Source organism: Ovis canadensis, chromosome 11 (genome assembly GCF_042477335.2).
Source record: "Ovis canadensis isolate MfBH-ARS-UI-01 breed Bighorn chromosome 11, ARS-UI_OviCan_v2, whole genome shotgun sequence".
Classification (NCBI taxonomy): domain Eukaryota; kingdom Metazoa; phylum Chordata; class Mammalia; order Artiodactyla; family Bovidae; genus Ovis; species Ovis canadensis.
In genome coordinates, this window is record NC_091255.1 from 44,038,485 (window position 1) to 44,279,549 (window position 241,065).

Here is a 241,065-nt window from a genome sequence, read left to right on the forward strand (position 1 = left end):
ATAACCTCCAAACAGAGATAACTATTCTTTTCTCTTTACCATCGCACTTTATACTTATTTAGATTGTTGCACTTGCACAGCATTTAACCCTTCTAATGCTTCTGAGGCCTGCCTCCTTCACTAGTTGCTTGTCTTGGGGGAAAATATTGTGCCTGATTCATCTTGATCTTGGCCTGGCACCTTCAACTTGGGCTTCATACAGGACTAGTATCTGCTGCTGCTCCTGCTGCTAAGTCGCTTCAGTCGTGTCTGACTCTGTGTGACCCCCATAGACGGCAGCTCATCAGGCTCCCCTGTCCCTGGGATTCTCCAGGCAAGAACACTGGAGTGGGTTGCCGTTTCCTTCTCCAATGCATGAAAGTGAAAAGTGAAAGTGAAGTCATTCAGTCGTGTCTGACTCTTCGCGACCCAATGGACTGCAGCCTACCAGGTTCCTCTGTCCATGGGATTTTCCAGGCAAGAGTACTGGAGTGGGTTGCCATTGCCTTCTCTGGACTAGTATCTAACAGGCAACAAATCTGGTTAAATTGTACTGAGTTCTTAAAGATGGTGGATTATAGGTATGATGTTTTGGGTCATTGAGACCTTCCTCCAAAATATATACATGAACTGGTATTCAGAAAAATTAGATGATTTTCTTCTCATCTCCATTCCTTTCCCAGGGAAAGGAATGACTGTTAAGTAAAAATGTGTCAAAATTCATTTTTAATCTAGAATGGACTAACAGTGTTATCCCAGTGAAATCTCCTTAAACTCGTTTGGAAATGGGCTCTGAGTTTCTCTGATGTTTCCTAAAATTCTAATGTATACCATTCTCATCTGTTTACTTAGGAGACTCAAGTGAGGGAGTGGGGGAACAAAACTCAAGTTTGTGGCTTGAGAGTCTCACTGGGTGCCTACTTGCTCCAGACAAAGCAAGTTCCCTTGCACTCGACTCTTCTACACGGACAATGATTTCCTGGATTACCTTACAGATTGTTGAATGTTAACTATGTGATATCATTAAAGTGGAATTTGTTGGGTGGTTTTACATTTCTTTGTGCTTTTCTGTATTTAGCAAATTTTCTATAGTGAGTATATATTTTGTCTGTAATTGGGGGGAAAAACCCAACTAACCCACTGTTTTGAAAACATGTCTTTTATTCCTAGAGTGAACTTCAGCTATAAAAAGAATACTGAGAGGTGGGCGATGGGCCTCCTCTTCCACCAACCCAAGTCAGAAGGAGGTGGAGAGAAAATAGACCTAAATACAAATATGACTAACATAACTTGGTCCCATTTAAAACAGTCTCATATAATGGGACGGAGAAGGCAATGGCACCCCACTCCAGTACTCTTGCCTGGAAAATCCCATGGACAGAGGAGCCTGGTGGGCTGTAGCCCATGAGGTCTCGAAGAGTCGGACACGACTGAATGACTTCACTTTCACTTTTCACTTTCATGCATTGGAGAAGGAAATGGCAACCCACTCCAGTGTTCTTGCCTGGAGAATCCCAGGGACAGGGGAGCCTGGTGGGCTGCCATCTATGAGGTCGCACAGAGTTGGACCCGACTGAAGTGACTTAGCAGCAGCAGCAGCAGCATATAATGGGATTCTTGCTTCAGCCTTATGTTTAGCCTTCTCATTTTAGAGGGAATTTCTGGCAGTCCAGTACTATAAGAGAATAGGCCTTCTTGCAACTTTAACCTGGATAGATTTAGCCATCTAATCCTGACACCTTAAAAGGCCATCAGGGGATTTCCCTGGTGGTCCAGAGGTTAAGACTGTACTCCCAAAGCAGGGGGCCTGGGTTCCATCTCTGATCAGGGAGCTAGATCCCAGTGCAGCCAAAAAGAGAAAAAAAGCAAATAAATAAATAAAAGGCTTTCAAAGGAAAAACTGAGGGCTCAGAAAAATTCTCTGGCACTTTCAACAGCCTGAATTCCATAGTTGGATTGCCTCACTGAGCACATTCTAGTTTATAAGGGGTGGTAAATCGTGTCATTTCACACTACCATAGGTAGAGGGTCTTGTGCGCTAGGAGCCCTCTTTTCTTTTCCTCTTTCAGGGACCCACTCTCCCCATGTGGGAAAATGTAGTTTGTGAAACCAGAGAAATTGATTCACATAGAAATAACTGTAAAAGTTCTTTAAGGCCAGACAAACAACAAGACTAGCAATTTCAGTCTTCCAGTGATTACAGTAATTAAGCTTCGGAAGAAACTCCTCCCTTCCTTCCCCAGTCAACCCCACCCCCCGCCCCTGCTGCTCCCATTACTGTCCTCACTATTGGTGCAAGGCCAAAGAATTCCAAAAATGGAATTTCCTTCCTTTTAGGAACCAAAAGTAAACATTTGCTCTAAATCCACAACATAACCTGTTTTCCTGAATGACTAGTGGTCTTTAACAGTAATCTCAGCCTGTGGTGTTAGAGGTGGGAGCTGGGAATTTTTCCAGGTGGTTGAGTATAGAAAATAGTATTATCACCTACAAAATTAGGAGTTGACTAAAGGGACTCAATCTTAAGGCCCTCTCTCCTGTCTTTCATTCCCACCTACAAACCAGAATCATAGGACTTAACTGCAAGAAATCTTTCTAGTTTCTATAATACACCTCTTCATACAGACGAAGAAGTTGAGGCTCACAGTTCTTAACAGTCCTTATCTCAGCCACTGGCACCCAGTAGGTACTCAGTGACTATTAGCTTTGTGTGTGTGTTTTAAGTGTTTATTTATATGACTGCATCAGGGATCTTTCATTGTGGTGCGCTGACTCTCTAGTTGTGGCAAGCGGGCTCAGTAGCTGCTGCTGCTGCTGCTCCTGCTAAGTCGCTTCAGTTGTGTCCGACTCTGCGACCCCATAGACGGCAGCCCACCAGGCTCCTCAGTCCCTGGGATTCTCCAGGCAAGAACACTGGAGTGGGCTGCCATTTCCTTCTCCAGTAGCTGTAGCAGGCGGTCTTAGTTTCGGCACAGTGCGTGGAATCTTAGTTCCTTCACCAGGGATTGAACTCTGCATCCCCTGCATTTCCAGGTAGATTCTTTTTTTTTTTTTAATCGCCAAAATGGTTTTGTTTTGGACACTGACAACATGCACAACAATGCAACTGTATCATTACTTTGTTTGGTTTCCTTAAGTATTACTTAAGTATGCATTAAAAATACATGTTTACATTTAAGAAATGTAATACATTAAAGTCCTCTGTAAACAGAACTCCTCAATATATTTTCCTGCTTTGTTTCATACATAAATAACATAATCTACAAAGTTATAAATAAAACTATTAACTCTTATGACCCAAAAGTGTATACAAATTTTGGAGCTTGACAAGAGTGTGTTCTTTCTGATTTTATATAAGTAACAACATGCAGTATTTTTGAATCATATAGATAACTTAAAATCAAAACCTTCATTGTCTCCAAACTGTTCTCCCTACAACAGATGTTCAGTGTACTTGGTAAAGATGCCACCATTCAAAAGTCAACGTGGTCAAAAGACTAGATTTTTAAAATAGAACAGAAGATTGCCATTAAATATTATTAAGCCTTATTAAAATCACTTTAGTTTGTTTGAAGAACAAAATATGCTACCAAAGAGTATATGCTTGTACTATCATTTAACTGGAAAGCTAACACAGTCTTAAAAAATCAGATTCAATTTGTAGTAGTCTTGGGAAAAAATCGTTCATGGAGATTCTGTTAGAGGAACAGAAACCATATTATCCTAAGTTTTCTAAACTTTATTTTGAACCATCACTTCAGTTAGTTAAAACTTACAGGGTAAAAATTATGACGCACAAAAATGATCTTAGAAAGGCATATTCAGAATTCCTGATGCAGAAAACATGATTATTTTTTGTTTAATGACTGGAAATCTTTATTCCTTCAGAAAATAGTAACATTATTTATTGAATGTCACCACCTGTTTGGTGATTTACTAGATAACCACTCAAGGTATTTTATTAAGTAAGCACTCAAATTATTTTTATTTAACAAAAGTAAAAAGACTTTTCATGTTGGAATTGTTTCATTATGAATTAAAAACCTAGAAAAACATTCTCAATTAATATCTTCCCTAAATTTAAATGAATCAAATGACAAATAATACTAAGCTAAGCTCTGTCATTACCTTTAAAAATCTAAGTTTTCTAAAAGTTTTACTTTTTAATCAATATTAATATGATCTGGGTCACACTATTAACTGCCACTCAAACTTTATGTTTAAAAAAAGAAATATTCTTTGTTAAAGAGCAGATTAACAACACGGTTTCCATGTTCTTATAAAAAACAAGATTCTGATATGCATAATATATCTAAATCAAAAACCCACACATGGTAGTGGAAATTCTGTCAACTTTCAGCCTAATACAACATAAATCCGCAGTAATTTTGCTTCAACAATTCAAAATTTAAGTTTATAATGGAAATGTCAACAAGTCTTAACTACAACATTACTGCTGATGGGTTCCACTATAGTTCACCCAGGCACAGCAGATGTGCACATCTGATGGACTGCTTAGAAAATTAAAGCTATCAGAGCTATAAATTAGGAATACATAAATATGAACACAGCAATGCCAAAGGATTAGAGCGGTTAAAGCAAAAAAAAAAAAAAAAAAGATGTGATGTAAACACAACTGATAGTTTTCTCTGTGAGCCACTTTCCACTGATTTATAAAGCTATGGTTTTATAATTCTTTTAAAAAGGACAATGTTTCCACATTGCTCCATGCAGTGATTTCATTGTTAGTCATATGTTCTTGACTACAATGCAATCTTCAATCCTCTTACACAGCTTGACATAGCCCATCAGGATTTCTTCAGAAAGTCAGCTTGTCATACTTTCAGCAGCCTTTAGGGCTTCTGTGGCCTTGCGAATTTCCTTAATAACTGATGATACAGCTTCTGGGTTAATTCCTTGTTCACAAAGCCGCACACATATAGACAGAGTTTCCATATCTAATCTAGTATCCAAAACTCTTGAAATCTCAAGTAGGATGCATTCAGATTCACTGCTGCTGCTGCCGCCGACCCAGCACCACGGCTCCTAGTCATAGCGAGGGCCGAGCGAGGCGGGTGAAGGGCCTGACCTGGAACTTCCATGTGGATTCTTAACCACTAACTTTTTTGTTTCTGGCCTAAGTTCTTCAAAACGACCAGTCCATACTAAGAGTATAAAATTCCCAATTTAAAAACTGTTTTCTTTCCACTTTGTCACACTAAATTACATAATTCTATTGGGTTAGAATAAAGTTATTATAGCCATAAATTTCATTTAGTTTTAACAACTTTATTGAAATACAATTCACACACTATATAATTAAACTGGTCTTCCCTGGCGGTTCATCGGTAAAGAACATGCCTGAAATGCAGGAGCCGCAGGACACACTGGTTTGATTGCTGGGTCTGGAAGATCCCCTGGAGGACAGTATGGCAACCCACTCCAATATTGTTGCCTGGAGAATCCCATGGACAGATGAGCCTGATGGGCTACAGTCCATGGGGTTGCAAAAAGTCAGACACAACTGAAGCGAATTAGCACCCATGCACATAAATAATTAAACCATTTACAGTGTACAATTCAATGACTTAATTCAGAGTATTAGTATACTGTCCATATTATATTAGTATAGAAAGTGAAAAAAAAGTGAAAGTTGCTCAGTCATGTCCAACTCTGTGACTCCATGGACTATATAGTCCATGGAATTCTCCAGGCCAGAATACTGGAGTGGGTAGCCTTTCCCTTCTCCAGGGGATCTTCCCAACCCAGGGATCAAACCCAGGTCTCCCGCATTGCAGGCGGATTCTTTACCAGCTGAGCCAATAATATATATAATTAGTATCATAATATATCAGTATATTATCTATCACCATAATCAATTTTAGAACATTTTCATTAGGCCCAAAAGAAACCCATCCCCTTTAGCATTCACTCTTATTTTCCCTTGTTCCACCAGCCAGCCTGAGGCAACCACCGACCTTTCATGTGGTCCTTTGTGACTGGCTTCTTTTTCTTAGAATATTTTCAAGGTTCAATACTTCCATGTTGTAATATGTACTTCATTTCTTTTTGTTATTGAATAATAAATATTTAATTATATGCATATATAATATTTTAATTCAAGAATTGATAGATATTTGGCAGAATGTTGTTTCAAACAAATGTGATCACTGAGCTAGCAGAAGCTTAAAATTAGTTCATATACATGTGCGTGCTAAATCGCTTCAGTCCTGTCCAACTCTCCACAACATTACAGGCTGTAGCCTACCAGGCTCCTCTGTTCATGGGATTCTCCAGGCAAGAATACTGGAGTGGGTTGCCACTTCCTTCTCCAGGGGATCTTCCTGACCAGGGATTGAACCTGTGTCTGTTTCCTGCATTGGCGGTGGGTTCTTTACCACTAGCGCCATCTGGGAAGCAATATATAAATATATATCTCATATATTTCTATGTTGAATTTATACTTCAGCACACTTACTATTAAGACTTTGTTATAATCTTAGACCTGAATATCAGTTTTTTCCCTCTAAAGTTTCTGATGTGTATGATAGTGTGGAAAGACAAAATAAAGTCTTGCCCTAAGTTTTTCGGCTCCTCGGACTTCTAGGAAAACAGAGGCATATATATATAGGCGTATACATATATACATATATATGTGTATATATATATATATAGAGAGAGAGAGAGAGAGACATACATATAGGTGCCCAAGTAAGAGTCCTTAGGAGAGAAAAAAGAAAAGAAAAAACAGATCCAGAGAAGATTAGTTCCTGGTTTTTAAATGCGAGCTTTAGAAAAGAAAGGGCAGTTGGGGCACATATCCAACTAGCTGATCGGCAAATCTAAGACCTACACATATACACAAACAATAAGAGGTGACTGCTTGGTGAGGGTGCGAAAGGGGGACAGTACAGGCCACAAATTCAATCACGTGTGTCCTTGTAAGGCTAAGTTTTGCACCTCCTTACTGCTTTTGTGGGTCTCTGGTTGGGTACAGATTGGGAGACTTTGGAGAACTAGTTCGTACTTACAGAACTTGAATTTGTAAATACCAAATTGAGAGTTTTTATGATCCTGGGAGGTAGCTGATTCCCCAGTGAACCATTCTTTACTCAAATCTTGCCTTCCCAGGCCCTATTCTTACAGGATTTGAGGTGACAGTACTCTTCCGTCACCTGCTGTGGAGATCACGGGCTTTGGGGTGTATTTTCTGCCCCATTTGTTCCTGGTCAGAACACCAGGAAGTGATCCTTGACTCAGCCCGCCCGAGGTTTGGGTGTTGTCATTCCCCACACGTGATTTTCTACCAGCCGGCGAGAGACCTCACGTACCACCAGACTTACTCATCCTAGTGACTCCACCTCTTTCCTCCTCTACTCTCCACCCCACGTTAGCCTGTCCTGCTGAGAGATTAGAGGAAAGGAGGGTGCTTGGAGCCAGGAAATTCCACTCTCCCAAGTAGTCCGTGAGGAGAGAAACTAGTGTTTGGGAAAGTGCAAGATTATGGAGTTTGTTTTACACTTCTCCAGGATGCTTTGCACGTTCTCTGTTTAAGGCTAACCTTACTGTCTTAACCCCAAATAATTCCTTCCTATTCAAGACCACCTTATTACTGAGGCGGACCTTGTCCCCGTTAAGGTTGCTTTCCCTTTCCCTGTGTTCCACTACTCTGAGTCCGGAATTCTCAAATTCTTAGAACTGCTTTGAGCCCCTGATCGGCCTCCTTCCCGTTCTAGCCGCGTGACCTTGAGTGAACCATTAACTTCTCCAGGCCTACTTTCCGCGTCTGTGAAACGAAGTCCAAAACGTCTACCGCACCAAGCCTGTGACGAGGCCCAAATACGAAAGCCCTTTGTGCGCTGTAAAAACTAATAAAATGTTAGCTATTCTGGATTCTAAGCACTCTTCCAGAAACCCTTGGTTTCCTTTGGGGCTCGGCCCGCAAATCGCGCCTGGGGTGGGTACTTCTCACCACCCTCCTATCGCAGTCTTTCCCATTGGCTTACACGACGTCCGCGCGGCGCCCAGTATTGACGCAACGCCGCCTCCGCTGGCGCAGGGTGCTGCATTGGCCCCGCCCCCGACCGCGCCTGGCCTCCTGCGGGGTCCCGCCCTACGGGCTGACACGGGCGGATCCCGCCCCTTCAGTGACGTGTGGCGCGCGCAGCCCGGCCGCCCCGGCAGTTGGTGCAGCGTCGGTTGGGCTGAATACTCTCGCTTCACCCCTCCCCTCCTCCGGCTCGGGCCCCCACCCCGCCGGGCCCAGCCCCAGCTCCAGCCGCAGCGGCCCCGTCCCGTGCGGGCCCGTGTCGCCCCCTCAGCCGGAGACGCCCCCGGCCGGCGGGCAGCCCGCCACCATGGAGCTGGAGGACGGTGTGGTGTACCAGGAGGAGCCCGGCGGCTCCGGGGCCGTGATGTCGGAGCGGGTGTCCGGCCTGGCCGGCTCCATCTACCGCGAGTTCGAGCGGCTCATCGGGCGCTACGACGAGGAGGTGGTCAAGGAGCTGATGCCACTGGTGGTAGCCGTGCTGGAGAACCTGGACTCGGTGTTCGCGCAGGACCAAGAGCACCAGGTGGAGCTGGAGCTGCTCCGGGACGACAACGAGCAGCTCATCACCCAGTACGAGCGAGAGAAGGCGCTGCGCAAGCACGCAGAGGAGGTGAGGCCGGCCAGAGGGGAGGGTGAGGGCCGGGCCCGAGGGCCGGGGGGTCGCGCTCCGTCTCGGAGGGGAGGCGCGCCGGCCTCCTTGGGGCAGGCCTCAGTCCGAGGCTCGTCGGAATGAGCCTGGCGGCCGAGAGGCCCCAGTACCCCCGGCCAGCATTGGACGCCCAGGGAGATGGGTGAGTGAGTGTCTTGGAGAAGAGAGTGAGATGGGGGAAGAAGGCCTGGGGAGGAAGCCACAGCCTGGCCTGAGGGCACCTGGGGTTGGCTGAGAGCGGTATTTTAGGGTATCTGCCTGCTCTTGTAGTTTAGGGAAGTTTCCGACCACCGTGGGGGTAGTCAGACGGCGTTTCAAACTTTTACCTTGGGGTGGTGGGTGGAGCGCCTTTAAACAACTGTCCTGGATATGTAACTTCCGCTGGTTCCAGTACCTTTCCTGGGGGTTGCTGCTTTGGGAAGTTTGATATCTTCCTCTTTCGGTCTGTTTCTTGATATTTTAACCCTACTGAGGAAGTTTTATTTTATGTGTTACGTGCGTTGGTTGAGACTTTGTCGACACTTAGATGTATGGGAATACTCTGTAAATATGGAGAGTATACAATTTTATCGTATTGGTATACCACATCAATGCACTCTTCCTTGTCAGGTGGTAACCTTGGACAGTTCCCTTTAAAAACTATTTATAAAAAGGACGGGGAAGTGGTAGGGGGCGGGTTAAGGAGATGTGGGTGACAGTTGGCAACTCTTTTCAGAGACTGCACTTGGCCAGCTTTTAACTTTATAATACCTCAGCTTTTAACTTTAGTGACCTCGGTGCCCCAACCTTGACTTTGAGCCTTTTGGAGCTCTGGAGTGCAAGTGATAGGTGTTTTAACTTCTTGAGGTGGTCAAGGATTCTAGCTTTCAGTATATGCTGGCATTATTTCTGTGGAATTTATCTGATGTAGGTGAAGTGTCCTGTTCATCTTTGTTTCCTGAGCGTCTAGCAAACCTGGGCAAATATATGGTGATAGAAGGAAGCTAAATAACTAATTATTGAAGGAATGACATACTGTCTTTCAGAAATAATTGAAAAGTTTTAAAGATGTGCAGCTCATTTCCTGACACTAAATAGTACCACCATGTAAACTTTTTTTACTTAATACGTTTGTATGAGGTCAAATAGTTGTTGTTTTCCTTAAGTTTGACTGCATGATGCTTTTTAGTTCTGATTTTGCGATCCATTTGTCTCAAAGGGATGCTAATGAATTTGCCAAACAAAACTGACTTTATTTCAAAAGTATTTCCAAGTATATATGGAAGGAAAGGTTGGAAAAGAAAATCTAAGGATGAATCACAATTTCCACTAGTTTACTAGCACTCTTTATGGAATGGAGCTTATGTACTACTCCTGAGATGACTTGCCATGTCTTCATGCTCAGAGAGGCCCTTGCTATTTTATGGACGTACATGGGAAGACTGTGGAATTAACCGAATATACACACAGGTGAGGAACAGGCCCGGCATGACTTTATTATCACAGGTAAAAGAAATTGTTGGACTTCCCTAGTGCTCCAGTGGTTAAGAGTCTGCCTGGAAATGCAGGGGACAGAGGTTTGATCTGTGTTCTGAAAACATTCCACATGGCATGGGGCAGCTAAGCCTGTGCACTTGACAGCTAATGAAACGCACACACCCTAGAGCCTGTGCTCTGCAACAGGAGAAGCCATGCAGGGAGAAACCTGCACACCCCAAGGAAGAGTTGTTCCCCCTCATCCAGCTCGTTGCAACTAGAGAAAGCCCATGCACAGCAGAAAAGACCCAGGATAGCCATAAGTAAATAAATACATAATTTTAAAAAGCAAGAAATTACCCCATCAGCCTTAAACTCCTGTCAGTCCATGTAAACATGGGCAAAATGCCAGGGTCATGCATGCCAGGAAAACCATCTGCCACAGGTTGCAGAATCAGAAAATACAACTAACTAAGCTGCTAGACTCTGGATTATATATTAATTTCTTAAGTAAATGACATGTAAAAAGTGGCTATCCAATGACTTCTTTTGTAATTGATGCTTCTTCAAATGTGCCGGTAAGTTCTATGTAATGAAGCATGACCTGAGACTAAGAATGTTGATGGCTAGATGACCACAAATGTAAAGTCGTCTTGTTACCAGTTTTCATGTAAGATCATAGATCAAGTTTTACCCATGTACTCAGAAATTCAGTCTCTCTTAGGTAAATTTGCAGAAATGATTCTGTGTTTAATTTTCTCTAAGTTTTGTGGCCTTTAAATAGGAAATGTAATCTTTATTATAATGATATTACTTAATTTGAATACCTTCTGTCTTTTTCTTTGCTTTAATTTGAATTTGTTGTGACGAGTTAACCTGCTGGTTTTGAGTCTATAAAAATAATCTGAAGAAGGGCTGATTTTATATAGATTTATAACCAGCTTCAAATCCTAGTCAAGAAATCTCATTTTATAGCTTACCACTCTCCCCTTTGGGCTCCCTGCTCCAGCCATATATATATGTGTAGTCAAAGCTGTGGTTTTTCCCGTAGTGATGTATGGATGTGAGAGCTGAACCATAAGGAAGGCTGAGCACTGAAGAATTGATGCTTTTAAATTGTGGTGCTGGAGAAGACTGTTGAGAGTCCCTTGGGCAGCAAGATCAAACCAGTCAGTCCTAAAGGAAATCAACCTTGAATATTCATTGGAAGGACTGATGGTGCGGCTCTAACACTTCGACCACCTGATGCAAGGCATGGACTCGATAGAAAAGACCCTGATGCTGGGGAAGTATTGAGGGCTTGAGAAGGGGGCGACAGAGGATGTGCTGGTAGGATGTCAGCAATGACTCAATCAACTTGAATTTGAGCAAACTCCAGGAGATAATGAAGGGCTGGAAAACCTGGCATTCTGTGGTCCATGGGGTTGCCAAGAATCGAGTATGACTTAGCGACTGAACAACAGTATATATTTAAAATATTTATTTATGTGTGTGCCAGGTCTTAGTTGTGGCACACGAGATCTTTGACTTTATTGAGGCATGTGGGATCTAGTTCCCTGAGCAGGGATGTAACCCTGGTCCCCTGCATTGGGAGCATGAAGCTTTAGCCACTGGACCACCAGGGAAGTCCCCAACCATATATATATTTTTCCATTTAACCAAGTACTGTCTGATGCCTTCACCCCCTTGGCCTAGAATACTTTTCCCTCAGAGCTTCATCCTGACTAGCTCCTCACTTTTGACTCAGCTTAAATTTCACTTCTTCAGCTCAACATTTCCTGTCTACTCTATCCAAGGTAAACCTGTGAATCTATGAACAATCGATCTGTTAAATCATTGATTACAAAAACAGTTCACAAGTTGCGTGACACAGACCAAAAAAAAAAAAATCTAGAGAGAGATGTTATTCTTAGGAAGAATATGTTAGTGTTTTTTATGTTTGTGTAAATTCTGATTCTTTTAGAATAGACATGATTTGTTTTGAGTAATTAAAAAAAATTTCCCTGAAATAGGCAAATGAATTAAAGAAAACTTTTCTTAAGAAATTCGGTTTAAATTTTTTTTTATTGACGTATAGTTGATTTGCAGTGCTGTGTTAATTTCAGATGTATAGCAAAGTGATCCAGTTATACATAGTGAATTTAGTTTTAAAGTGAGAGTTTAGCGTGATTGACTGGAAGAGATTGCACATAGAAATGAAGATGTACCCTCTTCATCCTCCTTGAGTAGTAGAAGCATATATGAAGACAGAATATCTTTGCTGGGAAGAAGATGATGTGATTATGTGGTTTTTAGGACTGCTTTTCTGTGGGTTTTTGTCTAAAATGAAGTGATTAAATGCATAGGTGAGGGATATTACTGAGAATTTTCTAATTAACTTTTTTCCAATGAATCAGCACTTAAAGCAGTAACAATTGATATTTTATATGAAGACTTACGGGCTTCCTTGGTAGCTCAGCTGGTAAAGAATCCTCCTGCAATGCAGGAGACCCCAGTTTGATTCCTGGGTCAGGAAATTCCCTGGAGAAGGGATAGGCTACCCACTCCAGTATTCATGGGCTTCCCTGGTGGCTCAGATGGTGAAGAACTCACCTGCAATGCGGGAGACCTGGGTTTGATCCCTGGGTTGGGAAGATCCCCAGAGGATGGCATGGCAGTCTACACCAGTATTCTTGCTTGGAGAATCCCCATGGACCGAGGAGCCTGGCAGGCTGCAGTCCATGGGGTCGCAGAGTGCGACACGACTGAGCCACTAAGCGCAGCACAGCATAAGAAGACTTGTTATCAGGTTGTTTTCTTTGCAAGTCTGTGCATATGAGAGTGAATGATGAGATTTGTGGGCAGGAAGGCAGGCGGGGATTTTGATGTAGTTCTCATTCTTTCATGAGAATATATTATTTTTTAAAATTAAAATTTATTTCTTGAGGCTGTGCCTGGTCTTAGTTGCGTCATGCAGGATCTGTAGTTGCAGCATGTGGGATCACACTCCCTAACGAGGGATTGAACCAAGGCCCCCTGCACTGGGAGTGAGGAGCCTCAGCCACTGGACCACCAGGGAAGTCCCCATAAAAATATGTCATTCAAAAATGCTAAGGAAATTAATTTTTGTTTGTGAAATAATTTACAATGAAAGTTAACTTCTTCAATAAACCCTTAGAAAGGAATATTTGAAGTCTTTTCAGTTCAAGACAGGAATGAAGAGTAATTTTGAATACTTTAGCTTATATTTGTTGAGGACTTAGGATCTTAAAAACAGAAATTCCATATTTGCTTCAACGTTGTTTATTTTGTTTCTTTGGCAGAGTTGTTATTTGAATTGATATTTATGATGGTTCTTTAGTTTTAATTCTATTACTCTGGTATCAAAAGGAATTTAATTTGCTATTAAGTAGGTTTTGGGGATCCCCTGGTGGTCCAGTGGTTAGAACTCTGAGCTTCCACTACAGGGGCATGGGTTTGATCCTTGGTTGTGGGGGAGGGACGGACTAAGAGCCCCATACTGCACAGTGAGGCAAATAATAATAATTTTAAAAGTAGGTTTATTTCACTACAGTGGAGCAGTAGTGGAATGGTGGTTTATTTATATGCGCAGATGATCTGTTAGTACAGAGCAATTTGCTGGTCCATTGAACATTTGACATGAAGTTTTCAAACCACTTGTTCAGTGTTTTTTAATTTTAATCTTATTTATTTATGTTTGGCTGTGCTGGCGTTTGTTGCTGCATGGGCTTTCCTCTCATTGTGGTGAGCGGGGCTGTTCTCTAGTTGTGGTGTGCAGGCTTCTCATTGCCGTGGCTTCTTTTGTCATGGAACATGGGCTCTAGGGCGTGTGGACTTCAGGAGTTTCAGCTCCTGGGCTCTAGAGCACAGGCTCAGTAGTTGTGGCACACAGGCTTAGCTATTCTGTGGCATGTGGGATCTTCCTGCATCAGGGATCGAACCAGTATCTCCTTCATTGGTAGGCAGAATCTTTTCCATGGAGCCACCAAGGAAGGTAAGCTAAGGAATCCAAGAAATCCAGTGGTTTTTAAAACCAGTATCTTGTGGTATCTTTAGGGAACTAAAGATTTTTGGTCCAAGAATAACTGAGGTGCTGACTTCATTTCTCTGTCTTGGTTTAGTTACAGCAAGGGTCAACAGCTTTTTGGACTGTTACATCTTAACTTCTTTAAACCTAAGTTTTAGAATGCTCAAAATACACTGTAGTGCTTCATTGATCTCTGTATACACAAATGAATTTATACATAAACCCAGTACATTTAAAAAATACGTATTTTCATATTTTGAAAATACCTTTTTTTTTTTTTTTTGCTGAACTATTGAAATAAGCTTCACACTGCCCCTTGTCAGAGTAGATATGTCCTTGCCTGTCAGTCCCTACTTCCAGGCACTTTCTGAAATGAACAGTCTGTTTGTTCTTCTTGCTTACTTTGATGAGAGGGTGTGTATGTCACCTTTTGAAATGGTAATCAGAGATAGTTATTGTTTAGCTATTAAGATAGATCTTACCATTTACCTTCAGGATTTCTTGGTGGCTCAGATGGTAAAGAATCTGCCTGCAGCAGGAGACCCAGGTTTGATCCCTGGGTCAGGAAGATCCCCTGGAGAAGGGAATCGCAACCCACTCTAGTATTCTTGCCTGGAAAATTCCATGGACAGAGGAGCCTGGCAAGCTAGTCAGTGGGGTCGCAAAGAGTCAGACACAACTGAGGAGCTAACAGTTTACCTTTTACCTTTCAGAGATTTCTGAATTTAAGTTTCTTAGTATCTATTATGTGTCCCTGGGATAGTGACATTCACATTTTACTTATTTAAAATCACAAAAGAGACTATGAAAATGGCCAAGGTACCAGGATGGATTAGTTGAGTAAAAACGACTTACTAGATTACTGTGGTATATGACACAGGTCACTGATCCAATTCTGTGCCTGTGTTTGGTGAGAGAGTTTCTTGGATTCCTTAGCTTACCTTTAACTACACACTATGTACTTAAATACTTTTGGTTCCCAGGAGAACTAGTATTAGAATAATGTAGCCAAATACATTTTCTTTTGTTCCCTTGACTAATGGTTGAGTTATTTTAAAAACACCTTTTTTTTTTTTTGCTGTGCTCAGCACTTACAAAGAATGTAGCTATTACCTAAATTTCTAGGTTGAGATAAGAAATAAAAGCATAGGAGCAGTTTAATAATGTATGTAATGTGTCTATCAAAAAAGGTGATATTTAAAAATATATGTGTATGAATTCTATACATTTTGAATTTTTGGCCAGTGATATTTAGTTATTAGCTTCAGTACAAGGCCGTGGAATTCACTCAAGACTTCTGGTGCCTACATACTGACTGAAAGTGAGGGGATAGAAAAAAGTATCCATGCAAATGGAAATAAAAGAAAGCTGGAGTAGCAGTACCCATATCAGACAAAATAGATTTCAAAATAAAGAATGTTACAGGAGACAAAGAAGGATACTATATAATGATCAAAAGATCAATACAAGAAGAAGCTATAACAATTGTATATATGTATATGTGTGTATCCAACATAGGAATACCTCAATATCTGTGGCAAATACTAACAGCTGTAAAAGGAAAAATCAACAGAAAAACAATAATTTTGGGGGGTTTTAATAACTCACTCTCATCAAGAGACAGATCGTCCACACAGAAAATCAGGAAACACAGGCCTTAAATGACACATTAGATCAGACGGACTTTCAGTTCAGTTCAGTTCAGTCGCCCAGTCGTGTCCGACTCTTTGTGACCCCGTGAATCGCAGCACGCCAGGCCTCCCTGTCCATCACCGTCTCCCGGAGTTCACTCAGACTCATGTCCATCGAGTCCGTGATGCCATCCAGCCATCCCATCCTCGGTTGTCCCCTTCTCCTACTGCCCCCAATCCCTCCCAGCATCAGAGTCTTTTCCAGTGAGTCAGCTCTTCGCATGAGGTGGCCAAAGTACTGGAGTTTCAGTTTCAGCATCATTCCCTCCAAAGAAATCCCAGGGTTGATCTCCTTCAGAATGGACTGGTTGGATCTCCTTGCAGTCCAAGGGACTCTCAAGAGTCTTCTCCAACACCACAGTTCAAAAGCATCAATTCTTCGGTGCTCAGCCTTCTTCACAGTCTAACTCTCACATCCGTACATGACCATAGGAAAAACCATAGCCTTGACTAGGCGGACCTTGGTCGGCAAAGTAATGTCCCTGCTGATATTTAAAGAATATTCCATCTGAAAGCTGCTAAATACACTTTCTTCTCAAGTGCACATGGAACATTGTCCAGGACAGATCATATCTTGGGCCACAAATCAAGCCTCGATAACTTTAAGAAAATTGAAATTATATCAAGTATCTTATCTGACCACAATGCTATGGGATTAGAAATCAATTACAGGGGAAGAAACTAAGAAAAACACACAAATACATGGAGGCTAAACATATGTCACTGAACAGCTAATGGATCACTAAAGAAATCAAAGAGGAAATAAAAAGATAGCTAGAGACAAATGACAATGAAAACATGATGGTCCAACACTTTGGGCATACAGCAAAAGGAGTTCTAAGGGGGACATTTATAGCAATACCATCTTACCTTAGGAAATAAGAAATATCTCAAATAAACAGACTAACCTTACCCCTAAAGCATCTAGAGAAAGAGGAACAAACAAAGCCCAAATTTAGTAGAAGGAAAAAAATTACACAAAAATCAGAGCAGAAATAAGTGAAATAAAGATGAAAACAGTAGCAAAGATCAATGAAATTAAAAGCTGATTCTTTAAGAAGATAAGCAAAATTGATAAACCTCTAGCCAGGCTTATCAAGAAAAAAGGAGAGGACTCACATCAATAAAACTAGAAATGAAAAAGGAGAAGTTTCAACTGACAACACAGAAATACAAAGGATCATAAGACACTACTACAAACAACTATGTGCCAATAAAATTGACCGCCTAGAAGAAATGGACAGATTCTTAGGTACAGCCTTCCAAGACTGAACCAAGAAGAAATAGAAAATGTCAACAGATGATTCACAAGTACTGAAATTGAAACAGTAGTTAAAAAATTTCCAGCAAACAAATGTCCAGGACCAGAAGGCTTCACAGGTGAATTCTATCAGACATTTAGAGAAGAGTTAACACTTGTCCTTCTGAAACTGTTATAAAAAAATTGCAGAGGAAGGAATACTGCCATGCTCATTTTGTGAGGCCACCATCAGCCTGATACCAACACCAAAGATATCAAAAGAAAAGATTATAGGCCAATTATACTGATGATGGAGGGTGAGATGGTTGGATGGCATCACTGACTTGATGGACATGAGCTTGAGGAGGCTCTGGGAGTTGTTGATAAACAGGGAAGCCTGGTGTGCTGCAGTCCATGGGGGTTGCAAAGAGTTGGACACGACTGAGAAACTGAACTGAACTGATGCTGATGAATATAGATGCAAAAATCCTCAGCAAAATACTAGCAAACTGAATTCAATAAGACATTAAAAGAGTCATTCACTATGATCAAGTGGGATTTATCCCAGAGATGCAAGGATTCTTAAGTATCCACAAATCAGTCAGTGTGATACACCACATTAACAAAGTGAGAATAAAAAGAAAGCATATGATCATTTCAGTAGATGCAGAAAAAGCTTTTGATAAAATTCAACACCCATTTATGATAAGAGCTCTCTAGAAAGTGGGAATAGAGGCCATAATAAAGGCCATATATGACAAACCCATTGCTGACATCATTCTCAGTGATGAAAAGCTGAATTCATTGCTTCTAAGATTGGGAGCAAGGCAAGAATGTCCATTGTCACCACTTTTATTTAACATAGTTTTGGAAGTCCTAGCCATGGCAAACAAGAGAAAGAAATAAAAGTAATATAAATTGGAAAAGAAGTAGTAAAATTGTTACTGTTTGATATACATGATACTATACATAGAACATCCTAAAGATGCTACCAGAAAAACACTAGGGCTCATTAGTGAATTTGGTAAAGTTGTAGGATTCAAAATTAATATGCAAATCTCTTGCATTTCTATATACTAACATCAAAAGATCAGAAAGAAAAATCAAGGAAGCAATCTTTTACCATCACATCAAAAAGAACGTAATACCTGGAAATAAACCTACCTTAGGAATCCAAAGACTTGTATTCTGAAAAGTATAAGACACTGATGAAAGTAGTTGGAGATAGCACAAACAGATGGAAGGATATACTGTGTTTTGGGATTGGAAGAATCAATATTGTCAAAATGGCTATACCAAAGATCCTAAGGTGATCTTTCAATTTAATGCAATTTATATCAAATTATCACTGACACTTTTCACAGAACTAGAACAACAAATTCTAAAATTTATATGGAAACACAAAAGACCCCAAATAGCCAAAGCAATCCTGAGAAAGAAAAATGAATCTGGAGAAATCAGGGTCCCGACTTCAGACTTCCCAGGTGGCATCAGTGGTAAAGAACCTGCCTGCCAATGCAGATGTGGGTTTGATCCCTGAGTCGGGAAGATTCCTGGAGGAGGGCATGGCAGCCCAATCCAATTGTTGCCTGGAGAATGCCATGGACAGAGGAGCCTGGCAGGCTACAGCCCATGGGGTCGCAGAGAGTCGGACATGATTGAAGTGACTCAAAACGACTTCAGACTATAATGGTACAGTAATCAAGAGTATGGTACTGGAACAAAAACAAATATAGACCAGTGAAACAAGATAAAATGCCCAGAAATAAACACACACATACCCATGGTCAGTTCAGTTCAGTCGCTCAGTCGTGTCTGACTTGCGACCCCATGGGCTGCAGCACACCAGGCTTCCCTGTCCATCACCAACTCCTGGAGCCTGCTCAAGCTCATGTCCATTGAGTTGGTGATGCCATCCAACCATCTCATCCTCTGTCTTCCCCTTCTCCTCCTGCCTTCAATATTTCCCTTCTCCTGCCTTCAATCTTTCCCAGCATCAGGGTCTTTTCCGATGAGTCGATTCTTTGCATCAGGTGGCCAAAGTTTTGGAGTTTCATCTTCAGCATCAGTCCTTCCAGTGAATATTCAGGACTGATTTCCTTTAGGATGGACTGGTTGGATCTCCTTGCAGTCCAAGGGACTCCCAAGAGTCTTCTCCAACACCACAGTTCAAAAGCATCAATTCTTTGGTGCTCAGCTTTCTTTATAGTCCAGCTCTCACATCCATACATGACTACTGGAAAAACCATAGCTTTAACTAGATGGACCTTTGCTGGCAGAGTAATGTCTCTACTTTTTAATATGCTGTCTAGGTTGGTCATAGCTTTTCTTCCAAGGAGCAAGTACCTTTTAATTTCATGGCTGCAGTCACTATCTGCAGTGATTTTAGAGCTCAGAAAATAAAGTCTGTCACTGTTTCCATTGTTTTCCTATTTATTTGCCATTAAGTGATGGAACTGGATACCATGATCTTAGTTTTCTGAATGTTGGGTTTTAAGCCAACTTTTTCACTCTCCTCTTTCACTTTCATGAAGAGGCGCTTTAGTTCTTCTTCGCTTTCTGCCGTAAGGGTGGTGTCATCTGCATATCTAAGGTTATTGATATTTCTCCTGGCAATCTTGATTCCAGCTTGTGCTTCATCCAGCCTGGCATTTCACTTGATGTACTCTGCATGTAAGTTAAATAAGCAGGCTGACAATATACAGTCTTGACATAGTCCTTTCCCTATTTGGAACCAGTCTGTTGTTTCATGTCTGGTTTTAACTGTTGGTTCTTAACCTGCATACATATTTCTCAGGAAGCAGGTCAGGTGGTCTGGTATTCCCATCTCTTGAATAATTTTCCACAGTTTGTGATTCACATAGTCAAAAGCTTTGGCCTAGTCAATAAAGCAGAAGTAGATGTTTTTCTGGAACTCTCTTGCCTTTTTCATGATCCAACGGATGTTGGCAATTTGAACTCTTGTTCCTCTACCTTTTCTAAACCCAGCTTGAACATCTGGAGGTTCACGGTTCATGTACTATTGAAGCCTGGATTGGAGAATTTTGAGCATTTCCAGTCCTGTGGCCACGCTGAGTTTTCCAAGTTTGCTTGTGTATTGAGTGCAGCACTTTCACAGCATCATCTTTTAGGATTTGAAATAGCTCAACTGGAATTCCATCACCTCCACTAACTGTTTGTAGTGATGCTTCCTGAGGCCCACTTGACTTCACACTCCAGGATGCCTGGCTCTAGGTGAGTGAGCGCACCATCATGGTTATCTGAGTCATGAAGACCTTTGTCTAGTTCTGTGTATCCCTGCCACGTCTTCTTAATATCTTCAGCTTCTGTTAGGTCCACACCATTCCTGTCCTTTATTGTGCCCATATTGTCATGTAATGTTCTCTTGGTATCTCCAGTTTTCTTGAAGAGATCTTTAATTTTTCCCATTCTGTTTCCCTTTATTTCTTTCTTTGCGTTGATCACTGAAGAAGGCTTTCTTATCTCTCCTTGCTATTCAGTTAATTGTCACTTAGTGTATGACAAAGGAGGGGAGAATATACAGTGGAGAAAAGACAGTCTCTTCAATAAATGGTGGGGGTAAAACTGGACAGTTACATGTAAAATAATGAGATTAGAATGTTCTCTTAATACCATGCACAAAAATAAAATGGATCAAATTCTTAAATGTAAGGAAATCAGTTGGAAGGACTGATGCTAAAGCTCCAATACTTTGGCCACCTGACATGAAGAGCTGACTCAGTGGAGAAGCCCCTGATGTTGGGAAAGATCAAAGGCCAAAGGAGAAGAGGGTGGCAGAGGATGAGATGGTTAGACAGCTCACCAATTCAACAGACATGAGTCTGAGCAAGCTCCAGGGGATATGAAGGACAGGGAAGCCTGTCTGGTGTGCTGCAGTGTGTGAGATCACTAAGAGTTGGACACAACTTGGTGACTGAACAGCAGCAACAAATTTTACACACACACACACACATACACACACACACACACACACATCCATACACATATTTTTACATTGTGAACCATTTCAAAGTACATTGCAGATGTTATGACATTTTGCCCTTCAGTACTTAAAAGTACTTATAAAATTAATGCATTCTACCATATAGTCATAACTTTATTTACATAGGAGAACATTTTCTAATATCTAGTATTCCATTTGAGTTTGTGTTTTGCTTTTTTTTTTTTTAGCTGTACTGAATAGCATATGGGATGTTAGTTTTCCAACCAGGGATTGAACCCACATCCTCTGCACTGGAATCACAGAGTCTTAACCACTGGACTACTAGGGAAGTCTGTGAATTAATTTTTTAGAGCAGAGCATGTGTTGGTTATAAAGATGAGTAAGTTAGTGTTTTTATAGTGAACTAATGGCACTCATCTGGAAAGGACGAAATTATTGCAGTTTAACTACTTTTCTATAAATAGAAATTTAAACCTGAGTTCTACAAAGCAGTTAAAATTGTCTGATTTTTTTTAAGATTATGGTATAAAAGTTTAATGGATCATTTTTCCCGTTTTAAGCTTTGAAATGCAGAGATTGAGAAACTACCCTCCATTTAATGTTTTCTCTGGCAGCTTTTCTTTAGTCTTGCATATATTTTAGGGTGCCTTGTTTCTGATTGCTTACCTGCTCCACTAGGATTATAGAGCCCTAGAAGAATTTTTTCCTTGTAATTTGCGCTCCCGCTGATTAGATCCTCTATAGGGGACGAATTTAGGATTTTTGTGTTTCTCGACTCTGTTGCTATGCTTTAAAATCTTTTTCCTTTTAAAATCTTGGTTTCTTTTAAATTTATTTTTTGGCCACACCAGGAAGCACATGGGATCTTAGTTTCTCAGCCAAGATAGAAGCCACGCCCCCTGCATTGGAAGCACGGAGTCATAATCACTGAACAGCCAGGGAAGTCCCTAAAATGTATTTTTACTTGCTTTTCTTGCAGGTATTTTTTTAAGGGCTGAGAGGAATCTCCATAATCTTTTAGTTCTTCCCTATCCCATTCCCATAGGGAGATAAACAGGACACATGAATGATCAGAAAAAAGAAATATTTATTGAGCCAGGCACTATTCTAGACTCTGGGAATGTGTCCACAGACAGATCAGACAAGAAAAGTAGCCCTTCCTTTCTTACAGTTTATATTGTAATAACAAACCAGTTAATTATAGATTGTGGTACGTGTTACACAGGAAATAGAGGTGAGGTGATACAGAGTAGAGAGGCAGGGATGTTAGATAGAACAAACAAGTTTATAAAAGGGGAAGCAGTCCATCTCATTATTTAGATATGTAGAGTCATTATTTAGATATGAAATGTTAGGCATACTAGAATTTCTCCTCCTCATATTCTTGAAAATTCACAAAGGTGATAGGAATTCCCTGGCACCAAGTGGTTAGAACTCCATGTTTTCACTGCAGTGGCACAGGTTTGATGCCTAGTAGGAGGACCACGTTCTGTGTGGCTCAACCAAAAAACAAAAACCAAAAAGAAGAAAAAAATAAGAAAATTCACAAAAGTGAATCACACTCTCAGATGTCTTTCTTCTCTTTTCTGTCTTATTCCTCATACTTCTTAGCAACATTTGTCTCTTTCGGTCACTTATTCTGTAAGAAACATATATTTTGGTTCTCTAACTTTGAAATCTCTTGGTTTTCCTCTTGCTTATCTGTGGATTATTCTTACTCTCGTTAGCATTGGTGTTCTTTGGTGCTTTTTCTAAGATCCCCTTAAGTTCTCACTCTGTACGCTGCCTAGCTCATAATCCATTCTGATCAGTTTGGTGACCATGTTGTTGACTATTGCAAAATAGTGTATTTCATTCATTCATTTAACATATTTATTGAAGGCCAGCTGTGTGCTTGGTACTGTGGCTATTGGGATACAGTGGTGTGTGAAACAAAATTCTTCCTTTATGGAGCTGATAGCTTACTAAGAACAGCCTTTTAAGTCCAGATCTCTCTCTCTGGAGTTTCAGATACATATTACTGTTGCTTATTGGACATGAATGTCTCCCAGCATGTCCAAAACTGAACTGAACTCACAAGCTTGCTTTGCTCATTCTCTTCCTGAGTAGATACCACTGTCTACCTAGCCAGAAGCCAGGTCATCATTCTTAACTGTTCTCTCTCCTTCATCCCCATTGCTGCCTTCTTTTGTTTTCAACTCCTAAATATATCTGGAATCTCTTTACTTTTCAAAACTATTTTTACTACTCTGAAAGTAAAGCTTACTACTATGAAGAGCTGGAGCTTCTTTCATTCAAACTGGATACCAGGTCTGGCACATAAGAAATACCCTTTGAATATTTCTGAATAAATAAATGGGCAACTCAAACTGTCCCATAAATGATCTATTTGCATCCTGTATTGCAAGCCTACACATTGTCCATCACACTGTGCCTGGTTCTCTCCAAAATGGCAATCTGATCAGATCATTTCCACACGTAAGAGCCTTTAGTGGGTCTGTCTAAAATCTGTTTTTGAATTGACTAAAGTTCCTAACATACAAGGCCTTGTAGTCTGGCTGTTTCTGACTTTACTAGTCTAATCTTTTCCTTCTAGAGCCACACTGAACACCTTGAGTTTGTTATGTAAAAGGTAGTTTCTCCAGGCCTTCTTAAAAGCTGCCTCTCTGCATGCCTCTCTCTTTCTCTTCGATTGCCTGGCTACCGTTATTCATGTTTCAGGTTTCAGTTCTGGAATGCCTTGTACGACACTGAAGTATGGGTTGTACCCATTTTATAGCTTCCCATAGCATGCTATCCTCCTTTCATAGTACTTTCAGTGTTGTGTTTGACTAACCTATTGCTTTAATTCTCCCACTAAATTACTGGGGTGCAGTAGGTACTAGATATTTTTTTGTTTGGTTGGATGGTGGATAAATATACTAAAGGTCAAATTGCCGAGGCTAGCTATTTGAAATTCCATTTTGTGAATTCAAGTTATTGTCCTTATTTACTGCTGGTACCAAGTTATGCTACAACTTCCAGAAAATTCTTCAGCGAGTCCTTTGACTTAGGCATATACAGAAAAACTGACTTCTCCTAAGTATAGTTATTACAGACACTGTGGCTACATTGTCCTATACATACTAGATATTCTAGAAATATTTAGGCATTTAAAAAATTGCAATATTAAGATCATTGAAACTGTTGTCAGAATAATGTAGACTACTTAAAAATCATGTTAGCACCATGATTCTCTCTCTCTCTTTTTTTTTTTTTTGACTGTTCCACACAGCTTGAAGGATCTTAGTTTCCCAGCGAGGAATTGGATCTGTGCCCCCTGAAGTGGAACCATAAAGTCCTAACCACTGGACCACCAGGGAATTCCTTCTCTGATTGTTTTTGTGGTTGTTATTTTGTTAGGGATTTTTCTTTGTTTGTTGAAGATTTTCCTCACAGCAGGAAGTTTAGAAATAGAGGGTGCTGGCATCAAAGTCCAGGCCAAGACTCTGGACTTCTTACAATATACCTCATGGTTAAAAATTAATATTCAGAACTCTGGGCATCGAGGCTGCTTTCAAGAGAAAAAGAGAGAAGAGGTGGTGTCAGCCACTTCTGTTCTTTCTTGGTCTGCTCAGGCTGCTATAACAAAAATACCATAGGTTGAGTGCCTTTAACAACAAATATCTATTTCCACTGTTCTAAAAGCTGGGAAGTCCAAGGTCATGACGCTGACAGATTCAGGGTCTGATGAGAACCCATTGCCTGGTTCATAGATGGCTGTAGTTTTTGCACTGTATCCTCATAAGAAAGAAGGCTCTGATTGCTTTTTAATTAGTTTTAGCCACAAATATTTATTTCTAAGTTACTGATTGAAAATTTCTTCTAGCTGAATAAATTTTCCACACAAATGGTTAAGTGCCAACCCTTAATTTTAACTATTGCTTCAGTTCAGTTCAGTCACTTAGTTGTGTCCGACTCTTTGTGACCCCATGAATCGCAGCACGCCAGGCCTCCCTGTCCATCACCAACTCCTGGAGTTCACTCAAACTCATGTCCATCAAGTCGGTAATGCCATCCAGCCATCTCAGGCTTAGAATTTTTTGATAGACATTTCTAATTAGGATATAGCAGCAGTACCCTAAAGTAACAAATGAACTGTTTAGTAAAAAAAATTGATGTGTTTTGAAGAAAAGTTTAGAATTCACCTGCAATGCAGGAGCTGCGGGCTTGATCTTTGGGTTGGGAAGGTCCCCTGGAGAAGGAAATGGCAACCCACTCCAGTATTCTTGCCTGGAAAATCCTCTGAACAGAGGCGCCTGGCAGACTATGGTCCATGGGGTCCCCAAAGAGTCAAACACGATTTAGCGACTAAGCATACACTTACTATGAAGAATAGTAAACTTTTATTTCAGGAGACGGCAAGAGTGAACATAGTCATTTTAGCAGTTGATGAACTAAAATGGATGGGAATGGGCGAATTTAATTCATATGACCATTATATCTACTTCTGTGGGCAAGAGTTCCTTAGAATAAATGGAGTAGTCCTCATAGTCAATAAAAGAGTCCAAAATGCATTACTTGGGTGCAGTCTCAAAAATGACAGAATGAGCTCCGTTTGTTTCCAGGGAAACCATTCAACATGATACTAGTCCAAGACTGTGCCCCAATCACTAAAGCCAATGAAGTTGAACAGTTCTGTGAAGACCTACAAGAGCTACTAGTTGTTGTTGTTCACCCGTTCAGTTGTGTCCCAACTCTTTGTGACCCCAGGGACTGCAGCAAGCCAGGTTTGCCTGTCCTTCACCATCTCCTGGAGCTTGCTCAAACTCATGTCCATTGAGTCGCTGATGCTATCTAGCCATCTCGTCCTCTATCATCCCCTTCTCCTTCTGCCTTCAATCTTTCCCAACATCAGGGTGTTTTCTAATGAGATGGCTCTGCACACCAGATGGCCAAAGTATTGGAGTTTCAGCTTCAGCATCAGTCCTTCCAGTGAACATTCAGGGTCAGTTTCCTTTAGGATTACCTGTTTTGATCTTCTTGCAGTCCAAGGGACTCTTAAGAGTCTTCTTCAGAACCACAATTCGAAAATTTCAATTCTTTGGTCCTCAGCCTTCATTATGGTCCAACTTTCACATTTGTACATGACTGGGAAAACCATGGCTTTGACTATATGGACTTTTGTTGACAAAGTAGATGTCTCTACTTTTTAATACACTGTCTAGTTTTGTCATAGCTTTTCTTCAAAGGACCAAGTGTCTTTTAATTTCATGGCTGCAGTCACTGTCCACAGTGATTTGGGAGCCCAAGAAAATAAAATCTGTTACTGCTTCTACTTTTCCCCCACCTGTTTGCCATTAGGTAATGAGTCCAGATGCCATACTCTTAGTTTTTTGAATGTTGAATTTTAAGCCAGCATTTTCACTCTCCTTTTTCACCCTCATTAAGAGGCTCTTTGGTTACTCTTCATGTTCTGCCATTAGAGTGATATCATCTGCATATCTGAGGTTGTTGATATTTCTTGATTCCAGCTTGTGATTCATCCATCTTGACATTTTGAATGATGTACTCTGCATATAAGTTAAATAAGCAGGGTGACAATATATAGCCTTGCTGTACTCCTTTCCCAAATTTGAACCAGTCAGATGTTCCGTGTCCAGTTCTAGCTGTTGCTTCTTAACCTGCATACAGGTTTCTCAGGAGGCAGGTAAGGAGGTGTGGTATTCCCATCTCTTTCAGAATTTTCCAGTTTGTTGTGATCCACACAGTCAAAGGCTTTAGTGTAATCAATGAAGCAGAAGTAGATGTTTTTCTGGAATGTCCTTGCTTTCTCTCTGATCCAGCGAATGTTGGCAATTTGATCTCTGGTTCCTCTGCCATCTTTTACCTCTGGAAGTTCTTGATTCACGTACTATTTAAGCCTAGGTTGAAGGATTTTGAGCATCACTTACTAGCATGTGAAATGAGTGCAGTTGTACAGTAGTTTGAGCATTCTTTCTCATTGCCCTTCTTAGGGATTGGAATGAAAACTGACCTTTTCCAGTCCTGTGGCTACTGCTGAGTTTTCTAAATTTGCTGGCATATTGAGTGCAGCACTTTAACAGCATCATCTTTTAGGATTTGAAATAGCTCAGCTGGAATTTTATCACATCCACTGACTTTGTTCATAGTAGAACTTTCTAAGGCCCACTTGACTTCACACTCCAGGATGTCTGGCTCTAGATGAGTGACCACACTGTTGTGGTTATCTGGATCTTCAAGACCTGTTTTATATAGTTCTTTTGTGTATTCTTGCCACCTCTTCTTAATCTCTTCTGCTCTTCTTAGGTCCTTACCATTTCTGTCCTTTATTGTGCCCATCCTTGCATGAAATGTTCCCTTGATATTTCCAGTTTTCTTGAAGAGATTTGTAGTCTTTTCCATTCTGTTATTTTCCTCATTTTATTGGCATTGTTCATTTAAGAAGGCATGCTTATCTCACCTACAACACTGTGAGGCTCTGCATTCGGTTGGGTATATCTTTCTCTTTCTCCCTTTCTTTTCTCTGTGTCTCTTAGGCATCTCATCATCTGTAAGTGCTCTCCTCCTACCCCACACCCCCACTTTGTTATTTAGGTTTGAAGAAACTGAGTCATTTGTATTGGAAGTTTTTTCTGCATTTTGGATTGGGGAGGCTTTGGGGAATTATATTCCTCAGGCATTGCTTAATAATATGGTTTGTTCTTTTATTTCTTAAAAGATACTATATTGAAAAACAGTTACATTTAAATGAACTGAGTTTAACAATAATTATTTAAAATAATGGAAATGTTTCTTTCCCTCACTTTACAGAGTAAATGGGGGTCGTGGATAATATATTGGTAGATTCTGAGCAATAAGTCAGCCTTTTATTTGGTCCTGTTTTTTTTTTTTTTTTAAGAAAAGTACTATGTACAAAGTTACTACTTTAAAGGTTGTAGAGGTTTTTTGCTTGTTTTTTGTCTGTTAATATCTTTCTCCCCGGCTTCCCTCATGGCTCAGTTGGTAAAGAATCCACTTGCAACGCAGGAGACCCTGATTCGATTCCTGGGTCGGGAAGATCTGCTGGAGAAGGGATAGGCTACCCACTCCAGCATTTTTGGGTTTCCCTTGTGACTCAGCTGGTAAAGAATCTACCTGCAATGCGGGAGACTTGGGTTCGATCCCTAAGTTGGGAAGATGCCCTGGAAAAGGGAAAGGCTACCCACTGTAGTATTCTGGCTGGGAGAATTCCATGGACTGTATAGTCCTTGGGGTCGCAAAGAGTCGGACACGACTGAATGGCTTTCACTTCACTTTAGTATCTTTTTCCAATAAAGCAACAGTCTCTAGGGATTTTTTATTTTTTTTTAGCTTAAGGATCATGCCTTTTCAAAGCTTTGTTTTTCTCCAGAACATTATGGCAGAATAGCTCCTATAAGCCATCTGAACTTGAAACCATTTTGCTTCATCACAAAGATTATTATTTTTGAATCCTGAGATGAATTTGTATTGTATGCCGACTTTTTTTTTTTTTTAAGTGTCTCATTGCTCCCACGAGAGTTTGTCTGGAGTCACATTTGTTGTTGGCCAATTAGTTATTGAGAGGAGAAAGGAGTATCTAATGAAGATATATTTATAACACAAGATGAAAATGCCCATTGGTGGGCTTTTATCCCAGTCCCCTAACACTTTTTTAAAAAAACTGTGTGTGAGAGAGTAGCTTAGAAAAATGGATGGACAAACAGGTGGGTTGTGGAGAGGTGTACACCCTATACCAACACATCTGAAGGATCTGACAGACTCTCCTGTGTTGGGGGAAAGGAACCAGAATTCTCTAGGGATAGCACTGCTTTGTAGTTTGAGAAACTGCCTCTCTCCTGCCTTGGTTTTGATATTGCCCTAACCCTACCATTTGCCAAATGTACTGTAGGTTGGCCATTTTTATAAAGTTATGCTGCTGGCAAGAAATTGAATCACATTAAATCAATGATGAATGCTTACAGGTTTCTTATGAGCATTCATTTTACTTTTTTTTTTTTTTAAACTGTCTCTGGCTAGGGTACAGCCTCCAAAATCCTATTTACTTTGCCTAAAAAAAACTGTTATTCTTTTTTTTTTTTTGGTGACTGTGATGCAAGGTTGGGGCATGTTAATTCCCTGACTATGGACTGAACCTGTGCCCCCGCAGGGAAAGCGTGGAGTGTTAACCACTGGACCATTAGGGAATTCCCTAAAAGTACTATTTCATGCAAGTTATAGTAATAATAAGCTTTCTGGAATGGATCCACACGTCAATATTCTAGTCCTGAAATACATCACTCTTGTATTTTAGCATTCAACTTCAGCAGATCTAATATACCGTCATGGTGTATATATAACATGTTCAGTAGTTAAGATGTGTCCAACTCTTTGTGACCCCATGGACTGTAGCATGCCAGGCTCCCCTGTCCTTTACTATCTCCATGAGTGAGTGAGTGAGTGAGTGAAAGTTGCTCAGTTGTGTCTGACTCTTTGTGACCCCATAGACTATACAGTCCATGGAATTCTCCAGGCCAGAATACTGGAGTAGGTAGCTTTTCCCTTCTCCAGGGGGCCAGTTGTATATAATTAAAAGTAAACTATCCCTTCACATTGATTTTCCTTTGTTTCAGTATTCCATTTCAGATTTTTTTGATCAACTGCATTTAAAAAAATGCTCTTAGAAACTTCCCTGATTGTCCAGTGGTTAAGCCTCCACATTCCCCATTCAGTGCACCTGGGTTCAGTCCCTGATCAGGGAACTAAGATTCTGCATACTGCAATTAAGACCTCATGCAGCCACATTAGGAAAACCAAAAATTTTTGGTCAGATAAATGACAGTATTAATGAATGCTTGATATATCAAGCTTTTTCTGAGATGAAATGCAAATGAATCAAGGTTCATCCTTAGCTCTTGAGCCACCTTTAAAGGGATATACGCCTACAGTTTGCATTTCCCCCTTTCCTTTATTAATTTTACATGTTTATTGCAAAAACAAACAAAAAACTTAGCATCTTTAGACTTCCTTCTTTTTTTGTTGTTGGCTGCACTAACCCTATATGTGATCTTAGTTTCCCAAACAGGGGTAGAACCTTGCATTGGAAGTGGGAAGTCTTAACCACTGAACTGCCAGGGAAGTCTGAAGACTACTTAAAAATAAGGCTATTAAAAAAAGATAAAGTCACCCTAAATCCCATCACTGTTAAACAGCCTTTTTAATATAGGCCACCAAAGCTTTTCTTTTGCCCATTTACTTTTCCTCCAGTTTATAATTGTAGGATCACACTATATATGAGGTAATATATCAAAGCTGTTAAAGTATGGTAAAAGTGACATTTTTTTCATTCATTCTCCAAGAACTTTGATCCACATTGCTAACTTCCATGTTGGTTGTACCAGTTAGATTCCAAATAATGAGATACTTTTACAAATAAATATTCCATATGGTACTCTTGAATACCTCTTAGGTAGTTTGCCTTGGTATTTAAAATCAATTCTATTATTCTATTCTTGTTAATGTTCTGGTTCAGATCAGTGGCATAGCCTGGAGCTTTCATCTGGAGATCTAAGAGCAACTGGATCCAGCCCAGCCAGCCCTCCCAGGTGGGATGGGTGGGAGCTTTGGGACAAAACATTGTGATTGTCTCCTCCTTGGATAAAGTATCAAGCAGCCTTATAACCAAGAGAGGGTGTGGCCCCCCAGAACCTGTGGTTTGCAGAACAGAGGGAAAGCATCCCAAAAAGGAGATGGGGCTCATCCAGCCATGAGGCTGTGAGAAGTGAGGCAAATGGCTGAACCCCAAGGGTGTGCATTCTGAGAAGGCACAGTCTACTTTCTGGTGTGTAAAGTTCTAGTTTTCCTGGTTCAGCTCTTGGATTTCACACCATTTGAACTTAAAATACCCCAAGAGAAGTCAGCAGTGAAGCCCTATCCACCACGTAAACCTCAGTGTGGATGAGTCTGTCAGTTCATTTCCTGCAAAGAGCTTCCCTGGCTTTTCTAGTGGCCCAGATGGTAAAGAATCTGTCTGCAATGCAGGAGACCCAAGTTCGATCCTTGGATGAGGAAGATCCCCTGGAGGAGGAAATGGCAACCCATTCCAGTTTCCTGCCTGGAGAATTCCATGGACAGAGGAACCTGGTGGGCCATAGACCATGGGGTCGCAAAGAGTTGGACATGACTGAGCAACCAACACTTCCTGAGAGAGCAGATTTTTCAAGGCAGAAGAGGTGAAAGGAGAAGCTTACTGAATACCAGGGAAAAAGGAAGGGTTATCTACTTCTAGCCCCTCTTCCAGCTATGAGGAGGGGCAAGAAGGGGAAAAACTTGGCCTCAAAATCTTCTCCATGGTGGGTCCCCTTGAAACACAGGCCACAGGCTGGACTAAGAGGAAATTTAGTGTTAAGATCCTCTTTGCATTGCTGGAAGCCTGAAAGGGGAGGCCTGATGGGAGACTGATAAAAGCCTGACTTTTCAGTAAAAATGGAGGAAACTATCTGGGGGAAAAAAAATCTATTATATTACTTATACCACTCTCTCTTCTGTTTATACTCAACAAGTGGTACCACCATCCTCACTTTTGGTCAGTTCAGGAAGCTTGACTTTTTCCTGAGCTTTCATTCTCTTTTTCATTCAGTCACCAGTCCTGTTTATTTTATCTCCAAAATAGCTTGAATTCATTTTCATCTTTCCATCCTCACTGCTAGCATGTAATCATCTCTCATTAATATGGTTACCTTTGGTCTCCATTCAGATACTCTTGTTTCCTTCTCAGCACAACCCATTTTCCGTATCCTCAGAAACTAAGCTTTTCAAAGTATGAGTGGAGTTCGATCATCCTTAACGTGACCCAGTATCCTGTAAGGCTCTATGTGATTTGTTTTTTATCTATATTCCATCCTCATCTCAGGCCATTCTCTTTCTCAAATCTCTGAGCTTGGCCATTCTGGATTTCCTTAGTTTCTTTCAGTTTGATGAACTTTTTGTTCTTTATAAACTTTTTTTTAATCCTTTAGGTCTCAGTTTAAATGTCTCAGAAATGTCTTTAGTCATACCATGTCATTTCCACATTATACACTTTTCTGATATCCTTTCTTGTGTCACATATGATTATAGTGTGGTTGCATTGTGTGTGAACTTGAACTATGATTTTTAAAGTCTTTTTTGTATTCAGAGTTTGAAATGTTAAATCCTCATTTTAGAAAGTCTTGGAGAGAATCACATCATATACAAGCCTGGGATAAAGTTATAAACCAAGGTTGTGTTATCCCATGTTGTTATCACTGAGAAAGTAACAGGCTCTATTCAATACTCTGTAATGGTCTACTGGGGAATGAATCTAAAAAAAAGAGTGGATAGATGTGTATGTGGGCTTCCCAGGTGGTGCTTGTGGTAAAGGACTGCCTGCCAGTGCAGGAGACAAGAGACGTGGGTTTGCTCCCTGGTTTGGGAAGAGCGCCTGGAGGAGGCCATGGCAACTCACTTCAGTATTCTTGCCTGGAGAATCCCATGGACAGAGGATCCTGGAGGGCTACAGTCCATGGGGTTGCAGAGTCGGACACAACTGAAGCAGCTTAGCACAGCACACACATATGTGTATGTATAACTGATTCACTTTGCTGTATACCTAAGTGAAAGTAACACAATATTGTAAATCAATTATACTCCAATTTTTTTAAAAAGTCTCTCTAAAGATAGAAGCAAAGCATTACAAAAATTTGTTTTGCAGTTTTCAACTGTTAATTGTATGAAAGAGACAATTCTGTGGATTGTGAAATGTGTAGCATAGTATAGTGTACTAATTTGACTTACCATACAAACTACAAGCCTGCTGAGAGAAAAAACAGTAAAAGAAATAACAGCCATTCCTTACTAACAGTAACCTCCAAGTAGACAACTATCCTGTTACTTATCTTTGCAAATCAGTCTTTGTCAGTTTTTTTTTTTTTTTTTTTGACCTTGTCACATGGTTTTTGGGATCTTAGTTCCCCAACCAGGATCTAACCCAGGTCCTCTGTAGCGGAAGCAAGGAATACTGACCACTGAACTGCCAGGGAATTCCCATCAGTTACAGATGTTTAAGGTGTATTTTCCTCTGCCAGATTTCAAGCAGTGGCGCATAGGGACCAGGAGTGTCTTACAGTCGGCTACATTCTCACCATCTTAGAATACTCAAGTTGTGTGTTGAAAGGATGGATGGATGAATGGACTCTTACTTGCCCACTTACTACCTTTGTGAATCAGAGGAGAGATTTCCAACTCACTCTTTGGCTAATCGTTTACCTTTTACATTATTTACTGAAATTCCAAACCCTGAGCTTTTCTCCATGGGCATGCCTCGGTCTTTATGCCTCTATGCATTTGCATATGCTGTTAACTCTGCCTGTAATGTTTTTACCACATTTTGTCAGATAATCTATTTCTTTCAAGGTAGCCAAAATGGCTTCTCTTTCTTTTTTACTTAAATCAGATTTAGTTACTTATTTCTCTGTTTCTATTGGCCCTTGTACTTGGTTCCATTGTAGTGCTTAACGTGTTATTTTGATAGCTGTTTCTTTGGTGGCTGTCATGAAGTAAGTGCATAGATTGGTTGGACAAAGAGTTTTTACTTTTTAGTTAATGTGTCATTTGATTTAGTCTTTTGAATGTCATTACTTAGTAGTTTGTAATAAACCTCTGTGCACTACTTCACCTCCTAGTGTACTTCTCCTGGCATCTGGAAAACAGTCATTGTAAGTGTGTGGTTTTGTTTAATTGTGACAGTAATTTTTCTTTGACTAGAAAGTGACAGAATGGGCTTCGTTCCAATTTTTTGTTGTCTCAGTCTGTGTGTTAATTTGAAAATACAGGAGTAGAAAGCAGACATGTTATTTTGAAGTAAGTTAAATTTTTAAAACTTGAGTCAAACATGTTTGTAGTCTACAAAGCTATGAAGAATTTTAGCAGTACTCACATATATATGCTAACTAGGCCACCTAGGCTCTCTGAGCATAGAGGAGAACTTTCTGTTAGTGTAATCCGTGCCACATATTGCCTAATTATTTTCACTATAGTGAAATATATATGAATATATAGTGAAATATAGTATGAGAAGATTAAGTACAGAAAGAGACAGAAAAAGACTCCCTTAGAACCAGGAGTCTATACCTTTTTTTGCCAACACTCTTATTTTAGCAGCTGATTGAATTTCATAGAACTCTGTTTCTCATTTTTTTCCTAAATTTTTATGTTTTTTACTTGTACATTATTTCCAAGTGCCATATAGAACCAGGTCATTTTCTGAAGTTTTTTGAATTATCCTACCCTACAGGAGCTTCTTTTCCCAAGATTATCTGTGGTATCAGGGATATTTCATGAAACAATGGCTCAAAACTAATCTATTTGACAGATACAGTTTCTTGGATAATAGTTTTGAAAATTTCAATCATTTGTTACTTTTTCTTGATTACTCTTTGAAGTCTATTACGAAGTGTTTGTCCTCCCAGGCTTTCATTGCCCTGTGTGGTCTGTTTCTGTGCCTTATCAGAACTGAGGAATATTTATTTTTGTTGTGCTGTAGTAATTAGCATTTTAAAGGAGGGCAGCAGCTGCACATTTCCAAACCAAGATTTAACACGTTTAAAATTTGGATTTTCTGGAGTACTTCTTTATGTAATCATTTTTAGATTAATACTCTACAAAAAAATAGACAATGGCTGCTTCAGGCTTCCCAGAAATCTCTGAAATATGAAATATCTTCATAGAAAAGTAGAGGGCAAGGTTTGGGAAGGGCAGACTCCCGAATGATTAAGAACCAATGTGTCAGATGTTGAATGTTTCAGGCTTCAAAGATGTGGAAATATTGACTAATAAAATGAGAAAATAAAATAACTCGTAACGGAAAGTAGATGAATATAAAGGATGCTTTCAGTTTCTTGTGGTAGAAACCAACTCAAGCCTCTATCAGTTTAGTTCAGTCGCTCAGTTGTGTCTGACTCTTTGCGACCCCATGAATTGCAGCATGCCAGGCCTCCCTGTCCATCACCAACTCCCAGAGTTCACTCAAACTCATGTCCATCGAGTCGGTGATGCCATCCAGCCATCTCATCCTGTCGTCCCCTTCTCTCCTGCCCCCAATCTCTCCCAGCATCAGAGTCTTTTCCAATGAGTCAACTCTTCGCATGAGGTGGCCAAAGTACTGGAGTTTCAGCTTCAGCATCAGTCCTTCCAAAGAACACCCAGGACTGATCTCTTTTAGAATGGACTGATTGGATCTCCTTGCAGTCCAAGGGACTCTCGAGTCTTCTCCAACACCACTTCAAAAGCATCAATTCTTCGGCGCTCAGCTTTCTTCACAGTTCAACTCTCACATCCATACATGACCACTGGAAAAGTCATAGCCTTGACTAGACCTTTGTTGTCAAAGTAATGCCTCTGCTTTTGAATATGCTCTCTAGGTTGGTCATAACTTTTCTTCCAAGGAGTAAGCGTCTTAATTTCATGGCTGCAGTCACCATCTGCAGTGATTTTGGAACCCAAAAAAATAAAGTCTGACACTGTTTCCACTGTTTCCCCATCTATTTCCCATGAAGTGATGGGACCAGATGCCATGATCTTCATTTTCTGAATGTTGAGCTTTAAGCCAACTTTTTCACTCTCTTCTTTCACTTTCATCAAGAGGCTTTTTAGTTCCTCTTCACTTTCTGCCATGAGGGTGGTGTCATCTGCATATCTGAGGTTATTGATATTTCTCCCGGCAATCTTGATTCCAACTTGTGCTTCTTCCAGTCCAGCATTTCTCATGATGTACTCTGCATAGAAGTTAAATAAGCAGGGTGACAGTATACAGCCTTGACGTACTCCTTTTCCCTCTATAAAAATAGAATTTATTGGCTAATGTAACTGAAAAAATGAAACAATTGGAAAATGCTGGCTCCAGGAAATACTGAATCTAAGACTCAAATAGTATCTCTAATTAGGGTTCCTTGCTGTCCCTGCCACATGTTCTTTGTTTTCTTTTACATTGATTTTGTTTTGAGGCATGCTTTCTCCGTCTGTTGAGAAGGATGTCTCTTCAGCTGAGAAGAGATATAATTCTTTCCAAAAACTAGCACGTGTCCCAGAGAGAAGACTCTGATCAGTCAGGTTCAGGTTGTATGCCCAGACCTAGGGAGATGAAGTCCTCACTAGTCAAACTGCATGAGCTGAATAGATTTAGCATGAAACTGGGGAGAAGTTCTTCAAAGGAAGATAGTGTGTGCAGAGTGTCTACTACAGTGATTGAAAAGTTCCAGGATAGATGAAGTAGGTAATAGTAAATTTCATACTAAAACTAGATTGTATTTAGTGATATTTATTTCCTAACAGAATCAACCCTGTATATTCATTGGAAGGACTGATGGTGAAGCTGAATCTCCAATGTTTTGGCCACCTGATGAGAAAAGCCAGCTCATTGGAAAAGACCTGATGCTGGGAAAGATTGAAGGAGAAAGGAGAAGAGGGGGCAGAGGATGAGATGGTTAGATAGCATCAGCAACTCAATGGACATGAATCTGAGCAAACTGGGTGATAGTGAAGGACCAGGAAGCCTGGCATGCTACTGTCCGTGGGGTTGCAGAATTGGACGTAGCAACTGAACTACAAGAACAAGTTTATTTGTGAACTATACATTTTTCTATATGGGTTTTAGTTTTTTTACTCTGAAAATTTTTTCATTTATTCATTCGTTTAACAAATGTTTGAGCACCTGCTATGCACCATTGTCATTCTTTGCACTGGAAATAGAACAGCTGCTGCTGCTGCTAAGTCGCTTCAGTCGTGTCCGACTCTGTGCGACCCCATAGATGGCAGGCCATCAGGCTCCACCATTCCTGGGATTCTCCAGGCAAGAACACTGGAGTGGGTTGCCATTTCCTTCTCCAATGCATGAAAGTGAAAGGTGAAAGTGAAGTTGCTCAGTCGTGTCCGACTCTTAGCGACCCCATGCACTCCAGCCTACCAGGCTCCTCTGTCCATGGGATTTTCTAGGCAAGAGTACTGGAGTGGGGTGCCATTGCCTTCTCTGAAATACAACAGCAAACAAAACAAATCCCTGCCCTCATGAAACCTACATTCTAGCAAGGCAAGGCAGGTAATAAATAAGATAAATTACTGGAATATATAGGACCCAGAAACCCCACAGAGACTGAGCCAGAACTGTGTTTGAGTGTCTTCTGCAGAGGTACGGGTCAGCAGTGACCTGCTGCAGGGGCAGGGGCTCTGGGTGCAGCAGACCTGGGTATAGCATAAGCCCTCTTGGAGGAGGTTGCCATTAACCCCACCCTAGAGCCACCAGAACTTACACAGGACTGGGGAAACAGGCTTTTGGAGGGCATGAACAAAACCTTGTGTGCTCCAGGACCCAGGAAAAAGGAGCAGTGACCTCCACAAGAGACTGACCCAGACTTGCCCGTGAGTGTCCTGAAGTCTCCAGCAGAGGCATGGGCTGTTGGTGGCCTGGTACAGGGTCGGGGGTACTGAGTGACTCCTTAGGTGAGGTGAGGTAAGGTGAAGTCACTCAGTCATGTCCGACTCTTTGCGACCCCGTGGGCTATAACTACTGGGCTTCTCCGTCCATGGGATCTCCAGGCAAGAATACTGGAGTGGATTGCCATTTCCTTCTCCAGGGGATCTTCCCGACTCAGGGATCAAACCCGGGTCTCCCGCATTGGAGGCAGACACTTTAACCTCTGAGCCACCAAGGAAGCTCCGTACATGGAGGTAATGAAGATAAGGGCATGAAGGAGGTTGCCATTATCTTCATTACCTCCACCATAGTTTGGCCTCAGGTCAAACAATAGGGAGGGAACACAGCCCTGCCCATCAACAGAAAATTGGATTGAAGATTTACTGAGCATGGCCCTGCCCATCAGAACAAGACCCAGTTTCCCCCACAGTCAGTCTCTCCCATCAGGAAGCTTCCATAAACCTCTTATCCTTATTCATCAGAGGCAGACAGAATGAAAACCACAGTCACAGAAAACTAACCACACTGATCACATGGACCACAGCCATGTCGAATTTCATGAAACCATGAGCCATGCCATGTAGGGCCACTCAAGACAGATGGGTCATGGTAGAGAGTTCTGACAAAATGTGGTCCACTGGAGAAGGGAATGGCAAACTACTTCAGTTTTCTTGCCTTGAGAACCCCATGAACAGTATCAAAAGGCAGAAAGATTGGATAGTTAAAGATGAACTCCCTGGGTCAGTAGGTGCCCAGTATGCTGCGGGAGATCAGTGAAGAAGTAACTCCAGAAAGAATGACGAGATAGAGTTAAAGCAAAAACAGCACCCAGTTGTGGATGTGACTGGTGATGGAAGTAAAGTCTGATGCTGTTAAGAACAGTATTGCATAAGAACCTGTAATGTTAGGTCCATGAATCAAAGTAAATTGGAGGTGGTCAAACAGGAGATGGCAAGAGTGAACATCAACATTTTAGGAATCAGTGAATGAAAATGGACTGGAATGGGTGAATTTAACTCAGATGACCATTATATCTACTATTGTGGGCAAGAATCCCTTAGAAATGGAGTAGCTCATAGTCAGCAGAAGAGTCTGAAATGCAGTACTTGGGTGCAATCTCAAAAATGACAGAATGATCGCGATTCATTTCTAAGGCAAACCATTCAATATCACAGTAATCCAAGCCTGTGTCCCAACCAGTAATGCTGAAGAAGCTGAAGTTGGATGGTTCTATGAAGACCTACAAGACCTTCTAGAACATTGTCCAAAAACGATGTCCTTTTCATTATAGGGGACTGGAATGTGAAAGTAGAAAGTTAAGAGATCCCTGGAGTAACAGGCAAATTTGGCCTTAGAGCACAGAAGGAAGCAGGACAAAGGCTAACGGAGATCTGCCAAGAGAACGCACTGGTCAGAGCAAACACCCTCTTCCAACAACACAAGAGATGGCTCTGCACATGCACATCACCAGATGGCCAACACAGAATCAGATTGATTTTATTCTTTGCAGCCAAAGATGGAGAAGCTCTATACAGTCAGCAAAAAGAACAGGAGCTGACTGTGGCGCAGATCATGAACTCCTTATTGCCAAATTCAGACTTAAATTGAAGAAAGTAGGGAAAACCACTAGACCTTTCAGGTATGGCCTAAATCAAATCCCTTATGATTATACAGTGAAAGTGATAGATTCAAGGGATTAGATCTGATGGAGTGCCTAAAGAACTATGGATGGAGGTTCGTGATACTGTCCAGGAGACAGTGATCAAGACCATCCCCAAGAAAAAGAAATGCAAAATGTCAAAATGGTTGTCTGAGGAGGGGTTACAAATAGCTGAGGCAAAAAACTAAAGGCAAAGGAGAAAAGGAAAGATATACTCATTTGAATGCAGAGTTCCAAAGAATAGGAAGGAGAGACGAGAAAGCCTTGCTAGTTAGTGATCAATGCAAAGAAATAGAGGAAAACAATAGAGTGGGGGAAAACTAGAGGCCTCTTCAAGAAAATTAGAGATACTAAGGGAACACTTTGTGCAAAGATAGGCACAATAAAGGACAGAAACGGTGTGGACCTAACAGAAGCAGAAGATATTAAGAAGAGGTGGTAAGAATACACAGAAGAACTATACAAAAAAGATCTTCATGACTCAGATAACCATGATGGTGTGATCACTCACCTAGAGCCAGACATCCTGGAATGTGAAGTCAAGTGGGCCTTAGGAAGCATCACCACGAATAAAGCTAGTGGAGGTGATGGAATTCCAGTTGAGCTATTTCAAATCCTAAAAGATGATGTTGTGAAAGTGCTGCACTCAATATGCAAGCAAATTTGGAAAACTCAGCAGTGGCCACAGGACTGGAAAAGGGCAGTTTTCAGTCTAATCCTAAAGAAAGGCAATGCCAAAGAATGCTTAAACTACCGCACAATTGTGCTCATCTCACATACTAGTAAAGTAATGCTCAAAATCCTCTAAACCAGGCTTCAACAGTATGTGAACCATGAACTTCCAGGTGTTCAAGCTGGATTTAGAAAAGGCAGAGGAACCAGAGAGCAAATTGCCAACATCCATTGGATCATGAGAAAAGCAAGAGAGTTCCAGAAAAACACCTGCTTCTGCTTTATTGACTATGTCAAAGCCTTTGACTGTGTGGATCACAACAAACTGTGGAAAATTCTGAAAGAGATGGGAATACCAGACCACCTGACCTACCTCTTGAGAAATCTGTATGCAGGTCAGGAAGCAACAGTTAGAACTGGACATGGAACAACAAACTGGTTCCAAATTGGGAAAGCAGTACATCAAGGCCGTATATTGTCACCATGCTTATTTAACTTACGTGCAGAATACATCATGCAAAATGCTGTGCTGAATGAAGCACACGCTGGAATCAAGATTGCTAGGAGTAATATCAATAACCTCAGATACGCAGATGACACCACCCTTATGGCAGAAAGTGAAGAAAAGCTAAAGAGCCTCTTGATGAAAGTCAAAGAGGAGAGTGAAACAATTGGCTTAAAACTCATCATTCAAAAAACTAAGATCATGGCATCCAGTTCCATCACTTCATGCCAAATAGATGGGGAAACAATGGAAACAGTGACAGACTATATTTTGAGCTCCAGAATCACTGCAGATGGTGACTGCAGCCATGAAATTAAAAGATACTTGCTCCTTGGAAGAAAAGCTATGACCAACCTAGACAGCATATTAAAAAGCAGTGTCATTGCTTTGCCAACAAAATCTGTTTAGTCAAAGCTGTGGTTTTTCCAGTAGTTATATATGGATGTGAGAGTTGGACTATAAAGAAAGTTGAGTGCCAAAGAATTGATGCTTTTGAACTGTGGTGTTGGAGAAGACTCTTGAGAGTCTCTTGGACATCAAGGGATCCAACCAGTCCATCCTAAAGGAAATCAGTCCTGAAAATTCATTGGAAGGACTGATGCTGAAGCTGAAACTCCAGTACTTTGGCCACCTCATGCGAAGAGTTGACTCATTGGAAAAGACTCTGATGCTGGGAGAGATGGGGGGCAGGAGGAGAAGGGGAAGACAGAGGATGAGATGGCTGGATGGCATCACTGACTGAATGGACATGAGTTTGAGTAAGCTCCAGGAGGTGGTGATGGACCGGGAAGCCTGGCGTGCTGCTGCCCATGGGGTTGCAATGTGTCAGACGTGACTTAGTTACCAAATTGAACTGATGGTGTTTTAGATGAGGATAAGTGCGATAGAGGAAGAAACAAGAGAAGTAGTGAGTGGGTGTTGCAGTTTTAAATATGATGGGTAAAGAAAGTCTTAGTAAGAAGCTAACATTTGAACAAAGATATTAAGGAGGTGAGAACAGAATGAGACATCTAAATATCTGAAGGAAGAGTGTTAGAATGATGTCAAATAAGTAAGAGGAGGATTGATTACATTAGTCCTGCGGAGGCTGTGGTTAAGGACTTTGGAAGAATGAAATCAAAGTATTTTCAGCATAGGCATACGCTGATGTGATTTTTAGAAACTGTCACCCTAACTACTGTGTGGAAAATGCATTGTAAAGGGGCACAGGTGGAAGTAGGAGGCCAGTTTGGAAAAGACTGCTGCTGCACTTATCCAGGCAGTGGATAATGGTGGCACAGAGCAGGGTGGTGGTGAAGATGGAGAGGAGTGGTCAAACCTGAAGGTAGACTTGCCAAAGGATTGGATTGAAGTAGAATTTTGAGCCTGAGCAATTGACTATAGTAATTTAGTGAGCTAGGTAAGACCAGGAGGAGCAAGCTTTGACATGTCAAGTTTAAGGTTCCTTTTTTTTCTCTCTTTAATTAATTATTTATTTTTGGCTGTCTTTGTTGCTACATGCAGGCTTTCTCCAGTTGTGGAGAGTGGGAGCTATCTGTAGTTGCAGTGAATGAGTTTCTCTCATTGCGGTGGCTTCTCTTGTTGTGAAGCACCAGCTCTAAGGAGCCCTCAATAGTTGTGGTTTGAGGGCTTTAGGACACTGGGCTTCGTTGCTCTGCAGCATGTGAGATCTTCCTGGAGCAGGGCTTGAACCCTGGCATTGGCAGTTGGATGCTTATCCACTAGACCACTAGGGAAGCCCTAAGGCTCTTATTAGACATTCAGATGAAGTTGTCCAGCGGGCATTTGAACATTGCAAATCTAGAATTCAGATCTGGGCTAGAGACTGAGTTAGAAATTTGGAGGTTGTTAGCATTCATTTAGCATTTAACATTACGGTCACTAGGTAACAAGAAGAAACGACGAAGAAAAAGAGTTGTGCAGAGACTGAGCTTACCGGCGTTAAGAAAGTGGGGACAAGAGGACGAATGAAGACCAAGAAGGAGCAATCAGCAAAGTGGGAGGAAAACAAGGAAAAGATCAAATTGGGGGAAATTTTTTTAAGGAGAAATGAGTAGTCAGTTGCCAGATGATGCAGATAAAACAGTTCATAAAACAAGATGAAGAGAGATTCATTGATAACTCCATAATGAGAGTGATTTTAGTAAATTTGATTAATGGAGGTATTTCTAGCACATGCTAGCACATGGTTCAGGTAATTTAGAAGACTGTTCATTATTCAGAGAATCATTTAATATATATTTATTGATATTTCATTATTCTGTACTTTTCTGTTTTACATGTTATAGGCTAAGTTAAAAGATTTATATATTTTCTTTGAAATGCATATTACAATGAAGTAGATACATTTTCATAAACATTATTTTGTCATCTTTTCCCTTCTATATTTGGAGATTTTTAAACCTTAATTTAAAAAAAAAATTTTTGGCCATGTTGTGAGGCATGTAGGGTCTTAGTTACCCTGACCAGGGATCAAACCCATGCTCCCTGAGTAGAAGTACAGAATCTCAAGCACTGCACTGTCAGGAAAGTCCCCTAGACCTTTCCATGAGACTGTTTTGAGTAGTTAATGCCTAATTGTGATTCTTGATACCAAGAAACATGGGAGTTTATAATGTTAATAAGTTTCATTTATCTAATGAAAATAATATATTTTTCTTCTTTATTAGAAATTCATTGAATTTGAAGACTCTCAAGAACAAGAAAAAAAAGATTTACAGACCAGAGTGGAATCTTTAGAATCTCAAACAAGACAACTTGAACTCAAGGCCAAAAACTATGCTGACCAGAGTAAGTAAAATATGTTAAAAGAGTGGAATGGTAACTCATCCTGACATTTGACTAGGAGTCCAAAAATATGCATGGAATTGTCACCCCAGACTCAAGAGAGAGATCTGAGATCTAGTTTTAGTATTTTTTGTTCACATTTTCGTGGTGTCCCCATGTCTGCGGAAATGCCCCAAGTTAGATACCTACAGGACTCTCTTCTTCACTTTGCCTCTCGGGTTTTGTTTGTAGTTTACATTGAATAGTAGTTGACATTATACTGTATCCATTATACAGGATTCTCGAGTGTGTACATGTGGATCCTTTCTTCAAGTTTTAATCAGCAACACAAAGTTCTGTTGGTTTCTGTATTGCTTTGAAATTTAAAAATTAAGAGAAACTCTAGCTTCAGAGCATGTATAAAAAATTACTGAATTTTCATTCCTCTCTAATGGAGAACTGAGGGCATTTAGGGGTACAGAATGTCATTTTTGAAAATCATTTTATTTTTAATATAATTTCATATATTCTTGATTCAAAAATAATGATTATTTGTAATTCTATAGACAAGTCCCCCCTTTTGGCTAATGAAAGTGGACCTAATTAAGTAAAAATTCAAAAAAGAAAGATCATGGCATATTTTCATGTTTAATTCAGGCAGGTTGCTCTCCAGTTTTTTCTCCCAGAATTGCAGACTTTTAGAATTCTAGGGAACAAGAGATGCCCAGCTGTTACTCTTCCCACATCACCCTTTGTGGTCACATAGTGGCATTGCTGTAAAAGGACTGGCATATATGAAGAATAACTTTCATCAGGCTTAGAGTGTGTGTAGTAACTGCTGCTTTTAGGACTCTGGAAGAGTTCAGTAGAGCTAAACTTAGAATCATTAGAATTTTGCGTTTTAAGCATTTTAGAATTCAAGGAGAACTGGCTATTAAGCAGATGTCACAGAAGGGAGCCATGGATATTTGGTAATGGAAGGCAGACAAAATGAGACAAAATGAGTGATGTGCCATGTCTTTTAGGCTTGTAGACACCTTTGTTAACTAACCTGATTGTGTTTTCATATCAGAGACGTATTTTAGAACAAAACACTAAAGCTATGGTTGCGACAGAACTACCCTCTCATTCTTTTACCTGTACGTTTTCCTCTTAACTTCTGAGGAGTATCAAGTTTTGTGTAAGAAAATTTTCTTTTGGCTTTGAAAGGAACACCCTATCTAGAATCTTTTGATGCATTAAATAAGCTGCTTCTGTGATAGGAAATTATTAAAGGAAGAATTACCTTATACTTGATAACAGTAGCTTTTACACTTGATCTTAACCAAAAGGCCAAGAAGCAATAATACCAGTAGCTTTAAAAATTAATATTTTATCCAGTCTAGTGAGTCATACCTACCTTTTTTGGAATTGTCATATTCTTTGGTATCCATTCCCTCATTGCTCTCTCAGAAGTACTGTACTGGTTACCATGATTACCATGTGATGGACATGAACTTGGGCAATGGACATGAACTTGAGTGATGGTGAGGGACAGGGAGGCCTGTTGTGCTGCAGTCCATGGGGTCACAAAGAGTCAGACACAATTGGGTGACTGAACAACAATTTTAAAAATACGGTGTCACTTAAAAATAATTGACAATTCTTTATGAAAGGAATGAGTAAATTATTCACCAAATATTAGATATGGTCTTGAGCTAAATTTGATTGAAAAACTTTATTTTTGTTATTAATATAATATTCTAAGAATTTCTCCCCCTGGATGTCTGTCATCCTCTGCTTTTTTCCTGCTCTTCCAATTTGAAATAAATCTTGTCTAAATAACAGTTAAAGAACTTAAAACTGTGGTTAATCAAAATTGACCATTCAGGTGCAAAACTAATAATCTCTTGGTCCATGAGTTAAGGCTATCATGAGTCTCCTTTTATGAATGCTTTGGAACTTGTTCCCTTCTCCTTTGATACTTGGGAATCTGTTTTATCTTTTCCATGTACTTGTTTTCCTCTCTCTTCTATTTTTCTCTAAGTGAGTATGATATGAAATCTAAGAATATCCAAAATTTTTCTTCTCTTTATTTTACCACATTTTAAACATCTGAAAAAAATGGTAGGTAGGGAAACATAATTTGACCTTTTTCATTTTACTGCTTTAGTTTTTGCTTCCCCAGGTCTCCAATATGAAGCAAAAGCCCGTTTGTTTTTTAACGAAATTGGTGGTAAGAGGTAATTTTAAAGTATCTTCTGTGCTCAATCTTATGGGAAAACTGGGACTGGGAATATGTTTTTCAAAAAGATGGAAGCATGTATAAATGGATGAGGTCAGAGTATATAAATTCTTTTTTGTATAACAGGATACAGAATATCTGGACTTTAATCTTAATTCTACTATTTTATATTTTAAGACTGGGTAGTGATTTTTATTAGAATCAGTGTAACCCAACATCTTTTTTTAAAATGTGTTTTTTAGTGTTCTGAACATCTATATTTAAGCATTTAAGGCCAAAGAAATTACCGATGATGATACCTGTAGAGAAGAAGGATGGATCGGTTTTTTCTGTACTATTTTTTGAGTCCATATGATAATAATATCATCCATTTCCATGTTTGTTTTTATAAATATGTTAGAGTCTTTAACTTTAAAAGACTGTCAGTTTTGGTTGACGTGTTTGAGGACACATACCCCTTGTAAAAAGCAGTCTTAGTGAAAGTCCAAGTTCTGCTTTCAGACTACTGCTTATGTTAAAAGGGAAAGTTTTTATGTAGTTACTTGCTATTTGAGAAGTAAGAAAAAGTCAAGAAACAGGAACTGAATTAAAGGACATACTTGACAACTTTTAATACTGTGGAATCTATCAGGTTTTTGTGGTATGATTTTTAAATTTTTGATGATACAAAAATTTTGTTATAATTTTATGGTCATGTTTGATTTTGGAGATTTCTGGTTGCTCTCTTATAAAAAGTTTGAACTACCTAAGAAATATTCTGGCTTTTCAAACATGAATAAAGCATGTTTTAAAAGGATGCATATTATTTTATTTGAGAATAATAGTAACACTTCTTGGTAGTTAACATCTTGTGAGCCTTAAAGGAAGAATTTGAAATTATGCAGTGGTATAAGGAAGTTGTGGATTGAGGTTTTTTTGGTGCCCTTCAGCTATGAAAGGTGTTTACAGTCAACCTTGCCATTGATAGTGGTAGCAATGAATTCTTCATCAGAAAATACTTTTTGTATTATTTCTGTTATATACTGATCATTTCTATTTTTATAAACCAAATACTATCTTGATTAAGTCAAGTAAGTACAGACAGTTTAGTAAGTTAAAGAATATTAAACTACTACTGTCTGCCTAGCATTCAGCCTCGAGGTATGTTTTGGCACAGAACAGCATGGTATGGTCATTGCAGTAAAGGAAATCATAATTTTGTGGGGAGAAAAGGTTATGTGTATGACCATCCCATCTTTTCCATATGTATCATGCTTTTATATCACTACATAGTGTGTATATAATTTTGTATGTTAAACATTATCGTAAGTATTTTCCTTATTGTATAATCTTTAATCATTATTTTTAAACATTTATTTTGAATGAAACGAATATTTTTAATGGTAAAAAGTACAATTCACAAAGAAGATAGACATCATAAACCATTAGACACCTTAACAAGAAAGATACATAAAGCAAAAATCAGAAAAAATATAGGGGAAAAGAAAAAATATATAATTATATTAACATTTGAGAATATTTTATCAAATGCAGAAAAAATAATAGAGCATCTTGAATGATGTTAATAATTTAAATATAGATTTATATTTAATATCATATCCTACACAAATATATTTAAAATTTTGTATCTTATACATTATTAGACATCCATAGGACACTTAGAAAAACTGGCAGAAAGATAAAACATTAGTAAATTTCAAAAAGTAGAATTCTTTTGTGTGTGTGTGTGATTCAGTTATACATATACACATGTTATTTTTGAAATTATTTTCATTATATGTTATTATAAAATCTTGACTATAGTTCCCTGTGCTATACAGTAGACCTTTGTTGCTTGTTGTGTATCTATTTTTTTAAATTTAGAAATCTAGCATTCTATTCATACTAAGTCAAACAAGTGGAAGCAAAATGTCATAAATTTTTCAGTTAGGCAAAAATTTGTAAGTTTTCTAAAATATATGTATATGATGCATATTTTTAAAGATATATGTATACAAAAGCTTTTGTACTACACTAGATAAAGGCTTGAGAAAGAACATAAGAAAGAAAGATGAGAAATTGGAAAACAAACTAAATGAAATGGGAACACTGAATATGAAATGGAAAAAGTGAAACAAACTAGATAAAAGTAAAAGATCCTCATATCGTCCAGTTGTTTTTAAATATGGCTGCTCATTAAAACACATCTGGAGCTCTGAAAAAAAAAGCAATACCTGGGCATTTGTATTTTTCAAAAAGTTCCAAGATAATTCTGATAGACATCTGGACTTTAAAAAGTGATTACAGGTTTTTCTATTAAATGGTAGTTTTCGGATATAGAATTCTAATTCTGTTGACCAGTCATGATACAGTGATATTAAGTGATAATAGTTACATAATCACAATAGCAAAAGATGTTTATCAGTTTTCATAATCAATAACCAGACAAAGAATGAAAGATGATTGCAATTGCAAGTCATAATGGGAACATGATTAACCTAACAATAAAAAATAATTGCATACAATTTGGGGAGGGGGTGTCAAGCAGAGTGATGTGGGAAGTGGAAGTGTGTACATGAACATGTTTTCATCTGTTCAGCCAGTCTGTGTCTTTTGATTGGTGCATTTAATCCATTTATATTTAAGGTAATTATTGATATGTATGATCCTATTACCATTTTCTTAATTGTTCTGGGTTTGTTTTCTGTAGGTAGGACTTTTCCTTCTCTTGTTTTCTGCCTAGAGAAGTTCTTTAGCATTTGTGTAAAGCTGGTTTGGTGGTGCTGAATTCTGTTAACTTTTGCTTGTCTGAAAAGCTTTTGATTTGTCCATCAAATCTGAAGGAGAGTCTTGCTAGGTAGGTAGTCTTGCTAAGTGGTATTCTTGGTTGTAGGTTCTTCCCTTTTGTCACTTTAAACATGTCATGCCATTCCCTTCTGACTTGTAGAGTTTCTGTTGAGAAATCATCTGATAGCCTGATAGGAGTTCCCTTGTAATTTGTCATTTTTCCCTTGTTGCTTTTAATATTTTATCTTTATATTTAGTTTTTGTTAGTTTGATTACTATGTGTCTCGGTGTGTTCCTTCTTGGGTTTACCCTTTCTGGGGCTCTGTGTACTTCCTGGATTTTGTTATTTCTTTTTCCATGTTAGGGAAGTTTTCAGCTATTATCTCTTCAAATATTTCCTTGAGTCCTTTCTCTCTCTTTTCTCCTTCTGGGACCCCTATAATGTGAATGTTCATGCATTTAATGTTTAATAATTATTTTTTAAATGTGGGCTCTCACCCATCATCCGGAAGCTATGCCATCTATTAACAATTATTGTTTTCCCTGAGGAACTTTGCTTTCTCTTTTTCTCTGAGAATTATTTAATGGCTACTTTGGTTTTTTACCTTGGCTACTCAGAAATTCAGAATAAATTTTTGAAGTACAACCATAACAACTGGTTTGGGCCATATTACTTGAGTGGTGTATTTAAATTGTTTTTTCCTTGGTCCAAATTTTATACATATATAGTGAATTGTTAACATACCTAAAATCCTTTCTGGAAAGAAGGAATACATGAATTGGTAAAAAGTAAATATAGGTGAATTTAAAAAAAAGTAAAAAAATTTCTATTGGTTGGCTGGACATTTTTCCCTACTGTAGCAAATCATATTATAGTGAATAATTCTGTCACACCTGGATTGCCCTCTTTTGGTAATTTTCTTAGGATATAGTTGGGCTTCCCTGGTGGCTCAGAAGTAGGTCAGAGAACATGAACAAAGTTACAGAAGTGCGTCAGAATAGGAACAGAGAGTGGTTTTTGGTATTTAGTAGTGTTTGGCCATTTTTAATGTGTACAGAATTGGAGAAGTAAGAATTAGTAGCAAACTCCATTTAATTTTTTATAACTTATGAATTTGAGTCTTTATTTACAACATATTAGCCCCCAGATTTGTTACAGAACTGTTTGTTATTTATTTGATTTTTTCCTTGGGAAAATTTTGTTGCCCTCCAGTTTAAAAGAGATGGCTTTTTTCTTGAATTGTGTAGAAGATGGCAAGATTTAGTGATTTTAAGCTACCTAAGTAATCTCTGATTCTTCCTTTTCTTCCTTTGAATGAAAATCCACTTTGTAAAATTAAATGGAGGGGCGGGGATTAAAAAAAAATTAAATGGAAAAATGCTTTTGACACCTGAAAACATTTTATGGTAGAGTTTTATACTCTGACCTTTCTACACTTCTGTCTCCCGTATTTGCTTTTCAAATTTGGCATTGATTTTAGTCTAATAAAATACCTTCAAGTCTTTACCTGAAACACTTATTGGAAAGAGAACTCTACTTATTGGTCATAAGAATTAGCACATCATGAGATGCAACATAATGGGAAGGCAGTAAAACCATTAACATTTTTAATTTTAAAGGAATAAATGGCTTAAAACATACTTCACATTTGAAAATTATTATTTAAAGTAAGGGCTATCTTTTAATGATATGGTTGATAAATTAGAATTTTCACAACACAGAAAAAAACAATGTTTTTCAGCTAACAGGTATAATTTCTCACCAATGTTAATAGTTGAGAGGACCTAAATATTTTCTGTCACTATTTTTTAAAGTTATTAAAAAAAAAAATAGCTTGAGGCCAATATAGAGCTTTATCAGCATTTTTACTGTACTTTGCAATTGGTAAAGAATGTTAATACTTTCAGAATTTCAATAATACTCTAATAAGTTACTTCTGTTTTAATTTTATTTTGTCAGTAGGCTGTCCCTTTCTACATTATTTTTAGAATGATGTAAAGAGATATGATGATTTATATTTTGTTGAAAGCATATTTGTTAAGGTAGCTTTAAAGTTTAGATTTATATTTCCTGATTTTAAAAAATTACAAAAATTTTATTGTATAGAAAGTTTTTTATAGTTCATTTAACTTGAATCTAGTTCTTTGCAATACTAAGAATTCTGTATATTTAATAGGCCTTATATAAGGATTTTTTTTAAAGAGTACATGAGAGGGAAGCAGACAATTTGGCACAAGATATGCAAGATAGTATTTATGTAAATACTAACATTTTATTGCTTCTGCTTCATTAGGTAATACCTATGTGGCCTTCAGATCTGCTTTATGTTTTTTTATCTGTATTTGGAGTGTTTGGTTTCTGTAGACGTGTTGTTGATTGAGAAACTTAAGGTTGAAGTTCATAATTAATATCTAGAATAAAGTTTCATGGAAAATTAATTTTATGAGTAAGAATTAAAGAATTGATGGTGATTTAGCTTAGAGAACAGAATAAACATGAATGGTTTGGTTCTTCTTTACTAAAGAAACGAATAAGGAAGGTACCAAGTTGTTTTTCTATAAATTTGGAAGATTAAATCAGAGAAAATGAATTTGCTGTTTTTGGTTGATCATGAGGAAGTAGTTCTTGATCATGAAGATGATACATAGGAACATGTGCTGAGGGAAAACATGGATTCTCCCTACAAAGAGACTTCAGGTGGTATATAATACCTGTTTGAAAAATCTTTTGTTGAAGGTTAGGGACATGGTGAAGGACTTAATTGGCAGAGCAGAGGTTTTAATTGCTGTTTTGATGTGGTTGTGTCTGATTTGTTTGCTCTCAAGTGAGCATTTGATTCTTGCTTACCTGTTGAGACATTTAATGCTAAATTGTTCAAGGAAAGCTTCTGAAAGACCAGTGTCCGTCTTCTGAGGCCAAGTAACAGTTGGATTATCTGCCTTCCTTGAATAGTAAGAATTGATGATTCCTTTTGAGAAGGCAAATAATGAGTTGGATATGGAGTTCTAGCAGGTCTGTTTCTCTTTCTTCCCCCCATAGGCCTATCAGCAGTCTGATGGGGCAGAAGACAACAGATGGAAAAGGTGTTCCAAACTTGGCAAAGGCCACCAATCTAAGGAGGTAAGCTCTGATTTTGAGCAGGTAGAGCAGGTGGCTCTTCCTGCCTTAATCATATCCTCTTGCTCTTTGGAAAGATGAATGGAAAGAAAGAGCAATTAAAATGAGGCTAAAGTATCTTCATTAGCTATTCTAAGGGAAACATTTTGAATTAGTCTCTTGATTCTTCTCTTATCTTCCCCCCCTTACTCTTTTTTGTTTTTTGATTTTTTTGATCCCTTGATTTATTTTTTTCTCCCATTGAGTATTAACAGCTTAAAAATTGGCAGATTAGTTGTATGTTGTTTTGGGATAGGAAGGATGAACAGAATCTTGTTTATTTCAAGTTAATCTCAGCTTGTGGCTAGTTTGAGTAAAATGATATGATTTTAGGATTTTTCCTGAGATTATTTTGAAGTTTGGATTCACATGATAACTATTAGACTAGAAACAATCTTTTCTTGTTTAAGATTGTTCTTCATATCTTCAGATATGATACAATAATATAGGTATAGGTTAGCTTTATGATACTTGAGATTTTGGGGGTTGTCTACCATCTTTGCCCAGATGGGCCTTTCTTTCCCACTTTCCCATCCCTTCTACTTTTCTTTTCATTTCCTTACTGATTACTTAATGGCATTCAGGACTGTGAAGATATGGCTCTTCCCAACATTTAAATGTACTTGTCATTTAAACACTATACCATCTCATGTGACTTTGGCCTTGAGAAAACTGAGTCAGTCCAATGACTATGCTGTTGTGTTGATCTAAGTAGTATGTTGAGAAAAGAGTGAAAGATTCTTAATTTGTATATGATCTTGGTGGTTAACTCATATAGCTAAAAATATAATATTGATTTTCACAATCATAGTACAGTTAAAACATGAAATGCGGGAAGCCATAGATAGTTTCTGTCAGGATACTTGCTGGAAATGTTAGGTTGGAGAAAATAATGGCCAAAATAATATTCAGAAAATCATCCAGAATAACAAAGATATAAACTATTCTTTAGCACCATGGGGTGACACACCTTTGATAATTTAGAATGTCTTTTAAGAGATTTTTAACGCATGTTTGTGAGCTAATGTATGAATTAAGGCAACTCTAGTTAGTTGCTGTAGCAAATAAGCCACAAAAGACATATATAATGACTCAGATGTTATATGTTATTTTTTGTTCATGTGAAACTTATTTATTTGCTGTGCCGTATTACCCAAACAGAGGGTTAAACTTGGGCCATGGTACTGGAAGTGTTGAGTCCTAACTCTTGGACTGCCAAGGAATTCTTTCCCCATGTGAAATTTAAATCGACTGTTTCTAATACATGGGTGGCTCCTTTGGAGACACAGACCCTTTCCAATTTTGCTCCAAGTTTGTCATACTTACATTGAGTTGGAGGAAGAGGGAAAGAGCATGGAGGATTGTATGTGGAAGGTTTTTATTGGACCAGGCCTAGGAGTAGCACACGTAGCTTTTGCTACTGGCTGTATAACTCAGTTAGAAGCTCACTTACAGAGGCTGAAATATGTAGTCTAGCCTTGTATCCCATGAAAAGAGAGAAACTGCTTTGGGTAATAATATCTGGCTAATCTTTCCTTTAGCCTAAAAGCCTTAGTAGATGGTACATGATTTTGCTCAAGTATTGAGGCAAGGGAGGGGATGTACTTAAAAGCTAAGCAACCATCTACCTGCCTATTCCTTCTACTGTGAGTAAGTAATCTGAGGAAGAGAAGGTGAGCAAACTTTAATGAAAATAGAGCATTTATGATTTGTACTCTCATCTGATTTTTTAATAACTTTAGGGTTACTCTGGTTTAATTTTTATTATCACTTTAAAACTTTGCTGGACATTCATTTATTCAACAAACACTAAGTGTTGAGATTTTCTTTTTTGTTCGCTAACTTTTCCTTTTTTAAAAAATAAGTTACTATTAAATTGAGATATACTTTTTTGATACCTATGGTAAAGGATAAACTTTGAATGACACTCCTTGCTCCTTTAAAAAAATGTAATTTGTGTAGCATAAAATCCACTGTTTGAGTATAGAATTCAATGGTTTTAGTATAATCATAAATTGTACAACCATTGTCATATCTAATTCCCCAGAACATTTTCATCATTCCGAAAGGAACACCATACCTGATAGTACTCATTATTTCTGGCTTTCCCTAGCCTGTAGTAATGTACTGTATGGTACTGTGATCTCTATGAAGTTGCCTGTTCTGTACATTTCATGTAAATGAAATCATACAGTATATGGTCTTTTATGAGTTTCTTTCACTTAGCATAAAATTCATCCACGTTGTAGTGTTATTGTTATTTAATTCCTTTTTAAGGGTGAATAATATTCCATATGGATATAATACATTTTATGACTAGCCTCCCAGCTTTAATTGTCTGTTTATCATGCTAAACAGGCAGTTGGTTCTCAGTCTCAGAACTAGAAGCAATCAAAAGTCTTCCTTGGCTGTCTGAAGTTCTACCTAGCTTTGTAGAGTTGAAAGAAGATATTCCTTGAGATTCTCATTGGCATTCTGAGTTGTTTAGTTACTAGTTCATAAATGGCGAAGTAGATATCTTAATATTTGCACTGTCTTTGAATCATATTCTTTTGAATATGGTTGTCCAAGGTAGCAGGTAATAAATTAGTGTTCTTGTTTTGATTTGTATAATACATCTGGTTGTAACTATACAAAAGAAAAAACATATTTAATTTTAATGGGCTAGAGAAACAATTTAAGTGCCTCAAATAAGTAGACTCTTAAGTAGTTGTACTGGAGTGGAGAGGAGGATGATACTTAATGCTAGAGAAACTGATTACCATTTCATTAATTTTATTTACTTTGAAGTATAATTGACTTAAAATATTATATTAGTTACAACATAATGAATGATTTGATCATTTTTATATATCACAAAAATCTCTTCCCTCTGGCAAGCAGTAGTTTGTTCTCTGAGTCTATATATTTTGTTATATTTCTTTTTTTAATCTCACAAATAAGTGAGATCATCAGATACTTGTCTTTGTCTATTTCACTTAGGGTAATATTCTCTCAGGTTCATGCATGTTGTCTGAAAGGGCAAGATTTCATTTTTTTCTATGTCTGGACAATATTCCACTGCGTGTGTGTGTGTGTGTGTGTGTGTGTGTGTGTGTGTAAAATCACGTCTCTTTTTAAAAAGATTTCGTTTGATCCTGGCTGCGCTGTGTCTTTATTGCCGTGTGGGCTTTTTTCTTCTTGTGGGAGTAGAGGCTGTTCTCTAGTCACGGTGCACAGGCTCCTTTTCGTGCACCATAACATGCTCCTTGCTGTGGAGCATGGGCCCGAGGGTGTGCGGGCTTCAGTAGTCGCAGCACGTCCGCTCAGGAGCTACAGCTCCTGAGCACAGGCTCTGGAGCACAGGCTCAGGAGTTGTGCTGTGTGGGCTTAGTAGTTCTTCGGTGTGTGATATCTTTCTGGACCAAGAATCGAATCTGTGTCTCTTGCATTGGCAGGCAGATTCTTTACGATTGAGCCCCCAGGGAAGCCTCCATATCTTCTTTATCTATTCATCTGTCGATGGGCACTTAGGTTGCTTTTGTATCTTAGCTATTGTATATAGTGTTGCTATGGTACGTATATATTTTTGAATTAGTGTTTTTATTTTCTTTGGATACATACCCAGAAGTGAATTCCTGGATCGTATGGTGGTTCTGTTTTTTATTTTTTTAAGGAATCTCTATAGTGTTTTCTATAGCGGCTGTAGCAATTTAACATTCCCACCAATAGTGTACATGTGTTCTCTTTTCTCCACATTCTTTCTAATACTTGTTATTTCTTGTCTTTTGGATAATAGTCATTCTCACAGGTATGAGATGATGTCTCATTGTGGTTTTGACTTGCATTTCTGTGATAATTAGTGATGATGAGCATCTTTTCATATGCTTGCTGGCCATCAGTATGTCTTCTTGGGAAAAATGTTCAGGTCTTCTGCTCATTTTTTAATCAGATTGTTTTTTAAAATAATTGTGTTATATGAGTTCTTTATGTGTTTTGGATATTAACCCCTATCCAACATATCATTTGCAAATATCTTCTTCCGTCTAGTAGCTTACCTTTTTGTTTTGTTGATGGCTTCGTTTGCTCTACATGAGTTTTTTGGTTGGATATATCCCTACTCATTTATTTGTGCTTTTATTGCCTTTGCCTGAAGAGATAAATTAAAAAAAAATTACTAAGACCAATGTCAGAGTGCATTCTACCTATGTTTTCTTCTAGGACTTCTATGGTTTCAGGTTTTACATTTTAGTCTTTAGTCCATTTTGAGTTTATTTTTGTATATGAGGTAAGAAAATGGTCCAGTTTCATTCTTTTACATGTAGCTGTCCAGTTTTCCCAGTGTTATTTATTGAAGAGACTGTCTTTCTCGCAGTGTATATTCTTGCCTCCTTTATCATAGATTAATTAACCATTTAAGTATTGATTCATTTCTGGGCTCTTATTCTGTTCCATTGATGTATGTGTTTGTTTTTGTGGCAGTACCATACTGTTTTGATTACTGTAGCTTTGTTATATAGTTTGAAATCAGGGACCATTTTACCTTAGTGTTGTTTTGTCAAGATTGCTTTGGTTCTTTGAGATTTTCTGTGGTTCCATAAAAACTTTAGGATTATTTGTCCTAGACTGCTCAACAGGTAAAGAATCTGCCTGCAGTGCAGGAGACACAGAAAACTTGGGTTCAATTCCTGGGTTGGGAAGATCTCCTGGAGAGTAGGAAATGGCAACTCACATAAGTATTCTTGCCTGGAAAATCCCATGGACAGAGGAACCTGGCAGGCTACAGTCCATGGGGTCACAAAGAGTTGGACATGACTGAGCATGCATGCGTGTGAAAAACCCTATGGGTATTTTGATAGAAATTGAATTGAATCTGTAGACTGCTTTGGATGGTGTGGAATTTTAACCATACTAATTCTTCTAGCCCATGATAGTGTTTAGAGTACCAGTCTTTCATTTCCTTGGTTATGTTTATCCCTGGATATTTTATTCTTTTTGGTAGGATTGTTTCCTGAATTTCTCCTTCTAATAGTTCATTGTTAGTGTATAGAAATGCAACAGATTCCTGTATATTAATTTTGTGTCATACAACTTTACTGAATTCGTTCATTCTCATAGTTTTGTGGTAGAGTCTTTCTTCTATGTGTAGTATTGTGCCATCTGCAAATAGCTATAGTTTTACTTCTTTTCCAGTTTGAATGCCTTTTATTTCTTGTCTGATTTGTGGCCAGGACTTCCAGTACTATGTTAAATAAAAATGGTGAAAGTAGGGACTTCCTGGCAGTCCAGTGTTTAAGACTCTGCTTCCACTGCAGGGGGCACAGGTTTGATGCCTGTGCAGGAAACTAGGGTCCTGCACGTTGCACAGCACAGCCCCCCACCCCCTCCCCCACACACAAGTGGTGAGAGTGGATGTTCTTGTAGGAAAAGCTTTTAGGTTTTTACTGTCGAGTATGATGTTAGCAAGGAGATCCAACCAGTCAATATTAAAGGAAATCAGTCCTGAATATTCATTGGAAGGACTGAAGCTGAAACTCCAATACTTTGGCCTCCTGATGTGAAGAACTGACTCATTGGAATAGACCCTGATGCTAGGAAAGATTGAAGGTGGGAGAAGAAGGGGACGAGAGAGGATGAGATGGTTGGATGGCATCACTGACTGAATGGACATGAGGTTGAGTAAGCTCTGGGAGTTGGTGATGGACAGGGAAGCCTGGTGTGCTGCAGTCCATGGGGTCAGAGAGTTGCACGCGACTGAGCGACTGAGCTGAACTGATGATGTTGGCTGTGACTTTGTCGTATGTATCATTTGTTTTGTTGAGGTACATTTCTTCTGTTCCCATTTTGTTGAGAGGTTTTCTTTTTATCAAAACTGGATAAATTTTGTCATGCTTTTCCTGCATCTTTTGAGTTGTGTGATCATGTGTTTTTATTCTTGATTTTTGTTAACATGGTCTGTTGAATGATATACCGCACTCGCTTATATTGAACCATCCTTGTATCCCTGGGAAAAATCCCACTGGAGCATTGTGCGTCATTCTTTGGTTGTCTTGTAGAATTTTGTTCACTAATATTTTGTTGGGGATTTTTGCGTCTATTGTTCATCAGGGATATTGGCCTGTAATTTTAATATTTTGTGTGTGGTGTCTTTTGTTTTGGTATCAGAGTAACCCTGGCCTCATGGGTTTAGACACATTCCTTTCTCTTTAAATTTTTACAGTAGTTTGAGAAGGATAGGTATTAACTCTTCTTTAAATGTTGGGTGAAATTCCCCCTGGTAGTCTTCTGCTTCTGACATTTTGTTTGTTGGAAATTTTATTTATTTATTTATTTATTACTGATTCAATTTCTCTACTAGTAATCTGTTCAGATTTCCTAACTTTTCCTGATTTAGTCTTGGAAGATTGTATGTTTCTAGGAGTTTATCTGTTTCTTATAAATTGCCTAATTTGTTGGTGTATAATTGTTTGTAGTAGTCAGTTTGGACTGTTTGCCTTTCTGTGGAAACTGTTGAAACTTCTCTTTCATTTCTTATTTATTTGGACCCTCTTTTTTTTCTTGAGGAGTTTGACTAAAGATTTATTAAGTTTATCTTTTTTTGCTATTTTGTTAAGAATCTGTTTCACTTATTGCCACTCTAATCTTGATTATTTCCTTCTTTCTGTTAACATTGGGTTTTGTTTTTCTTTCTTTATGTGTAAGGTTAGAGGTTTATTTGAGATTTTTCTTGTTTCTTGAATTTCCCTCTTAGAACTGCTTTTGATGTGATCCATAGATTTTGGAGCATTATGTTTCCATTTTCATTTGTTGCAAGGTATTTTTTGACTTCCTCTTTGATTTCTTCATTTGACCCATTGGTTGCTTAGTAGCATGTTTACTTTCTATATGTCTATTTTTTGTAGCTTTTTCATGTGGTTGATTTCAGGTCTCATAGTGTTCTTAAATTTATTGAGACTTGTTTTGTGGCCTAGCATGTGGTCTGTTTTGGAGGATGTTTCACATGCATTTGAAATGGATCATAACCCCTCCCCCAAAGAGGACTGCACAGTGTTTGCAGCTTTTGGATGGAATGTTCTTAAAAAGCATAGTTACAGATGAGAGATAAAATCCGGATACAATAGTGAATGTATCAGACTAATTGGCTGATATAAAATACAGTCAATTTACATTTTTAGGTGAATGTGTTCTACTTTTCCCCTGGATCTTTTTTCTGTCTTAAGAAATAAAATTAGTTGTATTAAATAGCGTAACAGGTAAAATAGATCTGTACAAAAAGCTGAGTGAGAGGTTTGTTTAAGTGTACTTGTGATTTATTTTGTATTAAAAACAGTGAAAATATGAAAATCATCTGTCAGCATAAAAGTCTGTAATATGCAGCAATACTAACTGAAAATATCTTTGTATTTTAAGAAAATTAACTTTTGTACTTAGGTGAGATGATGAGTATTTAAGGCTTATAGTTTTAAGATTGTAGACTTATGAAAATAATAGGAATATACTGTGGTGCGTCCATACAGTGGAATATTATTCAGTAAGCCATGAAAACACACGGAGGAACGACGAATAGACACTGCAGAGTAAACAGCCAGTCTGAGAGGCTACATACATTAAAAGGCTTGATGGATGAGGTGGATGGTGGGAGGGAGGAAGGCAGAGATGAATCGAGGATTCTTAAGGCAGTGAAACTACTCTGTGTGAAACTTTAACAATGGTGGATGTGCTTGTGTGCACTCTCAGTTGCTCAGTCATGTCTGACTCTTTGTGACCCCATGGGCTGCAGCCCGCCAGGTTCCTTTGTCCATGGGATTTTAGAGAGAAGAGTACTGGAGTGGGTTGCCATTTCTTCCTCCAGGGGATCGTCCCAAGCCAGGGATCAAACCTGCATCTCTTATGTCTCCTGCATTGGCAGGTGGATTCTTTACCACTGAGCCACCTGGGGAGCCCCATAATGGTGGGTACATGTCGTTATATATTTGTCCAAATTTGTAGAATGTTCAGTACCAAGACTTAATGCTAAGGTAAACTTTGGGGTTCTGGTGAGCTTTGGTTTGGGTAATTACGATGTGTCAGGTAGGTTCACTGACTGTCATATATGTACCACACTTGTGTGGGATGTAGCTAGTGGAGGAAGCTCTGGGTGTATGGCGGTAGGGATATGTGGAAAACTGTGCTTTTCTCTTGGTTTACTATGAGCCTAAAACTGCTCTAAAAAATAGAATCTGTTAAAAAAATAACAGAGTAAGAGGCAAATCCCTGATAGCTCAGTTGGTAAAGAATCTGCCTGCAATGCAGGAGACCCCGGATCAGTTCCTGGATTGGGAAGATCTGCTGAAGAAGGGATAGGCTACCCACTCCAATATTCTTGGGCTTCCCTTGTGGCTCAGCTGGGAAAGAATCTGCCTGCAATGCAGGAGACCTGGGTTCAATCCCTTGGTTGGGAAGATCCCCTGGAGAAGGGAAAGGCTACCCATGCCAGTATTTTGGCCTGGAGAATTCCATGGACTGTACAGTCCATGGGGTCTCAAAGAGTTGGACATGAATGAATGACTTTCACTTCACTTCACTTCAAGAAGCAAGTCACATATAAACTGTGTGTAGTTTGTATGTACTAAATGCCTTATTTTATGTCATATAGGGTTGCTAAAAAATAATATATATATATAGATAATTTCTATGAGATTAGTAAATATTATGTGAAAGGGTTGATAAGAGAATGGGTTGATAGTTTATGAAATTTATTTTTGAGTCAAAAGTAAGAATATGATGCTAAATGAAAATAAGTGAAATGTAAGTTTAATGACTTAAGCAATGAGTGGAAGGTTAAGTAATTATCAATAGAAACAATCCAAAATGCTTTAATGGGACAGAGTGATTAATAGGAATTTAAGAAATTTTTGTAAATAAGCCTCAGCCATTTTGAATAATGATCACTCTCATTTAGGTAAGTATAGGAAATTTCTGGCGATTAGTGGTATTTTGGGGTTTTATGTTTCCATTTCCACATTCTTGCTATTAAGTAGTACAAAGCAACCCAAACCAGTATCAGTTAGCAAGCTGCTATAAACAGGACTTGTTTCTATAAGCTGCAAGCCCAGCTCTCTGTCCCAGGTCACTTGATAAACATCTTGTATGAAAGTTCCTCTCCATGGTTATCTTAATGATATTTAGTTCTTGTATTATAATCAGCTAGGGCTGCCATAATAAAATACCACAGACTAGGTGGCTTAAATTGCAGAGTTTTTGTACACTTCTTAAAAGAAGTTTTACTTTCTTCCTTTCTTTGTCTTGACTGTGTCAGGTCTCAGTTGTGGCACACAAGATCTTCAGTCTTCACTGTGGCATGTGAGATAGTTGAGGCATGCAGGATGTTTAGTTGAGGCACAAGAACTCTTGGTTGCGGCATGTGGGATCCAGTTCTCTGACCAGGGATCGAACCTGGGCCCCCTGTGTTGGAAGCACAAAGTCTTAGCCACTGGACCACTGAGGAAGTCCCCTCTGACAGTTCATTTGTTTGTCCACACTGTGTGGCTTGCAGGATCTTAGTTCTCCCAGGAATTGAACCCAGGCCCCAGCAGTGAAAGTGCTGAGTCCTAGCCACTGAATCACCAGCGAATTCTCCTTAATTGCCTTTTTAAGTCCGGTCTACAGGCATAATTACATTGATTACGGGTTCAGCATATGAATTTGGGCAGGACTCAATCAGTCTCTAACAGTTGGGTCAGGAGACAGTAATTCTCCATGGGAGCAAAAGTGGTATGGCTTGATATATCTGATGCTGAAGGGTCTTGCGGGCCATAATACAGGTTCCCTCCCTCTTCTTTACTTTCTTTTGTTCTGTCACAGGAAGTTGTTGAAGGGTTTTGAACAGTCACTATCTGACTCCAGGCTACAAATTTAAGAATACAGAGGAGAAAAGACTAGAGCAGAGACACTAGTCAGAAGATAGTAGTAATAATCCAGGCGTGAGATGATGTCTTAGATCAAGGTGGAGGTAAACGAAATGGTAAAAAGTTGTCAGATTGACGATTTGTTCTAAAGGCAAAATGGACAGAATTTGCTGATGGAACGTACTGTGGGAAAAGAAAAGAGCAAAAGTACAGCTGCAAGATTTTTGCCTAAGAAAATTATGGGAAAGAGCAGATTTGGGAGAGAAAAATCAGTACATTTTGACTTTGTAGACATCATACTATACATAATTTTTTGTTTCAGAATTTCAGATATAGCAATAGTATTCAACATCCGTCTTTTAAGTTCTAGGCACTATTCCATGTCAGTGCTTATGGATAATGGTGCATTCATTTTAACAGTGGTTTCCTAGGTATTGCTGCTGCTGCTGCTGCTAAGTTGCTTCAGTCGTGTCTGACTCTGTGTGACCCCATAGACGGCAGCCCAGCAGGCTCCCCCATCCCTGGGATTCTCCAGGCAAGAACACTGGAGTGGGGTGCCATTTCCTTCTCCAATGCATGAAAGAGAAAAGCAAAAGTGAAGTCGTGTCTGACTCTTCACGACCCCATGGACTGCAGCCCACAGGCTCCTCCGTCCATGGGATTCTCCAGACAAGAGCACTGGAGCGGGGTGCCAGTGCCTTCTCCAGGTGCCGCTAGTGGTAAAAAATCTGCTTGCCAATGCACGAGACACAAGAGGAGAGGGTTTGATCCGTGGGTGGAGGGAAGATTCACTGGAGTAGAAAGTGGCAACCTGCTCCAATATTCCTTCCTGGAAAATTCCATGAACAGAAGAGCCAGTGCTTATGAATAATACTACATTCATTTTAACAGTACCTTTAATTGTTGTATTAAAAACACATATGCCAGAATACTGCAGTGATAAGGGAACGCTCTGTCTGACTTCAGTACCTTTGGACTGTGAAACTGTTGCACCTTGTTTTATGTCCCTGCATATATTCCAGTGTCGGTTGCTTTATAGTCTTTGGGAACTTGAATAGAACTTGTGTCCTGCTTTTGTGTGAAAATTGTATAAGTTTTAATTATGTTGAATTGGTCCATAGTGCTTTTCAGGTCTACTGTATCCTTTTACTTTTCTATCTATTCATTCTATTAATTTTTGAAGGTTTGATATTGAAGATCCAATTTAAAATCTTAATTTATTTACTTAAAAATAATTCTAATATATAATGTAACTATGTGTAACTTTGTTCTGTAATTTTTTTCTTGTTCTGTAATTTTTAAGTCTCCTGTAAATGTGTTATACTTTCATAATTTAAAAAATAGAAAAGAAAGAGAAAAAGCACATGTGCCAGGTTCTGTTCTATGCCCTTTTCAAATATTAGATCTTCCTTAATCCTGATAACCAACTCTGATATATTATTGTTATTCCTCAACTATAAATAAGGAATAGAGGTCCAGGGAGGTTAATATACCTGATATAACATAACTTGGAAGTAGCTTAGTTATTACATTGTAGTCTATCATATGACTGTCATAATTTACTTTTCCAACCAATTGATGACATTTGGGAAGGGAATTCCAAATTAATTAGGTAAACTAAGATTTTTACTTGGAGCTTCAATGTCAAACTCTCAAAAATTAATAGAATGAATAGACAGAAAAGTAGAAGGATATAGTGGACCTGAAAAGCACTGTGGAGAAAAGCACATAGAACATTCATTTTCATACCCTTGGGCATCAAGTGTATTTCCATAGCAGAAATAAGAGTAGTAACAGGGGGTCAGATTATACACGTTGCTTATTTTAATACCTGTCACCAACATGATGTTCAAAAGTGTAATTCCAATTTATTTTCCAGTGATGGCGATCATTTTTTATTTCTTTTTATATTTTCCCAATCTGGTAATATTTCTGCTTATCTCCCTGTACATTTTAATGATGACTCAGCACAGTTTATTTGTTATGGTTCTGAGTAGTCTGTTTAAATCCTGTGCTATATATAGAATTTATAGGAGTTGTTGGAGAACATAAAGCATGAGTATTTAGCCAAGGAAAGTGCTTGTGTGAAGGAGGTACATGTTATGTTTGGAATCAGATGGGATGGAGCTGTTTACACAGTAAATTCATTAGATAATAACTCCTCCCCAAAGGGGACTGCACAGTGTTTGCAGATTTTGGATGGAATCTTCTTAAAAAGCATAGTTGTAGATGAAGGACACAGTCAGGACAAAAGAGTGACTGCATCAGACTAATAGACTTAGGTAAAACAGTCAATTTACATTTATCCTAACTTCAGGCACATTGCTTTGCTAGAATGTGAGATAAGTGCAATTGTGAGGTAGTTTGAGCATTCTTTCGCATTGCCTTTCTTTGGGATTGGAATGTAAACTGACCTTTTCCAGTCTTTTGGCCACAGCTGAGTTTTCCAAATTTGCTTGCATATTGAGTGCAGCACTTTCACAGCATCATCTTTTAGGATTTGAAATAGCTCAACTGGAATTCCATCACTGCTAATAGCTTTGTTCGTAGTGATGCTTCCTGAGGCCCACTTGACTTCGCGTTCCAGGATGTCTGGTTCTAGGTGAGTGACCACACCATTGTGGTTATCTGAGTCATGAAGATCTTTTTTGTATAGTTCTTCTGTGTATTCTTGCCACATCTTCTTAATATCTTCTGCTTCTGTTAGGTTCATACCATTTCTGTCCTTTCTTTGCATGAAAAGTTCCCTTGGTATCTCTAATTTTCTTGAAGAGATCTCTAGTTTTTCCCATTCTATTGTTTTCCTCTATTTCTTTGCATTGATCACTAAGAAGGCATTTTTAAAATCTCTCCTTGCTATTCTTTTGAACTGTGCATTCAAATGGGTATATCTTTCCTTTTCTCCTTTGCCTTGAGTTTCTCTTCTTTTCTCAGCTATTTATAAGGCCTCCTCAGACAACCGTTTTGCTTTTTTGCATTTCTTTTTCTTTGGATAGTCTTGATCCCTGCCCCCCTGTACAATGTCATGAACCTCCGTCCATAGTTCTTCAGGCACTCTGTCTATCAGATCTAATACCGTGAATCTATTTGTCACTTCCTCAGTATAATCATAAGGGATTTGATTTCAGTCATACCTGAATGATCTAGTGGTTTTCCCTACTTTCTTCAGTTTAAGTCTGAATTTGGCAATAAGGAGTTCATAATCTGAGCCACAGTCAGTTCCCAGTCTTGTTTTTGCTGACTGTATAGAGCTTCTCCATCTTTGGCTGCAAAGAATATAATCAGTCTGATTTCAGTATTGACCATCTGGTGATGTCCATGTATAGAGTCCTCTCTTGTGTTGTTGGAAGAGGGTGTTTGCTCTGACCAGTGCATTCTCTTGGCAAAACTCTGTTAGCTTTTGTCCTGCTTCATTCCGTACTCCGAGGCCAAATTTGCCTGTTACTCCAGATATCTCTTGACTTCCTACTTTTCCATTCCAGTCCCCTATGATGAAAAGGACATCTTTTTTTTGGTGTTAGTTCTAGAAGGTCATGTAGGTCTTCTTAGAACCATTCAACTTCAGCTTCTTCAGCATTAGTTGCTGGGGCATAGACTTGGATTGCTGTGATATTGAATGATTTGCCTTGGAAATGAACCGAGATTATTCTGTCGTTTTTGAGGTTGCATCCAAGTAATACATTCAGACTCTTCAGTTGACTGTGATAGCTACTGCATCAAAATCCTCCAAACCAGGCTTTAGGAGTATGTGAACCGTGAATTTCCAGATGTTCAAGCTGGATTTAGAAAAGGCAAAGGAACCAGAGAGCAAATTGCCAGCATCCGTTGGATCATTGAAAAATCAAGAGAGTTCCAGAAAAACATCTACTTCTGCTTTATTGAGTATACCAAAACCTCTGACTGTGTGGATCACAACAAACTGGAAAATTCTGAGAGAGATGGGAATACCAGACCACCTGACCTGCCTCCCGAGAAATCTGTTTGCAGGTCAGGAAGCAACAGTTAGAACTGGACACGGAACAAAAAACTGGTTCCAGATTGGGAAAGTAGCACGGCAAGGCTGTATATTGTCACCCTGCTTATTTAATTTATATGCAGAGTACATTATTTGAAATGCCAGGCTGGATGAAGCACAAGCTGGAATCAAGATTGCTGGAGAAATATCAATAACCTCAGATACGCAGATGACACCACCCTTATGGCAGAAAGCAAAGAAGAACTAAAGAGCCTCTTGATGAAAGGGAAACAGGAGAGTGAAACAGTTGGCTTAAAACTCAGAAATTCAGAAAACTAAGATCATGGCATCTAGTTCCATCACTTCATGGCAAATAGATGGGGAAACAGTGGAAACAGTAACAGATTTTATTTTGGGGGGCTCTAAAATCACTGCAGATGGTGACTGCAGCCATGAAATTAAAAGACGCTTGCTCCTTGGAAGAAAAACTATGACAAACCTAGACAGCATATTAAAAAGCAGAGACCTTACTTTGCCAACAAAGTTCTGTCTAGACAAAGCTATGGTTTTTCCAGTAGTTATGTATGGATGTGAGAGTTGGACTATAAAGAAAGCTGAGTGCCAAAGAATTGATGCTTTTGAACTGTGGTGTTGGAAAAGATTCTTGAGAGTCCCTTGGACATCAAGGAGATCCAACCAGTCCATCCTAAAGGAGATCAGTCCTGAATATTCATTGGAAGGACTGATGCTGAAACTGAGACTCCAGTACTTTGGCCACCTGACGCAAACTGACTCACTGGAAACGACCCTCATGCTGGGAAAAATTGAAGGTGGGAGGAGAAGGGGACAACAGAGGATGAGATGGTTGGATGGCATCACGAACTCAGTTGGCATGAGTTTGAATAAACTCCGGGAGTTGGTGATGGACAGGGAGGCCTGGTGTGCTGTAGTCCATGGGGTCGCAAAGAGTCGGACATGGCTGAATGACTGAACTGAACTGAATTAACACACTAGATTAGTTTTGGATTAGTTTATGTGTTCATTTGAAGTTTGTATTCTTTTGCTTCTCTTTGTTTTCCTCAGTATCCTGTTTGTGAGATTCCTTCATGATGTGCACAGCAATAATTTCTTCATTCTCATTATTGTATAGTATTCTAGAACATGAATATTTATACATTTTGCAGTTGATGGATATTTGGGTTGATTCCATGTTGGAACACAAATAGTGCTGCTCTGGGCATTGTTTTAAAATGCCTTTTGGTGGACACATAGACATATATCATAGTAATGAGCTTGTTTTGTCATAGGAATGGCATATAATTCAACTTTATTAAATCTTGCCAAACAGTTTTCAAATTGGTATACCAGTTTATTCTCCCACAACCAGTGTATGAAAGTTGTACTTTTTAAAAAAGTCTTTATTGAATTCATTACAATATTGCTCCTGCTTTCTGATTTTGGTTTTTGGCCAGGAGGCATGTGGGACCTAAGCTCCCTGACTGGGGTTAGAAACCCTCCCACGCGCAGCCCCCCACAACCCACCCCTCCGGAGGGCGAAATCCCAACCACCGGACCACCAGGGAAGTCCGAGTGTGAAAGTTCCTTACCAGAACTTGTTCCTTACCAACACTTTTTATTTCAGCTCTTCTGACAGGTATATAGTGGATTTTTGCATGGCTTGTGGGATCTTTGTTCCCTGACCAGGGTTCAAACTCAGGCGCTTGACAGTGAGAGTGCACAGTCCTAACCACTGGATTACCAGGACTACCACATTTTAGGTTTGATATGTATTTCATCATGATTAATTAAGTTGGTTACATATTTTACGTGGCAGTTTGATACTTTTGAATTGTAGTACCTGTGATTAGGGTCTGTCCAGAAGAGAGGGTTTTTTGTTTCAAGTAATAAAGGAGCACTCTCTATACTTTTTTCCCCCAAAATGAAAATTTAAAGTAGATTCCAATACATAAAACAAATTAAAAGAAGTACTTCTTGAGAGGCAGAATGCCATGATAAATAAAAGCAGATTCTGGGCCTAGTCTCATCCATTAGGAGTTGTAATTCTGCCATTTACTAGTTTTGTGAATTTGGGCAAGTTACTTAACCCCTATTTACTTCAGTTTTCTTTTCCTTAAAATGAAATGTAATGAACATCATAAAGTTAATGTCAGGGTCAAGTTAGGTTTTTAATATAAAATACCTAGGACAGTGCATGGTACTTGACAAGTACTGTGTAATTCTGGCTGTTAGTGGTGGAGATGAATATAAATTTATTTATGAACTTATGCAAAGTTAGTTGACAGTGAGGCTCTACTGTTGTGCACAAATTTGAAATGAGGGTTATGGATGATCAGTTCAGTCGCTCAGTCGTCCAATTCTTTGTGACCCCATGGACTGAAACACACCAGGCTTCCCTGTCTATCACCAATTCCCAGAGCCTACTCAAACTCATGTCCATCGCATCTGTGATGCCATTCAACCATCTCATCCTCTGTTGTTCCCTTCTCCTCCTGTCTTCAATCTTTCCCAGTGTCAGGGTCTTTTCCAATGAATCAGTTCTTTGCATCAGGTGGCCAAAGTATTGGAGTTTCAGTTTCAGCATCAGTCCTTCCAATGAATATTCAGGACTGATCTCCTTTAGGATGGACTGGTTGGATCTCCTTGATGTCCAAGGGACTCTCAAGAATCTTCTCCAACACCACAGTTCAAAAGCATCAATTCTTTGGCACTCAGCTTTCTTTATAGTCCAACTCTCACATCCATACATGACTCCTGGAAAAACTATAGCTTTGACTAGATGGACCTTTGTTGGTAAAGTAATGTCTCTGCTTTTTAATATGCTGTCTAAGTTTGTCATAGTTTTTTTTTTTTTCCAAGGAGCATGCGTCTTTTAATTTCATGGCTGCAGTCACCATCTGCAGTGATTTTGGAGCCCCCCCAAAAGTAAAGTCTGTCACTCTTTCCGCTGTTTCCCCATCTATTTGCCATGAAGTGATGGGACCAGATGCCATGATCTTAGTTTTCTGAACGTTGAATTTTAAGCCAAATTTTTCACTCTCCTGTTTCACTTTCATCAAGAGGCTCTTCAGTTCTTCTTTGCTTTCTGCCATAAGGGTGGTGTCATCTGCGTATCTGAGGTTATTGGTATTTTTCCTGGCAATCTTGGACTTCCCTGGTGGCTCAGATGGTAAAGTGTCTGCCTACAATGTGGGAGACCCAGGTTTAATCCCTAGGTCAGGAAGATCCCCTGGAGAAGGAAATGACAACCCACTCTATGCCTGGAAAATTATTGCTTTCAGCCACAAGATAAGATGAGCAGCCCATGTCCTCAGGCCTTCCATGGCCCGATAAAGTGTGACTCCATAGCTACTATAGTGTATGTACTTACTGTTGCAAATTTAATGAGCCAACACATAGGCTTGATTAAAAACAAACTGAAAGAGCTACACTTTTCCTAATTCATGGCATATTTTCAAGGTACTCAAATAAAGGTGTAGAGCTACACAAATAAAAAACATGAGTTTACCAGTCAGCACAAGTTATGTGTTACGTGGTGTCTGGCATGTTAATGTTAGGCATATAAAAACATTCATGTATGTGCTGTTATAGTTCATGGTAATTAACTCTTAGAGCCAGCTGACACAGTCACCAGCTGGCTCTTATAAACAATCTTGCATGTTTGTAGCTGTCTGACCGTTAACACCAAGAGAATGTTTCCAACTATGCTCATGCTTTCAAACAGACTAACGTGAGTATCTTGACAGACTCTAAACTTTAGCACCAGCTTTACCTGGCACCAGCCGACTGTCGCCCACTGCTCCTTAGTCAGCATGAGCTCCTGCAGCCTGGCCGTCTCTCCTCTGCCTCGCCGGCTCCATGGTTCTGTGTTCCCATCTCTGTAGCAGCAGTACCTGCCTGCTATAGCCCCGTGCTGTCTAACTTGAGCACTGTAATTTCTTCCTGGTCCTGCTTGGATTCCATTTTCTCTCAGAATCATTCCTCTCTGATACCATCTTTTTCTCTGAAATCCTGTCCTGACACTGTGTATGTCGGGGTCTAAAATTTATTTTTAAAATATTGAAGTTGTGCTCTATCCCAACTCAGTGCTACTCACAAACTCCATCAGCAGAGGGAGCTAAATACAAGAAGATGAGTCCCTGAAATTAAGACCTGAAGTTAAAGAAAGTGCTTATAAAAACAGTAACATGTTCACATACTGCTCAATAATGAAAAAGAGGTGGAATACTATTAGAAATCAGTGGTTTGGGGTTCAGTTCAGTTCAGTCGCTCAGTCGTGTCTGACTCTTTGTGACCCCATGAATTGCAGCATGCCAGGCCTCCCTGTCTATCACCAACTTCCGGGGTTTACCCAGACTCATGTCCATCGAGTTGGTGATGCCATCCAGCCATTTCATCCTCTGTCATCCCCTTCTCCTCCTGCCCCCAATCCCTCCCAGCATCAGGGTCTTTTCCAATGAGTCAACTCTTGGGGTTAGGCTCAGGTTAGGCTCAACTCTTGGGGTTAGGCTCTGTGAGGAGATTTGTATAATCTTTTTCAAAGAGGTAATTCTCTATCATGTTAAAAACCTACTTAGATAAGGATGTTTATTATATAAGCATATTGGGAGAAGCAGTAAGATGTTTAGTTTTTTAAAAAATACTGTTTATTCCCTCTCCATAGATTTTATTAAGGACATGAAGCAAGGTCACTAGCCTTGTGAAGAATTTCATATGGAGTAACGAGGCTTGAAGTTACCAAGGATTATGGATAAACCAGTCCAAAGTTTAAAAGATAGAATTTTCAAGTAAATTTTTTATTTGGTTTTGATTAAGTGTATGTATCTTAATTTCAGTTAGCAGACTTGAAGAAAGAGAAGCAGAACTGAAGAAAGAATATAATGCCTTGCATCAGAGACACACTGAGGTGGGTTTCTAGGTTGGTTCTTACCATACTAACATTAAGATAAAGAAATTAACCCTAGAAAATATGTTTTAATTTTTCTTTGAAAATCAGCCAGTGTTATCCTTGGGGGTTATTATTCACGCAGACTTTAAATTTCATGTAGCATTTACTTAGTTACCAAATGCTGACTTTAATGTCTTTTATCTGGAGTTAACTTTTCATGTTATGAAAAATGTAATTATTAAGGCATTTCCAATAGTTACGTTTTTCACTGGTTGAGTAAAAACCTAACTTGTACATATTAAAAAGTATACGTGATACTAATAGAGAGAATTAATATAACTTATTGTGATACCTGTTGGGAAATGATGGATTGCTAAATTGTTGGTCAGAGTCTCTACATTTTTAATTTGTATTAAGTTCATAACAAATGGCAAACACATTATAATGTCTTAAAATGGCTCTAAATCAGGCTTTCTGCATGAGGTTTCAGTGTATTAGTTAATAACTCTAGCACATAATCTCTTTAAAGCAACTTAGAAAATGTACTTGAGGGTCTTTTTAAACTCCTTTTAATGATTCTCTGTCAGCCTTTTCTGTGTTGCGTTTGTTTCTCTCTGTCTCCTCCATGTGAAAATTGTGAACTAGGGTTTACATACTTAAATAGAATTTTCATAGACACATGCACTGTTACATGAAGAAAATGATTGCTCTTTCTCTTTCTAGTCCAGTCTTTCCCATGATACAGATGGTTACAGTCTTTAGCTTCCATTTTCCTTTCAGTATTGGGGGTGATCTCTTATCCTGCCTCTGGTAGGGACCTATATTGTTGCTTTTAAGTAGTATAAAACCCCATTGCAGTCAGTTTCATTTGTTTTTGAGAGTATTGTGCTTTTAACACCTTCCACACCTTGTTGGAATTTCTTCCTGGCATGTGAGGTTTGTTACTGTTTTAGCTAACATAGCCATGTACCAAGCATGAAGTGTCACGGAATTGATATTGAGTGGTAAAGGAAAAAGACTGGCCACAGAGGGCTGGAACCGTAGAGCTCTGGGAAAACAGAAACAGCTTACACAGCAGCCTTTCAGTATGAAAAGATAACCACATTTTAGTAAGATGGTATTTGGTACATATTAAGACTGTTAAAAACCAATTGGTTGTTAAAGGTTTATTGTTTGTTCTTTCCACACCATTCATTTCATGCCCCAACAGTGCCCTGTACTGGTAGTTATCATCGATGCTGATAATTACAAGCACGTTTGGGGGAATAGGTTTATGTGCCATAAATAATTGGTAGTAATGAATTATGTTTTTCTTAATTGAAGGTTTTAATTAATCATTGTAATAATTGAGGATTGTTAAATTGAAATATGTCTAAAACATATGCTGTCTTGAAAAAGTCATTGTAAAGTGAAATAACATATTTTCTCTCATATATGTACATAGTTTTTATATTTCTATTCCTTCAGAGAAGAACGGTCTAAAAGAAAAAAAGAAGGATCTCAGGAAAATCTTAAAACCAAGGCAGAGAGTGGGGCCTGTCTAATAACTGACAGATCCTACATGTAGCATTTTCACAAGATCCCCTCCTTTAGACATAAGCAGCTTCTGTCCTCTGATAGGCTGTCTATATTTTGCTCTGCCTCAAGGAATGTTTATAAGACACAGATATGGCTTCTTTAAAATGTGTTTGTGTGTTTATACATCTGTACTAGAAATACCATTCAATTAGCAATTATAAATTCCTGCTGCTGCTGCTAAGTTGCTTCAGTCGTGTCCGACTCTGTGCGACCCCATAGATGGCAGCCCACCAGGCTCCTCTGTCCCTGGGATTCTCCAGGCAAGAGTACTGGAGTGGGTTGCCATTGTCTTCTCCGTATAAATTGCTATCCAATGCTAAAGAACTAGGTCGTTTAAAGGTAAATTTTTAAAACCTTTAGAGAAAGGAAGTCTGAAGGGTTTAATTTTTCCACTGTTACTTCTAACTCAGGAATCTTTTTAAAAGTACACAGAAAAGTTGTTTAGACAGCACTTCTATCAAACACGTTGTTTGCTGCATAAGGGAAATCTCGGGCTCATTTCGTAATGTGAATAACTGTTCTCTAATCAAATTTTGACAGAATGTGGTCCACTGGAGAAGGGAATGGCAAACCACTTCAGTATTCTTGCCTTGAGAACCCCATGAACAGTACGAAAAGGCAAAATGATAGGATACTAAAAGAGGAAGGTTGGTAGGTGCCCAATATGCTACTGGAAATCAGTGGAGAAATAACTCCAGAAAGAATGAAGGGATGGAGCCAAAGCAAAAACAATACCCAGTTGTGGATGTGACTGGTGATAGAAGCAAGGTCCAATGCTATAAAGAGCAATATTGCATAGGAACCTGGAAGGTTAGGTCCGTGAATCAAGGCAAATTGGAAGTGGTCAAACAGGAGATGGCAAGAGTAAACGTCGACATTGTAGGAATCAGCGAACTAAAATGGACTGGAATGTGTGGCTTTAACTCAGATGACCATTATATCTACTACTGTGGGCAAGAATCCCTTAGAAGAAATGGAGTAGCCATCATAGTAAACAAGAGTCCGAAATGCAGTACTTGGATGAAATCTCAAAAACGACAGAATGATCTCTGTTCATTTCCAAGGCAAACCATTCAATATCACAGTAATCCAAGCCTATGCCCCAACCAATAATGCTGAAGAAGCTGAAGTTGAACGGTTCTATGAAGACCTACAAGACCTTTTAGAACTAACACCCCAAAAAGATGTCCTTTTCTTTATAGGAGACTGAAACGCAAAAGTAGGAAGCCAAGAAACACCTGGGGTAACAGGCAAATTTGGGCTTGGAATACGGAAAGAAACAGAGCAAACGCTAATAGAGTTTTGCTAAAAGAACGCACTGGGCATAACAAACACCCTCTTCCAACAACACAAGAGAGGACTCTACACATGAACGTCACCAGATGGTCAACACTGAAATCAGATTGATTATATTCTTTGCAGCCAAAGATGGAGAAGCTCTATACAGTCAGCAAAAACAAGACTGGGAGCTGACTGTGGCTCAGATCATGAACTCCTTATTGCCAAATTCAGACTTAAAGAAAGTAGGGAAAACCACTAGACCATTCAGGTATGACCTAAATCAAATCCCTTACGATTATACAGTGGAAGTGAGAAATAGATTTAAGGGCCTAGATCTGATAGATAGAGTGCCTGATGAATTATGGACGGAGGTTTGTGACATTGTACAGGAGACAGGGATCAAGACCATCCCCAAGAAAAAGAAATGCAAAAAAGCAAAATGGCTGTCTGGGGAGACCTTACAAATAGCTGTGAAAAGAAGAGAAAGGAAAAGCAAAGGAGAAAAGGAAAGATATAAGCATCTGAATGCAGAGTTCCAAAGAATAGCAAGGAGAGATAAGAAAGCCTTCCTCAGTGATCAGTCCAAAGAAATAGAGGAAAACAACAGAATGGGAAAGACTAGAGAGCTTTTCAAGAAAATTAGAGATACCAAGGGAACATTTCATGCAAAGATGGGCTTGATAAAGGACAGAAATGGTATGGACCTAACAGAAGCAGAAGATATTAAGAAGAGGTGGCAAGAATACACAGAAGAACTGTACAACAAAGATCTTCATGATCAAAATAATCACGATGGTGTGGTCACTCACCTAGAGCCAGACATTCTGGAATGTGAAGTCAAGTGGGCCTTAGAAAGCATCACTACGAACAAAGCTAGTGGAGGTGATGGAATTCCAGTTGAGCTATTTCAAATCCTAAAAGATGATGCTGTGAAACTGCTGCACTCAATATGCAAGCAAATTTGGAAAACTCAGCAGTGGTCACAGGACTGGAAAAGGGCAGTTTTCATTCTAATGTCAAAGAAAGGCAATGCAAAAGAATGCTCAAACTACCGCACAGTTGTACTCATCTCACATGCTAGTAAAGTAATGCTCAAAATTCTCCAAGCCAGGCTTCAACAATACGTGAATCATGAACTTCCAGATGTTCAGGCTGGTTTTACAAAAGGCAGAGGAACCAGAGATCAAATTGCCGATCATGGAAAAAACGAGAGTTCCAGAAAAACGTCTATTTCTGCTTTATTGACTATGCCAAAGCCTTTGACTGTGTGCATCACAATAAACTGTGGAAAATTCTGAAAGAGATGGAATACCAGACCACCTGACCTGCCTCTTGAGAAACCTATAAGCAGGTCAGGAAGCAACTGGACATGGAACAACAGACTGGTTCTGTCTGTACGTCAAAGCTGTATATTGTCACCCTGCTTATTTAACTTATATGCAGAGTACATCATGAGAAATGCTGGGCGGGAAGAAGCACAAGCTGGAATCAAGATTGCCAGGAGAAATATCAATAACCTCAGATATGCAGATGACACCACCCTTATGGCAGAAAGTGAAGAGGAACTAAAAAGCTTTTTGATGAAAGTGAAAGAGGAGAGTGAAAAAGTTGGCTTAAAGCTCAACATTCAGAAAACGAAGATCATGGCATCTGGTCCCATCACTTCATGGGAAATAGATGGGGAAACAGTGGAAACAGTGTCAGACTTTATTTTTGGGGGCTCCGAAATCACTGCAGATAGTGATTGCAACCATGAAATTAAAAGACGCTGACTCCTTGGAAGAAAAGCTATGACCAACCTAGGTAGTATATTGAAAAGCAGAGACATTACTTTGCCGACTAAGGTCCGTCTAGTCAAGGCTATGGTTTTTCCAGTGGTCATGTATGGATGTGAGAGTTGGACTGTGAAGAAAGCTGAGTGCCAAAGAATTGATGCTTTTGAACTGTGGTGCTGGAGAAGACTCTTGAGAGTCCCTTGGACTGCAAGGAGATCCAACCAGTCCATTCTAAAAGAGATCAGTCCTGGGTGTTCTTTGGAAGGACTGATGCTGAAGCTGAAACTCCAGTACTTTGGCCACCTCATGCGAAGAGTTGACTCATTGGAAAAGACTCTGATGCTGGGAGGGATTGGGGGCAGGAGGAGAAGGGGGCGACAGAGGATGAGATGGCTGGATGGCATCACTGACTTGATGGACAGGAGTTTAGGTAAATTCTGGGAGTTGGTGATGGACAAGGAGGCCTGGCATGCTTTGATTCATGGGGTCGCGAAGAGTCGGACATGACTGAGGGACTGAACTGAACTGACTGAATCAAATTCAAAATGTTATGGACATTATTGAATTTGCTTAAAAGGACAGTGGAGAAAATTTACATACTCATTAATCACCAAAAACTTGAACCCTTGTCTTACTCTAGGGAGTGTTTAAATGCATTCTCATCTTATCCTCTGAGCAAACTCTTTATCACTCACCCCATTTTACAAACTGAAGCTTAAAAGCGAATATGGAGTGATTTGTCCCAAATGCTATGCTAGTATGTGACTGGATTTGAATCTAGGTCTCTCTGATTCCCTTTTCCTGAATTTTTGGTGCTTTTAAGCTATGAAACATATGGATGTTAAATGCACTACAAGATTTTCTGTCTCTTTGTTTCATGGTGTCTCAACCATTTTAAGAATTGTGGCCTTGTGGATATACTTACTGAGCTGCATATGGAAAGATTAAAGGCCAACAGAATTAAAAGGATTATGCTGTTTGTCTCCAGAATCTCTCTTTTTTGCCTTGTTTTTCTAATAACTATTGTCTTGCATTTCAGTTTTAGCCAAAGCTAAATCAGCCTCTGCCTGAAGATTTCTCTAGGTGGGAGGGAATTTGGGATGTTCCAAACAATGTGCTTGGGATCCTTCTCCATGACTCCAGCTACTTGTTGCTGAATTGACTCCTGAATTTATGTGCATTAATATGCATACCTGAGAGAATCGAGAGTTGCAGTTCTGAGATCAGGAGGCATGGGTCTGGTGGACCCAAAATGATTTATCTAGAATATATTCTATTTTATTTTCCTGCCTCTCTTTTCTACCTTGCAGCATTCATTGCCCAATACTCCGTTGGTTTTGTTTTGTTTCTGTTTTAATAAAAAACCAGAGCTACTCTGTGAAGCCCTGTAATTAAAATTTACATTTTTATGTATAATTTATTTTATCTACTTTTTTGTGCTTATATAGAATATAGTGCTTATATAGAATATACTTCAGATATCAGGAAATGCTTAGAATGTGGGGTTTTCTTGTGGGTGTGAGGAAAAAAGGACAATGAGCTTATTGCTTGCCTCCAGAATTGACTGAAACGGCACCTAGATATACCACAAGTCTTATAATGCTTAACTGCTCTGATGACTGAGTCAGATTTTTCTGAGTTCGAAAACAGGTAATCATTAACTAGCTGGTCAGATTGGACAAGTTATTTTAACCTCTTTAAAATAGAGTTTATCTAGAAAATCCTATTGTTGTTGTGAGGATTAACTGAAACAATAGCTCTACATGCATTAGCTGATTTGTAGATGGTGATCAATAAATATTAGCAGCCATTTTGTTGTTGTTCTTTTGTCCTATTAAGTGCTAGTTTAACTGGGTTAAAACCAGTTTCATTGTGTAGACCATTTTGGAATGTTAGAATACTGTATCTCTAGTTACTTGGGATCACTTTTTTGATTGGGAATTGGTTTGAACTTCAACATCTAAATTAAAATTTTTTAATTTATTAAGACAGTAGTCAGTATGTAGAACGGACTGTTTGGGGTAGAACCAATTCTGTATCTTTGCATTTTATTTAATCTTTTTATTTTTCTATATTGAATAAATAGATTATTATAGACTCAATTTAGGAGAGATTTCTATTCATTTCAATCTGTAAAGGAACTTAGAGTCTTCATTTGAATAAATCAAATTCATATGATTACTTTCCATTATAAAAGAATTCAACTCAGATTTTCTAAAATCTTTTGAAAATTTAAACTGATATATTTGCTCCAACCATCACTTTGTTACGCTAGTCTCATTTAAATTTCTTCCTCACTTGAAGTTTTTCCTGATACTAGAAGGAAGCAACTCAGCATTTCTGCCTCACTGACACAAACACAAAAATTGTATTTCTGCAGAACTGTTGGAAAAGACAAAATATTTAAACTTAAAATTATGTAAATTCAAAAGCTTTTAAAAATGCTTTCATATACATATCTGTGTGATTATATATTCATCTTTTTTTGCCTGATACACTTCTTATTTGTACTAATTTTAACTTTGGGAACAGCCTAGTTGATTCTTTTATATTTGATTTGATGGAATTACCCATCTTAATCCATGCCTCAGACTTCTTGTTCATCTGAAGTAAATAACACTTTCAAATTGATTTATATACGTCTTAATTTTTGTATATGCTTCCATGCCAAGTATAAATTTCACAACATACTTATTATTTATTTGGCTACACTGTGCAGCTTGTGGGATCTCACTTAGTTCCTCAACCAGGGATTGAATCCAGGCCAGAGCAGTGAAAACATGGAATCCTAATGACTAGACCACCAGGGAACTCCTGACAAAAGCATACTTCTTAAAAATAAATTTTTAAAACTTGTTTAAATTTTCTTTCAGTAGCTATCCTTTTAATATTGCTACAATGCATATTTTAAGTTATTTGAGGTTGAAACCTATCTTCATGCAGCTAAAGTTTAGCAACTTACAAAGCTATTCCATGCTGTAACTTTAAGAATTCTAGGAATATTCTCCTTTTCTTGCCTACTCTTGATATTTACATTCCTTAAATTGTGGAAATGTAAGTTGGTGTAGCCACTGTGGAAAACAGTATGGAGGTTCCCCAAAAACTAAAAATAGAATTATCATATGATCCAGCAATCCCACTTCTGGGAATATATTCAGACAAAGCTGTAATTCAAAAAGATACATGCACTCCTATGTTTATAGCAGCACTAGTCACAATAGCCACAGTATGAACAATATGAAAAGGCAAAAAGATATGACACTGGAAGATGTATTCCCCAGGTTGGTAGGTGCTTACTATGCTACTGAAGAAGAGTGGAGAAATAGCTCCAGAAATATTGAAGAGTCTGAGCCAAAGCAAAAACAAATCCAGTTGTGGATATGACTGGTGATGGAAGTAAAATCTGATGCTGTAAAGAACAGTATTGCATAGGAACCTGGAATGTTAGGTCCATGAATCAAGGAAAATTGGAAGTGGTCAAACAAGAGATGGTAAGAGTGAACATTGACATTTTAGGAATCAGTGAACTAAAATGGGCTGGAATGGGTGAATTTCATTCAGATGACCTTATATCTACTACTGTGGGCAAGAATCCCTTAGAAGAAATGGAGTAGCTCTCATAGTCAAGAAAAGAGTCCAAAATACAGTAGTTGGGTGCAGTCTCAAAAATGACAGAATATTCTGTTTGTTTCCAAGGCAAACCATTCTATATCACAGTAATCCAAGTCTTTGCCCCAACCACTAATGCCAAAGAAGCTGAACGGTTCTATGAAGACCTACAAGACCTTCTAGAACTAACACCAAAAAAAGATGTCCTTTTCATCACTGGGTACTGGAATGTAGAAGTAGGAGAGATACCTGGAGTAACAGGCAAGTTTGGCCTTGGAGTACAAAATGAAGCAGGGCAAAGGCTAACACAGAGTTTTGCCAAGAGAACGCACCGGTCATTGCAAATACCCTCTTGCAACAATACAAAAGATGGCTCTACACATAGACATTACCAGATGGTCAGTACTGAAATCAGATTAATTATATTCTTTGCAGCCAAAGATGGAGAAGCTCTTTACAACAGCAAAAACAAAACCAGGAGCTGACTATGGCTCAGATCATAAACTCCTTATTGTAAAATTCAGACCTAAATTGAAGAAAGTAGGGAAAACCATTAGACCTTTCAGGTATGACCTGAATCAGATCCCTTATGATTATACAGTGGAAGTGACAAATAGATTCAAGGGATTAGATTTGACAGAGTGCCTGAAGAACTATGGATGGATGTTTATAACATTGTACAGGAAGCAGTGATCAAGAGCATCCCCAAGAAAAAGGCAAAATGGTTGTCTGAGGAGGCCTTACAAACAGCTGAGAAAAGAAGAGAAACTAAAGGCAAAGGAGAAAAGGAAAGATATACCCATTTGAATGCAGAGTTCCAAAGAATAGGAAGGAGAGGTAAGAAAACTTTCCTAAGTGATCAGTGCAAAGAAATAGAGGAAAACAATAGAATGGGAAAGACTAGAGATCTCTTCAAGAAAATTAGAGATACTAAGGGAACATTTCATGCAAAGGTGGGCACAATAAAGGACAGAAATGGTATGGACCTAACAGAAGCAGAAGATAATAAGATGACGTGGCAAGAATACACAAGAACTATACAAAAAAGAATTCACAAGAACTATACAAAAAAGATCTTTATGACCCAGATAACCACAATGGTGTGATCCCTCACCTAGAGCCAGACATCTTGGAGTGTGAAGTCAAGTGGACCTTAGGAAGCATCACTTCGAACAAAGCTGGTGGAGGTGATGGAATTCCAGTTGAGCTATTTCATATCCTAAAAGATGATGCTGTAAAAGTACCACACTCAGTATGCCAGCAAATTCGGAAAACTCAGCAGTGGCCACCACTAGAAAAGCTCAGTTTTCATTCCATTCCCAAAGAAAGGCAATGTTCAAACTAAATGTTCAAAACGTTCAAGCTACCACGCAATTGCACTCATCTCACATGCTAGCAAAGTACTGCTCAGAATTCTCCAAGCTAAGCTTCTACACTATGTGATCTGACCAAATGTTTAAGCTGTATTTAGAAAAGGGAGAGGAACCAGATATCAAATTGCCAGTATCCACTGGATCATAGAAACAGCAAGAAAATTCCAGAAAAGGATCTACTTCTGCTTCATTGACTATGATAAAGCCTTTGAGTGTGTTGATCACAACAAACGATGGAAAATTCTTCAAGAGATGGGAATACCAGACCACCGTACCTGCCTCCTGAGAAACATGTATGCAGATCAAGAAGCAGCAGTTAGAACCGGACATGGAATAACAGACTGGTTCCAAATTTGGAAAAGAGTTCATCAAGGCTGTATATTGTCACCCTGCTTATTTGACTTATATGCAGAGTACATCATGAGAAATGCCGGACTGGATGAAGCACAGGTTGGAGTCAAAGATTTCTGGGAGAAATATCAACAACCTCAGTTAAGCAAGTGACACCACCCTTATGACAGAAAGTGAAGAGGAACTGATGAAAGTGAAAGAGGAGAATGAGTGAAAATGCTGCCTTAAAACCAGCATTCTAAAAACTAAGATCATGGCATCTGGATCCAGCATGTCATGGCAAATAGAGATACAATGGAAACAGTGGCAGACTTTGTTTTCTTGGTCTCCAAACTCATTGTGGATGTTAACTGCAGCTGTGAAAATAAAAGACACTTGCTCCTTGGGAAAAAAAGCAATGACAAACCTAGACGGCATATGAAAAAGCAGAGACATTCCTTTTCCAACAAAGGTCTGTCCAGTCAAAGCTATGTTTTTTCCAGTAGTCATGTATGGATGTGAGGGTTGGACCATAGAGAAAGCTGAACGCTGAAGAATTGATGCTTTTGAACTGTGGTGTTGGAGAAGACTCTTGAGAGTCCGTTGAACTGCAGGGAGATCAAACCAGTCCATCCCAAAGGAAATCAGTCCTGAATATTCATTGGAAAGACTGCTGCTGAAGCTGAAGCGCCACTACGTGATGCAAAGAACTGACTCATTGGAAAAGACCCTGATTCTGGGAAAGATTGAAGGCAGGAGGAGAAGGGGATGACAGAGGATGAGATGGTTGGATGGCATCACCGACTCAATGGACATGAGTTTGAGCAGGCTCTGGGAGTTGGTGATGGACAGGGGAAGCCTGGCGTGTTTCAGTCCATGTGGTCGCAAAGAGTCAGACAGGACTGAGCAACTGAACTGAACTGAAATTGCTAACGTAACTTTTCGTATTCATTTTTTTCTTATTCAAATCACGTCAATATCTAGCAAAGTCTTTTTGATTTTATGACTGAAATTGTTACATTTCAAATGTTTTAATACCAGTTTTGGGTCTCTTAAAAGTGGAACTATATCAAGAATCAAATGAGGGACTTTCCTGTTGGTCCGGTGACTAAGACTCCATGCTCCCAATGCAGCGGGCCTGAATTCGATCTCTGGTCAGGGAACTAAACCCCACGTGCTGAAACTAAGGCCCAGTGCAGCCAAAAAAAATAAAGGAGTCAGATCAGACTGTAGAATTTCTTGGCAGGTTTTACACTTGATATTCTTGAAGTTTTCACTGCCATATTCAGCTTGTGTCTTATGGTTCCTTATTAAAGAGTTAATGTGCTCTGTTTTTTTCATTTAAGTTTGCTGCCATTTTTATATGATTATATTAAGTAATGATTCCAGTAAGTTAGCAGTCTAACATAGGAGAAAATATTTTAGCATTCTTTGAACTAAATCTGTAGCAAAAATAAATAAATATCTTGGTATTAAATTGAAAATTATCTTTACTCAAGTTTCAAGTTAATTTCTTCGTTGTTTCCCACTTTAGCCATGGATTTCTCAAGTGTCATCTGTCCCCTTTAATCAGTAATCTCTTGTCACTTCCTTCCCAATGTCTATATCTAATTTGTGTTATTTATGTCAGACTTATTTAATAGCATTACGTATTATAAAAATTTTTTGCTATGTTAAGCAAAATGTTGGCTACTTTTCTGGACTCTAGCATCCTTAAGTGTAAGCATTTGCCTATCCCTTTGAGAATAAAATAAAATTTCATTCTTAATATTCTTTTATATGGAACATGGGTAGTCCGATAAATAAGAAATTTATATGAAAAGGTTTCCCTTGTTAAAATGTTAACTTTTTTTCCAGGTATTAGTCTTAAAATTTTGTGTATTCTTTTGTTTCTTCAAAATAGATGATCCATAATTATATGGAACACTTAGAAAGAACAAAACTTCATCAGATCTCAGGGAGTGATCAACTAGAATCCACAGCTCATAGTAGAATTAGGTAAGCTTTTTTTATACATTTTTGCCTTGGGAAAAAGGAAAATAAAATAATCTGTTTCTATTTCTCTCTGTTCTTTAATCCTCAAACAATAGTTAGCTCTCTCCCTGCTGTAGTTGGAATGCTATAGGAGGGGGTAGCATAGAAAAACAAAACAGCTTTCACTAATGAAAAGGTAAATTGATAGCCATTGTTTCCTGATACTTAACAAAGATTGTAGTAGGTTTAAAATTTTCATTTGTCAGAATGCTGTAAATTTTTTCAATTCTCCTGTATAATTGGTTTAAAAGTCATTTTTGCTATAGAGAGGCATGTTTAAAAGGGTTAGCTAGACTTCTGTTTGATGTAGGAGTGTGAATAAATTATGTAGATCTCCAAGCATTGTAGCCAATGAGCTGAGCCAGGCCTGTTAGTGGGGAGGAAAATAGTTAATAGGCTGGCCTCTGCTCTGGATTGCTGCATAAATGCTAGGAGCAGCAGCTCTATGGTTATGAGGCTGTGAGAGCAGGATGACGTCAGCGCTTCGGAGCTGCAGCAGGATGGAGTGGAAAGCTGCTGCTGATGGCATTGTTTTTGTGGCAGCAGCTGAATGACAGATCCTCACTACAAAGATACCCCTTTGGCCCCCGTGTAGGCCTCCTGGTTCGGGTGTTTCACCATGCCAGCACAGCGCCATGAGTCCTGGATGCATGCTGCTGTTTGTGTTTGGCTTTGTTGGCGGGGCGGTGGTCATTAATTCTGCTATCTTAGTATCTCTCTCCGTTTTGCTGCTTGTGCACTTTTCTATTTCTACCGGAGTGCCAGCTTTGACGCAGAACCTACCAAGGATACTCAGGTACTTCAGTCTCTCTTAGAAGTCCTTTTTTAGTTGGTTTTTCTTTTATTTTTAGCTTTATGGGTCTTCTTTGTAACCATTCATGTTGCAGATTGAAACAATGGAAAATGGCCTGAAGCTAAGACTTCTATTCTTACATATAGTAATTTATAGGCTGTCGCTTAGGGATATGCTTTGTGTTTGGAAACCACCCACTTAAGAAAAGGATTTTTAGATTGTGCTTATACACAAATACAAGGTCAGAGTGGTCTTGTTTTAAGCAGAGGGTTCAACCAGTAAAGGGAAAATAGGAGTAGAGCATTGGGTCCAAATTTACACCTCTGCATCAGAGCATCTGAGCATTTAGAAGCAAATATCTTTATGGTGGGACTTGTAGTTGATTAGACACAGGCCATAGGTGTTTATTTTGTTCCAGTGATCCTTAGAGTGTTAGAGGTTCAGGCATCCTTTTTGCAGTTTTTGATAGCAGTTCATGGGAACTGACAATTTAAATATTTTCCTCCTACAGCAAAATATATTTGAAGTGAAAGGATTTCAACCTTTTAGGGCAAGGAATTCATTTTTCTCCCAATTATTTATGCATCAAAGTTGGAAAGCTTTACAAAGCCTATTCACTGTTGTTTTGTCAGATGTTGCCTTTTCTTTGTAGACTTGGGTAACAGATATCCATGCCTGCTTGTGGGGATATCATTAATCTCTGTAGCGTTTCTGCTGGTCACTGTACTTGCATGCTCTAAGAACCATTTTCTATATTTTAGAGTTTTAATGTTGTGGTTTCTTTTGTTTTCTAACTCACCAAGATAAAAATTTGATTTGTTGAGATTTCTGCTTTGTGTGTGGTTTTTAAATGAAGGTTCTTAATGTATAGCTTTTATTATGTAAATGTTTATTTAAAACTCAACTCCTAATTGTGGACTTAAAGAGAAATTAAAGTAGTAAGTTCCCTCATCCTCCTGTTCAACATTAGTTTAAGGTCCAGAATTTAATTTCATCTGTGGTCTTAAAACTTGGTCATTTATTTATTTTTTTCCTGATTTTATAAAAACTGCGAGCAATCTCTTTGCTTTGTGTGCATTTTAGTACATAAAGGATTTGTGTGTATGTATATATCGGCTTTTAGGAAATTGAAACTCGAGAACATATAGACTATTAAAGTAAGATTAATTTTAAAGGGCTGTCCTAGGTTTCAGTTCCATTTATGAAGGCAGTAATATGCAGTGGATAAGAGGTTCAGAGTTGGACTACCAGGCTACAAATGCTCTGCCACACATGAGTTATGGGACTTTTGGCAAATTACTTAATCTCTGTACCCGAGTTTCCTCCTTTGAGCTTCTTACCCATTGAGTCATTTTAAAAATTCGTGAGATGATTATTTTGTATTTAATCAGTTAAAGATATATTGTAAATTAAACAAGTAAATAATTTTCATAATCATTTATATTTACTCCATTTTTAGTAAAACTATATCAGCTCTAGCTATTTTATTCATAAAATAACTTATGATTAAACTCAAAGAGTTTCTTGACATAAAAGTCGCTGTTGATCTGACTGAAGAAATATATCAAAGTCTTTAATATTAAGATTGGCTTCCCAGCTGGTGCTAGTGGTAAAGCACCCACCTGCCAGTGCAGGAGGCTTAAGAGAGAGGAGTTCAATCCCTGGGTCGGACGTATCCCCTGGAGGATGGTGTGGCAATCCAGATCTCCAGTATTTTGGCTGGGGGAATCCCATGGACAGAGGAAACTGATAGGCTACAGTCCATAGGGTTGCAAAGACTCAAACATGACTGAAGCGCAGTTGTCAAAAAGTAATAGTTCCAGGAAATGTACATGGGTCTTGGAGTCAAAACAGGCCTGACTTTGAATCCCATTTCTTCCAATTACTAGTCCCCAAAGTCTCTGAGCATCACTTTTCCTAATCTGAAAACAGGGAAAATAATTCTTATTTCCTTGTGAGGATTAAATGAGAATATGTAAATAAATTATCCATTTCAGTGCTTGCCACATTGGTGGGTGTTGAACAAATGTAATCTTTTTACTGTTCTTTATATATATGTATAGTAGATTTTATTAATGATTATTTGTTTTAAATGGAAATAAAAATATTTAAAGACATATTTGTGAAGTTATTTATGCAAGTAGATAACATTTAAATAACCAATTTAAAAATGGATGTATGAGTTTAAAAAATAGATGTAATGAGGATTCTGATGGCTGATTCTGATAGCTTCGTTTCTTGACAGTAGTATCATTATTAAAACACCTGGTGTTTAAATCTGCCACTTGATATTTTCCCACATGTATTTTCATTCTTTGGTTTCTTATGTGAGTTTTACTGAAGCATTTAATATATAGTTAAATATATAGTTAATTTATATAAATATATAATATATTTAATATAGAGAGTATCAAATATACATACCAGTATACATACAGGACCTAATGTTGTCTTTTCAGGGTTTCCTTTTGAAAATAGGACTCAAACTAACATGCATTATTATATGTCCTCCCTCCCTCCAAGTCAGTAAGAAAAGGAGGGAAGAGTGGTGTGTAGTAATACTATTTTCCCAGAGTTGAAACAGTATAACCTAGAGCATCATTGACCCTCTTGATAGCTATCAGTTTCTGAAGAAAAGTTCCCCTTCTGTAGAGCAGTTTCTGGAGGAAAATAAAAGCAATGTAAAGATTTGAATTCTACTTGTATTTTCAACTGTAGATTTTGTAGTTAACAGAAATGGAAAAGTAAAGCTTGGACTCCAAGCTGACTCCTTCCTCCAGTAGTTTTATACTTTTCCAGTGTTTGACATGTGTGAAAAATGATTGTGTTCTCATTCATAAAGGAATATAACTCTCATGACTGGCCTGTGTTTTTATTTCTGTTGGCAGTGTGATAAATTCGAATGAAGTTTGTATTACTTTTCTTTGCATTTGGGGTCAGAGAGCGTTCCATTAAATTCCATCTGATTAAATTCTTGGTCACTTTTTTTGCTTAAGTCATCAAGATATGTTAAAAAGAATAAGTAATCTAGTAAGTCTAAGATCCTTAGATTTTCAGTTCCCAAAATATGTTGCCTGTCCCGAATTTCTGGTCATTGTCACCATCGTTTGATGAAATAAAGGGCATTTTAAAATCAAGCAGAAAAGGGGTGAGTCATGCTCAAGAAAGAACAGGTTCTACAATAAGTGGAAACATTTATGTATATAATGTGTTCTGTATTATCCAGTAAGGATATAATAAATAATGCCTCTTTTTGCTCTGGACTTATGAAAGCTTTTTTCCTGAACCAGCAGTTGGGAATTAAACAGAATAGCTGACTGCTGTGTAATTTGGTGGTTCTGGCAGATAACCTAAGCTTGTCATAACAAGCTTACATTGGTTTTAAGATCTAACCTTTCATTGTGCTGCCTATGTGTTTTTGAATTTTTCTCCCAAATCAAATAGGAAAAGTACCCTAAGTGTGAAGAAGTGATGAGTAGTTAACTCTGATAGAGAAAAGTCCTGTTCTGTTTCTTTGTGCATACAACTTTAATAGAATACAATCTCTCAACCCTTTTGCTTCACCTAATCTTTAAGGTGTTTGACAGTTGTACTAATTCTTCCTGATTGTTATTAGGAATGAAAGCAATGTACCCTTTGTGTTCAATGAGGGCACATTTCAAAAGTGGCTTAAAGTTTCTTGGTATAAAGATAAGCTTACAGAATAAAGATTTATTTCGCAAAACTGAATATTTTCCAACTTTTATGTATAACCTCAGTGTTCCTGTTCTTACAGTTTTACTAGAAGCTCCAAACCTTTAGTGTCTGGTTTCTAGAGAATTTCTGTTTGAGTTAATGACCCAGGAAGAACCAGGCTTGTTTCTACTCTTTAAAAACCCTTTGTATTAATAAAGGATGTGTTTCTCGTTCAAGTTCTATTATTAAAATTGAAACCCTTATTCACTGAAATTTCCCACAAAGCATTGGAAACTCTACAGTTTTTGATAGAATCTTTGGGCATCCTTGTTTGGAAAAACTGACAGTTGGATTGTCATACATACCATGATGAAAAGGAGCTCATACAGAAAAATATGAGTTCCTGTAGAAAAATAGAGTTTTCCTACTTTAGGGGATAAAACTCTGGAGGCAAAAAAGCCCAACCTAAAAGTTGAGAATTATGCTTTACTCAGGGACGTTTCTAAGGACCATAGTCTGTCAGGGCAGCCTCTCGGATAGCTCTGAGGAACTGTTCCAAACAAGCAAGGGAGGACCTCGGGTACTCAGGAGTGTTTGCTAATTACAAAAGGCAGACATCTCAAGTTAACGATTTTAGTGCTTTTCTATGCTTGGGAAGGTAGAGGAGTCTGGGCTCACTGAAATTATTTCTTTGATATGCAGCTTAACTATCTACGGTCAGTATCCCGTTTTTCTCCATCCTGAATTCCTCTCAGGGCTCTCCATCCAGACTGGCTACAGTGGTTAATGGCTGAATGGCAGACAGCATTCTGTTCTTTCTTGATTGAAATGGCAGGCAACATTTTTTTGTACGTGTTCTTTTGACTAATCAGTAGGCCTGATTTAAACCGTGTATTCATTTTCCTCAAGGCAGAAAAAACACCCTAAAGAGACTTGGGTAAGTATTTAGGGATTAATATGAGGAATTGGAAAGCCTAGAGAAGCAGGAGTGGGGGTCATTTGCAGTTCCCTAGGGCTGACCTAAGCATGAGTGAAACTGTAGCAGCTCCCCTTGCTGTGAAACCACACCACAGACTGCTTCCTGAGCAAGGAACTCAGCAGTAACTTAAGATTTTGTAAACTATTGTTTTTACTGCCTTTCTTAATTGATTTCTTGGGGCTTAGTTTAAGTTCTGAGACTTTGTCCGTTCTCTTTGGTAAGTCTGCTTGTTCAGATAGGCACACAATATTATTTAAGAGTGACGACTCTAAAGCAGTGACAGCCTAGGCTTATTACTTACAGTCACGATGAGTAAACCTTAAAAATGAACTAATGCTTAGTTCTTCTGCCCTCTCCAAATAGAAAAGAACGTCCTATATCATTAGGGATTTTCCCTTTACCTTCTGGAGACGGATTGCTTACACCTGACACTCAGAAAGGTGGTGAGACCCCTGGATCAGAACAATGGAAATTTCAGGAATTAAGTCAACCACGTTCTCATACCAGTCTGAAGGTAAGCTTTATCCTATGAAAATCTTCAGTTTGTTTTATAAGCTTTCTTATCCAAATTGAAGTGCTAGACAACCAGAAGAGAATAAAATGAAATAGTATGTGTACATTTTTTGGTAAAACTAATGCTTTTTTTAAATTGGAAATGAGCTCTTACCAAAGAGTTTGTTTTGTATTACTCATTTTTCAAGTTTTATAGGAAAACAGAATCAAGCGTTGTTACATCTTGATTGTCATACTAATGACCAACATTTCAATTTCATTTAGGCTGTTTCTATTTGATTTACATTATATGAATTTAGGATGGGGTGATCAGTGAACCTAACTATGTTTTTAAGAATTGAAAATCATTGCCACCTGAAATCCTTAGTTCACTGCTCGAAAGCTTCACAATTTAATAGGGCTTTACTTAAAAAAAAAAAAAAAAAAAAGGAAGTGGCAACCCACTCCAATATTCTTGCCTGGAAAATTCCATGGATAGAGGAGCCTGGCAGGCTGCAGTCCATGGGGTCAGTAGCAAAGAGTCGGACACGGCTGAGCAACAGCATAACAACTTCCTCAAAACCTTCATAAAGCAATATCCAAAAGTGATGTGTGTTTAGCTAAAAAGGCCTGGTGTTAGTTCATTATAAATTATATTCTTGACCAAGAACTTTTTACAAAATAAGTTGTAAATATAAATAATAATATATTCTAAGAGTGGAGATATGATAATAATTAAAAATATTTGATGTTATAGTCTATATCTTATAAAGTAGAATATTTATAAAGGGAACTGATTATAAAGGAACCTTGTTACATTAGAAAATCTACTCTGTCATAAAACAAACAGACCGCCTAAATGAATACAGTTGAGTTATTTACATCTTTATCTCTTTTTTTCTGGTCTCTTTCTCGAAATTACTTTTCATGGTTTAAATACTCAGATAACTCTTTTTTTTAAAAAATTGGTTTTTAATTTATTTGGCTGCACTGAGTCTCAGTTGTGACACACAGGATATTTAGTTGTGGCATGTGGGTCTAGTTCGCTAAGAATAAGCCCAGGTCCCCTGCACTGGAAGCTCAGATTCTTAGCCACTGGAGCATCAGGGAAGTCCCCTTAGATAGTTCTTAGGATAGCTCTAAAATATGAAGTTGTTTACTTGTTTATTTTGTTTCTCTCCACTAAGAATGTAAAATTCATGGGGTTTATTTACTGCCATGCCCCTAGCACTTAGAAAAGGTGCCTAGCACATAGTGGTCTCTCAGAACATGTTTGTCAAAGGAATTATTTGTTTTAGATGTTAGATAGATTCTTTTGATATAACGTAAATGGTCTGTTTCTCAGCTCTAGTAGGTAGAGGCATTTAGAATCATTTCATTGATCTTTGAAATGTGCTCAAAACAGTAAGAAGTAAATAAATATTTTGTAGCTTTGCTCCCACTGCAAAGTATTTTTAACAGTAGGCCTAACTTTACATTTTTTCCATTCTCTGACTAGTTATAAACTGATTAACAGATGGATTTGAACAGGGGAGTTGTGTCCTCCCTAGGGATACTAAGGTAGGTGTTCCCAAGAGAGGTTTCTAAAATAAAATCCAGTTTGTTTCTACTGTGGACATGGAGCCAGTAAATGAGATAAGGGCTTAATAGGACTTCCACTGGTGGTCCAGGGGTTAAGAATCCACCAACCAGTGCAGGGGAAATGGATTAGACTCCTGGTTTGGGAAGATTCCACATGCTGTGGGGCGGCTAAGCCTGGAGGTCATGCGCCGCAACTACTGAAGCCTGTGCGCTCTAGAGCCCATGCTCTACAACAAGAGAAGCCACCACAGCGAGACACCTGCACACTGCAATTAGGGAGTAGCCCCTGCTTGCTGCAACTGGAGAAAGCCCACGTGTAGCAGCAGAGACCCAGTGCAGCCTCTCCCCCCCACCCCAAAAGGGACAAGTTTGTGAAATATGTCTCATAGTCAGGACATATTTTACTGTTTACTCAAGTCTTTGTTATTAGTCAGATGTCTTTCTCTAACTTTGCAAAAGCCTGGGTCTGGAGCTCACGTGTGGATTGCACTGAACAAACACACTAGCCTTGGTTTCCGTGTCTGACAGCAGTGGGACTAGGCCATCTCTGTTGGCATGTGTTTTCCAACGGTCTGCTGACCTAGCTCTATTAAGAGTATGCTCGTAATATTGATTTTACTAGCACATTTTTGTGTGTGTGAAATAAGGTTAAGGTGAAAATGTTGTGTGAGAAGACCAGGGAAACCATGGCAGAAGAATGACCGTAAAGGAAATTTGCCCATGATTATAAATTTATGGACCTTTTTTGTTGCTTTATTGCAGATTTCTCACTGTGAGAGAGTTATAGTCAACAAGGTTATATCTTCAGGTATACTATACCATTTAATATAAGGAACTTGAGCATCTGTAGATTTTGGTATCCACAGGGAGTTCTGTAACAATCCCCTGCAGATAACAGGAGATAACTGTAATGGAATATCTGCCAAGACCAGTGCACCTAGAAAAAGATACATGTTGTTCTTAAAAAACTTAAACGTATTTGTACATATTTATTCCTTTTATTGTATTTTTGTTGGGAAAATCAACACAGAAACAAATAAATGAAAGCATGGAATTTCAGGTAGTGTTACGCACTGTTTTTATAAAACAAAGTAAGGGGCTAGAGAATAGTAGTAAGAAGGGATAGTTAAGGAATTTCTCTTGGAAGTGGTGACTTGTGCCCTGAAAAGAAGATGTTCGGGTGCATGGAAAGGTCCAGAGGAATATGTGTTTCAGGATGGTCAAATAGCATCTGTAAAGACCTCAAGGTAGGGACAGACTTTAGCATGTTTGAAGAATGTGGTTTTTTTTTTCAGTTCATCCTATTCCTCTGAGACTTTCATTCTACTTACTGCACCAGTGTGCCTTTTTTTTACAATTATCCAAAATATCCATCTTTCTAAACATGAAAAATTCCCATTCCCTTGCCACACTGTAGCAGCATTTGATACATTTGAATACTCTCTGCTTCTTGAAATGCCTTTTTTCACTTTCACTTTCACCAGGATGCTTCTCCCCACCCCCTCTCCACTCCCCTCAACCCCTCAGTCTCTGGTATTCTTCCCGGGTGCTTTTCCTTTGCTGATTTTGGACTTCTAGATGTTGGAGTTCTCCAGGGCTTAACGCTCAGCCCTCTGCTCTACTTGATCTAGGTAACTGAAGTCTCATGTCTGTACGTGCCATCCACCCAGCAGCTGTCACAGATTTTACTCTTTGGCCTTTTCCCAACTCCACACGTTTGCATCCAGTTGCTTTCTTTATAGCTTGCCCACATACACATTTGTATCCTGCTTAGGTTAACCACCAGTAGTACTCTGTCAAGGCCAATCTGAATGCCACAGCTTACATTGAAGCTTCACCTGACACCTTTTCGATGGTCCTCAAATCTAGTTTAGAGATCAGTTTAAAGCTGAAAGCAGAAGAGTATTATACTGTATCACTAACAGAAATTTTTTATTGGGGGGCTTCTGGTAAAATTGGTAAAAAGAAACTTCTTATGTTAAATGACATTTTCTGTTGAAAATGTATTATAAAAATGCTAAGGCTGGGGGCTTCCCTGGTGGCTCCGTGGTTCAGGCCTAATTGGAGATGTGGATGGAGGAGCAGATATACTAGGTAAAATAGTTTATCTGAAGTAGTATAATACTGTTTTAAAAATTGATTTTTAAAATGACTTAACCAAACATTTCTTTAAAATGTCCCTAACTGGGACTTCCCTGGTGGCTCAGTGGTAAAGAATCTGCCTGCCAATGCAGGTGACGTGGGTCTGATCCCTGATCTGGGGAGATCCCACGTGCTGTGGAGCATCTGAGCCTGTGTGCCACAACTGCTGAGCCTGTGCTCTAGAGCCCAGGAACCATAGCTGCTGAGCCCACGTGCCACAGCTTCTGATGCCCTTGCCCCCTAGAGTCCGTGCTCTACAGCAAGAGACGCCACCACAGTGAGAATCCTGCGCACTGAAACTAGAGGGTAGCCCTTGCTTGCTGCAACTGGAGAAAAGCCCGGATAGTTGTGAAGACTCAGCAAAGTCCAAAAATCATAAGTAAATAAATAAAAGTTAAAAAGCTAAGGCTGAAAATGGTCAAAAATGTTAGGGTAAGGTTGTTCCTCCAACTGAATTATATTCATGAAAAAAGGACATAGTATGTAGGTTACTCAAGAAGTAAGTAGTTGTGGTTGGAGGAAAGTAAAAGGGTATCTTGAGTTGCAGGGTAAAGGAAAAGTACTCTTAGGGTGGGACATTCATGGTGATGCTTGATCAGGGCTCTGTCACTCAAACAGGCCTCTTGCTATAGGGTTGATGGCCAGTCCTAGTGTCTGAGTGATTTCCTGGGTCCAGCAAAGGGATCAGATTTCCAGACTCATTTTCCACTCTACCTTCATTGGCCAAGCAGCTGCCAAGAACAGAGGCCACCTCTCCTAATACCTGGCAAAATAAAGGCAGTATTGCCTCACAAATTGATTGCTTCTCTGAGGTACCCACCAGTGTATTTGGGCAGAAGCTTTGAGAACAAGTTGAGGAGGGACTGTCCTTCTGTGTATTAGACTGGAGAGATTCCACAAAAGAAATCTGCATGTCATGAAGGAAGCAATGATTCAGGTAGATGAAGTAGCTGCTGAGATTACTAGGAAGCTAGAAACAGGAGAAGAAACACTTGAATAAGGAAAAGAAAAGGGTGGCTGTGATTGCCCTGGCATCTTCAAAAAACAGTAGTGCCCCGGAGGAATGAGGAGATAAGTAAAAGACCCCAAAAGAAGAAAAAGCAAAAGCCTGAGGAGGCTCCTTGGGAGAATGGAGAATATCCATCTTATCACCTCCAAACCCAAGAAAAAGAAATCTTTTTTCCAAGGAGGAGCTAGTTAGTGGCAGTATTGAAGAGACAGCTGGCTGTAGAAGTCTTTCCAAGTTTTCCCAAAGGAGAATCAGTTAATGACCCTGAAGAGTCAGGAAACAAGAGGGTCCCCAAAGAAAAAGAGGAAATTCTCTTCCAAGGCGGACCCAGTCAGCAGTGGACTTTAAGAGGCTTCTGTTAGCAATAACAGAAAGTGAAAGTCGCTCAGTCCTGTCCAACTCTTTGCGACCCCACGGACTATACAGTCCATCAAATTCTCCAGGCCAGAATACCGGAGTGGATAGCCTTTTCCTTCTCCAGGGGATCTTCCCAACCCTGGGCCTGAACCCAGGTCTCTCCCGCATTGCAGGCAGATACTTTACCAGCTGAGCCACAAGGGAAGCCCAAGAATACTGGAGTGGGTAGCCTATCCCTTCTCCAGTAGATCGTCCTGATCCAGGAATTGAACCAGGGTCTCCTACCTTGCAGGTAGATTCTTTACCAACTGAGCTATCAGGGAAGCAAAAATGGTGGCTCCAAGAAAAAGGAAAACTCCAAAAACTATCCCAGAAAAATTAGAGTGGACATTTTCCTAGTGAGGCATAACTTGCAGAGATATTTCCCTACACATCCTCTAGAGCCCTATAAAATTAGAAACAAACCACCACCAACAAAAATGGGACAGACTGGGTTGTTTGTGTGCTTAGAAGAAGAGTCCAATGTAAAAAGAAATTGAAAACAAGGGAATGAAGGAAGATGAGTGATACATCAGAATTGCAGAGGAAGGGCCAGGGGAAAGGGATCACATATACCAACTGCCATTAAAATCTACTTTACTGATAGAACACCTCACTTTGTCCTAATCTCTTGCCATTACAAGCAATGCTGAGTTGAATAAACCTTGTACATAATTTTGTGCTGGTATTTATAGTTCCCATAAGTGGGATTGCTGAATCAAAGCCCATATTTCAGATTTTGCTAGATATCACCAAATTGCCTGCCAAAGGGATGGTAGCCATTTGTGTTCTCACAAGCTGTGTTGTGTGAGTTCTTCATTGCTTTATAAGTTTAGAGTTCAGATATCTCTCCCTTGTGCCCATATATAGAAAGAGAACAAAACGTTTTAAATATTTAAAATACGCTATACATAAAATTGTCACAGTTTTTAGACCTTGGTTGGTATCACTTTGGCAGTGATTTCATAGATTCCATCCAGTTTGACATGTACGCATATGTATGTGTATATATATACAGCTGGTGTATATATATGCACCTGCACATGCCTATAGACGTGTGAATGTGCAAGTATGTATATATATTCCAAAAAGGTTATTAGTTTTTCATTTTAAGAGTCTCCTAGGTTGTTGGTTATTAGTAGAATGTGACTTTTAAAACTGAGAAAAAACAATTTTAGCTAAAAGCAATTGGGTTGGTACCTACTTAGGAAAGTTTTAAAGAGTTCTTTTAAAACTGCATGACTTGAAATACTTCAGTGGAGCTGCTGTGAGAAGGTCTTGTTAGCAGGGTTTGGTATATAAAGCCAGTGGTCAATGCGTGCTGCATTCTTCAGAGGATGTGCTTAGCATGCAAAACGGAAAATGCCTGAACAGAGCCAGCATTCTTGTTTAGAAGAATTTTCCATCCTCCTCCATTTATGTTTAGTTGTTCCTATTTCTTGAGTTTTCCCAAGTTTGAATCTTTGTAGTAGTTAAACCTTACTGTGTATCTTCTGTGATTAAAGATCCTGTCGTAAAATGCATGTATGATTTTACATTTCAAAACAGTTAATACTCTTGGTTGTTTTTTGTTTCTTTAACTTTTCTTTTTGAGACATTTTAGACTTAGAGAAAAGTTGCAAAAACAGTACAGAGGGAACGATACCTATCACCTGCCATCCACCAATATTAACTAACCACAATAAGATTATTAAAACTAAAAAAATAACATTGGTACAATACTATTAGCTGAACTACAGACTTTTATTCAGATTTTGCCAATTTTCCCACCAGTGTTCTTTTTTGGTTCCAGGATCCAGTCCAGGATCCCACATTGCGTTGAGTTATGTTGCCTCAGTCCCTTCTCAGTCTTTGCTTGCCTTTCATGACCTTCAAGCTGAAAGAATACTGGTTGGTTATTTTGTAGACGGTCTCTAAATTTGGGCTTCTCTGATGGTTTCTCATGGTTAGATTGAGGCTATATATTTTTAATAAGGTTGCTACAGAAGCAGCATGCTGTAATGGTGATGTTAACCTTGATTGCTTGGTTCATCTAGTGTATGTTGGATTTCTCCACTGTAAAGTTAGTTTTTCTCTTTATAATTTGATTAATAAATATCTTGGTGGATGTGTTTTGAGACTGTGCTGATATCCTGTTTCTCAAACTTTTGTTTACTGATTTTAGTACCCATCAGTGAATCTTAGCTACAATAATCATTATTGTGGTATTCTAATGCTTATTTTCTATTTTCTTCATTCTGCATTTATTAACTGGAATTCTTTGGGAAGGGAGAGCTACTCATTCCCTCTCTTCTTTCTTTCCTTGTTTGAACTAATAGATATTATTTTTTTCTGTAGGTTATCCAACACTGTTATGGTAAGTCCCGTACATATGAACAAGTTCCATTTTCAGAGCACGTTCCTAAGTCCAATTTGTAAGTCTGACAAAGTTAGCCTAGTTACCTAACACAACCAGTCAAATAGTACTGTGCTATAACAGGTTTATAATACTTTTCACACAAATAAAAACAAACAGAAAATAAAGAAAACTTTTTAATCTTACAGTACAGTACCTTTAAAAGTATAGTAGTACAACAGGCAAGAAGAGTTGCTGACTAGAGGAGGGAGAGAAGATGGGAGATGGTAGAGCTGAAAGATCGTCAGCAGTAGGAGACTCACAATTTCACTCATACTTGACATTGATAGAATGCACGTTCTCATTTTTGCAAGTTCGAAACTTGCAGTTTTGTGTGTAGGGTACTTACTGTATTTATTTTGTTGCTCAAATTGTTTCAGCTTAGGACATCAGGAGCTCTTTCAGGAGTCATCCTAATACCCTTTATGCCCATACTCTTCTGAGTCCTTCCTTCCTGACACCACCAGATGCTCCAGGCTCTTGTATTTTCCCTGTACCTGCTGTGCAATTGACTGCTTCTCAGAGAAACCCTGGTTCTATTTATTGGAGAAAATATTTAGGAACCAAGATCTAGGCACTAAATGTGCTTATGGATTGGAATGTGATTGCTTCTAGGCCCTTTCTTCCTTTGATCCTTATGTTGGGTTTTTCCATTGGTTTATATTATACATTACTTCCTTTGGATTTTTATATTAGTATTTACAGTAGAGTAAAATAAAAATTGAGTTTTAGGAAAAATGGATTGTTATAATATTTTATGTTTTGCTTGGGGATTATTATTAATAGTAAATAATTACTTAATACTCAAATTAAGACATTTATTAATAATTGAGGCTTATTTAATGTTATTAAATTATTGCTTATTAAAACTTATTTAATAAGTCTCTTAATCTGGCAAAGAAATCAGACAACCAAGTCCAGAAAGCAGTGAGACCCAAACAAGATGTCCCCAAAGAGACCTACACCAAGCCACAGTTAAAATGTCAGAAGATCCCACATGCCTCATGGCCAAAAGCCAGAGTATAAACAACAGAAGCGGGCTTCCTGGTGGCTCAGTGGTAAAGGATCTGCCTTCCAATGCAAGAGACACAGGTTCAATCCCTGAGCCAGGAAGATCCCACATGCTTTAGAGCAACTAAGCCCACATTCACTTGGCTTGTGCTCTAGAGCCCAGGAGCCGCAACTACTGAAGCCCATGTGCCCTGAAGCCCATGCCCCACAACAAGGGAGGCCACTGCAGTGAGAGGGCTGAGCATGGCAGCTAGAGGGTGGCCCCGACACGCCACAGCTGGAGAAAGCCCACACTGCACTGAAGACCCAGCATAGCCCCCCAAAAGAACTGTGATAGAGGGTTATCTTTTTTGTTTTTAGGGTGCTGACAAGATTCTGATTCCTGTTCTAAGTGCAGGTTACTCAGATGTATTCAGTTTGTGAAAATTGAGCTGTACACTTGTGATATGTGAACTTATTTGTACGGGTATTATGCTTCATTTTTTTACCAAAAAAATCTCTCCTTTAGTGTCTTTCTCCTCCCTCGAGGCAACTTCTGTAACCAGTTTCTTGTGTCCTTCCTGAGTTATTTTAAGCATATAAAAGCTTACATCTTTTTTTTCCCCACAAGTACCATATGAATCACAGTTCACTTTACTTTTTTTCTCCCTTTCCCTTTATATGTCTTGTGAATTGCTCAATTTCTGCTTTTTTTTTTTAAATTGGTCTGAGAGCATCCTCCAAGCTCTGAATTACAAAATTGGAGGTCTAAAAGAGAAGCAGTTCTCAAAGACATGCTGAATGACAGAGGTCTTAGATAAAAGAATACATGTTCTGTGGTACCAACTCTATGAAGTTTTATATAATGGAAAATGAATGTATGGTCAGGACAAAATTAGAACAGTGGTTGTCTCAGGTGGGCTGTGAGTGGGCTGACTAAGAAAGGGCCTGAGGGAAATATCTAGGATGATGGTAATGTACTGTGTTGGTGGGGGGTTGGGTTAGACGGATGGGTGCATTTGTCAACACTCAGCAAGATACACTCGCAGTTTGTGCTTTTTATGTAAGTGTAATTCAAAAATACGTGAAACAGATACTGAGCTCTAGTTGATGACGTGTGTGCTGAGATGTTTGGGGGTGAAGTGTATTGATGATGACAGTGTCTTTGAAATGCATCTTGGACTGGTAGAAAGATGGGCAGTTATGTGGTAAAGAGTAGTAAAGAATAGAATAGTGAAATGCTAATGGGTAGAAACTGGGTGATGAGTATGTGGGTGTTCACTGAAAAATTCTAAAAGTAAAATGTTGGGAGGAAAAGAGAAAGCAAGCAAGCTGGGTATTGCCTGGATAAAACGTGATTAACCATGTTAAAGTGTATAGTCAGGTGGCATTCAGAGCATTCTTAATGTTGTATAAACACCACCTCTCCCATTTCAAAGCTTCATCACCATTGAGACTTTGATTAAGGGTTACATTTATTCCTAAGTATTTTATTCTTTTTATGCTAGTGTAAATGGAGTTGTTTTCTTAATTATCTTCTTGGATTGTTCATTGCAACTGATTTTTGTGTGTTGATTTTGTATCTTGGAACTTTGCTGAATTCATTTATTAGCTTTAACTTTGTGTGTGTAATCTTCAGGGTTTTCTCGATATAAGATCATGTTGTCAGTGAATAGAGAGAATTTTACTTCTTCTTTTCTAGTCTGAACGCCTATTTCTTCTTCTTGTCTATTTGCTCTGCCTAGAACCTCTAATATAATATTTACTAGAAGTGGCAAAAGTGGACATTGTTCCTAATTCAAAGGGGAAACTTAGTCTTTCACCACTGAGTATGTTTTTAGCCGTGGGTTTTTCATATATGGCTTTCAGCATAGTGAGTTTCTTTCTGTTTCTCGTTCATTAAGTGTTTTTATTGTGAAAAGATGTGGAATTTTGTCATTCTGTTATTGCATCAATTGAGATGATTTGTTTTTTTTTTCCCTTCATTCTATTAAGGTGATATATCACATTGATTAATTTTTATCTGTTGACCCATTTTAAAATTCCAAGATTAAATCCCATTTGATCATAGTGTATAAACCTTTTAATGTACTGCTTTGGTTTGCTCGTGTTTCGTTCAGTACTTCTATGTCAGTAGTTGTAAAGGATATTTGTAATTTTCTTGTAGTGTCTTTGCCTGTCTTTGGTATCAGTGTAAAAGTTTTCAAAATATATGCTCGGATGCAAAAAAAAATGGATTATATTTTGTAATATTTTATGGTTTGCTTGGGACAGAGCATAAGAAGTATTATTTCATATTAATATTAAATAATTGTCATTTAATAATTCTCAAATTAAGATTTATTTAATAATTGAGACTTATTTATAAGTCTCAAAATACATCCACCAGTAATTGAATAATATTAAATAATGATACATGTTTATTACTTTTAGCTGCGCCGGGTCTTTGTTGCTGCCCTGGCTTTCTGTAGTTGTGGCAGGCATGGTAGTGCACAGGCTTCTTGTTGCCGTGGCTTCTCTAGTTGCGGATCAGTGGCTGTGGAGCATGGAGGCTCCGTAGTTGCAACACGGGCTCTAGAATGTGGGCTCAGTAGTTGTGGTGCATGGACTTAAGTTTCCCCATGGCATGTGGAATCGTCCCGAGTAGGGATCAAACCCGTGGCCCTTGCAGTGGCAGGCAGATTCTTAACTACTGCACCACCAGGGGAGTCCTGTAACTTTACTTGTTATTTACCAACTTTCCCACTCAAGTATATCCTTATTTGATAACTTCAAAAATCATCCACAGCTGACAATGGGGGTTTGAAGGGAAAACTGAATTAAGATTTACTCTTCTTAATATTTTGGTACTTTCCCATTCATTCATTCATTTTTATTGAGGTATACTGACAAAATTATAAGATTCATACTAAAAAGGGAAGGCCCTTTTAAACTCTTGCTTAGAAAATATGCAGTAGATTAGTTCTTTTTTATTGGGTGTTTATAAATAGGATTTTTCTCCTGCTCTTTTTGGCATATTTATTATGTTGTATGTTGACCAAGATGCTTGTGTATGTTGAGAATGAAAACTGGTAAAATTTGGTTGGTTAAAAATAACACTGTTAAAAATTATGATATTTAAAGCTTATATTTCTAATGTGGCTTCTTTTGAAGTAATTGGCACATGCATTTTTATTACTATTGATATTTAATGTTTAAACAAACTCTTAGGAAAAATAGCTTCAAGTATTTTCTGTTGAAGAAAAATTACTTTGCTTTTTACATTAAAAAACTTTGATACCTACTGGGTCATAAACAATGCCAGGTGCTAGAAATGTAAAGTTGATCTAGATCACATATTTTATTAAGGTTATATTAATAAGGTTTCACAATCAAATAATATAGAATCTAGAGTAAAAACTGTAAACTCCATTCCTTCACCTCAGTTATTGGTGTATCCTCAGTTGGTATATTCTTCATGCTCCTTTCTTCACATATGTACATGAAAAGTGAAAGTAAAAGTTGCTCAGTCGTGTCCGACTCTTTGTGACCCCATGGATTATACTGGAGTGGGTAGCCTTTCCCTTCTCCAGGGTATCTTCCCAACCCAGGGATCAAACCCAGGTTTCCCGCATTGCGGTCAGATTCTTTACCAGCTGAGCCACAAGGGAAGCCCAAAAATATGGGCGTGAGGAGCCTATCCCTTCTCCAGGAGATCTTCCCAGCCCAGGAATCAAACTGGGGTCTCCTGGATTGCAGGTGGATTCTTTACCCACTGACCTATGAGGGAAGTCCATATTGCACATAGATAATACATACTCATATATGTCTTTGTATGATAAATGAGTTTATACTCTTAAGTATTTCCTGCAGCTTTTTGTTTTCCATTTTGAAATACACATTCACAATCTTTTTGTTTTTATTTAGAGAGTTATTTACCTAGCTTTTGATGAAATGTTAGTTGAGAAGAGTTAAAGATGAGAATCCAAAATCAAAGCTCGTGTAAACAGATATTAAAGGAGATGCAGTCTGGTTTGTACAAAGTGAATCATGCTGCGGTATATTAAATGGAATGTCATCCAACCTTATAAAAATCTTGCCAGTTTTGATAACATGGATGGACCTAGAGGGCATTACGCCAAGTGGGAAAATCAGTCCGTGAAAGACAAATACCATGTGCCTTCTCTCATGCGTGGAGCCTAAAACACGAAGCAGAATGAACAAGCGTGAAACAGAAGCAGGCTCACAGGGACGGAGGGCAGACTGAAGTTGCTGGAAGGGAGTGGGGTGTGAGGAGACGAGTGAAACAGGTGAGGGAGGTGCAAAGCTACATTCATAGAATAAAGAAGTCAAAGGGATGTAATGAATAGCATAGGGAATACAGTCAATAATATTGCAATAACTTTGTATGGCAACAGTTGGTACTTAGACTTGGTGGTCATTTTCTAATGCCCAAAAATACCAAACCATTGTATTATACACATGAAACTAATATAATGTTGTAAGTCAGTTATGTTTCATCTAGAAAAAAAAGTGAATCTTTTCTTGTTCATCTGTACTTTTTTGGGTGGGAACAAGAGAGTGCAGCACAGCTGTATTTTAGACTTTCAAAAAGACTGATGGATTTCCAGACTAAGAATATTTAAAACTTGAAGTTGCTTTCTGTTTCAGAGAAACACTGTTGTCTCAAAGAGGGCAAATGTACAAGTAGAGAATATGAGTAAATAAATGTTTTTTGAGAAAGGATTTGAATCTTGGTCACCCTTTAATTGTTAGTGTTCTCTGTCAGTTTCAGAAATGATAGGGGGTGAGGCAGGGGGAAGAAGAGTGTGTTTAGCATTTCCAAGTATGCTAAATTGGAATATTTACTACATTAATTACTCAAGATGATTAGGATAAATTTCAGGAAGATTTCTCTTTTTTGGGGATTCCCTGGTAGCTCAGCTGGTAAAGAATCCACCTGAAATGCAGGAGACCCTGGTTCGATTCCTGGGTTGGGATGATCCGCTGGAGGAGGAATAGGCTACCCACCCCAGTATTCTTGGGCTTCCCTGGTGGCTCAGCTGGTAAAGAATCTGCCTGCAGTGCAGGAGACCTGGGTTCTATCCCTGAGTTGGGAAGATCCCCTGGAGAAGGGAGCTTATACCCACTCCACTATTATGGCCAGGAGAATTCCATGGACTGTGTAGTCCATGGGGTCACAAAGAGTCCCACACAACTGAGTGACTTTTGCTTCAGTTCAGCTGGGTCTTCGTTGCTGTGTGGGCTTTGCTTTAGTTGCAGCAAGCAGGGGCTAGTCATGGTGTGTGGGCTTCTCGTTGCGATGGCTTCTTCTGTTGCAGAGCATGGACTCTAGCGCACAGGTTCAGTAGTTGTAGCTTGGGCTTAGGTGCTCTGGGGCATGTGGGATCTTCCCCATCAGTCTCTCTTGCACTGGCAGGCAGATTCTTTACTGCTGAGCCACCAGGGAAGCCCTTATGAATAGAAAAAACGGGTAAGTGATAAACTGCTTATTGACAAAGTATAGGGTAAGATAAGACCCAGGTGGTGGCTTTTATGATATGGCTTTAAATAGAGATTTAAAGGAGGTGATTTTAAGTCAAAACAAAACCCCCAAACCCTCATTTGAACAAAGTAGAAAATAGAGATGGACCTTGTTATCCTGAGAGGTAGCATAAGCCAAAGATACTTAGACATATGCTGACACCTAGTAAATATATGAATTTTTTTTTCTCTTTTATAATCTTTCCCTATTCCCAGGTCAGAAGTAGCCTTGAACCTCTGAAGGCTATAGAACAGGAGGTGAGAATGGGCTTTCAAAACATTTTGCAAAAAGTAGATGAAAGTGATTAACTTTTGGTTACTTCCTCAACTGCCGCTCTCAAGATATCAAGTGCTCAGTTTGGAAGACTACTGATGTTATTCACTGAGTGAGTGAAAGTCGCTCAGTCATGTCTGATTCTTTGTGACCCCGTGGACTATACAGTCTATGGAATTCTTCAGGCCAGAATACTGGAGTGGGTAGCCTTTTCCTTTTCCAGGGGATCTTCCCCCGCAGGGATCAAACCCAGGTCTCCTGTTTTGCAGGCGGATTTTTTTTTTTACCAGCTGAGCCACCAAGGAAACCCACTGAAATGAAAAAAAAAATTATTTCTTCTATGGTGGTTGCTGGGGCTTTACTGTAATCTCTAAAGGAGAGAAAAGAATAAGTAAATCCTATGGAAGTTCAGCTTATTTCTCTTTATACAGCTCTGGGTAAGAAGACTTCTATGTTTGCACAAGTACCATCCTCGGGGCAGAATGTACACAACTTGAAAGTATCCTGGAGACAGCCTAGTAAGTCATTTTACCATGGGCTGCCTCTCTAGTTAAACAGATTTGTTTAGTGCCTGTCGGGGCACCATTCAGCAAACATCTTTTGAGAGCCTACTTCATGTCAGGCTTGATGTGCTAGGCACTGGGGATATAAGGACAAAATAAGACTGTGTCCTACCCACTAGATCAGGGTTAACCAGGGTAAGGCCATCACCTGGTTCATAATGGTGGAACCAGTATCATTTTCAGAAATATCTTCAGAAGTAGGTCATCTGTGCCTCTGTTTTAATAAGCTAAATTTTTTTGAACCTGTAGTATAACTTAGAGCTAGACTTATGTCATCTCAGTGATTCTCAGTGTTTCTTTGGGTCACGGATTCCTCTAGGAGTCAGATTAAAGTTATGAAGCTCTCTAGAAAGTACATGTATACACAGAATTTTGTTATTCTGTTTATCTTTTACTTAGATTAAGCTTAAAATCTTTGACACTGAAGACAGGTTTATATAGCAGAGTTACTTGCCCTCTTTTTTAGCTTATTTCAGATGAAATCAGGCAAGCTACGTAAGAAAACACTATATTAGAACATTTCTAAATTGTCCTTAATTGACTGATTTATTTTTATAGTTGTGAACTTACTTTATAGTCTCTCTGAATATAACTAGCAATGGGACAATGGCAGATAATATGTGACATGTGTATTCTATACAGTATTGGGTATGTGAGGCATTGATGAATGGAACAGTTGAAAGTATTTTGTAAAGGTGTATAGCCTTCTAGCCTGATATCTAAAACCAGTAGAAAAATAGTGCAAAGACCAGACTGTTTTCACCATGGTATCTCAAGGAAGCTAAAATTAATGCCACCTGTTCTCTCTTTTTTGCCCCATTCTCTTTTTTTGTATGTGTGATTTAAAAAAAAAAAAAAAAGCCAAGTTTACTACTGTAACCATTTTAACTATACACTACAGTAGTGTTAAGACTATAGTCATATTGTTGTGAAAATTGCTAGAGCTTTTTTATCGTGCACATCTGAAGCTGTGTACCCATTAAACTCCTCTTTCAGTCCCTCCCCTCAGCACTGTCAGCTACCACTCTACTGAGTGTTTCTATGAATGTGACCACTTTAGATACCTCATGTAAGTGAAATCGTATTGTATATGTTTTTTTGTGATTGGCTTATTTCACTTAATGAAATAATGTCCTCAGGATTCATCCATGTTGGATCAAGGAAATCACAGGATTTCCTTCCATTTTAAAGCTGAATAATATTCTGTTGTGTGTGTGTGTGTACATATATATACGTGCATATATATATATATATTTATATACCACATTTTGTTTATACATTTCATCCCTCGTTGGACATTCGGGTCACTTCCACTTGTTGATTACTATGAATAGTTCTGCTGTGAACGTGAGTGTGTAAATATCTCTTTGAATCCCTGTCTCCAGATCTTTTGGTTTTATAAGCAGGAGGGGTAGTGCTGGATCATATGGTGGTTCTATTTTTAATTTTATAAGGAAATGTTACACTGTTTTCCATAGCAGTTGCACCATCATATCACCCCACCAGCAGTACACAGGGGTCCTAGTTTCTTCACATCTAACCAGGACTTGTTGTCTTGCACAGCACTTGTAGTTACAGCACTGGAACCCCAAGTCAGGTTCCTTAGTTTTGTGGGCATTGTTTAGTGACTTGAAAGCCTGTAATAGAGTTTCTTAAAGATTGAAAGACTTTGAGTGGGGTTACAAAACAAGTACATTTATTAGAAAGAGACTTGACCACCCAGTAAGTCTCTGCTTATGGCACCTATGTGTGTCATTGAAGAGGAAATCTTAATGATGTCAGGTAATTCAAATTGTTAGGCTGGTGGTCTTCAGATAGATAAAGCAGCATTTGTAGTCAAAATTGGTAGCTGAAACAGTACGGCCTGACATAGAGCAACATAAAATAGGAATTAGAGGTCTCTTGATGTCACAGATTGAATATAAAATAATAGCATGCAACTCCCCTACAGCTTCACATTAAATAATTCATATCAATGCTTCCAGGTTCCATTTAGGTCCTAGTAAAAATTTTTCCTCATTTTGTACCTGGAGTCTTATGGACTTACTGTTGACCAGTGATACATTTTATATTTAACAACAGGCTAATATTTAGGATTGTCTTTCTTCCTTCTATCTTTAGATGGATGCATTGTTAGTGATGAAATTTCATAATTTCTTCCATAGAAAAAAATACTGTGCCTTCAGTCAAACACTGTGGCAGAGACTTTTCATTCCATTTGTTTATTGTTCAGTCGCTCAGTCATGTCTGACACTTTGTGACCTCATGGACTGCAGCATGCCACGCTTCCCTGTCCTTCCCTATCTCTAGGAGTTTGCTCATACTCATGTCTGTGCAGTCAGTGATGGCATCCAGCCATCTCATACTCTGATACCCCTTTCTCTTCCTGCCCTCAATCTTTCCCTGCATCAGGATCTTTTCCAGTGAGTCAGTTCTTTGCATCACATGGCCAAAATATTGGCACTTCAGCTTCTGCATCTTTCCTTCCACTGAATATTCAGGGTTGATGTTCTTTAGGATTGACTGGTTTGATTTCCTTGCAGTCCAAGGGACTCTCAGGAATCTTCTCCAGCACCGCAGTTTGAAAGCATCAATTCTTTGGCATCAGCCTTCTTGATGGTTCAACTCTCACATCCATACATGACTGCTGGAAAAACCATAGCTTTGACCATACAGACCTTTGTTGGCAAAGTGATGACTGTGTTTTAATATGCTGTTTAGGTTTGTCATAACTTTTCTTCCAAGGAGCAAGCATCTTTTAATTTCATGGCTGCAGTCTCAGTCCCACAGTGATTGTTTGAACCCAAGAAAATAAAGTCTGTCACTGTTTCCATTTTTTCCCCATCTATTTGTCATGAAATGATGGGACCGGATGCCGTGAACTTAGTTTTTTGAATGTTGGGTTTTAAGCCAGCTTTTTCACTCTGGTCTTTCACCTTCATCAAGAGGCTCTTTAATTGCTCTTTGTTTTCTGCCATTAGGGTGATGTCACTTGCATAACTACCACACAGTTGGGCTCATTTCACATAATAGCAAAGTTATGCTCAAAATTTTTAAAGATAGGCTTCAGCAGTACTTGAACCAAGAACTTCCAAGTGTACAAACTATTTCCAAGAGGGAGAAGTACCAGAGATCAAATTGCTAATATTTGTTAGATCATGGAGAAAGCAAGGGAGTTCCAGAAAAACATCTACTTCTGCTTCACTGACTATGCTAAAGCTTTTGACTGTGTGGATCACAGGTGTGGAAAATCTTCTACTGATAGGAGTACCAGACTATATTACCTGCCTCCTGAGAAACCACTATATGGGTCAAGAAGAAACAGAACCAGATACCGAACAACTGACTGGTTCAAAATTGGGAACAATTGACTGTTCAAATATTGTCATTCTGCTTATTTAACTTACATGCAGAGTACATCATGTGAAATGCTGGGCAGGAGGAAACAGAAGCTAGAATCAAGAAATATAAACAACTTCAGATATGCAGATGATACCACTCTAATGGCAGAAAGTGAAGAGGAACTAAAGAGCCTCTTGCTGAGGATAAAAGAGGAGTAAAAAAGCTGGCTTAAAACTCAACATTCAAAAATCTAAGATCATGGCATCTGGTCCCATCACTTCATGACAAATAGAAGGGGAAGAAGTGGAAGCAGTCACAGATTTTATTTTCTTGGGCTTCAGAATCAGTGTGGATGATGACTGCAGCCATGAAATTAAAAGACAGTTGCTCTACAAGCCTAGACAGCATATTGAATAGCAGAGACATCGCTTTGCCAACAAAGGTCTGAATAGTCAAAGCTATGGTTTTTCTAGTAGTCATGTACAGATGTGACCTTAGAGTTGGACCATAAAGAAGGCTGAGCATGAATATGAATTGATGCTTTCCAATTGTGGTGCTAGAGAAGACTCTTCAGAGTCCCTTGGACTGCAAGGAGATCAAACCAGGCAATCTGAAGGAAATGAGCCCTGAATATTCATTGGAAGGACTGATGCTGAAGCTGGAGCTTCAATACTTTAGCCTCCTGATTCGAAGAGCTGACTCATTGGAAAAGACACTGATGCTGGGAAAGATTGAGGGCAGGAGGAGAAGAGGGCAACAGAGGATGAGAAGGTTAGATAGTATCACCAACTTAATGGACATGAATTTGAGCAAACTCTGGGAGATGGTGAAGGACAGGGAAGCCTGGAGTGCTGCAGTCCATGGGGTCACAAAGAGCTGGACATGACTGAGCTACCGAACAGTAACAACAACCACATAGTACATCTTCAAGTGTTTTGAGACAAGTCTTCATTATCAAATGATTGTGCAAATTAGAACTGCCGTTATAAACTCTGATGATGACATTAGTGTATACTTTTATTGATAATACTGCCAGTCCTCCTTTATCTATACTTTTTCTATTTAGAAGAATCTCAACATATGTCTGGAAAAATATTATTACTTAACTAGTACCCAGTTACTTGAAAACAAACTACAGAGATTATTTGTTGATTACTTTTGGTAATAAGTGACTTACTAGTTTTTAACAGAATTTTCTCTCAAGTTTCTTAGCCTATTTAAAAGGCCATTTAAATAAAATACTCATCAAAATGTTTTCCCTAATTATATTTGTAGGATGAACTTTCTGATGTTAGCCAGGGAGGGTCTAAAGCTACCACTCCAGCGTCAACAGCTGCTTCAGATGTGGCAGCGATACCTAGCGATACTCCCTTGCATGAGGAGAATGAAGGAATTGTGAAGGCTGCAGATACACCAGATACGTCAGAGAGAAGCAAGCACATTGAAGTACAGGTAGTCCAAGAAACTAGAAACATATCAACAGGTAAGTAGCCTTAGTGTTCTCTATACTGGCAGAGTATTCAGTGAATGCAAATGATGCAGATGTGAGAAGGGACATCTCCGGGGTTGTCGCTGCTGCAGATTCATAAAATTGTACTCAGTTGTAAATAAGCCTAAAAGATGTGATGATTCAGTTAAGTTTTAGAGAGTAAAAATGGCGTGGGTAGAGAGTGGCTGGGGTTTGGAAAGCCTGAAAGGCAGGAGGACAGTCTTTATCTGCTCCCTGCCATAGGTCATTAGTCTCTGTCCTTAATCTCTTTGTATTTCACCCCTTAAATAAAATGAAAATACTGAGTTCTGGCCTGGTGTACAGTGCATTGTGTCCAAAGTAACACAAATGAAAACTTTTGTTGATTTTTTTTATGAAAACTTTCATTGATTTTTTATGAAAACTTTCGTTGATTTTTTTTTTAATTTCCATATTGACTGTTAATTGAATATATGACCTATTGTCTGTCTAACCTTGTGTTTCTCAGCTCTCTAAAAATTTTTGTGATCAAATGATGTATTTACAACCACAGAAACAATTTTCATGTCAGGGGCTGTATGTGTTATATGCGTTATTTTTTTTATCTTGTCCTTTTCTAAGGTTCTGCTGAAAATGAAGAGAAGTCAGAAGTTCAGGCAATCATTGAATCCACTCCTGAGTTGGATATGGACAAAGATCTCAGTGGATATAAAGGCTCAAGGTACTGTTCAGGTCTAATTGGGATATCTTACTTCTTTCCCTTTCCCATCTCCCCTAAGCACATTGCTGTTCCCCGGTCTCTGACCAGATAAAGTACATTCAGATGTTTTGCTGAAGAAATGTTGATGTTATATTTAAGTTTTCTCTTTTTGAAGCCAGACCTTGTACATAATTTACATGTTCTGTGGACTGTACCTTTGTAGCATCAGGGACTAGAAGCATGCAGAAGGATGGGGAAAAAAGACAGTGAAGGAGTATTCCATAAAGAAATATTCCATGGTTTGTGGAACTTGGGAAAACATAAAAGCAAAAGTGGGGAAAGTATGATTTGAAAAAACCTATTTCTTCCTCCAAATCAGGAAGAAGAGAATGTATTTCCTTCAAAACTATAATGGTTTCATTACTGCAAGAAATTAGTCTCATTTTAGTATCATTTTACATGGGGAGGCTGTTTAGTGATTAGAGGAGAATGGTATGTATCATCTTAATGAAGGTCGTCTGAATTGAAATTCTCCAAGCCAGAATACTGGAGTGGGTAGCTGTTCCCTTCTCCAGGGGATCTTCCCAACCCAGGGATGAAACCCAGGTCTCCTGCATTGCAGGCAGATTTTTTTTACCTTCTGAGCTATCAGGAAAACCCTAGGATAAGACTATATGCATTCTAATCCTGACCTGGATTTGAATCTGAAGTACGTTTCTATATCCATGAAAGAGAATTATGATAATACCTTAGATGATTGTAAGGAGTAAATGAATCAATATATGTTAAATCATTGGCAGAGTGCCCAGTTCAAAAGGTTAGCTCGAACATGACTGAGCGGCTGAACCGAACTGAACTGAACATTATTGTTACCATCATATAATTTTATCTTAATTATAACCTTAGGAGACAGATGTCCTTCCCTTCACATATAAAGAAACTCAGAGTTGTATACTACTTTGTCCAGACTAACAAGCGGTGGAACTAGCATTCAGTTTAAGACTTTGATTTCAAAGGCTGTGCCCTATTGAAATATTTTTTTCTTTATTGTTTATTTAAGAAATTAAATGATGCAGTGTATAAAAAGTGAAATTTGCTTTTCCATCCTCTCCTAAACCTACTTATTAACACTTGTGCCCACTTATCATTTTGAACCTCTTTTTAAAAATCAAAAACATATTTTTATTAGAGTAAAGCATGTATACAGTATTAAGGTTAAATGGTAATAACAAAATACTTCCCTGGTTGCTCGGATGGTAAATAATCTTTCTGCTGTGCAGGAGACCTGGGTTCAGACCCTGAGTTGGGAAGATCCCCTGGGGAAGGGAATGGCTACCCATTCCAGTATTCTTGTCTGGAGAATTCCATGGACAGCGTAGCCTGGCAGGCTGTAGTCCATTGGACTGCAAAGAATTGCACACTACTAAGCAACTAACCCATTTTTTTTTCAATGTTATGTATGCAGTATTAAGGTCAAATGGTAATACAAAGTATGAAGGGCAGTAGTAGCCCCTTGCCCCTACTGACCCTTCATTTCCATTCTCAAGAGGATATCTCTCACCACCGCTCGTGTCACTTTGCGTATTTATCTTTAGGTATCTGAATCACATCTTCATGTGCTATTCTTTGATCTCCCTCTTTTTCAGTTGGGATTCTGTGAGAAAATCAAGTCCTAATGCCCTACAGCACCCCATTTGTATAGTGAATTAACTATACTCCTGTGTGTCTGGAACAGTACTAGCTATGTATTTTCTTCGAAAAAATAGAGCAAATAGTCACTCATCATTTTCTGAATTCTGTGGATCACATTAGGACCATGGGTTTAAAAAAGGCTGCATTATTAGCTATTGACTTTATAGTGAAAGATGACAAGGACATAGCTATTTAAACCATCATCTTTCCTTTCATTCTCCCAGTATATTTCAGTTTCATTTAAATTAAGATTCACTGTATCATTATGATTATATAAATACTAACAACAGCCTACTCACAGATTATGCCATGATTACATTTCCTTTTCTTTTACAACTTTGATTTTCTTTAATTTTTAGTAAAGCCTCAGGGTTTTTTTGTTTTTGTTTTATTTCTTTTGCTTAGGTTTCTACATACCTATCACTATTCACTGACAGATATCCAACAAATCATAAATGTAAACATTCTCAAATGGCCAAATATAAAACCAGTTTCTTGGCAGCATCTATTTCCATTCTCCAGTGGTAGACTTTATTGTGTTTGCTCTGGTCCTGGAATTTACTCTCATTTTCTTGCTGGGAATTCTTTTCATGTCTCTCCTGTGTTCTGTTTCCTGGGCACTATGTCATCTGTTGTTGTTGTTGTTGTTCGGTTGCTTAGTCACGTCTGACACTCTGCGACCCCATGGACCTGTCCTTCACCATCTCCTGGAGCTTGCTTAAACTCATGTGCGTTGAGTCAGTGATGCCATCCAACCATCTCATCCTTTGTCACCCCCTCTTCTCCTGCCTTCTGTCTTTCCCAGCATCAGGGTCTTTTTCAGTGAATTGGCTCTGCACATCAGGTAGCCAAAGTATTGGAGCTTCAGCTTCAGCATCAGTGCCTTCCAGTGAATATTCAGGGTTGATTTCCTTTAGGATTGGCTGATTTGATCTCCTTACAGTTCACAGGATTCTCAAGAGTCTGCTTTAGCACTACAGTTCGAAAGCATCAGTTCTGTGCTCAGCCTTCTTTATGGTCCAACTCTCACATCCATACATGCTTACTGGAAAAACCATAGCTTTGACTAGATGGGCTTTTGTCCACAAAGTAATGTCTCTGCTTTTTAATACACTCTCCAGGTTTGTCATGGCTTTTCTTCCAAGGAGCAAATCCCTGGCTGCAGTCACCATCCCACAGTGATTTTGGAGCCCAAGAAGGAAAATAAAGTCTGTCACTGTTTCCATTGTTTTCCTATTTATTTGCCATTAAGTGATGGAACTGGATGCCATGATCTTAGTTTTCTGAATGTTGAGTTTTAAGCCAACTTTTTCACTCTCTTTCACTTTCATCAAGAGGCTCTTTAGTCCTCTTCGCTTTCTGCCATAAGGGCATTGTCATCAGCATATCTGAGGTTATTGATATTTCTCCCGGCAATCTTGATTCTAGTTCATGCTTCATCCAGCCCAGCATTTTGCATGATGTACTCTGCATATAAGTTAAATAAGCAGGGTGACAATATACAGCCTTGACATACTCTTTTCCCATTTGGAACCAGTCTGTTGTTCATGTCTGGTTCTAACTGTTGCTTCTTGACCTGCATACAGGTTTCTCAGGAGGCAGGTCAGGAGGTCTGGTATTCCCATCTCTTGAAGAACTTTCCATAGTTTGTTGTGATCCACACAATCAAAGGCTTTAGCCTAGTCAGTGAAGCAGAAGTAGATGTTTTTCTGGAATTCTCTTGCTTTTTTGATGATCCAGTAGATGTTGGCAATTTGATCTCTGGTTCCTCTCTGCCTTTTCTAAATCTAGCTTGTACATCTGGAAGTTCTTGGTTCACATACTGTTCAAGCCTAGCTTGAGGGATTTGGAGCATGACCTTGCTAACATGTGAAATGAGTGCTAGCATGTAGCTTGAGCATTCTTCAGCATTGTCCTTTTTTGGGATTGGAATGAAAACTGAACTTTTCCAGTCCTGTGGCCATTGCTGAGTTTCCAAATTTGCTGGCCTATCGAGTGCAGCACTTTAACAGCATCATCTTTTAGGACTTGAAATAGCTCAGCTGGAATTCCTTAACTCCACTAGCCTTGTTTTTAGTGATGCCACCTAAGGCCCACTTGATTTTGCACTCCAGGATGTCTGGCTCTAGGTGAGTGATCACACCATCACGGTTATCCAGGTCACTGAGATCTTTTTTTTGTATGTGTATGTATTTATTTTTTTTAGTGTGTGTCTTTATTGTTATGTGTATCTTCTGTGTATTCTTGCCACCTCCTCGGATTCATGTCATCTTGCTTCTTGACTTATGCCTTTGTTTTGGCAGAACATATTCGTACTAGCCTTGCTGGAAAAGGCTGTTTGCAACTAAGATTTTTGAGAACTTGAATGTGATATATGTCATTTAAAGGGATGATTCATAGTTTGATTGAATACAGAATTCTATATTGGAAAATCTTTGTAAGTTTTCCTTCACAACTGTGAAGACATTAATTCATTATCATGGTCAGTTTGGAGTGTTGCTATGTGGACTCTTGCTTTTTTATATATATTCTTTGTAAGCTTTAGGATATTTGTCCCTATTTGTTGTTGCTTTGTTTTTTCCTTTCTAAAAATCCATGATGATGTAGGGGTCTTCTTCTGTATCTGAGGTAATGTGTTTCATCTGCAAATTTTTATTTACAGTTGAGAAATTTTTTCTTTATTTCTCTTTGTCTTCTCTCTTTCTGGAACTATTAGGTAGATACTGAACATTCTGAACTGACACTCATAAATCCCTTTTCCCTCTTTTTTTCTATCTCTTCTATTTTTGTTGTAATTACTGGATGATTTCCCCAACTTTATCTCTCAACAGTCATCATTTTTTTTTTCCTTAAAAGCTTTTTCTTGGATGGTTACTTTTTATAACATCCTATAATTCTCTTGTGGATGTAGCTTTATTATGAAAATAAAATTATTGTGGGTTTGTTTTTTTTCCCAAATTTTTGCTGCTGTTTGCATTCATTGTCTCCTTTTATTCTCAGTACCCTATCACAGTCCGTGACTTTGGGGCTTTAAATTTTATAATGGAGGCTTTCTTTGGGTGTCTGGTGCTTTTTGGCTGTTTTGCTCATACTGAAGTAAAAGATTAAAAAGAGATGGCATGACTACACAGAAGAATTATATACAGAAAAGGTCTTAATGACCCAGATAACCACGATGGTGTGGTCACTCACCTAGAGCCTGACATCCTGGAGTGCAAAGTCAAGTGGGCCTTAGGAAACATTACTAAAAATAATGCTAGTGGAGGTGATGAAATTCCAGCTGAGCTGTTAAAATTGCTAAAAGATGGTGCTGATAAAATACTGTACTCAATATATCAGCAAGTCTGGAAGACTCAGCAGTGGCCACAGGACTGGAAAAGGCCAGTTTTCATTATAATCCCAAAGAAAGACAGTGCCAAAGAATGGACAAAATACCGTGCATTGGTGCTCCTTTTGCATGACAGTAAGATTGTGCTCAAAATCCTTCCAGCTAGGTTTTGTTGTACATGACCTGAAAACTTCTTTAACTCAATGAAACTACGAGCCATGCCATGTAGGGCCACCCAAGACGGACAGGTCATGGTGGAGAGTGCTAACAAAACGTGGTCCACTGGAGAAGGGAATGGCAAACCACTTCAGTATTCTTGTATGGAGAACCCCATGAGGAGTATGAAAAGGCAAAAAGATAGGACAATGAAAGATGAACTCCCCAGGTCAGTAAGTCCCCAATATGTTATGGGAGATCAGTGGAGAAATAACTCCAAAAAGATGGAAGAGATGGAGTCAAAGCATAAACAACACCCAGTTGTGGATGTGACTGGTGATAGAAGTAAAGTCTGATGCTGTAAACAGCAATATTGCATAGGAACCAGGAATGTTGGGTCCATGAATCAAGGCAAATTGAAAGTGGTCAGACAGGAGATGGCAAGAGTGAGGGTGAGCATCGACATTTTAGGAATCGGTGAACGAAAGTGGACTGGAATGGGTGAATTTAACTCAGATGACCATTATATCTACTACTGTGGGCAAGAATCCCTTAGAAGAAATGGAGTAGCCATCATAGTAAACAAAAGAGTCCGAAATGCAGTACTTGGATACAATCTCAAAAACGACAAAATGATCTCTGTTCGTTTCCGAGGCAAACCATTCAATACCACAGTAATCCAAGTCTATGCCCCAACCACTAATGCTGGAGAAGCTAAAGTTGAATAGTTGTAAGAAGACCTACAAGACCTTCTAGAACTCACGTCCTTTTCATTATAGGGGACTGGAATGCAAAAATAGGAAGTCAAGAAATACCTGGGGTAACAGGCAAATTTGGCCTTGGAGTACAGAATGAGCAGGGCAAAGGCCAATAGAGTTTTGCCAAGAGAACGCCCTGGTCAGAGCAAACACCCTCTTCCAACAACACAAGAGAAAACACTACACATGGACATCACCAGATGGTCCATACTGAAATCAGATTGATTATATTCTTTGCAGCCAAAGATGGAGAAGCTCTATATAGTCAGCAAAAACAAGACCAGGAGCTGACTGTGGCTCAGATCATGAACTCCTTATTGCCAAATTCAGACTTAAATTGAAGAAAGTAGGGAAATCCACTAGACCATTCAGGTATGACCTAAATCAAATCCCTTATGATTATACAGTGGAAGTGTGGAACAGATTCAAGGGATTAGATCTGATAGACCGAGTGCGTGAAGAACTATGGATGAAGGCTCACAGTGTTGTACAGGAGACAGGGATTAAGACCATCCCCAAGAAAAAGAAATGCAAAATGGCAAAATGGCTGTCTGAGGAGGCCTTACAAATAGTTGTGAAAAGAAGAGAGGCAAAAGGCAAAGGAGAAAAGGAAACAGACACCTATTTGAATGCAGAGTTCCAAAGAATAGCAAGGAGACATAGGAAAGCCTTCCTCAGTGATCAGTGCAAAGAAATAGAAGAAAACAATAGAATGGGAAAGACTAGAGATCTCTTCAAGAAAATTAGAGATACCAAGGGAACTTTTCATGCAAAGGTGGGTAAAGAAATGGTATGGACCTAACAGAAGCAGAAGATATTAAGAAGAGGTGGCAAGAATACACAGAACTGTACAGAAAAGATCTTCAAGACCCAGATAATCACGATCGTATGATCACTTACCTAGAGCAAGACATCCTGGAATGTGAAGTAAAATGGGCCTTAGGAAGCATCACTATGAACAAAGCTATGGAGGTGATGGAAGTCCTTTGAGCTATTTCAAATCCTAAAAGATGATGCGGTGAAAGTACTGCACTCAATATGCCAGCAATTTTGAAAACTCAGCTGTGGCCACAAGACTGGAAAAGGCCAGCTTTCATTCCAATCCCAAAGAAAGGCAATGCCAAAGAATGCTCAAACTATCACACAATTGCACTCATCTCACACGCTAGTAAAGTAATGCTCAAAATTCTCCAAGCCAGGCTTCAATAGTACATGAGCCTTGAATTTTCAGATGTTCAAGCTGGATTTAGAAAAGGCAGAGGAACCAGAGATCAAATTGCCAACATCTGTTGGAAAATCGAAAAAGCAAGAGAGGTCCAGAAAAATATCTGCTTTATTGACTATGCCAAAGCCTTTGACTGTTTGGATCACAACAAACTTCTGAAAATTCTTCAAGAGATGGGAATACCAGACCACCGATCTGCCTCTTGAGAAATATGTATGCAGGTCAGGAAGCAACAATTAGAACTGGACATAGAATAACAGACTGGTTCCAACATCAAGGATATATATTGTCACCCTGCTTATTTAACTTATATGCAGATTACATCATGAGAAACTCTGGGCTGGATGAAGCACAAGCTGCAATAAAGATTGCTGGGAGAAATATCAATAACCTCAGACATGCAGATGACACCACCTTAATGGCAGAAAGTGAAGAAGAACTAAAGAGCCTCTTGATGAAAGTGAAAGAGGAGAGTGAAAAAGTTGGCTTAAAGCTCAACATTCAGATAACTAAGATCATGGCATCTGGTCCCATCTCTTCATGGCAAATAGATGGGGAAACAGTGACAGCCTTTATTTTGGGGGGCTCCAGAATCACTGCAGATGGTGACTGCAGTCATGAAATAAAAAGATGCTTGCTCCCTGGAAGAAAAGTTAGGATCACCCTAGACAGCATATTAAAAGACAGAGACATTATTTTGCCAACAAAGGTCCATCCAGTCAAAGCTATGGTTTTCCCAGGTAGTCACATAAGGATGTGAGAGTTGGACGATAAAGAAACCTGAGCACTGAAGAATTGGTGCTTTTGAACTGTGGTGTTGGAGAAGACTCTTGAGAGTCCCTTGGACATCAAGCAGATCCAACCAGTCCATCCTAAAGGAAATCAATCCTGAATATTCATTGGAAGGATTGATGCTGAAGCTGAAACTCCAATACTTTGGTCACGTGATGCGAAGAACTGACTCAGTGGGAAAGAACCTGATGCTGGGAAAGATTGAAGGCAGGAGGAGAAGGGGGCAACAGAGGATGAGATGGTTGGATGACATCACCAACCCAATGGACGTGAGTTTGAGTAAACTCCAGCAGTTGGTATGGACTGGGAGGCCTGGCATGCTGCAGTCCATGGGTTTGCAAGGAATTGAACACAACTGAGCGACTGAACTGAACTGAAAACTTCCAGATGTACAAACTGGGTTTAGAAAAGGCAGAGGAACCAGTGATCAAATTGCCAACATTAGCTGGATCATACAGAAAGCAAGGGAATCCCAAAAGAACATCTGTACTCCTGCTTCACTGACTACCCTAAAGCCTTTGACTGTGTGGATCATAACAAACTGTGGCAATCTTAAAGGGATGGGAGTGCCAGACCACCATACCTGTCTCCTGAGAAACCTGTAAGTGGGTCAAGAAGCAACAGCTACAGCTTTAAATGGAGCAACTGACAGGTTCAAAATTAGGAAAGGAGGACTACATTGCTATATATTGTCACCCTATTTGACTTACATGCAGAGTACATCATGCGAAATGCTGGTCTGGATGAATCACAAGCTGCAATCAAGATTGCTGGGAGAAATATCAACAGCAGATATGCAGATTATATCCCTCTAATGGCAGAAAGTGAAGAGTAACTAAAGAGCCTCTTAATGAGGGTGAAAGAGGAGAGTGAAAAAGTTGAGTTGAAACTCAACATGCAACTAAGATCATGGCATGCAGTCCCATCACTTGATGGCAAACAGAAAGGGAAAAAGTGGAAGCAGTGATGGGTTTTATTTTGGGAGGCTCCAAAATTAGTGTGGATGGTTCCTGCAGTCATGAAATTAAAAGACTTTTGTTCCTTGGAAGGAAAGCTATGAGAAACCTAGACAGCAGGTGAAAAAGCAAAGACATCACTTTGCCAACAAAGATCTGTACAGTCAAAGGTTTGGTTTTTCCAGTAGTCATGTATGGATGTGAGAGTTCGCCCATAAAGAAGACTGATCCCCGAAGAACTGATGTCTTCGAATTTTGGTGCTAGAGTAGACTCTTGAAAGTCTCCTGGACTAGTAGCAGATCAAAGAAGGGAATCCTAAAGGAAATCAGTCCTGAATTTTCATTGGAAGGACTGATGCTGAAGCTGAAGCTCCAATACTTTGGCCACCTGATGTAAAGAACTGCTCATTGGAAAAGACCCTGATGCTGGAAAAGATTGAAGGCAGAAAGAGAAGCAGGCAGCAGAAGATAAAATGGTTGGATGGTATCATCAACTCAATGGATATGAGTTTGAGCAAACTCTGAGAGACAGGGAAGGAAAGGGAAGCCTCATGCCCTGCAGTCTATGGAGTTGCAAAGACTTGGACACAACTGAGCGACTGAACAACAACAAAGTTTTGGCGTTTGTTGTGAAGAATCTGCCTGCCAATGCAGGAGGCCTAAGAGACACGGGTTCTTTACCTCGGCTGGAAAGATCCTCTGGAGTAGGAAATGGCAGCCTACTCTGGTATACTGGCCTGGAAAATCCCATGTCCAGGAGTCTCGTGGCTACAGTCCTTCAGATCACCAAGAGTTAGACACGACTTTAGCGAGTGAGCAACACGTAAATGATACTGATTCTTCAGTTTTCTGCCTATAACATTTGACCTTGGCTTCTGTTGTTCAGGGAGTAATGCCAGGAAAAGGGAGGTCTCACTGCTCTGGAGGTTGGATTTAGGTTCTTATACTGCTTCTTGTACTTACTTTCATCCCATCCCTCTATCTTAATGTTTCTCTTGCATGCTTCTGTCTGTAGATTGCTGGTTACGTCAATTCATAAGCTTTTCATGAATTTTGGCCACATACTGACTTTCTCTCTAAGCACTGCTGGGTTGAGTTTCAGCTTAGTCTGGTCAGTTAAATCAGTTTCTAATGTTTACCCACGTGTTTTCTATCTTGTAGAGTTTTGTTCATGTTGTGTCTGCTGTAGGTTCTTTTTCTGTTCCCTCTGTCCTTGTGGGCAGATACTTTTTAGATTCTTTCACTGTCATTTTAGTTTCATTTTTGAATTATTGTGTGATAAATTACTATCTCCACTATCTTTAACTGGAAATCTTGTGCAGGCTTTTTTCTATTAATGTAACATTAATGCTTAGACACTCACATTTCCCCATTCTCCCATACCGCTTCAAAAAGGGCTTACATGCACTGTATTGCAACTTGCTTTTTAAAAAGCACCTCTATATAATGGGTTTCTTTCATTTTTCAAGCTCTAGTTTAATGTTTTTAAAGTTAAAAATTTAAGCTTTTAGATGTACACATAACTTATTTCATCTGTGCCCTTTTAATGGTCACCTGGGTTGTTTCAACTTTTGCTGCTCTGACCATCCTTTTACATACATAATTGCCTTCTTGTGACAGAGCTTTTGTAGAATTTTTTATTAAATTTTTTTTTTTTTTTTTTGCCCATAGCACACTGCTTGCAGAATCTTAATTCCATAACCTGGGCCACCACAGTTAAAGTGCCAGGTGCTAACCAGTGGACCACCAGGGAGTTCCCTGTAGGAGTATTTTAGACATCAAGTCCTTGGTCACTGGGTATTTGCATTTTAGATTTTAGTAGATCTTGCCAAGTTGCCCTTAAAAGAGAAATAAAATGGCTGTTCCAGTTTATACCCAGATAACATAGATATGGTAAAGATCATGGATTCTGAAGCCTGGCTGCCTAGGTTTGAGTTCTGCCTCCGACTCATTTGCTGGATGATTTTGGCAAATTCCATAACCTCTTTAGTTTCCTTTTCTGTAAAGTTGGGATAAGAGCAGCAGCTCTTTTGTAGAGTAGATGTAGTTTTAACAAGGTAATCTATGAAAGGACTTAGACCACCGCCCGAACAATGCAGAATAGTGCTCTCTCTTAGCTGCTGTTTTTGTTTGTGTCTGCTAGGACCTGACCACAAAAACATTCTGTATTTTCTTCACTAGTTCTCTCTGTGCAATATAATGAAAATATCTTAGGAAACCTGTGAGAAATTCTTTTAAATTATATTTTATATTAAATATTACAGGTTAAAAATTCTTATGTCACTTAGCCTTTTGTATTCATTTTGCACTGTTAAAAACATCTTTGACATATCTGTTGATTTGGTTTTGTTTTTGTTGCCTAGCACTCCCACCAAAGGCATAGAGAACAAAGCTTTTGATCGCAATACAGAATCTCTCTTTGAAGAACTGTCTTCAGCTGGTTCAGGTCTAATTGGAGATGTGGATGAAGGAGCAGATTTACTAGGTATGATAGTTTATCTGAAATAGTATCATACTGTTTTAAAAATAGATTTTTTAAATGATATAATGGAACATTTCTTAAAAATGTCCCTAACTGGGGCTTCCCTGGTGGCTCAGTGGTAAAGAATCCACCTGCCAATGCAAGAGACCCTGGTCTGATCCCTGATCTGGGGAGAGCCCAAGTGCCACAAAGCAACTAAGCCTGTGCACCACAGCTACTGAGCCTGTTCTAGAGCCTGGGAGCCGCAACTCCTGAGCCCCCATGCCGCAACTGCTGAAACCCGTGTGCCTTAGAGCCCGTCCTCCACGACAAGAGAAGCCACCACAGTGAGAAGCTTGTGCACAACTAGAGGATAGCCCTTGCTCGCCCCCAACTAGAGAAAAGCCTGCACATCAAGGACCCAGACAACCAGAAATAAACTTCAAACAAAACAAAAGTCCCTAACTGTCCAGTGGGGCAGAGTTATTGTGCTTTTAAGTAATTAATAGGAACATATTCTTTGAAGTCATGAAAGTTTTAAATGAAAATGTCTTCGCATATGGATACATTTAGAATTGAATTGCTTTTTAGTTTGTATTTTGAATTCACATACACAATTTATTGAACTCCTTCCTGCTACGTTCTGAGAACAGTATTACATATAAGAAACACAGTGATATATGTATACATGTGGTTATATATAGATATATAGATTTTATGGATTGATGGATAGTTACTTCCTGGCTTAAATAGTGTTCATTAAATTCACTTGACTTTTCTGAGATTTCACAGAGTATTCTGTTTTAGCTTCTTGAGAAATATGTTAGAGTTTGTGTTGTTGAAGATTGTCTGGTTTGAAAAGGATACTGTATTTGGCTCTTCTACTATTGATCTGGTTTGTTGTTGTTGTTCCACCGCTAAGTCTTGTCTGACTCTTTGTGACCCCATGGACTATAGCCTGCCAGGCTCCTCTATCCATGGGATTTCCCAGGCAAGAATATTGGAGTGGATTGCCATTTCCTTCTCCAGGGAATCTTTCTAACACATGGATTGAACCCTGGTCTCCTGCATTGGCAAGCAGATTCTTTACCGCTGAGCCACCAGGGAGTGAATGACCCTTTTGCCAAATATCTTAACCTCTCTGGGCATTAGGTTCTTTGTGTATAGAAAGAAAGACTTGTGCTCTAATTCAGGGGTTGGATAGGCTGTGACTCCTGGATTATTTTGGTGTACAAATAAAGTTTTATTGGGGCCCAGCCACACTTTTTTTTTTTAATGTTTTATCTTTGATTTTGGGGCTTCCCAGGTGGCACAGTGGTAAAGAATCTGCCTGGCAATGCAGGAGATGCAAGAGATGCGGGTTCAATCCCTGGTTCAGTAGGATCCGCTGGAGGAGGAAATGGCAACCCACTCCAGTATTCTTACCTGGAAAATCCCATGGATAGAGCAGCCTGGTGGGCTATAGTCCATAAGGTCTCAAAGAGTTGGTCAGGATGGAACAAACACACACACAACACCCACAAACACACAGACACCCACACACAGTAGTTGCTTTTGCCCCACAATAGCAGAGTTAAGTTGTCTCTAACAGGGATTATGTGGTTTACAAAGCCTAAAATATTCACCATCTGGGCCTTTACACAAAAAGTTTTCACCTGCTCTAAGTGATCTTTAAAGTTTCTTTGAACATGAATGAGATTTCCCTGAGGGTCCAGTGGCTAAGACTCTGTACTTCCACTGCAGGGGACATAGGTTTGGTCCCTAGTCAGTAAACTAAGATCTTGCAAGTTGCACCGTGAGTTTAAAAAAAAAAAAAAAGTTTATATGAATCTGGCCCCTGTCAATTAGCTTTGATGTGCCTTTCTTTATAACTTAAGACCTTATAGAAATTGAATACATTATAGTATTAAAAATCTGTGCCTTTGGAATGGATTCCGGTCTCCAAACATTTTTTGTATCCCTTAGTAATTCGGTATAGGTTACACTGTTCTTAAAAGGTGCTGTTTGTCAATCTTGTGGATATAGAGAAGCGTTGCTTGCATTCATTTATGTCAAATTTATTGATTACCAGTTATGTCCTCAATAAGTATTTTTTGAAGGAAACACAGTTTCTGTCTACACAGAGCCCATAGGCTTATTTAAAGTAAGAGAGATGGAAAGTACATTAATAAACTTAGTTAGGTATAGACTCCCACCACTAAGTAAAACATTGGAAGCTTTGAATGAATTTGCATTTTTCAAGGATATCTTAAGGATTCTTAAGAAGCACTCCATTTTTACATTTAAATTTATGCTCTAACTTTGTTAACATTAAATTGTACATGGAAAGTTCCTTCTAAGATTTGATATAAGAAACTGATTTTCTGCCAAAATTGAGGAACAGATGCAAAAAAATGTTAGAAAAAATAATTTTTAATGTTTAAACACATTCTCAAATTTATATATAGTAAAGCACAATTTTTTGTTTTGACTAATGCATAGAATTGTATAGCCACCACCAGAATTAACAATATATCACCTCTCAAAAAATTCCTTCATGCTTCCCCTTTGTAATTTACCAGAGTGAAGTACTTTTTAAACGTACTTTTTACCCTCTGCTTCCTTATAATCCAGTATTGAATAATATCATTATTGAGGTTGGTGGCCCTAAACTTACTTTCTTGTAAAGATGTAAGAAGCCACATAATGCTTAGAAATAATTGTCATCTTTTAAATCAAATATTTTTCCAAAAGCTTCCATTCTTTAAGTCAGAAAATTGAGCATAATAAATAGCTTAAAACAAAATCCTGATTACCTTTCCACTTTGAAAAAAAGAGATAAACTGTAAACTACTGTCTTTTCCCTTTTGCAGAATTTATATATTTACCTGGAAAATGTTCCAGATTTGAAGTTTTCATATATTACCTTAAGTGATTTAAGCCTATATGAATACTTTTGGCCAAAAATATTAAATGAAACCTCCAACGCATGTAGTTGTTCCTTGGCTTCTCTTCTGTCTTATTCAGCAATAGTAATTGCATTGTAACACTCACTAGCTGGAACGTGGTTAAACTGGTAAAATTGTTTCCCAGAGTTCCTCAGATTGTCTTCAGTTGATGAATAAGTCCATTTCTGTAACTCATTATTCGTTTTACAATTACTGTGTTATTGTAAAACTCTTCCCTGGTCTTTGTAATCATTATGCATGTACTCAGTTTTAGATTACTTTTTTCAAATTTTAATAGTTTAAAAAAGATAATCCCCCCCAGTTTGTCCTTTATCTTGATTGATATCTCATTCTTTGACTTTATTTCCAGTGATTGTTTTCTCCGTTCACTTTTGTCACTTACCCCCCATGGCCACATTCTAGAACTTGTGAATCATACATACATTCATCCTATTCTTGAGATTTTCTTTGATTTTCTTACTATTGGTTAAATTTTATTTTTTCAATTTCACTATTTTAACTAACTTCTTCCTGTTATCATTTAAACATGTTCTGGTCTTTACCATTTTAAAATAAAACTACTGCCCTCTTCTGACTCCATATCTTTAGTACCTTTCCACTAGATGACTCTCCTCCCATTTCCAGCCATGGTTTTTTGCATCAGTATCAGTGAGGCAGGTGTCTATTATGTGCCCGGCACTATTCTGGATTGATATACCAGTGAACAAAACAGACTTCTTGAAAGTATGTCTACTTTTAACAGGCAGAACTTCCCTAGCCTCACTTGCACCTCGTGTGACTGCAGTCTGTCATTCTGCCCCACACTAACCTTCCCAGAAATAGCATTGTTTGCTGTCTCCAGAAGTTCCTTCTGTTATTTCACATGACTTCTCAAATAGCATTTGTCTTTAAACAGTCTTTGCTTGAGGTTCTGTCCTATCAGAGTTCTCTGTATTCTTTCCTGCCTCTGATGATGTCTTTTCATCATGCAGGATCCTTTCTCTGCCCAACTTTCGGATGTTCCTAGTCCAGGCTTGCTTCCATGTTTGGAATGTCTTATTTGCTCTTGTTTTTTCTGGGTTTTCATGGCTCATTGCTCCAAACTTTTTCTCTCCATCTAGGATTTTTTTCTATAGCACTAGACTATCACTTCCAAACAGCACTCTAGACCACTTCTAAGATGATTTGTAGAGCTTTGTAGTTAAAACTCAGTTTGTCAACATCTTTCTTTATGTGTCCCCCAAGGCTGTTCTTATATCAACATGTATTAACTCAATGAATGACCTCACCAGCAACTCAGTTCTCCATCCTAAATCTTTCTCACTTCCCTCAAAACCAGTCATGAGGATTTTTTGCCTCCTTCCTTAAAAAAAAAAAAAAAGTCTGTGTATCTGTTTCTATATCTCCTTCTTGCCTCTGTTATAACCTCCTCTATGAATTCTGCCTTAATCTCCTAGTTAAAGCTCAGTTGTCTGGAAGCATTCCCATAGCACTACATTTATTATGCAACTCTTCATAATACTTTCTTGTAGTTTTTCAATGTGCCTGCCTCCCTGACTAGACTATAAGCTCAGTATGGCCTAGACAATTATATCTTTTGCTCACTGTTGAGTCTTTGGCCCATGGCACAGCAACTGAGTGAGTGGACTGTTAAATAGTTCTAACACTTTTGTTTCACCTCTAAATCTATACTTCTTTAACTGTTGAAATTGAAACTCCTTTACAGGAGAGTTTTTAAGAGAGGAGTGTACTTTTGGAGAAATGCACATACAGAAATAGATAAAATTGTGCATACTTCCTCAAGGAAGCAACAGATGATCTGGAATCCCATCTATAAACCTAACTTGTACATCAGTGCTAAAATCCAAATGAGATGTGTTTTATTTTTAAAACTGTCAGGCAGTTTTTTGCTTGTCTTAATAGGGTAAGTTTTCCAAACATGTTACACCTAAGTTTATGCTAGTTGAAGACATTTATAGAAGTATGGCCACTTCAAGTTAAATTTTTCTTACAGTCATCATTTTTATCAATACATTTCAAAGTGAAAATTTTGGACAGTGGTATTGGTTATGTGTTAAATTTATATGCTAGATTTTAGAAGAACTCTTCACTGAAAATGTGTAAACTCTAGAAACTATACAATGATTTCCATAGAACACATATTTCAAAAATATTCCTGTTTATGATATTTATACTTTGTTTGATTTCTCTACATCTTTTCAATTTTATTGGCTCCTTTCTCTCATTTTGAAATAAATATGGATCTTGCTTTCTGAAAACAATCTAATTGAGATTCTCATTCATTTTTTTGCTTGGGCTGCTTCCCCAGGGGAATATTCTGGTGTGTATGCTTTTAAATACTTTAATGTTACAGCTTTTTAAGCTAGGTGGTCTTGGCTGCTTTTCTCATTAATGCTTTCTCATTTTTTTTCTGCTCAACTATATTTTCCCCACATATATTTTTCAGCTTTTATGCTATGTGCTTGAGAATTTAGCAGTCATTATAAAAACTTTTTCACCCAATCTCAACCCTATTTCTTTTGACTCTGGCTTTATTAACATTAGTGTTTAAAGCAAATATTTCAACATATCTTGTCAAATTCATTTTTAAATTGGAATTTGGAAACCGTTTTAGTTTGTGTTTAGTTTCAGCTTTTGGATAATATGTAGATGATTAAATAAGCTACTATTTCTGGTATTTATCCTTCATGGTGGAAGTACTTTGTTCTTTGAGAATATCTGAGATAATTATAATACAGACAATATAGGAGTCCATAAGTGAGCAGAGAACTTACAGCATTCCCAAGTTGGTTGAGTTTTAAATTATCTTTTAGTTACATGAAATATTACCTCTTTTTTAAAATAAAGAGACATGTTAGCTCTTTTAATTTTTTGTTGTTTTCTTTAGAAATATTTCCTTTTTTAGGTGGGTTATAAATATTATTTCTTCCACTGTATGTAATTTTCCAATATTAGCTTATGAAACATGAAATGGTTGGTGTTTTGTTTTGCTTTGTTTTTGTAACTTTTTGAGGTATGTTCCCTAGTGTGTTGTTTAATTTCTTCAGTTTCTTACAAGTCACAAACTGAATAGCTTTCTTCTCCCTGAAGATCACTACGTTGGATCTTGCACTGAATATTCTACCACCCACCTGACAGTACTCATTAAGTTATTAAGCAAGGTTCTATAAATTGACAAGTAAACATTGTTTCAAAGAGGGCACTTTGAAGAAACCTTTATATTATTGATCTGGAATTTTCATTCTAATTATATTTAAGTTTATTTTATGAAAGAGTTAATAACACATCTGAGCATCCTTATGAATGCAGGAAATCATCTTAATTTCTGTCTTTACCACATCATTATGCATTAAATCATAACATTGTGCTTTCAAATGTCTTTCATGTCATGCATAAAACTTGTTGGATTTAGTATCTATTTTCATGCTGTTTCTCACATGAAACATCTCTTGTTCTTTGTTTTTGCTTTACATGGAATGCATGGGCTTTAAGACCATAATTTCTTTGGTAAGGTTTCATCTGTGTTGGGGTTCTGTTTCTTGTTTCTGCCTGTTCTGTATTAATAAGACCTAATTTTTAGGCAAAAGCCTACATACAATATCAGGTGTGATTTAGAAATGATTTTTCATCCATATTAATGCTATTCTTTTTTCCCCACTAAATACTGTTACTTTTAAAAATATTTGGAAGAAAAGTCTTCACTGTTTTGGAATATTATCTAGGAGAAACAAAATACAGACTTAAGAAACCTTTAGCTATGTTCTGTGGTAGATAATTATTTATAATTTTATAATGTATGCAAGTAAACATATAAAAATGAAATTACAGACAAAAGATTATTGAGGGACAGATAAAATGTTAAAATTTATGACTATGGCTTATTTTAAGTCTACATATATAGTTTTAATAATTTTATTTTCAAAGTTTTTATCTTTTTTCTTTGATAGGAATGGGTCGTGAAGTTGAAAATCTTATATTGGAAAATACACAACTGTTGGAAACCAAGTAAGTATATACGGAATTTAACAGGGAACAAGAGATACTGAATTTTCTTCTCATCCATATCGATGTCACATCTTTAATTTAACACAGTATAAATGCAGACTTGCTCCCTGTCTCCTCCCCTGTCTCCTCCCCTGTCTCCTCCCCTGTCTCCTCCCCTTCGCTGTGTATGGCCTTGTGCATACACATGTACACAAGCAGATAGTTAATGGGACCTAATTTCACTAATAGGTAGGTTTAATTGCTCTGGGTTTTGTTTTCTTTCCCATAAACAGATTCTGATCTCCTTTTACCCTACAAGTATCCATGCTTTTCTCTTAATCTTCTGAATGTGTCCTGTGTAGTATCGTTTCATAAGTTATTAAGAATAATACCCTTATGGATGCTATAAATTTAATCTTAATTCTGACTTTTAATAATTTGTTGATCTGCCTTGCCTTATCTATTTATTCTTTGGTAAGTGGGAAAAGTAAAAACAGGCCATTACTTTGTGGGCTTTTTTTTTTAAACCTGCAGATAACATCAGGTAGAGTATCTTTGAAGCATTCAATTATTATTTAGCTTTTTGATTGTAGGTACTTTAATCTACAAGAGAAATAAGCTTAAAGATAGAATATTTATTTGTAATGGTGTTTTTAAAATATGTGTTTCTTAGAAATGCCTTGAATGTAGTGAAGAATGACTTGATAGCAAAAGTAGATGAACTTACCTGTGAGAAAGATGTGCTGCAGGGAGAGCTGGAGGCTGTGAAACAAGCCAAGCTGAAGCTGGAGGAAAAGAACAAAGAATTGGAAGAAGAGCTTAGGAAGTAAGTTTTTACCATGTTGTTCTAAACCAAATAAGCATTGCCAGTGTACCACCAGGATTATAACAAGACTGCTACCTTTAGTCCTCTCAAGTCACAAAGGGCACAGAACTGCCTGGGATAGGGTTAAGTGCCTGGCCAATTGTGTCTACTCTGAACAGACCCTCCCATTTATTGACTATTATAATTTTTTGTGTATGTCATGATCGTGAAAGAAGTTAGACTGTTCAGATGTTGCTAATCAGGAAACTGTAAACATTCATTATTTTTCTTAAATACCTAGTTTTCTGACAACAGTGCTATAATAATGTTCCCTTAAGTGAAAGCAGCTAAATACTCTGGAAAAAGAAAAATAATCATTTAACGGTAGTTAAAATTTTTGACCTATTCTCTATTCTTTAAAAAGTTGAAGTCAACTTAAATAACATGTTTTGTTTTTCCCTCCCCCCACTAGAGCTCGTGCAGAAGTTGAAGATGCAAAGCAAAAAGCAAAAGACGATGATGATGTAGGTTTATAATTTTGAACTTGTTTTTCTTACCTTGCCACATTCTGATATTTTGGGGAAATCTTGTTAATTAAGCTTTGGATATATCACTTTAAAGATGAAAGTTCAGTTCAGTCACTCAGTTGTGTCCAACTCTTTGCTACCCCATGGACTGCAGCGTGCCAGGCCTGCCTGTCCATCACCAACTCCCAGAGTTTACTCAAACTCATGTCTGTTGAGTCGGTAGTGCCATCCAACATCTCATCCTCTGTCGTCCCCTTCTCCTCCTGCCTTCAGTCTTTCCCAGCATCAGGGTCTCTACCAGTGAGTCAGTTCTTCACATCAGCTGGCCAAAGTATTCGATTTTCAGCTTGAGCATCAGTCCTTCCAATGACTATTCAGGACTGATTTCCTTTAAGATGGACTGGTTGGATCTCCTTGCAGTCCAAGGGACTCTCAAGAGTCTTCTCCAACACCATAGTTCAAAGCCATCAATTCTTTGGTGCTAAGCTTTCTTTATAGTCCAACTCTCAACATCCATACATGACTACTGGAAAAACCATAGCTTTGACTAGACAGACCTTTGTTGGCTAAATAATGTCTCTGCTTTTTAATATGCTGTCTAGAACCAATCTATGACCACATAACTTTTCTTCCAAGGAGCGAGCGTCTTTTAATTTCATGGCTGCAGTCACCATCTGCAGTGATTTTGGAGCCCCCCTAAAATAAAGGCTGTCTCTGTTTCCATTATTTCCCCATCTATTTTCCATGAAGTGATGGGACCAGGTACCATGATCTTAGTTTTTCTAAATGTTGAGTTTTAAGCCAACTTTGTCATTCGCCTCTTTCACTTTCATCAAGAGGCTCTTTAGTCTTCTTCATTTTCTGCCATAAGGGTGGTGTCAAAAAGTCAAAATCACGTTTATGATCATGAATAGGATAGCTCATGCTCCTGTGTGCTGTCCAGATGGTAAGCTTTCTAGCTCTTTACATGTTCTCAGTTTTCCTCTGTGGCTTTGTGCTCTCACTTGTGTTTGCATGTTCAAGCTCAAGCGCTAGCTGGAGAATTTTGGAGTTTTTTTTGTTTGTTGTTTGTTTTGTTTCCAGTTTTAACTTAGAAATATACAAAAGCTTTAGTAATAAAAAATTTAATGGCATTAAACATAAAAAGATGTCTATCAACTTTATAAGCAATTAGCCCATATTGTTTTCAACATATAAATATAAGAGAATAAATATGAACTTCTTGCCAGTGTTAGCATACTAGTTATTCTGTTGTTAACTGGGTTCAGTTCAGTTCAGTCGCTCAGTCGTGTCCAACTCTTTGTGACCCCATGAATCACAGCACACCAGGCCTCCCTGTTCATCACCATCTCCCGGAGTTCACTCAAACTCACGTCCATCACGTCAGTGATGCCATGCAGCCATCTCATCCTCTGTCGTCCCCTTTTCCTCCTGCCACCAATCCCTCCCAGCATCAGAGTCTTTTCCAGTGAGTCAGTTCTCCGCATGAGGTGGCCAAAGTACTGGAGTTTTCAGCTTTAGCATCATTCCTTCCAAAGAACACCCAGGGCTGATCTCCTTTAGAATGGACTCCCTATAATAGGTGTTTGCTGCTTAAGTATCAGACTTGAGATATATGAATGTCCTGATCAGAATGATTATTTGCTGCCCTTCAACCTCTTATTTGTGCTTTTATATGATATTTGATACATTTAAAATATATGCTGTATATGTAGGTTATGAGTTATACATTATAATAAATTAACATTATGAACCCACTGTTTAAGAACTAAGACATTATCAAACATTGAAGCTATGCTATGCTCTTCCCTCTGGATGATACTACTGTCCTATACTTATCATTCTATTAACTTGAAAGAAAAATAATTTTATCATATCACACACGTATGTATCTTTATAAGCTATGGTTTAATTTTCATTGTTTTTGTGTTTTATATGTATTTAGTCTTGGAAACTTGCTTCTTTTTTCAGTATTATGTTTTTTATATTTACCCTAGTTGTATAGTGGTATATAATTCATTCATGTTCACTGCTTTAGCATCATTCCTTCCAAAGAAATCCCAGGGCTGACCTCCTTCAGAATGGACTGGTTGGATCTCTGTGCAGTCCAAGGGACTCTCAAGAGTCTTCTCCAACACCACAGTTCAAAAGCATCAATTCTTTGGTGCTCAGCCTTCTTCTCAGGCCATCTCTCACATCCATACATGACCACAGGAAAAACCATAGCCTTGGCTAGACGGACCTTAGTCAGCAAAGTAATGTCTCTGCTTTTGAATATGCTATCTAGGTTGATCAAAGCGTCTTTTAATTTCATGCCTGCAGTCACCATCTGTGGTGATTTTGGAGCCCCCAAAAATAAAGTCTGACACTGTTTCCACTGTTTCCCCATTTTGGAACTTACTTGTAACTAATTTCTGAATAACTAGCTTTTGTTATATAGAACATGAATTTAAGATGCTGTTGTGATGACAGCATTTCCAGGTGAGCATATTAAATCTATAGAGATAACAGCTTTTTTTAGTTTCCTTCAAAATCTGCACTATTCTTTGTATTTATTTCCTTTATAATATATTCAAATACTTGTATTTGTTTAGAAATTTTATCATCTACTTTTCAGTCATAAGTAATTGTTTCTCTTTATTGATTTTATTTTTGTAAGACCAGTTTTCTGTAAGTTAATATATTAAAATTAAGAAGTTAAATTAAAAATTTTACCTAAGTCTGAGCTATAGGACCAAAACAGATTGAGGCTCCCAGAGTGATCTGCAGTCTTCTTTTCGTTATAGAGTGATATTCCCACAGCCCAAAGGAAGCGGTTTACTAGAGTAGAAATGGCCCGAGTTCTAATGGAGAGAAACCAATATAAAGAGAGATTGATGGAGCTTCAGGAAGCTGTTCGATGGACAGAGATGATTCGGTTTGTATGAGAAGTACCTCTGGTGTTTTTCTACTTATTGTTTACTAGGTTTCTGATTGTTTACTAATATTCATTTCTTTGTTCACAACTGGAGTCTTCCCTTGCAGATCCAAGCCCTTGCTCTGTTTACTAGGAAAGGTCTAGAGAAACACTGGCAATTAGAAATAGAATGTGATGGAAGTGGGTGCCTTTTGGGCCAGTAGAGCCTCTTGGAGGATATTCCCACAACCTCTCAAAGGCAGTTGAGTAGTCTGTCGACGAAAATAATCAATAAATGATCTATAATTGAAATGGAAGAGTTTTTTTGGTGCCAAATGGAGGACTGTAACCTGGGAGAAAGCCTCTCTAATAACTGACAGATGTGTGGTGTTCAGCTCAGTTTTATATCTTGTCAGAACAAGCAAAATCAACCAAGTCAGGGAAACATTCCTTCAGGGCTTCTAAAACACCAGATCAGCATGTACACAGTGAGGCAGTATGGCCTTGCCACCTGGAAAGGGAGTCTTATCATCAAAAGACTGAGTAGCAGCATTGGTGTCCCAGGAAGGGAGGCATTTCATCTTTTATTTTTTTTAACATAGACATTCTTTACTTCTGGTCAGTGTACCCTTTTCTTTAATAATTAAAGCATATGTATAATGTATGTTTGATAGTCCACAATTAGGCATTTAAGTTAGCATAACATTTCCATTAAACGATGTATAAGCCAGAATACTTCTCCATACCTCAATATGTGAACATTTCTTTCATCAGTCGTTTTTAAAAGAATATAGAAACTGACACTACTTTTGCAATAATGTCAGGAAGAGATAAAATTTTCATTTTCAACATAAGAAACAAAATCATTCTTCCTCAGTGTTTTCCTGTAAAATAGTCCTGATTTTTTTCTCCTTTCTGACCAGTCTTGTATAAAAGCACCTTTGTCAGTGGATCTTATTAATGCTGCCCTCTAATGGTCATATCCTCAGTAACAGTGTTTGTTACTTCAATTTTAAAGTGTTCATGAGAAGTTTGTAATCTAATTGCCTTCTGATTTGCCCATGTTTTTCAGTTTGGATGGTCACATCAGATTTACCAAGTAACAGTACACACTGACACATTGTTCATAAACTTTATGAAAGTATTTTCTAACCACCACTTTTACTTCCTTATGATTATATCCTTTACTTAATAGTAATGAATGAAACATTTTATGTAGCACTTTTACAGGTTTCAAAAGTTGTAATTGCTTATAACTGCTAAGAAGGAAGAAGATAAGTAGTGTCTTGTTGTTTTTGTCACTGAGTCATACCTGACTCTTTTGCAGTCCAATGGGCTGTAGCCCACCAGGCTCCTCTGTCCATGGCATTTCCCAGACAAGAACACTGGAATGGTTTGCCATTTCCTTTCCAGGGGATCTTCCCTAACCCAGGAATTGAACCCACATCTCCTGCATTGGCAAGTGGATTCTTTACCACTGAGCCACTAGGGAGGCCTGATTAGTATCTTAATCTTTATTTATTGGACGAAGAAACCAATATACTAACAGATATGTTCTTAAATACCTGCTTTGAATAAAGAGATTTTGAATAAATAATAAGTAAATAGTTAAGTGAGACATATAGTCAGGCTCCACTTTTTATTACTGTTTTTAATTTTCACAGCCAAATGGTAGTCAACAAGTGAAAAAAAATGGTAACTTTCTTCATTGAATTAAAAGATGTTTTAAAATTAGTCAAAAAAAAAACCCAGGAAAGGGAGCTCTGACAGTGATGGCAAAATCCTTACAGCCATACTAAATCAGTTTGCAGTGCCCTTTTTTAAAAAAAAATTTTTGCCTAATTACCTAATCAATCCATTTTATTTTCTTTCCTGGTCAGCTTTTCAGCGATGAAAAAGTCAGTCCTGTGAAAAATGACCCATTAGAACAATAAAGTTACAAGCTAGTTTTTGAGAACTGGAAATATAAGACAAACAATATCTTTATGTAGAGACAGAGGTTTACAATGCAATATTTTAATGTTAGGTTGATGCAAATGTAATTACAGTTTCAGACTGTGACTTTTAAATCATTATAACTAAGCTCAAGCACATCTTTATTAATCAAAATAGGAACCATTACAGTCAACACATTTTTGCCAATGAAAAATAAGTTTGTTTATTCCTATAGTGTAAAAATCTGTACTTCGGGATTTAGTGAACTCTTGGAAAGCGTTTTCTGCATCCTGCTGGTTGTGGAAGCACTTTTCCTGCAAAAAGCTGTCAAGATGCGTAAAGTGGTAGTCGGTTTGCCAGAGGTCAGGTGAATATGGTGGATGACACTAAACTTCAGTTTGTTCAACTTTTGAGGCATTGGTTGTGTGACATGCCTCAAGTGTCATCATGGAAAAGAATTGGGCCCTTTCTGTTGACCAGTACTGGCTGCAGGTATTGCAGTATTCTGTGCGTCTCATTGATTTGCTGAGCATACTTCTGAGATGTAATGGTTTCACCAGGATTCAGAAAGCTGTAATGGATCACACTGGCAGCAAACCACCAAATAGTGACCATGACTTTTTCTTTTGGTGCAAGTTTGGTTTTAGGAAGTGATTTGAAGCTTCTTCTCAGTCCAATCACTGAGCTGGTCTGTTGCCACTTGTCATATAAAATCTGCTTTTCGTTGCATGTCAGTCCCATCGAGAAATAGTTCATCATTGTTGCACAGAATGAGAGAAGACAACACTTCAAAATGACCATGTTTTTGATTTTTGGCCAGCTCATGTTACACCCGCTTACCAAGCTTTTTCACCTTTCCAGTTTGTGTCAAATACCAAATGCCTGTAGAATGGTTGACGTTGAGTTCTTCGGCAACTTCTCATGTACTTATAAGAGAATCAGCTCAGTGATTGCTCTCAGTTGGTCGTTGTCAGCTTCCGATGGCCAGCCACTATGCTCCTCATCTTCAAGGCTCTTGTCTCCTTTGCAAAACTTCTTGAACCACCACTGCACTGTGTGTTCATTAGCAAGCAGTTCCTGGGCCAAATACGTTGTTGATGTTACGAGTTGTTTCCGCTGCTTTACGACCCATTTTGAACTCGAATAAAAAAATCACTCGAATTTGCTTTTTGTCTAACATCATTTCCCTAGTCTAAAATAAATATAAGATAAACAGTAAAAAGTCAATAACAAAAAAGCATAAAGCAAGAAGTGCACATTAAAATGATGTATAACGTGACCACATTTATTTAAGAATGCATTCCAATATCAAACAGCAAGTTTCAGCAATGCAACCCTGCAATTACTTTTGTACCAACCTAATAAAAAGGAAAGTTGGAGGATATCTCATCAATAAAAAACTTAAACAACATTCAGGCTTGTTGGTTGTCCTGCACAGATAGCAATTTTTTCTCTATCAATAGTCTGAGCTCTTGAGGAAGGGATGGAATTTCAATATTATTAGTTGTGTTGGCCTTAACAGACTGACACATATAGATCAAAGTAATTTTTTATTAAACTTGTTGATTCTCCATGTATTTCATGAGCTTCTTGGGTCCCTGGTTGTTTAGATAGAAAGCTAGACCATCTCACTGATGACACATTCATTTCATCTCTCTCCCTCCTCTTTCCTTTTCTCTTTCCATGTAGTGCGTCAAGAGAAAATCCAGCCATGCAGGAGAAGAAAAGGTCAAGCATTTGGCAGTTGTAAGTATCTAAAATCACATGAAGACGTTAGCTAGCAGCACTTTGAGACAAAGAAGATTAGAATCAATCTGTTTTCACAAATGATTTCTTTCTTCTTACTTTCCTCTTTAAATTCAGGGTATATAGCTAAACTGTACTTTTTCTTTTTGGTATGTAGTATGCCAGCTCGGTAAGGCTGTTCTTGAGGACAAAAAATTAGTATTATCGTAAGCTGCATCATGGTTGTGCATTTGGTGGCATTGTCTGCTCAATTGAATAGAATAATGGGGAATTATTTTTAGAGTTGATGATTTCCTAGATCCCCATTAAATAAGTTACTGATTCATTGATTGTGTGATTGTAAGAAAATTTAGAGAGTGAAGATCGGAAATTTAGTGTTTGTGGGGTTTGAGTAGTGTATGTATGTTTGTGCTTTGGACTTGAACTGTGTTTGTGCCAGAAGTACTATGCATTTATTGTGCTTAAAACTTACCCCTTTTTGAGGAATCTGCTATTTAATAGAAATAAGGTTTTGTTTTTGTTTTTCTTTTTGAGTGAATGTGAAAAAATATTTACTTAAATTGAAGTTAGTAAGGAAATGTATAAGATGTGTGGTAAAATGGTGATATGTGTTCTAGTACTTTATTATTACTATTTTTAGAAGTTGCTTGCTAAGCTTCTGTTCAAACCACACAGCTGTACCTTGCTGTTTAACAACCACTGGCTGGCTAAAGGAACTGTCTTATTTCTTCATTATGAGAAGGTGTCTGTACTCAAGGGCTTCTTCCTTTCATTATGAGAGTTACTAATTAAAGAACAGGGATTTGCCATTCTAGGCAATGGTTTCTCTTTCCTGAATGTCTGAGTTTGGCTGTGAATTATTGCTAAGGCTCCAGTGTGTTACTACAAAAAGTCTTTTTGCTAGTTTCTAACTCATTGCCTTGTATAAACTCTGGAATTTGTGAAGATTGTGGATTGTTCTTAAGCATGCGTGTGATACATACACACACCGCACACACACATTCTCTCTTACTTTCCTTTTAGTTTCAGCCGACTTTTCAGCTCCTCAAGTAACACTACTAAGAAGCCCGAACCACCAGTTAACCTGAAGTACAATGCACCAACCTCTCATGTTACGCCTTCTGTCAAGAAAAGAAGCAGCACCTTATCTCAGCTCCCTGGGGATAAGTCCAGAGCCTTTGATTTCCTTAGTGAAGAGTAAGTATTTTCCAGACTAATGATTATGCTCTAAATAACAGTTTAGAATATTCTTACCTCTTATCAGATCAGCTATAAGGGTTTGGATGGCCCTATAAAGGGCTTCCCTAGTGGCTCAGAGGATTAAGAATCTGCCTACAATGCAGGAGACCCAAGTTTGTTCCCTGGGTTAGGAAGATCCCCTGGAGAAGGGAATGGCTACCCACTCCAATATTCTTACCTGGGGAATTCCATGGAAAGAGTAGCCTGGCGGGCTATAGTCCATAGGCTGCAAAGAGTCTGACATGACTGAGCAGCTAACACTTTTTGTTGTAAGAGGAAGTTGGCTTCCCATCCTGGGAAAGTTAACCTCTCATGCCTATAAATGAGCATGATAGCCTACCTCAGAAGTGTTAGGATTCAATTATATATTATCTGTGAACGGACACAAAGGTAATTTTTTCTTGTTATTTCTATTTTAGCAGAAGAAGGGAGATAAGCTATTGTTATATTCACTTAATTAAAAAAGGAAATTTCTTTTTCTTTTAGAACTGAAGCTAGTTTAGCCTCACGCAGAGAACAAAAGAGAGAACAGTATCGTCAGGTAAAGGCACATGTTCAGAAGGAAGATGGTAGAGTGCAGGCTTTTGGCTGGAGTCTGCCTCAAAAGTACAAACAGGTAATGTTTGCATATGGTGAGAGCGTCTGGTGGGAAATGCAGAGAGAGGAGTAGGCCTGGCATGAAAGATTCTAAACACACATCCCACACCTGCTGGTTTCAAGCAGCGTGCATTTGGCACATGTTTAGAGAAGCATTAAGGATTGTGGTTTTGTTTTCAGGCTGTTTTCTAAAGCCCTACAGTTCAAAAGAAATGTGTCCAAGTTCTGTGAAGAGGGAGAAGGGTCAATATAGGAGGTGGTTGAGTATGGAACTTTGGGATAATGTACTCTGTTTTAATACTGAAGATTTCATTTAAAAGAAAAATAGCATCTATTGTTTAAACATTAAAAGAAGCCTTCCTCATGGAGCCTTTCAAACTGTTAGAACTCAATTCACGTCTTTTAAGAACATATTCCCTACCCCTAAAGCACACACATAACACACAGTCACACGCACATGTGTGTACTAACAGGGCTGTGAATTCGTGTATTTTTTCTGAGCTCCCTTATTTTCTCTAACTACCACTTGATTTTCTGCTCATTTTTCAAGTAAGAAAGACAAAGTTAACTTGAACTTGACTTCATAGAGTAAATATGTTGCAGCAGTGCTTGCCCATAAGTTCTATAAGTTCACTTTTGATGAGACTTACCCAGTGTGTCCTTCTCTCCCCTTCCCAATTATTAGATAACCAACGGACAAGGGGAGAATAAGATGAAAAACTTACCTGTGCCTGTCTATCTCAGACCTCTAGATGAAAAAGATACATCAATGAAGGTAAAGTAATCTTGAAATTAAAGGTAATATTCCTTTAAGTCTTGATGCATTTTTTTCTAAAACAGGAGTTTAAATTCTACTTTTGTGGGCAAAGTTACTCATTATGTCATTTTAGACTGAAATAGTTTGAATATTAGAGCCCTCTCTTTGTAATCATTACATCTATTAAGGGAATGTGAAGAGTTCTAAATATTTTTAGAGAGAAAATGACTGAATACCATCTTTTTTTTAACCCAACAAAGCTGTGGTGTGCTGTTGGAGTCAATTTGTCCGGTGGGAAGACCAGAGATGGTGGTTCTGTTGTTGGAGCAAGTGTATTTTACAAGGATGTTGCTGGTTTGGAAGCAGAAGGCAGTAAACAGCGAAGTGCATCTCAGAATAGCTTGGACAAGTTAGATCAGGAACTTAAGGTAAGTGCTTGCACTGCATTTGCCCCCGTTTCTGAGACTAATTGTTTAGCTCTTTGGTCTCAGACTGACTTCTAGGTCCAGCTTCTAATTGGGGTTACTATGCCCTTGATTACTCCTCATCCCTGCCCTCACTCTTAAGTCAGTTTTACTAGAGTATATTTTACATTCAATAAAGTATACACTCAAAATAAGTACAAAGAGTTTTGACAAATGTGTGAACCTGTGTAACAGCTATCACAGTCAAGACAGAGAACATTTTTTGTCACTAATCTGCTTTAGCTACTAGTTTTTCATCTACTAATTATTGTTGAAAGGTGATTATACTCTCAGCCTTCCAAATAATCTGGAAGTGAACTTGGAATAGTAGTGTCCTTTAGTGTAATAGCACAGCCATATAAATATTTATGCACATGTCTCATTTTAAACATTGATTTGCTTTGCTTTGCCTGTGCAGGAACAACAGAAGGAGTTAAAAAATCAAGAAGAATTATCCAGCCTAGTCTGGATCTGTACCAGCACTCATTCAGCTACAAAAGTTATCATTATTGATGCTGTTCAACCAGGCAACATCCTAGACAGTTTCACTGTTTGTAACTCTCATGTTCTGTGTATATCAAGCGTACCAGGTAAGAGTAGTTCCTCTCTCCGCACCATCCACAGCTCCTCACTGGTAGAAACCGATTGGTTACTGGAGAGACAGTTATGCATCTCTTCTAGTTTGTGAAGGCAAAACAGAAACTGAGTTCAAATGACTAAGGAGGATATTTTCAGATACTGTGAAAAAAATAAAACAATGGAAATTTGAGAAGGGTGAAAATCAGAGGGCCTTTTAGAATTCCATATTAAATACTATGTGATATTAAAACATTGGTTTAAAAATTAAAGGAAATTCCCTGCCAGTCCAGTGGTGAAGACTTTGTGCTTCCACTGCAGGGGTATGGGTTCAATCCCTGGTTGGGGAGCTAAGATCCCACATGGCACCCAGCACAGCAAAAAAAAAAAAAAAGTTGATGTATAGCTTGAAATATTATTCAGCCATATAAAGGAATGAGACTCTGATACGTTCCATAACACAGATTAATCTTAGAAACAACTCAGATACAAATATTGTATGATTCTCCTTATCTGAGCTGTCTATTCATCCGAGCTGGCAAATTCATAAACAGAATTAAATTAGAGATTCCTGGGGTAAGGGTATGGCAATCAGAGAGTTACTTACTTGGTATAGGTATTCTATATGGAGCGACAGAAAAGTGTTGGATGTAGATAGCTGTGATGGCTGCATAATATTGTGAATATAATTAATGCCTCTGAATTATACACTTAAAATGGTTAATATGGCAGACTTTATGTAGTGGCTTAGATCATGAACTCCTTATTGCAAAATTTAGAGGTAAAGAAAGTGGGACAAACCACTAGACTGTTCAGGTATGATATAAATCAAATCCCTTATGATTATACAGTGGAGGTGACAAATGGATTCAAGGGATTAGATCTGATAGAGTGTCAGAAGAACTATGGATGGAGGTTTGTAACATTGTACAGGAGGCAGTGATCAAAACCAAAACCATCCCCAAGAAAAAGAAATGCAAAAAGGCAAAATGGTTGTCTGAGGGGGCCTTACAAATAGCTGAGAAAAGAAGAGATGTGAGAGGCAAAGGAGAAAAGGAAATACACCCATCTGAATGCAGAGTTCCAGAGAATAGCAAGGAGAGATAAGAAAGCCTTTTAAGTGAACAATGCAAAAAAAATAGAGGAAAAAACAATAGAATGGGAAAGACTAGAGATCTCTTCAAGAAAATCAGAGATACCAAGGGAACATTTCATGCAAAGAGGGACACAATAAAGGGCAGAAAAATGGTAAGGACCTAACAGAAGCAGAAGATAGGAAGAGGTGGCAGGAATAGACAGAAGAACTATACAAAAAAGGTCTTAATGATCCAGATAACCATGATGGTATGATCACTCACCTAGAGCCAGACATCCTGGAATGCAAAGTCAAGTGGGCCTTAAGAAGCATTACTCTGAACAAAGTTAGAGGAGGTGATGGAATTCCAGCTGAGCTATTTCAAATCCTAAAAGGTGATGCTGTGAAAGTACTGCACTCAATATGTCAGCAAATCTGGAAAACTCGGCAGTGGCCACAGGACTGGAAAAAGTCAGTTTTCATTCCAATCCCAGAGAAGGGCAATGCCAAAGAATGTTCAAACTATCATACAATCGCCCTCATCTCATGTTAGCAAAGTAATGCTCAAAATCCATCAAGTTACGCTTCAACAGTATGTGAACGGAGAAATTCCAGATGTACAAGCTGGATTTAGAAAAGGCAGAGGAACCGGAAATCAAATTGCCAACATCCATTGGATCATAGAAAAAGCAAGAGAATTCCAGAAAAACATCTACTTCTGCTTCATTGATTATGCTAAAGCCTTTGACTGTGTGAATCACAACAAACTGGAAAATCCTTCAAGAGATGGGAATATCAGACCACCTTACCTGCTTCCTAAAAACTCTGTATGCAAGTCAAGAAGCAACAGTTAGAACCAGACACAGAACCACAGACTGGTTAAAACATGGGCAAGAAGTATGTCAAGGCTGTATATTGTCACCCTGCTTATTTAACTTATATTCAGAAGATATCATGTGAAATACCAGCTAGATGAAGCTCAAGCTGGAATCAAGATTGTGGGGAGAAATACCGATAACCTTAGGTATGCAGATGACACCATCCTAATGGCAGAAAACGAAAAGGAACTAAAGAGCCTTTTGATGAAGGTGAAAGACCAGAGTGAAAAAGCTGGCTTCAAAACTCAGCATTCAAGAAACTAAGCTCATGGCATCTGGTCCCATCACTTCATGGCAAATAGACAGGGAAAAAAATGTAAACCGTGACGTCTTACTTTCTAGGACTCCAAAATCACTGTGGACAGTGACTACAGCCATGAAATTAAAAGACTCCTGCTCCTGGGAAGGAAAGCCATGACAAACCTAGACAGTGTTTTAAAAAGCAGAGCCATCGCTTTGCCAACAAAAGTCCATATAGTCAAAGCTGTGGTTTTTCCAGTAGTCGTATATGGATGTGAGAGTTGGACCGTAAAAAAGGCTAAGTGCCAAAGAATTGATGCTTTCAAACTGTGGTGTTGGAGAAGACTCTTGAGAGCCCCTTGGACATCAGGGAGATGAAACGAGTCAATCCTAAAGGAAATCAACCCTGAATATTCACTGGTAGAACTGATGCTGAAGCTGAAGCTCCAATACTTTGGCCGCTTGATGTAAAGAGCCGACTCATTGGAAAAGACCCTGTTACTGGGAAAGATTGAAGGCAGGAGGAGAAGGGGATGACACAGTATGAAATGTTTCGGTGGCATCACCGATTCAATGGGCAGGAGTTTGAGCAAACTCTGGGAGTTAGTGAAGGTCAGGGAAGCCTGGTGAGCTGCAGTCATGGGGTAACAAAGAATCAGATACAGTGGAGTGACTGAGCAACAATGTATGTATATTTTACTACAATAAAATTTTTTAATGTGATATGGATAAGAATAGCTTTCTAAATAAAGAGAACTGAAAAGATTTTTTAAATGTTAAATGCTTAGTTTTTAAGTGTGTTACTAATATCTTAATGCACTGTATATACCTAGGCTGTATTAATTTTTAATAGTGGCAGAAATTCATATTTGAAATAGAAATAGTGATAAAAAAAATTTTGCTGACTTGTCAGATAGAATTATATTTTGTTGTTTTTAATCTCATTAGTTGGCTGCTTTAAGAACTCATATTAAGAACAGAAACACATTTCTGACATTTTTTTGGTTTACTTGTGCTTGCATTAGTTATTATTTATTATTGTTGCATTTATTTTCTTAATTTTTTAAACTACTTTCTCAATTTGTGAATTGAGTTTAAATTAGTTTAAATAAAATTTATTTACCATCTTGGCAGTGTATTTGCTTAGATATTTGTCTCACCTTTACTCTTATTTCAAACCTATAGTTGCTTTAATAGAGAAAATGCTGCTTATAGAAGTTTACTGAGCTATTTAAAGAAAGTTTATCTTGTACTTCAGGAGCCCGAGAAACAGACTACCCTGCAGGAGAAGAGCTTTCAGAATCCGGACAAGTAGACAAAGCATCTTTATGTGGAAGCATGACAAGCAATAGCTCAGCAGAGACAGATAGCCTGTTGGGAGGCATCACAGTAGTTGGTTGTTCTGCAGAAGGTATAACAGCAGCTGCCACTTCCCCTAATACCAATGAAACTTCTCCAGTGATGGAAAAACCGCCGGGTATGTTTATCTTCCCTAGACACCATCTGTATAGTTTCTGAGCCTGTCCCAGGTGACTCAGTATGGACTTAACTTAGATTTTAAAGTAACAGGGATGAAAGTGCTTGAAAGAGGATGCTGTGATGATTGTTAAATGAAATCAAGAATCCTCAATTTTATTATATGGAGAAGAGGGTAAGAGTGGAATTCTGTAGAGGGGTTTTGGTGGGGGAAGTGATTGGAAGAAAAGCTCAAACTTGGAATGGTTAGCATGCTTTATTTATTTTTTAGAAAAGGAGACAGAAAATAGTGAGATTGATGAAAATGTTCCAACAGCAGAAGAAGCAACTGAAGCTACAGAAGGCAATGCAGGATCAGCTGAAGATACTGTGGATGTCTCCCAGACTGGCGTGTACACAGAGCATGTGTTTACAGATCCTTTGGGGGTTCAAATCCCAGAAGACCTCTCACCGGTGTATCAGTCAAGGTATAAAAATGCGTAAACACCTGAGGAAACCAGAGTGCACATGTAAAGGAACCAAAATGATCTCAAGCAGCCAAAATATTCCTACTAACTGACATTGTTGTGGCAGATTTAGATGTTATTACTTATTCCCACTATGTCTTCATCTGTTACATTGCAGAAGAAAAATCTAGACATATTTTTCCCCTATTTGCTCTCTATTCCTTGCAACTTAAAAAAATCTTGCTTATAAAGTATATTAGTCAAAATCCTTACCAGTCAGTGTGGATTAAAATAATGAGTTATTAACAGAATAGAGTACAGTGAGTACAATTTTTTTTAAAGCCATACCAAATATCTATGGATTTTTTAAAAATTGTACTGTCTTCTATTCTATTAATAACTCATTATTTTAATCCCCACTCCTACACCCACTCTATCCACAAAACTGCCCATTTAAATTTCCCATGTGGGTTTTAATGACCTTTTGAATTTAGATTTCTGGCAAGTATTTTATTAGAAAACAATTTGTTTCAGACTTTTCCTTCAAAAGAAAGAGTTGTTTAATTTCCTTTCTTGCCTTCTCTAGACCTTATAGAAAGGTGATAGGGGTATAAAGTCATCTTTTTAAACTTACTGATTCATTTGTCTGTTTTGAATTTGATAGCCCAGTTATGCTTTTTTTTTTAAACTAACTGTCCTCTGACAGTCCAAAGAAATAAAGTTTGGGGATAGAATAAAAGCATGTTTCAGTTTATTTATTTTAGAACATTGTTTATAATTAACCCTCCTGTGATGTCTGTGTGTGTGTGTGTGTGTGTGTGTAGGTATGTATGTGTAGTTTTAAAACAAACCATCTCTCCTCCTTCTATCCGCACAGAAGAAACTCATAAAATTCAAGATAACTATAAGAGAGAATTAACTTTAGTCTGGATATTAACTGCTATATTTCGTTACTGTGTCTTATTTCCCTTTTCTGTGCCTTGAACCTCCTAGTATGTCAGTGTTACTTCTGGTACAATTGCTGCAATATATATATTTATATACCTTTCACTCCTTCCTATTCTCCCTCCCGTCCGCCTCCCATTGCCTTGCCTTGCCTAGCTGCCTGTCTGCCTGCCTGCCTTCCCTCCACCCTCCCTCCCTCCCTTTCTCACTGTCTCTGAAATGTTTAATATAATCATCCAACTTTGGCTTTACTGGAATTTATTTTTTTAACAGTACACTAAAATGTAAAAATTATCAATTCCTGAAAACTGTAGCTAAACACAATAAGATTTTTTTTTCCTTTTTTCCCACAGTAATGACTCAGATGCATATAAAGATCAAATATCAGTATTGCCAAATGAACAAGACCTGGTGAGAGAGGAAGCCCAGAAGATGAGTAGCCTTTTACCAACTATGTGGCTTGGAGCTCAAAATGGGTGGTAGGTATCAAATCTTTTTAATATTAGAAATCTTAAGTCTTTCAATTTTGCTTTAGAAATCTTAAGATAATTAAAATGTGCTACATACAAATACAAACAAAAAGTGCCTATTAAAGTGAAGAATTTTATATACACACAATTTTGAAGTTATATTGCAACTACCTCATAACTTGGACTTGGACTTGCATTGGTTCTGAGTGGTGAACCGTATGTTTGTCATAGGATGTTTCCTTCATATAATATTCTTGGGAAAAAAGTTAAGTAAACTTAAAAATCTGGGTGATCTAAAAATAGGAGATCCTGTTGTTCAGGAAATAAAAGGGATTAAAAAAATCTCGGGCTGCAGAAAGGCCCAATTTTAAACATAACTTCTGGGAAAACAAGGACAAATCACAGTCTAAAAGCTTAGGAGTTGATAAACACTATAGGACTTTTCCACTTTGTAGTAGTGTGAAGAGTCTTACAAACTTGTGCTTTTCCTAAGGTTAAACGAAATCACTAGTGGATCTTTCCCATAAAGGACTAATACTACAAAATGAAGGTTTGACATACGTTTCTCTATGAAGGGTCAGACAAGAAATATATCAGGTTTTGTTGCCTTATGATCTTTGTAGCAACTTATTAACTATGCTGTTGTGGTGCAAAAGCAGCCACTGCATTGACAATACCTAAGTGAACTGGTGTGGATATGTTCTAATAATAATAAAACTTATGAACACTGAATTTCATATAAGTCTTGTATGTCATGAAATACTCTCCTTTTGGTTTTTTTTTTTTCCCAACCATTTAAAAAATATAAAGACCATTTTTAGCTTGAGACTGTACTAAGACAGGTAGATGGCTGGATTTGGCCTATGGGCCTTAGTTTGCCGCTCCCTGATGTAAACCGCTCTATTATCAGAAATTTATAGCTCAGTAAGAAGACTATTTTTTTAAAAGATTGATAGCCAAGGATTCTGAAGTATGTGGTAATCTGAAACCAACCATGCGTTAGTTCTGGCTTTTCCTTCTTTTTATGTTTCTGTTTGCTTAAGCAGCTTATTTCTCTGCCTTAGGCCTATCCTTTCCTTGTTTTGTCCTGAAATTTTTATGTTACTCTTCTTTTCTTTTGAAGAAACTTTGTGTCATTATTAGATATAAGCAACTACTTGATGTGTTCTCTATGCCTTACCAGTCTTGATTTTGTTCTTGCAGTTTGTATGTCCATTCATCTGTAGCCCAGTGGAGGAAATGTCTCCATTCTATTAAACTTAAAGATTCGATTCTCAGTATTGTGTAAGTTTTATTTTAGAAATTCTTCCTTTGAAAAATATGTATTTTGGTATAAACTAGATTCTAAGACTATTAAAGTTAACATGTACTTCATGACTAAATCAGTATCCATGTCTTTTTTAACCCTCTTTATGAATGAGATTAAAACTAGAAAATAAACCAAGTAATTTTAAGTAGAAGAGAAAGCTTTCTAGGTTGATTCCTCACTGTTCTGAGAGTTCTTTAGCCTGTTGGTGAGAAAACCAATTAAAACCCGTGATATTTGTTTCAGAATATTCTTTACACTTTGTGAATATGCTGATTGGGTGATTGATTTACCAGTCCTTTTCTGTATGTTGACTGTGAAAAGTCAGTTTGTCTCTTAGATCCACAGAGCTGACTCTTTCTACTCAAGGTGTGTGCCTCTGGTCTGTGGACCTTTTGTCTGCAATGAGATGAGGTTAGAAAGTGAAACAGCTGAGTCACCACACATGCTTCCTATTGAGTCCAGCTGACATTTTCATAACGAGACTTTTCTCAATGAAGAAAAGAATCTGTTCCTTTAGATTCTCCTGTAAGCTCCTCACATCACAGATTGGTCTTCTGAGAACCTCTGAACTAGTTCAGCAGCGTGTGGTGTCTTCTGCACTCCCAAATGGAGAGTTCTAAGACCCCCTTTCCTGTTTGCAGACATGTCAAAGGAATTGTGTTGGTGGCCCTGGCTGACGGCACCCTTGCAATCTTTCACAGAGGAGTTGGTGAGTTTCATGAATATGTAACATGTGTGCTGATTCGTTGCTTTGCAAGAGCATTTTCAAACATACTGACCTCATATGTTTTAAAGAAATGATATTTCATAGAAGAAAGAATAAAGATTTAAACTGAATACTAACCATGTATGAAATGAGTAAATATGTGAGTGCCTGACTGGAGGCATACATTAATCATACACCTCAGTGAAAATTTGTTTACCATACTGAGCAAATAGTCCTTATGGTCCTCTTAAATAATGTGCAATGGAAGTATTTATTTGTTTTATTTGTTTTCTAATCATAGGCCTAATTTAGTGAGAGTACATGGTTTCTTTTGTCCAGTATTTTAAAAGTAATTTGCATTCACTTACATTTGGAATGTTCTTGAAAAGAATTTTTAATTAGCTAAAGTTTAATCATTTTCTTGTCATGTTTTTTATATTCTTCCCCTTTAAAGTAGTGTTTCTACCATCTGCAGACAGAAGGTGTCAGAAAACTGCACTGAGTGAATTTAAGAAATTGAGTATATAATTCCTTGGTACATGTATAGTCCAAAAGTGATATTTCCTTCCTACTAGATTGGTAGATCAGGGAAATATAAAAATATAGATCCGATATGAGACTTTGGAAAAGCCTTGCAAAAATTAATTTTTTATTTTATTAATTAATTTTTGCAAGACTTTTCCAAAGTCTCATATCTTTTTGCAGCCTCAAGAAATGTGAGGTAGATGATACTTAGGTGCCTAGAGATTTTTGGTTAATGACTCCATAATGAAAAGAGAGGCCTCTGTTTTACATTGTTCAGGGCCTTTATAGACGGTATCTGAGTTTAATCCGCACAGCAACTTATGAAGAAAATTCTATTGTCATCCTCATTTTGTAGCTGAGGAAACTGAGGCACAGTAGTTACTTGTTCCTGGTCACTCGACTAGTGAGTAGGAGAACCTAGAAAAATGGAATAATAAATGTTTTGGTAGACTGAATTGAAAACTGAGCAAGACAGAATACATTAAATAAGGATAAATGTAAAGTCCTGCATTTGGGTTCCAAAGAGTAGATGGAGATTTGTGTGAAGAGTGACAGTTACTTAAAGGGTGACATTAAACTCAGTACAAGTTAGTTAACATGCTAAACCTCATAGAAATTAGTGTCTAGAGCAGGGCTGGTGATCCTGCTCCACTCTGGTAGAAAGATAGCATGAAATGGATCTAGACAAAATGGAGTTGGGATGAAAGTTCCATAAACAAATGTGTCCAAAACACGAAGACAGGGCAGTAGCAATGAAGTGAGACTTACTCTGTGAGATTTATTCTGTGTTTCCATTAGGCATAACTATAGATGAAAGAGTGATTATGTACAAGAAGGCAGACTTTAGCTGAGTATGGGGAATATTTTAAGATAATTACAGTTTTCTTAAAATGAAACAGCTGCTTTGTGAGGAATTATGTTTTCCTTCACTGAAATTATCAAGCAAAGCAAGCTTACAGTGGTTGGTTCTCATTTGTAATGAATTTCTTGTCATCACTAAAGTTATGCATAATTCCTAAAGCCTTAGCAGTGAGTTGCCCTTGACTTCTATCTAAGAAGATACACCAAAAATGCAAGTGAGCCAGAGCGATATTATGCCCCAAATAACCTTAAGTTCATTGTAATACCTAAAATACTTTTGTAAACAGGTAACTTAAAAATAACTAATCACATCACCTCTGTTGAGAGCAAGGGGGTCCAGGTAATGGGTGGCAGGTTGGACCATATGATCTTTGAGATCTCATCCAACTCTGTTTGATTTATATCTGATTTACAGATTTAATTTATAGATTAATGTCTGTAATATATACACTGTATGTATATATATCTGTAATATATACAGCTTGCCTGGGATTAATATCTGTAAATATACACTGAAATACATGATATTTGGTGATACTTCATTAATAAATTTAATTACACACCCAAATAAAATATTTTTTGAGTTAAAATTGAGTAAAAGATGGTATACATAAACTAATAATCTACTCCTTATTTTAAAGATGGACAGTGGGATTTGTCAAACTATCACCTGTTAGATCTTGGACGACCTCACCATTCCATCCGATGCATGACTGTGGTACATGACAAAGTTTGGTGTGGCTATAGGAACAAAATTTATGTGGTTCAGCCAAAGGCCATGAAAATAGAGGCAAGTTAACCCATGTTTTCTGTACTTACTGAATTTATATTACCTGAAATCCCTAAGATTCAATTATTTTCAGCTTTTTTAGAAATTGTTTTCTGAATCTGTGTATTTTGAGGTACTTCAGTGATATACTGGATGAATTCTCAGCTTTCTATGATACTTTATCTCTCTTGCTGCTTTTGACTATGAGTATGGGAAGTGATTCACACATGAATGTCTAAATGTATGTCTGAGTATCTGTAGACCCATACGTGTACTGCTTGAATACGTGGTTCTTGAAATGTTTAGTCATGTAGAGGTGGTTTGGGAGGAGAACTCTCAAGTCTCCCCCACTACTCAGTGTGTATTCAGGCAAATCCATATGTATGTCACAGACTGAGGAATCATATTGCAGTGGGAATTCGTTGTAAAAATAAAAACCTCTTAGCATTGTTGTCTTTAAAAAGTTTTGCCACAACATATAAATTTATTCTAATTGTTTAAAGAAAGAAAAATAGTAGGAAATTTTTAAGGTGGAAGTTCTCCATTTGTCCCAGATCCTGTTTACAAACCTAGAAGTTCCATTTGGTGTTTATTTTTTAGATATATTCTTTACATGCAGGTATATGCTTACATATATAGCACAGTAGGTTCATTTTTGTTTAACTATAAATAGGATCTTATTTGGGGTCTTGCTCTGGAGCAGTGCAAAATCCTGAGGTCCAATTCCGTCTTTTTGTTGAATGCTGTTACATAGAATGAATGTGTCAAGATTGCTTTCATAAGTTGATAGTCTACACAACATCCTTTAGCTCTTTTTTCTTTTTTTTTGCAGTATGGGATAATAGCAGTTGTGTATATAAGAGTAAACAATACTTAGGCTCCTCTTTTATTAGGTGGTCTGTCAGATTATTGTGCAAATTAGCACAGTTTTTAAGCACTAACTCCTAGATAACTAAAGTAACATTGTGATTGAACAATCTGTTCTAGAAATCATTTGATGCACACCCCAGGAAGGAGAGCCAAGTGCGGCAGCTTGCCTGGGTGGGTGATGGCGTGTGGGTCTCCATCCGTTTGGATTCCACACTCCGTCTCTATCACGCACACACTTACCAACATCTGCAGGATGTGGACATTGAGCCTTATGTGAGCAAAATGCTAGGTAAGCATCCAAAGCATTTTATCTTTGTCAGTCAAAGAAAATGGTTTATTTTTAAATTATTTCAAATGCTGAGTAGAACCAATGAGTAAGTTGCCTCAGAAATAGTGATCTCTTATCACTGAAACTGTTGGCAAATGATCCATCTACCCTGTGATTCTTGACAAAAACTTAAGATCATTTTTGACTCTTCCTTTCTTGTTCCCCACATCTAATCCATCAGCAGAACTGTCGAGTCTTCCCCCCAGAATATCTTAAACCAGTAATACCTTTTTTTGGCCCCACCACAAGACTTTTGGGATCTTAGTTCCCCAGCCTGGGATTGAACCCATGGCCCATAGTGAAATTGCCAAGGCCTAACCACTGAACCACTAGGGAATTCCCTTAAATGAGTTACATCTTTATCTCTACCACTATTCCCATAGGCCAGGTCACTATCTTTTCCTCCTCAGATGACCAGCAGCCTCTGATCTTCCTGTCTCTAGTCCAGTCAGTTTTCTACGTAGTAACCAGTGTGCACATATCACCATGACATACCTCCATTTATGTAATGCCAGCCGTGCAGAATATTCTTGTCTGTAGGTGAGATTTTTTTTGTGAGATTATTAGAAGAACTTAAATGGTATGGACAGCTCTCCTTGCTCACTCTGGTCTATCCACACTGACCTAAATTCAGCAGGTTCCTTTCCATTTCAAGGCCTTCACATGGTGCTATATCTTCTGTCTGAGAAGTTTTTCTTAGTCCCTTTTTATTTGGCTTTCAGGTCATGTCTTATAGGTCACATCCATAAAAGACCTTTCCTCATCTTTATTTCCAGCTTTATTTAGGCCCTCTTATACTTTTTATTCATGGACTTATCATTACTGTGATTGTACCAGTATCATCATACTGTCTCTCTCCCTGCAGAACTAAAGCCCCATGAAAAGGGGGCTCTAGACTATCTCTGCTTATTCCTTGCAGTATCCTTAGCACCAAATCCAGTGCTGTTAGCAACATCATAGATGATTTCTTTATGAAGGGAGGTTGAACTACATCAGTGGTTTTTAACTTTTTTTAGAATCATTGCCCTCAGGAAACCTGATGATTGCTGTGTGCCCTCTTCCTAGAATCACACATACATAAACATAGACACAAACCAATTTCAGGAATATACTTTGACCATAGGTTAAAGATCTCTAGCTTAGACTGTTCAAGATTCCTTCAAACACTGCAATTCTATGGTCATACTCTCATTTCTAGTAAATAGAACTTATGACTAAATGTTGTTTGTCTTAAATGTATTAATATTACCTGTTTAATAATTTTGCTTCTCAAATCTCTAAAAATAAGATCAGTTTAAAATTTCCTTGAAGTTAAAAAGTGCATTAATTCTCCCTAAATTGCACGCATATGGTACCCTAAAATTTCTAAGTTACTTTAGACCCAAATATATAAAAAGCAAAGAGTATAGGTTTTGTTAGCAAAGATTTCTTAACCTATGCAAAGAAATTTAAGGCAAGCAAGAACTCTGTCAGCTTATAAAATGGAAGAACATTTAATTTCCCCAATCTAGTAAACTGTTTTTGTTGAGCTTTTTTTTGGTTTTGTTTTGTGTTCTGGTTTATTTGGCTTGGTTTTGCAGGTCCTTAAGTAAATTCTGCATCATATTTCCTAATCCACATTATCTTCCCTCTGAATGATGATATAATGCTAGCCACTTTTAGAGTTTTCTTTTTCTATTAGCCATGAATTGTCAGATGATATTGATTGATAGATGTTAGCCATGAATTGTCAGATGAATTGATAGATAATAAAGTCAAATGAGAGTTGATCTTGATTGATGTGACTTCTGGAAATATCCAACCAGCTCTGGTCACAATCCTCTCTATTATATTAGTCCAGCTGCTCTGAGGGACTTGGAACCTAAAACGTCATCTGCTCTGTCTTTTCAATAAAATGTTTTCCCTCCTTCCATACAGGTACTGGAAAACTGGGCTTCTCTTTTGTGAGGATCACAGCGCTTATGGTGTCTTGTAATCGTTTGTGGGTGGGAACAGGAAATGGTGTCATTATCTCCATCCCATTGACAGAAAGTAAGTACGTTTTTAGGGAACTGTCACAGAAGAGTTGTGGGGAATAGCCTTGTCTGAAATCCAAGTGGAAGGAATTGAGCTAAATAATAGAACTAAATTGGCAAACCTGTGGTAATTCAGAAAGTCAAGCTGATGGCAAAGCTCTAACTATTGTTCTTCACTCTTTCTGTGAAACTTACAAACTCTAGCAAATGTATCAGGACTAATATTTACAGTTAAAAGTTTTTCATTTTGATAAACTGTTTTTCTCACTTTGGGAATCACAGTCCTATTTCCTTAAATAATAGTCATAGTCCGTTTTTCTTTCAACCTTATTGTATATACTAGTATCCAGAAACATTTCCTAACTAGCTAATATCCTAGTTTTTCATACCGTTGTGGCAATTAGTTTAGAATATCCCGTTTAGCTTATGAGTTGTGGGAGACATTCTTCCTTAGGACGTCATCAAACACTGACTTTAAGATAAGCTATCTTGTATTTGAAAAGAATGTGAACAAAATGTACTTCGTATGTTTTTCATACTGTGTTCCATTACATTGATCACTCATTATATAAGTGATTTTGTGTTGCAGAATTCATGGGCAGGATTTGAGAAAATTGCCATAAAGTAATTTAATAAACACATCAGAATTTAAAACAATTTGAAAATACTACCATAAAATAACGTAATAAACACACCAGAATTTTTAGGAGAAAGGAGGAAGACTGGATGGTGTTACATTTTGAGCCTTTAAAGAACCTAAACTTTTTTTTTTCTCCCCGACACTGTGTGGCTTGCAGGATCTTAGTTCCCCAGCTAGAGTTAGAGCCTGGGTCCTCAGCAGTGGAAGCATGGAACCCTAACCATTGGACTGCCAGGGAACTCCTGAAAGAACCTAAATTCTTGGTCCCAGCTGTATTTTCTTTGCCATTTTTTAAGTCTAATCGCTCTCTGTATTTGGGGGCCTCCACTGGGTCTTCGTTGCAGCCTGCGGGCTTTTCCAGCTGCAACAAACTGCTCTGCAGTTGCAGCACTCAGGCTTCTCGCTGCAGTGACTCCTCTTGCGGCAGAGCGCGGGCTTTAGAGTGTCCGGCTTCAGTAGTTCCAGGAATGGGCTCCGTAGTTGTGGCACAGGGCTTAGTCGCCCCATGGCATGTGGAGTCTTCTCAACTTGGAATCAAACCCATGTTCCCTGCATTGGCAGGCATATTCTTAACCAGTGGACCACCAGGGGAGTCCCCCCATACTTTTTTTAAAAAATTAAAAAAAAAAAAAAAAACTGGGGCTGTGCGAGGTCTTCATTGCAACATGCAGGCTTCTTTAGTTGCCCCACAGAATGTGGGATCTTAGTTCCCTAACCAAAGATTGAACCTGTGTCCCCTGCATTGAAAGGCAGATTCTTAACCACTGGACAGCTATTTATAAATCTACGTGTTTAGACCACTTCTTATATCTTAAGAGATTCTAGGATCCCCAGAGTTCATTTCAGTTCTTTATAGATGAGAGTTCCATTTTGGCATAGTCATTTGCACAGGATTTCTTCAAGAAAAGAAGAGAATATTTGCAATTAGGAAATGCTCTCTAGTAAGTTCTTATTCATTAAAATTGCTTTATAATTAAGAAAAGCAAAATCATAGTAAATAAAATTGTCCTTTTTGAGCAGCGATGTTCTTCAGAGGCTTTGGTAAGATCTTTGTATGTTTCTTGGTATTATACCAAGTTGGATTTTGTGTATTTAATTAGGAGCTTTGAGCTCCTGAGTTGCCAGATAGAATATGCGAAGAGTGGCAGCTCGTAGTAACCCTTCTCCTCCCTGTCATGCGCCTCTCCATGTCCCCTTTCCTCCTTTCTCACTTTAGCCGTAATCCTCCACCAGGGACGCTTACTGGGGCTGAGGGGTAAGTTCAGATCCTGAGCCACACTCTTCTTCCTAGCTTCTCGTGGCCGCGTGAGGCCGTTCTCACGTCTCTAGATACCCTCTCGAATGTTCCTAAATGTCATCCACTTGCAGTCACTGCATTGCAGCAGGTGTTCTTTTGTTTTTTAATATTTGTTACATGGCCACCAAACTACTGCTCAGCAGCTTAGTCTATTTATCATCTTTTGTTGCAGCTGAAATTTCTGTCAGACTTTGTTTTCCCTCCAATAAAAACACAAACGTCTCTGAAAACTGTCATTAATCTACATTGTTTACTCTTGTTACCAATCATGTTTCTTTCATTCACTTACTGGCGCATGGAATGGGGTGTTTTGTGAGTCTGGTCATTCTAAAATAATTTAACCAACCATCAGTCTAGTGTAAATAAAAGCTATTTTATTGTACTAGATGGATCCTTTTAAGCTCAGCTTTTTACTGTCACACAAAGGAAATATACTTAGGACAGGGAGAAAAATGAAAAGATAAAGTATAAAAATTCTGGTTAAAAGTATACCTGTTTACTTTAAGCTATATAACTGGTTAGTTGTCTAAAATGAGGATTAAAAAACAAAATGGATATACCTGAGAAAGCTGTTTTAACTAAAATGATTTTTAAATTAATAGATGTGTTTAGAAAGTAAACTTAGTGCTAGACTGGCAAAATCCCCTACTCCATTTTACTAAGATACTTAAAAATAACTAGCATGCTATATATCTCTTTTTTTCCAGCTTTGTCTTGAATTGGTATTGCTGCTCTTGTTTTATCTCAACTGGCTGTAGCTTTTAGATAATATAAGGATTAACCAGTAACCTCTTGCATCATTACTATTTTCTAGGGGAAAATATTTGGTGTTTGGTTTTTCTGTTGCAGCGAATAAAACATCAGGAGCATCGGGAAATCGTCCTGGAAGTGTCATTCGAGTATATGGTGATGAGAACAGTGATAAAGTGACACCAGGGACATTCATACCCTATTGTTCAATGGCACACGCTCAGCTTTGCTTCCATGGGCACAGGGATGCTGTGAAATTTTTTGTGGCAGTCCCAGGTGAGTTAGAGTATTCTGTTGAGAAACTGCATGTCCAGTTGAACAATGTGCATTTGAACTGCATGGGTTTATTTATACAGATTCTTTTCAGTAGTGAACACCACAGTACTGTATCATTTCCATGGCTGGTTGAATCTTTGGATACAGATTGTAGTCATGTAAGAACCGTGAATATGGAAGGCTGACTATTAATTTTACTCAGATTTTTGACTACACAGAGAGTCAGTGCCCCAACTCCTGCATGGTTCAAGGACCAACTATAATTGTCTGTCCCTCTATCCAGTCTAATACTAAGTACTGGAATTACAGATAATTCCAGCATAATCCTCGAAATGGTCAATAATGGAAATATGAATAAAGTGCTATAGAGATACTTGATAGAAGCTATCTTAGAATCTCTCTTCCACCCCAAAAACAAACTTGATTTTATTTAAGAGATTTCTTTCACTTTTGAAAAGCAGTACTATTGTTTTGTCACTGCAGAATACGAAGAGTAGTTTTGACCTCATAAAGGAGATTTCTAAGAAGCCCTGTCATCAAGGCTCTATTTAGTAAGAGATGGAAAATGTGCTCTAATACCTTTATCAGTATTGTGGCAAAGAACAGAAGTAGTCTGGGGGTCTGGGCCTTTGCCGCTTGGTTGGTGTGTCAAGCAAGTTGCTTAACCTCTGATACTCATTTATATTTCCTAAGTGGGTGTGATTAATAGCTGTTCAACCAGCCTTATTTGTTGTAAAGATTAATGAAAGGGCTTTGGGAACTATAAAGTACCATCCAGATGAAGAGTGGCAGTTATGATGTCCAATGGGAAATGTCCCTTGAGAATAGTAAATGATGTTACTGATCATCTGTAAGCAGGACCTGTGTTTGGATATTTTCCCCCCGTACGACGCAAGTTTAGGAGTTAGACAAAGTTTAAATCTGGCTGTGCCACAGCAACTATGTGATGTTGGACATGGTGTTATCTCAGTGTATTAGTCAGGGTTCTGCAGAGGAACAGAGCCAAAAGGGTGTGGGGTAGGGAGGGAAAGAGGAAGAAAAAGGAGGAGGCTGTGGGGAGAGAGATTGATTTAATTTAAGGAGTTGGTTCTTGTGATTTTGGGGGCAGGTAAGACTGAAATCTGCAGGGCAGGCTGAAGACCTAGGAAAGAGGTAAATGTTTGCAGTTTAAGTCTCCCTTCTCTTTGGGAGACATATCTTTTTCTCTTAAGGCCATCAAGTGATTGACCCACCCACATCTGGTAATTGATCTGCTCTACTCAAAAGTCCACTGATTTAAGTGTTCATTATATCTAAAAAATACCTTCATAGTATCTACGCTGGAGTTTGACCAAAATGTATGGAGCCGAGCCAAGCTGACAACATAAGATGAGCCACCACACTTTTTCCTGAGGATGGTCCAAAGATTAAATGATTAAGTGTACCTAGTTGGCACATGGTACCCTAACCAGTTATTCAGTATTCTTAACAACATGCTAATGAGCTTCCTGAAGTGTATGTGTAATATTTTTGTGTAGTTATTTCCTCAAAATAAACTTTTAGAAGTGGTATTGCTGGTTACAGGCCTTTCTTGCTTTAAAGAAAAAAATGCCATAGAGACTCATTTGAGTCTCCTTTATGTTCTTCTAATCTTACTCCCTTCCCTCTTTTCTGTTCATCTATAATCACTATCCTGAAGTTGACATGTATCCTTCTGCCCATGTTTTTGTATTTTTACCACATTGGGACATATCTATAAATAATATATAGTATTTTTTATATTTTTGAACTTAAGTCTTATGTTGCACATATATTATTCTGCAACTTGCTTCTCATTTTTGAGATTTGTTAATATTTATACATAAAAATCTAGTTCATTAAAACTATCCTGTCCATGTCCAACATAAAGTAATTTTTTATAAAGTGTATCATATGTCCTGGTAGCACCTTGAGGGATGGTCTGTGTAGTTTGACCAGAAGATACCAGATCTGTCAAGAAATTACTCCGTGCTCATAGAGATTAGAGTGTGAATAATATTTTGAGATTTCTGTCATTTCATACTTAAAGATTCTATCTTAAAGTGTAAATGTTAGAATTATATATTAACCAGTCATTTTATTTGCATCATCTAAATTTAAAATAATATGTACTATTTTTAAATACGAGAAAACGTTTGGATTTGAGTTTTCACATGGTGGCTCAGATGGTAAAGAATCTCCCTGCAATGCAGGAGACATGAGTTCATTCCCTGGGTCAGGAAGATCCCCTGGAGGAGGGAATGGCTACCCATTCCAGTATTCCTGCCTGGAGAATCCCATGGACAGAAGAGCCTGGCGGGCTACAGTCCATGGGGTTGCAAAGAGTCAGACACAACTGAGCAGCTAATAACTTACGGATTTGAAATTAATTCAGATATTAATTATGAATATCCACATTTATAAAGCTTAAGTTGAAGACTTTTCCCAATCTCTTATGTAAATGCATATGTACCCTGCCAGAGGAGAGATGTTTTCACAGTGAAAAGATGTAGGTTATAATAGTCTGAAGCAGACAGCTAAGACTAGCTAAGCAATATACAGTTCTCATACTGGATTCTGGATGTGTTTGTGCTTTGGGACAAAATAGCTTTACTTTAATTTCAAATTGGGCTTTCATGGCCTTATAGATGTTTTCTCGTCATGCAGAGGCTTTTATTAGAATGTACTTATTATGTTGTTCAGTTTTCTGAGAATACTCAGGAGAAAATTAGTCTCTCCCATTCTAATCCTTGATAAATAATATTTGCTTACATTCTTCTATAAATAGGTCAAGTCATCAGCCCACAAAGTGGCAGCAGTGGTACAGATCTGACAGTTGACAAAGCAGGACCATCTGCACAGGAGCCTGGCATCCAGACACCCTTGAAGTCTGTGCTTGTCATTAGTGGAGGAGAGGGCTACATTGACTTCCGAATGGGTAGGTCATGGGTTCTGTGGGCTCCGTTTCTCCTGTTCTGTGATGTGGATTTTCACTCACGTAAACAAGGAACTCAGATACGGGATTTCTAAGGTTTTCTTTGAACCCTTAACTTGGATTTTATATTTCTTTCTTTTTTTTGCTACTTTCATAATGTTTTTTCTTTTTATACCAAGATGTGTTTGTTTGAAGGAGCATTAGGAAATAGCAGGGTTTGGTAGTATATTGAAGTGTATGTGAAGAGCTTATGGAATCAGAAGGCCTTAGGGAAATCATTCAATCTCCCAGAACCTTAGTTTCCTCACCTGCAAAGTGGAGAAATAACAGTATCTCATAAAGGGTTGTTTATAATCCAATTCATTTCATTTGTTTGTTCTCTCATCTTTTAAACATTAATTATCTGCTATGTGCATGACATACAAAAACAAAGTCTCCCTCCAGTGAATTACAGAACATGTCAATAAATTACAGTGTTACCGATGCTCTGATAGAGAGTAGTCAGTTCTTTCTAGGAGCAGGGGAAGAGGGAAGTCAAGAAATGATGCTTGAGATGACTCAGCACTGAAGGACGTGAGTCTGAACAATTGAGTTGGGGATGATACGGGGAAGGCTGGGGAGATTGGCACGTCAAGGTAAGAGAGCTTGAAATGTGAAACTGCCTTTTTTAAATGACTGGAGCATGGAGTAGAAGCAAATATAAATCTGACCACTGATCAATCCAGAAAGGGAAGGGAGGGTCTGGATTGTGAAAGGCCTTTATATATCTAATTAAGGAGTTTGTACTTTAAAGCAAAGGAAAATTATTGGAGAACTTTAGAGGAGCAATATGATTATGTTTGGGTATAAATGGACTGGAGATATAAGGCTAGAGGTAGGAAAATGGGTCAGGAAAAAACAAGTGACTGAGGTAGCAACAGTAGGAGCAGACGAGCACTGTGATGGGGAATTGGTAGCTAACGGTGTGAAGAAAGAGGGAGTGATCTCTTCACTTAGCAGTAAGGACGCTTAGAACAAAAGCAGCAGGTCTGGCGGAGGGAGAGGAATGAGGACAGGTGCTGGACATGTTGACCTTGGAGCACATGGAAGTTTGTACTAGACACGGAGTTGTCTAGATGGAAGAAGTCCATGGGACCTTTTAGATATAAGAGTTTTATATCTCAGGAGGAAGGAATATGGGGACTCTTGGCATACAGTGGTGCTAAAAATCACAGGGGTTGATTAGTTCACCCAAGAATATGTAGGGGCCAGAAGAAAAGATTCTAAGATAGAACCCTGTTTTAATACTCCACTTAAAGAATCAGTAGAATTTATGAAGGAATCTAAGAAGAAATGGCCAGAGAAGTTTAAAAGAAAATACAGAGAATTGATGGTTGTGAAAGTGTTGTGCTTTGTAAACTATAAAGCACTGATATATATTTATTTGCTATAAAGAAACCCTTTGGACTGGCCTAAAATCACAGTGATTGAAAAAGTTTCTAAACATAAGGCTTTAGGGAATACAATGTTGTAGACTGGTGACAAATACTTGTTATAAATCCTGTTAAAAAAAAAAAAGGAATATGAAATTTAAGGTCACATTAGGACTTCCCTTGTGGTCCAGTGGCTAAGAATCCAGCTTGCAATGCTGGGGATGTGGGTTCAGTCCCTGGTGGGAGAAGTAAGATCCCACATGCTAAGGAACAGCTACTGAACCTGTGAGCCACAGCTGGAGAGTTGATGTAAAAGGCTTATTGACACATTTTAAAGGCAGGATTTTTAATGTTATGTTTAGCAACAGTGGTGTCAGTAGGAATGGCGAATACCTTTATAGAGATGGGCTTCATTTGGCTGGGTGGTTTTTAGAACTTTTTCTTCCATTGCAACATGGTAGTTGGAATGTAAAAATTGCTTAACTATGTTGGTCAATATCTCTAGGCAATCCCGCCTGAAAAGCAGAATTTGTTTTAAAGCATGTGAAGTGTGCGTGTATATCTGACTCTTTGTGACACTATAGGCTGTAACCTGCCAGACTTCTCTGTCCCTGGGATTCTCCAGGCAAGAATACTGGAGTGGGTTGCCACTGCTTCCTCCAGGGGATCTTCCCCACCCAGGGACTGAACCCTTGACTCCTGCATTCAAGCAGACTCTTTATCCCTGAGCCACCTGGGAAGCCTCTCGTAAAGCATAGGTCGGTTTTAATAGTAAATATGCTTTTTAAAGGGTTTCCTAGGCGGTGCTAGTAGTAAAGGACCAGATGCCAATGCAGGAGACATAGGAACTGTGGGTGTGATCCCTGGGTTGGGAAGATCCCCTGGAGGAGGACCTGGCAACCCACTCCAGTGTTCTTGTCTGGAGAATCGCATGGACAGGGGAACCTGGCGGGCTACAATCCACAGGGTCACCAAGTTTTTGGATACGATTGAAGCAGCTTAGCACATGCACACACTTGCTTTTTTAAAATTGAATTTGATATTTTTTGTTCCATTTCTTTTTTCATATCCTGTAATATTTTAACAACGAGAAATTGATCTCAGCAGTCCTTTGCAAGACTCTGACTCGTGGCATTTCTTTTACTGTGTTCTCTGAAATGGGCGTCAGGCAAGTTTCACGTATGCTGCAAATGTACTTGCCATGAGTCTGATGCACGTCAGCCTACACCTTCGGTCTTGTCCTTAATCTGAGTCTCCTTATCATCCACCAGGTGATGAAGGTGGAGAATCAGAGCTTCTGGGAGAGGATCTTCCACTGGAACCTTCTGTCGCCAAAGCAGAAAGGAGTCACTTGATAGTGTGGCAAGTGATGTGTGGTAGTGAGTGAGCCCATAGGAAACAGATGGCGACAGGGGAGCCATCTCTTCTGCATGGTTTATTTTCCCTTTATTTAATGGTCTCTTTGTGAAATAAGTTTCACCACATAATATGTGAGCATTTTTTTCTGTTAGCTTTATACTATAAAACCTGTCCTACTGTAACAATACAGGAGCTAGCTGTTTTACTGCACCAGTGTTATAGGCAATTTCAGTATCTTATGATCAAATCAAAGAATGTTTACTTTCTGCAAACTGGCGAATTTTAGAAAGCAATCCAGATGTGGTTTACTCTTGCACAGTAAATGTCACTTACTTCATTTGATGGGGTCACTTTTTAGCTGTCACTAATAATGGAATTAACGGAAATACTTGATGTATGAAACTGTACCATTAAGTACAATAGTGATTCTCCCAATGTATTATAAAATTGACACAAACTAATGTTAGGTGGATTATCAGGATTTATCTAAATGTCCCTAGAGGGCTAAAAGCTAACTGTAAATTAACTTTCACTTTCAAATCTGACAAATCTTGTTTATATGGTATATAAAACTTTGTTTTCATCAGATTTTGCGGGGGGGGGGTGATTTTATATTAAAGAAATTAAGACTACACTATTTAAATAAAAATTTCTTGTTTCTGACTTATTAGAGCTCTAAAGTTTATGAGGCCTGCTTTTCTGAATATTCTACTTGATTTTTTGTCTTTGAGACTGGTGTCACTCATTTTCATACTGACATATTTGAAAGGTTTATTATTTAAAAGGCTTAGAAGATGCACTTCAGCAATGGAGGTTTTATTTTTTTTTTTTTTTAAGGAAATTGTGGTTTGTATTTCTTACACCAATGGATGGTGGTGGTTGGATGAGTTTTTTTCCATGTAAAAAATTCACTTACCAGTTGTTCTTTGACTGCTCTTACCAGTTAATAAGAGTAAAGCTTTAGTGGCGATGGAGTATGGCCTAATGAACTGAATGAGTGATTTGATTAGCAGTGGTATTTTCTGTTGTTCTGTATAAAACTATATAACTGCCCATACTTGATATTCTGTACATAAATGACATTTAAGCTTTTATTCCCTTTTGAGATTAAAATGCCATCTTCAAAGAAGAAAACTGAAAGAGAAGCCAAAATAGCATAAAGCAAAAGTTGACATTCCATCGTTTCACTCACAATAGAGTGAAAAATAGAGTCTGGGTTTACCTGACTTTCTTGTTTAATAAGTTTTAAAAACCATTAAGCTGTAGTTTTTCTTCCCCTCTCAGCCTTCTTGAAAATGTATGATTTACCATTCTTAATCCATCACTTTAAGCAAAACTAAATATAAGTTTAAGTACTAATTTAAAATAGAAACTTAAAGGACAAAGGTGCCGCCCCCGCCCCACCCCGCCTCAAGTCAGAAGGACTGCTTCAGGAAAAGGCAGCAACAAAGGTCTCAGATTGTCTCAGCATCCTTAAGGACCAAGTACTTTACTTCTGAACTACAGTGGAAAGATATTTGTGAAAAGTACCACCAGTATGTTTTAAGCATATAGATGATTAGCCTAGATTATAAAGTACATAGGATTTAATACATCCGAGGGGCCTTTGGATACATGTGGTCATATGTGTCTGGAAGCACATTTTATACACAGTACAATTTTCCCACTTTAGATGACTAGGAGGAAAAAAATTCTTGGTAAAAGCTTTAGGAAAAGGTTAATTTTTTAACTTAAACTACTTGGTCACTTTTTTCAAGCCGCCAAACTTAGGTCACTTTTCCATAGCTTATAAGTTATGTTTTTACTGATACTTTATTTTAAATCTGAGCCGTTGTTGGCAGTACCTTAAAATAAAAAATCACATCATTAAATGTTGGGAGAATGTTGTATAAAATTCACAAAAAAAAGAGACAGCCAAATGTCTGAGAATTTTAACCCCAAGAAGTGAACATCCTAGAGTCAGACCCCATGTGCTGTTCAGTCTTTTACATGTTTCTATGACTGAATGTAATTTAGGGAATCAGGAGTTAAAAATGAAAAATGCAAACATGTTACAGTGGTTGTTTATTATTGCTCTTTATAAACTTATTGGCTTTAACTTAAGGAATATAGGTGTGTAGTTATTTTATCTAAAGTTGTCAGATGTCTGTGGCCCTGTTAAACTTCAGGGACTAGAGAGAGTACAAAAATGCCTATACAATTTGTTTTAAGAGCTTCTCTTTATATTTGTAATTTCAGTTCTATATTTTCTACAGATTGCTTTATTTCCACCTTTTCTCCAACAATAGGTTTATATTCTTGTAGTGTTCACTTTGGTCAAGGTGGTAACCTTTGGTAGAAAATGCCCAAATCTAAGTTTCTGCAAGCAGCAAGCGGTTGGTTTAAACTGCCTATAGCTACTACATCAATGGTAGAGAAGAGGCTTGAGTACCTTGGGTTGGTCTCTCCATGTAAGAAGAAATTACCCCCATTGGAAGAAATAAGGAATGCCTGAGAATTTTCTCATTTTGTTATATTTGGCTTATGTATGTCATTGAACCATGTAAAATTGCTGATATTCAATCATTGCCCATCTACAAAAATGACAGTATCATATACATCAACCTAATACTTACTGCTCAATGCAGGTTAAAATCCCTATGAAGCAAAGGGAGAATATTCTTCAGGAACTCAGTTTTGAATGTTTTTCTCTTAACTCATGTGGATCTAAAATTTAGAAATAGGAATGAATGTCTTAATAACTACAGCTTGTTGAGAGTGTGAAACATTTTGAGCACAAAATATGCAGCACATAACTTCTCACATGAAGTGTGTTGCATAGAAAAGGTTAAAATACATTCTCTGAGTTGCTGTGTTGTCCATTTCTTGTAAAGGTCTTCCTTCATTTGAGAATAGAACCTTTAAATGGCTGCCTTAGTGACAAAACAAAGCAAAACCCTTGTCTCATAACGAGTACCTGTCCTAAAGAGCGTGTGTCTTGCAAGTGCTGTAGAACTGGCTACTTACTTCCTTGTGAGTATTATGACCGTTACCAAAGGGTTCAGTCAGACTTCGGGCTCTTCTTAATTGATCATGTTGAGAAAGGGACTCGTTTTGGTCCCAGTTTGTAAAGGGAAGAGAAGAGAGAATTAAATGTGGAAATCATAAGTGCTTTTCTAACAGGGTTATGCTATTTTGTAACACTAAATGTCTTTTCCTTTTTAAAAAAAATAAGTTTTTATTATTAATTTTGTCATATATTTCTCAACATTATTTTAACTGTTTTATGGTCTGAATTTGTCTTTTGTCCTAGACATTTTATTTGGAATTTTATTTGCCTCTATAATCTTAAAAATGGGTTCTAGAGTATCCCACTTGCTATTTCTTTAGAGGCTGATGCTTCATTTCTATGAGCAAAAAGCTCATTTGGCAATGTAGTTATTTCAGTATTTATTTCTATTATGGAATCCCTGGGGTTCGGAATGTAACTTTGTATATGAAATATATATATAAATATGTATATGAAACATGTATGAGGAGTGTGTTTTGTTTTGTTTTGTTTTTGCTTTTCCCAGGGGTCTGACCTTGATTTATATTTGAAACGCCCCATCATCCCCCATCAAACATGTCATTCCAAGGGTCAGGCTTGTCCCCATTTGGCGCTGGCTGAAAGTGAGCAGTGAGGGATACATGACGAGCATGTTTGCTTAGCTCACGTGTTTAAGTGACAATGTGAATAGTAGACAGTAAGGCTTTCTAGACGTGTGGGCATGCTGAGTAACAACCCACACGATGATACTGAGGCATACCATTTGCCAGACCACTCAGTAATAAGAGGGAGGCTGTAACATAGATGTTAATACAGTGTGCTTATTGTGATCCGTTTGCTAGAGAGAGACTCTGGAACGAAGGGGATTATAAAACTAATCATGTGGTAGCAGTGTGAACCCAGCGCAGTGGTATATAGTCTAATGCCGTGTTCTTTGTTTATAAGAATGTGAGATTCTAACAGGGTAGTAAGAGTAGTCCTGATTGCCATGTTGCTAGAACAGTTCACAGTTGGCGGCACAGCCCTCTGGCCAGTGAGGCTGGATGCTCTAGAATAGAACGAACAGCCTGTCTCGTTCCTGCTCTACAGGGCCTTGCCTGACTGCCCCTGGGTACTTTGGGGCCTGCCCAGTCATTGTTTTGGAAGCTGATTTTTTTGAGCCTCATTTAGTCATATTCCTTATTCAGCCAGTCTCTAGTGAGAGACTGGAATAGCTCAGTGCAGGATAACACATGTTCATAAGAATTTTGTTGGAGGAACAGGACAGGAGCCTGGAACTGTAGCCTTCAGTCCCACACAGTGCTGAGACTGTCTTTCAAAACTTAATGAAAAGATACTGCCTAAACCTCCAAGCTCTACCTCACTAGCCCCAAGGCCTCTCACACTTAGTGTGGGCAGGAGAGCCTTGGTGATTACAAAAGCATGAACTTCATCCTCAGCTCTAAAGAAGGTCCCGGGTTTCGGCCAAACATGCACCTCACTGGGCTTCACTGGCTCAGCTGGTGAAACATCTGCCTGCAGTGAGGGAGACCTGGTTTGATCCCTGAGTTGGGAAGATCCCCTGGAGAAAGGAACAGCTACCCACTCCAGTATTCTGGCCTGGAGAATTCCAAGGACTAACATCCATGGGGTAGAAAGGAGTTGGACACGAGTGATCAACTTTCACTTTCATCTTCAGTTGTAGCCAGTATGTTAGGAAAGATAGAGAACTTCTCAGAATGCCTTAAATATTTGGTAATTAATACAGTTCAAGTTTACAACTCATTTCCTTTAAAGACAGTGGTATAGGGAAAGAAGGCAGTAGACCTGAGCAGGCCCTACCCCTACTGTGGCCCTTGGCCTCTCACTCCAACATAGTACTCCACAGCCAGCCACGAAGCCACGAAGCTACTCCAGACCCAAGGAACTGACTGTCCTATGGGACCTGGGCCCAGGCGTCTACTGCTTTAACATCTTTGGTTTGGACCTTAGTTCTCATGTGTTAAAGGAGTGTTGGTTTATCCAGGTGATCGTAAAAAAAATCCTAGCTCTAACCTTTCTGGTTCTGTGACCCTGGCTCTAATTTGTCTTGGTATATTATGTACAGATACTAACCATACCTGCTTGCAGGTCCAAGGTTGCCCAATCTCAGTAGAATTCAATTGTTATGAAAATCCAGTTTATTAGATCATCACTATACAAAAGGAGGCAGTTTTAGCTCCTTACTTTTATGTCCAAGCAGAACACTGGCTCCCACCCACAGACAGAAAGTAATTATGCTTTGATTTGAGGCCTCAAGGCAGAAGGTAGACCAGCTCTGCAGGCAGCAGCTTCACAGAAAAGCTGCAGTTCACAACCAGGCCAGGAGAGGGAAGTGTGGCCAGAATCATCCAGGAGCTAGTTAGTTCCAGAAGTGAATTAGTGAATATTTCCTCTTCCTCTAATCTCCAGAGTATCAGAGTACCGATGTGTTTGGTAAAACAGTTACCTGGGTGATTCTGATCCTTTTAATTGGGATTAGCTGTTAACTCAAGCAGCCCAGCTAGATTCACAAACAGCTTCTTCATTCTCAGCATATGGTGACTTGCTAGCAGGCTCACCCCAGACTCAACCCATTGCTCTTTTCGTTTTTGATTTATGGATAACTGATTGATTTATGGATAACTGAAGTTCAGGGCACTTTGCTACATTAAAAGCATAAAGGGAATATTTCACTCCATTCATTTGGTAAGGCTATTCTTTTTTTCATAGGGAAAAAGGCTATAACCCTTTGGTTGTTATGGCTAGCTTACATAAGCATAGCATCTAGTAGTTTTCTGAAGGTGTTCACTCCATACATTCCCAGGTGAGCCGCAGAGCCACCTTTGGAGTATTACACTTTGTCCTCAGGTGATCCAGAGGCCTGGCCAAAGGAGACAGCTTACCCATTGGTGAAGGGTCTAAACAGATGAGTAAACGCCTAGGGTCCTCATAGGGAGGCATACAAACCAGATTAAACTCTACGCTGTAGGCGACCACAGTGTGTTGGGAAAGTACCGGATCTCAGGTCGGGAGCTTTGGGTTCGAGTCCTGAGTCTGTCGTTCCCTAGTTTTGCAGCCCTCCGCCACTAGCTCCTTTAGTATAGAAGAAGAGTGGAATCTCAGAGGGCTCTCGTGACGGCTTAATGAGGCAGCGATGCTATGGTAGCTGACACATTATATGCCCCCACGAGGCACTCAGCAACAGGCTTTGGTGGTCCCTACGTGTCAGGCGTGTGAAGGTAAGTAAGACACCCTTGAGAAGATGAGGGTAAGAGAGGAAAACAGAACGAAATGGTGAAGTGGAGTCAGGTATTAAACGACTGTCCGTTGGGGCATTATCTGAAAATGATACTGGTATGGTGTCTGCTTTGGCTATTTTCTAATGTGGTAAGAAGAAGAGAGAAACTGTCTTCAGTGCTTACATAGTACAGAATACTCTTATTTACAGTCTTTTTATCAGTGTTCTAGACCTTGGCTGTCCTAAGAGAACTGTGTTAAGAAACCTTGGGCCTACTGAGCCTTTCAAGGAATGCCTTTTCTCTTGCCCCAACACCCCACAATTTAAGGAAAAGGAGTGTTCCATAAAAACTAAACATAGGAGGAGACCTGTATTCTCTTTTTCACGGAAGAGTTCATTTCATTCCTTTGCAGGCACACTGAGGAACATGTTGAAGTATGAAAACAGTGGTAAGTTTGACATTTTTAGATGCTATTGGAATGTGTTTTTTCAGTATCTGTTGCTCATATGTTTTATTAAACTCCTAGTCACTGCACATAAACAGGTGGAAGGCATACAGAACTAAATAAAATGCTAACATCTGAGGCACAGTAGGGTGTGGTGTAGTGGCGAGCATGATTATGTGCTTTCTACATGATTAAGAAGGTTCACAGTACTCTGCCCAAGCAAGAACGCAAACCCCCATCTGTTAAGATTTTTGCAGGCCATCTCCAGTGCAAAAACCTCCAAAAAGAGTGGAGCAGTCTTTCAAAAACTTGAATTTGGTCATCAGGAGTATTGTACTAATGATTCAGATGATTACTGGAAAGATTAAATGAGATAATGTACTACTTAACAGTAAACAGACATTGTGTCCTTAACCCCCACTGAGGCTTCAATTTCTTTTCCTATTGACCTTTCTCATTACGCTTACTTTTTTTTTCTCTTAACTTTTGACTAGCCCAGACAAAGTGACAAACCCTAGAGTGGATTTTTAGCTGCTGGCCTTTTGATGCATTTTGGCCTGTTTCGAGTCTGTTGAAACAAGCTTTTATTCTGTAGAAAATCTATATTTCTATCTTGGAGAGTATGCCTGGGGCAGTAAATAAGGAACTGGAAGCTAAAGTTTGACCTGTTCTTCACCAGAAAAGATTCCAATTTTGATTCTTAGAGTCATCTCACACATTCTTCCTTCCCTAAAGACCCTGACGGAGATGAGCGGAAACTGGGCAGATGCCTCAAGGCAAACCTTGGCTGATTTAGAGACCCATTCCTACGCTTCTACCCAAATGAAGGTTTATCAGACTATTCTGCCCCATATTCAGTTCGGTTCAGTCACTCAGTCTTGTCTGACTCTTTGCAACCACATGGACTGCAGCGCGCCAGGCTTCCCTGTCCATCACCAACCCCGGAGCCTGATCAAACTCATGTCCATTGAGTCAGTGATGCCATCCAACCATCTCATCTTCTGTCATCCCCTTTTCCTCCTGCCTTCAGTCTTTCCCAGCATCAAGGTCTTTTCCAGTGAGTCAGTTCTTCACATCAGTTGGCCAATAGTGAAGCTTCAGCATCAGCATCAGTCCTTCCAATGACTATTCAGGACTGGTTTCCTTTAGGATTGACTGGTTTGATCTCCTTGCAGTCCAAGGAACTCTCAAGAGTCTTCTCAACACCACAGTTCAAAAGCATCAGTTCTTCAGTGCTCAGTTTTCTTTATAGTCCAACTATCACATCCATACATGACTACTGGATAGACCATAGCTTTGACTAGACGGACCACTGTCAGCAAAGTAATGACTCTGCTTTTCAATATGCTATCTAGGTATTAGGGCTTCCCTTGTGGCTCAGCTGGTAAAGAATCTACCTGCCATGTGGGAGACCTGGGTTCGATCCCTGGGTTGGGAAGATCCCCTGAAGCAGAGGAAGGTTACCCACTCCAGTATTCTGGCCTGGAGAATTCCATGGACTACAGTCCATGGGGTTGCAAAGAAGGGCTTACCTGATAGATCAGTTGGTAAAGAACCACCTGCAGTACAGGAGACCCCGGTTCAATTACTGGGTTGGGAAGATCTGCTGGAAAAGGGATAGGCTACCTACTCTAGTATTCTTGGGCTTCCCTTGTGGCTCAGCTGGTGAAGAATTCGCCTGTAATGCGAGTGAGCTGGGTTCAATCCCTGGTTTGGGAAGATCCCCTGGAGCAGGGAAAGGCTACCCACTCCAGTATTCTGGCCTGGAGAATTCCATGGACTCTATAGTCCATAAAGAACGTTTCCCTGCCACTGATCCATCAGGAGTCATCACTCTCTGTGGACCTTCAACTTTCCTTACCTTTAAAAGTTGGGACTTGGCTCAGATGAGCTCTAAAGCTTCTTCCAAGGTGACATTCTTGGAGGCTTGGTCATCTGTGCCATGTATAGTTTGAGTTGCATGGACTGGGCCTTCATGCCCAGCAGGTCCTTAATGGAGGGAATTCATGTAGCTTACGCCAACTGCTTTGATACACCAGTTTGTCCTTGAGGCACCAAAGAATGGAAGAAATGTCTTAATTAGGTCTTTTCTCAAAAAAAAAAAAAAGTTACTTATTTTTAATTGGAGTTTCTTTATAATATCGTGTTGATTTCTGCCATACATCAGCGTGAATCAGCCATAGATAAATGTTTATCTTAAATGGGTCTTGCTCTTCCCTTGGGTGTCAGTCTTTCCCTTCCTGAACCTGGGAACAGGTCTCCAAAAGTCTACTTTAGGCATCTGAGCCTTCACATTTTCCTCCTAGTGCCCTTTGGTGTCATCACTAGAGGGAAAAAGAGAAGGGCTAAACAATGAAGCTGAATTAAGGAGGATCCTTGGTTTCCCAATACCACTTCCTCCCATAGCAAAAAAGGCTTTGGGGGAACAGGAAATGAACTTGTTTGGGAAAGTGGCCTTGCTCCAGAGAGGCTGGGCTCTGCTCCCTTTTGAACACATGGTGATGCTGTGGTGGTATTAGCCTTCCAAAGACAGTCTGTCCTTCACCCCTCCTGTTCATCCTCACCAGGCTAGCGAGGGCAGGCCAGCCCAGATCAAGGAGGGCGCCTACTGAAGGCCAGACTGCAGACGGGTAATCCGGCTCACTTTGCTGCTGGGCTTCCCTGGCGGCTCAGATAGTAAACGATCTGTCTGCAGTGAGGGAGACCCGGGTTCAATTCCTGGGTTGGAAAGATCCCCTGGAGAAGGGATTGGCAACCACTCCAGTGTTCTTGCCTGGAGAATCCCATGGACAGAGGAGCCTGGTGGCCTACAGTCCACAAGGTCACAAAGAGTCATCTAACAAGCAAGCAGAGGCCCAGAGTGGCTGTTATCCAGCAGCAGAGATTGACTCTTTCTTTCAGCTAGACTGCCTCTAGACTCTCATAGCCCAGAGTTCTCACTCCTTTCATTCACCAGGGACAGGGAAGACACCCTTTCTGAGCCTCCCCAGCCAAGGCAGCCTGTAACCTAGGCCGGTGGTCTAGAGCCTAGAACCCTGCTGAGGTGAGCAGGGGTTGCCATGGGTAAGAGAGAAACATTGACCCAAAGGATTAAAGAAGGGGATTTTTGAAAGTGTCCACACCACCAATTCTGTTCTTTGAAGCTGCAAAGGAATTTCTGCTACTGCCACCTCTGAATGAGGTTAAAAGAAATGTCATGGAATCAGCTTAGTGAGTTGCTTCAATAGAAACTTCATCCAAGGCCGATAATAAATAGGAGTTACATAATTCAGTAGGTCAGGGCACTAACTAAGCCCTTTATAGGCCATCAATCCACATTTATTTCCTGGATTTTATAACCACTGCTGAAAAGGGAGAAGGGGAGGGGGTAAGGATTAGAGGGAGAGAATCTGTGACTGGAATAAATCTCCAAGCACACCCTCCAGTCTCCTCTCCTGCAGATGAGGCAGGTGAGGAGGGAGATAAGGCCAGCCAGCCCTGGGGCAGGGAATGAACAGAAATTCACAGTTCCCCCTTGGCCTTTAAGTGCTGTAGACCAGTCAAAATATACACACACACACACACACACACACAGGCGAGATGGGAACAGGGGCACAGACACAGACCTAGGGAATACACACACACAGGTGAGATGGGAACAGGGGCACAGACAGACCTAGGGAATACACACACACACACACACACACACACAGGCGAGATGGGAACGGGCACAGACACAGACCTAGGAAATATACACAGACACACACACACGTGAGATGGGAACAGGGCACAGAGACCTAGGGAATACACACACACACACATAGGCGAGATGGGAACAGGGGCACAGACACAGACCTAGGGAATACACACACACACACACACGAGATGGGAACAGGGGCACAGACACAGACCTAGGGAATATACACACACACACACACACACACACACGAGATGGGAACAGGGCACAGAGACCTAGGGAATACACACACACACACACACACACACACACAGGCGAGATGAGAACAGGGCACAGAGACCTAGGGAATACACACACACACACACACACACAGGCGAGATGGGAACTGGGGCACAGGCACAGACCTAGGGAACAGGGATTTTTGCCACTCTCATACCTGGGGAGTTCAATGCCTGAGAGGGGTCAGGGCTGCTCCAGGGCCCGCAGGTGGCTATGATGGGTGGGAGAGGCCCCCTACACAGCTTCCTGTCGCTCACCACCACTATTACTCCGGGGTCAGAGACAGACCCTGTGACAACAGGGTACTCGGAGCCTGTCCACCCTTGCCCAGCCACCTGTGCTCCCAGACAGATCCCACTGTCTGGGAGTGTGCAAGATAAAAGCCAGTTGAGGAAGGGGAAAGCTAGGGGAGGATGTCAGAAAGTTTGTGGTGTTAAAAAGTGACAAGAAAGCTGGGAGTTGGAACAGCCAGATGGTTGAGGGTCCTTGGAAGGAACTTTTGGTGAGCAGTCTGGGCCCAGAGCTTTTATGATGGGATGATTCCTTGGACAGGAAGCCCATAAATGTTCCCCAAAGGGAATTCCCTGGCAGTCCAGCGGTAAGGACTCCATGCTTTCATTGTCTTGGGCCCGAGGGTGAACCCACAAGCCACACTGCAAGGCCAAAAAAAACCAACCAATATTTCCCCAGAAAAGGGATCCCGGTGGTGGGAGGCAGCTCCAACCTGAAGATTCAGAACAGATCCTTTTATTAGGCCCTTTCAATGGTACTCAGTGAGTCTCAATTCCTTGGGTGGTCTCTTTCCCCAGCTCCTGGTGCCTTGCCCTTCTCCCATGGCAGGTGCTTCCTTTTTGAGAACAGCTGTATGTCTGAGTGTGTCCTGGAGTCTGGGTTTCCAGACTCAGAAACCCACCCATGTCTTGTCTCACGGCATCAGTGAGGTTTGGAAGGTGGCGGTGTCCCCACTGAACAGTGCCTTAAACTGAGATGCAGAGAGAGGGTGTGATTTTAATCCCCCAGGTCCCCAGACCACACAAATGAGCAATGTTAGAAAGGTTCTCAGGGTCTCGTCTCTATCAGCCGGCCTGACCCTTCCTGTCTTCTGTCAAGGCCATAGTCCAATAATCTATTATATTAATACTTGCTGGGTAGACCAGCAAAACAGAGCTCAGAGACCAGGCTATGGGGATTCTGATCTGGGTTCATCAGTCCCATCCCAGAGGAGAAAGTAATCGCTTACTTGGGACTGATTTTTGTAGAGAAGACACGACCCCACAGCTGCTGAGGCTGAAGGAGAGCCTGGTGCCAACTGAGGTGAGTGGCAGGGAGGGCCTGCTCAATCCTTGGCTTGGCTTCACACCAGCCTTTGTGCAGGGCTTCTTCTAAACACGTCTTCCTCCTGGGCTATCTACTAGGTCTGAGGACAGCTTGGAGGACGTGGGGTTTTCTTTGGGGATTTTTTGCCTCCTATCCTCTCCCCACTCTTTGTCTCACAGTCTCAAGTGAAAGGGGTAGGTCGGTGGGTCATAGGGAGACCTCACGAGCCCACAAGCGGAATGGCGAGTGCCCATTTCCCACAGAACTCACCTGCTGAGACAGTAGGCTTCTGCCGGAGCCTGCGTTTTCCTTGTTGAAAGGGTTTGCAGGTGAGCACCAGACTGTCCAGAAAGATCTCATGTGAGGGACAGAATATGTGCCCACTCTACCTCCGCCCACCGTCAGGTATATCCCAGACCAGGAAAAGGCCTCAGCAGAGAAAGGTTCCTTGCAACATGCATGAACTAGGCCCAGTCCTGGGATCTTCAAATGCATTGCTTCTCTCAATATTTAGGACAGCTCTGAGGCAAGGGTTCCCCTCTTTGGACAAAGGCTCTTTGTCCAGGGCTTCTATCAACCTGGGCACTGGTGACTCTGGGTTGAAGAATTCTCTGTCGTGTGGTCGTTCTGTGCATTGTGGGATATTTAGTAGCAATCCTTGGCCTCTACCCACTAAATGCCAGGAGAAGATGCACACGCCCCCTCCCAAGTTATAACAACCAAAACTGTCTCCGGGCATTGCCAGATGTCCCTGGGAACAAAACTATCCCTGTTCCAGAGCCACTGTCTTAGACAGTAAGTGTCCAGGGGCCCTAGGATAGGCCTATGTTTGAACCTGGATCATCTGCTTTTCTTACAGCTGCTGCTTTGTGCAGAAAAGTCCCTTTTAAAACTTCCCAGAACAAGGCTCTCACCTTTCATTTCAATGAGGTTGTGGACTTCAGGTGCTCATTTGTGCCTTAATGGGAAGCCAGCTGAATTAGCTTGCCCCCTCCCTCTGACCCCCAAACCAAGGTCGCTGGGGACTGGAGGTGGGGTGAGCATGAGTTGGGAGAGGGATGTGAGGGCAGGGTTGCAAGAGGAAGAGCCTGCCCTCCTTGGACCTCTGCTGTGTGCCTAGCGGCCCCAGGGAGGCAGCTATGCCAGGCCAACCCGACCAGCCTTACTCAGCCACTGGACGTGACCTGTAGTTGTCTCATCCCAGAGAATATTTGCTGTGGCTGCATGACCTCAACACTTACCAGGAATACCTGCCCCTAAAGAAGGTGAACTCAGAAGGTGGCCTTTGGTTCTGGGTTTAGAACATGGTGATGGGTGCAATGGAAGAACTTCAAGACTTCAGGAACTTCTACTCAGCCTGCACTGTAGCAAGCTGTGAAGACGCCTGGAACTCAATTGCAGACATCAGCTCTCATTTCAGCCTCTGACCTCAGTTGTTTACCCTGGAGAAATTGGACTGGATGGATGATCTCTCATAATTCACATGCATTGAGCATTTCCTATGTGACAGATTCTTTATGTATATTCTGTCATTTAATTTCTGCAATGCTCTTTGAGGTGGAAACTGTAATTATTATCCTCATTTTACAACTGAGGAAGCTGAGCTCAGAGAAGATAAGTAACTTGCTCAAGGTCACACAGCGAGTAAGTGGAGGACCAGTCATGTACCCAGGTCTGGCCCAGAGGCATGTTGAGGATGGTGGTTGCTCAGGTGAGAGGCCCACTCATTGGGGCAGTGGCCATAAGTACCAGGGAGAGGGTTGTTAGAGTGACCTGCAGAGCAAGGAGGGGCAGGACCAGGTACCCAGCCCAGTGTGGGGAGCCGTGGAAGATGACTCGGAGGTTTGAGGTTCAGAGCCTGAAGGACTGGGAGGGTGATGATGCTTTTAATAGAAACAGGGAAGTCAGGAGGAGGAACAGGTTCAGGGCTAGCAGATGAGCACATTCTTAGACATGTTGGAGCTGATTTGCCAACAGTAGGACCTTCTAGGCCAAGATCCAGCCACAGTTCAATCAGGAAAAATCAGCACATCCAAAAATACTTCAAAATGCCAACAGCCCTCTTGCCAAAATCAAATCCCTAAACCTTGCACACCCTGGAGCTCCCCAGCCACTGCTCCGGGCTGAGCTCAGCGTCGGCTCTGCAGTAACCCAAGTCCCACGCTGGCCACTGGGGGTCACCACTGGTGCACAGACCACAGTGCAGTTGCCCAGGGCTTGCCTGCTATAGGGGCAACCTTGGGGGGCAGACATCGGGTTTTAGGGAGCCAGCCCCCTGGAAGGGAGGGCAGAGTTCTCTTCCTCCTCTTTAGGTGTGGGAAGGAGAGGGGCTCACAAGATACTGAGCTGCTGCTTCTCCCCAATTCCCCAGGCATTGGCAATGCCATGTCACAGAAATTTCTGATTAACCTCCAACCAGATACAGTTCATCTTAGAACCGGGAAGAGGGGGAGGCAGTGGACCCCCTTCCCTGTATGGACACCGGGCTCTTGGAGCCTGGCCCGGAAGACGCCATGTCCAAGGCGCCAGAGCGGCAGAGCCCAGGGAACAGGATCCCAGCTGATCCAAAGTGCCTGTCTCCCCTGACATTTGCGTCAGCAGCTCTGCCCTTTGACTTTTAATTCCTGGGAGTGAAGGGTGGAGGCAACCTTGGCGATCAGGACTAATTATATGCAGTCCGATTGAACCAGTGGTTTATTGGGGTTTGGCCTGGTTACCTGTACTCTTCTTTGCCTCCAACCCCCAGGTTTATGGCCTTGGTCTCCTTCAGAAGCTGGGAAGAAAGGAAGGCAAGAGTGCTTCTGCCTGGGAGGCACCTAATTCCCCTGTCTCCTGAGCCTCCTGATCTCAGTGCAACTTGTGGGAAGTGACGCCTATAAAACCACTGAGAGACCCCCAGATGGAGGCGGTGTCCCCATGCTCACACCCAGCCCAGGCCCTGCACCCCCTTAGCCCGCCTCCAGCTCTAATCAGGACTTGTTAAGACATGTTCCAGGGCCATGGCCAGGCCAGGAGGCACTGTCTCCCAGCTGCTCTGGGGCTCGGGGCTCAGAAGAGGAGGGGGTAGGGTAGGCATCTTGAAGCTGACATGGTTCCTCAAGCCCCAAGCCCCCTCTGGTGTCCTGTGTCCCTCTATATTTGGCCTTGGCATTACCAACGTGCCCTCTCTGAGGGGCAGGCAGCCAGCCTAACCCATGACGTCTCCTCCAGGGCCTGGGCTATTTTGGAACCAGCCTTGAGAGGGCTGGGGAAGGCAGGGGTGAAGTTTAAGGGAATATTTGCACCTGTCTCTGGATCACAGAAGAGGCTGAGGGTGTGTGGCACAGAGAACTGGCCCTGAGGCCTTTCTCAGAATTCCCTGTACAGTTACTCAAATACTCCTTTTGCTCAAGTTTCCTGGGGATGCCTGGGCTGTGGGGCTGAATCTGGGCAGGAACCCCACCCGTTCCCTTTTCCCCCTGAGTTTTTCCAGCTGTTCAGATATTATCCCTCAATTAAAAAACAACTTCTATGTCTGGTCCCACCAAGAACTAAGAGCTAGCTCAGTGGTTCCCAGTCTTCAGATTTCTCAGGTCAGTAATATTTCCAAAACAACAATTTAGGATCTGATCTGGTCACCAGTTTTTCATTTTGCTGAGTTAAGGACTTTAAAAGGAAATGTCAAAGGAAAAGTCCTTTAAGACACACACATACACACAGGAAAATACACAACTCAGGTAAGAGGACAGTCCTTCAGATTGATGAAAATCTTTATGAAAACCTCATTATATTGTCCTTATTTTTCTCATTTTCCCACAGGCAGATGAGAACACGGCAACAGCTGGCATTGGGCTCATGTTCCAGGAACTTCTGCTCCCTTCCACTCCTCTGCTGGGCCCAAAGCCAAGGGCAGCAGGGACCCCTCCCAGCACCTCTCTCCAGCACTCTCCAGCAGCCCTTTTGCTTCTTTACATCTTCCCCCCACCCCATCCCAGCCCCCAATATTTGCAGGAGGGGAGGATGGGGAACAGTCTTCACTCAGCTCCAGGTGAAGAGAACAGATTGCCTGGTCTCACTGTGGGGAATGATGGAGGCTTGCCTCTAGAGAAAACGGACGATCGCCATGCTCCTCTGCAAAGAGCTGCTGTGGAAGCCGGTCTGAAGGGGGGTCAGGAAGGCTGGGTGACTGCCAGTTCCTGGTCATGAGATCCGAGACTAGTTCCAGAACCTCCCTCGTGCACTTCAGCTTCTGGTTTCATAAAATGGGTGTATTAACTCCTCCTCCCAGGGCAGGTGTACAGATTAAATGAGAACGTTTGTGAAAGTATTTTGTGAACAATAAAACTTAGGCAGGGGTAGTTATTATCATGAGAAACCAGTAAATGACTAAAGAAACAACACGAAAAGGTGATCTCAGCTTCTGGATGTAAAGACGGCACTCACATGCGCCGCTGGGTTTGTGATCTTGGAGGCCCTCTAATCCCACAAAGGAGCAGTAAAAGCCCGATCCCTGTGAGTCAAGGCAGCCTGGACTGGACCAAGGCTTTGTGTTCAGAACAGGGCTCAGCCTCTGGATTGTGCTTGGAGTGAGGCTTCTGATAATTTGTGGTGGCCGCATTGCATGGCCAGGGATGTCTACTGATGTGAGAGTTGGATCATAAGAAGGCTGAACATCGAAGAATTGGTGCTTTCAAACTGGTGCTGGCGAAGACTCTAGAGAGTCCTTTGGACAGCAAGGAGATTAAACCAGTCAATCCTAAAGGAAATCATCCCTGAATATTCATTAGAAGGACTGATGCTGAAGCTCTAATACTTTGGCTACTCACTAGAAAAGGCCCTGATGCTAGGAAGGATTGAGGGCAGGAGGAGAAAGGGGCAGCAGAGGATGAGATGGCTGGATGGCATCACTGACTCAATGGGAACTCCAGGAGATAGTGAAAGACGGGGAGGCCTGGCGTGCAGCAGTCCTTGGATTCACAAAGAGTGGACACAAATTACTCACTCAACAACAACAGTTGCACCCCAGGTCTGAGTATCCAGAGAAGGTCCAACACCTAAACTGCAAGATCTTCAGAGAGGAGCTACCATCCCATTGTCATAGGGGATGGAGTAGGACACACATCAACCCACATTTCTGGGCCAATGCTACCACTTACTCTAGCTGCATAGTTTCAAACACTTCCATTCCCTTGCCTCCTTGAACCTGTTTGCTCATCTGCAGAACAGGAATGGGTCCTTACCTCATGGGGTTGCTTTGAACTCATGGGATGGCTTGTGAAAGCCCCTGGAGGGTGCTTGGTGCTCCAGAGCACTCCTCCTCACCTTCCTGGGAGACCCTCGCATAACTATGGCCCCCACAAAAGGAACCAAGGGGTCCTCAAGAAGCGTGAGCCTGGGGCTGGGCTGCTGCTCCCACTCAGAGTGGGTCTCTGGGCCTTGCTCCAAATAGGGGCCAATGGGCCAGGACTCCTTACTCCAGCCAGGCCCAGCTCCCTACCCCCTCCCCAGCAGCCAGTTGTCATGAAGTCATTGCCACTTTCCCCAGCTTGCATTCCCGCCCCTGCTTCTGTGCTGACATCTCATTTGGCAAAGAGGTTGGAAAAGCCGCTGACTCTTCCAGACCTTGAGTTCATTGACTGGTCAGGGCCCATCGGCCACAGGCTGACCATGTGGGCAGAGGGGGTTTGCAGAGTGAGGGAGCGCCCTCCTGGCTTTCATCCTATGCCTTAAGCTAAGCCCAGCCAAGACCCTCCTCCAACACACATCAGCCTCCATATCTGGACCTACACTTGACCCCGCACACTCCACACTTGGCACACACACTATCTCCTGTCCACCCCTATGTGAATAGTCCTACACACACGCCAGGACGTACACATCCTTCTGTGCACATGGTTCATAGAGCCACCGGCCCACCAGGTATACTCCCACACACAGCTGCAGACATACCTGCATGCTCGCACAGGCAGTGTGCGCACGGCACTTCCACACACATGGCCTGCATGTCTGGCCAGCACTGGCTACCCATGGCCACTAAGCCTTGCCCGACTCCACCAGCCTCCACTCTGGGTTTCATGGGGCAAGGGGACACTCTCAGGCTGAGCCCAACCCAGAATGGAGGAGCTCTGTCCCAGAACATGAACCCAGGTAGCCAGACCCCTTCATTTTCACTTGTGAAAATTGTGATCCAGAAAGGGCAAGGAAGAGTGAAGTCACACAGCCAAATTTCTTCCAGGTGCTTCCATGTGTGTGTGAGCATGGCAGCAAAGGAAGGAGGCGTCCAAACCCTGCTTGGGATGCTACACTCACCTGGCCTTGGTCACCTGCAGCAAATGCTCAGCCTCAGGCCACAGTCCCCGAGCGCCCTCAGCCTGGCGCTCTCACTCCCTGACCCAGTCACCCGCTCTGAGACCCAAGAGCCTCAGCAGTTGCCTGGACTATGGCTCCATCAAGGGACCCCAGGCTCCAGGGAGTCAGTGACTCTGTTCCCTAGAGTACTGCTCCAAAAGGGGTAAGGGTTTCTGCCTGGAATGGTGCCTGGCACCTAACAAGTGCTCAGCCAGCACGTGTTGAATGCGAAGGCCAGTCTCCCCATCCCCAGCCTCCTTTTCCAGTGGCTCCTCAGGGTCAAAATTAGGAGGTCTGACGTCCAGGTGCTTCCCTGTCAGCCAAGAGCAGGGAATCTTCCATGAATGGCTGTGTGACTGGAATCCCTCTGAGCTTCAGCTGCCATCTAGCAAGGAGAGGCCTCTGCTAAGGAAAATGCTGTTTGTCTTGTGTGATTCCAGAAACCATTTGGCCGGGGTGGGGGTGGGGGTGGGGGTGGGGTTGGGGTGCGGATCCCATCACCCGTGCTGCCTCCTTCCCACTGACTTTGAAGAGGGCACTCCTGTGGGCAGATCCAAGCCCGCAAAAGGGAGCCTTACAATACAGGAGAGTCCTATATTGTAAATAAAACTACCACCCAGAAGAGACCAACATTTTCAACCTTGGAAGCAAGGGAACAGGCGTCGTTGAGCCTTTCTCCCACCTTCCCCTCAATTCATGCCTGGCTGGGTCTACCCAAGGGAGCCTGGGGCTCCTAACTCAGGGCCAACATCCTGCTTCCTGCAGCCCTGAGGTGAGGCCTGGGCACACAGAAGGTATTTGTTCACAGTGCAAGGTGAGGAGATACTAATCGCTGAATCGCTGGGCTCCAGCTGGAGGTCAGGAGGTAAGGCAACCCGTGGTTATAAATAACCTCACTGGCCAGCTGCGGAGGGCCGGACTGGACCCGCACCTCGCCCCAGCCTGCCACAAGGCTGTGATTGATTGCTGTCCCCATCCCGGCTATGGTGACCTGAGCCCCTAGAGCCCTGGTGCAGTGACCTCTGGGGGCTAAGTACAGGTCACTGAGGCCCCTCGGCTTCCCTTGACCTTGAGTGAAGGCCAAGCAGATGTCCTGCGCCTTGTTCTCTGCTGGAAGCTGGGACAGAGGTAGTGAAGTGTGAGACCCGCCTGCTAGGCTGCCCTCTGCAGGAATGGGAGGGCGCCAAGAGGCTGCCAGACAGGACTCGGGGACCTAGCGGCCTGTGCTGCTGAGCTCTGCCCTCCCACATCAAGCCTGCCTCCTCCCCACAGCCCTCAGCCCCAGCCCTGCTTCATAGCTGGTGGCTGGTAGCAGGGAGGCCCAGAGTAAGCCAGCCAGGGGGGCACATCCTGTAACCGCCCCCAGACTCCTGCTTCTAGGTCCTAAACAGTGATGATGAGATTTACTCTGGGAATTGATCCCAGAGCTCTAGGCTTGATGGAAACAGAATCTCCAAGCCTGGGGGTTGAGTGTCTCCAAGACTGGGGAAGAACTCTGGAACTCACGAGGGACCCTAGACACTTGTACTCCAGCCTCCCTTTGGACAAAAAGGAGAGTTGGATTTAACTCACTCCAGGATGCATGCCTTCCCCCCCACCCCCAACCCGTTAATACTTTTATTGGAGTTAAACATACACACAGAATATTGTAAAATTCGAAAGTGTACAACTGGTTAAATTTGCACAAACTGAGCATGCCTATGGAACCAGCACTCGGGTCAAAAAATAGCTTCTCACCAGAAGCCCCTTCTGGACAACTTCACTTACTACCCGAGGTTAGACTAACCCCCAAGCTCTGCTTCTAAACTGTACAGGTTGCCTGTAAATGGAGCCATATAGCATGAGCTCTCTTGTGTCTAGTTTCTTTTGCCTGATATTATATTTTATTTAAGTCTATTTAAGTCCTTGTGGGTGGTAGCATGACACCACCGAGTGACTCCATCTTAGGTTTTCACCCATTCTACGGCTGGGGAACGTTTAGCTAGGTTCCAGCTTCTGGCTGCCATGAACACTCTCGTCTTGATCTATTGTGACTACAGGGCCGCATCTCTTGTTGGCTGTGTGTCCCTAGCAGAGATTGCAGGCGAAGGGATGTGTGTCCCCATCATGAGCTTTGGAAGACACAGAAAGTGTTTACTTTTTATTTAACATTTTAATAATGATTTTTCAAGGTTAGTCTTTGGTTTTTGTTTTAAATATTGAGGGATATACCTTATATTTTAAAATTGGAAAATACAGAAATGTAGAAAAGAAAATATCATTCAGGGCTACTACTTAGAGTCAACCATTCAACCAATAGTCCGTGTATGTTCCCTAAGAACCTCTTCTCTGCCAGGCCCTAGAGCAGGGACCTAGGTCTTCTCAATGGAGCTTAGGGTCTGGGACCAGGTCAGCAGTAGTGCTTCCAGGGGAGAGACCAGGGGCCTCAGTAGGCTCGCTGGTCTCCTCTTTCCATGGTCTTCCCCCTCCACAACCATCCTTCACCTATCACGGCCACTCTTGGTTATCATCCAAACAGACCAGCCAGCTTGCTGTGCAAACAGGACTCCAGATGGAACCCTGAGAGCTCATAGTGGGAAGTCAGGATGGCAGTTACACAGTTAATTGTAGTCATGCAAGAAGAGGAGAGGGCTGTGGAGAGAAGCCGGGGATTTGAGGGCATCCTGGGCTGACTCGCCCAGGATCTCAAAGAAAGAGCCTTGGGGGATCCTGGAGAGGAAGTGGGGCCAGAGGAGACACATCCAGACTTCGGGCTTTATCCTGAGGACGACAGAAAGAACTTAAACAGGGGCGGGGAGCAGGCCTGATGTGCTTGTTAGCAACCACTCTGGATTCCTGTGGAAGTTTTGAGGCTTTGAGCTGATGAGCAAGCAGACAGTTGAGCTGGACAACAAGGGGACTGAGAAGATGTTTCAGAGGTGACCTGAAGGATCTGAGGCCTGGCTGGCTCTAAGGCTTGGGGGAGGAGGAATTTTCAGCATCAAGGTGGAATTTTACATTTGCAAGAGGGTGTGACTGGCTCTTTTGAAGTTTTGATCAATTTCCCATCTTTAGCAGGTTCTACTTTGGTCTAAGAACTTCTGAGAGCCAAGTGGTTGAACCTGATGAGGAAGACGGCCTGAGCCAGCTCTAAGGGACTCTGAGGTGAGAGATCACTATTAGTTTATTTGACAAATATTACAAAGTACCTACCAGTCTGGGAGTTGTTCCAGATGCTGGAGATACATTGGTGGCAAAGTAATTCTCATGGGAAAGTCTTACATTTAAATATATATATGAACCAGTAAAAAGTACTAAGAAAAACTAAGCTGGGTAAGGGGGTAGTGAGTGGCGGTGGTAGAGGGCGGTTGGGGAAGGCCTGCCTGAGGTGACATCCTAACTGAGACCTGAAGAGAATGAGGGGGTATGGTGGAGGAAAGTGGTCGGCAGGTGGAGGCCACGGCAGATGCAGAGGCCCGAGGCAGTCATAACCTGCTGAGTCGGGGGGCACAGAGGAGGCCCGTGTGAGTGGCCCAGAGCAAGGATGAGAGCGGGAGGCAGGCTGAACAGGACTGAGGGAAGGCCTTTGCGTTCTAGGGTTTGTGACGGGATGGCTTGATGTGTTTTAGAAGCGTTGATCTGGCTGTTCTGAAGAGAACAGACAGTAGAGGCAAGAGTGGGAGGAAGTGACGGCCTGGACCCGGGGGAGACGGTCAGGGTGGGGGAAGGGTGGTCCGTGTGTCCATCATGAGGGTGAATGGGCCCCAGCGTTTGCTGATGGGCAGAAGAGGCGGTGAGAGGAAGCGGGGAAGCAAGGCGGGCTCCTGGAGCTGCCCGCTCACCAAGCTGCGGAGTCTGGAGAGGGCTGCAGTGTCCCCGCTCCTCCCCTCCCCCCACGCCTCCCTGTGTCTTGACCCTCCTCACCTCTCCCCTTGTCTCCTACCCCCTCACCTCTTCCCTCCTCTAGTGCCTTCTCTGCCCCCTCTCCTCCACCCCTCCCCTTTCAGGAGCCCAGTGGCCTCCGGCCCACAGGCCAGAGACACCGCCCTGCAGAAGTCGCCCTTCATTCACTCCGCAGACCTGACGACCAGCTCGGGGCCCAGAGGCTGAGAGTTGAGGAAAAAGTAGATATGGCTCCCAAGTCCCACCCGGGGGGGGCACCCCGCAAACTAGCACATCCAAAGGGCGAGCTCCTGCACTCCATCAAACCTGCGGCTCTTCCAGTCTTCCCACAACAGGGCTAGTTACATCAGCCTCCTTCCATATGATCAGGCTGCCAGCTCTCACCCAACATCCAGTCTATCAGAAAATGCCATCAGCTCTGCCTCAGAATCTCAGCCCCCCAGCTCATTGCTTCAACCCAATCTAAGCCAAAGTCATCGCTCTTTGGATTCTTATAATGGTATCTACTCATCCCCTTCATTCTATTCCTGATATAATGATTTTTTGTGGAGGGGCAAAAATGTGTATTTTAAATCTTACAATAAACAAACATACTTCTTAAGTGAAGATTTCCCCATATTTCCAAGTAAGGTAATGTTGAACATACCTTATAATGAATTTTACATTTGGCTTCATTTTTTGGTAAATACAGTTGTGAAAATTGAGTCAGACTCTTTCTTTTAAAAATTTCTCCCTTTAACATGCACCCCTTGCTCAAGACAAAATTGAACACTAAGAAGACATCAACATCCAGGAAGATAACCTGCATTTGTTTCTTTCGTTTGAAGTTCTAATGTCAAGATAAGGTCTTAAAATAATCCTTTCACAAGAATGAGGCAGCTTTACGCTGTAAAAATGTGAGCTATTTGTCAAAGGTTATGCTCTTCTGTCCTCATCTGCTGTGACCACCTGTCAGCATCTTCTTTAAAGATCATTTTTTTCTTCCTGGTGACACCTACATGCGGCTCACTGGCTGTTCAGCTCAGCTTACAGCCCAAATGTAAGCTTACATTCCCGAGCAAGAGCTCCGCGGTGGTTTCACAGGCCTGCACGGTGCTGAGCTAGCCCTAGTGTTTTCTGTGCATCTCTGCAAATCTTGGAGGGGCAACACTGAAACTCATCTCAGTCGTTTTTGTGTTTACCGCAGGTCTCACAGCACCCACCAGGCTGGTTGCAGCGCTTTTTCAAGGAAGGGATGCTGAGGTTAACATGAACACCAAACCGTAGGAGGCAGAGGGGAGGGTCTATATCCATAGCATGGTAAAAGCTTAGATCCATCATTGCACTTACACTGGCAGAGCCTGTCCTTGCCTCCTGGGAAGTCCAAGGCAGAATTCAGGTATGAGTCTACCGTGTGAATGCCCTTCCAGATGGCCTTCAGGGTGACCCTTCCGTCGGCGGTCTGGGCCTGCTCCTGGCACGTGAAAGTGGCAGCCAGGGGGAGGAGGAGGAGGACATGCACTGGGCTGTGCTGGGCTGACCCCCACGAGCCACTGTGGGTGCCCTAGGCAGTCTCTCTGGCCGGCTCCGTGGTGGCCCACCCCATGCCCAGACACACACACACCTCCCCAACTCCCCCACCCTCCCCACTCTGGGCTGATGGCTGATTCCAGAACTGGGGCAGGAAGTACACAAGATGAGTCTGGAGCATCTTGTACCAGAGACAAAGGCAGTGCTAAAAAAAAATGATGCGGGTATGTCAAAGGGCCACAGGAGTCAGTGAGGGAGCTCCCCATTTTAGCAACAGAATAAAATATTATTGGATTATAACCCAAATGTAAAATAAATATCTGTGAGTCCATTATAAATGTGTTGAGTAAATCAATAAATGGGGGAAAAGAAATCAATCTTTCATGCAGAAGAATTCCAAATAATGTTGATACTTCACCCTAAATGGGGGAGGGGGAGCATCACTTTCACCCAAATGTGGGCAGCACACACTTCAAGAAGGGAAGTGGGAGTAGCTTTCCAGTAGAGAAACCTAACAAATACTGCCTCGGCCAGGTGATCAAGATCAACATCCAGAGCCATAACTCATGCTAATAAAATGTACCCTCGAGATGATCTGTGATGAAAATTGCACTTTATCTCTGTGATCTTGCTCCTGAAAACCCATAGCTCCAGACTGATCATGAGAAAATATTAGGCAAATTCCAACCCAATATACTTGACTGACCAGGACCTCCTAGTTTTGTAAAGGTCATCAAAAACAAAGAAAATCTAAGAAACTGTCACAGCCAAGAGAAGCCTAAGGAGACAAGCACAAATGTGGCATCCTGGAGCAGAAAGTGAAACTTAGGTAAACTAAGGGAATCTGAATAAACAGTAGACTTTAGTTAACAATAATATTGGTTCATTAATCAAGGGTTGCAAATGCACCATTCTAATCTAAGACATCAAATCTAACCACGATGGTATGATCACTCATCTAGAGCCAGACATCCTGGAGTGCAAAGTCAAGTGGGACTTAGGAAGTATCACTACAAACAAAGCTAATAGAGGTAATCAAATTCCAGCTGGGCTATTTCAAATCCTTAAAAATGATGCTGTTAAGGTGCTGCACTCAATATGCCAACAAATGTGAAAAACTCAGCAGTGGCCACAGGACTGAAAAGTCAGTTTTCATTCCAATCCCAAAGAAAGGCAATGCCAAAGAATGTTCGAACTACCACACAATTGTACTCATCTCCTATGCTAGCAGAGTAATGCTCAAAATTCTCCAAAGTAGGCTTCAATAGTACATGAACTGAGAACTTCCAGATGTTCAAGTTAGATTTAGAAAAGACAGAGGAACCAGAGGTCAAATTGCTAACATCCATTGGATCATAGAAAAAGCAAGAGAATTCCAGAAAAACATCTACTTCTACTTCATTGACCATGCTAAAGCCTTTGACTGTGTGGATCACAACAATCTGTGAAAAGTTCTTAAAGAGATGGGAATACCAGATCACCTTAGCTGCCTCCTGAGAAATCTGTATGTAGGTCAAGAAGCAACAGTTAGAACTGGACATGGAACAACAGACCAATTCCAAATGGGGAAAGGAGTACGTCAAGGCTGTATATGGTCACCTTGTTTATTTAACTTATATGCAGAGTACATCATGAGAAATGCTGGACTGGCTGAAGCACAAGCTGGAATCAAGATTGCTGGGAGAAACATCAATAACCTCAGATATGCAGATGACGTCACCCTTATGGCAGAAAGTGAAGAACTAAAGAGCCTCTTGATGAGAGTGAAAGAGGAGAGTGAAAAAGCTGGCTTAAAACTCAACATTCAAAAAACTAAGATTATGGCATCTGGTCCCATCACTTCATGGTGAATAGACAGGCGTGCTGCAGTCCATGGGGTTGCAAAGAGTCAGACATGACTGAGTGACTGAACTGAACTGAATCTAAGACATTAATAACAGGAGAAATTGTGTATGGGGTGGAGCATGGGATTTGGGGGAACTCTCTGTACTATTTTAATTTTTCTATAAATCTAAAACTGCTCTAAAAATAAAATCTATGAATAATTACAGCTCCTGAGACTTCCCTGGTGGTCCAGTGGTTAAGACTTTGCCTTCCAATGTAGGAGATGTGGGTTCAGTTCCTTGGCAGGGAGCAGAGATCCCATATGCCTCGTGGCCAAAACTCCCAGAAAGATAAAACAGAAGCAGTATTGTAACAAATTCAATAAAGGTTTTAGAAATGGTCCACATCAAAAAAAAAAAAAAAATTACAGCTCTCCAGTGCCCTGTATCTCTTCTCCTTGCCCTCTCCCCATCACGCTTATCAACGTTTAACATGCTACAAGTTGAACTTAGGTGTTTGTTATTGTCTGTTAACTCTCAAGAATCTAAGATCCCTAAGCATTTTGTCACTTCACTATTATAATCCCAGCACCCCGAGCAATCTGACAAATACAGATACTAGGTGTTCAACAAGTATTTGCTGAATGATAAATTTCTAAATATAATCACCGTTAGTTTTTCCAGTGTTTTCTCTGCCTAAATACACTTAGTATTGTTCAAAATAAACACAAGGTCATAATGGTTTGCTAGTCTGCTACCTTCCCTGGATAGCTCCTGGTTACTTTTCCTTGCTATTTTTCTTTTACAGCATCATTTTTTAGAAGGTGCTGATGTGTGCAGGCCTAGCGTGAAGCAAATGGCTGTGATTCACGAGGCAAGTCTTTGGGGCTCCTCTTTCTGTCGGCTCCACCATGCTCATGTGGGCAGGAAGGATGGAGCTGCGCCAGGGCCGCCCTCTGACATCAGATCCGTGGGCACTAGATACTGCTTGATGGTAAACTGGGCACGTCAGAACCCAAGGATTAAACAGCTTCCAAAATCCACTGGCTTGTCTGTGACCAACCAGAGGGCTGGGGCACATGCCTAGAACTTTTGCCAGCTCAGGAATAGTGGAAAACACTATCCATGCATACATTTGGGAGAACTGGAGCCAGGCCTCCCACAATCAGCCACAACCCACACCCAGGGCTGATGGTTACAGCCTCAAGTGCTCTGGAGAGCTGAGCTCCTGAGGGGTGGGCATGGGACTGGCAGACCTGCTCTCCAGGCACCTGGGTGGGGGCTCGGGAACCTGCCCCGCTGGCTGTTTTCCTAGTGGGAAGAGGGCAGCCTGGGCATGCTTCTGGGGAACCCAGTCGGTTGGGGGAGGAAACACTATGGTGTGGGGGGGGGGGTGGGAGGGTGACAAGGAGCAAGGGGTACCCTTTCTCTGCACCTAGAGGCCATATGCCACTTGTCCTCCTTCCTGGCAGCAATACTGAGCCACCCAGACTTTGCTAGACATATAAGAGTGCTAAAGATAAAAATACTCAAGGACATATGCCTCTGTGAACTGCTTTGCTAAATGCGTTTTAGGAGTCCTTCAGCTTCCCTCTAAACCACAATTTCGCTCCATCCCCGCTGGCTCCACTTACAAGAAGAAGAAGGGAGACTGTTATGGCCTTAGAAACCACCGTGTGATGAGGGTATGCGGATGCAAACGTGTCCTCAGTGTGCCCGCCAGAGCAGCTCCAGTAGACCAGCGTCCACCTGCACGTACGCGTACATGCGTGGCTGCTAGCGTGTGTGTGGACCTGGGTGCCCCATTTGTGCTTTGGTGTCTTGCATGCTTGCCTTCTTCTGCGTGAGCACCAGTGGGTTTGCCTGGGCACCAGGGTTTGTGTGGGTGTGTCCTTGAATGTGCATGGATCTGTGCTCTTCTCCTGAGTGGTGTGCCTCTTGTGTGAGGGCGTACGTGGGGGTGTGCACGAGCGGATGTGCTCAGATTGTGAGGAGCTGAGCGCTGCATGCCTTCTGTGTGAGTTCATGCTTGTGATGTGCATGTGCAGGGGGCAAGCTTTGAGGAAAAAAGATTACCCTTGGTCCCCCGCACCTGCCCTGGCAGACATTAGCAGGACTGTTTGTTTTTATCTCTCACAGATGAGGTGCCCCTTTCTCCCCCCGACATCTTCATCTGAAGTTTCTCCAAACTGCGCCAGTTCCATTCACCTCCCATCCATCTCTTGCCTTCACTAGCTCACCAGTTTGTAGCACTCTGGACCCCTGAGAGGCTCAGGAAGGAAAGGGCCCCTGAGTCACCTATTTTTGGTAAAAGCTGCATTCAGTCCATCTCATGGAGCGTCTCCGTGTGCCTGAGCGACGAAAGGCCCCAAGAAGTCGTGAAGTAAAGGCACCTAAGGCAGCCCCGCGCCGGGCTTCCTGGTTTGGAATGACGAGTGCACACTGGGGGCACGGGCAGCATGCTGCAGGGACGCCCTGTTTGGTGTGGGCAGTGGGCATAAGGGACACCGGCCCTCAACCCAGTCCTCCAGGACGAGAAGCAGAGTTTCTGATTCCAGGTCTGGTGCTCTGCCCCTCAGCATTTGCCCTGCCAGGCCAGGTGCCTATCCAGTCTTCAACTCCAAGAAGTCTGGCAGCAAGACCTCAAAGCACAGTGGTCCTGCATCTTGATACCCAGCCAGGAGCGGGTAGAGAGCGGATACCTTCCTGCCAGTCCCACTCCTGATCTGATCACTGGTTCCAGAAACTAGGACAGAGTCAGGGAAGCTCCCTGCTCTTCTCTCCAGCTCCCCTGTAACACTGAAAGCAAAGTGCGCCAGTAATATGCAAACACAGCCTCTTTGTATGTTTCAAAAAAAAATTGCAGAAGTAGGATAAAACCCGAGACTCTTCCACCCTCCCCGACCCCCAATCTCAGTCTGCGGACCAGAGGTGACCCCCTAGAGTTCAATGTCGCCTTCCGAGTTCACACTGATGGTTTTTTTAAAAACAAAGTAGAATTCTACTCTATTTTTTGTGATTTGCCCTTATTTTAATTTAATCAAATCCACATCAAGCCAGCTTGATCAACCCATTATTTGTTATCAGCTGCACTGACCCTAGAGTGTTGAAGTTCCCCTCATTTGCTAGATGGATCCCCACTGATAGAAGTGCTGTCTCCAAGTTTTCGCTATTTCAGAGTCAAGAATGGTGCGGCAAATACCTTTCCACAAATCTCTGGGTGAGGGCACACGCGGAAAAGATGGATTCCTGCGCCTGGCACAGAGGAATCAGAGCGGGAGAATAAAAGAAAAGGAAGGAGGGTGAGGTTCTGAGAGGACCCCAGGTGCCGGAGACCAGAACGCCCCCCACTCCAAGTCCCCATCCAATTCCCCCCCGCGCGGAGCGTCTGCCGCCACCCCAGACTAGCCCTGGCGGGGATGCACTCTTTCCTCCCCGGAGCCCCGGCCCTCCGCGTTCCCGAGGTCCGGCGGCCTCTAGCCCTTGCGGCCCCCACCGGCGCAGAGCTGCTTGAGCCTCGGAGGAACCAAAAAAAGCCGGCGCGTGGTGTGCGCGCGAGCAGCGTGGGGCCCTGGCGCTGCCGTTTTTAGCGTGCCTGGAGCCCAGAATACAGACTTAGTCACCCCCAGGAAACGCGGCCATAATATTTTTGGTTGCATAAGCAAACTAAATTAGAAATCTGGAGCACGTTCAAAACCCTTAGATGCCAGCGCTCGGCGAGTGTGGGGGACCAGGGGAAAGACAGATGGGGATTAGGCGAATTGAGCATCCGGAGAATAATTTCCTCTTTTAATTTGGGTTCTACCGACCATGTAAGCAGCATTAGCCGTCCAGTTACATAACCACACTAGAACCCGGCTGGGGAGCGCCGCAGCGCGCAGACCGGCCATCCTGCCTCTGCGCCTGCCTGCCTGCCTGCCTGGAGGAGGTGGGGGCCGTATTCCACTGGCGCCTCTGCCAGTTCTCAGAGAACCTAAGTGAGGCGTCCCAGGCCACACAGTTCCGGACTTGCGCTCAGAATTTGAACTGGAGAGAGCAAACTCAGGTTTGCCTGGAGAGAGCTTCTCCATATCACTGGGCAGAGATGCAATGTGGTGCAGCCTTCCAAGCCCGGGGGCCTCTGAACACAGCTTGGGAACGTCCACGATTGCATGGAATCATGGAAAACTGGAAATCTACCCATGTTTGACAATCAGGAGAATGGGCAAATGAACCACGTGGAGTATTCGGTGCTGTGGCATAGCCTAGAGGACAACAAAAGCCTTGGGGGTGATCCCTATTCAGACATGTTAGCGATCCAGCATTAAGGGGAGAAGGGTAAGTTGCAGAACAACGTGAACAGTATGGTCTCATTTGTGTTAAAAGAAAAAGAAAACCACAAATCCCCAGCAAAGCTATCCCTGCATCTACAATGTTCAGAAAAGCAGATGCTATTAAAGGGGCCACGAGGGTGGCCTCATGGGGCTGCTCTCCTTTGAAAAGAGGCAGAGCCTAAAGAGAGGTCAGAGGGAAGCTCATATTTTACTCTGTATACTTCTGTACTATTTGAATTTCTCACACCAGAAGGTATTGTTTGTGCTTGTGTCATTTAGAAGCAAATCCTCAAAGACATAAAGGCTGGGAGCAGCCTTGCAGATGGAGGTTGGACTCCACCTCCAGCCACCTTCTCAGAAAGCAAGAAGGGAGGTCTGAATGTACTCAGAGGAGAGGGGGTCTTAAAGAGATGTGGCCTAGCACTCTGCTATCTGAACAGGGAAACTGAAGTCCAGGACTTGACAGGGACTGGCCCCACCATGTCCCAGCAGCCAACAGCAGGCTGTGGGTTGTTAGCCTGATGGCTCTTCCACCACCAGCTGCTCTGCCTTGCCCATTCTCAGATAGCTGGGGTCACGGTGGGGCAGGAGAACGAAGCAGGAAAGAAAGAACTAGGTGCCCGCAGGGCAGATTAGGCGGGGAGCAGTTTCCATCCACCCAGCCATCCACCCGACAAATGTGTTGAGGGTGATGGAAGATTTAAAGCATGTCTGCAAATTCTTCAAAACTCTTCTCTTTAGTTAGTGGATCCCTGTCTCTTCCCCTTGATTCTAGGCTTTCCTCAGTGACTCACTTATAGCCCATAGAATACAGTGGAAGTGACACTGCCTGACTCCAAGACTGGATCAGAAAAGGTCACACAGCTTTCTTCTGGCTCTCTTAGGAAGCTTGCTCTGGGGAATTAAGCTACGTAAGATGTTGACTGGGCTTCCCTGGTGGTTCAGATGGTAAAGAATCTGCCTGCAATGCAGGAGACACCAGGTTCAATCCCTGGGTTGGGAAGATCCGCTGGAGAAGGGAATGGCTACCCACTCCAGTATTCTTGCCTGGAGAATCCCATGGACAGAGCCTGGTGGGCTACAGTCCATAGTGTCACAGGGAGTCGGACACAACTGAGTGGCTAACACGGCAAGGTGTTGACTTTGACTACCCAGAGACTGCCATGTTGGAGAAGCTACATTGTAGCATTTTAATCAAAAGCCCTTCAAGCCCCCAGCCAAGTGCCAGCATCAGCTGCAGCCATGAGCATACACTATCCAGTCCGGGGGAACCTCTGCATGACTGCAGCCCATGGCAGACCCCAAGTGAGAACTACTTGGCTGAGACCTTCCCAAACTCCAGATCCAAAAACTCATGAGCAAAATAAGTCACTAAATTGTGGGGTGATTTGTTACGAAGTGATAGGATGTGAAAAGGGGGTTACTCTGTACACAGAGTAGAATGATGAATAAGCTTGGTCTCTGCCCCCAACATAATAGCAATTTAATGGCAAAGCTGAACACACAGGCAGATAATTACAAAATAATGTGGTAAGCACACCGGTGGAGTCATGCGCTGGTAATATGGGAACAGAGCAGGAGTCTGTAATCTAGGCTGGGTGGGGTCTGAAAAGTTTTCCTGGAGGAGGTGACATCGAGCTGGCTCTGAAAAGTGAGTAAGGGTTGTCTGGGTTAAGGGATGAGGTAAGAAAGGAAAGTCAGTCCAGGCAGAAGAAGTAAGCATGAGCAAGCCCCAGAGGTGAGAGACAGAACAAAGTCAGCCAGCAGGGAAGCCCCTTATGAAACAGGAGACAGGGAGGGAACAAGATGAGGCTGGGTAGGTGGCAGGGACCCCAGCCTTGAAGGACAGGAGAGCAGCTGGGAGGTGAGGGCAGGAGGTGGAGCCTCTGGGGCAGCAGGCAGGAGGGTGGAGAAGAGGAGAGGGAGCAGGGGAGTGGAGACAGACCGGTGAGGAGGCAAAAACCTAGGAACAGGAAAGAGAACATGAGGATCTCAAAGCTAGAAAAGGCCAGGGTGCATGAGGTGTAAGAAATATTTGGGAGATAAATTGTCAGGCCTGGGTGCCTGGCTGAGAGTGTCAGGGGCAGCTCCTGGGTTTCTGTCTTGGGGACCCAGTGGGCAGTGGCGCCAGCAGCTGGGAGAGCCCTGGAGGAGAAGTGTGATCTGGCCTTTTTGCTGCATTTTGGCAGGTCCAAGGTGGGATGTTCAACAACTCATTAGGTGTTTAATCCAAAATTTGGGGGAGAGGTTTGGGGAGGTGTGGTGACCACAGACTCCATGAAGTGGAGACTGAGTGAGTGACTGATGAATGAGTGAAGGGATAAATGTGTACCAGGAGGAAAGTGAGGGCAGCGGGTTAGCTGAGGTACTGGGAGGGTGTGGGACGGGCCCTGCGTACTGACTTTACTGCTGAAACTGCCTGAGGGGGTATACAGGTGGGAAGATGTGATCCTGGACGAGTCCACTCCCTTTCCGACTTCTTAGGTGGCACTAGTGGTAAATAACCCGCCTGCCTTTGCAGGAGACATAAGAGATGCAGGTTTGACCCCTAGGTTGGGGTCCCCTGGAGGAGGGCATGGCAATCCACTTTATTCTTGCCTGGAGAATCCCATGGACAGAGGAGCCTGGAGGGCTGCAGTCCATAGGGTCGCACGGAGTTGGACATGACTGGAGCAATTTAGCAGCGGCAGATCTGATACCCAATGGCCTGGAGATCCATGGTCAAATTTCCTGGAATGTGTCCCCATGGGTAGGCCACAAGAAGAGACAAGGAAGAAAATACGGAAGTCCAAGGAGTCAGGAGACTCAGATCCAAGAAGCATGTTAATGCAGCAACCGTTGTGTGCCTGGTATATTCCATGTATGTTATTCAATTTGATCCTTAAGTCGATCTGTTTATGGATTCAACAAATATTTGTTGAGCACCTACTATGTGCCAGGCACTGGACTAGGTGCTGGGTATATACTAGTGAATAAAACACTGCCCCAGCCCTCGTGGAGCTTAGGGTATATACAGGGGAGGTTATTATTCCCATTTGACAAAGCTCAGAGAGATCCAAGGTCACACAGCTGTTGAGAGGTGGGCTGTCTGGCTCCATGTCCAGAATGCTTCAGGGCACCAAGGCATGGCACCTGGCAGAGGGTGGAGCAGGGCTAAGGCTTGAGACTGTCTGCCCAGCCCACAGCCGGGGCCCTGTTGTCTCTCCTCCCCAGGCCACCTCCTCCCTTCCTGTCAGCTCATGGCTGTAGGACTTGGGCCCTCTTCTCTCAGCTCCTAGAGTGGGAAGGACCCAGAAAGTGGACAGGTTTCACGCTCCCATCTTTCAAGTGAGGAAACTGAGGCATAGGAAGAGGTTGTAAGGTCACCCTGCAAACTGGTGACAGAGCTGGGATTAAAACCTGGATCTCGAGCCCCCCACCACCGTGACTGCCCAGGGTAAGAGCAGAACCTAACCTCACTCTCCAACACCCAACACATACCCAACATGCACCCACCACGCACGCACACACATTGCCACAGTCCTTTCCCCAGGCCACCTGTCTTCAGTTGAAGGTACCACTTTGGATTCCCACAGCTAGATCACCTGTCCACTCATACCTATGCACTAAATGGGGAGGCATGTAAATGGCTCTAAGGAGCTCAGATTAATGGGTGTCTCAGGCCCAGGGAAGCTAATACACTGGGAAGTGATGGGAACTGTGGCAAGCTGGCAAGTGGTGCCTGTCTGAAAGGGTGGCCATCCTCAGCTCCAGTCAGACACTGCACGTGCCCAAATGCTTGCTGAGAGGAACAAGAAGGCTTGGTTTTATGACATCGCCTGGTTTACACATGAGTAATAGAATTACAGGGCTTCCCTGGTGGCTCAGTGGTAAAGAATCTACCTGCCAATGCAGGGGACGCAGGTTTGATGCCGAGGTCGGGAAGATCCCCTGGAGAAGGAAATAGAATCCACTCCAGGATTCTTGCCTGAGAGATCCTATGGACAGAGGAGCCTGGCGGGCTAGAGTCTATGGGGTCATAAAAGAGCTGGACATGACTGAGCAGTTAAACAGCAGCAACATTAGGCTTACACATTTTTTCCAGCATTGGCAAATGGTTTTTTTTTTTTTTTTTTTGGCTTCAAAGAAACAGGTATGGAAGTATGGCTTGCAATGAGAAACTTCCCTTTGACCCTCAGGGGCCCTGCCAATCTAGGAAGACTGACCAGTTTGTCCATGAAATCCAAGGAGCCCTCCAGGTCTGAGGAGACTGAATCGTGTCTGGTGGCTTTTGTCATAAACCCCGGTGGCTCTCAGTCTTGTCAGTGCGCTAGAATCATGGGGGACCTTTGCTAATCCTGCTGCCCAGGCTGTACCCAGCATCCTCGGAGAGGGCCCGGGCACCAGCTGAAAAGTCCCTCAGGTCATCCTCAGGCACACCAGGCAGCCCCGGCATCATGGGTTGCTTGTTAGAAATGCAAAATCTCAAGCCTCACCCTAGACCAACTGACTCAGCACCTGTGAGCTGGAGCCTAGCAATTTGTGGTTTAACCTACCCTCCAGGTGATCCTGATTCTCAATAAACTTTGAGGCTCATCATTTAAGACTGAGGTGAGAGGTACAGGTGGTGGCTGCCCGTAACTTGACATCTGAAAGCAGGCAGCTTAACAAGACACCTTCAATGTAAAGATGCTTTTTTAAAAATTTACTCTGGTTTATTAATCCCAAGGGTCAGGGGACACTACAGGTTTGACTACTCTCCCTTGGACACCTTCCCCACCCTGACCTTGAAATTGTTAAACACCTTTCCTTTACAATCTGAGGCCAGAAGCCGTCCTCATTCCTGAAATTCCCCAACACAAGGCTGGCGCATAATAGGTATGCACCTAAATGTCAGTTTCTTTCCTTTCTGTTTCCTCTTAGAATTTATAAGCAGTGGCTTACATACGTCCTACTGCTGTTTTGATTTGTATTGAAGTTAGTCACATTACCAGAGTGCTCTGTGTGGCCAGCCAGGGATTATGAAATACTGGGTCTCATCCAGTAGGGGCTGCTTGTCTTTAAGACTTTTGCTGATGCAGAGAGCTCTACAGAGAAGTGGAGATGAGGGCAAGTCACACTGATGGTCTTATATCCCTACAAAAGGACCTATCCTATTTCTTTGATTCTATGACACAAGAGATTTACCAAGAGCTTTTCTGGGGAAAAAACAAAAAACAAAAAAACAAACCACAGGCACATTATGTGTGTATATCAATTATAAAATCATTTATATTTATATTTTAGAAAAGTGAAAAACTCATATCTCAGAGGCAATGAAATAGGATTTTCCTGTGAAAAATGGTTGGAAGGAAATATGTGGAAATACAACAGATGTTGGTTACAGATTATCTTTTGGTCTTTTGGGGTTCTTGTAATGGGTATTAACATGGGGGTTGTGATTACAAAATGAAATCTACAAAGAAACCACAGTCTCCTCGGAAAGATATGACAGCAAAAAGCTTTTGGGAAATCTGCTGTAACATGGTCCTAGTTCTTAAGGCTTGGATTTTATCCCCACACAACCTCTCAAAAATTACCCTTTGGGCCTCAATGTCTTCCCTTGCAATGAGAATCATAGTCTTGTGCATGGTTGGTTAGAGAATCAAATGCAGGGATTACTGAAGGACGAGCAGATACAAATCCTTATATACTTAGTGTGGGAAGGGGGTGTTTCTGGGACCCCCCCGCCAAGAGTCCCAAGCCCAGCCTTGCAGTGGACCTCCTCTCAGCAAATGTAGGGAACAGTTCATATCCTGTACTTCCACAGAGGCCCCCACCTTATTTGCTGGGAAACTTCAATGCCTTGGACTGTCGCCAAAATCTCAGATCCACTGGAGCCTGAAAACCCATTGTGCTTAGACGGCACACGGATGCCTGGTATGACCCCGGGACAGTCAAATGGCCTGTGATTCCCTCACTGTGGTCTCTTTTTTTTGGAGGAAAGGCCTTGATAAAATACAAAGGTGCTATTTTAGCAAGATTAATGCTGAGATTTAGAACATGGATTGTAACCTACAGATGGACAGTTTTTGGCCTTCACGGGGTTTTTAAATATTTGCATTTCCCACAAGACAGTCATAACCCCTTTCATTCCTGCGGTTGCTGCTTGGGGTGTGCTGGAGCTGGGTATGGCAGTCCTGATGGGGTCACCTGGGCCCCAGGGCATTGGGGAACTTCCAGAGAGCTGGACACGAGGGCATCATCAGCCCTGGGCTTTCTGCTGCAGCCTGTGCTCAAGAATGCGAGGAGTAGAAAGGGCTTCTCATCCAGATTATAAAAGTTTCACAACTTCGAGGTCAAAGTGGGGAGGTTCCATCCAGTAAGGGAGAACAGCCAGCCTGTGGTTCTTCCACTCACTCAGCAGGAGCCCCCTCAGTGCCCATGAGCCAGTTTTCACATTGAATTCCCCCAACAGTGCAAGAGGTGTTGTCTTCATTTACAGATGACTAAACTGAGACTGGGAGAGGCCAGGTCTCACTGATGCCTCTCCCCTTCAGGAAAGCTGTACCTGCCTCTCTCCCCTCTGTTCCCCAAGGCTGGCAGGCCTAGGGAGGAGGTTAAGAGGACTGTGGGAGGAGTTCTCCTCTGTGCCTCGATTGTTCTGCGCTCTCTGCTTGGGCTGGGGGTCTCCAGGGCCCTGTGGCCAGATCTCTCAGCCCCAGCAGCCTCACCCTCCCGGTAGGGGTGGGGCTGGGAAAACTCACCAACGTGTCTGGGCATGGGGAAGGGAATGGCTAACCTCACCTCTGACTTGTCCTCCAGGCCCAGAGGCTGTAAATAGTGAGTTCTTTTTTTTTTTTTAAAGATCTTTTCAAAAATTTATTTTGCTTTTGGCTGTGCTGGGTCTTGGTTGCCGTGTGGGCTTTGCTTTCCTTGTGACAGGTGGGAGTGACTCTCCAGTTGCGGTGTGCAGGCTTCTCACTGCAGAGCACAGGCTCCAGGGCCTGAGGGCTTCAGTGGTTGCAGCCTGTGGACTCGATAGTTGCAATTCCCAGGCTCTAGAGCGCAGGCTCGATAGGGGCTTAGTTGCTCCACGGCATGTGGGATCTTTCTGGACCAGGGATCAAACCCATGTCTCCTGCATTAGCAGGCAGATTTTTTTTTACCACTGAGCCACCAGGCAACCCCCTGTATATTCTTAATAGGATTTCAAGAAACACTTGTGTTTACTAGGGCAGCTCTTCTTATGTAATATATCTTACAGCATTCAGAAAATATGGCAAAGGCGTTAAACATCCCCCACGATGCAACCAGCTAAAGATGACCTTTCTGAGTATTTGGAGGTACCTTTTCTTTCTGTCCAAAGTGATATTAAACATTCTTCTAAGGGGCAGGGATCACAGGTATTTAGTTGTTTGGAGTTTTTATCCATTTCATTTTTTTTGGCTTTTTGGGAAATGTTTTTTTTAATCCTTCCTATGAGCACAAAGAATGCATAGCACAGTCTTCAGGAAATACTTGTTCAATGAAAGAAGACAAGCAGAGCCAGGCAATGATTGGAGCCAGAATGCTGACTGACTTTGACGCGCCCAGCACAGGGCTGAGTGTCCCATCACCATTCACCATCCAACACTTTTTGGCATCCCTGCTGTGTGTTCAGCCCTCATCCAACATCACTGACGTTTGTTGACCTTTAATGTGAGAGATGCATGTAGGGAGGAACCCAGTAGCCCTGGAGCCAGCCAGGGTCTCAGCCTCCCCCGACAGTTGCCAGCAGAAAAGAACCCCAGGACTAAAGTCCCTTGAATACCCTGAAGGGTTAAGAAAGGAGACTGTGCTAGAGGAGCCAATATTCAAAGAAAGCAGGGGGGCTGAAGCTGGACAAAGGAAGGCTGTGGGCTATCAGCACAGAGGCAAAGGTCACAGTGTTTCTCTTCCTGGAGACTTCCAAGAAGGTGGTATCTCTGTGGACTAGGTCAGTGGCCACCCATCAGGGCAGGCTAAGGGACCAGGGACTTCAGGAGACCTTCAAGAAAGCAAGGATGCCAGGACAGACCGGCAGAGGACGGTGTTGTGGGACTTAGTGGGGGATGATGATTTTCCTCACCAGGTGGAGCAGGCTGCAGACACGGGTAGGAAGGCGCAGGCTTTGTGGTTCTCTGTTGGCTCAAGGTCCTTTTAGATCTGGGAGCATATGGGAGGCTCAGGACAGAGCTGGCCCACTCTACAAAGGTACTTAAGGATTCTTCCTGGAAAACCAACAGGAGGAAGCTAACAATGCCAGGCTCCTGGCCCATGCCAGTGGAGAGGCTGCAGGGCAAGGCTTTGAACCCCTGGGTTTGAATCCACACTCTGCCACCTTCAAGCTGGGTGACAGTAGGCAGGAAAGAGATTTGAGCTCTCTGAGTTTTACTGTCTTCCATTATGAAATGGGGATTAGAAAGACCCACCAAAAACCTAGTTCCCCTGTTCACCCTCTCCTCTCAGTGTTGGGAATAGGACTATGCAAGATAAACTGGGCCAAAGGGCCTAACACATCTAGGTGCTCAGTAAATCTAATCTCCCATAAACGATGGTTCTCAGAATAGACAATTCTTGGGGACAAGATTAAACTGAGGTTCTTCCTCACCCCCTGATGAGCAGGTCTGCAGTGACCTCGGGATTTGCCTTTATCACAAGACTCTGGCCCAGGTGATTCTGAGATGGCAACACCCCAAGGGAGCACTAAATATGCCAAAAGGCCATTGCCAGGCTGGGGCTCTGACCAGGGTCTCCCTCAAAACCTTCATGGCCTTGGCCACTAGCCTAGGGCCCTAGACCACAGCCCCTCCCTCCAGAGAGCAATGGACTCTCCCAACACGTGGGCCGTGTTGCTGGGATGCAGTGTGAGTTTGTCTGCCTTCTCCACCCCATGCCAACCTGCCCAGCAGGCCCCACTGCCTTGGCAACGCATTGCAAAGTCCACACAAAGGAAAACTGCACGAGGGAGGTTGGTCCTGCCCAATGCCAGGGGAAGGGTTTCCATGGCAATGCTGACATCACTAGGTTCAGCTGGCGGCAGAGCCAAGCCCTGAATGGAGGCACCTGGGTGTTTGCACTACAGCCTCACAGAGGAAGGTGACCCATGGGCTCTGCTGGGCCCAGGTGTGGGCCCCATACAGATCTGGGTTTAAAACCAAGCCCTGCCCCTGACTGGCTTGGCAGTTTTGAGCAAAGCCACAAGGCCTGAGACTCGGTCATCTCATTGTTAGTAAAATAGAACTAACAATATTTGCCTTGCAATGAAGGTGAAAGGGAATAATGAATAATAGACAGGTGCGTGGTAAATTGTCAAAACCTAGTCCAGCGGTGAGAGGCAGCTTCAGGTGTTTGCAAGGGGGCCCCTGACTGTTGGGCCCCTTGATGTGGGGTCCAGGAGAGATGCCTCACGGTTGAGGAGGAGAAGGCACAGTTATTTGCCAGCTTTCCATGGATGAGTGGGCAGGAAAAGGATGGTACTGGTGAAGATAGGCATGGGATGGGAGACTGTACGGTCTGGATGGCAGCTCAAGGGAGTTCTGGTCTCACGCCGTCAGTCGGCAGGAAGCGGGTCCAGGAAGCGGATGTGCCTGCCCCAGTCGTACGCTGCATTATGAAGGAGCCAGGCTGTCAGCTAGGGCCCCTGTGCCCAGTGAGCGGGCCCTGGGAGAGGAGCCGTCTTTGCTCTTCACACTGTGAGAACAACAGACTGCTCTGCAGGAAATCAGCAGAAAGTCGGGAGCACACAGCGGGAGAGGATGTGGCCTTCTGATCTCGGTGGAGTTGCGGGTTGGAGTTCACCCCAAGGAGCCCGGCAGCAGGGAAGCCAGGCAGCAGAGGGCTGACAGAGGCCGCTGGGGTTCCCTCTTTGCCACCTCCTCCTTCTCAGAGGAAGAGGCCGGGCAGCACTTTCAGAAGGTGTCCTTGGCCGTTTTCATCCCTAAGCTCTGGCCAGGGAGCCCAGTCTGTATCTAGCGGTGCCGCCTTTACCCCACCCCACCCTGGCCTGCTCTGCACACAGGGTGAGGGCCTCCCGGGCCTCAGCGCATGGCTGAGGGCGATTCCAGGAAGAAGCCTTGGGCTGCCTGTCCAGCTGCTCCCTCCAGCATTTCCATCCCAGACTGGAATGTACACTGTACGAGCCCTGTCAGGCTCTCCAATGTTGAGGAAATTGCTAGGGCCTGTTCCCCTACGGTGGCTCAGCCTGTGCTTTGGTTCCTATTCTGCCAGGCTCTGCTCAACGTCCACCCAAATGCCCATCCTGGGGCTATCCTCTGATCCATGAGACCTCTAAGGGCCCTCAGCTCCCTTGGGGGGAGGACAGACCTCCCATGGAGACTTGTCAACCTCTCAGGATATTTCTGTAAGTTCTAGATAGCAGACTGGACCTAAATGCTCCTCTCATGTTAGGAAGGCCATAGCCTTTCAATCTGTTCCCCCTCCTTTGCCACCCAGGGTGAGGGATCGGGCCTGCTGCTGAGGAGAGCAAGGCGTGTGCTGCCCAGCAGCCCTGATAGGGTCCCAAGGAAGAGAAGGGAACCTCGGGTTACTTTGCAAGGCCATGTAGTCCCTGCTGATCAGAGGAGAAAAGAGTCGAGGGAGAGCGTTCTGTGAGTGTTGACCGCCATACCACTTGTTACTAAGATTAGTTGAAACTGTACTGTCAGGTATCTTCCCAGCAAGAAGAGCCAAGCAGCCTATTTCTTTCAGAAAACTCAAAAACTAGACCAAAACTGTTGCTGTCATGAAGAGAAAATGAACCGGTGTGTTTTGCTGTGGTCTGCCTTTGGGTCCCTATGGATCTTTTGCCTTTCTTGACCTTGAACTGACTTGTGCTCACCCCACTGTAGCCTCCTGCTCAGTTGAACTGGGATATGTCACTGTCTGGCTTCAAACTGGTTCTGTAAGGGCGGCCACAGTCTATTGTCCTAGGGGCGGGAGAGTCACTCACTGGGGTGCCCTGGAGGAAGCAAGTGTGTAGCAGCAGGAGGTCCCAAGGTGCAGGGAAAAGGAGCGCCCTTTCTAAGATAGAGGGCCCAGTGCCTTGGAAGCAAAACTGGGTGCCCACTTGAGACACACTCTCTCAGCAGATGGGAGCTGCCTGACTCACCCTTTCCCTGTGTGGGCCTCTTGAAGGAGGGAGAAATTGGGTCAAAGTTTGAAAGGACCTGGCAAGAGGGTCCCTCTTCCCAAACCAGCTGATGGGCTTTTCAAGGCTGCATCCTTCAGCCTCCTCGCTGGAGGAGGATGGGCCCAGCATCAGGGCTGGAGGCCTAGTGTACCCTCCCAGGACACACTGAGGAGGAGCCCAGCTCCTTGGGCCACTTGCTCTGACCTTAGAGGGGCTAAGTGATGACTCACCCTGGGCCAGGCCTTTAAACACACTGGGGGTTCAATTCTCAACTCTAGCTTGTGTGTGCTCAACCTAGGACCTATTTGCATAAGATGGTTTGGCAGCAGGAAATAAGCCAGCATTCAGCTTGGGGGGAGCCCCAGCTGTGGCCTGCCATGGGGAGCTGTCCTTAGCCCACCTGCCTTGTGACCTTGGCTCCTGACTCCCATTGAACTCTACAGATTCCTCAGCAAAAATATCTGGCCCCTGCTTGGCAGCAAGTGGCCTCAATGAAGCAAGAGCCAGCTGCTGAGGATCAGGACAGCATGCGCCCTCCTGGTGAAACCCTGAGGCTTCCCACTCCTCTGAGGCTGAAATCACCGCAGAGATGCCCGGGGAGCCATGGGGGGTGAGGCTGCTGGGCCCACATTTTGTGCTAGCCCCTGCCTGAGACTCTTCCACACACATTACGTCATTGTACCTTCACAAGACCTGCTGAAGAAGGCAGTATCTTTTCCAGGGAACCAGGGAGGAAATTCAGCAGTCACAGCTCATGCCCCAAGAAGCCAGGATGACCCAGGCCTGTCCTGTATTGCACATAATCTTTGACTGGGAGAAGGTGGGTGGGTGCCTGTCTCCCCAAGGTTCTCCAAAAGCTGGAAAGAACTCCCTTTGCCCACTTTGAATTGTGGGCCAGGAGTCGGGGGGTGCTGCTTCTTCCTTCTTCTCACTAGAATGTTGATACCAGGTGAGCATACAGTGACAGGTGGGACCCTACTTGAGAAATGGCCAAACTAATGCTGGAATCAAGATTGCTGGGAGAAATATCAATAACCTCAGATATGATGCTTTTGAACTGTGGTATTGGAGAAGACTCTTGAGTCCCTTGGACTGCAAGGAGATCCAACCAGTCCATTCTGAAGGAGATCAGCCCTGGGATTTCTTTGAAGGGAATGATGTTGAAGCTGAAACTCCAGTACTTTGGCCAGCTCATGTGAAGAGTTGACTCACTGGAAAAGACTCTGATTCTGGGAGGGATTGGGGGCAGGAGGAGAAGGGGACGACAGAGGATGAGAAGGCTGGATGGCATCACTGACTCGATGGACATGAGTCTGAGTGAACTCCAGGAGTTGGTGATGGACAGGGAGGCCTGGCGTGCTGCGATTCATGGGGTCGCAAAGAGTCGGACACGACTGAGCGACTGAACTGAACTGAATGCCAGTAAGCATGGCACTGATGCTCTGGGAGTGAGCTGACAGACTCTCAAGGCTAAGACAGGCTAACGCAGCAGGAAGGTGAAAATGGAGGGCTGGTCTGAAGCCTCGCTCTCAAACTGACTGTCCACTCCAAGATGGACCTCTGTACATCCCCAACCCTTATCCTTCCCTCATTCAGACCAGAAACATCGTGTTCCGGGGTCCTGCCTCTGGAAACAGAGGCAGGTCTGGCATTAGCCTGGGAGCCTCAGACAAGCCCGCATCCCAAGCTGGTGCCTGGAGGCCTGGTTTCCTTCGGGCTGATCAGCAGCAATACTCTGAACAAGGGCCTTAATCTCTCTGGCCCTAATTCTCTCATCTGCAAAAGCAGCCCTGCCTGAAAAGGCTGTTGTGGAAGCAGATGAGATCCGTGTGTCCAGCTCTATAATCAGGCAGGTGCTAAACAAAGGGAGGATGGTGACCCTTCCCCCAAGCACACAATGGAGGGGTGAAAAACCAGGAGGGACAGTCTGTGGGAAGAAGGAGAGGCCCCACCCCCACCTAGAGTGCTCAGCTGCTTGGCCCGGGAATGTTGAGCCAGGAAGGCTAGTGACTCATAGTGACCTCACTCTAATTGGCCTTTGTTGTTCTTGCTGTCAAATGGACACAGGGCTCTTGATTAAGCATGAAGTGTCCCCATGAAGGGTCTTGGGTGACTGTGGAACTCTGTTAATACCATCACCACTCCTCCTTGCTCTTACTCATCTAGGAAGTCATGTGAAGGAGGGAGATCCCAGAAAAGAGTAAGAAACAAGCAAAATAAGCTTCGCTTTCAGTCCAGCACCTGGAGCTAGCTGGACCTCACCTTGCTCCTCATCAGAGCTGGCGGCTCCTTCTCTGTCACTTTTCCACAAACAACCAAAGGCAAGTTACCATTTAACCAGCCCCTGGGAACTGGGGCCGAACTCTCCAAATGGCAAACCAGCAGGACCTGTTTTCTGGAATGAAATAAACCGACCAGACCTAATTCATGGCTGTCGTCAAACAACCCTCCACCTCCCCCTTGCCCAGACCAGAAAAATGACCTTTGTGAGCTTCCAGGACTCAAGAGCCAAGGGGAGAGAAGAGGCTACTGGGAGGAGCCAGAGCCAGTCCTCAGGGGAGAAGACACAGATAGTCAAATGAGCGAGCAAGCACTGTCGCGCCCAGAGCTGGCTAGATGAGTCCAGAGCAATCCATAGTGCACTGGAGAGGCAGGCTGGGATTGGAGGGGGTTCCCCAAAACCTGCAGACTGGGAGCTCTGGGAGCCAGGGAGGCAGCAGAGCCCAGCCTCCCACTCCAGCTCCAGAGGCCAGAGGCCTCTTCTCTCAAGCTCTTCTTGAACCAGGTTAGCTCTTAGTCACGTGAGGGGGGCGCACATGTCTGGTAGCCATAGATGCAGTCAACTCTCACTGAAGAACTACTTGACTCTAGTCCTTTTCTCCAGGACCCCAAGCCTTGGTCAACTGAGCCTCTGGATTCCTGGGCTATCAGAACAGGAAGGGTGGAAAGCATCTTAGGGATAATGTGGGGGTGGGGGATTGTAGTTGGGATGGGAGGGGGCTTACATTTTACTTTACTATTAATTTTTTTTTGCTTTAGGTGACATTGGGTTATATATTTTTACCCTTATTAAAGTTTTACATACATTTTACATTATAAAATATCTCAATCATACAGAGAAGTACAGAGTAATATTTTAGATAGCCACATACCCACCACTAAACTTGAACAAATGTTAACATTTTACTCATTGTCTTTAGCCTTCTTGATCAGAAAGTTAAATGTTGGCCGTAGAACAGAAGCGCCATTCCTAACTCATCCTTCTTCCTCCTTCTTCGGAGGCCACTAACTTGAGACAGATGCATTTCCTGTGTGTGTTTTCATACTTTTACTATATATATGGGGTGTTGTTTTGCATACTGATAACATGGTGTGAGGAATGTGAGCTGCAGACTAATGCTTGGTACAGGGTTTTCCTCCTTGGTACTCTGGAACCTGGCTAATCAGTTACCTCCAGGGTAGGGCCTGAAGGAAGCAGGGCCCATGACCCTCATCTTTTTCAAACAAACAGCAGCAACTCTTTCCTCTGAGGTATGCATGGGGCTTCTGCATAAAAGCTCATTTGAAAAACAGGTTCCATTGCTTGAAAGTTACAAATCTAATGGGAATCCCCTGTCTGACAGAGAGGGGAGGTGACAGCTTCCCCATGGGCCTCCTTGCTCAACAAAAGAAAGATAGATAGGCACCCAGACCCAAAGGCTGGCTTGCTTCTGGGTCAGAGAAAGACAAAAGCCTGGGGTCTCTGAGGAGGCCAAAGGCTGGGCCCTTTGAGGGGTGGCGGGGCCCTTTGAGGGGTGGCGGGGCCCTTTGAGGGGTGGCGGGGCACAGGGAAAGCCCTTTGTGTGGCATCCACGAGCGCCCTGTGGCTACTGAGCCCTGGAATAGAGCTAGCTCAGGCTGAGAGGTGCTGTAAGAGTGAACATCACACCTGATTCTGAAGATTTAGTCCAAAAAAAAAAATGTATAAGATCTCATAAATTTTTATACTGATTACATAGTAGAATGATAATATTTTGGATATGTGGGGCTAAGCAAAAATATATTCCTAAAATTAATTGCACTTATTTCTTTCACACTTTAAAAATGTGGCCATAGCAAACCTTAAGTCATATATGTGCTGGCGTGTTTCTGCTGAACAGAGTTGCCCTGGGCCTTATGCTCAGGCCAAAGGCAAAGCAGCCAGGCCACAAGAGTGAGACCAGGGCTGGAGTAAGACGGTCTCCAGGAGCCCTGAGCTGGAGGTTTCTTTCATGGGCCACATCTGGGCACTGGATTCGGATGAGGACAGGGTGGAACTGGTAAGTACCTCCTGCGCCTCATTGCGAGGGGCTCCTCTCTCTGAGGCCCTCCCACCCTGGTCCTCCAGGATCCCAATTTGCCCTTGTCTCAGGCCTTGAGAGCTGAGCTGGAATCAGAGTAAGCATCGCCATCTGATATTTCATCCTCCCCTGCAGGCCCCTATGTGCATAGACCCCAGGGAGTCAGAACAGCAGGACAGTACCCTCTCCTGGATCTCTGGCCTCCCTTCCTGCAATAAAGTCGGGATTGCTGACCCACCCCACTTTCCCCCCTGCACTGGACTTGAGTGCTGGCGCTGAACCCCCCCACCACAGACATACAACTGGACCTTGGAAAGAGGGTCCTTGGAGTCTGTTGTGGGCTTCAGAGACTCTTCCCATATGTCAACAGCACACACCAGGGGTCCCTGGAGGTGAGAGGGGCTGCTGAAGGGCCTGAGCCTCCGGACACAATGCCTCTAGTCTGGCATCATGGAAGATGCCCAGTCTCTGGGGGACCTTCCCCCAACCAGCTCTGTCTTCTCATGTGCCCAGGTCTGTGATTCCAGCCAATTACTCTATCTTCCCCAGAGTTGGCCAAGCATGACACTTCCTTATTGAAAATTCTCAGCTATCACCCTGTGTAGAAGGGAGCTGTGTAGAACAGAGCTCTTCTCTGTTAAGGTAGAGGTGAGGAGAAGGGGGAGGGGGCTGTACTGCCTATCAGAAAATGAGAAAAATATCAGGTGCTTAAGCTCCTATGACAGAGAGCAACCTTTCCTCCCCATGAGGGAAAGAGAATCCAGAATGTAACAACTTTTGAGTTTCCAACATATCTGGGAAAAAAAAATAGCATCCTCCACTACTTACCAAATAATACAAATGGACACAGTAAAATAGTCAAATAATATACAAGTCACCCCCCCACCCCCCACCCCCCGCAGATTTTAAAAACATTGACACATAATTCACCTTTCATCATTGGCCTTTGCAAATTTCAAGGTGGACACTGACGAAAGTTCTGAGACTTTCCCTCCACCCTTCTCCACTTCACTTTGGGAAATCAAAATAACTGAATTTTACAAGTCTCTGGCGTGAAGATATGCCTTCTAATGTAGCAAAGGCTGTCAGCAGAGGACTGTGCCCCAGAAACTACAGACTATAAGGAACGAGTGTGTACTTTGAGCGCTCACTGTTTTGATCAAATAAAGCCTACAGTAAAGTTAATCTGACACGTAGTTAATGAGATAATCATCGTTGCACTTCATGGGAATTAGGCATTAATGGAAAGTAGTTTTATAAATGATAGTAATTATACTGTTGCCTTTACTCAGCCAGATTTTTGAAGTTTTTTCTTCTTGTTTTGTTCCTTCCCTTGCACAGGCTGTCAGTCTCTGTAATGAAGTTTCCTGTGGTTTTCTGCGCCATTTCATCACCATCCCCTCCTCACCCTGCCTCCACTCAGGTGACTGCCAGTCAGAAAGGTTTTCTTGAGCACCCACCCAGGGCCATTGTGCCAAGAACTTGGCTCAAACTCTCTTATTTAATCCTCAGAAGAATCCCCAGAAATAGATTCACGAAAGTGAAAACTGAGGTTCAGATTGGTCATCAGAGTAGGATGCGCTAAGCCAGGCCGTCTGCCCCTGCCCTGGAGTGAAGCCGCAGAGCTGGGCAGTCCCTCTCCCTCGTTCCCGGCTGGCCTCTGCTCACTGGGAACATCAGGGTTGGGCAGTTAAGGGCAGCAGAAGCGTCAGGCTCTGTGCTTGCCCAGGGGAACAGAGCCAGATCTCCAGGCTACAGGGGAAAGGGGGTCAAAGTGGATTGGCTTTGTAGCCACCTGGGCCAAAGTTCAAATCCCAGCAGCCTGTCAAATCCTTCTGAGCCTGGGCGCTTCATCCATCAAATGGGGTGGAGAGTTCAGGGCTCTAATGATGATCAAGTGAGCTGATGTCTGAAGGCTGAGTGCAGGCCTGACACACAGAAGGGTTAAGCATGAGTAGGTCCCGCGTGTTGTGGGGCAGGGGCACAGGGGTAGCAGCAGGAACAGGAGACTGCGCAGGCCCCATATCTGGGGACCTTGGCACAGGGACTTGGATCCAGCGAGGGAAACAAAAGCGAGAGCGAACGTCCCCACTGAGCTTTGTGACTAGGGACCACTCAGTCTAGTTCAGTTCAGTCGCTCAGTCATGTCCGAGTCTTTGTGACCCCATGGGCTGCAGCACGCCATGCTTTCCTGTCCATCACCAACTCCTGGAGCTTGCTCAAACTCATGTCCATCAAGTTGATGATGCCATCTAACCATCTCATCCTCTGTTGTCCCCTTCTCCTCCTGCCTTCAATCTCTCCCAGCATTAGAGTCTTTTCCAGTGAGTCAGTTCTTCCCATCAGGCGGCCAAAGTATTGGAGTTTCAGCTTCGGCATCAGTCCTTCCAATGAATATTCAGGACTGATTTCCTTTAGGACTGACTGGTTGGATGTTCTTGTAGTCCAAGGAACTCTCAAGAGTCTTCTCCAGCACCACAGTTCAAAAGCATCAATTCTTCGGCACTCAGCTTTCTTTATAGTCTAACTCTCACATCCATTTTAGGAATCAGTGAACTGAAATGGACTGGAATGGGCGAATTTATTTCAGATGACCATTATATCTACTACTGTGGGCAAGAATCCCTTAGAAGAAATGGAGTAGCCATCATAGTCAACAAAAGAGTCTGAAATGCAGTACTTGGGTGCAATCTCAAAAATGACAGAGTAACCTCTGTTTGTTTCTAAGGCAAACCATTCAGTATCACAGTAATCTAAGTCTATGCCCCAACCAGTAATGCTGGAAAGCTGAAATTGAACAGTTCTATGAAGACCTACAAGACCTTCTAGAACTAACACCCAAAAAAATGTCCTTTTTAACATAAGAGACTGGAATGCAAACGTAGGAAGTCAAGAGATACCTGTAGTAACAGGCAAATTTGGTCTTGGAGTACAAAATGAAGCAGGACAAAGGCTAACAGAGTTCTGCCAAGAGAACGCACTGGTCATAGCAAACACTCTCTTCCAATAACACAAGAGAAGACTCTACACATGGACATCACCAGATGGTCAATACTGAAATCACATTGATTATATTCTTTGCAGCCAAAGATGGAGAAGCTCTATATAGTTAGCAAAAACAAGACCAGGAGCTAACTGTGGCTCAGATCATGAACTCCTTGTTGCCGAATTCAGACTTAAATTGAAGAAAGTAGGGAAAAACCACTAGACCATTCCGGTGTGACCTAAATGAAATCCCTTACAATTATACAGTGGAAGTGAGGAATAGAGTCAAGGGATTAGATCTGATAGAATGCCTGAAGAACTATGGATGGAGGTTCGTGACATTGTACAGGAGGTAGTGATCAAGACCATCCCCAAGAAAAAGAAATGCAAAAAGGCAAAATGGTTGTCTGAGGAGGCCTTACAAATAGCTGAGAAAAGAAGAGACGCTAAAGGGGCCACTCAAGGGGCAGAACAATCATAGGCTTTCTTTGGGACCAGCTGTAGGTTGGTCCAAGTTCCATGAGGGAGGAGAAAGCCACCCCCCGCCCCTGCATCGTAAATCTCCTCCAAAGCCTTAGGTTCCCTCAGCAGTCTTTTCATCACTCTGGGTTATAAACAGGTTAAACTTCAGCTTGCAATCTGCAGCAAGGGGAGGGGGCAGCCAGCAGGAAACTCCAAGTAGGAAGAGAACAGAACAGAAAGGCTGCAAACACCGTCCAAGACAAACTTCTGCCACCTTACCTTTTTGCCCTTAGGCCTGCCCTATTTGCCATCACCAACAAGGAAAGGTTGTGTGCAAAGGTACTTTGTGTTCCTGTTGCATGGGGCCAGTGGGGAACTCTTGTCACCTTGCTGGGCTGAGGATTCTAGGACGGGATCTAAACCACCAGGGTCATCTACAAAGCAGACCTGAGTGGAGACTGTGTCACCACAGCTAGAAAGGCCATCTGGGGCCCACAAAGTCCTTGGGCCCTCACCAGCTTCCCACCTGGCCCAGGTGTATTGTCATCTGGGCTGCAGATGAGCGCAGAGATCAAGAGTCACAGGACTACATCTAGGCTTTAAAATCAGCTTCCCTTGGGGCCGAGTTCCAATTCTGCTGCCTTCTAGCAGTGAGACCCAGGACAAGTGACCTGTTTCCTCTGAGTCTTAGTCTTCCCACCTGAGAAATGGGGCTGATTGTTGGTGCTAATCATTGTGAAGACACCTGTGCTCTGACTTGCATACCAAGTCCAGTGACTTATTCAAAAAAGGACTCTGGCAACACCAGCCATTTATAATGACAATATAAATATAATGATAATTCATTCTAGAAATACTTGTTGAACACCTATGATAGGCCAGGCACTGTGCAGGGTGCTCTTGGAGAAATGAAGGTAAGATGAGTCCCATCCCTCCTAGGGGACATGCCCAGGAATGATTCTAACCTAAATCTGAGAGTGTTGAGTGATGTGGAGAGAGGTGTGCCATGACAGGCATGAGGACAAGCTCCCTGGAGGAGGCAGAATTTCAGCTAAGCTTGGGCAGCTGGCCAACTGTAAGTAGGGGAAGAGAGGAAGGACATTGCTACATGAAGAAGAAAGCAGAGGTGTGAAAGAGTGTGCAAGAATAGGGTACATGAAATCTCCAGTATCCAGTGGGTGATGGGGTGGGGAAGGGTGGTCCGTTCTCCTGGTGAGACAGTGTGACTCTCCCCCAGAGACGCCATCTACTTCTGCCTTGCCGGGTGACCTTGAGCCAGGCACTGAGTCTGATGAATGGTTCCCCATCTTGTCCTCCAAGAACTTCAGGTATTCCTTTCATTTCTCCCCATTCTGCCTCCTGCACTTATGCTGAATCTTTGTACAATGAAGTCTCTCAAGGTTTTGACCAAGGTTGTGAGTGATCAGTCAGAGGTGAAGAAAACAGATCGTAGGAGTGGGTGGGAGCCTGGGCAGACCACCACTGTGGTCTAGGAGAGCTAGGATGAGGCCTGGGTTGAGAGGAATGAAGGGCTGGTGGGTTCCCTGGGTCAGAAGGCAGAGCCTGGGTGATTGGTGGCTGGGTGCAAAGCTGTGAAACCCAGCCAGGGAGGCAACTCCTCCACCAAAGAGGGAAAGTGGGTTGGTGTGAGCACCAACTGAGGCACCTCTAAGATATCATGTGGAGTGTCTAGTAGACCACGGAGTTAGGAGCAGGGGCTGCAGACCTGCGAATCACTAGATGGGGACCAGGCCAGAACCCCGATTAACCCATCACCTAGCACCCTTGACCTATTCCTGAGATGCAGGGGCAGGAGGGACAAAGATGGCGAGGAAGTGACACTGCTGGGCCTCAGTCTCCCCACCTGCGGAATGAGAGGAGACGTTGGCAGCAGGTGGACAGGGGAGAGGGGTGCCAAGGGGACCAGTTCTTCTTTCACCTTTGCTTTAAAGCCCTCAGGATGGTCTGGGAACAGCCTCTGTTCCCAAGTGTGGTCTCCTTGCCAGTGCCCCTGGCCTCTTTCCCTTAGGAGAATCCTGAGGCACTTCTGACAACCGTGGCTTCTTCTTGCTTCCACTGTCTCTAGCTCTGGATTCTGGGGTTACTTAGGTGTTAGGTTGGCAGGTACGGAGCAAAAGGGCTTGTGCCAGGTGGTGGTGGTGGTGTGCGTGTCTTAGTACCCAGCCCCTAGCCTGCTGGCCCTTTACTTTGTTATCTGATGGGAGGCCAGGCATTGGTGGGCATGATCATTGATACTGGTGCCTAATGAGTGTCCAACATGATAGTTAGTGAGATACACTGGGCCTACGACTCCAGGAATACACAGGGTCTTAACGATCACCTGTCCTTGGCTCTCCACTTCACACCTCAGATCAGAAAAGAGGAGGGAAGAGGAGGCCTGGAGCTGATTTCTGTCTTTCCAAAAGCCTAGCAGAAATAGAGCATTTATCTGTGTGAAGTCTTCCCAGGCTTGACTAAAATGTCAAGTTTCTTTGTTGAAGAACATGATAATGCACATTTATTCAGTAATTACCAATATGAAACAAAACTATGGCATGCTCAGAAGCTTCGGTTGGTTTTATTTCATACAAAATTGCTTCCTGAATGAATAATTACTGAAAAATGTAGTTTGATAGCACAAGGTTCATTTATTTTAAAGCATGAAGCATTGTGTTTGCTGGGGGCTAGTGCAGAGCTGTGATAGTAAAAAGCTAAGATGCTCTCATTTTACAGATGGTAAAACTGAGGCGCAGGGGCAAGGGCCGAGCTCATGGCACAGGATGAGGGTGGGGTCACACAGCAGGGAAGACCAGACCCCAATCTTCCTGAGCTCTAACCCTGGGCTGCCCTTGAGGCTCTGCTGCTGATAGTTCTCTGGAAATACAGTGGATGGGAGGAGAGAGAGTTAACTAATTCTGTACCTCTGGGCCAAGGCCATCTGCTGCCAGGAAGATCAGGAAAGGAGACCCCTGGGAATGAACAGTCCATTGATTGGAGAGACTGAGCAAGGCAGGAGAAACAGTGGAGGTGACAACAGAGAGCGGGGGAGGGGAGGCTAAGACAGAGAAAAGCAGAGCGACAGAGATAGAGACACGTGGAACCAGATGGCGCAGAGGAGGCGGGGCTCCGGGACCCATGAGAATCGGGTGGCCCAGAAAGCCAGGTCCCATGGTGAGCAGAGTCTGCTCTGGGCCCGCCCTCTCTGTAACACCACAGAGGATTAGGCCCGCAAGGGCCCTGAGCTGCAGAAACGGAGGAATCTGAAGGCAGCACCTCCGCCTAAGCCGCTGTGCAGAGGCAGTGTGCCCACCTGGGGACCATCTGCCCTTTGACAAACCAGCAGCCACAGCCCCCACTCCCCGAAGGCCACCAGCTACTGCCGGAGACGGTCCCTTTGTTTCATGGGCCTTGCTCTGGAGAACTCTTAACCCCCATGAAAAACTCACCCCCAGAAAGTAACTGGGAGCCCAGTCTGAGGCAGGGGAAAGGGCACCAGGCTAAGAGTTCAGAGTCCATGGCTTCAGGCCCTGTCCTGTCACTCCCTGGCTCTCTGAGGGCTGTTAAAACCACCTGCACTGAGAGTAAAGGTCTGGGTGACTCTGGGCTCCCTGGCCCAGAACTTGTTTGGGGAAGCAGGGTGAGTCCTGAGACCTTGCTTCCTTCCCCTGCCAGCTTGCTCTCTAGGCAGAAGCCCTGCCACCGTGTGTGTGTGTGGGGGGGGGGGGGGGCGGTGGGGGGGGATGGGGGGGCAGGAAGGGGCAGCGGATGGGCTGGGCATTAAGCGGCCTCCCTCCTCTGTCCCCTGGGGGACCTGTCAGGGCCCTCGGGCACTGTGTTTGAACAGCAAGCCAGCACCTGCATGAGGAGTGGCTGGGCACCCTGCCTGAAGCCGAAGACAAGTTGCCCGGGGACTGGGCCCAGGCCTTCTTGTTCACCCAGAAATTCCAGCCTTTTAAGGATCAAGGGCCAGAGAGGAGCCTTTTCCAGGGCACCAGGGAGCTGTTTTTCCAGCTTGGCAGTATCACCAAGCCTGAAGGGAGACTTCCCTGATCTTTGCTTGGGCATTCTGGAAAGACATTTGTCTGCTTGTGGTAAGATTCTTGTAGGACAAGCTGGCAGGCTTGGGGTCACTCTGATAAGATGGAGGCTCCAGCCCCTCATCAAGGCTGTTGGGAAGGAATTCTTTTCCTAATCAACTTTATTTGAGGTCAATTCACACACAATAAAGTGTACCTTACATACAATAAGATGTACTCATTTTAGAGGTGCCGGTCAATGCGCTGATGAACGCACGTGCTCACATAGCCCCCGCAATAACCAGCGTGGGCAGGCCTTCATGGCCCATTCAGTCATGCTCATCTCTTTGCGACCCCGTGGACTGTGGCCCACCAGGCTCCCCTGTCCACGGAGTTCTCCAGACAAGAATTCTGGAGTGGGTTGCCATTCCCTTCTCCAATCAAGGTATAGAACGTCTCTTGATTAGGAAAATAATTCCTTCCCAAGAGCCTTGATGAGGGGCTGGAGCCTCCATCTTATCAGAGTGACCTTGCCAAGCCTGCCAGCTTGTCCTATAACAATCTTACCACAATGACTAATAAAGATTCCCTCCAGCCCCCTTCCCAGTTAATCACCACCCCCTACTCTGGCCCCAGGTGCCCACTGACCGGCTTTCTGTCCCTATACATTATTATTATTATTATTATCATTATTTTTTGTTGCACTGTATGGCATGTGGGATCTTAGTTTCCTGACCAGAAATTGAACCTGCACCCCCTGCTTTGGAAGCACGGAATCTTAACCGCTGGATCACCAGGGAAGTCCCCTGGCCCTATAGATTAGACTTCCCTGTTTCATATATATTACCATATTGCTTGTACTCTTGTGTCTGACTTTTTTCACTCAGCATAATAATTTTGAAATTCATCCATCTCATTGTGTCTATTGATGGCTCTTTCCTTTATATTGGTGACTAATATTCCATTATATGGATATATCATAGACTGCTTATCTATCCCCTGGTTTTTGGACATTCGCGTTGCTTACAGATTGCAGCTTTTATGAATAAAGTGGATACGAACATGTGTATATATGTCTTTATGTGTATGTATGTTTTCATTTCTCTTGCGTTAGTACCTAGAAGTGGGATCACTGGGTCGTATGATAAGCATATGTTTAACTCTCTAAGAAACCACCAAACTGTTTCCCAAAATGACTGTATCTTTTTACAGTGTATGAGTGGGGGAAGTTTTTGAATGCAGCCCTTCCCTGTTGTACATTTTGACCTTTTCTCCTCCCCAGGGACTGAACTGGTTTTATAAGGTGGTTTGGTGCTTCAGGGTGGGAAGAGAGCCCCTTTGCCTCACCAAAAAACATTCCCCTGCTCCCCTCAGAGAGACTGCTCAAGGTTGAGATTAATGAACTGTGCCGAGTAGGGGAGGCTTAAGGATCTATTTATACCTGAGTTTAAGCAGATGCATTGTTAGCTAAAAAGCTGTAATTATTTTCCTTTTGCTAGTTCTTACCATCCCATGAGAGTGTTTTTAAACAGAGATATTGCCACGTTGGCAGTCTCACCCTGGTTTCTCTGCCTGCCTTCCCCCAAGGTAAAACCATTTCCTCCCAAGGCTGGGGGCGGTGGGTGCTTCTGTTCCCAAGCCCTTCCTCTTCACTAGCGTGGGCTGATAGCTGAAGCAGGCAGCCTGTAGCTAGAGAACTCCGCTTTTTTTGCTGTCAGCCCCACCCCAGCTCTCACCTCCCTGTCACATTGCTCTACTTTGCCATCAGTCACCAGAGAGCTTTGGACACCCCTAACTCTGAACAAGGCAGCTGTCCACAGAGAAAGGATGAAGCCTTCTGAGTTCAGACTCTTTGCTAACTGCCAAGAGGTGGGGAAAGTAAAAGAAAGATCTTCCGCTGGAGCAAGAGTTTAAAGAAACCTATAAGCCTGGCACTGCACATCTGCTGGCTGGGCTTATTCTACCCCTGCTGTAATGTTTTTAGGCCCTGGTAGATAACTGGCTCCTTCAGGGTAAATTAAGATCTTCTTTATAAGACTCTCTGGGCTTTCTGGGTGGTGCATTTGGTAAAGAGTTCACCCGCTAATGCAGGAGACACCAAAAGATGAGGGTTCGATCTCTGGGTCGAGAAGATCCCAGGATTAGGAAATGGCAACCCATTCCAGTAATCTTGCCTGGAAAATTTCATGGACAGAGGAGCCTAACGGGCTACAGTCTCTGGGGTCCCAAGAGTTGGACACGGCTGAGCATACATGCATAAGACTCTCAGGCTGTAATATCTCTCAGACCTCAGAACACTATCCTAAGAAACCTTTCTCCCTGCTTGAAAGCACATCACTACCCATTTTAGGAGTCACTCACTTAGCTCCTTTCAAGCTCTGACTCTTTAGAAGACACCGGCAAGATCCTGCCAGTCCCTGTATGTTTTAACCAAGTCCACAGATGATATGGCCTCAGACTCTCAAAAGTTTGACTGGGAAGATGATTGTGATATCACCCCAGATTAAGCTATCAAAATACCATTCAAGGACTTCCTTGGTGGTCTAGTGGTTAACAATCCACCTGCCAATGCAGGGGCCACGAGTTTGATCCCTGGACCTGGAAGATCCCATATGTTGCAAGGCAGCTAAGCCTGTGCTCCACACTGAACCCACATGCCCTTGAGCCTGTATTCTGCAACAAGAGAAGCCATGGCAATGAGAAACCTGTGCGCCACAGCTAGAGAGTAGCCCCCACTTCCCACAGCTTGAGAAAGCCGGAGAGCAGCAAAGAAGACCTAGTGCAGCCAAAAGAGAAAAAAAAATCGACCCCTTATCATTATTACTGTTAGCATTTATTTTATTCAAAGGTTGCAATACAGCTATTAATATGAAGTGCTGAATCTAATACAGGTAGGTTGCCTCTTTGGCTAAATTTTATTCTAAACTGTTGTTGTTCAGTTATTCAGTTGTGTCCGACTCTTTGTGACCCCATAGACTGCAGCACACCAGGCTTCCCTGTCCTTCACCATCTTCACCAATTTATTCTGAATGAGCTTAATCCAAGTCTGTACTTAATCCAAGAGTGTTCCAGAAAAACATCTACTTCTGCTTTATTGACTACGCCAAAGCCTTTGACTGTGTGGACCACAACATATTATGGAAAATTCTTAAAGAGTTGGGAATACCAGACCGCCTGACCCACCTCTTGAGAAACCTGTATGCAGGTCAAGAAGCAACAGTTAGAACTAGACATGGAACAACAGACTGGTTCCAAATAGGGAAAGGAGTACATCAAGGCTGTATGTTGTCACCCTGCATAACTTATATGCACAGTACATCATGAGAAACTCTGGGCTGGATGAAGCACAAGTTGGAATCAAGACTGCCGGGAGAGAACCTCAGATATGCAGATGACACCACCCTTATAGCAGAAAACGAAGAACTAAAGAGCCTCTTGAAAGTGAAAGAGGATAGTGAAAAAGTTGGCTTAAAACTCAACATTCAGAAAACAAAGATCATGGCATCTGGTCCCATCACTTCATGGGAAATAGATGGGGAAAGAGTGGAAACAGTGGCAGACTTTATTTTTTGGGGCTCCAAAATCACTGCAGATGGTGACTGCAGTCATGAAATTAAAAGACGCTTGCTCCTTGGAAGAAAAGTTATGACCAATCTAGACAGCATACTAAAAAGCAGAGACATTACTTTGCCAGCAAAGGTCTGTCTAGTCAAAGCTATGGTTTTTCCAAATCATGTATGGATGTGAGAGTTGGACTATAAAGAAAGTTGAGTGGCGAAGAATTGATGCTTTTGAACTGTGGTGTTGGAGAAGACTCTTGAGAGCCCCTTGGACTGCAAGGAGATCCAACCAGTCCATCCTAAAGGAAATTAGTCCTGAATATTCATTGGAAGGACTGATGCTGAAGCTGAAACTCCAGTACTGTGGCCACCTGATGTGAAGAACTGACTCATATGAACAGATCCTGATGCTGGGAAAGATTGAAGGCAGGAGGAGAAGGGGACGACAGAGGATGAGATAGTTGGATGGCATTACCGAATCAATAGACATGAGTTTGAGTAAACTCTGGGAGTTGGTGATGGACAGGGAGGCCTGGTGTGCTACAGTCCATGGGGTTGCAAAGAGTCGGACACGACTGAGCGACTGAACTGAAGTCTGTACTATCTACTATGGTAGCCACTAGCCACATGTGGCTGTTTAAATTTAAATTAATTAAGGTAAATAAAACAAAATTAAGTTTTTATTTCCTCGACTGTATCAGTCACATTTCAAGTGTTCAATAGACACAAGTGGTTTAGTAGCTAACATGTTGGAGAATGTAGATGTAGGGCATTTCCAACATCACCAAAAATTCTAGTGGACAGCAGTGGTTTAAACACTTAGCAGCACCAGCTTTATCACACAGAACATTCCTGCATCATCTACCAGGATGCTTATGGGCAGGGCCTTAAGGAAAAAAAAAAGACCTCAAAGGTACAATCCTTGCCCAAAATGCATCTGCATTTCCAGAATGATACAATGACACACAAGATTTAAGATGCTAGAGGACAAATATTAGACCAAGCATGACGAATATATACAAGAAAGAGAGCGCGCGCTGAGAAGTGAATTTAAAGTCCTGTGGAAGCTCCAAGGAAGGGCATCTTTTGGAAGGAGTTCAACAAGACTCATTTTGAGGAGAAGGTATTTGGACCAGGCCTTGAAGGGTAGATAGAAGTTTTCCATATGAAAGAGGCAGAAGGATATTCAAAGAAAAGGGATTACACGTGCAAAGGCCCAGGGGTGTGAGGGGTGGGTGTGTTTGGGATTGTCTTAGAATGGTAAGGCAGGAATGTGGGGGTCAGACAGGCCAGATTATGAAAGGCTCTGTGCTCTGCTAAGGGGAGTCTAGTTTATCCTGGAAGGCAGGCAAGACATCGAGAGATTTGCATTTTGGGAAGATTACCTTAGAGAAAATGAGATGCATAACATGGAGAGACTAGCCAGGAGGACTGTGGAGCAACCTAGGTGCAAAAGCCTTGTCCTGAACAATAGGCACGGAGAAAAGGGAATTGATCCGAGGGACAGCTGGTCTAACCTGGGTAAGGCAGGTGGGAAGGGAATTTTCATATGGTGCCCAGGGAGGTTTCCTGTAGGAGATGTGACTTCTGGAATTGATTTCCTGCTGTGGCCTCTAAATTCAAAAGGCTGTTACAGTAAATACCCAAGCTAGTTAGTCTGTGGACAGTGAAGTGGGAGGCTTCTCTGAGACCTCAGCTTTCCATTGGAGCCAACGAAGCAACAAATCCATTGTTGGAAAATGATTTCTCTGGGGTGGGGGTGAGGGTAGGAGGGGGCCCCCAGGCTCATTACAACACAGAATGCACGGCTGTTGGTCGTCCAAACTCTCCATTTGGCTTTATTTATAATCCTAATTATACCCTCCAGGAAGAACAACTGCTGATCAACCCAGTTAGGAATTAAAGTTAATAAAATGAAGAGACAGCAACAAATAATCAATGCAAATGCTGCCAAAAGCCATGGTCAACGGCAGAGGAGCCTGCGGCGATTGCTGGCCCCTGGTTTTCATCAAGCCCTGCCCCCTCTCCTGCTTCCTGCCCCCCCATGACTCAGTCGACCTGCTGTCATCGCCTATCGGGGGCTGTCAGGCTTCAAGAGCCCTAGGTGGGTTCCCTGGTCAGCTGGCTCTCTCTCCACTTGCCGCTGACCCCTCCCTTGCCAAGGGGCCATGTAGTGTGGAATGAGGTCACTGTATGCAGACCTCCAAGAATCAGAGACAGGAAACAGGGCCTTGGTGGCTATCTTTCTTCCCACATCTCCTGGGTTCTCCTTTGCTTCTCCCTTTCCTGACCTCCCTACCTCCCTTTCCGCTCATTCCCCACTATCTTCTTCTCTACCTGCCTCCATATGCCCTGAATGTTCTGAACAGGGGCTAGATTCTTGGGACATCCCAAATGAGTGAGTGGGCACTGCTGGCTTTCCTTGGCAACACTGGCAGCTCAAACAGCCTCCAGCTTTTGCGGACCTCATTCGAGGGAACTGGAGAGGGAAACAAGTCTTCCCACAGGCCCTGTTGTCGAGTCAGTGGGCTCCTGACTCTGCTTCCTTTGGTCCCAGGCAGCCTGCCACCTGCTCTTCAGTGTACAGCAGGCCCAGATGAATCAGCATGGGTTACCTGGGAGGCCAACGGCAGGTGGGGACCAGGCCATTCTCTGCAGCAGGTAGGAAAGGCACACTGGTTCGTGTCCTACCTCTGACCCTTTTGCCAGCTCCCAGAACCTGTGTACCATGTGCTTACCAGCTCATTGGGGAAAAGAGCAAATCTCCCCAGGGTTTGTGGCAGTCATCCTGGGGGTTCTGGCTTCTTCTGGCCTGGTGTTTGCCCAACTCCAAACTCTTGGCTCTGCCTTCCCATTCCTGGCCCTTCGGACTTTGTGTTTCTGTCTAGTCTTCTTGGCATTCTGAGATGGGCATTGACTCGGCTCACATGTTGGGATGCCCAGTTTCTGCATCACCTTAGTAGGAGCTATGCCTTGACTCCAGTCCTGCCAGCCCCAAATATCTACACCAGATTCTTGGCCTTTGCCCCAGGGAAGCCAGGCTGGACAACTCGAGTGACAGGGAAGTAGAGAGCCCAGCAAAGGAACGGAGAAGAAATCAGTGCTGCCTCTGGGGTGGGTCATGCCAGTGAGGGCTGATGGAAAGACTTCGTCATCAGACTTCAAGGACTCAACTCCATGGGTGGTTCACTCATCCCTCCTATTGTAATCAGTCTGTTTACCTGTCTGCCTCACCCACTAAACTGTGAGCTCTGCAAGGGTGGATTTGTGTCTGATTGGCTGCTGGGTCTCCACTTCCTGGTGTAGGTCCTGGCTCTCTGATCAGGTGTGCACTGAATGAAAACAGCAGACAGATGAGTGAGTTCTTTGTCCTTTATTCCTGCCATAGTTAATGTCATCCTATCCACATAAGGCTCAAGCAAGAAGCTTAAGGTCAGCAGGTTCTGTTGATGCTGCTTAAAATACTTTTGCAAGCAATTCCTTCTTTGGGGGACTCTGTGTTTCTTGTATGGGTAATTCCAGCCAGGAATTGGTGGACTAATTTCCTGGCTTCTTCTTTTTTTTTTTTGACTCTTCCACTTGTCAACGTCCCCTATTGCTTACACGTATAACACAAATATAATCATGCCATTCTTTTGTTAAAATGCCTTCCACAAATCTTCATTTCTCACAAAACAAAGTACAGTGTCTCTAGACTCTCCATGAGTTTGGTTCAACCTACTCTTCTAGCTCATTTCCCGTCAAATTTCCCTGTGGATCCTGTGAGCCAACCCCATGGAGCTTCTTACTGTCTTCAAGAAAGTTATTCTTCCGTCCCACTGTTTGTTGCTTCTATCTCCACTGCAAAGTTTGTTCTCTGCAACAATCCCTAGCCTTCCCGATCTCCTTAACTTGTATTAGTCCTTTAAAACTCAGCTGAAATGTCACCTCCTCCGTGGCTCCTCTGACGTCATCAACTAGCCACCAAGCATCCCTTTCTTATGCTTCTTTTCATCTTGCACATGGATCACAGAGTATCACAGCTATAGGTTTCATATCTTCTATGCATGAACACAAAAGTTCCTTGAGGGTAGGGCCTCACACTCACCTCCATGTACCCAAAGACAGCAGAGAACATTGTGTGTGGCAGGAGAGTCATATACCATAGGCTGTGTGGCCTTGGAAAAGTTACGTAGCCTCTCTGTCTCTCATTTTGTTCACTTATAAAACTATCAAAATAATAGTTCCTGCCTGAAGGAATCTTCTACCAATGAGAATTAAATGAGTTACTACATGTGAAGGGCATGGAGCACATATTAAGCCCTCAGTGAATGTTAGCTGGGGCTTTCCAGGTGGTGGGGTGGAAAAGAATCTGCCTGCCAATGCAGGAGACACAGCTTCAATCCCTGAGTTGGGAAGATCCCCTGGAGGAGGAAATAGAAAACCACTCCAATATTCTTGCCTTGAAAATTCCATCGACAGGGGATCCTCGTGGGCTACAGTCCTAAGGGGTCACAAAGGGTCGGACAAAACTGAGCGGCTGAATACACACACACACACAAATGTTAGCTACTGTTATTAACTGTGATTATTAGGCCCTCTGTAAATGTTTTTCGAATGAATGAGAGTCTACAGAGTCTAACAAGACCCTTTTCTACCCATAAGGAATACTCAGTATCAGAGTCCTTCTATTCAGATCTTAAAGGCAGGTCAGAGTACCATCTATGTCACCTATATGGGTGATAATTCATTGGTGGGTAACCATTTGCCCCTTCTTCAACTGGAGCCGAAAATGTCAGTTTAAAGAGAGATGACTGAAAAAAGCTTTCACATGCTTAAGAGAAGAAGGACAGGAAGGGACAGGGTTTGAGCAACTCGATGGTAGTGGCAATACTGAACGCGCCAGAGCCACCCGTCAGCCCATGAGTTAGCCGCAGATTCCTTCACTGCCTCTGAGGCTGAATTACAAAGAACCAGGTGAGGAAACAAATTTCTACATCCAAATGAACCTTAATTGAATATCAATCATTTCTTCAGAGGATGGTGATTATTTTGGTGTTAGTTCAAATTCTGGTTCACCTTACTATTTGTAAGATGCTGATATATCCCTGAGTCTTGCTGATCTATAACATGGAAATAATTATTATCTCATGTGGTTTTTGTGAGGTTAAAATAATATTAAATGGGATAATTTATATATAACATAAAGCATTGTGATCATCAGTTCAGTTCAGCAGCTCAGTCGTGTCCGACTCTTTGCAACCCCATGAATCGCAGCACGCCAGGCCTCCCTGTCCATCACCAACTCCCGGAGTTCACTCAGACTCACGTCCATCGAGTCAGTGATGCCATCCAGCCATCTCATCCTCTGTCGTCCCCTTCTTTTCCTGCCCTCAATCCCTCCCAGCATCAAAGTCTTTTCCAATGAGTCAACTCTTCCCATGAGGTGGCCAAAGTATTGTGATCATAGGTGTGTACAAAATTAGAATCTGAAACAATTTTGAAATGTATGCTGTACCCGGATTTAAAAAAAAAAAAGCTTACTTCCTAAGCAAGAGTAACACTGGGCAGTTACAGGTATATATCTCATTCTTATATCCTAGTAAGAATAAAAGACCCATTGAGCTGTGATCCAAACATTTTGTTAATGACTAGAAAAAACAGTTTAAAAAAACACAGTCCTTGCCCTCATTAATTCATGATCTAGTGAGGGAAATAAACAAGACAGCAGATTTTCTGTCATGAGTCAAGTTCACAGGTAACACGATGTGTCCTCACAGAGAGGAAGCACTGAACTGAGGTGGGACAAGACTGGAGGGGAGGTGGTTCGAGAAGGCTTCTGGAGGAGATGGTACTTGAACTAGGTCTTAAAGAAATCATCCAGAGGAGGGGGAAGGGAAGCTCATTCAAGGCAGAGAGAGCAGTGAACACAAAGATCCTGGAGCACAAAATGCCATCCCACTCTAGGAAGAGCAAACTGCCTGACAAGGGTAGAGAACCAATACCTTAGTGGGGAGGCAAGTGAAGTAACAGAAAAGCAAGCCAGCCTCATGTCATGAGAAGCCACTGATTCTAGGCTAAGGAGTCCTGATTCCATCCTGAAGGAGATGGAAAGCTGCTGAAAGCTGCAAACAGAAGGACTTGGTGGCATTAGTGTCTTGGCTGGCTCACTTTGGAGATCTTGTGGGGGACAGGCCAAAGGACAGGAGACCAGGAGTCCAGGAGGAGGTTATTGCAGTCAAGACATTCCCACCTGGAGCTGTTCCCAGACAATGAGGAAGCTGACTCCACAATGCCAATCCATGTACAAGCTGACAAATATATCCTGTCCTGCAGTAGATGCTTGTGAAGAAATGGCATCTGTATGCTTTCAGGACACAGGCTGGGGGACCAGTCAGAGGTACCCCTACCAGGAAGGGCACAGAGGCAGTTTTGTGGCGAGGTAGGTCTAAGAGGAAATTGGAAATATCAAGGGGACATTTCACCCAAAGATGGGGACAGTAAAGGACAGAAAAGGTAGAGACCTAGTAGATGCAGAAGAGACCAAGAAGAGACGGAAAGAATACACAGAAGAGCCATACAAAAAAGATCTTCATGAACCAGATTACTGCAGTGATGTGGTCAGTCACACAGAGCCAGACATTCTGGAGTATGAAGTCACGTGGGCCTTAGGAAGCACTGCTGTGAATAAAGCTAGTGGATGCAATGGAATTCCAGTAGAGCTATTCAAAACCCTAAAGGACGATGCTATCGAAGTTGCAATCAGTACGTCAGCAATCTGGAAGACTCAGCAGTAGCCACAGGACTGGAAAAGGTCAATCCTCATCCCAATTCCCAAGAACGCTAGTACTAAAGAATGTTCTAACCAACAGACAGTTGCACTCATCTCCCATGCTAGTAAGGGAGCATGACTGAAAATCTTGCATGCTAGGCTTCAACATTACACAAACCAAGAACTTCCGGATATCCAAACTGGGTTTAGAAAAGGCAGAGGAATCTGAGATCAGATAGCCAACATTCGCTGGATCATAGAGAAACCTAGGGAACTCCAGAAAAACATTTACCTCTGTTTCTTTGATGTTAAAGCCTTTGACTATGTGGATCATAACAAACTGTGGAAAGCTCTTAGAGAGGTCAGACCATCTAACCTATTTCCTGAGAAACCTGTATGTGTGTCGAGAGGAAACAATTAGAACACTGTATGGAACAACTGATTATTTCAGGACTGAGAAAGGAGTATGAAAGGGCTGTCTGCTGTCACCCTATTTATTTAATTTATATGCTGAGCACATCATGAGAAATGCCGGACTGGATGAGTTACAAACTGGAATCAAGATAGGCAGGAGAAACATCAACAACCTCAGATACTGCTCTAATGGCAGAAAGCAAAGAGAAACTTAAAAGGCTCTTGATGAGGGTGAAGGAGGACAGTGAAATAGCCAGCTGAAGACTAAATATTAAAAAACTAAGATAACGCATCCAGCCCCATTACTGCATGGAAAATAGAAGAGGAAAAGTTGGAAGTAGCAACAGATTTCCTCTCCTTGGGCTCCAAAATCACTGCAGACGATGACTGCAGCCATGAAATTAAAGGATGCTTGCTCCTTGGAAGAAAAGCTATGACAAACCTAGACAGTGTGTTGAAAAGCAGAGATATTACTCTGCCAACAAAGAACTGTATAGTCAAGGCTTTGGTCTTCCCAGTGGTCACTTACATTGTGAGAGCTGGACTGTAAAGAAGGCAGAGTGCCAAAGAATTGATGCCTTCGAACTGTGGTGCTGGAAAAGACTCCTGAGAGTCCCTTGGACAGCAAGGAGATCAAACCAGTCAATCTTAAAGGAAATCAACCCTATATACTCATTAGAAGAACTGATGCTGAAACTGAAACTCCAGTACTTTGGTCACCTGATGGGAATAGCCGACTCATTGGAAAAGTCCCTGATGCTGGGAAAGATTGAGGGCAGAAGGAGAAGAGGGCGTCAGAGGATGAGATGGCTGGATGGCATCACCAGTGCAATGGACATGAACTTGGGAAAACTTTGGGAGATGGTGAGGGACAGAGGGACCTGACGTGCTGCAGTCCGTGGGGTCACGAAGAATTGGACACAACTGGGCAAGTGAACAACAAAGGTCTAAAAGGATGTACTCCCCAAAATATTTATAGAGGTTATTTCTAGGTGGCAGAATGATGGGAGGTTTGTATTATTCTTTTTTCCTACAATAAACATGAAGTATTTACATATTTTAAAAAATAATTAAACAATTTAAATACATCAACCCTAGATCCAGGACATTCATTAGGCACTAGAAGGTAGATAACTTCAGAAGCCTACATACAGTTTGGAGTCTATGAAGGAGAGAAAATTTAAGAGGGAAAGAACAAAATCTGTTCAAGCAAGAGAATAAGCATCTCCACTGTAGAGGGATCCTAGTGAGCAGAGTCAAGCTCAGCAAGAAGGCAGTGAGCTGCCCATCAAAGGCAGATGACACACCAGTCAGTCATCTGGTGGAGGGCTGGGGAGCGCGCACGCTCAGCACAGGCAGATTTTCAGTAGGAGGCTGAAAAACTCGAGGGGAGAGATTGCGTAACTGAGTTGTAGGGAAGAATAGTGGCTTATTGTTGGAGACCCGGTAAACAAATTAAGAATGTTCATCCTGGGGGTGTGGGCCTGAAATAAGTTCCAAGACAACTTAATGATCCATCACAGGTCTTCTGGGATGAGTCACTGGAGAATTATATTAACCTGTTCAGTCTTCATTGCCCCAGCACCTGCAACAAAGTCACTGAGATATGGCAGCTAAGCTGCTCTCAGGACAGAGCCTCCACCCAGTACAATAGGGGAGACGACACCAGCCAGCCCCGGGCAGGCCACAATCTCAACTTCATCGCGAATGTTCAGCCCCTGATGGAGGTAAATGCTCCTCCCCACTGCCTGCCAGCACTCTGGTGACAAAGTGTAGGTGGACAGCTGCTTAGTCGGCCCAGGTCTGCTCTGAACAGTAGCGATGCCCTTTTGCAGGAGCTGATGAATGAGGTAGAAACTGGTGGCTTAGGAATCAGGGCCAGTTGCAGGTGTATCAGAAATGAAAATAGGAAACTACGGGAAGGAATGAAGGCACTCGCAAGTCTTCCACCAGAGGCTCCGAACTTCTATTCTGGGTCCACCTCACAAAAGCCGTGTGATATTGTGCATTTCACTCAACTCCTTGGAGTCTCAGTTTCCTTAAAGGTGAAGTGGTGGTAACATCCCAGTTCTCTTAGCCTAGAGGCTAACAGCAGTGCACGCTCATGTTGAGCTTGTGTGTGTCTAGCACTATGCTAAGGGCTTCACACGTAGATAAGTGATAGATAGCAGCAACCCTACACGTGCTCGTGTTTAGTTGCTCAGTCATGCCCGACTCTTTGCAACCCCACCCACCAGGCTCCTCCGTCCATGGGGTTTTGCAGGCAAGATACTGAAGTGGATATCCTCCTACATGGGAGCTTCCCAACAGGGATCGGATCCACATCTCCTGTGTCTCTTGCATTGCGGGTGGATTCTTTACCTGCTGAGCCATCGGGTATTATTATGATTGTCATTCCCCTTAAAGAGGAGATAACTGAAGCTTGGAGAAAAGTGCCCAAAGTCAGACATTATTGTGGAATCCAGACTTAAACCTGGGCAGCCAGACTCCAGGGTCCATGCTTCAAATCTCCATTCATCTGCATCAGCCGTGAAACGCTTTACAATAGCTGCAAAGCTGGGCAGCGGGTGGCTCTCCTTCCAGCGTTGGAGCTCAGTATTCAGAGAGTCTGAGTGTCTGGTAGGAGCCCAACCACAGTCAGTATGGCCAGGATTTGGCAGCAGGGAGTAGAGACACAACCAGTGGCTAGGAATTTTGAGACAGAAGTTTACTTTCTAGGTGGCCAGGGGTCAGGGAAAAGATTGTGAAACCTATAGTAGGGAAGCCATCAGAACTGGGGTTCAGTTGACAGTGGCTTGGTCACAGTAGGAGAAAGTGAAATCGCTCAGTCGTGTCCGACTCTTTGCAACCCCATGGACTGTAGCCTACTGGGCTCCTCCGTCCATGGGATTTTCCGGGCAAAGGTGCTGGAGTGAGGTGCCATTTCCTTCTCCAGAGGATCCTCCTGACCCAGGGATCGAACCCAGGTCTCCTGCACTGTAGGCAGATGCTTTACCCTCTGAGCCACTAGAGAAGCTCACACAGTAGGGATAGCCATACACAAGAGGCAGGTGGGCATGACGTCAAACAAGGGGAGGAGTTAGTTAGCATATGCAAAGGTTTAGGACAGTGCTTTACACAAACGGCGGTGGTAGTGGTGATGGTGATGATGACGATGATGGTGATGGTGTTTTGGTAGCCAGGATCTGGGGTTCAGGAACAGGATTTCAGTTTCTCAGAGCAGAAGTAATCAGAGTGGGCTTTGATGCGTTATAATTTTTTCCCCCCATAAGGCTGGGACCAGTATTGCCAACTTGTAAATTTACCCAAGTGAGGCCATTCAAACAACCAAAAACTTATCACCCACCATCACTGTGGTTTCATAAAAGAAAGGCTTTTTACCAAAAGTAAGACAGACATAAAGTCAAAATAGCCATTTAAATTGGAGACAAAAATTAACTTAACAAAGTGCTCGTTTACTTTGTCTTTTTCTCAGAGGGCAGCTGACAGAGCCCAGAGCATGGGTGGTGGGCAGGGGAGAATTTAGAACATACTCACGTCCAGGGCTCCCCTCCAGGACTGTCTTGGGGGCGTGGTTACAAGGAACATGACGAAGACTCTATGGCCACGAGCAAGTTGTCTGCACTGGCCCTGAGCTGTCACGCTGCCTGAAGCCGTCCACATCTTCACCTGGCATCTCTGAAGTCCTGTGCAGACACTCCAGGACACTTACTTCCTGCCCAGCCTGCTCCCACTCCATTCCAGGGCCACCTGGGTCCCTTCCCACTTACAACCTTCCTCCTGCCCTTTGGAACTGACTCTTGAATTCTCGTTCTTCAGTTTGACCTTTGGAACTCTCTAAGGGCCTTGGCTGGAACCTACCTCCTGGCTCCTCCTGCTCCCACTGGTCTTTGAGTAGATACCCTGCCCTATCCCTACCCTTGGACCTCAGCCTTGGCCCTTGTCCTCAGTTGCTGAGGACCTTCATGGAATACTGGAGCTCAGATCAGCCTCTGCATCCCCTGATCCAGCACTTCTTCCGCCACATTCTTCTGTTCTGTGTTTGGTCTGGAGAGGCCCTGTTGGCATGAGGAACAGAGACTCCTGAGTGTCAAGTCTGGTCACAATCTGTAGAAACTAATAGGCTCTGGAGCAAGAAGCTACATGAGTAATTAACCCACATCCGTGTCGAAGACTGTCTCTTGGATTTGTCTGGAAACTCTGAGGCAGACACAGATCCTGATCACATTTAATATTTTATTTTCTACTGACCCCCAACCCCCCATGCCCAATACTTCCCCCAAAACTAACTAGCCAAATCCATTTGCAATATATTTGTTGCCTTGAATTTGATTCCTTCATTTAACATACATTTACTGATCACTTGCCAAGAATGAGCTACCCTGATAGGCACTTGGAGAGATACTAAGAACTAAGACATGGACACTGCCCTCAAGGAGCCTTCCACCCAGTAGGGAGGAGGGTGCACACCCACAGAACTGAGAATGAAGTAGGAAATACATGATGTTTCCAAAAGAGCAGGAAGGCTGAGCTGAACTGGTTTTACCTCCAAGTGCTTGGATGGTTTGGCCCTCCGCATCAGCCCAGCCAGGAAAAAGAAATCTCCCTACTGGGGCTCCAACCACATCCCAGTGGCACATGCATGCAGCTCTGAGCTGAGAGCCTGCATTGCAGTGATTTGTTTTGTTTCCAGAGAGGTTTTTCCCCTTCAGCTCCTCATTTGCCTGGGTCAGCTAGCACTCCTTCTCCCTGACCTTACTCCCACATTCATCCTGAATAAGACAAGACCTCTTCTTAAAAGCAATCGCAAGATAAGGGTGCCCTTTACGTGTTATTTTCCTTAATTTATTGGTGCTTATTTTTTATACTGCATTTGATTGGCCTTGTACTTACTTTATTGAAGCCCGAAGCTTGTTTAAGCAAATGAGCACAAAAAAAGGGGGAAACAAATCAAACAAACACTAAACTCTCCAAAAACAAAACAAAAAAATCAGCTGATTTATTACCAGTGATGAAGTTTCCCAAGAAGAGAATCCAGAGCAGTTTGGGTAGGAGTATCTATCTTTCAGGCCAGTGATCAGGGATTGCCATAACTTGCTGGATACCTCACTGTTCAATGACACTGGCAGTCAGTCAGACTTCTGGTGGGGCCACAGGATATGTCCATCCCCAGGGGGGTTTGTGCTGTTGCCCTGTGGTGGTCTGCCAAGCCGGGAACCTACTCCCAGTGGGGCTGCCTTCCAAGCTGCACGCAGTCTTTCAGAGTAAAGCTCTTCAAACTTCCACACCCTTTCGGTGGTAGCATTATCACTTTCTTACTCATTTATAGCTGTATTGAGTGGAGGCAGACTGGGCTGAGAGAAAGAATTGAATTCCCAAGTCAGAAGACCTGGGTTCTAGTCTTAACCATGACAAATATCCTAACTTCTCTGGGATTATGTTTCCCTGAATCAAAGTTCAATGATACTATCTATGCTTATTTGATTTTAACAATTTAATTATAAATTAATGCAATTCATTGTAAAAAAGTGAAGATGGTACTGAAATATATCAAGATAGGTCCCTCACCTCCACCCACCATCACCTCCAGAAATAACCACTCTAGTTGCATGAGCAACCTTCCAGAAATTGTCTATGCCCATACAAAGTTATCACTAGGTGTGTTTTGATCTCATCTATTATAGTCTCCAAGGCTGCTATTGTTGTCTTAGTCGCTCAGTCGTGTACAGCTCTTTGCTACTCCATGGACTGTAGCCCTCTAGGCTCCTCTGTCTGTGGAATTTTCCAGGCAAGAATACAGGAGTGGGTTGCCATTACAGACTGCTAATAGCTGTGTAATTTCTCAGTCTCCAAGATAAGATGCTGTCTTCTTAACACATTTTATTATTTTGGCCTCAAGAAAGGTTTATGTTTTTTTTTGGTTTTCTGTGGTTTTAAAAAATTCATTTTTTTCTAGAAAATTCCAGAGATAAGGAACAGGTACACAGCTGGCTTGTACAGAGCTGACAATTAATTATGCATATCTTTTCCAAACTCTTCACTTAGTAATGTCACATTAGCAGCTTGAAATCAGCCATGGTAGGAGTATTTAAACCACAGAAACTCGTGTACATGCTAATCAGGTGGCCTACGTGCTCAGTTGCTCTAGCCGTTTCAAACTCTTTGTGACCCTATGGACTGTAGCTTGCCAGACTCCTCTGTCCATGGGATTCTCCAGGCAAGAATACTGGAGTGGTTGCCATTTCCTCCTCCAGGGGATCTTCCCCACCCAGCACCTCCCATTGCACCATTGCGGGCGAATTCTTTACCACGGAGCCACTAGAGAGGCCCAGAAACTGGCAAATGCTACAAATCAGGGCTCCCAGACCCCATCCTGTTTACCAGCATATTGCTGAGCAGTGTGAAGAACATGCTTTAGCAACCCACAGGGGTCAAATAGTGCTGTAGTTTGACAGGCTTTGTGGAGTCAAGAGAACTGGATTTGTAGGTTATATTCTTGCTGGCAAAAGATACTGGAATCTTAGACAAGACCATGGAAAGAAAAGAACGGAAGACTTGCAGCTCTTCTACCCTGCTGTCCTGAAGCGGGCATTCCACACCCTTTAGGCCTCTGTGATAGAGGTTAGGATAACGGCCTTCACGAGTCATACCCCACATGTCTATACCCCTGTGGAGTGTGATGTTGCTGCTCCCCCACCTGGAGTTCAAGTCTGTATTTTTAAACTCACTTTTATTGGAGTGTAGTCGAATTACAATGTTGTGTTAATTACTGCTGTACAGCAAAGTGACTCAGTTATACGTGTATTCATTCTGCTTTGTGTTCTTTCCCATTATGGTTTATCACAGAATATTGGATATGGCTCCCTGTGCCGCACAGTAGGGCCTTGTTCTTTATCAGCATCAAATCTGCTTTTACATCTCCTTGAATATGAACTGGCTTCATGACTTTTTTGGACCAACAGAAGATGGCAGAAGTGATGCACAAATCCTGGATCTTCAGCCTAAGGGGTCTTCTAGTTTCTACTGTCACCTTCTCATAACCTGGCAACCACCATACCTTGAGGAAGTTCAGTTAGTCTCCTGAAGGATGAAAGGCCATTTGGAGGACTGACAACCAGCATCAACTGCCAGAGAGGTGAATAAGGCCATGTTGAAGCCCCCAGCCCAAGTCAGATGTCTGAAGCCACACGAATGATCACAGGTGAGAGTGATAGAACCACCCGAATAGCCAATTCACAGAATGTGAGATACAATAAACCAGCGTGTTAAGCCACCAAGCTTTGCTGCGGGTTGCTAGCTACCTGAAACAATCTCAAAGTCTGGAGAATGCAGAGAACCTGGAAAGTTGGATGCCTCTCTCTGCTGTGGACACATCCCCTCTGCTGCTGCTGCTGCTGCTGCTGCTGCTGCTGCTGCTGCTGCTGCTGCTGCTGCTGCTGCTGCTGTTAAGTCGCTTCAGTCGTGTCTGACTCTGTGCGACCCCAGAGACAGCAGCCCACCAGGCTCCCCCATCCCTGGGCTTCTCCAGGCAAGAACACTGGAGTGGGTTGCCATTTCCTTCTCCAATGCATGAAAGTGAAAAGTGAAAGTGAAGTCACTCAGTCGTGTCCGACTCTTCGCGACCCCATGGACTGCAGCCTACCAGGCTCCTCCATCCATGGGATTTTCCAGGCAAGAGTACTGGAGTGGGGTGCCATTGCCTTCTCCAACATCCCCTCTAGCACTGATAAATCCGAGAGGTTTCCCAGGTGGCTAAGTGGGTAAAGAATCCACCTGCAATCCAAGAGACTTAGGAGACTTGGGTTCGCTCCCTGGGATGGGAAGATCCCTTGGAGGAGGGCATGGCAACCCACTCCAGTAACCTTGCCTGGAGAATCCCATGGACAGAGGAGCCTGGTGGGTTATAGTCCATAATGTTGCAAAGAGTTGGACACAACTGAAGTGACTGAGCATGCACGCACAGTCAAGACTAATTTAAGGCGTCATTCCTCCCAGATCTCTTCCATCTTCAAAGGCATAAAGTTCTAAAAGTGAAACCTTAGGACATTATCAAGTCTTATTTATGGCCAGGACCCTCCTGCCTGCTCTTCTTCTTTTTTTAACTGAAGTATAGTCGATTTACAGTGTTGTGTTGATTTCTGCTGTACAGCAAACTAATTTATATACATCTATATATAGATATTGGAGTCAGAAAAGGCAACCCACTCCAGGGTTCTTGCCTGGAAAATTCCATGGACAGAGAAATCTGGCAGGTTACAGTCCATGGGGTTGCAAAGAGTCAGCCAAGACTGAGCATGAGCACAATATATAGATATGGATATATATCCTGGAGGAGGAAATGGCAGCCCACTCCAGTATTCTTGCCTGGAGAATCCCCATGGACAGAGGGGCCCTATACATATGTATGTATGCATATATAATATATGTATATGTATACTCTCTTTTATATATTCCTTTCCAATATGGTTTATCACAGGATATTTAGTGTATTTCCTTAGGCTATCCAGTAGGACCTTGTTGTTTATCCATTCTAAACATTATAGTTTGCATCTGCTAACCCCAAACTCCCAATCTATCCCTCCCCCACCCCCACTCACCTTGTCCTGCCTGATCTTCAGAAGCGGCTACTTCCTTAAGCAGCATCCACCCTACCTGTTAAAGGCCTGCCTTTCTCAGGTGAGAAGGGGATGGGGCACACCCTGACTCACAAGAGACTGACCTGGTCAATGATGCAGAGGAAATTTTGAGGAGACGCTAGGACATATCTAATCTTCTTTGTAGTGAAACAAAGCAAAATGATCTCAAGCCACAAATGAGGCACTGAAGGGGAAGTAAGTAAAAATTGCAAAGATGATAAAATGTTGGGTCATACCTCTAGGTCATGCGTTATATATGGCAGTTACGTAAAGATAGTAAAAAGTCATGTGGATTCCATAGTGTTTGACCTCTTTTGAGATCTTTACATTGCTCTGAAGGTTTCTGTTTCCCTCACTAGACTGGAAGCCTCTTGAGAGCAAGGATCATGAGTTATTCATCTGCATGACTGAGAGCCTAGAAGGGCTTTGCACAGAACAGGCATTCAATTAATGCTGTTGAAGAAAAATTCAAACCCTTTATCGAAGGGTTTGAAATGTCTGCAGAGGTGCCAGGAGAGCATGGATCTGAACCTCTAAAAATGACTGCAGACTTGACCCTCCAGACACTTGTCTCCCCAACCCCACCTCAGGCAGGAGCTCATGCCCTCACCTGGGATACTGGTAACTTCAAGGTGAGGCTAACTTCAAGGTGAGGGTAACACCTTGAGCTCCCTTACTCACCAACCCTATTCAGAGAAGCACATGGTGAAACTTGTTTGTGCCCCAGAGCCCGGGAGCTGTGGCTTTCAACCCCTCAGCCGTTTGGAAGCAAAGTCTAGAGTGCAGGAGACACACTGCATGGTGGCACATCCTCAGGACCTTCCCCACACACTTGGCAGTGCCTGCATCAATTTGCTATCCTCACCGATGGGCACCTGCCCTCTCAACTCCTCCCTCTAGCCTCCACTCTTGGGCCTCAGGGCCCTGGGTGCTTCAGAGGCTCCTAGGCACCTCTCTGTGTGAATATGGTTGCCCTGTGAAATGACTTTCCCTTTTCCTACTACTCTAGTTCTGCTTTGTACATCTGGAGATAGGGCCAAAAACAGTGGTCCATTGAGCCAAATTGCTTGACAACCGCTTGTCACTTTATTCTCATCAAAAGGCTTACTATCTGGCATTGGGAAGTGCACCGTCTCCAGAAGGAAGAGCAGGAAAGGACAGATGGGAAAAGAAAGGGAGTAGGGGAAACACTGCCTACCAACCTTCCCAGTTCCCCATTACCTGCAGAATAAAGGCCAAGTCCTTTTTTGTCATGCAAAGCCCTCCCCAGGCTGAGCTCACCCATATTTTCAGCCTTATCTCTGCCTCTCCCCTCTCTGACTTGACAACCACAGTGGAATCTACATCAGGCTTCTGCAGCTTATAAGTTGAAATATCCTTTTCCCTTCCCTGCCCATAAAATGATATCTACCCTTCAAGGCCTCCTTCTTCTCTGTGATACCTTCCCCTCCTCCCAAGCAAAGACAGTCTAGCCAGGCGCCAACAGCCCCACACTCTGTCTGGTAAGGGAGCGAAATCACTCATTCGCTCATTCATTCACTCAAGCGCTCACTGAGAGTCAGGTTTTGTGCTTGTTTCCAGGGATACCAGAGGGAGCAAAATAGACACAGTTCCTACCCTTACAGACCTTACAGACAGCAGTTGAGTAATTAGCTACACAGGAGTTATGAGGGTAAAGAGGAGGGCTTTGCTCTAATAGTGAGGGCTGGGACAGCTTCCCTGGAAGAAGAGAAATAACAGCTGGAAGCTAAGTAGAGGTTAATGAGCTAGGGAAAGCAGCAGAGGGGGCTGTGGGGGTGTGGTGAGAGACCCCAGGCGGAAGGACTAGTACTGAGCAAAGTGGGAGGGAACCTGGCATATTTGAGGAAGTAAAAGAGGGCGTAGGAAGGTTGTGCAAGCTCTGGGCTATGGCTGGGTGTGGCTGGGTCCTCCAAGGGCCTTGCAGACTGCAGTGAGAGTTTTGGTTCTCTTCCTGAGAGAAATGGGAAACACTGCTGGATTTACTCTGCTGTGGGTAGGAGGTGGGAACATGGCCACTTTGCTTTTTACGAAGATCTCTCAGCTGTGCAGTGGAGAATGGGTTAACACTGGGGACAGGAGTGAAGGCGGGAGGGTCAGCAAAATCCTGAAGTAATTCAGGGAAGGGGTGCTCAGTGGCCTGAAAAGTGATAGTTGAGCTAGATTGGCTCAGCAGCAGGTTGGAAATAAAGGCAAGGTGAGCAAAGAGGGTGTCCAAGATGGTGCCTCAGTTTCTAGCTTGGGAAATATCTGTAGCTCCCACTAGCCTGGGGCTTGCTCAGTACTATGGCCCCTGTACCCAGCATGGCATCTGACAAATAACTTGTGGGAGGGAAATACAGATGCGAGGAACAAAAAGGCAAGCTCTCTTCGGGAGGATGTTAAATTTTAGCCAGACCATTTATAAAATTCTTGCAACAAATAGATATTTAAAAGTGCACAAAACCAAATCTCTTCCAAAGTGATAAATTAATACTTTTGGAATGAAGGCAGATAGATGAGGTGTGGACATTCGGTTCCCATTTTTAAGATAAGAGTTTGAACTGAAGGAAGCTTCTGGAAACCAGCACAATATAAACAAAGAAGTAAGCCACAAATGTAAAAATAATTCAAATATAAATCATATATAATCTATAATAAATATTAAAATATGTTTAATGTATATTTTAATTGCAAAAGTAACTGCTCACTGTGAAAAATGCAAGCAATATGTAAAGAATGAAATTAAAGTGAAGTGTTCCTTCACCCAATTCCAATTTTAACCACTTTTTCCTCTGCACCAAAATGTTTTCCAGTTTTAATAGAGATGAAATTGTTCAATATTCTTCCATGCTTGGTTATCTTCTCAGTCATAGTCATAATGATTTAGGGTCAAGGTCAATCCACAGGCTCTGGGGCCAAATCACAAGGGTTCAAATCCAGCTCTGCCACTTACCAGCAGTTTGATGTTGGTGGTTTAGTTGCTAAGTCGTGTCCAACCCTCACAACCCCATGGGCTGTAGCCTGCCAGGCTCCTCTGTCCATGGGATTCTCCAGGCGAGAATACTGGAATGAGTTGCCATTTCCCTCTCCAGAGGATCTTCCTGACCCAGGGATTGAACCCGGGTCTCCTGCATTGTAGGCAGATTCTTTACCCACTGAGCTACGAGTTTGATCTTAGATGATTTATCCCACTGCGGCCTCAGCCTCCTTATCTGTGAAACAGCACAAACTATGGTATCTTCCTCAGAGGATTCTGTGAGGATTAAATGGATGTAAAGCACAGAAACCAATACTTAGTACATACTATCTTTCCTCCATCTGTACGATTCCATCTCATCAACAACTTCAAAGTACAAGATTTATCAACATTATTCAACTGTCCTTTACTGATGTTCATTTAAGCTGCTTCCACTTTCTTTGCAATTCTAAATGGTATCTTTAAAGATATATCTATCTGCACACACGTGGGCATTTTTGTTCTCACTATAAAATGGCATCAATTTTCACCCCCACTCTCATACTGAATTTGAATTTCCATTAGAGTGCCCTTTCCTCACTTCTTTGGCCAACAATTAGCAATTTTTAATAAGTTCTATTAAACCAATGGACAAGATAAAATATCTCACTGTCTTCATTTTTGTTTTCCATTTATTAGTGAGAGTGAATGCCATTTTATGTGTTTATTAATAAGCTGTATTTTTTTCCTTCAGTGAATTGGTTCTATTTTACTGTGGTCAATTTCCACTGAGTTTATATATCTTTCTATTGTTGATTTGTAGAAGTTCTTTACATATTATAAATATTAATCATTCGTTCTCTGGTTAAGGTGCAAACAATTTCTCTCAGTTGGCCATCTGTCTTTTAGCATTGTTTATGAAACTTAGTTATACCAAAGATTTAAGTGCTTATTGGTTAATCTTTTTGTTAAGAGATAAATCTGTCTATCCATAGTCTCTCTATGAATCTTTCCTTTGTGGTTTTTAGGATCTGCACCTTCCTTAGGCCTACCCAAATTGAGATTTCCAAAAAGTTTGCATGTTTATTTCTCATTGAGTTTTAGGCTTTAAAAATATTTTAATCTTTAAACTAACTGGAATTTTTGTGTATGATGTATTATAACTTCTTCCCCCTAAATTTGATAGCCAGTTGTCCTAACACCATTTTCCCTCACAAATTACTATATTTATAAATTATCATATTTATTATTATACTAAATCATTATTATCAACCAAGTTCCTATTTAGATAGGATATATTTCAGGACTCTGTTTTGTTCTCATCCATTTGGTTTTTCCTACATCAATACCACAGTTTTTATTAATAGATTTTTTATATCTTTGTTGTATGTCTTGATATATAACAGGAGGTGCTCCTCTCAACATTCTTCTGTTTCAAAGTGTTCTTGGCAATTCTTGTGTGTTTCTCTTCCACATGAATGTTGGAATCGGTATATCCATAAAAAGTCCTGGCAGTGTGTCAATAGGGATTAATTTGAAGAAGAATTAATGTCTTTTAAATACTGAACTTTTCATCCAGGAATATACTGTTTCTCCATATTCAATACTTGCATGTCCTTCAATAAAGTTTCATAGCTTTCTTCATTATAGGCTGCGTACGTGCTCAAGCACTGTCATATGCCGCTCTTTGGGACCCTGCGGACTCTAGCTGACCAAAGTCCTGTTGTATATTATAATATTTGATCATTTATTCCTAACTGCCTTATAGATTTTTTATTAATGTAAATTACATCCTTTTTCTATTATATTTCCTAATTTATTATTGTTTTTGTACAGAATAACTATCAAATTTTTCGTGTATTTATGGGGTTGCAAAGAGTCCAACGTGACTGAGCGACTGAACGACAATATTTCCTAATTACCATATTTATCTTTCATAAGCCACAATCATATTTTAAGGTGTTGGTATTAGATGTTTTGGGTAAATATTCATATCACTGGTATTCATCCCTTCACATGTTGATGTACATCTCTTATTTCCTTCTCTTTATTTTTTTCTGAATTATCTTTTTTCTTTCTTTATATCTGGCTATGCTGGGTTGTCGACGCTTTGTTTGGGCTTTCTCTAGTGGCGGTGAGCAAGGGCTACTGTTCATGGAGGCATGCGGGTTTTTCATTGTGGTGGCTCCCCTCCTGGTGGACCACAGGCTCTAGGCACGGGGTTTCAATAGTTGGGGCACATGGGCTTAGTTGCTCCTGAGGCATGTGGAATCTTCTGGGACCAAAGATTGAACCTATGTCCCCTGCACTGGCAGGCGAATTCTTATCCACTACGCCACCAGGGAAGTCCTCCTTTTCTTTCTTATGATAGTGACTGGGTAGAACAGGCTTGTTTAACGATAATAATAGTATCAACTCGATTTATCTCAATCCTAACTTTAAAGAAAATGTTTTTAATACTTCAGTGTTAAGTAATACTTAACTAATACTACTGTAGGTTTCTGATGGAGACTTTATCAAGTTAAGGATGTTTCCTTTTCTACTTCACTTAAAAGAAGTAGTTGTTGCTGTCTCCAGTCGTGAAAAGGTATTGGATTTTATCAAAGGCTTTTTTTTTTTTTAGTATCCATTGAAATGATCGTTTCCCTCTTTGGTGTATCAGTGTGATGAAATGCATCAACAAATATCCTTGCATTACTGATATTTGAATCATCTTTGCATCACTTTTAGTACACTCATTCAATTTGCTATTTCATTTAAAATTTTTAAAACGTATGTTTCTTAGCAAATTTAGCCTTTGGTTTTCTTTTTCTTTGTTATTGTCCTATGCTTGTTTACCGTAGTATCAGCATTATGTCAGCATTATGGCATGAGTTTGTTAGATCTTACCACAAAACCACCCTGGTCTCTTTTCTGCAGGTAGACCTTAAGCTACTCTTTCTCCAACTTTTTTTCATGGATGGTGGTCTATTTAGGTTTGATACTATTTTTAAGTCAATTAAGATAATTCATATACTCCCTGAAAATTCTGTTTAATCCAGATTTAATCCAGTTGTACATAATATTATCTTAATTTTTTAATAACCTCTGGTTCTATTTTTTCTAATATTGTCAGTTTGAGTCCTCTTCCCTTGAATAGACAGTAAAATCAGCATTTGATTTTGGACATCTTGATGTTTATTTTTTATTTTATCCACTTCTGTTGTATCTATAAAGAATGAGTAGCAATTCTCGTATTCTACTTAGGTCTGTTTTGCGTCTCTTTTTCTAGCGTCCTTAGTTTTATGCTCCAATAGCTTCAGTTTCAGTTTTTCTTATTTTCTAATAAATGTGTTTAAGTTAATAAATTTCCCTCCACTTGTCATATTTTTGCTTATATAGGATTTGGTATGTAGCATCCACATTGTCATTACTCTAAAATAATCTGTTGTTTCAGTTTTACTTTCCCTTTTGTTGTTCAGTCACCAAGTCGTATCTGACTCTTCAGGACCTCATGGAAAGCAGCATGCCAGGCTTCCCTGTTCCTCACCGTATCCCGGAGTTTGCCCAAGTTCATGTCCATTGAATCAGTGATGCCCTTGATTACTTTCCTATTTAAATACAAACTATGAAATTTCAGGTTTGACTTCCTCTTTAATGTAAAAGCTATTTCAAAAAGTGTTTTTAAATTACTTTTAAAGTGAATAGAATTTTTTGCTATATCTGTTGTTAATTTCTAGGGGTAATGTTCTACAGACATTTAGGTCATAAAATTTCTACTTTGGCATGTTTATGAAAATTTCTTTGCAATACATAACCCAGGCAATTTAAAATTATTCCATGGACATTTGAAAAGAATGTCTATTCTTGGAAAATCCTATAAGAACACAGATATTTAATCAATATATAAAGTAAATAAATATTATACTTTTTCTATAATTCAGTTATTCCCTTCTGGTTCTTCTCTCCATTCATAACTTCTGGAATTCCTATTTAGGTCAACATCAAAATTAATAGAGCTATTTTACATGTCATTTAGTATTTTTTCATATTAACCACCATGAGAACAGAAGCACAGATTTAACTTTAGAATCCAGATGCTACTGAGCATGTGAAATCATCTGTGATTTATTGTGTAAGTACTGACCACATGATAAAATTTAATAGGTTAAAAGAATAGCATATATTGGGATGCAAATTACCAAATAGCAGAATACTGAATTTTGCGAACTTGTAAATTCAACTTAGCCAAATATTTATTAAGCACCCTGTGAATGGCAAAGGCACAGATAGTAGAAGCTATTTCCCTGCTCTCATGGCAACACAGATCTCTTACAGAGATAGGACACACACCAACGCAAGATAGCTAAGTAACAAAAAAAGGCAGCACACACTTTCATGCCAAAATAAATGGCCTAGACAATACGCACTACTGCAGTCCAGGGAGTGGGCAGATGGGGGCTGTGGACACAAGATTGCTTATGTAGAAACCTAACTCCAGCTGGTTTTAGCCAAAAAGGAACTTATTATTAGTTCATGAGTATTTGATACCTCTTAGGCACAACCTCAGGTCTGCTTAGCCTCACCTACTCTCCTTCCAGCTGTCACTGCTGTGACTAGATCTGCACAGGCTCTGATTAACAGCACACAGATACAATCTGACGTCTCACCTCACACTATGTCCCTTGCCTCCTGCCTAGGGACCTCCCAGTTTCCACTGAAGTGCATGGCTTCCAACGTCTAAGACCAGAAATATGGGAGAGCTAATGTGCCATGATACGAATCTTGATCAGTGGGAGATAGCAAGCAGCGTATAAATTCTTCACCTTTTCCTTCCTCAAATAGATTGTCCTGGAATGCAATTTCTGTAGCTTCTTGGAGGCCTGGCTGGCTCAACAATGCAAAATGTTATTTGTTCTCCCTCCTCCCCTGTCTGATTTCCCTTGTTCCTCCTTCCTGCTCCTTGAGCTTTCATTCCCAATTAAAGTGGTAACACAAAGCTTTTTAGCTCTGCTCTTTGGGAGAACCCTGCTTTGACACGCTGAAGCTGAAAGTCCAGATAGGGGTAATTCAGGGCCGTAAAGCTTGTTTCCAGGACTTGGTTTTTCTGCATGTTTTGCCTAGGTTACTGGCATCCTCTGACAGCTCTCTCCTAATGGCAGTAAGATGGCCTCAGGAACCTCAGATGTGAACCTTATAGGTTCATATTTCATGGGAAAGAGTTCTTATCCCTCATACCTCAGACAGAAATCACAGAACTGAAGGTTATTGGTTTTGATTGGCCTAATAGGTCAGTGGCCATCCCTGAACCCATCACAGTGGCCAGGAGAAGGCCATATCCTATTTTTAAACTAAATAGTGAGTCTACAAGGATAGAGAGTGGGAGAGGGATGGATGCTCAAACAGAAATCAGGGCTATGGCAGGAGGAATCGAAATGAACGTTGTTTAAAGTAACAACAAACATGCAGCACAGACAGGAAAGGTAGCGATAAAGGAAGTGAGCCTTCCTGAAGCTCCAGTAGAATTCTCCACAGAGTTTCTAGGTTTTTCCAAAACCAAAAGATTTTATATATTTATATATACACACACACACACACACACACACACACATACACACATATATATACACCATGCCACAGAACTCTTTTGTTTCAAGGTGGATAGAAATACTGGTCTACAGGCAGGGCCTATTATTTCTTTCCTAAAAGACAAAGTATTTCATCTTCAGAATAACCAAACAATTGAAGAGCATCCTACTCTGTGGAGTGATCAAAACAACTGCTTACCTACTGACAAGACAGTCCTGTGTGACAGGCACTATACTGGGCTCTGGGATTCAGGGCTTAATAAGACAGGTTCCAAACAGATTTCCCAGCTGAAAAAGTAATCAATATCTTCCCATCCATTAAAGCAAAATCTCAACTTTCTAACCCAAGGCCCTCAGTTACCAGTCTTCTGCCTACCCAGCCTTCTCTCTAGATTCTCACCTTCTGAACTTAAACACCAGCCACTCTGAACCGCGTACCCTTTCTCTAATATTCCTTGTAGGCGACCGCAGAGCAAAGCCATCAATCAGTCTGTGTCAACTGACTATAAGGCACTATAGAGCTTATGTGCCAAGATACAAAAAAAGTGTAAGACATGGTACCTGCCCTAAAAAAATAAAAACTTGGGATTAATCTAACATAGGAGACAGGACATAAATCATGGGAAGTTACATAACCTAAGAATTACGTAACACCAAGGCATGAGACTCGAGGGACATTTTGAAGGTGGGAATGACAGGTAGGGGTGACT

General features: G+C 41.4%; 1 protein-coding gene, 1 non-coding gene and 2 pseudogenes across 12 annotated transcripts; 2 read left to right on the forward strand and 2 right to left on the reverse strand.

Annotated features, from left to right (window-relative positions):
* Window positions 1-3,026: 3,026 nt before the first annotated feature.
* Window positions 3,027-5,033, reverse strand: LOC138414688 (mitotic-spindle organizing protein 1 pseudogene; annotated as a pseudogene).
* Window positions 5,034-8,109: 3,076 nt separating this feature from the next.
* On the forward strand, window positions 8,110-160,408 carry SPAG9 (sperm associated antigen 9). 11 transcript variants are annotated; one of them, XM_069603657.1, is made up of 30 exons: window positions 8,110-8,639; window positions 43,048-43,168; window positions 69,966-70,036; window positions 81,868-81,962; window positions 87,809-87,959; window positions 107,428-107,635; window positions 108,242-108,341; window positions 119,591-119,712; window positions 126,584-126,641; window positions 127,294-127,446; window positions 127,898-127,949; window positions 130,739-130,869; window positions 134,473-134,529; window positions 135,553-135,726; window positions 136,255-136,384; window positions 137,051-137,140; window positions 137,383-137,550; window positions 138,005-138,176; window positions 141,614-141,832; window positions 142,103-142,298; window positions 143,576-143,701; window positions 144,896-144,976; window positions 145,643-145,710; window positions 147,735-147,883; window positions 148,850-149,021; window positions 150,978-151,091; window positions 152,932-152,970; window positions 153,862-154,038; window positions 156,824-156,973; window positions 159,654-160,408. In XM_069603657.1, exons 1-30 carry the CDS (start codon window positions 8,337-8,339, stop codon window positions 159,767-159,769), a joined length of 3,963 nt encoding a protein of 1,320 aa, XP_069459758.1. In that variant the 5' UTR covers window positions 8,110-8,336; the 3' UTR covers window positions 159,770-160,408. The 11 variants fall into 11 exon arrangements, with proteins under 11 accessions (XP_069459758.1, XP_069459763.1, XP_069459754.1 ...); XM_069603662.1 differs by lacking the exon at window positions 152,932-152,970 and adding an exon at window positions 102,190-102,231 and having other exon boundaries at window positions 8,111-8,639; XM_069603653.1 differs by having other exon boundaries at window positions 8,111-8,639; window positions 142,148-142,298.
* On the forward strand, window positions 92,238-92,324 carry LOC138415573 (small nucleolar RNA SNORD86). The gene has a single exon (XR_011247324.1). It is a non-coding gene; the product is annotated as a small nucleolar RNA SNORD86 (small nucleolar RNA).
* Window positions 160,409-182,897: 22,489 nt separating the features above from the next.
* On the reverse strand, window positions 182,898-194,014 carry LOC138415464 (group XIIA secretory phospholipase A2 pseudogene; annotated as a pseudogene).
* Window positions 194,015-241,065: the final 47,051 nt, after the last annotated feature.

Excerpts from the sequence above, each read along its gene's own strand:
- SPAG9 (XM_069603662.1), top strand. The coding sequence starts at position 8,337 with ATGGAGCTGGAGGACGGTGTGGTGTACCAGGAGGAGCCCGGCGGCTCC. Across the intron at positions 143,702-144,895 it reads CTTGGAGCTCAAAATGGGTG|TTTGTATGTCCATTCATCTG; the intron begins GTAGGTATCAAA and ends TTGTTCTTGCAG. Across the intron at positions 144,977-145,642 it reads GATTCGATTCTCAGTATTGT|ACATGTCAAAGGAATTGTGT; the intron begins GTAAGTTTTATT and ends TCCTGTTTGCAG.